Genomic DNA, 288,358 nt, shown 5'->3' with positions numbered 1-288,358 from the left:
CACAGAGTCTGTCACTTGACAGATTATTTGTAGGAGATCGAAAATTTTTACAACAGAAACAAAGAACGTTTTTGGTACATTTCGAATACACAGTCCATTTTCGATCCCTTTTTTCTCCATTGGGTAAAGCTGTTACGTAAAAATGATTGAAAATTTTCTTCCCTTCTCGTATTAAAGATAATAAAAATTTACAATTTTTCTGTACAATTTCATTTATCATGGAGGATGTTAACGTATTAGGTCAAGTGCCTGGATCTGGATTTGTCACTATTTCACGGTCGCTATCAGTAGACCTAGCTGAATGTGGGATACCAGTTGGTTCACATAACAATACATTTTCAGTTTTATCTAAAGCGCCACATGATGAGAGGGTAGTGTTAATGACATCACCATTTGAGCATAAATTAGTTTTAATTTGTGAAGATAAGATGTTTGTCGAAGAACCTTTTCGAAAGCTCCTCTTTTTGCAGTTCAAAAATAATGCTTAATTGTTTGCCACAGCAGTGAGTTGCAAGAGTGCATAGAAGGGCTAAGAGACAACGAATAACGTTTCTCTTAATTTACGGATGAGCAGATGTTAACAGAAGATACTAGTATCGCGCAGTCATCGTTGAAACAACTGGTTTTCCGTTATGTCGGCTTGTTACAACGTCAATGCCACGGCCACCTGACCACTCAAATTTTGAGGTAACCGAGTTAAGTAGTAATAAATGTAGAAAAAAGTTGATTTCCTCAGTTTCTATATAAATAGAATCCAAATAATGAATAGGCAATAAAAGAAAACTTAGTCCGACCATTGTTCACTGATTTTCTCGACAAGTGTTAAGTGGTTGAATAATACGAAAAATTGCTAGTATTATCCTATTGATTCTAATTTTATGAAACTCAGCTCAAAAATCATGTTGTTATCGAGGATCATACCACTATTTGGGCATTATAAATAGCCAGCGCTAAAGGATGAAAACTGAAGTTGAAGAGCTCGTACTTCGCGTGTTGGTTTGTCCTTTTTCAAGGGCTACAAGCGGATAATGGTATATTATGTAGACACAGGTAGCAGATCAGCTACTTTCTATTCTTATTGTATACTATGAACAAATTATTGTTAAGTTTTTGATTTATTGCCGTTGCCATAATATCGTTCCTCTATTATATATTTCGTAGAAATCGCAGGCAGACCTTCAATTATTCTAAAGAAAATGAAGTATTGCTTTTCGTTCTTGTGTCACTTCACAACAGTATTTCCAGACTATAGATGTAGTCACGATCGGTGGCTTTCGACTTTAGGCTCGTTCTGTGCACCTACGTCGCACGTTCTCCGGCAGCCAATGAGTCTTCAGCAGTGTTCTCAGCGCTGTGCTGTAAATGTTGTATGCAATGCGAGATCATATGCGATCGTAGCGAGTTATATAACGAAATTTTATTCCATTTGTTTCGAGTTGTCATGGTTGATGGTGGTAGTAGGCGACTAACTCTGCACTAGCAAGCGAGAGATATAATTTGCAGGATACACGCTTTCATCTGATGCAAAGCACGTGTATGCGAGTACGGCAACAGCCACGTGTAACCGGCAACAATGCAATCCCCGTCCTTGACCTGCGCGAACCGCCATCGCTCGTGGATGGGACTCTAGGATCGGTGCTATTCTCCAATAGGATTGATGTCCGGTGACGACAGAGAGAAGCTACCATATAGACCAAGTGGGGGTAAGTCTTCTACACTGTACGCACACACGTTTACATTAAGCCAAGACACATGGCAACAGGGACAGTACTGTCTCGGCAATGCTGTACCATTTCTTATGCCATGTGTTTGTTGGTCGTTTCTGTCGGCAGTATTATTAAAATAGCGCTGATCACTTTTCTCTTTTTCTACAATAATGCAGTATTTCAAACAGTGGAAAATGTCTGAAAAAAAAACTACTCGTTTACCTAAACAAAGATTTATTTAAGAACAAACAATGGGAAATTCCAAGTAAGAATACCAACAATGCAGGAAAAAACGGGTTGCTACTTCCCGTCAAGAAGACATGTTAAGATGCAGACACAGAGTTGTGATATGTACGAGAATTCTCGTACGCATACGAGAACTTCGTCATTTGTATGATGTACGAGGCAAAAGTGAATATCGTACACGAACATACGAGAATTTTGCCAAATTGTTGTTTTTTAGCGTTTAATCCGATCGATATCTGGAGTCGTTACAGACGACTTACTCTACCCTATCCTATCCTAACTTGGTCTACAGACATCACAGAAACATACATGCCCACGAGGGAACGCGAACCTTAGTAGCTGCGGGCTCGTGGCTCGTGCCACCACACCAAGTCGTGTGGCTATGGAGACGGGTCCAAATTTTTTACCAAATATACATTATACACATTTGTTTGGAAAATAATCAAGTCATCTGTTATATTTTAAAAATGATTAGAAACTGTTACGAATCCATGCAGTCTCTGACAATCAACAAACTTCAGGCAGGAGAAAGAGCGCCAAACTACTGATATGACAAAACGATTAAAGTCGAGAATGAGGCTTAGTTCAAAGCCTGGCCCTGGAAAACAAATTAAATAAGCTAACAATAACGAATCACTTTGCTTTGCATGACATATTTCACTTAGTTCGAATTGTTAAGTTTCATAAATAGAGCGGCCAACGAATCTCAAAGCACTAAATGGAACTTAAATCGAATATTACTGGAAAGCAATTAACAGTAGACCTAATTACCCTACAATACTGTGGAATTGTTAAGTACAAACGAGAGACATTTCATCAGAGGGTATTATTTCGTCTTCAACAAACGACACTCTTAACAATGCGTATTTCGCGTATAGTCATTACGAGTACGTTTAGCTGAATTCATGTACTGTGTAGTTTCTTTTGTGTTTCGGGTTACTGTGTGTTACTGTGAGTTGAGAAATGGGAAGTGACAGTGAATATGAAAACACAAGCACGAAACTTTCGTGCACGCTGGAGAAAAATCGTCTAAAATGAGGTGAAATCTCGAAGACAGAACGGCCTGTCCATCGACAACAAAAATTTCGTGATGATATGTCAGGTTTACGTAATTGGCTGGTGCGCGATAGTGATCCGCCCAGGGCACGATGCATATATTGCAATACCAGCATGGTTTCCGAAATCCAGAATATTAAAAACCATTCCAGAAATAAGAAGCACCTAAACATGGTGCAGTCTGCTACCGTGCGACAGCCTTCAGTTGCTCAATTTGTCACAAACGCAAAACCTGTTAAGAGGAAGGTTGCTAAAGCTGAAATCAAATTATCAGCATTCTTAGCAGAACATAATGTGGCATTTTTAGCTGCTGACCATTTATCCGATTCGTTAAGAGATATTTTTCCAGACACGGATTTTGCAAGGGCAATGGCTTTTAACGGCACAAAGCACGTGCCATTGTTTCTAATGTTATTGGGACGTCACACAAAGAAGTGTTGGCGAAAAAACTATTATAACACGCCAAATTTAGCATAATGACGGACGAGTCCACCGATATCGAAACTGTGAAAAATTCGTGCGTGGCGATCCGCTTTTATGACAAAGATTCAGGTGAGTAATAATAAGAGCTAGTTTTGAAATAATAACCAAATTAATTCTAAAATAAATTTTCCTGTTAAGTTACCACTTTGTATCACTTCTCCTTTTACAGGTTGTATTGAAAGTAAGTTTTGGGAGCTATATAAAGTTTATGAAGATGGAGACTTAAATGTTGAGAAAGCTTCTACTGCAGAAAATCTCTACAACAGTGCAGTAAAAACGTTTCAACAGCATAACATTCCATTTGTCAATATTATTGGCTTTGGAGCAGATGTTTGCAATACTATGATGGGAGTTGGTAATTCTGTAGCAAACAGATTCCGAGATAGCTGCCCGGGAATTTTTGTAATGAAGTGTGTTTGTCATTCGATGCATATATGCGCAAGCGAGGCGTGCAAGAACCTTCCAAGAGCTTGTGAGGAAATCGCGAGGAATATTTATGGTTTTTCAAACTCAGTGAGAAGAGGCAGGCAGAGTTCAAGGAATTTCAGGTATTGTAGCATTTTATATCTCATAGACTTTATTTTACGTCCGATCGTGTGGAAATAGGCTAAACATTATGTTTTATTCCAGGTATTTTTAAACATGGAACCACACAAATTACTACATCTTTCACAGACACGTTGGCTGTCAATGATAGCGGTTGATGGGACAGTGCTGGAAAACTGGGATGCTCTAATGCTGTTTTTTAACCAAAAATGGCTTTCTGAGCGAGTTCTAAGTGCTGAAAAAGTTTTTAACTGTTTACATGACTCCTTTGCAAAAATGTATTATATGTTCTTAGAGTGGATTCTACCAAAATTTACTACTTTCAGCGAGTATTTCCAGTCTAGAGCAGTAGTAATTGTTGACCTTCATGACAAGATTAGAGCTCTCTATACAGAAATACTTCTGTATTTCATGAAACGCACTTATGTCGTGGGAAAAAATCTCAGTGATGTTGACCCAAAAAATGCAGATCATCATCTGGAAGATTCACAACTGTATTTGGGTGTGAAAATTGTGAAGAACGTTGGCTCACCAGAGATAAAGAATCACCCACATCTTATCAAGAACTTTTATCATCGATGCAGGAACTTTCTTGTGGTGAGTACACCTCGTTTGCCTGAAATCATACGTAATTTGTGTTTTATTGTTTTCTATACATTTGTGTGTTTATGTGTGGCATACCTAATGAGAGCTATTAATTCTCAAATATTACAGACAGCTTCGTGCTAGATCAAATTACGGTATGATATGGAAGATAAAGTGCTGTCCAAACTAGCGGCACTCAAACCTACAAATGCCCTGTCACAAAGTTTCCGAGATACAACACCTTCACTCATGCCTTTAATGGAACTGTTGCCACGTATAATTCCTCCCTCAGATCTCGATTTAGCACAAACTACAGATGACTAGTGGAGGCGTCTCCCTCTGGTTTTGGCTTGTCTCCCAGACCCACTACAAAAGGAACAATCACCGGATAAAATGTGGAATATATTAAATAACGAATCTGAAGAATTTAAGGAAATGAGCGTTTTCGCTCTCTCAATTTTAAGTTTACCTCATTCAAATGCAGACTGCGAAAGAGTTTTTTCTAAGGTATGTAAAGCAATGAAGCTAATAACTAGTTAAAAATATGATTTCATACTTGTCAAGTTATTGAAGTTTCATGTTCAGGTTCAGGTAAATCTCATGAAAACCAAAATTAGGAACAGACTCCAAACCAGTACACTGAATGGAGCACTTTTTGCCTCTGAATGCATTAAAGAACGACCAGGAAACAACGGAAAATGTATAACTTTTGAGCCAACACACGAAATGTACCAGAAAATGACGTCGGACACTCTTTATAAAACGAAACAGGAAGAAGAAGATGTAGACATCGAATTTGTTTCATAATTACAAATTCTTGTTCATAGTTTTATTCATTTGTAAATAAGGTTATATATATATATATATATATATATATATATATATATATATATATATATATATATATATATATAAAACCTTCGTGAAATTGTCGTACGGGAAAATCTCCACTTCATCGCTACCTCGGAGATGCTGAGTCCCATCGCTCGTGCACCGACTATAACACCACCTTCAAACTCACTTAAATCTTGATAATCTGCCATTGTAGCAGCAGTAACCGGTCTAACAACTGCGCCAGACACTTGCCTTACATAGGTGTTGCCGACCGCAGCGCAGTATTCTCCCTGTTACATATCTCTGTATCTGAATACGCATGCCTATGCCAGTTTCTTTCGCGCTTCAGTGTATGTCAAGTGTTGCTGCAGACTTAACTGACGGAAATAATCGTCATGGAAATATTTCATAATTTTTCAATATACATGATAAGGACAGAGAAGTAGAAAGAGTTCTGCTTACACGATGGTGTCAATCATCAGATTAATGAAACGCTCCGAAGTTGGTATTGATACTGTTTCCACAAAAAGGGATTAATTTGTCTAATGTAATTTGCATTTGTCTTTAAAGGTCAGAATAAAACTTTGCATTTGTCTCCGATGTTTCATATTCAGCGAATCAAACCACTAGTTTCAGTAAAGTATTGAACAACTAAAGGAAAAGGAAAAAAACATCTTTTCAGCGATGCGTTTCAACGCGTCAGTGCCTGTGTCGTAGAATGAAACTTATTTCAGTTGTTTCATGCATTCGAACACAGAGTGCGGTGCGAGGATTTCAACAAACGCTGTAGCTTTGGTCCTGTCTGTAGACTGCTGCCGGCCGGGGTGGCCGAGCGGTTCTAGGCGCTACAGTCTGGACCCGCGTGAGCGCTACGGTCGCAGGTTCGAATCCTGCCTCGGATATGGGTGTGTGTGATGTCCTTAGGTTAGTTAGGTTTAAGTAGTTCTAAGTTCTAGGGGACTGATGACCTCAGAAGTTAAGTCCCATAGTGCTCAGAGCCATTTGAACCTTTCTTTTGTTTTGTTTTTGCGTCGATTTTGGAGTCAAGATACACTGCGGAAATCAGTTTTGCGGTACAGTCGAGAGAGCTGAAGGATTGATGCTTGACAACGTCATAAGCTGTTGTTAGTTCTGCAGCAGCAACGAGAAATTCTTCTGGGGTATCTTCTTTAATCAAAAAAAAAAAAAAAATGGTTCAAATGGCTCTGAGCACTATGGGACTCAACAGCTTAGGTCATAAGTCCCCTAGAACTTAGAACTACTTAAACCTAACTAACCTAAGGACATCACACACACCCATGCCCGAGGCAGGATTCGAACCTGCGACTGTAGCACTTTAATCATGACTGTAGAAATATACCTTGATGTCGAAACTATTTGTATGATTCTTGGTAGAAATGTGATGCCTCACATCTGCCTTAGCTCCACGAGTTACTGAAACGAAACAGCTACATATCACACACAACGCTTCCTGATCCGTACGTCCTTTGTTGACAAAAGACCACTCTTTTGTGTAATCATGCGAAAAGTGGCACTTTCTATTTACATCCTAAGGCATTTTCGTAAGCTATGATAAATTCATTAGACAGTAACCAGTCGGCGATAACACTTTAGTCATAGAAGTACACATTATTGTTCACTTCACGCAGTAATTACTTCAAACATTACTAACTCTCACTCGTTGTTCGTATTACGTTTAGAAAGAACCGTCTTATCAGATTGCTATTCATACGAGAACTGCCCTATTCTTTCGCGTGGCTCTGCTTAAATAGTTCCAGCCACGTACCACTGGAAAAATACGGTATTTTCTCTAACAGTGGCGCTGCATATAGAAGGTGCTTGCACTGTCGATACAGGACACGTAACATGCAGCAACATGTGTGAGACGATCATGCCAAAATAAACGTGTTGACTTTTACTAATTGAGGCTGCGTTTACATGTTGCGCCAACAGATGGCGTTACTCCAGAACTTAAGGCAAGCTGGTAACAGCATTTTGCAAAACTGGGACAGAATTAGGTCCTGTCTGGATGTCGGGACAAGAAAGTCCATGACGGTGACGGTCCCGATATATCGAGTGGCGTGGCAACCCTATTTGTACTGCTGTAATTCGTTACCGCTGTACAAGAAAACGATAGGGATAATATCGGGTGTTTAATTTTGGCAATGTTCCGTAGAGTTTCACGTGCCCCAAGATTGCAAAATAAATCTACGGCACGAAAAACAGAATAATTTCCATTTAACACAGTGACAACCAAACGCTCCGGTGATTTGCTACAGCCAGAGTACTTCCTCTTGGATTCAGCAACGCTAGAATCAGTGACAGTCATTTCTAGAAATACATGAGAATACTGATAATGATAAAAAGTCTACATTCCATTCTAGGAGGGGATAAGAACTCCCCATGCTGAACCTATGACAGTGATTAAAGGTACATGATTTGTGAAGAAGTTACGTTTCAACTCATAGGAGAAAGCCAGTTTGGTTATTACACCACATGGGAAGCGGATTAATAAGAAAAGACTGGGCTGTGTTACCGTGTATTTATAACTGGAAATCGCAGAGGTGTGTTACTTATTTACAGGAAAGTTCAGAACTGTTTGAATGGGTAATCATTGCACGCTTCGTAAGTTGATAGTTTTAAGTTAAAGTAATTATTTCATGAATATGATTTGTATGCTTAGGGAAGCTGTGAACTTCGAATTGATAATCGAGCTTTTGTTATGTAACAATGCATCACTATAATCTGGGTAATATGCACTCCATTTTATGGAATTCTAGTTTTCCTCGCATCTAATATTTTATGACGACATATCTGCTAAACTACCTTGTACTATGATTCCAGTTTGCAGGCACGTTCAGTCGCATACTTGTATTGTGTCTGAAAAACAGATTGTGAATACAGTTATTAGTAAAGAAATAATAAATTTGAACGTCATGCATATTACTCCCCCAATAAGGAAAACGTAATAAATGATACACCTTTTATCCCTTTCTTTACTTAGAGGGAATTTTCGGCGAGAAAAAAGTATCGGAGTAGTTCGAAATTATGAGAAAACTGTGTTGGAATTCGCAAAGCGCTCTGATTCTGAAACACTGAATGAGGGTAGCCTGGTGATTCGCAAGCTTTGAGTTACGCTGACCTAGTTTAATTCTTCAGTTGTGCCAAACCTGTTACGTAAGATCACACCTCTTACTGAGATCATTACGACAGCAATTTAAACACAGTCTATAACTATGTGAAATGCTGAAAATCAATCTTTTGTTGTAAGACGTTAAATCGGGGTCCTGCTACTGGAATTTATTGTCAGTTTTATGCGATTTTTCAGACCAGACTTACAATGGCGGGACGTGGCGTAGAATGCCATCGCTCCTCTCGCCTTTTGAAACCCATGAAGTATGCTATCCCACAGCACTGTATGGCCACCAAGCATTCAATGGAATGTTATGAAAGCAGAATTTCGAATTTGGGACTACGTTATTAAAGTATCCTCGGACATTCGCCTGACAAAATCTTATTAGCCTGGACAGTGGCCATCAATTCGATGGCATAGTGGATGGAATGATAATATTACGGCTTTACACAGCACTTCACTAGACTATAGGAGAGTCTGTGTTAAGACCGTGGCCTTCTTTTCCGTATGCTGCTCCTTCCGCCTTGGTACTGTGGATATGCTTTGATGCTCCAACACGACATAAAAGTTCGACACGGAAGGAATGAACGGCTGCTATTACACCAATTGAGGTAAGATGGTTCTGGTTATGTCAACTCTGTACTAAGTTGCTCTGTTCCCCTCGTGTTTCTATGCGTGTACTTAAATCAGTGTCACAATCAGACAGTAAAGGGCTATTGACCGCTTATCAAAAATTTCCTGATTAAGTCATCAGTAAAAGCCGAAAATAGTCCCCAGGACACCCCCTATCAATTACAGGTTATTTTACAGACATGTCATTTTCGGTATTTTACGTAATTATTAACCGACTTCTAAAATTCAGAATGCTGTCGACATGTACTGTGGATATAATCTTAAAGGTTCAGCATAATTTCTCAAGAACGAGAGTTGGAAAATGTGTATACGTCTTTAGCCGCTGAAATTATCTAAACTATATTCATCTTGTGTTTGACAATGAGAGCACTTTGAGACTTCCAACAAACTCATAATTTCAAACGTACGTGAAACTTATTCTCCCAATGGCCCTTCATAAAGTAGAAAAAAAAGTTTCTCATGTATTAAAGCTTTAGGATCCGGTTTTTTATTGTTGCAGTCTTCTGTCCGAAGACTGGTTTGATGCAGCTCTCCATGCTACTCTCCCCTATGCGAGATTCTTCATGTCCGAATAACTACTGCAACCTACATCTTTCTGAATCTGCTTAGTGTATTCATCTGTTGGTCTCCCTCTACGATTTTTACCCTCCACAGTTACCTTCCAATACTAAATTGGTGATCACTTGATGTCCCAGAAAGTGTCCTATCAATCGATTCCTTCTTTTAGTCAAATTATGCCACAAATTTCTTTTCTCCCCAATTCTGTTCGGTACCTCCTCTTTAGCTACGTGATCGACCCATCTAATCGTCAGCATCCTTCCGTAGCACCACATTTCAAAAGCTTTTGTTCTCTTCTTGTTTAAACTGTTTATAATCCATGTTTCACTTACATACTTTGCTACACTCCACACAAATAACTTCAGGAAACACTTCCTAACATTTAAGTCTATATTCGATGTTAGCAAATTTCTCTGCTTCACTAACGTTTTTTTGCCATTGCCGGTATACGTTTTATATCTTCTCTACTTCGACCATAATCAGGTATTTTCCTGTCTAGATAACAAAACTGATCCACTACTTTCAGTCTCGTTTTCCTAATCTAATTCCATCAGTATCACATCATTTAATTCAGCTAAATGTCCGCCCGTGGTAGCTGAGTGCTTAGCGCGACGGAATGTCATACCTAACGGCCCGGGTTCGATTCCCAGCTGGGTCGGAGATTTGCTCCGCTCAAGGACTGGGTGTTGTGTTGCCTTTATCATCATCATTTCATCCCCATCGACAGGTAAGTTGACAAAGTGGCGTCATCTCGAAAGACTTCCACCAGGCGAACGGTCAACCCGACGGGAGACCCTAGCCACACGGCATTTCCATTTTCCACTTATATAAATTCCATTATCCTTTTTTTTATTTTCGTTAATGTTCATCTTATATCTTCCTTTCAAGACACTATTCATTCCGTTCAACTGATCTTCCAACCATTTGCTGTCTCTGACAGAATTACAATGTCATCGGGAAGCCTTGAAGTTTTTATCTCTTCTCCCTGGACTTTTTAACTCCTTCTCCAAATTTTTCTTTGGTTTCATTTACTGCTTGCTCAATGTACAGATTGAGTAACTTAGGGGACAGACTACTATCTTCGTGACAAAATATAAAAACATCTACAGTCGTTCTTATGATTTTAATTTATTTTGTCGCTACCAGTTTCAACGCTTCATTGCGTCATCTTCAGGTTGTCTTTGATGCGGTACAAAAGAAATTAAAATCATAAGGACGGCTGTAGGTGTTTTTGTTTTTTGTCACGATAGTAAACGGCCGTCCTCTCAGATATCCTGCTAAAAGTATGAACATACAAAAGGCTACAATCTTGTCTCAGTCCCTTCTCAACCCCTCTTCCCTTTCATGCCCCTCAACTATTAAAACTGCAGTCTGGTTTCTATACAAGTTATCAATAGCCCTCCACTGACTGTATTTTATCCCTGCTACTTTCAGAATTTCCGCCGGCCGCTGTGGCAGAGCGGTTCTAGGCGCTTCAGTCCGGAACCGCGCTGCTGCAGCCGTCGCAGTTTCGAATCCTCCCTTCGGCATGGATGTGTGTGATGTCCTTAGGCTAGTTAGGTTTAATTATTTCTAGGTCTAGGGGATTGATGACCTCAGATGTTAAGTCCCATAGTGCTTAGAGCCATTTGAACCAACCATTTCAGAATTTCGAAGAGAATATTCCAGTCGACATTGTCAAAAGCTCTCCCTAAGTATGTAGTTGCTATAAACGTAGGTTTGTCTTTCCTTGGACTATATTCTAAAATACGTCATAGGGTCAGTATTGCCTCATGTGTACCTACATATATCCGAAATCGAAACTGATCTTTTCTGAGGTGGTCTTCTACCAGGTTTTTTCATTCTTCTGTAAAAATTCGTGTTAGTATTTTGAGCCATGATCAGTTACGACATGTTAATTAATTATTTATTTACTACTGACTCTATTCGCAACTTATTTTGCAGGCAGTATCCACATATATACCACTACACGGACCTGCAACAGTATATCGTTGTACGACGTATGACGTCATATACATTGAGATGGGTGAACAACTAGCTTAACATATTAACTGATTTGTAAAGCAATCAGACGTTTCCAGCTCTTATACATAAGGGAGTTCGATCCTGTGGCGAATGTGGAATTGGATTGGAGGAGGGCGGGGGGGGGGGGGGGGATGGGAGGGGTCACTGACAATTTTAAAACAACCACGTATTGGGTAAAACGGCGCACTAAAGGCATCGTTTGCACTTTTACGCTGCGCTTAAGTATGAACACAACCAAGTAACTGCCTTTTACCACTAATGTAGACTCTTCCACTTCACCACTCGTTCTGCAAGGGCGGCAGATTGGGTGAAACAGGCGGTGAAGTGTTTTATGCAAATATTTCATTGTGAAAGCATTTTTGAAGGTAAATCTATGAAAACTGGTACGTGGCGTCTTGTTTGGAAATGAAAGAAAAAACGTGTTTCACTGTTTTTGGAAAACCAACCCCTAAGGGGGGTAAATAGGGCCAAACTGAGATTTTCACTCTGCAGCGGTGTGCTGCTATGAAACTTCCTGGGAAATTGAAACTGTGCGCCGGACCGAGACTCGAATTCGGTACCTTTGCCTTTCGCGGGCAAGTGCTCCACAAGTTCTGCAAGGTTCGCAGGAGAGCTTCTGTGAAGTTTGGAATGTAGGAGACGAGGTACTTGCGGGATTAAGGCTGTGGGGAGGGGTCGTGTGTCGTGCTTGGGTAGCTCAGTTGACAGAGCACTTGCCCGCGAAAGCAAAGGTCCTGAGATCTAATCTTGGTCCGACACAGTTTTAATCTGCCAGGAAGGTTGAGGGCCAGACTGAATCACTGACTCATCATCGCCCAGCCGAAACCGCTATGGATAAAAACTTGAAATTTGGAGAGGGAGTGAATCTTATTCTGTAGATATCGTTTAAGTAGGGATTCTTCGAAATTGAAGACAATAAAGGTGTTAAATAGGGGACGGAAGGCTTTCTCAAAACATGCCGCAATGAAGGCAGTTCTGAAGCTAGAACTACTAAAATTGGTATTTGGTTTCTCAGTTAGAAGTAAAAAATTACACGTTTCAGCAATTTTGGAAATTCAACCACTAAGTGGGGAAAATAGTGAGTAAACGTTTTCTGGAAATAATTCATTATCACTATTTAAAAACAGTCGTAGGTTGCACAATATTCATTATTAAAGAACAACTAACGCATTTTAAAGCTAAATTTATGAAAATGGATGCCTTAAGGGAGTGAAATAGGGGATGAAAAGTTTTATAAAATTGTTTCATTATGGAAACGTTTTCAATGCTAAATCTTTGGAAATTAGTACTTGGCTTCTCTGTTAGAAATAAAAAAATATGTGTTTACTCTTTACAGAAATTCAATCCTTTATGGCGTAAAATTGTTGGGAAAATATTTCGTTACATCAAAAAAATTTTGAAACTTTGCCTACTAAATTGGTACGACTATTTCACTTCTAGGTTAGCTATAAAGAAGTATGTGTTTCAATGGAAATATCATCACAAGAACGCTAACGGCATGATTAACAGAATCCTTGAACTACAGCTACCGGAATTGCTTTTTGGTCAGAATTACATTCGGAAAAGACCATGCATCTATGGCCTCAGTTAGCGTGAAAAGTTTAGAAGGTGTTGCAATTTGTGAACAAAATAAAAATTTGATTAAAGGAAAACAAAAAAAAAAAAAATCTTTGCAGACGATACAGACTACGCGTGAAAAGTATCAGGCGCTATGCGATGTGATACAGATGGAACTGCGGTTCGTGATACAAACACGTGGTGTCACAGAGATTAAAATCTGCTAAACCTGAATGTTGAGGAGACTTCCTCAGTTTTACAACAGAATAAATACCGTTCGCACATTTGCGTTGAACGAAACGTTGAACTAACTTTACCGAATTGTCTCTGCAGTCGAGGATATGGCTCTTGGGGTAATATTGTATAAGATTCTTGTAAATTCCTGTAGTGGACTATATTAGAGGTCATATCAGCTCAAGTGGGAGATAGTGAGGAGGTACATTAGCAGTCACAACCATGAACGGACTGACAAATAAATCGAAACCAGTCTTCGACGTGCAAAGTCTTGATATTTCTTTGAGAGCTGGTGACGAAAGTTTTCAATTACTGAAACGAAGTTAATCATGTCTGGTCCAGAAATGACTGCCTTGAGCTTTGATAAATGTTCCATCTCATGAACTAGAAGCTGATTTTTCCACAGGATTAACTTTTGTTTTATAGCATCAATTTAGTCGGCCATATATGTAAATCATTCTCCCCTTGCATTAAAAGACTTGATGAAATCAAATAACTGGTGACGTCGACCATAAAAGATTTTGTCACTGCCCTATTTTTCTTTTAACACTTCTTTGCCTAATCAAGTCGTCTTTGTGCCTGGTGGTGTAACGACGTTCCAATGAACGTTTTTCGCAGCACATAATAGTGCGGTGGTGCATAAGCAGTTTGCATGGCGTTCAAAGAGCAATTCCCATTTAGCACTGAATGATGTGACTTGTCCACCTTTCTTTCAAGTGCGTAAACGCAGTGGTGTTCCTAATTCAGAACGTAAATCTAATTTAGCAGAGTCGGTGACAAGGCGACTGGCTCTCTCTAGCGGCGTCCGGCTGCTGACTCGCTTTGCATTTCCTGTTCCCCACCGCTCGCCCCTCAGCGTCATCTGCCGTGGCGCTCGGAGCGCTCTTTGGCCGGACCGGCTCTAAACATAACCAACTCACTTTTCTTAAAATATTTAGAATTCAGTCAGTATCTTTCTTCAGTTTAGTGCGAAAGTTGCTTCATAAAATAAGGTTAACGTTTCCTTTGTCTTACAAGAAATTATGAAAAAGATGTAAGAAATGTTTTCAAATGCAGTTTTAGACACGAGCTGTTAACATATATACTAGGTGTCGAAGCCTTTCCCACACCAAACGCTGACTGGAAATATCTTGTATGATGAGGGGCCCCATAATCTGCAGGTTGACAGAAACTGTTCCGTCAGTGGAGGCGCGTCTATTTGGTAAAACATCCACACCTTCACCTCCGTGCGACTCATCGCCTGCCCCGGGTGGGTCCTGAACCCGTCCTAGAGAGAGGAGGCGTGTTTCAGCCCGAATCAATGGAGCACTCTGCTAGTTCAGAGGCAGGTCTCCGTGCCGGCGCTGACGCACGGCGTGGTAGGAGGTCCACAAAACCTCAGGTGTTGGTGGGGATGTTTTGCACTTTTCCAGAGAATACTCCTACTCGCACGACATCCCGACAAAGAAAATTCATCCCTCGGTCCGTCTAAACGCCAAACGCATCAAATTTGTCGCTCGGCCGGTTGATACGCATGTAGGGCGCTTTGAAAAGTTGGCGAGCTGCGGCCGTATTGGCTAGACAGCTCTTGTGACGTCACATCCCCGAATCACCGGTTCGCGGCGCCTCAGTTAGCACTTAGCAGGTTGTATTCAGCGAGTGCGGTTCGAAACTTCTAATCTGCACAATTCCGGGTTCCTCACTTCTAATTTATCCAGCCGGGTTGCTGTTTAGACTTCCATAGAAAGGTAAACCTCCCTACGACGTAGCAGTTACGTGTTGTATACTTTTCTTGCGATATCTCTTACAGAAATCGAATTATTCATGTTTCCATGGCGGTTCAGTAACTCGTTACTTGTTCGACGGCTCTGGAATTGGTAGGTCGACTAGAAAGATTGCCAGCTGTGTATCGGTTAGCTTTCGTTAACGAAGTGGGTCCACGGAAGCGTCCGATTCCACCCTTCGGCTTTGACCCGTGACGTAAGGCTGTTGTGGTGTGTGACGTCACGACGGCGCGGAATTTAGTTTGTGAGAGTGGCGTGTTTGTAGGTGTCGTTTTCATGGGATCGATGGTGCTCTCTGGTGGTGTGTTTATGTGTTGTGTGTTAGGTGATGTTTTTGGTTTAGTTTGCATGTTTGTCGTGTTTATAGGGGGCGTATTGTTGCGGTCGGTGGTTCTCTCTGTTGGTGTGTTTATGGGTAGCGTGTTATGTGGCGTATGGGGTTCAGTTGCGTGGTAGTATTGCATGTATGTGGTGTCGGTAGTGACTGTGCTTTCAGCGGAAAATTTTTCAGTGAGTTAACGATTTTGGTTTTGTTATGTCGACGTTATTGTAGTTTCTTTCTGTTCGTCGTGTGTGAATTTTGGTAAGTTGCTTTGTTTATGGCTTTGGTAGGTATGCATATGACTGTCAACGTCAACAGTTTTCGGTTGTCGGCGATGATGGGGGACAGTGCGTTGTCTCTAACAAAATTTCTTCAACTATTCGGATTTTTGGATGAAGTCGTGAAGAAATGAGGCTTACTACTGTTCCATCATCTCGGACCAGTGACGGCTATATGTGGAGATGCCGTAAGAATAACAGGTCAAGGGAAGTGTTCGATCCTATTTTGATTTTCTAGGTGTCTTTATGATAGTGTTAAGTGTGGTGGTGGCTAAAGTTTTGAGATTTATAGTCTGATATCGGTAGTTGTTGTTGACCTATATAGGTCAAGAGAAGTGTTCGATTCTATTTTCATTGTTTGTTGTGTTTTTTGAGGTAGTAACGATTGTGGACGTGGTTTTAGTTTTGGGTTATATGATTTGGTCTCGGTAGTTTCTGTTGACCTATATAACTCAAGAGAAGTGTTCGATTCCAGTGGATATTGTTTTTAGTTGATTTTGGGAAGGTTGTTGTCATTTTGCTGTATCGTTTTTGTCGTTTGGTTTAGTGGCGTGTGTTTATTTTTAGTTTGTCCTCACCCAAAAACCCCCTATTTCCCCCGCTTGTCCAGTTAGTTTCACTATATTTTAAGGAATATGTGTTTGATGGTTTTTCGATCTATTTTTGTGTTTGTTGACATGTTAACGTAATGACGTCATAGTCGCGATATGGGAGTTGTTGTGAATGGTCGTTTCCGCCATGTTGGTGACGTCATTGGCCAAAGCAGACGGGTGGAATCGGAAGTTTCCGATAACCCATGTTTCCTTTCTGGGCTCTATGGAACACGGTGAATGACCGACAATATATGGTACACTTGCGAGAATTTGCTACGTACACGCATTCAATACAAGGGGGTGTCACAACATAGGACCTTGTGTATTTAGTTATTTCGACAACATACAATATTTTCAGGATACATAGACAAGTGCTTTGGCTCGTAATAATCATGCTGCCTCGTAATAGCGGCATGCTCTTCTTAACTGAATGTCATATTTGCATCATATCGTACACTGCAGAATGGTACTGTATGACACTAATGTTCCTTGTACGTAATACAACCAATTCTATTCAATACCGCCTCATTAGTTATGTGAACTACCCATCTAATCTTCAGCATTCTTCTGTAGCACCACATTTCGAAAGCTTCTATTCTCTTCTTGTCCAAACTATTTATCGTCCATGTTTCACTACCATACATCATAAAAGAAAGTTGCATACCTGGAAGAATCCTGGATATACTAAAAGGTATCAGATAGATTATATAATGGTAAGACAGAGATTTAGGAACCAGGTTTTAAATTGTAAGACATCCAGGGGGCAGATGTGGACTCTGACCACAATTTATTGGTTATGAACTGTGTATTAAAACTGAAGAAGCTTCAAAAAGGTGGGAATTTAAGGTGATGGGACCTGGATAAACTGAAAGAACCAGAGATTGTATAGAATTTCAGGGAGAGCATAAGGGAATAATTGACAGGAATGGGGGAAAGAAGTACAGTGGAAGAAGAATGGGTAGCTCTGAGGGATGAAGTAGTGAAGGCAGCAGAGGATCAAGTAGGTACAAAGACAAGGGCTAATAGAAATCCTTGGGTAACAGAATAAATATTGAAATTAATTGATGAAAGGAGAAAATATAAAAATACAGTAAATGAAGCAGGCAAAAAGGAATACAAACGTCTCAAAAATGAGATCGAGAGGAAGTGCAAAATGGATAAGCAGGGATGGCTAGAGGACAAATGTAAAGATGTAGAGGCTTGTCTCACTAGGGGTAAGATAGATACTGCCTACAGGAAAATTAAAGAGACCTTTGGAGAGAAGAGAACCACTTGTACGAATATCAATAGCTCAGATGGCAACCCAGTTCTAAGCAAAGAAGGGAAGGCAGAAAGGTGGAAGGAGTATATAGGGGGTTTATACAAGGGCGATGTACTTGAGGACAATATTATGGAAATGGAAGAGGATGTAGATGAAGATGAAATGGGAGGTATGATACTGCGTGAAGAGTTTGACAGAGCACTGAAAGACCTGAGTCAAAACAAGGCCCCGGGAGTAGACAACATTATATTAGAACTACTGCTGGCCTTGGGAGAGCCAGTCATGACAAAACTCTACCATCTGGTGAGCAAGATGTCCGAGACAGGCGAAATACCCTCAGACTTCAAGGAGAATATAATAATTCCAATCCGAAGGAAAGCAGGTGTTGACTGATGTGAAAATTACCGAACTATCAGTTTAATAAGTCACAGCTGCAAAATACTAACGCAAATTCTTCACAGACGAATGGAAAAACTGGTAGAAGTGGACCTTGGGGAAGATCAGTTTGGATTCCGTAGAAATGTTGGAACACGTGAGGCAATACTAACCTTACGACTTATCTTAGAAGAAAGATTAAGAAAAGGCAAACCTACCTTTCTAGCATTTGTAGACTTAGAGAAAGCTTTTGACAATGTTAACTGGGATACTCTGTTTCAAATTGTGAAGGTGGCAGGGGTAAAATACAGGGAGGGAAAGGCTATTTACAATTTGTACAGAAACCAGATGGCAGTTATAAGAGTCGAGGGGCATGAAAGGGAAGCAGTGGTTGGGAAAGGAGTGAGACAGGGTTGTAGCCTGTCCCCGATGTTATGCAATCTGTATATTGAGCAAGCAATAAAGGAAACAAAAGAAAAATTCGGAGTAGGTATTAAAATTCATGGAGAAGAAGTAAAAACTTTGAGGTTCGCCGATGACATTGTAATTCTGTCAGAGACAGCGAAGGACTTGGAAGAGCAGTTGAACGGAATGGACAGTGTCTTGAAAGGAAGATATAAGATGAACATCAACAAGAGGAAAACGAGGATAAGGGAATGTAGTCAAATTAAATCGGGTGATGCTGAGGGAGTTAGATTAGGAAATGAGACACTTAAAGTAGTAAAGGAGTTTTGCTATTTAGGGAGTAAAATAACTGATGATGGTCGAAGTAGAGAGGATATAAAATGTAGACTGGCAATGGCAAGGAAATCGTTTCTGAAGAAGAGAAATTTGTTAACATCGAGTACAGATTTAAGTGTCAGGAAGTCGTTTCTGAAAGTATTTGTATGGAGTGTAGCCATGTATGGAAGTGAAACATGGACGATAACCAGTTTGGACAAGAAGAGAATAGAAGCTTTCGAAATGTGGTGCTACAGAAGAATGCTGAAGATAAGGTGGGTAGATCACGTAACTAATGAGGAGGTATTGAATAGGATTGGAGAGAAGAGAAGTTTGTTGCACAACTTGACTAGAAGAAGGGATCGGTTGGTAGGACATGTTTTGAGGCATCAAGGGATCACAAATTTAGCATTGAAGGGCAGCTTGGAGGGTAAAAATCGTAGAGGGAGACCAAGAGATGAATACACTAAACAGATACTGAAGGATGTAGGTTGCAGTAGGTACTGGGAGATGAAGAAGCTTGCACAGGATAGAGTAGCATGGAGAGCTGCATCAAACCAGTCTCAGGACTGAAGACCACAACAACAACAACCACAACAACAACATGGCTACACTCCATACAAATACTTTCAGGAAACACTTCCTGTCACTTAAATCTATACTCGATGTTAACAAATTTCTCTTCTTCAGAAACGCTTTCCTTGCCATTGCCAGTCTACATTTTATATCCTCTCTACTTCGCCCATCGTTAGTTATTTTGCTCCCCAAATAGCAAAACTCCTTTACTACTTTAAGTGGCTCATTTCCTAATCTAATTTCCTCAGCAACACCTGATTTAATTCGACTATATTTCATAACCCTTTTTTGCTTTTGTTGATGTTCATCTTATATCCTCCTTTCAAGACATTGTCCATTCTGTTAAGGCGGTCGTCCAGGTCCTTTGCTGTCTCTGACAGAATTACAATGTCATTGGCGAACCTCGAAGTTTTTATTTCTTCTCCATGGATTTTAATACCTACACCGAATTTTTCTATTGTTTCCTTTACTGCTTGCTCAATGTAGATTGAATAACATCGGGGACAGGCTACGACCCTGTCTCACTCACTTCCCAACCTCTGCTTCCCTTTCATGCCCCTTGACTCTCATAACTGCCATCTGGTTTTTGTACAATTTGTAAATAGCCTTTCGCTCCCTGTATTTTACCCCTTCCACATTCAGAATTTGAAAGAGAGTATTCCAGTCAACATTGTCAAAATCTTTCTCTACAAATGCTAATAACGGTGGTTTGCCTTTCCTTAATCTTTCTTCTAAGATAAGTCGTAGGGTCACTATTGCCTCACATGTTCCAATATTTCTACTGAATCGAAACTGATCTTTTCCGAGGTTGGCTTCTACTATTTTTGCCATTTGCCTGTAAAGAATTCGCGTTAGTATTTTGCAACCATGACTTATTAAACTGATAGTTCGGTAATTTTCACATCTGTCAACACCTTCTTTCTTTGGGATTGGTATTATTATATTGTTCTTGAAGTCTGAAGGTATTTCGCCTGTCCTATACATTTTGCTCACCAGATGGTAGAGTTTCGTCAGGACTGGCTCTCCCAAGGCTGTCAGTAGTTCTAATGGAATGTTGCCTACTCCAAGGGCTTCGTTTCGACTTAGGTCTTTCAGTGCTGTTGTGCAGGCAGGGAGTGTATCATACAGTTGTGGTGTGTTCTAGTAACTATTCTACCCTGAGGTAATCACATTGAGCACCTACTGCTGAAACGTTTGGCCAATGGCCGACGATGCTACATTATGTGCAGAGGGTGCTGTGGTGGAGGCAGAGATACATTTGTGTCTAGCTGCTGTGAACCACCTGTCTTCTTGGAACATTGGAACCTTGTTTATCTCTTACCAATTGTGTTCCCAGACAGTAGCATTGCCTCCAAAATGCAGCTTTAAGTAAAAAGTAAATTACAATATTGTGTTCAAACTGAGCCATTTTTAACCAAACAACTGTAGGATACTGTTGCTGCCTGTGAGATGGTAGCGACTGAGTTTGATCTATTTGTACATTTTTGGATTAGTGTTGGGCCAGATTCAGAGCAGCTGCCTCATTTCAGTGTTTTGGGAAAAAAAGTGCAGTAAAAGAATGTCGGATTTGAGGCAGGTGAATGCTAGTCTAAGGTAAAAGTGAAAAGACGAGTTGTTAGGTGTCTGTGGATGGCCCTAATGGCATTCCCAAGAGAGTTAAAGAGCAAGCTCAAAATCTAGGGTAATCCAGAGGATCCTGCGTTAATGGACTGCAGGATATGGGGCTTACATTTAGTGCATGCTGACTTAGATGGGTTGTACTAATGTGTAAGAGCTTTACATGGTTTATTTAAAAATATTCCATCCCGCCTTGTTGATTTCAACAATATTACAATCACATTTGTTTTCCCACAGATGTTTTGCACTGTTTGGTGAATGGAAAATAAAATGGTGAGAGTCTGGGCTCAGAAAATATTAAGGGCTGCTTAATAATGTGTGAAGGAAGTAGGAACACAAGTAAGTAAAATCAGAACCTAAGGTAACTATTGAAATTGCTAAGAGTCTTAGCTGCCTCTTGCTGACAGCTCATTTAAAATGTTATTAAGACTGGATGCACAGACTGAGTCATTTCTGACTAAATTTGAGTCATATACTCCCTTATCTCAATTTACCTATACTGCCCTCCAGTCTATGGTCAGAATTTATTAGAAAATTTGTCAAACAAGGAGACTGGCTTCAAAATACATCTGAATGACGAGATTAATTAGTTGCAACTTCCATGAAAGTGGACATCAGGCACAGAACCATCAGGCTTATTGTGCTTGGTTGGAAGTAGCTTGCCATCAGAGACCCTGGCAGTCATTGACAATTTTTTCACAGTGGACCACGTACCTTCATCTCAGTCTCATTCAATGTAACATAAATGGTATGAGGCTGAAGAATCAGGCACTCAGAGTTGCAATTTGGTGTCTCGTGATATCATGTACCGAATATGGTCATTCTTTTGCTACAGTTAATCCATTCATTATTCAGAAAGGTGTCGATGTAATTGCTGACCCAGTAAAATCTTGATTTTGTCTACGTAATGAGATTTTGTTTTTTGAAACCAATAATTATTTTAAAGCCCAACAACTACATAAAGCTTCTCCCCACCATAGTTATACTGTTCATGTTGAGGACCATCAAACACAAAATTCTTCTTGTTTTGTTATTTACACTTGGATGCGTTATGGTCTGACCGAGGGAGAAATCCATACAGACCTCTCTGATCAGGTCATCACTGCAGTGCATTGGGTAATGTAAATGGTTAATGCCATCTTACTCCTATACACTTTTTATCAAGTTGTGCTTCCATCAAAGATCAAAGTAGGTTATGAAGTTATTACAGTCTGACCATACATTTCAAATGTAATGCTTTGCTACTAGTGTCAATATTAAAATAACACTCTAAAGTCCTGTAAAAACACTGTAAAATGTGTTACTTGTAGTAGGGATGCTCATGGGGATGATTGCCCACCTCTTCCTCCCCACTGTATAAATTGTAATGGAGACCATGACACCTCATCACAAGAATGTCCTGTGCCTCTTGATGAGCAGAATGTCCAGGAAATCCACGTGAAGGAAAAAGTACCTTACCATGTTGCTCAGAGGCTGTTGGCTAGTCAAAAGCCCTGTGATTTACCATCTGGCACTTACAGTACCATTCTTGCAATGCCTCGCACCACAGATGAAATGTCCATGCAGACTTGTTACCTTACACCATCGAAATACAATCCACCATCACGGAATCCGTTTAGTCGCTGGCACATTTTAAACTAGCCTGGTTGAAAGTACCTATGCAGAAGCTGCTAAACTACTGCGGTCATACTGGCATGATCTTCCAGTCAGCAGCTACACATGCTATTTGTTTGCTGTGCTCGGCCACTCTTCCTATGCCTCTTCCTATGACTCCTTTGACTGCCAGTTTGGGGAGTCTCTCTCTTCTGTTACCTCCCGCAGTTCACTTTTGGCTATTGCTCTGACAGCTTAAGTTCATGCTATCCTCCACTTTCCTGATTGGTGTGAACCATTCACCACCTTCACTTTGTATGGCAGCCCATGTTCACCTTGGACTTCATTGGCTTCCTAAAGAACCTGACCCAAATTCTATCTATTGATGTAAGTTTCTTGAACATCACTGGGAACTTAGTGAAAGTAAATTTGTGTACACAATGGCTCTCAGACTGACTGTGGTTCAGGTGTGGCTTCATCATTGTCACTGAAGACTTTTGGTATTGGCTTCCAAAGCACTGCTTAGTATTTACAGCACAGCTCTTTGCAATGTATCAGGTCAAGCTGTACATCCGGCGACACAGGCTTTTCAATTGTGTCATCTGTTCAGGTTCTCTCTGTGCCCTTCCGAGCTTGTGTGTGTTGTATACAGTTCAGCCTTTAGCACACCAGGTCCAAGAAAGGTTCCAGTTCCTCAGTCTCGAGGGAGCCACTATGACAATTAGTGGGTCCTCGGTCACGTCGTCTGACTGGAAACGAGGCTGCTGATGCTGCTGCTGAGGCTGCAGTCCTCCTACTTTGGCCCACTAGTTCTTCCAAACTGATGATCTCCATGTTGCCATCTGTCAGAAGGTGGTATCGCTTTGGCACCACCTCTCATCTTCCCTTTGGGGCAAAAAGGTCCAGGGGAAAAAACCTCTCCCAGTGGCTTGGCAGACCTCCTCTTGGCCCTTTCTGAGAGATGATTTTAGCTACGTTCCATGTAGGGCACTGTTGTTTTAGCCATCGCCTTTTGTTAATTGGAGAACCCTCACCACATTCTGTCATTGTCATCAACCACTGACAGTTCGCCATTTTAGGACCGAATCCCCTTTCTTTTAACCACTTCAATTCCAATGTATGCTTTCCATCTGAGTTATCAGCCATTTTAGCAATTGACGCATTAGCTGTTGACTGCATTTTACATTTATCCATCCCAGGTGGCTGGCCACTCTTTGGTTGGTTTGTGCTTGGCTGCAACAGGGCCCCAGCTTTTGCAGCATCTTTTACCTTCCATGCATCATATCTATCCTCTAGCAGTTCTTATTTCTGTCTCTTGGGTGACATGTCTGTCCTGTTTTAGAAATGTATTCTGCATTTTCAGCAGTCATAATAAGAATACTCTGCACTGTTTTTTGTTCTTTTGTTTTTCTTTGTTGACCACCTCCTATCCGTCCCCCACTTTGGCATTTGAGGATCTTCTTCTTCTTCCTCTTTTTCTTCTTCTTCATCTTCTTTTTCTTGCCTGTGTGCTCCTGAAGGCTGGCCCATGCATCTGATGCATAACAGGTGATGGGGTAACGCGTAATTCACAGCCCCAGGTCGACAGGTAGGGTCCGCACGTAACCCTGGAACAGGCCAGGCCGGGGGAGGGGTGACTGCCTGAGCTGCTACCTTCCCAAATTGCTGATTCGTCCCTCTGTGCGGTGTTTGGGAGGTGTGACCTGAGGTATGAACCCCTTCCCAAGGGGCTCCCATTAGGAAGAGTGCACCATCAGAGATGCTGGCAATCACAGGGGATTTTCTGACAGTGAGCCTATCATCTTCACAGTCAAGGGATATGAAACATAAATGGAAGGAGGCTAATTATTCAAAGACCCTCCCAGATGCACTATGGTTCCTCGTGGATTCGTGTACTGAAGATGGTCAGTCCTTCGCTACATTAAATATGTTTGTTATTCAGAAAGGTATTAATGCAGTTGCCGGTCCTGTGAAATCCTGCTCTCATTTATGCAGTGGCATTTTGCTTTTGGAAACTACTTCTGATACTCGAGCACATGAACTGCTTGCAGCTTCGCTCGATGGCTATCCTATTCGTGTCGAGGCCCATTGAACACTGAATTCCTCCCATGTTGTTATTTACACTTGGTTGCTCGATGGTCTGACTGAGGCAGAAATCCAAATGCACCTCTCTGATAAGGGTGTCATTGCAGTCCATTGGGTGACGAGAAATGTAGTAGTCTCTTTAGTGCCCACATGCACTCATTTTCTCAACTTGGGTAGAGTGGTGCTTCCATCACAGATCAAAGCAGGTTACAAAGTTTTTACAGTCAAACTGTATATTCTGATAACTTGTTATTCAATCAATGTGTTGATGTGCAGGATGAAAACAACTAAAAGTTCAGAAAAGGTACTTAGGGATTACAATTACTAACAAAATTAAATTGTAACTGTTAGACATGAAATTTTGTGGGAAGGTGAAGCAGGCTGTGTTTCACTGGCCGAACACTGAGAAGATGCAACAGGTTGACTAAAAACACTGCCTACACAACACTTGTCCATTCTCTACTGGAATATTGCTTTGTAATAAGGGACCCTTACTGGACAGAAATGACAGAGGCTTAATGAAAAACTGAAAAGGGCAGCTTGTTGAGAATTATCACAAAAAGCAGTGTGTGTGTCATGGATAAGATACACGAATTGGGATACCAACCAAAAAAGGAGACTATTGATTGCAGTGACATCTTTCATGAAATTACCATTGTTGACTGACTCCTACAAATGGAAAAATGTTTTGTCAACCCCCATATACATAGGGACAAAAGATCATCATAATAAAATAAGATAGGTGATATGAAGCCGTACATTCCCCACCCTTGAAGTCCTTTGCATGCTTGCGTTCTGGGCACACATGTTCTTGATGTACAGCACATCCTCCAAGTGGTGACTGAGGACACCCACCTAATGAGGGGAGCCTGTGTTCCACCAGCTGTGCATGTTGTCATTACCACCAGTATGCACACCCACCCAATTCCCCAGCTTACAAGAAAGAAAAAGAGATAAGAGTATAAGTTGTTGGATTGTTTCCTATACTGAGGCTTGGCAGAAATTTGACCACCTTCCTTCCTTCCTTCCTTCCTTCCTTCCTTCCTTCCTTCCTTCCTTACATGTAACAGGTGACTGGGTAACATGTGATTCCCAGCCCCGGGACAACACTGAAGACTGTTAGTCCTTCACCATGATAAATCTCTTTATTATTCAGAAAGGTGTAGATGCAATTGCTGGCCCTCTGAAATCCTGCTCTCTTTTATGGAATGGCACTTTGATTTTGGAGATCACTGCTGATTCCCAAGCACAACAGCTGCTTGCTGCCTCACTTCTCCACAGTTACCCTGTTTGTGTCGAGGCCCATAGAACTTTGAATTCTTCCCGTGGTGTAATTTACACTGGGCTGCTCGACAGTCTAACTGAAGCCAAAATCCAATCTTATCTCTCTGATCAGGGTGCCAATGCTGTCCATCGTATAATCAAAATGATACATGGTCCTTAGTGCCCACCCACACTCTCTTTCTCACCTTTGATAGAGTGGTGCTTCCATCCAAGCTCAAAGCAGGCTATGAAATTATCACCGTCCAGCCATGTGTTCTGAACCCAATGTGCTGCTACCAGTGTCATTGTTTCAACCACTCTAGAATGTCTTGTTGACACTCAGCCAAATGTGTCACCTGTGGTAGAGATGCACACGAGGGCAATTGTCCATCTCCTCCTCCCTGCTGTATCAACTACAATGACGGCCACACCGCCGCCTCTTGGGAGTGTCCAGTGTATCTTGATGAGTATGCTGTTCAAGAGATCTGGGTAGAGGAAAAGGTGCCTTATCCAGTTACTGGCTAAACGCAAACCCTGCATTCTCCTGTGTGGCACATATAGTTCTGTTCTTGTTACACCTCGCTCCATGAAAGACGTGGTCACGCAGACATGTGACCTCCAATTCAACTCTGAGGTTGTGAAATCGCCCAGTGTCCAGGTAATATCACCATCTCCCTGTCCAGCTGTGCAACAAGCCGTCAAACTCTAGCCTCAAGGGGCAAAACCACCAGCTACACAACTGGTAGGCCAGAAAGGACAGAAGGTGTACTCTCCTGAAGACTTCCTCTGTCTCTCCAGCCAAACACAATGCGAGTCTTCATCTAACTGGAAAGGCTTGAAGAAGTCCACCAAAGGCAAATGGTATTCTCCTTTGCCACCTTGGATATCGTCTTTGATGGTGTCAGCATGTGATACCTTAGCTCAGCGAGCCTCCATGTCACCGGGAAGCACCAATAACCACTTTTTTAGCATTGGACTCCACAGACCAACCACACAAGTAAGCCAATGCTTCTGTGGACCCCATGCAGCAGGACCCTCCTGCTTCTGTGCCCTGTAGTAGCGCCTCTTTCCCAGCTGTTACTCGGCTGCTGCCGAGGTGACGCCCCTACATCTCTTCCTCATCATGACTGTCCTCCAATGGAATGTTTGCAACCTTCAGTCCCACAAAGAGGATTTATGGCTGCTATTAATATTACAGCATCCTCTTGTAATCAGCCTTTAGGAAACGAAATTGCTCCCTCACGACCTCTATGAGCTTTCACATTTCTTTCTGATTCCCTCTGAGGTTGTCTTTCCGTCTGATGGAGGTATTATGCAGCTCATACAGGATGAAATTCATAGTCAACCCATCTCCCTGACTACCAATCTGCAAGCTGTTGCATTTCACCTTTTCCTTCCCCACCTGACTTTTTCCCTCTGTACCATACTTGTCCCTCCATCATCCGTTGTCACCAGGGCAGACATCCTTCAGCTTACTGGACAGCTACCTCCCCCATTTTTGCTACTCGGTGACTTTAATGTGCATCATCCCCTTTGGGGTTCTCCCAGGACCTGTCAGAGAGGAGCCCTCTTGGCTGACCTTCTTGACCAATTTAACCTCTTCTGCCTTAACGCCGGAGCACCCACTTTCCTCTCAGACTCCTCACACACCTATTCCTATTTGGACCTATCTTTCCGCACTGCCCATCTTGCCCATCACCTCTAGTGCTCCGGTCTTTCCGACACCTACTCGAGTGACCATTTCCCATGTGCTATCCATTTGCTGACTCCTACACCATCAGTGTGCACCCCTAAATGGCAGCTTCCTAAGGCTGACAGGCAGCTTTACTCCTCCCTGACGACCTATGAAGAACAAGATTTCCCCAGCTGTAGAACGTTCCATACCTCACACTTACTCTATACCACTTCATGTCCCAGTCCCTTGGTGGACTGAGGCATGCTGCGATGCAATTCATGCATGTAGACATGCTCTCCACTTTTTTAACCACCACCCTAAGCTGGCAAACTGCGTTCATTATGAACAGATGCACGCAAAGTGTTACCACGGTCTTCGGGGTAGCAAAAGAGCTGGCTGGATTTCATTCACTAGTTCTTTTAACACTTCTACACCTTCCTCTCACCCCCAGGGGGTCCAGAACTCTTTTGTGGATACGTGTGTAGCGAGCACGGGACCCCGAGCTAGCCGGCCGCGGTGATCTAGCGGTTCTAGGCGCACAGTCCGGAACCGCGCGACTGCTACGGTCGCAGGTTCGAATCCTGCCTCGGGCATGGATGTGTGTGATGTCCTTAGGTTAGTTAGGTTTAAGTAGTTCTACGTTCTAGGGGACTGATGACCACAGTAGTTGAGTCCCATAGTGCTCAGAGCCATTTGAACCATTTGACCCCGATCTAATGTGGCCTTCCTTCCTTTCTGGGCTGCATACCTCCCCTTTCCGCATCCTTCCCTATCCCCCATCTTCGCTCCCCCCCCCCCCTCACCTCTGCCTCTTTCCTTCCCTTTCTCCCCCTCTGGGAGTATGGTTTGTGCCTACGTCCGGAGACGGACGCTCGAAACAGTAACAAATTCTTTGCTTTCTCCGCTTGCAAGTCTTCGTCCTTCTCTTCTCTTTGCCCTTTTCTCCGCTGCGGCGTTTGAGACCCCTCTTCTTTCCCTTCCCTTTCTCTTTTTCCCTCCCTGTGCATGTCTGAAGGCCGACCCACGCATTTCCATGCGTAGCCGGTGACAAGGTAACGTGTAACTCCCCACCCTGGATAGACAGGTAGGACACGTACGTACACCCTGGTAACGGCCAAGCCCAGGGAGGTGTGATTACCCGAGCTGATACCTTCCGAAAGTGCCGATTGGTCCCTGCGTCTGTTTGTCGGGAGGAGTGACCTGAGGTGTGAACAATCACCTAGGGTGGGAGTGCCCGCAGAGAGGGCCCCCACAGCGGAGGAGCGCGCCATCGGAGACGCCGGTAATCATGGGGGATTCTTCCGCAATGGTTTCCTCACCTTCCACTATGTCCGCTCACAACCGTAAGTTCACTGAGTCTCAGCCACAGACAGTTCTTCCATCGTTGCCACAGTTCCTTGTTGTTTCTCGGTCTGACGAAGGTCACGACTTCTCCACGGTCAACCCTTTCATTATTCAGAAAGGTGTCGACGCAATTGCAGGTCCTGTAAAGTCTTGTTCCAGATTACGGAATGGCACCTTGTTGTTAGAAACAGTCAGTGCCCTCCAGGCACAAAAATTGCTGCGTACCTCACTGCTCCACACCTTCCCTGTCTGCGTTGAAGCGCACCGCACTTTATCCCTTGATGGATTGTCTGACGAAGATATTCAGCACTACCTTTCTGACCAGGGCGTAACGGCTGTACATAGAGTTATGAAAAGGGTTGACACGAACATCATTCCAACCCGCACTGTCTTCTTGACATTTGACAAAGTTCAACTCCCATCGAAATTCAAAGCGGGCTATGAGATAATTTCTGTTCGCCCTTACGTTCCAAACCCTACGTGTTGCTATCGGTGTCAGCGGTTCAATCACACCAGCCAGTCCTGTTCCAATACGGCCAAATGTGTTACTTGTGGCAAGGATGCCCATGAGGGTGCTTGTCCACCTCCATCCCCTCGCTGCATCAACTGTATGGGTGACCACGCTGCTTCCTCTCGAGATTGCCCCATTTTTAAAGACGAAAAGCTCATCCAGGAAATCAGAGTGAAGGAAAAGATGTCGACCTTTGCTGCTCGAAAATTATTCGCCAGTCGACAGCCCGCCATGCCTCAGACAGGAAAATACAGCACTGTCCTTGCTTCTCCTCGGCCAACAAAGGAGGCGGCCACGCCGACTTGCGACCTCACCTTTAGTACCACCGTCGTCAGAACGGCCAGCGCAAAGATCGCCCGTTCAACCTCACCACTTTCGCCTGCCCACTCTATGGCTCAGCCTTCATCGGGTTCTGCTAAATCTCGAGCCCACAACTCAGGCCCCAAGACTTCGAAAAAAGAGCATACTCGTGAAGATTTTTTATGTACCCCAACTCCACAAACATCGGTTCCTCCTTCATCTAAACACCATATTTCCAAGAAAGGTAATAAGAAACCCAGTTCATCTCCTTCTCAGCCAAGGCGGGTCCCATCTACAGCACCACCAGGCAGTAATCGCCCTCGGCCGTCTTCTGTGTTGCCGAGGCGCAGTGATGGCACCCGATCAACCGGCCGATCGCTGGTGGCAGGAGCTGCTCCTGAACAACCTATGGATCAGGATCTTCTGCCTTCGGCTGAATGCCATTCCATGCTGTCGGTCGCAAGCTCTGAGCAGTCGTTGAGTTGACGGCAACCTTCGTCACATTCCTCCATTTTCTGTTTACCCTATGTCCATTATCCACTGGAATATCCGCGGCATTCGAGCCAATCGGGATGAATTGTCGACCCTCTTACGATCCTACACGCTGGTCATCTTCTGTCTTCAGGAAACAAAGCTGCGTCCCCATGACCGCTTTGTTCTCCCACATTTTCAGTCTGTCCCATTTGATCTCCCCTCTGTTGAAGGCACTCCAGCCCATGGTGGACTCATGATTCTTCTCCATGATACTCTCCATTATCACCCAATCCCCTTAACCACCTCCTTCCAAGCTGTCGCTGTTCGTCTTTCCCTTTCTGAATATACCTTTTCTCTTTGTACTGTATACATTCCATCGTCCACACCAATGGCACGAGCTGATCTCCTTCAACTTCTTGTTCAGCTTCCACCTCCCTATTTACTGGTTGGGGACTTCAATGCCCACCACCCGCTTTGGGAATCTCCACATCCTTGTCCACGTGGCTCACTATTGCTAGACGTCTTCCACCAAGTGGATCTAGTTTGTCTCAACATTGGGGTCCCTACATTTTTGTCTGCCTCCAAGACAAATTTCTCTCATTTGGACCTTTCGGTCGGTACTGTTCCGCTAGCTCGGCGCTTCGAATGGTTCGCCCTTGATGATACACACTCGAGTGATCACTTTCCATGTGACCTTAAACTGCAGCCTCCATTGCCATATATGCGCCTGCGACGCTGGGAGTTTGCCCAAGCCGATTGGACACTTTTTTTCGTCTCCAGCGACATTCGATGACCGTCACTTTCCTAGCGTCGACGATGAGGTCACACATCTTACCGACGTTATTCTTACAGCTGCGGAACGTTCAATACTACGCAACTCCGAACTGCCCCGGCGGCCCCCAGTTCCTTGGTGGAACGAGGCATGCCGTGATGCAATACGTGAGCGGCGACGTGCTCTTCGCATTTTCCGCCACCGTCCTACTTTGGCCAACTGTATCCGCTATAAGCAGTTCCGTGCGCGATGCCGTCGCATCATCCGCGATAGCAAGAAGGCAAGCTGGAAATTCTTTACTAGCTCATTTAACAACTTCACTCCCTCCTCGGAAGTTTGGAGTCGAATTCGACGGTTATCTGGCGCGCCTAGTTTCTCCTCGGTCTCTGGGCTCACTGTCGTCCGTGATACGTTAGTTGACCCCGTCGCAATTTCTAACTTATTGGGTCAACACTTTGCTGAGATTTCGAGCTTTTCAAATTACCCGCCAGCGTTTCTCCCGAAGAAACGTGCAGCGGAAGTGGAACTTCTTGCTTTCTCCTCTCAAAATCGCGAAAGCTATAATACTGTTTTCTCCATGCGGGAACTCCAACATGCACTCTCTTCTTCTCGCTCCTCCGCCCCAGGACCGGATGGTATCCACATCCAAATGTTGCTGCATTTATCAACCCATAGTCTGCGTTACCTCCTTCGCCTTTATAATCGAATTTGGGCCGACAGTACTTTTCCTAGACGATGGCGGGAAGCTATCGTCGTTCCTGTTCCGAAACCTGGAAAGGACAAACATCTCCCCTCCAGCTATCGCCCCATTTCTCTCACGAGTAGTGTATGTAAGGTTTTGGAGCGTATGGTGAATTGCCGCTTACCTTGGTGGCTGGAGTCCCACAGTCTTTTTAACACCTGCCCAATGCGGTTTCCGAAAGCATCGTTCTGCAGTTGACCATCTTGTTTCTCTCTCCACTTATTTCATGAACAATTTTCTCCAGAAACGCCAAACAGTAGCAATATTTTTTGATCTGGAGAGAGCATACGATACCTGTTGGAGGACAGGCATCCTCCGCACACTGTTCTCTTGGGGCTTTCGAGGTTGGCTGCCACTATTTCTTCGCGAATTTATAGAAGAGCGCACATTTAGAGTGCGGGTGAACACTACTCTCTCCCGTACTTTCTCCCAAGGAAACGGGGTACCCAGGGCTCCGTGCTAAGTGTTGAACTGTTTGCCATTGCCATAAATCCAATTATGGATTGTCTCCTTCCCGATGTCTCAGGCTCCCTCTTTGTGTACGATTTTGCGATCTACTACAGCTCTCAACGGACCAGCCTTCTTGAACGACGTCTTCAAGGATGTCTCGATCGCCTCCACTCATGGAGCATCGAAACAGGCTTCCATTTTTCTCCCAATAAGACCGTTTGTGTTAATTTTTGGCGACGTACGGAGTTTCTTCCACCCTCCTTACATCTAGGACCTGTCAACCTTCCGTTTTCGGACGTCGCTAAATTCTTGGGTCTTATGTTTGACAGAAAACTGTGCTGGTCCTCCCACGTTTCCTATCTTTCGGCTCGCTGCCTGTGATCGCTCAACACCCTCCGTGTCCTGAATGGTACCTCCTGGGGAGCGGTCCGAGTGGTCCTTCTCCGCCTCTATCGCGCCTTAGTGCGCTCGAAATTGGACTATGGAAGCATAGTTTACTCCTCTGCTCGGCCGTCTATTCTTCGTCGTCTCGACTCTATCCAACACCGTGGATTATGTTTAGTGTCTGGAGCTTTTAACACCAGCCCTGTGGAAAGCCTTTATGCTGAGACTGCTGAACCTCCGCTGTTCAATCGGCGAGCAGTCCTTCTGAGTCAGTATGCTAACCATCTGTCTTCCATGCCTGCTAATCCAGCCCATGACATGTTTTTCGACGCCTCCTTGGATGTAGGGTATGCAGGCTGCCCCTCCTCCCTACTACCACTGGGAGTTCGCTTCTGTCAACTGCTCCATTCTCTTTCCTTTCGCTTTCATAAAACTTTCTTGACAACTTGGCGTACAGCACCGCCTTGGCTCCATACCCGGATCTGCCTGTTCCGTGACCTTTGTCAATTTCCAAAGGATGGTACCCCTCACTTGTTTATCGTCGGGCATTTGCTGCTCTGTGTGCACAAATGAAGGAAGCCACATTTATTTACACTGATGGCTCGAAAACATCGTTAGGTGTAGGGAGTGCCTATATTGTTGGCGACACCCCAAATCAATTTCGGCTTCCCGACCAGTGTTCGGTTTATACTGCGGAGCTTTACGCTGTTCTCCAGGCTGTCCACTACATCCGCCGCCATCAGCGGATACAGTATGTTATCTGCTCAGATTCTCTCAGTTCTCTCCTCAGTCTCCATGCTCTTTATCCTGTCCACCCTCTGGTCCACCGGATTCAGGACTGTCTGCGCTTGCTCCACCTGGGGGGCGTCTCTGTGGCGTTCCTCTGCCTCATGGGACACGTTGGTATCTGTGGAAATGAGGCGGCCGATATAGCGGCCAAGGCTGCAGTCTCTCTTCTTCAGCCAGCTATTCAGTCGATTCCCTTCACCGATCTACGGAGTGTTTTATGTCGTCGACTTCTTCTTTTATGGCATGCACATTGGTCGACACTTCCCCATAATAAATTGCGGGACGTGAAAGTTCTTCCTTATGCTTGGACCTCTTCTTCCAGAACGCGTCGTCGGGAGGAGGTAATTTTAACTAGACTCCGGATAGGGCACTGTCTTTTTAGCCATCGACATCTTTTAAGCGGCGATCCACCCCCACTCTGTCCCCACTGCTCTCAGCTGTGGACGGTAAGACAGACACCTTTTAATTGAGTGCCCCTATTTTACTCCGTTACGCGCCCGTCTACAGCTGTCGCCTGATATATCGTCTATTTTAGCAGATGACACGCGCTCGGCCGATCGCGTTCTCGAGTTTATTAGTGACAGTGAAATGACGTCAGTCATTTGAAGCTTTTTTTTGGGGACCACCAACCCCTTTCTGTAGTGGATTTTTAAGCCTTCCTTCTGCTTTTAGTTTCTCCAATTTTTTGAGTTTCGTTCCCATTTCTGCTGGTTTCCATTTTCGGTTTTTATTGTTTCCTAAGTCACGGACCGGGCGCTAATGACCATAGCAGTTTTGCGCCCTAAAACCAAAACAAACATACACCTTCCTCTGTCGTGTGTGGGCCAACCTATAATGACTCTCTGGAACCAAGATCTATTCCCCAATTTCCCGCCTGACTGTCGCAGACGATGGTATTGTGGACCCTATTGCTATCTCCAACACCTTGGGCCGCTATTTTGCGGAAGTTTCGAGCTCTTCCCACTATCATCCAGCCTTCCTCCATCGAAAACATGCGGAGGCGCCTCAGGCGATACCTCTCTCTCCTCCAAATCGTGAGTGCTACAATGCCACCATTCATATTAGGGAGCTGGATCATGCTCTCAGCTCATCCTGATCCTCTGCCCAGGGTCACATGCCATCCATGTTCAGATGTTGCAGCACCTTTCTCTTGTGGACAAGCACTTTCTGCTTAACATGTACAACCACATCTGGGTAGAGGGCACATTTCATGGATGCTGGCATGAAGCCACCATCATACCTGTACCTATGCCCAAGCCTGGTGTGTGATGATGATGAAGTTTGGTTTGTGGGGCGCTCAACTGCGTGGTTATCAGCGCCCGTACAATTACCCAACCTTTGCTCAGTCCAATTTCGCCACTTTCCAGGATGATGATGAAATGATGAGGACAACACAAACACCCAGTCATCTCGAGGCAGGTGAAAATCCCTGACCCCGCCGGGAATCGAACCCGGGATCCCGTGCTCGGGAAGCGAGAACGCTACCGCGAGACCACGAGCGGCGGACCCCAAGCCTGGTAAGCACAAAAACCCTCCACTATCTACCACCCCATCTCTTACCAGCTGCGTTTGCAATGTGATGGAACATACAATTCATGCACAGCTGGTGTGGTGGCTCGAGTCTCGCCATTTACTAACTAATGCACAGTGTGGGTTTCGGGCACAGCGTTCTGCAGTTGACCATCTCGTTATTTTGTCCACCCATGTCATTAATGGTTTTCTGCAGCAATCCCAGACTGTGGCCGTGTTTTTCGATTTGGGGAAGGCCTAAGACACACCTGCTGGAGAACTGGTATCCTCCGTACTCTTTACACGTGGTGCTTCTGTTTGTGCCTGCCCTGTTTTCTTTGGGCATTTTTCCAAGACTGAGTTTTCAAGGTGCATTTGAGTTCTACCTTTTTGGACACCCTTATCGAGGAAAATGGTGTGCCTCAGGGACCCGTCCTGAGAGTTGTCCTGTTTGCTATTGCTATTAACCTTATCTCCCACCAGGCTATTTCAGCTCTCTTTTTTGTTGACGATTTTGCCATCTATAGCTTTTTTCCATGGACCTGTCTCACTGAGTGGGGTCTTCAGCGCTGTCTTGATCATCTTTACTCCTGGAGCATTGACAAAACCATTTGTATGAATTTCTGGCAGTGCAAATAGTTTTTCCCGCCATCTCTACCTCTTGGGCCTGTTGCCCTTCCGTTCATTGAAACTACAAAATTTCTGGAGCTCGTGCTCGATAGGAAACACTCTTGGTCCTCCATGTGTCTTACCTGGCAGACCACTGTACACGGTCCCTCAGTCTCCTACATGTCCTCAATTTTCTTCCTAGGGTGCCGATCAAACCACCACCTCAGTTTGTACCGGTCCCTTGTCCATTCGAAACTTGACTATGGGTGCTTTGTTTATGTGTCTGCACACCCATCCCTCTTATGCCATCTCAAAACTATCCACCATAATGGCATCCATTTGGCCATGGGTGCTTTTTACACCAGCTCGGTTGAGTGTCTGTACGCTGAAGCTGCTGAACTACCACTGTCTGACTGCTGTGACGTTCTGCTCAGCAGGTATGCATGCCATTTGTCTGCCATGCGTGGCCACCCCTTTATGCCTCCTTCTTCAGTGATTCCTTTGATTGTCAGTATGGGGCTTGTCCCACTTCTCTGATACCTCCTGGAGTCCACTCTCGCCATTTGATACGATGGCTTAGCTTCACACTACCTGAAACTTTCCCAGTGGGTGTGATCCCTTCACCACCTTCTCTTCGCAAAGCGGCCAATGTTAACCTTGGCCTTCATTTGCTTTCTAAGGACACTACTCCAGCCTTGGTCTATTGCCTCCAAGTCATGACCTGCACGTGGAACTTCGCAACAGTACCTTTGTATACACTACGGCTCTCAGACTGACCACGGGGTCAAGTGTGCCTTCCTCATTGGCACCTGTGTTTTTTGATATCCTCAGTATTTACAGCTGAGCATTTGTCTTGTATCAGGCCAGAAAGTACATCCGGTAACACAGCGTTTCCAATTGTGTCCTGTTCTCAGACTCACTCAGTGCCTTCCAAAGTCTATGTCCGCTGTACACTGCTCATCCCTTAGTGCAGCAGGTCAAGGAAAATTGTCAACTGCTCACTGTTGGTGGAGCCAGTGTGATGTTTCTGTGTGTCTCTGGTGATGACAGTCTGCCAGGATATGAGGCTGCTGACGCTGCTGCCAAGGCTGCAGTCCTCGTACCTCAGCTCGCCTGTACCTATATTTCTTCCGATGATCTCTACATTGTCGTCTGTCAGGAGGTGGTGTCCCTTTGGCACCGCCAATGCTCCTTCCTTCATGAGAATAAGCTTTGGCTTATTAAGCCTCTCCCAGTGCCTTGGACAAACTCCTCTTGGCCCTCCCGCTGAGTGGAAATTATTTTAACTCGGCTGCATACTGGGCACTGCCTTCTTAGCCATTGTCATTTGCTAAGTGGCACTACCACTGTCATCCGTCATTAAACTCGTCTCTGTATTTGTGTTCTATAGTTTTGATTTTGGCGTGTTTGACCCCAGTTGTTTTTTGCGTCAAAAAAAAAAAACAAAAAAAAAAAACAAAAAAACAAAAACAAAAATCACCCACTGACTTTTTCCTTTGTATATTTTATAAGTTCACAGGACTGTGAGTAGGACAGGTTCCCTCCATTCACAAATTTGCATTGGGTGGGAGTTTAACCTGGCAAGTGAGCATCCTACCGCATGACCTGTCAAAAGAAACTGACCTCGCTTTAGCATATTAAAGGCAGTCAGAAAATTTAACTGGAGCACTTCAATCTTAGTGTTCCATTTTTACTGTTTCTTCTGGGTTCTTGTACATAGTTTATCCATATGGTAGCTGTATGGGATGTTGTGATCAATGAGGAGCTTTGCCTGGAGAAACTTGAGTGTGTGTGTGTGTATCCATGTTGGTGAAGTGTGATGTGTTGTTCTGGGAATGAAGTGGCCCACTTCTCTCCTCTCTGTTGGTTGATGAAATATGTTTGCAAGTTAAGGCAGTTAGCAAGGGGGAAACACCACACTTACGGGAGGTGTTTCATGGTCTGTGCAGATCAGAGTGGTACCAATCCCATGCTGTCGGTGAGGCAGGTCACTAAAGGGCGCTTCTACCCACTCTGTGGAGTCATCTTCTCTGTGATGCTCTGGGTGAAGGGCACAGAGAAAATGTGACATCCGTGACATTGAAGAAATGCTCACCAGAAAACGAATGGTGTCGAAATACATTTTTGTACAAATACGGACTCAGATAGACATTCATTCCCCTCCAACTGGATTACATGTATATGTAGTCGATTGTTCATCACCTAGAATTTGTGTTACAGGCAATACATAGTTTTAACATTATCTCAGTGTGTTATTCCAGTGGATACAATGAACATCAGAAATATCTTTCAGCACCTTTTGATCAAAAGGAAGAGTAGTCAACTAAGAAGAACTGAGCCACAGTTAAAGGGGCAGAAATTAGCACAACCCTTTCAGCACAAGAAATATGGTGACTGATAAATATATTGCAAGTTGTTCGAAGAATTAACCTACAAAAATGCTGCAAATAGAGTAATGAATCGAATGTCACCAAGAAACATTTCACATACATGCATTAGTGTGTGCATGTGAAGGAGACTATTTAACTTGATTAATAACTATTTTCTTATTACCAACATAAAGGCTCCCCTGTGTGACAAAGAAGTTATTGCAGTACCTCAAGATGTGTAAAATTCTCTGTATAATAGTCTACTTTTCCAACTAATTCCCTAATGATTCACTATTAAAATATTAAAAGATCCAGTAAATCAAAATAATAGCTGCATAGAAAGAAAATTTTAGTAGGTAGGAAGAAAGTAAGACAGAAGTAATAAAATAAAAACAAGAGAAACATCTATTGCATCACTTCTTATATAAATTTTCCAAGGGGAATGCTGTTTGTGGCTACCTGGGTACATCGTTGACTTTTGCCTGCACTGAGTGGAAAAAATGCCTACACTTGGGTAATTTGTAATTAATAGTCCAGTTGTTAAGTGACTCTGCAGAAACATAGTTGTCACTTTTATTATCAACAATAACTGAAGCATTTATATTAAAACTGATTTAAAGTTGTGTTTACAGACACAACACTTCACTGGTCACATAGCCTCCCTTCGTGACCTTCAGCACCCCTGCCATCCTTTCATACCACCTCATCACTTGTCTATTGTCTTCCACTTGACTCCTCCTTCTGTTGTCCTTTCTTACAGTTGTATTTCTATATGCAGTAGCTTTTCTGAACTCATTTATTTCATTTAATTGTCCATGAAAGAGAATGTGAGGATGCAGTGTGGGCCCCTGCAGGACTAAAGCAGCATGTGGGCACAGCTGGAAGCTGCAGCCACAGATGACGACAGCAGTGAGGACACAAATGGCAACATCATTGCCAAAATGCAGTACCTGGATATCAAGGAATGGCAGCATTCCTGCCAGACACTCTCCACAAGTTTCACATATCATTTCACTCTTACAATTTAGACAGTTCTTGACCTCCTCAATACACTGGTAATCTGCCTGGTCTGCTGTCAATTCTGGCTGTTGGTAGCCTCTCCATCAGATAGTGAGCCATATCTCCATGGTTTGTATTGATAATAAGAAAATGATACATTAATCAATCGTAAAAAAATAGAATATCATAAAGATAACCAGACCAGGTTTTAGGACAAATGTTCCAATGATTTGTATCTGTGTTCTACAAATATTTGAGCCTTACTTATTTGATACCTTAATTTCACTTTTGTCAAAACTTCACTGGATTCCCATAGTCACCATTCACATTTTAAAAAATAGTTCAAAAACATTGAATAAATCCCTTCAAATCCTAAATATTCAAAAGGAGTATCATCATCGTGTTCAGAAAATTTCAGGGTACAACTTTATCAACATAGATTATAAAAAAACATGATGGTACTAAAGTGGGTTATCTTGAAATCATATCCTAATTAGTAACTTTTGAACTACAGAAATTTATGGTATATAATTTTTCTGAAAAAGGAACAGCAGGTCCATAAAACAGGCAAGGTTGTTGGTTCTTAGGCTTCAACTTCAACCAGTGCATTTTTGGTCAGCAATGAATTTGATATGTATTCAAAAGACGATATCTCCTGAAGTAATTAAGTTAAAGCAAAAACAGTTGCCCCAAAATGTTCAGAGTTGGGGAAATTCTGTAGGGTGAACCAGAGCTCCAACAAACTTTGAGGTTGTTCAGGTGTACTGTCTGAGTGTTTTGGTATAACACACACACTGTCTCTAGCAGCCTGTTACATGGTATTAATGTAATTATAATTTATCCAGTTTCTTACCCATATAACCTTTGTTTCAGTAAAGAGATCTTCACTACAAGGAAAAAGTCCATAATACATAAGCATCCAAATGTGCAACATACAAATAAAACAAAGATTAATGCTGCAACTTGAAGACAAAACAGTGGTATAACAGCCATTGCTGCAGAAACGTCTTGCCATATTTTCTTCATGCCCCTCTCCTGCATTTGTTGGAAGCTTATACAAGTTGTAAGTTGGTCAACTCTTCATTAGCAGATGTATTGGTACTTCTGTGTGTGTGTCACTGTTCGCGTATGTCTAATATTGCTACAAAAATAAATCTGAGACAGAACAGTGCAGCACTGAATGTGAGCCTGAGGCTGAAGAGTGAGGTGGGCATTACATTGCCACCCAAAAGTACTGTTAATGGATGAAACAAATGCATTGCCAAACAAAGCACTCAGTGCACATCTTCGATGTTGGCAACATTGTGGTGATACTTTTAGCGCAATACAAATACTGTGCTAATTTGCTGAGGAAGCAAACAGAATGCAATAACTCTGAAATGACCTGCTGGAGAGGGCAGACCCCTTATGCCAAAATACTGAAGAGCTAACCCTGAACCACCACTGAAAGCTTGTTTGCGGAGGACTGGTTCACCTGTTCGTGTAATAATACTGTATCTGTCTGATGACAGATTTCAACTGTCTGGCCTATTTGAGCATCTCTCTTCATCTGTTTGTATGCTCATCTTCTTCAAATGTTGTCCATCATTCCAATTCTCTTCCTGCCTCTGTCTCTCATTCCCTCATTTCTCTCTCCAATTGTTTGGTGTAGACAATTCCTACACTGCATATGTGCAAGGCAATATCATTAACTGTAAAAGTGAAATCTCTGTATGGATGAATAATCCAATGGAAGCCCTGTTTAGTACAGGTGCAGTATCTCTCATTCTCTCTCTCTCTCTCTCTCTCTCTCTCTCTCTCTCTCTCTCTCTCTCTCTCTCTCTCTCTCTCTCTCTCTCCTGTGTGTGTACAGGTGCAGTATGGTGAGTGCAAGTGCGAGTGTCTGAAAAATGAATATATGTGTCAGGATCACTTTAATTGCATAAACAGTGTCATTTTTCATGCTGTCAATGGGTGCCCGAAGGACTCTGAATAGTGTATTGAGTATAACCGGACATCTGAATTTTGAAATTTGCAGTAATTCCTTGATAAATAAACCAGTGTGTCACACAGTGTAAATTCAATACCAAAAAATTTTCCATTGTTTGTAAAATATCACCATCATCTGTATTGCATCATATGGTATACTGAAGATATGAGAGACATTAAAGTGTGATGTAAATACTACTTTCCACATCAACCATTTCCTAAATGCAATTATGTGGCTTGTGAAAATGTGTAAAGCTTGAAACTAGTCAGGCAGTAAATAAACAGCAGCTTTAATATTAAACATTTAAAAATCTTTGTTTTTCAATTTTTGAAAAGTTTGACATTAGACAATCAAATTGTCTGCAGAAGTTAATGAGACTTCCCGTGTTCTTGTCTGTGCATCTGTGTGTGGCAAAATGTCCTCCTATTGCCTTTTTCTCTTCTATAATGATTTGTGCATTGAAGTCACCTATGAGTACTTTCATGTGGTGCTTTGGGTCTTTTGGGGCTTCATTGTTAGACTTTCCTATACGTTTGGTTGTCATTGTTGGTAGACGGGTGTGCATTTATGATTGCATAGCCATTATTTGCTGATTTAAATGAGAGTAATGACATTTGCTTCCATGGGATGTGTAAAATTTGTTACCAGTTCTGTTACACTGCTTCTGCCACCAAAGCTGTCCAGAGCCTTGTGACAGTTTGTTCTTTATGGTGAGTTTCCTGTTATAAACACTATAGGTCTCAGACAGGTAACTTGGATCTAAATTATTTATGTGAAGAACTGAATTTTGAAGCTTTTGGTATAGTCATAAGTGGTATGAAGCTAATAGTAGTAACATTTTACAGGACTCCCAATGGCATTAGTAGTGTCTCCTTAGAAAAAGTGGACATCATTTTATGTGCACTCACTGAGAAGCAATTTACCAACTATGACATTATAATAGGTGGTGATCTTAATTCTGGTTTTGACATATCAACTGACAAGTGCAGTGTTAGTGAATTGAGAAACCAACTATGACAGTTTAATCTACAGTGTGTTAACTATAAACCTACTAGGGAACAAACATGTTTAGACAATATATTTGTTAATTTTAAATGCGCCCAAGGCCAGTGTGGTGTAACAATGTCTCTGTTTCCTGACCACAAATCAGTGTCCCTAATATATGCCAACAGGACCAGCCTGGTCAATCCTAGTGGTGACCTGGCAAATTCAAAAATGATCACTATGCCAATGACAATGGAAAAATTGACAAGTTCAGGAAAACCCTTGCAGATACACATCAGTTCTGCCAGGGAAACGATGGTAACCTTTGTCTATCAAATAATGAGGCAGATAAGATAAATTTTGAATGTTTCTTTAACTTATTTCTGCAAATATTTAATGATGGTGTTTCTATTAGGAAATGTGAAGTAACAGACAGAGGTTGTAAAAAGGTACCAAAAATGAAAAATCTTGGTGCACTAAAATGCTGTGTGGTATGAAAAATCATGTAATGATGCTATTAGATATATACAATAATAATAAATCTCTGTATGTAAGATGGAGAAATGATTATAAAAAAGCAGTTATTGAAGCAAAAAAGTACCTTGAGACTTCTAATAATAAATGCTGAGCTGCTTGGAATCTCATGAATAGTGGTGCCAAAGAATCACATAAGATCAAAATCAGTATCTCTCCACAAGAGTTTAATGATTATTTTATTAAATCTATTGAAGTAAGCAGTGACATCAGTTAACTTGATAACAGTCCATCAAAACCCTCAAAAACAAATTATCATGGGATGCCCTACAATAATATTCTCACTTTCTCAATTTTAAGTCATCAGTTGGTGCTGATGTTTATGACATATCTTGCAATTTGCTGAAAATTCAGTGACTCTGTTGTTTATCCATTGACTCACTGCATAAATAAATGTTTATCAGAGGGATACTTTCCAGAGGAGCTGAAATAATTTAGGGTGGTTCCTGTGTACAAAAAGCATGACAGACACAATCCTGCAAATTTCGGACCAATATCAGAATTTCCAATTGTGGCCAAAATAATAGAATAAAACATTTATTGCTCATTTTGAAAAACTTGGAATATTTAATGTAGCAAAATATGGATTTATAAAAAAATCATCAACAGTAGATGCAACAGACACCATAATTAAATATGTTCTTCAAGGGTTTGACTAGAAGGGATTTGCTCAGGCCACTTTCTGTGACCTGAGTAAAGCATTTCACTGTGTAGGACATGACACACTTCTACAGAAACTCCATTTTTATGGCATCAGGGAGAACAGTCTAAAACTGCTACAGTCTTATCTCGAAAATCATAGACAAGTAGTATGTATTGGCACAGAAAAGTCTATCGAGAAACAAACTAAGGTGGGAGTTCCGCAGGGATCTATATTGTGACCATCATTGTCTTTGGTAATGATCAATGACCTCCCCCCTGCGGGTCCGGGGATTAGAATAGGCCCGCGGTATTCCTGCCTGTCGTAAGAGGCGACTAAAAGGAGTCCATCCCCCTCACGGGGGTAGTTAGCGCCTGCGTCCGGAGACGGACGGTTCCACGACCTATCATCGAGGTCTTTTTGGTTTTTCGCTTCTCGTTTCTTCCTTCCTTTTGTTGGTTCCTTTCCTTGCTCTACTCCACCTCACTGTCTTCCTTACTCTTTCCCTTGACTTCTCCTTGCCTTCTCATTGCCTTTTTCTCCTTGCCTTCTCATTGCCTTTTTCTCCTTGCCTTCTCATTGCCTTTTTCTCCTTGCCTTCTCATTGCCTTTTTCTCCTTGCCTTCTCATTGCCTTTTTCTCCTTGCCTTCTCATTGCCTTTTTCTCCTTGCCTTCTCATTGCCTTTTTCTCCTTGCCTTCTCATTGCCTTCTTCTCCTTGCCTTCTCATTGCCTTCTTCTCCTTGCCTTCTCTGGTCTCCGCCTCGGCGTTTGAGACAGTCTGTCCTCTTTCTCCCTCTCTCTCTTCTTTTTCCTCTTCTTCCTTCCTCCCTGTGCGTGCCTGAAGGCCGACCCACGCGTTCGCATGCGTAGCCGGTGACGGGGTAACGCGTAAGTCCCCGCCCTGGGTAGACATGTAAGGCACGCGCGTACCCCCTGGTAAAGGCCAGGCCCGGGGAGGGGTGATTGCCTGAGCTGATACCTTCTGACCATGCCGATTGGTTCCTCCGTCTGTTTCTCGGGAGGTGTGACCTGAGGTGTAAACATTCACCTAAGGCGGGAGTGCCCTCTGAGAGGGTCCCCACAAGGAAGGAGCGCGCCATCGGAGACGCTGGCAATCATGGGGGATTCCTCCGCAATGGATTCTACTCCATCTCTTTCGACTTCGACCCAAAAACGGAAACGTGACCAGCCAACAGTGACAAAAGTACTACCGCCTGCCCCACAGTTCCTCGTAGTTTCTCGATCTGAGGACGGAAAGGATTTTTCCTCTGTCAACCCTTTCGTTATTCAGAAGGGCGTAGATGCCATAGCCAGATCTGTCAAATCTTGTACCAGGCTGCGTAACGGCACCTTATTACTAGAAACTGAGAGTGCCTTTCAGGCACAAAAACTGCTTCGGGCCACCCTCCTGTACACGTTCCCTGTCCGGGTGGAGGCCCACCGAACTTTGAATTCGTCTCGTGGTGTAGTCTATACTAGCTCCCTCGACGGATTGACTGACAAGGAGCTTCAATCATTCCTCGCTGAGCAGGGCGTGACGGCTGTCCATAGGGTCATGAAAAAGGTCAACAATGACCTTGTACCGACCCGGACAATTTTCTTGACCTTCGATAGTGTTAAGCTGCCATCGCGCATCAAGGCGGGCTACGAGGTTATTTCTGTTCGCCCCTACGTCCCGACACCTACGCGCTGCTACCGGTGTCAGCGTTTCAATCACACTCGACAGTCTTGTTCCAATGCGGCTAAATGTGTCACTTGTGGCAGGGATGCCCATGAGGGTGACTGTCCACCTCCGTCTCCTCGTTGTGTGAACTGTCAGGGTGACCATGCCGCATCCTCCCGCGACTGTCCTGTCTATAAGGAAGAACGCTGTATCCAAGAAATTCGGGTCAAAGAGAAAGTGTTCACCTCGGCTGCTCGCAAGCTATTGGCTAGTAGGAAGCCCACGCTGCTCCCAGCGGGGAAATACAGTACTGTCCTCGCCTCTCCTCGGACTACCCGGGAGGTAGCAACCCAGACATGCGATCTGACCTTCAGCACCACGGTCGTCCATTCGGCCAGTGCTAAGATCGCGCGGTCGACGTCTCCTCTTCCTCCCATCACCCCACAGACACGAGCACCTTCCTCAGCTTCTGCTAAGACGAAGACATCGAAGTCAGATGCACGGGCCTTCAAGAAGGAACCATCCCGTGCAGACTTCCTCCGTACCTCGACCTCCCAGCCTTTGACCGGTACTTCCACTACACGTCCTTCCAAAAAGGCGCATAGGAAGCAAAGTTCTCCTTCTCCGCCACGGCGCATTTCTTCTCCTGCGCCACCCAGCGGTTGCCGCCCCAGGCTGTCATCCGTTTCGCCTGGCCGCACCGCTGGTAGCCGTACATCTGGCCGTTCACTGGCGGAGGAAGCTCCCCCTCCCGGCCATCCTCCCGAGATGGCCGATGACCCTATAGACCCAATGGACGATGACTGTCCGCCTACTGATAGCGGCGGCAGTGCTTGCTCGAAGCCAGGCCCTAAGCGGCCTTCGAGGTGACCACTTCTCTCATCTTCCTTTTCTTACGATGGCACTTATTCACTGGAATATTCGCAGCATTCGCTCCAACCGAGAGGACTTGAAGTTGCTGCTCCGCTTGCACCGTCCGCTCGTCGTAGCCCTCCAGGAAACGAAGCTACGCCCATGCGATCAAATTGCCTTGGCACACTACACCTCTGTGCGTTTTGACCTACCCCCTGTGGTAGGTATCCCAGCTCATGGAGGGGTTATGTTGCTGGTCCGGGATGACATTTACTACGATCCCATCACGTTGCACACCGGCCTGCAGGCAGTTGCCATCCGCATTACTCTCCCCACTTTTACGTTTTCCTTTTGTACTGTTTACACTCCATCGTCATCTGCCGTTACCAGGGCAGACATGATGCAACTTATTGCTTAGCTACCTGCACCATTTTTGTTAACTGGAGACTTCAATGCCCACCATCCCCTTTGGGGCTCTCCAGCATCCTGCCCGAGGGGCTCCTTGTTAGCAGACCTTTTCAACCAGCTCGATCTTGTCTGCCTCAATACTGGCGCCCCTACTTTTCTTTCGGACACATCTCACACCTATTCCCATTTAGACCTCTCTATATGTACTCCCCAACTTGCACGCCGGTTTGAGTGGTATGCACTTTCTGGTACATATTCGAGCGACCACTTCCCGTGTGTTATCCATCTCCTGCAGCATACCCCCTCTCCGTGCTTCTCTAATTGGACCATCTCCAAGGCAGACTGGGGGCTCTTCTCTTCCAGGGCGACCTTTCAGGATCAAACCTTTACAAGCTGCGATCGTCAGGTTGCACACCTCACGGAAGTCATTCTCGCTGCTGCTGAATATTCCATCCCTCACCCTCCTTCTTCTCCACGTCGCGTACCGGTCCCCTGGTGGACCGCAGCATGTAGAGACGCTTTACGTGCTCGTCGCCGTGCTTTACGCACATTTAAACGCCACCCTACAGTGGCGAATTGTATCAATTATAAACGATTACGTGCTCAGTGTCGTCGTATTATCAAAGAAAGCAAGAAAGCCAGCTGGGCTGCTTTCACAAGCACCTTCAACAGTTTTACTCCTTCTTCTGTTGTCTGGGGTAGCCTGCGCCGGCTATCTGGCACTAAGGTCCACTCACCAGTTTCTGGCTTGAAGGTCGCGAATGACGTCCTTGTGGCCCCCGAGGCTGTCTCCAATGCCTTCGGCCGCTTTTTCGCAGAGGTTTCGAGCTCCGCTCATTACCACCCTGCCTTCCTCCCCCGCAAACAGGCAGAGGAGGCTAGGCCACCTAACTTCCGCTCCTCGAATTGTGAAAGTTATAATGCCCCATTCACCATGCGGGAACTCGAAAACGCACTTGGCCGATCACGGTCCTCTGCTCCAGGGCCAGATTCTATTCATATTCAGATGCTGAAGAACCTTTCTCCTGCGGGTAAAGGTTTTCTTCTTCGTACATACAATCGCATCTGGATTGAGGGACATGTTCCCGCATGCTGGCGCGAGTCTATTGTTGTCCCGATTCCTAAGCCGGGGAAGGACAAGCACTTGCCTTCCAGTTATCGACCTATCTCGCTTACCAGCTGTGTCTGTAAAGTGATGGAGCGAATGGTTAACTCTCGATTGGTTTGGCTGCTCGAGTCTCGACGCCTACTTACCAATGTACAATGTGGATTTCGTAGGCGCCGCTCTGCTGTTGACCATCTGGTTACCTTGTCGACCTTCATTATGAATAACTTCTTGCGGAAGCGCCCGACCGCGGCTGTGTTCTTTGATTTGGAGAAGGCTTACGACACCTGTTGGAAGGCGGGCATTCTCCGCACCATGCATACATGGGGCCTTCGCGGTCGCCTCCCTCTTTTTATTCGTTCCTTTTTAATGGATCGACAGTTCTGGGTACGTGTGGGTTCTGTCCTGTCCGACACCTTTCGCCAGGAGAATGGGGTGCCACAGGGCTCAGTTTTGAGCGTCGCTCTCTTCGCCATCGCGATCAATCCAATAATGGATTGCCTCCCAGCTGATGTATCAGGCTCCCTTTTCGTGGACGATTTTACCATCTATTGCAGCGCGCAGTGTACACGTGTCCTGGAGCGCTGTCTTCAGCGTTCTCTTGACCGTCTTTACTCCTGGAGTGTCGCCAATGGCTTCCGTTTTTCTGCCGAGAAGACGGTCTGTATTAACTTCTGGCGTTACAAAGAGTTTCTCCCACCGTCCTTACGACTCGGTCCCGTTGCTCTCCCAATCGTGGAGACAACCAAATTTTTAGGCCTTACATTTGACAGGAAACTTAGCTGGTCTCCAAATGTGTCATATTTGGCCGCCCGTTGTACCCGTTCTTTAAATGTCCTCCGTGTTCTCAGTGGTCTGTCGTGGGGAGCGGATCGAACCGTCCTACTTCGTCTATATCGGTCGATCGTCCGCTCCAAGCTGGATTATGGGAGCTTCGTATACTCCTCTGCACGGCCATCCATCTTACGCCGCCTCAACTCCATACAACATCGGGGTTTACGACTTGCGATCGGAGCATTTTATACCAGTCCCGTAGAGAGTCTTCATGCTGACGCTGGCGAATTGCCACTCACCTACCGGCGCGATATACTGCTTTATCGGTATGCCTGTTGGCTACTGTCAATGCCCGACCATCCGTCTTATCGTTCCTTTTTTGACGACTCTCTTGACCGTCAATACGGGTTGTATGTCTCTGCCTTGCTACCCCCTGGAGTTCGCTTTCGTCGCCTCCTTCAACACCTTAATTTTTCACTCCCTTTAACCTTTCGAGTGGGCGAGAGCCGCACGCCACCTTGGCTCCAGGCTCAGGTCCGCGTTCACCTTGACCTCAGCTCGCTCCCAAAAGAGGTCACCCCCGGTTCGGTCTACCACTCCCGTTTTTTGGAACTTCGTTTGAAGTTCATCGACATGACTTTCATTTATACAGATGGCTCTAAGACCAATGACGGGGTCGGGTGTTCCTTTATTGTTGAGGCACAAAGTTTCAAATACTGGCTCCATGGCCATTGTTCGGTCTTCACAGCTGAGCTCTTTGCCCTCTACCAGGCTGTTCTTTACATCTGCCGCCACCGACATTCTGCTTATGTCATCTGCTCAGATTCCCTGAGCGCCATCCAGAGCCTCAGTGATCCGTACCCGGTTCACCCTTTCGTACACCGGATCCAACGCTCTCTTCAGCAGCTGGTGGACGTCGGTTCTCCAGTTAGCTTTACGTGGGTTCCTGGCCATGTCGGTATCCCTGGGAACGAAGCTGCAGATGCCGCGGCCAAGGCTGCAGTCCTCCAGCCTCGGACAGCTTCTTGTTGCGTCCCTTCGTCCGATTTTAGCAGGGTGATTTGTCGGCGCATCTTATCTCTGTGGCATGCCGATTGGGCTGCACTTACCGACAACAAGCTTCGGGCCTTAAAACCTCTTCCTGTGGCTTGGACGTCCTCCTCACGCCCTTCTCGGCGGGAGGAGGTCGTTTTAGCCTGGTTAAGAATTGGACACTGCCGGTTCAGCCATCGCCATCTGCTGACGGCTGCGCCGGCGCCGTTCTGCCCATGTGGGCACTTGCTGACGGTTAGACACATTTTAATGTCCTGTCCAGATCTTAACACACTGCGCCTCGATCTTAACCTGCCAAATACTTTCGATGCCATTTTAGCGGATGACCCACGAGCAGCTGCTCGTGTTCTTCGTTTTATCAATTTGACAAACCTCGCTAAGGACATTTGATGATGCTGTTTTTTAATCCTATGCCTGTCAGTCTGTCTTTTATCGTGTTTTCCCTTTTAGTTGTTGTGGTCAACTTGTGCCTCGCGGTGCATTCTTAGAGTAGTCAGGGCGCTAATGACCATTGAAGTTGTGCGCCCTAAAACCACAAAAAAAAAAAAAATCAATGACCTACCCTCCTTTGTAAGTCCCAGAACAGTGCTATTTGCAGATGACACTACTTTCCTAAACTACAACAATGATCTAAATTAGTTAAAAGATTCTGCTGACAATACACTGCCCAAACATCTTAATGGTTCAGCTCAAATGGGTTTGTCCTGAATGAGAACAAAACCAAAAACTGGTATTTAGTCTAAATTCCTTTTAATGATCCTTGTTACATAAAGTTCTTGGGGGTATACCTAGGTGACATATTGTCCTGGAAGCAACACACAAAATACATTAGTGTTAAATTAACCATAGTAATTTACTTATTAAGATGTCTTATGAAATGTGTACCAGAAGCTTATGGTAAAAAATCTTATTTTACACTTTTTCAAAGTACCATGTCTTATGGACTTATTCCCTGGGGAAACTCGAGCCATGTTCAAAACACATTACTTCTGCTGAAGAAAGCAATCAGAGTCATTACATGTTCTCAGCATAAAGCACATTGTAAGCCTTTGTTCTCTGAAGGTAAAATATTAACTGTAATAAACCTGTATATATATCAAGTGTTAACATACATGAAAAATAATCAACATGAAGTAGAATGTAGAAATAATATTTATGGTCACAACACAATAAATAACAATGCCGTACATTTGTCATACCATAGATTATCAGAGTCAATCAATAGCTATGAGATAGTTGGCCACAAACTACTTAATAAACTTTCGCAGAGGGTACAAGACCTTTCAGAGTGTGAATTGAGGAAAACATTAAATAAATGGCTTGTTGCCAACCCTTTCTATGAGTTAAAGAATTTTGTTGACTGCAACATGGAATTGCAAGCTAACAACTGACATGGCCAAACAGTTCCATTTGCTAATGTGATGATTATGTTATATGTATAAAAAATTGTCTATTGCAGTAAAGGCCTGATGACAGTAAAATTATTCTTATCATCCAAGTGAGTTCTCATGTCTGTGCCTGGTTTCCTGAAGTGCTAGTGTGTGTATGTTGCCTCTGTTTAATATCTGTCTATTGTTTATGTTTCCCAGTCTTTATTTCAGTGTTGTCCAATCTGGCAAGCAGATATTTCTTCTAAGGCCTTACTGGAGAAGTTCTAGGAAGTCTCTATTCTTCTTGACATGATGTTCTAGGCTCTGCACAATCAGGGGGTCAAATTGCATCACTGTTTCCCATGATGGATTGTTTGCCTCCTGGAGTACTTCTCCTTTTGGTGTTCACAATCACTTTTGTCAAAAGTAACTTATCAAAGGGTGTTAATGCCTTTGTGAGATGATACATCTGTGATTGAATCACCAAATGGGTTTTAACAGGTGACACAGTATGAGAACAGACGCCTTCTGTAGACAAACACTTTGACAGCACATGACTGATTTTTGCAATGGCCATGAACCGACAGACACTGACCACATAGCTTCTTTTTGCAAGTCAGACGCGATATGGATTGTGTTTCTCATAGTGAGTTGCCTGCTCAGCTACATCCACTGTACTGTGATGCTCTCTGCCTTTACTGTCAGTGAGGTATCACTGTTTGGAGAAAAACTCTTCCATATCCATTGACGCCAAGATTAATATCTTTCTACAGGTTGGAATCGGTCAATCTTCTTCACATGTTGCTAACCAGTTAGATCTCTCTCATTGCTTGCAGCACCAGTGCATGATGGGAGTCGCGACTGGGTGGGGGTAAGGAGGAGGCTGGGCTGGGGAGGGGGGGGGATAGTATGGTGGGAGTGGTGGACAGTGAAGTGTTGCAGTTTAGACGGAGGGCAGGAGAGAAGGTGTGGAGGGTGGAGGGTTAAGTAGCAGAAAGGAGAGAAAAAAAATAAAAATAAATTAAAAGACTGGGTGTGGCAGTGAAATAATGGTTGTGCAGTGCTGGAATGGGAACAGGGAGTGAGGTGGATGGGTGAGGACAGTACGAAGATTGGATTTTTCCATTGATTGCTCACCTACGTCACACAGATCATAGAGTACCGATCCACTCCATTATGTGCAGGCTTAGGCCCTGGGGTGATTATGTTAAAATCTATTAAACAACAGAAAATCCAGAATAGGATAATGACAGTATTATGAAAAGGGTAGTTGCTATCACGATGTAGTGGAGACTGGCCTCTACAGCCAGATACTGTGGTCGCACGTGTGTGCGTGCATGTGCATGTGTTTTGTCTGATTCCAATGGAGGCCTTTCAACCAAAACTTTACTTGTTTGGGAGTCTTTTTGTTGTGCCTATCTGTGACTCAGCATCTCTGCTGTTTTTCTTTGTACATTACTATAGATAGTATATCATGGTTCTGTTGTTGTGGTTAACATTTTTTTCACCCCACCTGGAAACTTAAAATTAAGCTTAGATGGCTCTCTTGACACTGGTTTCTTGCTGATGGCTCTCCTGACACTGGTTTCTTGCTATCTTCCCGACAGGAGCCAAAACAACTAGCGTATCAGTGGCCTTCATTGAGCACTGGTGTTTGGGCTGCCATGTGGGTGAGCCCTGGCCTGACAACCAAGGTGTGCAGGGAGTTATCGGCTTCATCCGCCAGGTAAGTTAGTGTGACGGGCAGTGAAGTATTCCTTGTATTTATCCTCGTACAACACTAATCACACTGTTGCAATCCTCCTGATGGTAAATGGTAGTTGTTCAGTCTGAATTGGCACTCTCCCCTTGACTGACTGCTTATTTGACTACCTTTATCCTTTCTCATCACAAATATTGGAAACGACAGAGATAAATGACTGCTATGTCTGACAACTCTTTGAGCAGTTGCCTTTCCTGGTATTCCAGTTAGGCATGAGATAGATTTTCTATGTGACAGTTTTTTTGCATTTCTGTCAACACGCCTTACATATTACCTCTATACCAACAAGGCTGATACTACCCTAACAAGTGGTATGTGCCACATCACGAGGTCGACAGTAGCTAGTCTCCCGGTAGCAGTAGGTTGTGCCTGCTTGCTGCTGCAGAGGTCATACACCTATCTCTCATGCCCTTGTGAAATGGTTTCTTGATTTGTCAAATATGTGTTGAAGGCTGTACAATAAATACCTGTAGTTAGCCTTTAGTTACAGACAGAAACCACTGTGTGGGACTCTTGTTTACATATGTTCAGATAGTTTTGTTTTTGGGGAGGGGGGGGGGGCCCAATCTGTATCAGACCCAATATTTTTTTCTATCAGTTACTTTTTCCACAATGTGTTTTGTTTAAAAACAGAAAATCAGCAAAGCATATGTAACTGGAATAAAAGAAAGCACATGCATTTGTTTACGGTCCATCACACTCACTTGAGCTGAAAAGAAAATGTTGTGTAGTGCTTTTCCTGATGCCAGGAGGAGTGTAGGGTGTGGAAATTTGTCACAGGACAGTTCGTGTGTGAACAGAAATCTGCAGGATAGTGGAGGTGTAGCACGAGCAGGGTGGGGAGACTGGGAGCCCTCAGCTTATGATGCAAAGTCTGGAATTCATTACTGCTGCCGTGTCCGGCAGTAGGATACCCTCATTGCTGAAGACTGGCAAGTTCTTGTGGAAGCCGATGTTACAGAGTTCAGATAGAGAGGCAGAACTGTGAAGGATGTGCAGTGCTGTCTGTACACTTCTCCCATTCTTTGACAAATTTACATTCCCCCTCACTCATTCTGCTGTCAGAAAATGGACTATATGTCTATGTTTTTCTTTTGAAGCTTCCATTTTAGTTTCTACAGTGCAGTGGACAGTCATGACACATGTGCTGACACTGGGTTTACACCCATGCAATTCAAATGGAGAGTTAGGAAGTGCAGTGCTGTAACAATGTCTGCCACACCTTCTGTGGGTGGTGGCACTACTATCCTTCCAGCAGTTTTCATTTTACACCCTCTATCTCATTTGTTTTTAAATGCACCTTATATGTGTCCACTGCCCTCATCTTCTTCTTCACTGGCATCACTCTAATTTTCAGAGGCAAAAAGTCAATGTGACCATTCCACAAGTGAAACTTGTGGGCTGATTTAATGGCCACAGTTTTTGAGCCTGCCAAGTATGTTGGCTATGACAGAAAATAATATTTAGTGATTTCCATTATCTAATGACTGGCTAACATCCTACTTCAATGATACCTGAACCTGCATTTAAAATAGTCAGCTTTCTACATTTTAAAAACCAGATCAAACCTTTTTTTTTCATGTGTCAGTGACACACAGTCCACCACTGTCAACTCTTTTGTTAGTGCCACACTTGGGTGCCAAATGGCAACAGGGATAAATATACAATTTATTGTGGCAAAAGGCACAGGGAAATGACTGTTACACAGACCAGAAGTGAAAAGCACAGGGTTTGTGCTCTGAGCGACACACAGGAAACCACTGTTTTGCACTAAATGCAGGAAACTGTGCTTTCTTTGAATGCACTGGATGCTATAGATGCCATCTTTTAAATTGAGTGCGGACTTGCAGGGTGGGAAGCATTTGAAAGCATGAGCTATTGCTGAATGTTGACTACACAGAAACTAAATGTTCAAGCAACACAAGACACACACAGACTGGTTAACATAAATCAACTGAAGATTTGAGATAGAACCTAGACTCTCCTGATGATCACCCATTTGTTTGGCCAAGAGATAGTGAGCTGCCTTTTTCAGCACAAAATGGTAGAATGCATATTACTGGTTAACCACCTGAGGAAAAACTTGGGGAAGGGGACCAGCATTTTTAAGAAATATTTTTACAGGTCAGTGCTCCAGATATCCCTAGCCCAGCCACTCCAAACAGAGGAAGAAAGATGGAACACAGAAATGAGTTTTCCTTTCATTAACCATTCAATCCAAAATTACTCGATCAGGAGCATCCACCACTGTCTGTGATTCAGACTTTGCCACTTGGAAGGATCATCAGTGTGCTGCCAGTGACCAATTCTGCAGTCATTTCAGATTCCACCTATAGTCACTACGTGAGATTGACCTGCAGCCTTGAGGCCATGTTAAGGACAGTAAAATCATTCTTATGGAATTTCAGTAACTTTGAGCTTTTCTTTGAAGATTTGCATTCAGAATCAAATGACCAGTTTACTTTCAACTCTGACCACAGGTTTAATATGTTCCCTCCATTAGGACTATGTCTTTTTTGCTAATATCATGATAATCACGATATCACTTAGTGATAACAACTGTTTCATTTACACAACTATTTAAATTACGGCTTACAATGGACCATTTTCTTTTAGGAAGTATTTAGTGGCTGTGAATCCTCAAGGATAAAAAAATTTACTTGAATATTTTTGAAACAAAATAATTTACTCATCATATTTGACTCAATACTCACTAACGAGTAGGTCTATAGGTTGTATTAATCATTAATAGCAGACTGCCTCATTAAATTTAATAAGTTTAAAGTAATCAAGTATTTGGTTAACCTCTAAACAGTATTTCTTGTGACAGAAAATGAATACAAATTAGGGTTATTGTACTCTTTACACATTGACCCAAAACCACTCATTTGTGTCTGGAAAGAAGCCAATCTAGGGGTAGTGCAAAGAAACAACCCGACATGAAAAATAAGAGACTCCTTAAATACTGTATTTTATTTTAGAAAGAAACATAAAATTTAAAACTTTATGTCAACTTCCTTACAATTAAAAATAGAAAGAGTAAAATTTCTCTTAGAAGCTAATCATTAAATCATGCAGATTTAAGCTAAAAAATCTGTACCAAAGAAAGCAAGCTGCCTTGTGTTAAGAATGTTTTATATATGTCTACATTAGATCTGTACACTGAAAACTACCATGAATCACGTGGAAGAGGATAGATCCCCACTGTACAAATTACTAAGGTTTCTTCACATTCCATTTATGTATGGAGCATGGGAAGAAAGATTGTTTGGATGCATCTGTGTGTGCTGTAATTATTCTAAACCTATCCCTACATAAGCAATATGTTGGGGGTGGGTGTATATTCCTAGAGTCATCATTTAAAGTCCATTCTTCAAAATTTCTCGGTAGACTTCCTTGGGATAGTTTATCTTTATCTTCAAGAGTCTGACAGTTCAGTTTCTTAACATATCAGTGATACTCTCCCATTGCTCAAACAAACCTTTGACCATTTGGGCTGCCCCTCTGTTTATGTTTAATATTGCCTATTAGACCTATGTGATGTGTGTCCCTCACAGTTAAGCAGTATTCTAGGATGGGTCACATGATTTTTGTACACAATTTCCAAAGAATGATTGCATTTACCCAACACCCTACCAGTAAAGTGAAGTCTACCACCTGCTTCACTGATGACTGAACCTATCATATATCTACAAAGTGTTACCTGTAAGTACTTGTAAGAGTTGTGTTGTGGGCAACTCGTATTTTTGAAGTAAAGGTAAGTAAAATGGGCATTGTGATCTGAGAAAGTAAATAAACGCTCTCCAAAATGACAACTTACAAATTCAATTGCTACTGAATAAAACAAAAATCACAATTTAATAATGAAAACAATCAATTATTGACTATTGATGTTTGGGGGGGGGGGGGGGGGGGGGCATCTGAAACCTCCCAGACTTGGAGGGAAGAGCGGATTTTGGACAAAAATGTTAAAAATGTGGATATAGGGGAGAAACGTTGGACCCTCCAGAACTTCTGGGCTGCTGAGGCATGGTAGGGACGCTGACAGTAGCAAAGAGTGACAAATGGAGGCAGTGCTATTTTTACATCACAACCTACAGCTGACCACGTTTTCTTGTATACAAATCGAATCCCTTAAGACATACTCTCATTTTAGTGCAGAAAATTAAGGTGACAGAGCAAGGTGCAGGAACCAGAAATGAGATCATAGTTTCTACAAAGCCACACTTGTAATACCAGTATCATGACCTAATATAAGAAAACAAACACAAAACAGTTCTAAAAGTCAAATATGGTGCTTCGGCCTGTGGAGTGGCACATGATCATGCTTAGATATATGTAGTGGTACAGAAGGTAGACATAGAATGAACTGCAGTATGTTCTTGTAGTTGTAATTGAACTTCATCACAGAACATAAACTTTCTCAATAGACAAGTGGCTTTTCCTCCTCAATCTTGCAGTATAGATATCCTCAGAATACAAAAACGTGCTGCATGAGGTCTTTCTTTGAGAAGCAAGTGTGTAGTTAATTCAAAAACTAATAATACTAGGGTATTGCCTGCAGCATAAATAAGGGTCTCTTAACAAAATATTTTCATTCAAAACACGCATGCCTCTAAATGTCATGAAATTTTGTGCAGTTGTGACAGAAACCAATGATTTAGCTAGATTCATTCAGCGTGAATAGCACAGACAACTTCTTCCAAACCTTTTCCATAGCAAGTTAAGCATCCAAAATATGCATAAAATTATCAGCATTGGAATAGTACTGAATTTTGCTTTCTTTCAAATTTCAAATACATTTGTGTTTAGAACCTGTATTAGAAGTACACTGACACATAATTCACTGAATTGTGGAATTTCATACTTGTCCCAATCTCATGTATTAATGGCTGCCCCTTCTTCCTCAGAAGTTCTCTTTGTCAAATAACTGATAACTGGTCCCTTCTATGAACCTGGGGATCCTTCTCAATTGTTGACTGAGGAAAAACTGTCTCCTTCCATTGTAAATATCTTCAAAGCAATGACACATGGAATGTCATCAAGGTTTTGGAATAAATGTCTTTCTTTTCACTTCGGAGGTTATGATGATCTCTCAGCATATTTATTTAGTTGTGACAATTGCTGATACAAAGCTTTTAATTTAATTTGCAGTTTCTTAGCTCTTGTGTCAGAAGTTGTGATTTTTTCCAAATCTTCACTTAACAGACTTAGTTTACTTCTAGTTATTTCATGTTGTATTGTCCACACAAATGTATACTACATTCTGTTATTGAACTGAAGGCAAATACACTGTATTGGCTTCTGTCACAAGCTTCCCTCAAAAGTGATTGACAACGGGGGAGGTCTGCACAGCATCATAAACAGGTTGTGGCATCCGTACTTCTGATCAAACTCTTCTAGCTGCTTTGTACCTGGCTGGCAGTCACAGGCCCATTGTGTCACTTGACTAACATGATGCTATGTGAGAAGGAATTCAGCTAAGTATACAGACAGTCTACATTAGATGACAAATTAATTTTTCATGTGGAAGTAGTATATTTGCATATTTGATGTTTTATCTGGACATTGGCCAAATACTCATTTAGCATACATAGTAAGGTGGAAAAGGAGCAGTGAAAGAGTATAAAGGATTGGTTCTCAAAAAGAAACAATGACCATTGAGCTAGTTTCCAAAGATGAAAGTGTTTGACTTTCCCTAATCACAATGCCATTGTTTGAGAGTTTTAAATATTTCTAGAGATCTGATCAGTAAAGAAAATAGTCGAAGAATTTGCCAGAAATCATGACCATGTTAATGGGTTCTGGCTGACAGTCATGAAAGAGAAACATAAAATTTGAAGAGATTTGTCAAGCTCGCATGCATTTTCTTGATGTGTGGGCCAATGCTTGGCCTGTCTTGGCTTCACTGTCTCTGTCAGACGTGCTGAGTGTGGCATGACATTTCAAAATTGTAGTTGATGATGAAAGATTACAGTGAGTGACAGATAAAATTTATTGATCTGTACATTGAGAAGCACTTTGTGTTTAATTATGTATTAAATGATATTGGTCAAAAATGATTATATTCAAAATAATTGCTACTTTTGAGATTGACAAATTTAACATTTCTTCTCATACTGATGTTTTACAAATATTGGCATTCTCTATACAAATATATTTGATTGTATTCAGCTCATGAGACAAAATTCACACCCTGTAACATGGGGACAGGTTGCAGACTTTACTTCCTTTGAGTGATCTCCTCTGATACTTCAGAAACTCTTTAGACGAAGTTACACTAAGCTAAACAGAGGTAGCACTCCTCATTGTTGTGAAGTGTTCAAGAGGTAACATTACAGCTAGTCCCAAGTAACACTTCCATAGAAATCAATAATCAGGGTACATATGCATTTTAAAAAGAAAAAAAATTTACATAATTTTAAGCATGTACAAAATTGCACCCCAGACCATAACCCCAGGCATAGCTGCACTGTGTCAAGCATGCAAACAGGTTGGCTGCAGGTCCTCACCTGGCCTCCTCCAAACCAGTGCACAGCCAGCATTGACACTGAGGCAGGACCAGTTATCATCATAGAACATAAGACCTCCACCCTGCCCCCCAATTGTGACAGTTTGCCTTCTTTATTTCTTAGTTTGTTGTCATCAGTGTCGACGTACTGAATTGTGGTACTGGCTGAAAAATGATCTGTGGAAGTACAATAATATCTACTTTAACTAAAGTAGCTGACAGGTACACAGTTGTCTTTCAAAATAGTTTACTTTCACTCTTCACAACCACCAAATAGTACACAGTTATATATCCCCCCAGGGGGTCCACAACTCTTTTGTGGATACGTGCGTAGCGAGCACGGGACCCCGAGCTAATGTGGTCTTCCTTCATTTGTGGGCTGCATACCTTCCCTTTCCGCATCCTTCCTCATCCCCCATCTTCCTCCCCCCCCCCCCCCCCTCACCTCTGGCTCTTTCCTTCCCTTTCTCCCCCTCTGGGAGTATGGTTTGTGCCGACGTCCGGAGACGGACGCTCAAAACTGTAACAAATTCTTTGCTTTCTCTGCTTGCAAGTCTTTGTCCTTCCTCTGTCCTTCTCTTTTCCTTACCTCTTCTCTTTGCCCTTTTCTCTGCTGCGGCATTTGAGACCTCTCATCTTTCCTTTCCCTTTCTCTTTTTCTCTCCCTGTGCGTGTCTGAAGGCCGACCCACACATTTCTATGCGTAGCCGGTGACGGGGTGACGCGTAATTCCCCGCCCCGGGTAGACAGGTAGGACACGTACGTACCCCCTGGTAACGGCGAGGCCCAGGGAAGGGTGATTACCCGAGCTGATACCTTCCGGAAGTGCCGATTGGTCCCTCCACCAGTTTGTCGGGAGGTGTGACTTGAGGTGTGAACAATCACCTAAGGCAGGAGTGTCCTCAGAGAGGGCCCTCACAAGGAAGGAGCGCGCCATCGGAGACGCTGGTAATCATGGGGGATACTTTTGCAATGGTTTCATCATCTTCTACTATGTCAGCTCACAAGCGTAAGTTCAATGAGTCTCAGCCACAGTCCGTCCTTCCATCGTTGCCACAGTTCCTTGTTGTTTCTCGGTCTGAGGAAGGTCGCGACTTCTCCACGGCCAACCCTTTCATTATTCAGAAAGGTGTTGACGCAATTGCAGGTCCTGTAAAGTCTTGTTCCAGATTATGAAATGGCACCTTGTTGTTAGAAACAGTCAGTGCCCTCCAGGCACAAAAATTTCTGCGTACTTCGCTGCTACACACCTTCCGTGTCTGGGTGGAACCGCACCGTACTTTAAATTCATCACGTGGGGTCACTTATACTCGATCCCTCGACGGATTGTCCGACGAGGAAATTCAACACTACCTGTCTGACCAGGGCAGAGTGGCAGTTCATAGAGTCATGAAAAGGGTTGACACGAACATCATTCCAACCCGTACTGTCTTCTTGACATTTGGCAAAGTTAAACTCCCATCGAAAATCAAAGCAGGCTATGAGATAATTTCCATTCACCCTTACATCCCAAACACTACGCGTTGCTATCGGTGTCAGTGGTTCAATCACACCAGCCAGTCCTGTTCCAATCCGGCCAAATGTGTTATGTGTGGCGAGGATGCCCATGAGGGTGCTTGTCCACGTCCATACCAACGTCGCATCAGCTGTATGGGTGACCACGCTGCTTCCTCTCGAGATTGCCCATTTTTAAAGACGAAAAGCTCTTTCAGGAAATCAGAGTGAAGGAAAAGGTGTCGACCTTTGCTGCTCGAAAATTATTCGCCAGTCGACAGCCCATCGTGCCTCAGACAGGAAAATACAGCACTGCCCTTGCCTCTCCTTGGCCAACAAAGGAGGCGGCCACGCAGACTTGTGATCTTACCTTTAGTGCCACGGTCGTCAGATCGGCCAGTGCAAAGATCGCCCGTTCGACCTCCCCACTTTCGCCTGCCCACTCTATGGCTCACCCTTCATCGGGTTCTGCTTAATCTCGAACCCAAAAGTCAGACACCAAGACTTCGAAAAAAGAGCATACTCGTGAAGATGTTTTACATACCCCAACTTCACAACTATCGGTTCCTCCTTCACCTAAACATCGTGTTTCAAAGAAGGCTAGTAAGAAACCCAGTTCATCTCCTTCTCCGCCAAGGTGTGACTCATCTACAGCACCACCTGACGGTAATTTGCCTCTCCTTGGCCAACAAAGGAGGCGGCCACGCAGACTTGTGATCTTACCTTTAGTGCCACGGTCGTCAGATCGGCCAGTGCAAAGATCGCCCGTTCGACCTCCCCACTTTCGCCTGCCCACTCTATGGCTCACCCTTCATCGGGTTCTGCTTAATCTCGAACCCAAAAGTCAGACACCAAGACTTCGAAAAAAGAGCATACTCGTGAAGATGTTTTACATACCCCAAATTCACAACTATCGGTTCCTCCTTCACCTAAACATCGTGTTTCAAAGAAGGCTAGTAAGAAACCCAGTTCATCTCCTTCTCCGCCAAGGTGTGACTCATCTACAGCACCACCTGACGGTAATCGCCCTCGGCCGTCTTCTGTGTCGCCAAGGCGCACTGCTGGTGGCTGATCAACTGGCCAATCACTGGTGGTAGGAGCTGCTCCTGAACAACCTATGGATCAGGATCTTCTGCCTTCGGCTGACTGCCATTCCATGCTGTCGGTCAGAAGCTCTGAGCAGTCGCTGAGTTGACGGCAACCTCGGACACATTCCTCCATTTTCTGTTCACCCTATGTCCATTATCCACTGGAATATCCGCGGCCTTCGAGAAAATCGGGATGAATTGTCGACCCTCTTACGATCCTACTCTTCGGTCATCTTCTGTCTTCAGGAAACAAAGCTGCATCCCCATGACCGCTTTGTTCTCCCCCATTTACAGTCTGTCCGATTTGATATACCCTCTGTTGAAGGCACTCCAGCACATGGAGGACTCATGATTCTTCTCCATGATACTCTCCATTATCACACAGTCCCCTTAAACACTTCCTTCCAAGCTGTCGCTGTCCGTCTTTTCCTTTCTGGATATATCTTTCCTCTTTGTACTGTATACATTCCATCGTCCACACCAATGGCACGAGCCGATCTCCTTCATCTTCTTGGTCAGCTTCCACCCCCCTACTTGCTGGTTGGGGACTTCAATGCCCACCACCCGCTTTAGGGATCTCCACATCCTTGTCCACGTAGCTCACTATTGCTAGATGTCTTCCACCAAGCGGATCTAGTTTGCCTCAACACTGGGGTCCCTACATTTTTGTCTGCCTCCAAGACAAATTTATCTCATTTGGACCTTTCGGTCGGTACTGTTCCGCTAGCTCAGCGCTTCGAATGGTTCGCCATTGATGATACACACTCATGTGACCACTTTCCATGTGTCCTTAGACTGCAGCCTCAACTGCCATATATGCGCCTGCGACGCTGGAAGTTTGCCCAAGCCGACAGGATACTTTTTTTGTTTCTAGCGACATTCGATGACCGTCACTTTCATAGCGTCGACGATGAGGTCACACATATTACAGACGTTATTCTTACAGCTTCGGAACGTTCAATACCACGCACCTCCGCATTACCCCAGCGCCCCCCAGTTCCTTGGTGGAACGAGACATGCCGTGACGCAATACGTGAGCGGCGACGTGCTCTTCGCGTTTTCCGCTGCCATCCTACTTTGGCCAACTGTATCCGCTATAAGCAGTTCCCTGCGCGATGCCGTCGCGTCATCTGCGATAGCAAGAAGGCAAGCTGGAAATTCTTTACTAGCTCATTTAAGAACTTCACTCCCTCCTCGGAAGTTTGGAGTCGGATTCGACGGTTATCTGGCACGCCTAGTTTCTCCCCGGTCTCTGGGCTCACTGTCGCGCATGATACATTAGTGGACCCCGTCGCAATTTCTAACTTATTGGGTCAACACTTTGCTGAGATTTCGAGCTCTTCAAATTACCCGCCAGCGTTCCTCCCGAAGAAACGTGCAGCGGAAGTGGAACTTCTTGCTTTCTCCTCTCAAAATCGCGAAAGCTATAATACTGTTTTCTCCATGCGGGAACTCCAACATGCACTCTCTTCTTCTCGCTCCTCCGCCCCAGGACCGGATGGTATCCACATCCAAATGTTGCTGCATTTATCAACCCATAGTCTGCGTTACCTCCTTCGCCATTATAATCGAATTTGGGCCGACAGTACTTTTCCTAGTGGATGGCGGGAAGCTATCGTCGTTCCTGTTCCGAAACCTGGAAAGGACAAACATCTCCCCTCCAGCTATCGCCCCATTTCTCTCACGAGTAGTGTATGTAAGGTTTTGGAGCGTATGGTGAATTGCTGTTTAGCTTGGTGGCTGGAGTCCCGCAGTCTTATAACACCTGCCCAATGCGGTTTCCGAAAGCATCGTTCTGCAGTTGACCATCTTGTTGCTCTCTCCACTTATATCATGAACAATTTTCTCCGGAAACGCCAAACTGTAGCAATATTTTTTGATCTGGAGAGAGCATACGATACCTATTGGAGAACAAGCATCCTCCGCACACTGTTCTCTTGGGGCTTTCGAGGTCGGCTGCCCCTTTTTCTTCGCGAATTTATGGCAGAGCGCACATTTAGAGTGCGGGTGAACACTACTCTCTCCCGTACTTTCTCCCAAGAAAATGGGGTACCCCAGGGCTCCGTGCTGAGTGTTGTACTGTTTGCCATTGCCATAAATCCAGTTATGGATTGTCTCCTTCCTGATGTCTCAGGCTCCCTCTTTGTGTACGATTTTGCAATCTACTACAGCTCTCAACGGACCAGCCTTCTTGAACGACGTCTTCAAGGATGTCTCGATCGCCTCCGCTCTTGGAGCATCGAAACCGGCTTCCATTTTTCTCCCAGTAAGACCGTTTGTGTTAATTTTGGGCGACATAAGGAGTTTCTTCCACCCTCCTTACATCTAGGAGCTGTCAACCTTCCGTTTTCGGACGTCGCTAAATTCTTAGGTCTTATGTTTGACAGAAAACTGTGCTGGTCCTCCCACGTTTCCTATCTTTCGGCTCGCAGTCTGTGATCCCTCAACACCCTCCGTGTCCTGAATGGTACTTCCTGGGGAGCGGACCGAGTGGTCCTTCTCCGCCTCTATCGCGCCTTAGTGCGCTCGAAATTGGACTATGGAAGCATAGTCTACTCCTCTGCTCGGCCGTCTATTCTTCGTCGTCTCGACTCTATCCACCACCGTGGATTACGTTTAGTGTCTGGCGCTTTTTACACCAGCTCTGTGGAAAGCCTTCATGCTGAGACTGCTAAGCCTCCGTTGTCCAATCCCCCCCAGGGGGTCCACACCTCTTTCGTGGATACATGCGTGGCGAGCACGGGGCCCCGAGCCATTGCAGCCTTCTTTCTCTCCCGGGCTGCATTTCCTTTCCCTTCCCCTCCTTTCCCCTCCATACCCCTTTCCCCTCGCCCTCTCCTCTCCCTCTATTGGTGTCCTTGCTTATGTTGGCCCCCGCTATCCTCCTGGTTCTGTTGGTTTTACACTCCGGCTTTGTTGCGTAATCATCTCCTCCTTTTGGCATTCCTTGGTCCCCCTCTGGGGTTTGACCTCCATTCCAAAATTTCTCTTCCGTAGTGTGAGCCATTTGGGGAAGAGCACCTTACCTAGTGTCTCCGACGTGTGCCCTACTAGTACATTCCACCTTTTCTTTTACGTCGTTGTCTGATGCTGGGGTGCATAGCCAGCACGGTAGCCAGCCCGTGTGGTGGGGTCGCTATGTACCCTTTTGGTTGAGCCCCCTGAACACACAGGGATCACACTTCTGATACCTGAGCTGTGACCTCCTCATGCATGCCTTGGAGTGGTTGCTCGTCATCCTGGAGCATCGGAACTCCCGGCAATGGCCGCCGTGCCAGACGGCCCTTGCTGTGGCTGGGTGGCGCCCGTGAGGAGAGCCCCTGATCGGAGTGGGTGGTATCAGGGCGGACGCTATGCAGATGAAACGCATACGGGTCCAAAACTCTGGCCGCTCTTCTGCGGCCGTCTCTCTGCGTGGTACTGATTCCTCAAGTGCTGCTTCTCTTGCCCCTTCGGCCTTCCCTTCCGTGGCTACCCCCTGGGAGGAGGTTCAGGCCCGTCGTCTAGGGGCAAAACCTTTCCCCCGTTATCTAGTTTGCACCAGGACTGATGGAGATACTTTCACCAGTGTCAAACCTTTATTCTTTGTGGAACACATTGAAGACAAGTTCGGCGAAGTGGACTCCCTGAGCAAGATGCGGTCGGGTTCGTTACTGATAAAAACTGCTTCGGCTGCCCAATCTGCGGCCCTTCGTGCCTGTACCCATCTTGGCACAATTCCCGTGTCCATTACCCCTCACGAGTCTCTAAATATGGTACAAGGTGTGATTTTTCACAGAGACCTCATCCTTCAAACTGATGAGGAACTTCAGGACAATCTCGGACGGCGGGGTGTTCACTTTGTTCGGCGTGTTCAGAAGGGTCCTAAAGATAATCGTATTGATACTGGTGCCTTTATCCTGGCCTTTGAAGGGGATACCCTTCCTGAGAAAGTTAAGATTATGGTCTATCGCTGTGATGTGAAGCCGTACATCCCACCTCCTATGCGGTGTTTTAAGTGCTTGCGTTTTGGCCACATGTCTTCTCGCTGTACCCAGGACCCTCTCTGTGGTGACTGTGGACGTCCACTCCATGAGGGGAGTCCCTGTGTTCCCCCTCCTGTATGTGTAAATTGTCATGGTAGTCATTCTCCACGTTCAGCAGATTGCCCAGTCTATAAGAAAGAAAAAAAGATACAGGAGTATAAGTCTCTTGATCGTTTAAGCTACACAGAGGCCCATAAGAAATATGCACGATTGCACCCTGTGTCCATGACATCTAGTTACGCCTTGGTTACCTCTTCATCCCTTCCTCCCCCTTCCTTACCCCCATCCCGGACCCCTCTCCTTCCCCCCTTCCCTGCGGCTCCCACACCTTCTCCTCTGGGCGCCGCTCCCCCTCCCCAGCCGGAGAAGTGTCCCACTCCTTCGGCGTCTGCCGGTCAAGGGCGCCTCTCCCGGGATGCCCCTTCCCGGCACCTTCCAGGTCAAAGGTCTGCTGCAGCGCGGCGACCGCGAGAGCCGCGGTCTATCGGCCCCCAGGTCGCCCGGTCTCTTTCTGTTCCTGATCTTGCTGCAGCTGGCTCCATTATGCCACACAGCCCTCCTCGATCTCAGCCTGAAAAGAAGAAGAAACATAAGTCCCGGGACAAAGAGCCTCTGGTGTCACCAGAGGTCCCTTCCCCGGCTTCACAACCGGATTCTGACCTGTCGTTTATGGATGTCGCCCCCTCCTTGTCGGTGACGGGTGGGGACCCGGCGGTATGACTGGATTTAGCGTGTTCAGCCCTCATTTAAACCATCGTTCTGTGGTTCTCCAATGGAATTGTAATGGCTACTATCGTCACCTTCTGGAATTGAAATCCCTTCTTTCGTCCTACTCAGCAGCTTGTGTGGTTCTCCAGGAATCTCATTTTACTGATGCTCACTCACCGACCCTCTGTGGGTTCCGTGTTTTCTGTCGAAATCGGGTCGGACCCTTGCGGGCTTCTGGTGGCGTTTGTACGTTGGTCCGTACAGACATTGCTAGCACGTGGATTCCTCTCCAAACTACATTGGAAGCGGTTGCTGTTAGGGTCCACTTAGACTCTGCAGTCACAGTATGCAATCTTTATCTCCCTCCTGACAGGACTCTTACACCTGCTGCCTTAACCACCCTTCTTCAGCAACTTCCTCCTCCCTTCCTCCTCCTTGGGGATTTTAATGCTCATCATCCTTTGTGGGGCAGTGCCTTTCCATCTAGACGAGGTCTTCTTATAGACCAATTTATTGCAGACCACGACCTGTGCCTTCTTAATGATGGCTCCCCTACTCATTTCAGTGCTGGTCATGGTACCTTTTCTGCCATTGATCTTTCTCTTTCTTCTCCCTCTCTCCTCCCTTCATTACACTGGTCGCCACACGACGACCTTTGTGATAGTGACCATTTCCCGCTGATTATCACGCTCCCTTCCCGCTCCCCGATGGACAGGTTACCTCGTTGGTCTTTCCACCGCGCCGATTGGCCTCTATATACTGCACAGGTCGAGTTTTCTCCCTCTTTGTCGGGTTGTATTGATGACGTCCTACGTGACGTGTCTGACGCGATTGTTCGCGCTGCTAACCTTGCTGTCCCGCGCTCAACTGGACAATTTCGTCGTCGGCAAGTCCCGTGGTGGAGTACGGCCATTGCCATTGCCATCCGTGATCGCCGTCGAGCTTTGCAACACTTTAAGAGGCACCCATCTGTAGCCAGCCTTTCTACCTTTAAGCGCCTTCGCGCTAAAGCCCGTTATTTAATCAAACAGAGCAAGCGGATATGTTGGGAACGATTCGTTTCTTCCCTTGGTTCCACTGTCCCACTGTCACGGGTATGGGCTACACTTCGCTCTCTCCAAGGTTGCCATCGGCAGTCCACCCTCCCAGGCCTTCACCTCCCAGATGGCATTTGTACGGACCCATTAGTTCTCGCAGAACATCTTGCGACCCATTTTGCAGTGGCATCAGCGTCGGCCTCCTATCCAGCTGCTTTCCTTCATCAAAAACAGCAGGCTGAAGCTGTCACCTTATGTTTCACCACTTGTGAGTCAGAATCTTACAACGAACCTTTCACTGAATGGGAATTTCTTTCTGCTCTATCTTCTTCTCATGATACGGCCCCTGGCCCAGATTCCATTCATAACCAGCTGCTTCAACATCTCAGTGCTCCACAACGGCACCATCTTCTTCGGGTGTTTAACCGTATCTGGCTCCAGGGTGACTTCCCTTCTCAGTGGAGGGATAGCATTGTGGTTCCTGTCCTTAAGCCTGGTCAGAACCCCCTATCTGTTGACAGCTATCGGCCAATTAGTTTGACCAATGTTGGTTGTAAGTTACTTGAACGGCTGGTAGCCCGTCGGCTCACTTGGGTCCTCGAATCTCGGGATCTATTGTCCCCTTACCAGTGTGGCTTTCGAGAGGGACGATCTCCAATCGATCATTTGCTTCGCTTGGAATCCGCAGTTCGGCAGGCTTTTTCCCAGTGCCGCCATTTGGTTGCAGTGTTTTTTGACCTTCGCAAGGCCTATGACACGGCCTGGCGCCATCACATGTTACTAACCCTTCATCAGTGGGGTCTTCGGGGCCCACTCCCGATTTTTATCCGCCAGTTCCTGATCCATCGGTCATTCAGAGTTCGAGTTGGTACTGCTTTTAGTTCTCCACGGACCCAGGAGACGGGCATCCCACAGGGTTCTGTCTTGAGTGTCCTTCTTTTCCTCATTGCTATCGATGGACTTGTGGCCTCTGTCAGTCCCTTGGTTGCCCCTGCCCTGTATGTGGATGATTTCTGCATTTGGGTTAGTTCCTCCTCGATGCCATCTGCAGAACGGCAGCTCCAGGTGGCTATACGGCGTGCCTCTGCATGGACCCTCTCACACGGGTTTCAATTCTCTCCTTTAAAATCGCGGGTGGTCCACTTCTGTCGCCGTACTACGGTCCACCCTGATCCAGAGCTCTATCTCGCTGCACAAAGATTGCCTGTGGTTCCACAGTTTCGTTTCCTAGGTCTTCTTTTCGACAACAAGCTCACTTGGTTGCCCCATATCAGACTCCTGAAGGTAGGTTGTTTCCGTAAACTCAATGTCCTTCGCTTCCTTGCCCACTCCTCCTGGGGTGCGGACCGTTCCCTCCTCCTCCGTCTTTATCGTGCTCTAGTTCTGTCACGTTTGGACTATGGTTGTCAAGTTTATGGTTCAGCTGCTCCTTCCACGCTGCACGTGCTGGATCCAGTCCACCATCGTGGTATCCATTTGGCCACCAGTGCCTTCCCTACTAGCCCTGTTGATAGTCTCCTGGTTGAAGCTGGGATCCGCCCCCCCTTTCTGTTCGGCGGTCCCAGCTTCTGGTGTCTTATGCCCTTACTATCCGTTCTTCTCCCGCTCATCCTTCCTATTCTATCCTATTCCCAGACCATGGACGTCGCCCGCCTGACTCCCGCCCTCGGGCGGGTTTACCGGTTGGGCTGCGCCTTGCCTCTCTTAACCGTGATTTTCGGCTTCCTTCTTTGTCCTGTCTTCCTCGCTCCCTCCCCTCCACCCCTCCTTGGTTAGTTCCTCGGCCTCGAATTCGGATGGATCTCCGCCGCGGTCCGAAAGATTCCATCCCCCCGGTGGTGTTCCGTTCCTTTTTCCGCCAAATTTTATGGGAGTTTCGGGATGCTGTTGTTTTTTACACTGATGGCTCTAAATCTGCTGATCATGTTGGGTATGCCTTCACGTCCTTTGTTGGAACGGAAAATCATCGACTGCCACCCTCATGTGGGGTGTTTACTGCGGAATTGATGGCAATTTCCCGGGCCCTTACCTTTATTAAACAATCCCAACACAACCGCGTTTTGTTATGCACGGACTCGATGAGTGGCCTTCTTGCTATTGACCGGTGTTTTTCGCGCCATCCCTTGGTCTCTGCCATCCATGACCATCTCGCTGATCTTCACCGTGCTGCTTGTTCCATTGACTTCCTATGGGTCCCGGGCCATGTGGGTATCCCGGGTAATGAGCTCGCTGATCGTTTGGCTGGGGGAGCAGTTACTTACCCCCCGTTTTCTGTAACCCCTCCTGCAGCGGATTTATGGCTTCACATCAAATCTCACTTTGCACAGTCATGGGCCAATTCTTGGGAGGCTACTCCACTGTCTAATAAACTTCGTGCCATTAAGGTGAATCCAGGCCCATGGCGTTCTTCCTTTAGCCTCTCTCGCAAGGACTTGACCACACTGTGTCGTCTCCGCATTGGCCATACCAGGCTGACCCATGGTTTCCTTTTGCGTGATGAGCCACCCCCGCTATGTGGTTGTGGAGCCTTCCAGTCAGTGGCCCACATTTTGGTTGAATGCCCCCTTCTTTTGGCTCTGCGTGCTACGTACAGACTCCCTCACACTTTACCTTTGATGTTGGCTGACGATTCCCGGATGGTCTCTCTGGTTCTAGGTTTCCTCCGGGAGAGTGGTTTTTATTCTCAGTTTTAAAGTTTTTAATCTCCCTCTGGTGTTGGGGCAGGGCGGTGAGTGTTTGGGTGTCTCCCACTGTAGGCAGTGTTCAGAGATTCCCGATTCACCTCCCTGACCGGAATCCTCTTTTCTTTCCCTTTTACTCTGTTTTTACCCCTTCTTTTTAAGGCTTGGTTAGTTTTTCTATTCCCATACGTACTTTCTGCATTATAGCAGTTGTACCTTTTAAGTCACAGGTGGTCTTGCCTATGCTGCTTCAGCATAGTGTTGGGTTCGTTCTCTTGCCAACTTCCCTCATTTGTTTTTACTAATGACAACGTGACTGCCCTTTTACGTTTCCCCTTTATCCGTTTTATTTTTCTGACTATACTGAGATGTCCCGTTAGCAGAATGGAGTCTATTTGAAACAAGGGACTGATGACCTTGCTGTTTGGTCCCTTTAACCTCAAACAACCAACCAACCGTTGTCCAATCGGCGAGCAGTCCTTCTGAGTCGGTATGCTAGCCATCTGTCTTCCATGCCTGCTAATCCAGCACAAGACATTTTTTTCGACGCCTCCTTGGATGTAGGGTATACAGGCCGCCCTTCCTCCCTACTACCACTGGGAGTCCGCTTCCGTCAACTGCTCCATTCTTTTTCCTTCCGCTTTCCTAAAACCTTCTTGACAACTTGAGGTACAGCACCGCCTTGGCTCTGTCCCTGGATCTGCCTGCTCCGTGACCTTTGTCAATTTCCCAAGGATGGTACCCCTTCACTTGTTTATCGTCGGGCATTTGCTGCTCTATGTGCACAAATGAAGGGAGCCACATTTATTTACACTGTTGGCTCGAAAACATCGTTAGGTGTAGGGAGTGCCTATATTGTTGGGGACACACCAAATCAATTTCGGCTTCCCGACCAGTGTTCGGTGTATACTGCGGAGCTTTACTCTGTTCTCCTTGCTGTCCAATACATTCGCCGCCATCAGCGGATACAGTATGTTATCTGTTCAGATTCTCTCAGTTCTCTACTCAGTTTCCAAGCTCTTTACCCTGTCCACCCTCTGGTCCACCGGATTCAGGACTATCTGCGCTTGCTCCACCTGGGGGGTGTCTCGGTGGCGTTCCTCTGCCTCCCAGGACACGTTGGTATCTGTGGAAATGAGGCGGCCGATATAGCGGCCAAGGCTGCAGTCTCTCTTCTTTAGCCAGCTATTTGATCACTTCCCTTCGCTGATCTACGGAGCGTTTTATGTCGTTGTGTTGTTCTTTTATGGTATGCACATAGGTCGACACTTCCCCATAATAAATTGCGGGACGTGAAAGCTCTTCCCTGTGCTTGGACCTCTTCCTTCCGAACCCATCGTCGGGAGGAGGTAATTTTAACTAGACTTCGGATAGGGCACTGTCTTTTTAGCCATCGACATCGTTTAAGCGGCGATCCTCTCCCACTCTGTCCCCACTGCTCTCAGCTGTGGACGGTAAGACGCCTTTTAATTGAGTGCCCCTATTTTACTCCGTTACGCGCCCGTCTACAGCTGTCGCCTGATATATCGTCCATTTTAGCAGATGACATGCACACGGCCGATTGCGTTCTCTAGTTTATTAGTGCCAGTGATATGATTTCAGTCATTTGAAGCTTTTTTTTGGGGGACAACCAACCCCTTTCTGTAGTGGACTTTTAAGCTTTCCTTCTTCTTTCAATTTCTCCAAGTTTTTGAGTTTCGTTCCCATTGCTGCTGGTTTCCATTTTCGTTTTTTACTGTTTCCTAAGTCACGGACCGGGCGCTAATGACCATAGCAGTTTTGCGCCCTAAAACCAAAAACAAAAAAACAGTTATATATGGCCAGAGCACTATTGTTTTAACTTCATAAGCCTCATTAATAATTTGCAGGAAAACCTCCAATACTGCTACAATAGTTTACTCTTGAACTTCTATGAGCAGTAAAAACTTACCCACAAAGCTCACAGTTCTTGAAGAGTAGAGAGGTATGTATGGAGCAGACACTGTCATTGTTTTAACACACAACATAATTGTCTTACACTTATTTCACGGATGCGTTGTTGTTGTTCTAACTGACACAGGTTTCTCGTCTGAAACTCGGCTGTGGACTGACTGTCTCAGGCCGAAAAATTGGCCCCTTCTATATCGTCACAATAATAGGTACTGAAAATACACATTGTTTGACGTTAAATTTACAGAAATTACAACTGAAACATAACTCATTAAATTAAATGAATATATCGAAAAATTGGTTCTTTTTAACAGTTTTGTCTACTACAAGAGCTATGCCAAATTAATTGTTTAAATCATGAAATTATCAAATATAGTTATGCAAACAACGATTTTGACAAAGCTTTTAATTAATTTGCAATTAATTGAGGGCTGGCTTTGCTAACATGTTTTAAAATCCATCCAATAGAGTCTTTAAGAGTACTATTATTTGTTCCTCCAAATGTTCATAATTAGTACTGAATTGATATTTCTTTATAATTAAATGTTTCCCTCTTTTTATTATCTACAATAATGATAGAAGCAGATGAAATGAATTAAAATTTGTGCTGTGGGCACGACTCGAACCTGGACCTTATTGCTTACTAGGCAGAAATGCTAACCATTACACTACCACAGCACAATGGTCAACATTGCTACACAAACTACCTAAGCTGAGTGCCCTCCCCAATGATGTGATGTGCTTATCACTGAAAACTTAATTCTAAACAGCCCGTGCTTGTGTAACCTCAGACACTTCAGCTTCTGGGTCATGTACAAAAGTCCTTTTGTACTACCATATGCTCATTCTGGAAACTTAATTCTAAACAGTGCATGTTTACATAGTCTGAGACACCTCAACTTCTGGGATGTGTACAAAAATCCTTCTGTATGTTTTCTGTGTAGACACAAATATTACAGTCAGTTTTGCTTTGGAAGGAGAACAGCTCTGGAAATATTTAATTTATATTTTGTTCTGGTCTGTCTAGCCTTTGTATAGCTGTGATCGTTCCTTCATAATTACACTTCAATGCCACACCACAGACAGCTGACACTGACAGCTTTAGAAAAGTCGAAATGTGCCCAACGTATTTGCTGCTTGTGTCACATCGAGTGAATAGTCCATGCTCAATGTCACAGAGCTCACCGATCAATGCATTCTACTGTTGCTGCTTCTCTCCTTATAACACTTATGACCCACCTCCTTTTATGCTGCTGGGCCCACCTCTCTTGAGGTCTAGTGGTCAATTCCATCTGCCTTAAGAGTCTCGAGATCTGTTTCCTCAGGAACTTACACAATTACTGTGATCCCATAGTCATTCTCCCAGATTAAAATGAATTATACTTCACAAATTGAGATGTATTTTATCATACAAGGGTGGTGTTAAAAGTTCTCAGAATGGAATAGAAAACAGTACTTACATCACTGAAACTTTTTTTTAGTTTTCAATGTACTCTCCTTGTAGCTTATTGCTCTTGGTCCAACGATGTTCCAGTGCTTTGATCCCATTTCAAAAATGAGTTTCCTCCAGGCCTCTTTATCGTTAGTGTGGTTACTTCGATTTTTTAAAGCAATGGCAATATGCAGATTATTAACAGGAAATATTGAAAATGCATGGAGGTAGATTTCTGTAATAGCTCCTGTCCTCCTCACCGAAATAGGTATTGTGTCCATAATCCAGCATATTTGGACTTCCATGAAAGGCATTAAAATGTATTTATGAATCTATTTTTCCTCCCTCAATAAGTCTTCTTTCACTTCAGTGACAGGTTTGCACTTGGTAGTGTTCATTGTGACTTCTGACCCATTTATGACAACTTCAGTTTCGGAGCAGCCCGTTTCCAAAACTTCATTTAGTTTACTGAGTCACAACTACTCATGTTATGACTTGGGCTTGTGGAAATTCTGGTCATTGTTTTTGCACTCTGTCTCTGGAATTTTTGATTTTTAATCCCATTGTTTTGCACAAAACCTAAATTTGTTTAAGAATGTGGTTTAAAATTCTTCACCTTTGGAGTAATTTTAGGTTACACAAATGACCCAGATATGTGCTTATCATTTCTTGTGTCTAATGCATGTGTCTATGTTGCCCTGTTTGGTTTAATGTCTTTAAAATAAATGTTTGAAATGTTTGAAAACAACCAAGGCACACATCCTGTGCCCTATTTTGATTGTCGTGAAAGTTCCATTATCTACAATTATTTGAGGTGCATTATCAATGTTAGTCTCTATTTCAGTTAATGCTGCGTTAATCTAATGCAGTAAAACTCTCTATTTATTCCATTTGACACTTTATCACAGTGAGTGAATTGCCGGTGGATTTCACCCTCTCCAGTACACAATAACGCTCACCCACAACATTTACTGACCTTTATCGTCATGTGCTCTTGCTCTTTGATGCTGTAAAGGATATTAGATTTGAAGATGTATGGGTACATTTCCCTTCATTAGGTACGATGGTACTTCGTAACGACAATACCACTTCCTAACCACTTTCCTCTTGCACGTAGCTGATCTCCATTATTTGTATGACTTCATTTTTGGGCAACCATGTTGATAACATGCTTAAACAGTATCTTTCCTAGAATTTGGCCTTTGCTGTGACTAATGCTTCAATATTCAGTTGATATGTTTTATTACTTGGTCCCACTTCTGTAGATGTTTAGCTCTGTTAAAGACCTCTTGATGTGATGATGAGTCATTCCTTCCCTGACTGTTATGTACTTCTCATGGAGTTGGGCGATTAGCCAGTTGTGTTTCTTTTGTAGTACCACTCAGGGATCACATGTAGAGTCCTTTGAGGTTGACATGTGCGCTTGTGAAGCTGCATAGACCCCTGAAATACCTAACAAGTTTTATAACTGACAAAAGGTTAATAAAAATATATCTTATGTTGGACAACCCAGTTTATAAATATATGGTACAACATATTGATTTAATCGAAAGTTATGACATTTAGTTTTAAAAAGATATTTAGTATTCCATAAGATTTTGAGCTCAGTGGGAAAAAGGTCGAAAATTTTTACAGCAGCATACATAGCATCTCTCTGTAGCAGAGACAGTGTACGTAATTCTTTTATTTAGTGCCACACCTGTGAATTTCTGAGTTCTGTCACTAAGGACCCAGTCTCCAGGAACATGATACATTAGAGAAGAAAAGTGTTGAGAAACAGTAGTCAGTTATCTCAGATGGTTAAATTATTTGCAATGGGAGGTTCATGGACTCATTCTGTATATGAATATTTTCACTGCTTAGTAGGGAGATGATAGTTTGATTAAGGAAGAGCTCCTCCAGGACATATTTTTGTGTGACACTATGGAGTGCACAGAAGCGGAATAAGTTACCTGTCTGACCCCTCCATCATCCAGAATGAGAGAGCAAAAGCTGCTGAGCTCACTCTCTCCTCAGTCTCATAAATGTGACATTCCATGCATGATTTGCAGCTGATGTCAATGCCTAAGATTTTGATGGTATCACCTGATTATGTGCTGGTTATTCTTTGTCACTGAGTGTTTGTCTGGCTTTTCATGGCTTCATGTAAAATGCATAAAATTTATCGTGTTTAGTCTTGTGTTAGCAGAAGAGCCAACACCGTGTTACAAGTGGAGGCTGAAATGCATGGATTTTAGCTCATGCAGGCTGGCATGAAGAGGGAAGAACTATACTGACATGAGCTCTGGAACATTACAAGGAATGAGAATTCAGAAAGCGGACAAAATTAGTTTAATACTTAACTTTAACCCATTAATGCTGAATGTCGCATGATTCACAATATTATCTGCTCAGAATACATTCTTGAAGATAATACTTATAGTAACTGAATAGGGTGCCTTGCTAGGTCGTAGCAAATGACGTAGCTGAAGGTTATGCTAAACTGTCGTCTGTGAAAATTAGAGTATATGTAGACAGTGAACCAATGCTAGCAAAGTCGGCTGTACAACTGGGGCGAGTGCTAGGGAGTCTTTCTAGACTAGACATGCCATGTGGCGACGCTCGGTCTGCAATCACTGATAGTGGCGACATGCGGGTCTGACGTATACTAACGGACCGCGGCCAATTTCAAGGCTGACACCTAGCAAGTGTGGTGTCTGGCGGTGACACCACATTCCTCCCCCACAAATCAGCGGATGGTTGTGGTATAAGGCCTTCGCCCATTGAGAGGAGGGCCCCATGTTGACGTATGCGACGAGGTGGGGGGCCTGACAACAGGCGAGGCTGTTCCAACCGCTCCCTGCCACTCGGACCGCGGGGAGCTAAAGAACGCCTGAAAACCTACTCCAGGGTGCATGCCAACATGCGGTGTATGCGCCCATAGAGAGAGAGGAGGGGCCGATGCGGCAGATGTAGCAAAGACATCAAGGTTCGATGATGGCGACTGTGGAGCAACTTAGCTGGCCAGCGACCATCTCGGGGCTGAGAGCGATACAAGGACAAAAAGAGCAATAATGCGTCCTCCCGAGAATGTGATTCTTTCAACTTCAACATCTGTGACTTGAAAGTCCTGACCAATCGTTCAGCGGCACCGTTTGACTAGGGCGAAAACGGCGCGGACGTCAGATGTTGAATACCAATGGCCTTGCAGAATGACTGAAATTCTGCGGACATGAATTGTGGGCCATTGTAGGAAACAATTCTGTGGAAGACCTGCAATGCTAAAGATAGCAGATAATGCTTGGATGGTGGCAGATGATATTGTAGAAGACATCCGGACAACAAAAGGAAAATTACTGAATGAATCTATCACAACGAACCATTGAGCATTCCAGAATGTACCAGCAAAATAAATGTGTAAGCGTTAGCAAGGGAAAGTGGCCTTTGGCCATGCAAAGAGCTTCCGCAGTGGTGCTGATTGTTGTTCAGCACACACCATGCAAGAAGAGCATATAGTCGTAATCACGGCATCGATTCCAAAACAGGTACAGTGCTGACGAGCAAGTTGTTTTGTTCTCACTATACCCCAATGTCCTTGGTGGAGAAGCTTTAAGAAAGAGGACTGTAACGAACATGGTACTACGACCCTGGACTGATCATTATCAGAATGCAACAGCAAAACACCACGTGGAACAAAAAGTCTCTCCTTGTGAGCAAACAATCGGCGAACCACGGGTCTCCGATCCGTGACTTTGACAAGGGCCATTGCATAGCAACAAAACGCAGAACGGCAGCAAGGACAGGGTCGGCAGTTGTGGCTGTAGCTACATGGCGAAAATCAATCAGAAACGATTCAACCACGCCATCGGTTTCTGAATCAATGAACATGCAAGCAAGTTCAGAGGAATCGAATGCCCTGTCCTCAGCAACAGGCAAACGGGACAACGCACAGGCGCTTCTCTCCTTAGCAGTGGACCGATACAAGATATCGTAGCGGTACTGCAAGAGGAAACTAGACCAGTGAATGAATTTCTGCGCTGTATATGGAGGTACAGGCTTGTTCGGATGAAAAAGCGATGTCAAAGGTTTGTGGTCTGTGATTGTGGTAAAGTGATGACCATACAAGAAATCATGAATCTTTGTAACACCAAATACGAGAATCAAAGCTTCTTTCTCGATCTGTGAATAATTTCTTTGCACAGACGAGAGCAATCTGGATGCAAAGACAATAGGGCGATCGTGCGAGCCATCTCTGTGCGCAAGCACAGCACCGATCCCGAAATCCGATGCATCTACCATCAACAAAAGGGGTTTCTGGGGATCGAGTGGCGTAAGGCAAGTATTGGAAAGCAACGCCGATTTCAACCGGTGAAAGGCGCGTTCGCATTCCATCCTCCAGACGAACCAAACACCTTTACGACGTAAGCGATGAAGCTGAGCGTAAATGGAAGAGGCATGCGGCACATACCTGTGGTAATAATTGATTTTTCCCAGCACACTCTTTAGCTGCTTCAAATTCTGTGGCAAAGGCAAGTCTTCTATGGAACGGAGGTGCATGGGACTGGGATGTATGGATTGGGCACTGAGTACATGGGCTAGGTATGGCAAGTCACAAGCAAAAAACACACATTTGTCCTTCCGTAAGCGAAGACCATTATGTCGCAAGACCTGAAATAATGTTCTGAGAGTGGCTAAATGTTGTTCTTCCGTCTTTCTGGAGATAACAACATCGTCCAGATAGTTTGCTCCAGTAGGGATCGATGCACAAACAGTTAGTAGATATTGCTGAAACAATGCAGGGGTGGATGCACACCCAAATGGCAGTCGTTTGAATTGATACAAGCCAAGAATCGTGTTAACCACCAAAACACGCTGGGATTCTTCATCTACCGGTATTTTCAAGTACATATCTGCTAGGTCCAACTTCGAAAAATATTTACCCTGGCTCAGTTTGTCAAAAAGATCTTCCAGGTGGGGTAAAAGAAAAGTTGCAATCACTAGTTGTGGATTCACTGTTGCCTTGAAGTCCACACAAAGTCTCAATTTTCCCGAAGGTTTTGGCAAAATGACTAAGGGTGATGCCCAGAGAGAAGCCTGCACACGTTCAATTACACCTTGTGATTCCAAATCGTGTAATGTTTTTGCGACCTCATCACGCAATGCGTGGGGAACATTGCGCGCTCCGAAAAATTTCGGTTGCGCGTCTACTTTCAGTTCCAAATGTGCTTTATAGTTCTTAGCGCAAGCAAGGCCCGGTGCAAAAATGTCTGCAAATTCTTCACATAGATGAGAAACACTGTCTGAAGGCACAGTCTGGTTCACTGATTGGACCTGATTTATTATAGACAAGTTAAACAACTGAAATAAATCGAAGCCAAACTAGTTCACTGCTGAAGAAGAACAAAGGACGTAAAATGACACAAGTTTTGTTTGTCCTTTGTATGTTGCAAGAAGGCTGCAGTGTCCTAACACAAGGATCTCTTGACCTGAATAGTTAGTTAACTTAACATTTGCGGCATGCAACGGAGGTGTGCCCAGCAGTTTGTAAATGTCTTGATTGATCAGTGAAACTGCAGCTCCAGTATTGAGCTGGAATGGGATCACTTTGCCGTTAATGTCCAAGTCTACAAAAAGTTTATTGTTCTGCTGACGACAAGAGCGACTGTCTCATGCAACGTGAACTGACACTGATACAGAATCACTTGCGACTTGACGGAAGTTCCGTCGATGTCTATGCACACTATTTGTGAGATGAACAAAGTCACTGTTAGAGAGGGAGTGGCACTGGGTGGAGTGGAATGAACGACATGAATTTCCATGGGCGAAGTTTCGTGAGCCTGAGTATCCCTGGTTCGATTCCGATTCTGGTGTGAAGCAAAGGGCCTGGAATGGTTTTGAGTTTCCGATCCGAGCTTTTTCTGGCAAACACTTTGAACATGTCCTTTTTTATTACAGTAAAAGCAAACAGCTTGGCGTGACAGGCAGTTCTCATGCAAATGTTTAGTAGTGCACCGTGGGCATGATTTGAGCACTGCATTTGCTTGCCAGCGAGGCACATGTGGCTGCGAGCTTGGTGGCTGGGCGCGAGGGCTGTTTACTGCTCCGTGCAGCTCGCCCGGTGGGCCGGTTAACCTGACACATGGCTGGCGAAGTTTCAAATGATTCTTGAGCAAAGACAAATGTGTCCTGCCGATACAATATGTCCGTCACTTGTTGAAGAGAGGGATTGACTAGTTTCAAAACCTGATCCCTTATATGAACATCAGAAACTTTCTGTGCAATTGCGTCACGTACCGTAGTATCTGAATATGGGAGTCCACATTGACACTCAAAAGCACAATCCCTAGTAAGGCCTTGCAAGTTTGCAACCCACTCCCGATTAGTCTGACCTGCCATACATCTTGTACAAAAGAAGGTATACCTCTTTGCAACTACATTGACTGATTGTTTGAAATATGCATCTAATGCAGACAAAATTTCTTCGTAGGACAGAGTTGCTACATCGCGTCGAGGAAATAATTTGACTATCACACGGTATGTTTGCACACCGCCGGACGACAAAAGAAAAGGCTTCTGCTTGTTAACTTGAATTCTGCAGGTGGTGAGATGGAATCCAAATTGACGTGACCGCTCTGTCCAGCTTTCAAGTGCAGCATCAAAAGGTCTGAAGGTTGGTGCAACTGCATGTTGTGGCTGCGTTAGCGGTGAAGCGGCGGCTGCCGCATCATTTTGCATTGCACGTTGACCCTGGACGAGCTGTCCAAGGGCATCCAGTAATGCCTGCATCTGCTGTGTCTGTAAGCGATAAAATTTGTACAGTACATCTGGAGATTGTGGCGAAGCCATTACACAATCAAATCAGGGCAGTCGCAATGACATATGTTAAGAACACTGTTTTTACTCCTAGTCACCAATTTTGTGTTAGCAGAAGAGCCAACACCGTGTTACGAGTGGAGGCTGAAATGCACGCATTTTAGCTCACCCAGGCTGGTGTGAAGAGGGAAGAACTATACTGACATGAGGTCTGGAACATGACAAGGAATGAGAATTCAGAAAGCGGATGTAATTAGTTTGATACTTAACTTTAATCCATTAATGATGAACGTCACTCTTGATGGTACATCATTCACAATATTATCGCTCAGAATACATTCTTGAAGATAATACTTATAGTAACTGAATAGGGTGCCTTGCTAGGTCGTAGCAAATGATGTAGCTGAAGGCTATGCTAAACTGTCACCTGTGCAAATGAGAGCGTATTTGTCAGTGAACCATCGTTAGCAACGTCGGCTGTCTAACTAGGCCGAGTGCTAGGAAGTCTCTCTAGACCTGCCGTGTGGCGGCGCTCAGTCTGCAATCACTGATAGTGGCGACACGCGGGTCCGACGTATACTAACGGACCGCGTTAGATTTAAAGGCTACCACCTAGCAAGTGTGGTGTCTGGCGGTGACACCACATTTAGGTTGGCAGGAGGGGAGTTAATAAACCTGCTACAGAATTTTGGTGAAATGTCATTGGTGATTATGTTTGACAGATATTCTGTTACAATGATGTTGTCATCTGTAAACATGGTACCACCATTCACTATTGCAAGCAGATCTTAGCATAAATCAGAGACACTGAAGGACTCAGAAGGACAGAAGGTGTTTCTCTACCCAAACACTGTTCTGGCTGTAATACTAAATGACTAATCAGTTTCATGATGCACAGTACCAGTTGCATGTAGCCTATATAAGTGCCTTCTTTGATTTTCAGCATTTCATACAAATGTGGGGTTAATTTAAATTCCTGTCGTAATTTAGTACTTACATCTCGCAACAAAAGTTTAACCCTGTAGGACGAATATTACAGTCATAAATGGTACGTATATGTCTTGCAGCAGTGTAGCTCAAGTTGCACAAATTATACACACTATATATATCCAATGTTTCATAATGAGAGCACTATGTGATTTCCAAAAAACTTCAAACATAATTTCAAACCTCTCCTAAATGCTTAATGTCAGAACATAGTTGTGCATTTCCAAAGCAGTCAGAGGTATGAAGTTGTTTTATACGTTGTAGTTTGAGTCTTTAAACATACTGAGTATGGTTTATGTGGAAGATATTTGTTATGCATCATAATTTGGGCATATTTTTATAATAATGCGGCTCATCACTCAGGCCTGAAATTCTCTTATGCAGATGTAACAATAATAAATATCCTAAATGATTAAAAAGTATTATTAGAAATTTCAGTTATATGTTACTCTTCTAACTGTACTTCACAGATAAGAAACGGATACATGTGTTTGCTGAAATGTATTGTGCCATTGTCCTAACAATCTGAATGTTAGTAGTCTGTTACACTGTTACATGCATTACAACTTGAAGAAGCAGTTCATGGACAGTATTTTCTTTTACAAAATGATTATCATATTTGGAGGCTGTGGACTTGCATATAATCAGACATGGTAAATGTAGCTACAATAACTGCTGGTCAAGAAGGAATAGCTACAGATGTGGATTTGTTAATGACATTGTAAATATGTGGTTGTCATTACTTTTTAAATTTTATGCTAAAGTAAAGTTTTCTATAATAAATAATTTAGAAACAGAAAGAGGAATTTATGGCAAGTTATATTTACTTTGTGTTAGGTAACCTGTGTGTACAGGCTATTACCACATTTTGCCTTGGTTAAATTGTTACCTGTGCACATTTATACCATTACCACAATAGCACCATATTTTCCTAAAATTATAGTATCTCTTAACTTTGATATTTCTATACGATGCTTTTCTACATAATGACAGTCTGCATTTGTAACACAAAGTAGGAGGGGCATTCAATAAGTAATGCAACATATTTCCATTCTCGGCCAATGTCAGTTCAAAAAATTGTGCATGAAACATCTTCGGATATGATGAAGCTACAGGGGCTGAAGTAGGAATAGTCCACAAAGTTCCAATAAGTGGCAGCACTATTTGTGCCTTAAAAAAGTGCAAAACAAGACCATTGCAGATATTCATAGGCATTTGCAGAATATCTACAGAGCTCTGTTAGTGGAAAAAAGAGGCATGCAATTTGCACACAGTTGTGACTCTGTAATGTTGGAACATGCGAACACTCTGATTGTGATCCGGGAATCACAAAAGATGGACCACCTTGCTGCTCAGCTGGACGTCTCTGTTGTTAGTGCAGACACACTCATCCACCAGTTAGGGTACTCAAAGGTGTGCCCTGCTCTGTTCCACCGTACTGGAGACTGTAAAGACCAATGAATGACCACCTGTGCCAAACTGTCTGCATGTTACAAGGGTCATAGTGATAACTTTTGTTGAACATTGTCAGATGGTGAAACACTTCGAACTGAGAAACAAAAAGGCAATCCACAGAGTGGCACCACATCACCTCCTCTGAAGAAAAAGATCAAAGCTGCTTCCTCAACCAGTAAACTCATGGTGGTGGTCTTCTGGAATTTTGAACTTATTATTCTGATTACCTCCGTCATAGTGTAGTGTTTTGGGCTACCATCAGGAAGTTGAAGAAATGACTTCAGCATGTACATCACCACAAAAATGAAAATGAACTCTTCCTTCTCCATGACCTTGCAAGACCTCACCAAGTGAGCACACCTGAGAGGAGCACACATACAAAGAGACGAAATCTGGAAGGTGCGATGTCCACACTGTTGGGTGGACAAGGAAGAACTGTCCATAGAAGGACGCTCTCTGCAGAAAGCAGTGTGTGGATGATGGGGGCGGTAAAATGGTGTCACAGGCATACAAGCCCTCCCAGTAAGGTGGCGTAAGGCCATCAAATTGAACAGACATTGTGCTGAAAACTCAGGTTTTGTATCAGAGGTCATAGGAAATATTATGGTGTAAAGGAATCCTGAATAAAACCAATCTGCATCAGAAAAATTGTTGCATTATTTACTGAACGCCCCTCATATAATTAGGTCAGCAGTTTAGACAATCGAATGTTCCAATTTAGTAATATAGAATGTACTATTTTGTGTATTACGATTAGCTCAAACAATCTGCATAGTTATTTCAAGTGTAATAGATGTCAAGAAATTTCTTTTAACACTTAGTATTTAATGTTAGCTCTCTGTAGTGACTACAGAGGTTTGTTAGACATTATATTTCATTAATGTTTCTATGTTGTAAAAATTACAGTTTAAAAAAATGTAATATCAGAAAGGTACCAGTTACGTGGAAGGAATATCTGACAGCATATATCAGTGCATAAAGTGCTGTTACATTTTTGAATCATTTAATGTTGCACTTTTGTATATTTACCCATTGTTAATTGTGTTATGACCAAAGAATGTACTTGTGATGTTAGAGCATGTGGTATTGTGTCAACAACTTAGCTCAGCAGAATCATGTAAATCTCACATATTAAAGTTGACATGAGTTTGGTTTTAAATATGGCCAAGTACCACTTGCCATAAACAGAACAATCATGTGTCTCACTATCTTCTTTCTAGAAAAGTGCGACATTGCTTCCACTTACTTGTGTCAGACGTATTCTGTTTTCTTTTCTGTCGGTCTCTCTTGACCAACTCTTGATCTTTTTGACCCCGATGGTATTAGGTTGCGAGGCCAGAGGGTGTCTTTCATTTTCCTTATTTAATCTTCTCTCTGATGGGGGAGGACCTGCTCAGGTATTGAAGAACAACAACAAGAACAAGAACAAGAAGAAGTAGTTGTGATACTATTTTGTATCTCCACAATGTGTTTGGAGAAACCTTTAACAATGCTTGTATCAGAACAGAGTGATGACCATGCTGTGGGGAGCATTATTAAATTTCTGTGAAGTTGTGCAAAAGGCTGGACATTCCTGAAGGACACAAAAGTAATTTGGAGGTGCCAGATGTTTGGAGAAGACTGAAATGAAAATGAGGACAGGACTTTGAGGTTGAGCATTGTTGAAAGTATGAGGTACTGCTGTACCTCATCACAAAAGAGTACCCTCTCAGTAAACAGTTTCCCAGATACTACCATGACTTCAGAATTACATGGATAAAAGAAATGATGAAGTCACTATTTTGGTCAATTAGTTATGTAGTCATGTGCTCTTGGGATATTTTCATTGGTGTTACATACATTTAATGTAAACTACGCAATCAGTTGTAAAATTGCCACAGGTTTTTTCGTTTGCTGTACCCAGGGCATGTCAGAATTCCTATTACAGGTGTGTAAGGGTTGTAAAAGGGACTTTGTACATTTCCAGACATCGGTTCATTAATGAAACCTGGTGGATAAAGTTTGCTCTAGAACCTCTCTGTAATAGGAATTGTGAAACACTCTGGATGTTTAGTGGCCAGATGGATGGCATATGTTGAGTGTAGACTTACTGATGCTCAATAGTCAATTTCCTTTATATCTATTATGAACATCATTCCACTTTATACAAGTGTTATAAATATTACTACACAGATAGAAATTTTACATAAATTTTGTGTGTGAGTTCATTGCTTGTCATGATGCCAATTGTTCAATTTTTTTATGCTTGTTGTTTGCATTAAACCTTATTTTGATGCAAATGTAGTAAAGATAGTTTTTGTAAGGGTTTTGTAAATTCTTGAAACTTTGTTTTGCAAGTAGTTCATTATCTGGCAGTGAAAAAAAAATTGCTTGCGCTTAGGAAGGTTTGCTTTAGTCTTACCTAATGGATATAAATATGCAATAACACAAATACATCATTAATCTGTGATGTCCATACAATTCTCAGTTTAGATATTTTGTAGGAATGTTACCCCAGTATGGAGTTGTCAGTTATCGACTTCCAAGTTTCCATTATAAATTCAGTATTACAGTGATGAACAATGTGAGTGAAACACAATAGGTAATAGCACAATAACTTGTTCATAAATATGTTCAGAATGCATGTGCTGTTAGCAAGAAAGTATATATGTCACTGTTATTCTATTACAACAAACTTTTTTGTTGTTAACAAGTTGCTGCAATAATTTCTTTGTATTCACAATATCAACACCATGGTGACAGTGGTATGCACAACAATTATAGTGATATTTCCGTTTTCCTGTCATACATATGTGAAAATTTAGTACCTAACCATCCAAATATTGTAAAGGTACCAGTAAATTGTTAATGGTTTAGACTCTGATGCCCTGTTGTACACAAGAGTTAAACTTCTGACTGGTTTGCAAATAAGTTAATGAGCTAAATGTTCCACTTAAAGCATAATTGCAAACATTTGCTGAACTTTTTCTTCCTTACATGCTTGAAGTTCATCAGAAGTCTATAAGTGCACTCATCTTGAAATACTCAACAAATAAAGTTTGGGTATTTGCACACATGATCAGTTACACTGCCTTGGCAAGCACACTGTTTCCCATTGTACTACTTGCCAATATCTACTCACTAAAATGTATAGTCTTATGTTAAAAATTTCTTGTTGTGTTCAAGTCCATCAATAATTATGCAAAATATTTTTTTAGTTCCTGGAAGGCATTAATTAGGCAACTTGCAACTGGTATCGGGTTCCTGAATATACAACTGAATCTCCAGTACCCCAGCATAAAAGTTAACTTGAAGGTCAGTTACTGGAAAAGCATTAGTTTAATAAGTTATGATGTCATTCGTTGTTATGTAAGTAACTTCTGTGCCTACAAAGTTAGTTTCGCAATACTGTCTGATTGTAAAGTGACTTTTTTAATGTAATAAGCCTTGAGTTATTAATATCGGTGCATCTTCATTGCGGCTCTTTTCTGTTTTTATTACACTAGCAATTGGCTACAGATTTTTCTCCATCAGATGCATGTATCCATGCATGTCCACTCTATGCTCATTTCTTACTTAATGTATTAGAATTTTGGGTACATGAACATTGATTAGTGTAGATCTTGTTTGTGTACATGGTTGTTGGGTGATCATAAATAATTAACTCAATCAATTAATTTATGGCTAATGATAGAAGCAGTTCCCAGTTGTGGATGGCTCTTCATTCTCCTATATCTTTCCGTACAAGCTCTGATTTCCCTTATTTTATCTTGGTGATCATTCCTCCGTATGTAAGTCATTCGGAGGAGAAAGTTGGTGATTGGAATTTTGTGAGAAGATTCTGTTGCAATGAAAAATGCCTTTCTTTTACTGATGTCCATCCCAAATCTCGTATCATTTCTGTGACTCTCTCTCCCATATTTCACGATAATACTAAATGTGCTGCCTTTCTTTGAACTTTTTCGATCTAATCAGTCAGTGCTATCTGATAATCATCCCACACCGTGCGACAGTATTCTAAAAGTGGATGGACAAGTGTAGTGTAGGCAGTCTCGTTAGTAGGTCTGTTACATTTTCTAAGTGTCCTGCCAATAAAACGCAGTCTTTGGTTAGCCTTCCCCCACATCATTTTCTGTGTGTTCCTTCCAATTTAAATTGTTTGTAATTGTAATACCTAGGTATTTAGTTGAATTTATGGCTTTTAGATTAGACTGATTTATCGTGTAACTGAAGTTTAATGAGTTCCTTTTAGCACTCGTATGGATGACCCCACACTTTTCGTTATTCAGGGTCAACTGCCACTTTCCACACCATTCAGATACATTTTTCTAAATAATTTTGCAGTTTGTTTTGATCTTCTGATGACTTTATTAGTCGATAAACAACAGTGTCATCTGCAAACAACTGAAGACGGCTGCTCAGATTGTCTCCCAAATTGTTTATATAGATAAGGAACAGCAAAGGGCCTATAACACTACCTTGGGGAACACCAGAAATCACTTCTGTTTTACTAGCTGACTTTCCGTCAATTACAATGAACAGTGACCTCTCTGCCAGGAAATCACAGATCCAGTCACATAACTGAGATGATATTCCATAAGCACGCTATTTAACTATGAGCTGCTTGTGTGGTACAGTGTCAAAAGCCTTCTGGAAATCCAGAAATATGGAATCGATTTGAAATCCCTTGTCAATAGCACTCAGCACTTCATGTGAATAAAGAACTAGTTGTGTTTCACAGGAACGGTGATTTGGGGATTACAATATTCAGTCTTGTTATGACAGCCCTGTGTTCACTAATCCCTGAATTGGCTTTGATGCTTGTTATTCACTCAGGATTATTTGCTGCTAAGAGGTCAAGTGTGTTTTCACAACCATTTCCTATTCACGTGGGCTCATGAAGTAATTGCTCGAGATCATTTTCAGAGAATGCATTTAGCACAATTTCAGATGATATTTTATGCATACCTCCAGAATTAAACATGTATTTTTGCCAACATATCGAGGGTAAATTAAAGTCACCACCAACTATTATAGTATGATTCGGGTACGTGTTTGAAATCAAACTCAAGTTATCTTTGAACCTTTCAGAAACTGTACCACCTGAATTGGGAGGTCGGTAAAAGGATACAATTATTATTTTATTCCAGTTGCCAACAATGACCTCTGCCCATACTAACTCACAGGAAGTATCTACTTCAATTTCGTGACAAGTTAAACTACTTCTGACAGCAACAAACACGCCTCCACCAACCGTGTTTAGCCTATCCTTTCAGAACACCATTAGGTTCTCCACAACAATTTCGGCTGAGCTTATATCCGGCTCTAGCCAGCTTTCAGTGCCAATAACGATTTAAGCATCAGTGCTTTCTATTAGCGCTTGGAGCTCTGGTACTTTTCCAACACAGCTATGACAATTTACAACTGTTATACCAATGGTTCCTGTATCTACGTTTTTCCTGTGTTCAGCCTGCACCCTTTGTGACTGAAGCCCTTCTTGTGTTTACCTGAGACCCTCTAATCTAAAAAACTGCCCAGTCCATGCCACACAGCCCCTGCTACCCGTGTATCCACCTCCTGCATATAGTGGGTAGGTGACCTATTTAGCGGAACCTGAAACCCAACTACCCTTTTGCGCAAGTCGAGGAATCTGCAGCCTACACGGTCGCAGAACCATCTGAGCCTCTGATTCAGATACTTCACTCGGCTCTGTACCAGAGGTCTGCAATTGGTCCTGTCGACTATGCTGCAAATGGTCAGCTGTGCTTTCATATTGCAAGCAAGAATGGCAGCCTTTATCACTTCTGTTAGCCGCTCAAAACCAGAGAGAATCTCTTTTGATCCAAAGCAACACACATCATTGGTACCAACTTGAGGAACCACCTACAGTTGGCTGCACCCTCTGCTCTTCATGGCATCTGGGAGGACCCTGTCCACATCTGCAGTGATTCCACCCAGTATGCGCATGGAGTACACATTGGATTTCTTACCCTTCTTGTCAGACAATTCCCTAAGGGGCCCCATAACGCGCCTAACGTTGGAGCTCCCAACTACCAATAATCCCATTGAGGCGTAGCGCTATATAACGATCCTGCCTTGGAGGCGGTTAAGTGGGAGATGTGTCTCAGAGCTGGAGAGTGGCAGATGGTGACGCGAGACTGGACGAGCACATAGTTTATGTATCAGCCAATAGAGGACAATATTGGATAGGGGGACTATGATTTTAGTTTGGATTTTGCCCACTACAGTGCACTAAAGTAATAGAATATTTCTCATTAACTGTTCTAGTATTTTCATAAAGTGTTATTATGTCTTTTTGTGTATGCAAAATGTTATAAATGTGTTTTAGCAGTATGAATGATGTGTGAGTGTGGTTTAAGGTTAATATGAAGATAATTGTTTGAGTTATGTAGTAGGATTTAGTGTGGGAACATTTTGAAGAATTATGGATATGGACAAAGGGGATTTTTGTAGAATTGATTTGTAAAGTAAATTTATGGTAAAGAGAAAGTTAATTCAGGAATAAATAACAACAGTAAATATCTTTATGCGTAAACAAAACTTCAGCCTATTAGACAATTACATCGGTAAAAAGTGCAGTCGTGAGGTTTACTATTTTGTGATTGGTTATGGATAAAAAGTGCGGACTGGCGTGGGAGAATGTTGTTCTGCTATTGCCTGTTGAGTAAACTGACCAATGGCAAAGCAATATTCTTCACGCGCTTTTCTCTGCTGGTAGAGCAGACTTTGAGTATTCTAGAGAAGTGTCGAAGCCTAGCCATGAAATAGATCGGACATGGGTAGAAGTAGTTCCGATGGAAACGATAAGTTGCCAGATCTAGCAGTGTTTCATACATCAAAAGTGTTGGAAAGTGACGGCATAATTATTCCGATGTGTGTGTAGAAATTTCGGAATTTTTAAGTGAATTTTGTGACGAGAAAAGACATATATTCCGCGTGGCGTATTGGGCAGGTCGGTGGCTAAAAACTGTGACTGCATTTGGTACTGACAGACTTAATATTTGGCGAGCATTCTCAATCAAAAACAATCAGTATTTTTGTAGCTATTACGTTATCAGGAAATGCAACACCATAAACTTGCTAATGTGAGTGAAAGGGATTATGAGTGACTGTGTTAAGACTAGGATGGGCTTGGCAGTGACACTTGTTCACCTAAGTTTCAGAATGTATTAATTGAGGACAAAATTTCCAACCTTTCATTTCATGTTTCTCCTGAAATGTAGATTAGTGACTTTAATTGCAGCCTGGTTCACGTCGAAGTACAATAGGTTTCACTCGGCTTTCATACTGATGATCTGCTGAGACAATGTTCACAGGTAGGTGCAGGTCCGTCATAAAGGGACGGAAAGAACTGCGCCGCTGCACCACCCTCCGCAATTGCCCAGATCTTGCAGGCTGAGTGGTTTCCTCTGAAACAGGACAGGTGACAGCATCTGGCTCAGTGACAGTGTCAGCCACAGACAGCACCTGGAACCTGTTTGTCAGACAAACCAGGGAGGCCTAATGTGCAGCTGCCTGGGAAGTCTTTCACCACGTGCTTCGCCCCGGGGTGACCTCCCACTCGACCACAGGTGAGGGGTCAGCCTCAATGCGAGCAGTAACAGAGTTGGCCACCGGTGAGGATGGATCGGAGGACTCTGACGTGCTGGATGTCCATTGGATCCCCACAGCCGGCCCACAACAGTGGTGCCCATCCACTGCAGCCTCAAGCTGTGTAACGGAAGCCATCATAGCCTGAAGCTGAGAGCGAAGTGTCACCAACTTGGCTCGCATCCGCACACAACAATCGCAGTCCCTGTCCATACTAAAGACCATGTAAAACTAAACCATGCAGATAAAAGAACTGTCAGCATATGCTCTGCAATTCTACTGTAGAACTTGCCAAAAATGCACGAACTGTGTCAAGTAACATGCAGATATTCAAAAACCTAATTACCGAAGCACTCAGGTGAAACTAAATAATTTGACCATGATTTGGAACTTGTAATATGTCACAAAATTGGTTTACTATCTGAAGCAAACAAAAATGCGAAAACTGCAGCTATTAGATGTTAAATTTACATGCAGAAACTCAAGAAACTAAACTACTAAAGCACACAGATGTTATAATAAAATTCGCTCCTGGTTAGGAACTCATAAATGGCAAATGCAGTTACTTATCTGTTCCTGCGTCAGTCATGGTCGGCTACTGCTGCCTGAGTACTGCTACGACTAGTTGCACACTTCCATTCTTTCATTGTCCCCCTCTATTACTGCGATTCAGTACCATTACAATTGAAAAGAAGGCAAAGTGCTTGAGTGTTTCTCTAGAATGTTTCTAAATACTTTTAATGTGGCTATTTAGAGAGAGTGCTATACTCATATTCATTTTCCGTGGTGGATTAAACTTACTAAGCTACCAGTAGGAATAAATGGAATCAGTACCAATGTAGAAATTTTTGCTTCAATCATGATGATGAAGTACCAGTGCCTCATTCAGGTGGTTTTTAATTAACTCAAATGCTCCTTGATATTCCTTATGCCATTTCCAGTGTAGATATACTTGTGAAGATGAAAAAATCGAGGATGAATACTGTGATAGAAATTGCACAAACCGAGAGATTTTCAGTTGTCTACATAATCATTTTTATGCAGGAAAATTTCTCACTGGTTCAATTTTCATAAGATCAGGTTTGATTCTGTGCAAAAAAATTACATGCCCAAGGAAATTGTTTCGTGATTTGGTAAATTCTTATTTATCCATCCTTAATGTGACTCCAGCTCCACTAAATGCTTAAATAACATGGAATAAAATGTCTAAATGTTCTCCCTAAAGGTAGTACTAATTAGAATAACATTATGTAGGTGATAAGCGTGTCAATAATTCTTCTCTTAGAACTCCTGTGAGTGCTGTCATAAAGACCACTGATGATACTGACAGACTGAAGGCCATTCTTTTAAACTGGTAACACCTTCCATTCCACAGAAAGCCTGTGTTCTTCCTGCTATACCTTCATCTTCCAGTTGATCACATTGTACAGTAAACTGCATCATTTCTCCATGAGTATCAGTTAGTAAAAGCACACTGCCGCCCCTTTTTGTTGCAGTGTGGATTGCATTAGAACATTCACTATCTGAGTGTTAAAAACTCTGATTCTTCTACATACCCTTAATTGCTTTATTAACTATGGCTTTCTAGGGGAAGGGTACTGGGTACAATTTACTATGGAATGGCTCATGATTCTTAACTTGAGTTTTACAAGCACATCATCTGATCAGACCAGGTGTTCTTAAAAGAGATTGACATAGCACCCTTATATTTTTACCTGTTCCTTCTGTTTAGGTTCAAGCATGTCCACTAATGTTTGACTCATACTTTGAGTGCTAGTCAGAGCATTTTAATCATCATTATTGTCCTGGAGCCCAGCATCCTCCTCAGACTTAGTTAAAGATGCAGTACCCAAGCTCATATTTATGAATGGAGCACCCTAATTGTCTCCCTCGACGAATCCTGAAACTCTCTCCTCTTCATTTCTGTCTCACTAGTGGAAGGAACATAAGTGTGAGAGAATGCATTTACAAACCTATTCAGAATAAGTGAATTCTGAGAACCAAACTGATATTAAGTGATCCAAAAATGAATACACTCTGCTCATACATACTCTCCTGAACTCTGAACTTTAACAGTGCCTGGCCTTTAGTGGGTTTACTTTGATTGTTTACAGCAATGGAAATATGCAAATGATTAACAGGAAATATTGAAAATGCAAGGATGCAGATTTTCTGTAATAGCTCCCATCTTCCTCACACGAAAGACACTAAAATGTATATATGATTCTATTTTTCCTCCCTCTATAAATCCTCTTTCACTTCAGTGACAGGTTTGGATTAGGTAGTGTTCATAGTGACTTCTGACCCATTTCTGACAATTTCAGTTTCAGAGCAGCCTGCTTCAATAACTTCATTTAGTTTACTGAATAATAACTTCACATATTGTGACTTCGGCTTATGTAATTTCTGGCCATTGGTTTTGCACTCTGTCTCTGGCATATGTTGGAAATTTTTATTTTTAATCTTGCTTTTTTCACACAACCAAAATTTGTTTAAGAATGTGGTTAAAATTCTTCACATTTGGAATAAATTTTGGTTACACAAATGACCCAGGTATTTGTTCAACATTACATGCGGCTAACCCACATGTCTACTTTCCCCTCTTTGGTTTAATGTTTGTGAAATAAATTTTTGAAATGTTTGAACTGTTGGAACCCAATCAAGGCAAACATCCTGTGCCCATTTTTGATTGTCCTGAAAGTTCCATTATCTAAAGTTATTTGAGGTTTATTGTCAATGTTAGTCTCTATTTTGTTTAATGCTGCATTAATCTTGTGCTGTAGAAGCACTTTATTTATTCCTTTTGACCCTTTGTCACAGTCTGTGGATTGCAGGTGGATTTCGTCTTCTCCAATACGCACTGCCACTTGCCCACAACCTCTACTGACCTTTCTTGCCACACGCGCTACTGCACCTTGATGCTCGCTAACCACTTTCCTCTTACACATAGCTGATGTCCATTATTTGTATGACTTTGTTGTTGGACAACCATGTTGATAACATGCTTAAACAGTATCTTTCCTAGAATTTGGCATTAGGTTTGACTAATTCCTTCAGTGTTCAGTTGACATGTTTTAGTATTTGGTCTCACTTCTGTAGATGTTTGGCCCTGGTAAAGAGTTTTTGATGTGATGATGAGTCATTCCTTCCCTGACTGGCATGTACTTCTCATGTAGTTAGGAGATAAGCCAGTTGTGTTGGTTTTGTAGTACCACCCAGGGATCATGTGTAGGGTCCTTTAAGGTTGACATGTGCGCACGTGAATCTGCATTGACAACTGAAATATTTTTATTAACCTTTTTTCAGTTATGCAAGTTGTTAGGTATATCTTAAGTTGGATAAGTAGTTTATAAAGATATTGTACAACATAGTTATTAAAGGGACAATTATGGAATAGCAAATAACTATTCAAAACTGAATTAAGTAAGAAAACTACATAAGGTTTTTAGCTCAGTGGGAAGGAGGTTGAAAATTTTTACAGCAGCATACAGAGCATCTCTCTGCAGCAGAGACACTGCACGTAATTGTTTTGTTTACTGCCACACATGTGAATTGCTGAGATCTGTGACCAAGGATCCAGTCTCTAGGAACAAGATTTTCAGTGGTGGATTAAATGTAATAAGTAGACCAGTGGGAAGCTGTTTCATAGCCTCTCACAGCCAAACACCACTGACTTTTGTAACAGGACTACTCACCACTTTATCACCCTTAAGGAAAACTCAGTTGCAGTGAATGTTTGTATACAACAATAGAACAACCCACATAAGCCACAGTCTTATTGGTGGATCTGGTCTTCCAGACTGCTGATTTGATTTGTGGAGCAGTTAACAGCCCGTCGCAGCTTCTCACCGTTTTCAACTTTTAGTAGAACTGTAGAACCGTGACCAAATAAGATACCTTTATATTCTTTTATACTTACATGCATTATGTTCAGCTGCTTTGCCTTTTGGTCACTTTACCTAGAGTACCATGTGTTGATAACACTGTAATACACAGAAAAGTATCATTGTTTAGGGACTCTAGGAGGATACATGTTGACTTTGACTGACTTTCTATTTAGTGTGATGAATAGCAGCTTGTTCTACATGTAAAAAAATGTAGGTGAATGTGGATGAGTAGGAGAAACAAGCCATTAATGTTCATACACAGTACTGTGATTCTTGACACAGTCTACATCCACATGACTGATCTGCAGTTCAGAATAAAGTGCATGGCAGAGGATTCGTCGACCCACCTTCAAGCTATGTTTTCTGTTTCACTCACAGACAGCACCTGGGAACAACGAACACTTCAGTCACACCGTGTGAGCTCTAATTTATTTGGTGGTGGTGATGGTGATGATCATTTCTCCCTATGTAGGTGGGTGGCAACAAAATATTTTCTCACTCTAGGAGAAAGCTGGTGATTGAAGTTTCATCAGAAGATCTCACTGCAATGAAAAAGAGCTTGGTTTTAATGATTGACACCCCAATTCGTGTATTATATCCATGACACTTCTCCACCGTCCACTGTCAGTAATATCTTACGCAGATCTCACGAAGCACAGCAATACTTCAGAAGATGGTGGACGAGCTTGATTATATGCAGTCTCTCTTTTAGACCTTTGGCACTCTCAAAGTGTTCTGCCAATAAATTGCAATAGTTGTTTTTGGTTTCCTCACAGCATAGTCTATATGGTCATTCCTATGCAATTCATCTGTAATTGTAATTGCTAGGTATTAAGCTTAATTAACAGCCTTTATATTGATGTATTGTGAAACCAAAATTTAGCGGGTATCCCCTCATACTCGTGTGAATGATCTCATTTCCCCTTATTGAGAGACTAACACCACTCTTTGCACCAAACAAATATCTTGTCTAAATCAGTTCACAATTCATATTGATCTTCTGACAACTTTACACATCGGTAAATGACAGCATCATATGCTAACAAGCTTAGAGGACTGCTCAGATTGTTTCCTAAATCGTTTGTGTATATCAGGAACAGCAGAGGGCCTATAACACTCCGGTGGAGATCACCAGATATTAGTTCCATTTTACTCGATGGCTCTCAATAGATTATTATGGTCTATGACCTTTCTGACAGGAAATCATGAATCCAGTGCACAACTAAGACGTGATGCAATTTTATTAGAAGTCACGTCTGAGGAATAGTGTTGAAAGCCTTCTGAAAATCTAAAAATATGGCATCTGTTTGAGATCCCCCTGTCGATAGCACTCATTACTATGTGGAACTAAAGTGGTAGTTGTATTGCGGTGCTCCGCGAGAAAAATATTTTCCAAATCCATGCTGACTGTGTGTCAACTGATTGTTTTCCTGGAGGTAATTCATGATTAACACACACAGTTTGTGTTAAAAAATCCTGCTTCAAAACTGCATTATTGACATAGGTCTGTAATTAAGCAAATTACTCCTGTTTCTTTTCTTTGTATTGGTGCAAATTTTGCAGCTTTAGTCTTCAGTTGTGGATCTTTCGAAGAGCAAATGGTTGTGTATGATTGCTAATTATGGAGTTATTGTATCAGCATACTCTGAAATGAACCTGAGAGGTATACAATCTCGACTGGAGGCCTTGCTTTTATTAAGTGGTGTAAGCTGCTTCTCAACACGGAGGATACCTACAACTAAGTTGGTAATGGTGGCAGTCGTTCTTGTTTTGAATACTGGAATATTTACTTGGTTTGCGAAATTCTTTCAGCAAAGAAAACTATGCATTATAACTCAGCTTTAGTGGCACTTCATCGTTAACATCACCATTGTTATCGCGCAGTGAAGGTATTGATTGCCTGTTGGCACTGTTGTACTTTTCATACAACCAGAATCACTTTCAATTCTGCCAGATTTAAGGACAGTTTCATTGTTGTAGCTGTTAAAAGCCTCTCTCACAGAAGTTCACACTAAATTTCCAGTTTTTGTAAGACATTTTTTGCCAGTTTTGGGATTTTATGTTATTTTACACTTGGCATGCATTTCTTCATAGCTTCTGTAATAGTGTTCTGACCTGTTTTGTGTACTACACAGGTTCTCTTATTATTTTATTTGGTATACAGCTCTCAACTGCCATTGATTCTATTTATTCAAATCCACGACATCTTGTCTAGGACTACATAGTCAGATTAGAAGAATTTGGGGCTGTCTCTTACAAAGGTGTCAACTACAATTTTTATCTGCTTTTATATATGTATATAGTGTTTATATAGTGTATATAGTATTTATTTTTGTGTGCTTGGATCTTATGATGTCTAGATTCACTACAATAAGTGCCTGGACACTAACCCGTGTATCAGTCAGAATACTCCCTATTTGCTCAGGATTATTTGTTGGTAATTGGTCTATTACACTTTCGCAACAATTTATGCTTAAAGTGGGACTCTGAACTAATAATTATTGTTGAAACACTTATCTGAGAGAGCTTTTGGTACGATCTGAGATGACATCTTATGCTTACAATCAACTTGTGATGTTTATTTTGGCCAACATATGGAGGGTTGATTGAAGTCATCACCATCTGTAATTCAATGACTGGGGTACCTATTTGAAATGACAGCATGTGTTTGAGCTGTTCAGCAACTCATCCAGGTGGTTGGTAAAATGAGCTAATCATTAATTTGTTCAAGTTGTCAAATATAACCTATCCATACTAACTCACAGGAACTATCTACATAAATAAATATAAGGGAATGGTGATGAGTTCAGCTGACTTAAACAGACGGGAAACAGGATTAATTAAGGCTGTAGTTGTATTGTCTCATAAGAAGGTAATGACAGAAGGGGGAGGGCATTTGAGAGGAGGAGCCATAATTCAGTTGGGTCGAGGTATTTTGTGGTTGACTGATGCTCAGAGCGCACCAGATGTCCCACCTTCACTGTGTTGAGTGTCCATCTTGTCTTTCTGTCCTCAGTTGACTTACTCTTCTGATAATTCATAATGTAATTGGATACATAGAGAATCTACTGTATAGAAGGTCTTAAAGTTTAAAAGCTCATGGAGCTAGTGGACCTTCCTTGTGGGAGAAATGTTGAAGGGGAAGGAAGAGTGGTCAAGGAAAAGAACTGGTGAGGCTTAGAAAAAAGGAGTAGAGATGGAAAAATTTGGAAGACTTCATGCTGCCATGGCCCCTTGTTTTAGTTGACTTTTCCAAATTTACTACTTTTACTAAAATTCATCAGGCCATCTCTGTCACCCCTCTTCCTTCCCCTTCAACTCTTCTGACAGGAGAGGAGCCACTGGCTCCCAAAACTTACAAACTATAATACCCTCTATATGATTGTACTCCTGCCAAAGGTCGCCGAGTAGACTTTTTATGTATTCAGTTGCATTATATTTTCAAAAACAGATTATTTTCTTCTGATAACTGCTGTGTTTTACTTCTTGTCATCATTTACTAGGTGATTTTTAAATTAAAACTATATTGATTAGGCCATAATTTGAGGATTACTTTCTTTGAACAGGCTAAACTGTTCGCGCATAATTCTTTCACTGCATTCTGAGGAATTTTGCCAGCTTCAGCCAGTATTGGCTTTTTGTCCTGAAAGTGGATGCTTTGCTCATGTAAGGATTCCTAACACAAGCCTCTAATTATATTAGCATCGTACACTCATCAGTGTCACACAAGTGCTGCCATTACATTGAGTTAATGCAGGGTTCCCAATCTGTGGGGACAGATCCTTCATGGTAGATTCCGTAGAGAATTTGTCACTAGAATATAGAGTACAGGTGCGAGAGACTTGAGTAAAATAATAGACAACTGACTGCACCTCAGGTTTGTTAATCATATGCGGGATGGCCTCCACGTATTTCCCTACCAGGTTTTTACAATTCTCAGAGTTTGCAATGTAAGCTAATTTAACCATCTTCCCAGCATCATCTTCAACACTGGCAAGATGTGGAAGTTGTTCAGTTGCTATTGTCTCATTGATGATTGGAGATATGGCTTCAAGCATCTAAGGGCGCTAAATGACCATTCTGCTGTTGCTGCCATGACTGGAACTACTTGGAGAAGTTTAATGCTTCACAAAAATTTAATACTTCACATAAAATTTCTCCAACTGCAGGCTTTTGTGTAATGTACTTTCTCACATCATGCATGTTTTTTAAGACCAGTTGTTTTTTATTAGCAATATTAGATAACATATTCAAGTGTAAGTGTGGTCTCTCCATCTCTAGGTCATTTTTGAAAGTCTCAGTTGATTTTTCCAAATTTGTTTCACCTCTGTTTACTCAAAGCAAGCACTCTTGTTCAACTGTAATGAGCTGTGTGAGTCCATTTGAAACAAACCACTCAATAATGCAAGATTGCACTGTTTCACAAACTTCAATGTAAATAGCTTTTTAGTATTCATTTTGGGTTTTGAAAGTGTGTGGTGAACTGGCTTCATTGTTTTCATACTTCTTTGGTATACTTACATTCCAAGGAAGTGAAGGATCATCAACTTGTGAAGTTTTTCTTTTAAACACAATTTCCAAAAGTGTTCAAAAATATCACACCTTCATTCAATATACTAATCAAGCCCTCATATATATTTTCAGATCAGCAACACTTATATGAGGGCATTGAATTTTTTCATTGACAACCTCTATAGGTTTCATTGCATGGCAATAAAGACTTAAAAAGAAACGTCTTGAATTGTAACATTGACTCAAGGTAGCCTGCACATTCATAACCTGCCTCTATTTTGTCCTCGGCAGAAAATGTTTCAAAAAACTCTAGAAGTTCTTCAAAGTTTTTAAATATTCTCAAGGTACTACAAACTCACATAGTCTGTGAAGTCGAGCAAAGGGGTCATAGACCAGTTTGGTCTTTGGCAGTCTCACAGTGTACGCTTTTGTGGGATTCCCTTATGGTGTTTATTAAGTCCTTGGCTAAGGCCGTAATGTCCCTTATAGACTTTCGATGTCAGACACTGTCTACAACTGTCAAGTCTAAACTATGAGCAGTGCAGTGCACATAATGTACTTCTGGTTGTATATCCAAAACTAACCTTTTTAGTCTCTTGAACTTACCTCTCATATTCGAGGCACCATCATAGCAAGACAAGCAAAAACATCTTTTAAAATACTAGAGTTTGTGATTCAGTACTGGGGGTCTGGTATTAGCCAATAAAATCTTCATTGATGATTAAGGAATCATCAACAGTACAAATACAAAATGACACTTGTTCATGAATCGAGTAATCACTTGTTTCGTCAACCATGATAGGAAAATTTTCAGTCTTCTTGATTGAAGCCAATACCTTTCTCAACACAGACTTTCCTAGTAGAGCAATGATCTCATTTTGAATATCATGGGGCGTCCACTTATACCCCAAATGCCCTAACCAATCTTTAAACTCATGTATGTCATTCTTCTGGAGTTCCAGCAATTGGAAAAAAAATTGAGTTTACATCTTTGTGCCCTCTAATTGCTAGTCCTTGTTGCCATAGAAATTGAACAGTAGTAAAAATTGTCTCAAGAGCTAAACAGCCTTTCTTCATATCACTGTCTAACTGTTCATTCAATTGGGACTCCACACTTCTGAAACTAAATTCTATCACTAACTGAACACCTTCTTTATGTGTAGACATATTTTCATGAAAACAGAATTTTTCAAAAGCCTTTTTCCAGTTAGAAACCCTACAGAAGTAAATGCATCTTATTTATTTGAAGAATTGTAATAGATTTTTAGCATCTGTCTCTTTCCAGGTTTCGCAAAAAAAAATTTTGGTTGATTCTTCATATTCTAGCCATGTGTATTTGATGAACAAAGACTTCTGAAATGATCTTCCCTTACCAGATTGACCAGGGTTTGGCTGTGAATGGTTCTCACCTGAAGACAATGAAGCAATTGATGACACAATAATTCCAGAATGAGATTTTCACTCTGCAGCAGAGTGTGTGCTGTTGTGAAACTTCCTGGCAGATTAAAACTGTGTGCCAGACCAATACTCGAACTTGGGACCTTTGCCTTTTGTGGGAAAGTGCTCTACCAACAGTGCAGGTGAGCTTCTGTAAAGTTTGGAAGGTAGGATACGAGGTACTGGTGGAAGTAAAGCTGTGAGGATGGGGCGTGAGTCGTGCTTGGGTAGCTCTGTTGGCAGAGCGCTTGCCCACAAAAGGCAAAGGTCCCAAGTTCGAGTCTCAGTCTGGCACACAGTTTTAATCTGCCAGGAAGTGACACAATAATTGTTGGAGTTGACTTGCAGTATCATCAACTTCCAAGTGCAAACTTAATTCACAATACACTAAGACACTAAAGTAAATGAATAAAATTTAGTTGTACAAAATAGTCCACTAGACACTAAAGTCAGAATACTAAACATGTCTGCAGCATGCACTGAATGAAACTACCCACACTGAATGACTGTGACAGCAGGATGGGCTTTATATAGCCATGGTGTCACAATGTCTCAACGCGTTAAGGCGACGCAAGGCGGAGGGTTCCAGGCACTTCTGCTCCAGTCCTTTTGATGTCAACACAGCCTCAGTGCTGGCCTACCGGCACCAGTCATTACCCAAAGTTTCACACAGTGTCAAATACTAAGTGTGCCTGCAGCACCGTAACACTATCATGAGTCACACCCTTCGTTTTCAGTTAACCTGCTTACTACCATAATAATTACTTGTTTTAACTCATTACTGAAAGTATTTTAAAAGGTAACTATTGCAAACAAGGAAAATAAAAACTTCCAACATAATTTTGTGGTTTTACAAAGCATAATATAACTAATAAATTTCTTAAAACGATATTTTGAGGGAATTAGTCCACCTCAGGCCTCTTGGAGTCGGTGCCTGTGTAAATGCTTTGTTCTGTTGAACTTTGTTTGTAGTCTGGCTGCCAATCAGTATTGTAGCAACATAGCAAATTTATCAAAACAAATGACCCCAAAAAGCTAATTATCGCTGTGTTGAAACTGTATATTTACTGGCTTTAATTTTTTCGTATTAGTTTCCTGTTCAGTGATTTTCCATCCAGCTTTGATTTTGTTGTTAGTTTTTTCTATAAATTTGTCATTTTGGTACCTTTTAGTCACTAACAATACTTTTCTATATATCTTTCTGTATGTATGACAATAGTTATGAAATGCTGAATCGTTACGTTAGTTTTTCATTGAGCTAAGGTGCATTAAGGTTTCAGAGGATTTCCTTATCCCATTGGTTACCCAGCTGTTACTGTTGCATGATTTACTGATTCTTAGAACTTTAGGAAACACTTCTTCAAATCTGCATTTAAATATTGACAGAAACTTTCGAAACTTCCCATTTATCATAGTTTCTCCGTACATTTCCTCCCATGTTTCACTGTTAATTAGTGAGGCAAGTAGAGCTCTTTTTGACTTAGAGAAAACCCTACTGTACTTGTGTATTTTAGTGTTATTACCTAATTCTATACCTAAGTTTAATAACTGACTGTAATAGATGACCTTGGCATCTCAGACCATTCCAATGTCACACCAATCCTTTTCTCCATCCGTTAGCATATGGTCAATACTTGATGCAGAATGTCTGGTTATCCTAGTGACAGTGTTAATTAATGGTGATATGCCATAGTTGTAGATAATGTTATGAAAACTATTGCATGACATATCTGAGTTCATCATGTTAATGTTTAGACCTCCTCAAATGATGATTTTGCCTTTAGGCTGGACACCATATCTAATGCTTGGGTTAACTTTGTAGTGAATGTTTTCAAATAACTTCCGGGAATTCAGCCAGGTAACACTTTCAGCGACCGCCAATATTTCGGCGGGAGAACACCCCGCCATTTTCAAGGCAAACTGCAATGGACAGGCGGCGTACATGCAAATTTAATACCTCGGTTCTCAGACCCAAGCAGGAAAGATAACACACACACACACTGAACACTAGTGCCACCAAAGATGGCCAAAGTCAGAGCTATTGATAGTGAGACTATGAATTCGCAGGTGAGGTAGCATTGAGTCTGTCCCTCTGTTTCTTGACAAGGGAGAGAGCCGGATTCCAAGCAGAGTTTAAACAGAAACCTCCATCCCTGTTAACAAGGTTGCTCGCTAATTTAATCTCAACTGCCTCCCGAATCACACTGTCCCAATAGCTGGACGTGCATGCCAATATCTCGGTGTTATTATATAACATGGAGTGACCAGTATCCAAGCAATGTTCGGCAATAGCAGATCTATTTGGCTGCTGTAATCGTGTGTGCTGTTTATGCTCAGTACATCTGTCCTCCACGGTCCTGATAGTTTGACCAATATATGCCATGCCGCAGCTACAAGGGACACGATATACACCCGCCTTACGCAGCCCAAGATCATCCTTAACGGAACTCAAAAGTGCTCTAATTTTAGATGGAGGTCGGAAAACACATTTCACATCGTATTTCCGTCAAACTATCAGGACCGTGGAGGACAGATGTACTGAGCATAAACGGCACACACGATTACAGCAGCCAAATAGATCTGCTATTGCCGAACATTGCTTGGATACTGGTCACTCCATGTTATATAATAACACCGAGATATTGGCATGCACGTCCAGCTATTGGGACAGTGTGATTCGGGAGGCAGTTGAGATTAAATTAGCGAGCAACCTTGTTAACAGGGATGGAGGTTTCTGTTTAAACTCTGTTTGGAATCCGGCTCTCTCCCTTGTCAAGAAACAGAGGGACAGACTCAATGCTACCTCACCTGCGAATTCATAGTCTCACTATCGATAGCTCTGACTTTGGCCATCTTTGGTGGCACTAGTGTTCAGTGTGTGTGTGTGTGTGTTATCTTTCCTGCTTGGGTCTGAGAACCGAGGTATTAAATTTGCATGTACGCCGCCTGTCCGTTGCAGTTTGCCTTGAAAATGGCGGGGTGTTCTCCCGCCGAAATATCAGCGGTCGCTGAAAGTGTTACCTGGCTGAATTCCCGGAAGTTATTTGAAAGTTGTATACGCCAGGAGAAACTCAGGTCTCACATTGTAGTGAATGTGCCCACGTCACCACTGGGAGCATGATAACTACATAGTACAGTTAGTCTTTGGAATACATGTAAGTTTGTTATCTCTAAAGCTGATATTTCTACGTGCTTATCCTTGCATAATGCCATAATGCCATTTCTAAATCTATACATAACCCCCTCCTCCACATATTTCCATGATCCACCACATTTAATAGTGTTTCTACTGTAATTACAGGCTAGACTGTATGAATATAGTGTTACATATGTTAATTCTGAATCATTACACCAATGTTCTGTTATGCAAACAAGTGAGCTGTCAATAGCCTGCAGTTCCAGCTCTAATTGTAGCACTTTTTTCTTATGCATTGCATGTTTTGGTGGAAGACTGAGAAGCACTGAGCACTGCTTACCATGTTGTCTTTGTGTTTCTCTTGCCTTGGTCTAAAAAATCCTTTTCGTGATGAGGTGTTACAGTTATCCTACCAATTGATGCAATGGCCACTATTTCTTCTGTTGGATCCTCACATTTTCTTGCTGTTTTTGCTGAAGATGATTCTGGCGCTGCCTCTTCTTGTTCAAGTGATGATCCTGGCTGTGCTGATGCTGTAAGCTCAAAATTTATGACTGAGTTGTCCTGCAGATCATGTCTATGACGCATGCTTCTCACTACAATATTCGGCACTTTGAGGTTCATTAGTGTTGTTTTTAGACACTGTGTGGCAAATTTACCCTTGTTTAAGTATACTTCATTGCTTCCATCCATGATTATGTACATGCCATTGTTAGATAAGAATTCTAGAAAGAGGAGAGAGACGTCTACTATAATTACCCCACTTGAGGGTACATTTTATCAGGAAATAAATGTCGTTAGGCTGAAAAACTGAAGCAAATGAAACGCCCATTATATCCATACAGTCCTTGAGAATGGAGTTGTAGCTCTGAAACACATTAAGTAAGACATCAGAATAAAATCCTTAGTCATACACAAATTTTATTTTCTGCTCTCTGCCCAATGTGTTTATATTACTGCATGTTGATTTATTTATTTATTTATTTATTTATAATAGAGGGAAACATTCCACGTGGGAAAAATATTCTAAAAACAAAGATGATGTAACTTACCAAACGAAAGTGCTGGCAGGTCGATAGACACACAAACAAACACAAACATACACATAAAATTCTAACTTTCGCAACCAACAGTTGCATCGTCAGGAAAGAGGGAAGGAGAGGGAAAGACGAAAGGATGTGGGTTTTAAGGCAGAGGGTAAGGAGTCATTCCAATCCTGGGAGCGGAAAGTCTTTCCGCTCCCGGAACTGGAACGACCCCCCCTCCTCCCCCACAAAACCCACATCCCCCGTCCATCCACCTCCCCCCCCGACGAAGCAAACATTGGCCGCAAAAGCCAGAATCCTGCGCATCCATCGACGTGCCAGTGCCCCCGCCGGCAAGTCACATCATCTTTGTTTTCGGATATATTTTTCCCACGTGGAATGTTTACAAAGATGATGTGACTTACCAAACGAAAGTGCTGGCAGGTCGATAGACACACAAACAAACACAAACATACACACAAAATTCAAGCTTTCACAACAAACTGTTCCCTCATCAGGAAAGAGGGAAGGAGAGGGAAAGACGAAAGGATGTGGGCCCTAAGGGAGAGGGCAAGGAGTCACTCCAATCCTGGGAGCGGAAAGACTTACCTTAGGGGGAAAAAGGACAGGTATACACTCGCACACACACACATATCCATCCACACATATACAGACACAAGCAGACGTATTTAAAGACAAAGAGTTTGGGCAGAGATGTCAGTCGAGGCAGAAGTGCAGAGACAAAGATGTTGTTGAATGACAGGTGAGGTATGAGTGGAAGCAACTTGAATTTAGCGGAGTTTGGGGCCTGGTGGGTAATGGGAAGAGAGGATATATTAAAAGAGCAAGTTCCCATCTCCAGAGTTCGGATAGGTCGGTGTTGGTGGGAAGTATCCAGATAACGCGGACGGTGTAACACTGTGCCAAGATGTGCTGGCCGTGCACCAAGGCATGTTTAGCCACAGGGTGATCCTCATTACCAACAAACACTGTCTGCCTGTGTCCATTCATGCGAATGGACAGTTTGTTGCTGGTCATGATCGTGTACACATTCCGGGTTACAGGATTGGAATAGGTGGTGGTGTGAGGATGCATGGGACAGGTTTTACAATGGGGCGGTTACAAGGATAGGTGCCAGAGGGTAGGAAAGGTGGTTTGGGGATTTCATAGGGATGAACTAACATGTTACGAAGGTTAGGTGGACAGCGGAAAGACACTCTTGGTAGAGTGGGGAGGATCTCGTTTCAGGGCAGGATTTGAGGAAGTCGTATCCCTGCTGGAGAGCCACATTCAGAGTCTGGTCCATTCCTGGAAAGTATCCTGTCACAAGTGGGGCACTTTTGTGTTTCTTCTGTGGGAGGTTCTGGGTTTGAGGGGATGAGGAAGTGGCTCTGGTTATTTGCTTCTGTACCAGGTTGGGAGGGTAGTTGCGGGATGCGAAAGCTGTTGTCAGGTTGTTGGTGTAATGGTTCAGGGATTCCGGACTGGAGCAGATTCGTTTGCCACGAAGGCCTAGGCTGTAGGGAAGGGACCGTTTGATGTGGATTGGGTGGCAGCTGTCATAATGGAGGTACTGTTGCTTGTTGGTGGGTTTCATGTGGACGAACATGTGAAGCTGGCCATTGGACAGATGGAGGTCAACGTCAAGGAAAGTGGCGTGGGATTTGGAGTAGGACCAGATGAATCTGATGGAACCAAAGGAGTTGAGGTTGGAGAGGAAATTCTGGAGTTCTTCTTCACTGTGAGTCCAGATAATGAAGATGTCATCAATAAATCTGTACCAAACTTTGGGTTGGCAGGCCTGGGTAACCAAGAAGGCTTCCTCTATGCGACCCATGAATAGGTTGGCGTACGAGGGGGCCATCCTGGTACCCATGGCTGTTCCCTTTAATTGTTGGTATGTCTGGCCTTCAAAAGTAAAGAAGTTGTGGGTCAGGATGAAGCTGGCTAAGGTAATGAGGAAAGAGGTTTTAGGTAGGGTGGCAGGTGATCGGCGTGAAAGGAAATGCTCCATAGCAGCGAGGCCCTGGACATGCGGAATATTTGTGTAAAAGGAAGTGGCATCAATGGTTACAAGGATGGTTTCTGGGGGTAACAGATTCGGTAAGAATTCCAGGTGTTCGAGAAAGTGGTTGGTGTCTTTGATGAAGGATGGGAGACTGCATGTAATGGGTTGAAGGTGTTGATCTACGTAGGCAGAGATACGTTCTCTGGGGGCTTGGTAACCAGCTACAATGGGGCGGCCGGGATGATTGCGTTTGTGAATTTTGGGAAGAAGGTAGAAGGTAGGGTTGCGGGGTGTCATTGGGGTCAGGAGGTTGATGGAGTCAGGTGAAAGGTTTTGCAGGGGGCCTAAGGTTCTGAGGATTCCTTGAAGCTCTGCCTGGACATCGGGAATGGGATTACCTTGGCGAACTTTGTATGTGGTGTTGTCTGAAAGCTGACGCAGTCCCTCAGCCACATACTCCCGACGATAAAGTACCACGGTCGTGGAACCCTTGTCTGCCGGAAGAATGATGATGGATCGGTCAGCCTTCAGATCACAGATAGCCTGGGCTTCAGCAGTGGTGATGTTGGGAGTAGGATTAAGGTTTTTTAAGAAGGATTGAGATGCAAGGCTGGAAGTCAGAAATTCCTGGAAGGTTTGGAGAGGGTGATTTTGAGGAAAAAGAGGTGGGTCCCGCTGCGATGGAGGACGGAACTGTTTCAGGCAGGGTTCAATTTGGTTAGTGTCTTGGGGAGTTGGATCATTATGAGTAGGATTAGGATCATTTTTCTTAGTGGCAAAGTGATATATCCAGCAGAGAGTACGAGTGTAGGACAGTAAATCTTTGACGAGGGCTGTTTGGTTGAATCTTGGAGTAGGGCTGAAGGTGAGGCCTTTGGATAGGACAGAGGTTTCGGATTGGGAGAGAGGTTTGGAGGAAAGGTTAACTACTGAATTAGGGTGTTGTGGTTCCAGATTGTATTGATTGGAATTTTGAGGTTGTGGAAGGAGTGGAGCAGGAAGTGGGAGATTGAGTAGATGGGAGAGACTGGGTTTGTGTGCAATGAGAGGAGGTTGAGGTTTGCTGGAAAGGTTGTGAAGGGTGAGTGAGTTGCCTTTCCGGAGGTGGGAAACCAGGAGATTGGATAGTTTTTTGAGGTGGAGGGTGGCATGCTGATCTAATTTGCGGTTGGCCTGTAGGAGGATGCTCTGAACAGCTGGTCTGGATGTGGGAGAGGAAAGATTAAGGACTTTTATTAAGAATAGGAGTGGACGGGTGTGTTCATTGGCTGAGTTGACGTGTAGGTGAAGGATTAGGTGGGTGAGGGCAATGGATTGTTCAGTTTGGAACTGGTATAGGGACTGATGGAAAGAAGGGTTGCAGCCAGAGATGGGAACTTTCAGTGTAAGGCCTTTGGGGGTAATGCCAAATGTCAGACAAGCCTGAGAAAATAGAATATGGGAGCATAATCCGGCTAGGGCGATGGCATGTTTGCGGAGGGAATGTAAATAAAACTTAATGGGGTCATTGTGGGGGTGTTGTGAGGGTGACATAGTATTAGAAGGTGGAAAGTGTAACATGAGGCTGAAATGAAAATGAAAATAAAAATATATGGGGAGAGATAAAGGTGAACTGGAAAGTTACTGGAGATCTGGTGTGAAAAAAAGGCGAAAAGGTGTTGGTTACAGCTGGGCTATGTTGGACTTGGGTTGGTAGACAACGATGTGCACAAAGGATAGGTGGTTGTGTTACCGCCAAAACACGTTAAAGGACGGAAAATTCGGGAAAAGTTCGAAAAAACTGCGTGTAAATGTATTAAAAGGAGTGGTTTTGTGGTGGCAGATTTTGAAAAAGAGGCTAACAATTGTCTGACGAAGAAATAATGACGTTAAAAGCTGTGGGAAGCGGCTAAAAATTATCAGTGATGTGGGAAAAACGGAAATGGAAATAAAGCGAAAGTTATTAGAACTAGCCGAAATGGTTTTTTAATAGGTGAAAGGAACTGTTTGTGAACTAGAAACGGAGGATTTTATAGCAGCGGTAGTGTTGAAAGTGGCAAAAAGTTTTTTTGGTTATGATTTGGAAGTGGGTTACGTATTATTGAGTATATATGGGCGGGATAAAATTGTATAGCAGATTACGGTAAAAAGGAGAAGGTGAATACAAAGTGAAACTACTGGCAAAAACAGATATCCCTAAACCACCTTCCCTACCCTCTGGCTCCTATGCTTGTAACTGCCCCGTTGTAAAACCTGTCCCATACACCCTCCCACCACCACCTATTCCAGTCCTGTAACTCGGAAGGTGTACACGATGAAAGGCAGAGCCACGAGTGAAAGCACCCACGTGATTTACCAACTGACCTGCCTACACTGTGATGCATTCTATGTGGGAATGACCAGCAACAAACTGTCTATTCACATGAATGGACACAGGCAGACAATGTTTGTTGGTAATGAGGATCACCCTGTGGCTAAACATGCCTTGGTGCACGGCCAGCACATCTTGGCACAGTGTTACACCATCCGCGTTATCTGGATACTTCCCACCAACACCAACCTATCCGAACTCCAGAGATGGGAACTTGCTCTTCAATATATCCTCTCTTCCCGTTACCCACCAGGCCTCAATCTCAGCTAATTTCAAGTTGCTGCCACTCATACCTCACCTGTCATTCAACAACATCTTTGCCTCTGCACTTCCGCCTCGACTGACATCTCTGCCCAAACTCTTTGTCTTTAAATATGTCTGCTTGTGTCTGTATATGTGTGGATGGATATGTGTGTGTGTGCGAGTGTATACCCGTCCTTTTTCCCTCTAAGGTAAGTCTTTCCGCTCCCGGGATTGGAGTGACTCCTTGCCCTCTCCCTTAGGGCCCACATCCTTTCGTCTTTCCCTCTCCTTCCCTCTTTCCTGGTGGGGCAGCCATTGATTGTGAGGGCTGGAGTTTTGTGTGTATGATTGTGTTTGTATATATAAAAAATAGATGGAAACATTCCACATGGGAATAATATATCTGAAAGCAAAGATGATGTGACTTGCCGGGCGGGGGCGCTGGTACATTGATGGACACGCAAACACGGGCATACACGCAGGATTCTGGCTTTCGCGGCCAACGGTTGCTTCGTCGGCGGGGAGGGGGGGGAGGGGGAGGGATGGGGGGATGTGGGTTTTGTGGGGGAGGGTGGGGGGTTGTTCCAGTCCTGGGAGCAGAAAGTCTTTCCGCTCCCAGGATTGGAATGACTCCTTACCCTCTCCCTTAAAACCCACATCCTTTCGTCTTTCCCTCTCCTTCCCTCTTTCCTGACGAAGCAACCATTGGTTGCGAAAGCTAGAATTTTGTGTGTATGTCTGTGTGTTTATCGACCTGCCAGTGCTTTCGTTTGGTAAGTCACATCATCTTTGTTTTTAGAATATTTATTTATTTATTTATTTAGCATCCAGTAGATCATACATGTGATATAGGATTTGTCATTTGATTACACGTAACACATAACAACACATATACATAATAAATTGACAAACATATACAAACAGCAAACAAATTATATACACATAGTACATAAGTATTGTACAAGAACTTATTACCCAAAAAACAAAAGTACATGCTCACGATAAACAATTTTAGATAATGAACTATGCCTTATACAAAAAACATGTTACGGATATACACAAAACGTATTACAGATATTTAACAGATTTTTCCTAAGTATCATAATTACAAAGTTGAAAACATTATTTAATTAGTCTGAATTTTTAAAAAATAAGTAAGCTACGGGTTTCAATCCACAGTCTGAGACAGGTATTCATTTCCACTGTAGTAACATTTTTCCATCAAATATTTTTTTACTTCATGCTTGAAATTATTTTTGCCTTTGAATTCTTTAATTTAAAATGGAAGTGCATTTAAAAGCTTTATTCCTAAGTGGCTAACGTGTTTCTGACTTCTAGTTTTTGCTACATAGGGAATGTGGAAGTCTACAATGCCTTGTGTTGTGATCATGGTAGCTTGAGTTGGTTTGGAGATCGCAGTTATTTTTACATATCATTTCCAGGCATTTAAAAATATATATTGATGGTATTGTAAGTATCTTTAGTTGTCTGAATAAGGGTCTACAGTGGGTTTGTGGTGGGCTGTGTGTCATGATACGAAGAGCTCTTTTTTGCATAATAAAAATGTCATTTAGTCTTGACCTGGTTTTTCCCCAACAACTTATGCCATAGCTTGCAACTGATTGGAAATAACTGAAATACACTGCTCTAACGCATTCTTTGCTGCGTACCTTGGATATTATTCTTAAGGCAAAACATGCTGAGCTAAGTTTCTGAGTAAGATATACACTGTGTTCATTCCAGTTTAAATCTTGGTCAATTCGCATTCCCAGAAACTTTGTGGTGCACACTTTTTCTATTTGTTTGCTATCCAGCATAAGGCACATATTTTCCCCTTGACACTTGCTTCCGTGCTGTATAAAGTTTGTTTTCTTTGTATTTCATGTCAGCTTATTTGAATGAAAGCATGACTGTATGTATGAGAGCGTTTTCTCTGCTGTAGTACACAATGATTCTTTTATATAACTAATTATGCTACTCGTGTCATCTGCAAATAGTAGAATTTTGGCTGAGCTGTCTGGAGCCTGTATATCATTGATATAAATTAGAAATAACAAAGGGCCCAGAATGCTGCCCTGTGGAACACCTATTTCAGTTTGTTTTGGTTCAGATATGAGTTTAAAATTGTGACGATTGTTGGATGACCTCAACTCAATAACTTGTGACCTGTTTTGCAGATAAGATTCAAACCATTTTTTAACAGTACCCCTGATGCCTATTGCTTCAAGTTTCTCTAGTAATATTACATGGTTCACAGTATCAAAGGCTTTACATAAATCTAGATTAATTCCAACAACCTGTTTATTTGACTCCAAATTTCTTACTATTTCAGTTGTGTAGTCCAATATGGCTGTTTCTGTACTGTGCCCTGCTCGAAATCCATGTTGACTGTTATTTATTAGTTTATTTTTTTCTAGATATTTTGAAACCCTGATTTTCATTAGTTCCTCAAGTATTTTGGAGAAGGCAGGGAGGAGAGATATAGGTCGGTAATTTTCTATTTTATGTCTGTCACCATTTTTGTATAGAGGTATCACTTTGCAGATTTTAAGTTTGTCTGGAAATATCCCTTCACTGAGGGACAAGTTTGCTATGTGCACTATAGGTTTGACAACACGTGGAGCAATTTTCTTAATTATTGATACAGGTACATCATCCAACCCAGAGGACATTTTGGATTTCAAGCATTTAATGACTTTTAGAACTTCATGTTCATCCTTTGGTATTGCCGTCATGCTGATATTTACCATTGGAGTCATCACTGTTGGTTGTTGCTTAAATTTACTACTTAAAGTAAGGGGAATATTTACAAAATAATTGTTTACATAGTTTGCCATGGCATCTTTTTCTATGGGAATATTTTCATTATTTTTAAGATTGATTTCCTGTTCTTTAGTTTGACCCCCAATTCCTTTTTTTACCATTTTCCACATCATTCTGTACTTGTTACTAGCATGCCTTATTAATGTATCATTACTTAATAATTTTGCTTTTGCTATTACTTTGCGGTAAGTCTTTTTGTATGTCCTCACATACTCAACAAACTGCTGATCATGACATGGTTTTAACTTTAAACTTAGTAATTTCATGGTTTCACTTGACTTTTTAATTCCGGGTGTAATCCAGGTCACTTTGGATCCAGATGATCTATAACTCAAAAGCTTTTTTGGGAAACACATTTCAAAGTATGTCATAAAAGTGGAAGCAAATGTATTGTAAGCATCATTTGTGTTTGTTTGTGCCAGGACCTCTGACCAAACTGCATTTTTTAAATTAATTTTGAACTGATTACAATTTTCAGTAGAGAAAAATCGTTTGTTCTCCTTTTTATTTTCTTCCTCCTTGGGAGTTGCAGTGAGATTAAAGGTTAGTGCATTATGATCTGATAATCCTATAGTCACATTTGTAACTGCAACTTCATGTGTGTCCACATTTGAGAAGATGTTATCTATTAGGCTTTCACTGGAATCTGTTGTTCTAGTGGGAGCTGATATGTGGGGGAACATGTTGAAGCTTTTTAGTATGTCTAAAAACTTGTTTTTTATTGGACTCTGGACCAATAAATTAATATTAAAGTCACCACAAAGAATTATGGTAGAGTTCTCATTTGAGAAAATGTTGAGCATTTCTTCCAAATTCTTAAGGAAGATGGTGACCTGTATATTGCTGCAACAATTATTTTCTTCTTTAAACTATATAACTGAATGGCTACTGCCTCAAAATCCTTTTCTATGATTAATGGTTTAGCCTCGTATCTTAACTTAAATTTAAGCTTCGGATTTAGATAAATGAATACACCACCACCTTTGGCATTTTGCCTACAGTACTGACTGGCAAGTTTATATTGGCTTAAGTTTATGCTGTTTAGTTCACTGTCCCTGCACCAATGTTCCATAACACACAAACAATCAATATGGTCACTATTTGCTGCTACCTCAATTTCAAGGTACTTGTTTTTAAGACACTGAATGTTCAGACTCATAATTCTTAGCTGATTTGAACAATCCAACTGACCTGTGACTTTTCACTCTGTTGATGCATTTTCTCTTACACTGTTACAAGATTTCATACCTTGTTGTAGATTCCTCTGCTTGCAAACATTCCCCTGTTTCCCTGTTATGTGCTGATGTTCACTGTTTTGCCCCAGCAAAAATCCTGGCTTCTCAAGGGTGGCTGCCTTCTTCTGGTGTGATGACTGCTCCTATTTCCACTGCTGCTGCTGTGTGCTGTTGCAGTGAATGTCAGTGATTCTGGTTCCTTGGTTATTGATGTTGGAACTACTGCTTCTGATGTTGCTGTGACTGCTAATGATTCTGATTGGTTGGTTTTTGATGCTTTAACTATTGCTTCTATTGCTAGTTCTGCTGCTGCTAATGTTGGTCCAGTAGTAGGTTCCTCTGTTGCTACTGTTTTTTGGATGGTCCATTTGCGTGCTGCTGCTGTTTGTGCTGGTGTTTCTGCTGTTGGAGATTTATACCATCCCAGTTCAGTGACTGTCACTTTGTAATTACATTTAATTGTTTCCCTTATTAAGGTTCCTAACCTGGCCTACCCATTTCTGTTTAGGTGAAGCCCATGTTTCGTAAAACAGTCTTGAGTCAATTAATTTCACATTGCTGATGTTGCTGTGACTGCTAATGATTCTGATTGGTTGGTTTTTGATGCTTTAACTATTGCTTCTATTGCTAGTTCTGCTGCTGCTAATGTTGGTCCAGTAGTAGGTTCCTCTGTTGCTACTGTTTTTTGGATGGTCCATTTGCGTGCTGCTGCTGTTTGTGCTGGTGTTTCTGCTGTTGGAGATTTATACCATCCCAGTTCAGTGACTGTCACTTTGTAATTACATTTAATTGTTTCCCTTATTAAGGTTCCTAACCTGGCCTACCCATTTCTGTTTAGGTGAAGCCCATGTTTCGTAAAACAGTCTTGAGTCAATTAATTTCACATTGCTGATGTTGCTGTGACTGCTAATGATTCTGATTGGTTGGTTTTTGATGCTTTAACTATTGCTTCTATTGCTAGTTCTGCTGCTGCTAATGTTGGTCCAGTAGTAGGTTCCTCTGTTGCTACTGTTTTTTGGATGGTCCATTTGCGTGCTGCTGCTGTTTGTGCTGGTGTTTCTGCTGTTGGAGATTTATACCATCCCAGTTCAGTGACTGTCACTTTGTAATTACATTTAATTGTTTCCCTTATTAAGGTTCCTAACCTGGCCTACCCATTTCTGTTTAGGTGAAGCCCATGTTTCGTAAAACAGTCTTGAGTCAATTAATTTCACATTGCTGAATAGCCTACAACTACTTTTAAGTTTCGCATTAATTCTGTGAATTTCCTTATTCACACATGACCATTCAGGTAAATCCTGCCTGTGGGGAAAGTTCACCAGTAAAATGTTTGTATTTGACAGTACCAGCAAAACACTCAGGAGCTGCTTATACATTTTCATAGCATTGTTTTCGTAAATGTCTTTAGCTCCAGCGCAAATTACAACACTGTCCTGCTTGTCATAGTTATATTTTACGATGTTTTTTGTCACTTCTTTGAAACCAGTACCTGGTTTAACCATGCCTGTGACCGTCGTTGATTTACTATTTACTTGCAGTTCTTGAGAAATTCCTTTGGTGTGACTATCCCCAAAGACGTCGACTTTTGATTCTTTCTTCTTTGTCACACACGTCGGTTTTTGTTTATTTGTATTTTCACTTTGTTGCAAAATATTATATTTGTTTGTATCGCAAAATGTGACAGATTTTACGGAGTTTGTTATTCTTCTAGTGGATAACGGATTACCTTTGAGCGACACTTTTATCCACTCAGACGTTGTTTCACTGTCTTGCATCACTTCACTAGCGTTTTGCTTATCCTTATTGCAGGCATCACTACTATTCGACAGAACACTATGCCTGGTTCTATCTGCAATTATAATATCATTTGCTGCCTTTTATGCCTGTCTATCGCTTCCTTTCCACTTCTCATAACTCACCAGGTTCCCGTTTTGTGGCTTAATTGTTTTATCATTTAGAAGATGGCGCAACTTCTTCAGCTCACAGTTTTCATTAGTTATATGCAAAATCTCACGTCTTAGAACATCTACAATTTTTTGTAAACTTGAAATGCATTCGTTTAGTTTTTCGATTTCACTTTTACAGTTTTCACAGGATTCCTTTTTTACGACAGAACAGTAACTTTTATTCACTCGTTCACTATGCATCACTACACTTGTCGCCATGTTGCTTAGATGGTTGGTAACAAGTAGGTTTTTTAAATTAAAATACAGAATGTAGATATGTTTGCACATTTTATTTTGGTTGTTCCAATGTGGTACATGTACCTTTGTGAACTTATCACTTCTGAGAACGCATGCTGTAACAGCGTGATTACCTGTAAATACCACATTAATGTAATAAATGCCCAAAATGATGTCTGTCAACCTCAATGCATTTGGCATTGATGTTAAGTGATGTCTAAAAAGGTTCATTGCAAATTAATATTATGCATGCACTGTTATCACATCAATATTTTGAATACAGTCATGTTACTGAATTGGAGGTTCCACATATCTCTAATTTATGTGAGGAAATGCTGTGCCTGAACATTCTCATTATTTTAAATGTACCAGTAAACCCCTGATGCTTAAAGACTCGAACTCTCATATGTAAAACAGCTTCAGTCATCTGATTACTTTATAAATTAGTTACTGTTTTAAATATTGCATTTCAAACTTAATTTCAAATATTTCATAAACTTTCCAAACAAACTTCATGTACAAAAGTGAGAGAGTCACTAGGCGTTCTCAGTCTGAAATACTGGATGAATATATGAGTAGTAAAGATACTTGCATGTTGTCAGTTATGCTGCCTAAGGACACTAAGTTGTTAACTGTAATACTTACTTGATTTTGTTTTGTTAAACTTCAGACATAAGATAATGCCTCATAATGTGCAGATCATGACAGCATTATATCTATTTATATTAAGTCAATAATTACATGAAGTAATGGAACTCAGATGTATTGCTCCTGGAAGCAGTTACATACTTCTGAAAATGACTGACCAGGTCATTGGACAGTAATAATATTTATGCTGAATTGAAACAATTTTTGTAGTTGGATTAAAATAATCCTTTCATTTACCATCCTCCTCTAGGAAACAACTCCACAACTCCAGCTCTGTAGTTGGGCACTAATGGTGTTTATAAAGGTAAACAACAACCTCGTGCAGCGAGAGTGCATCCCAGTACTGGCCTTCGCATTACAGCTCACTCCCAACAAAGATGACAATGGTTGTAAAACCACTTTCTACAACGGGCTGTATCTGATATTATTTGACATGTGTTGGCAGTGAGATCCAAATGTTTTTCAACTTCATCTGAGATGGGGTGCTCAGATGACAAACGCACAGCATGAAGTTTTGCGATTTCCAGTTTTTCTTTATTTTCAATATTTCTCCATGTTTAGCTTTCAATCCTTCATGTACAGACCTTCAAATTCTTCTTTCCCTGATGCATAATAGTCACTAAAATATGAGGAAGTCTACCTGCCATTAAGGATACATCAGCTTTTATGCAAAGTTTGTAGTGTTGCTGAAAGTAACATTTCCATAGTGCAAGAAATTCCTCATTACCATTATCAGTAGATAATAAATGTACATTTCTCCTGCATCATCCTTAGTAGCTCATGGGGTTGTGGCAATGTAGTGAACAGTCCATCAGATTTATCAGTAATTGGTTTGAGAACTCATTCTGGGTTTGTCGTTAACTTCAGTTGTTCTGCCAGCACGTCTTGTAGCTTCTGATTAACCAAATTCCAATTTTCTGTGTTGGAGTGTCCCATTTTAGCTGCTGTATCAAGCTTGGAGGGATGAAATTACTGTTCAAAGCTATTGGGTGTTGTGATATGAATCTTTCATACTCGTGGTCTGATACGGGGTCTTTATAAGGATGGTGATGTAGCTGGAAATTGATCAACCTGCACATTTAGGGTTCACGATTTGTAAACCCAGGCATTCATGAGATCACTTTCATTCTATAGCTCATGGACACAGAGTTTTGTAGATGCCCATTTTGAAAATGTGTAAGTTCAATTTCTCCCCATTCCGATTCAACCTAGGGGCAATTAGGCCTACTTATTATATGATGTGAAACAGACACCCAAAATCATGCACAATAATGGTCATTTACTTGGCACAATTATTTGAAATACAGTGTGCCAGTTACTCTCAGGGGAAAAATTGATCTCAAGTTGTGTAGTAGTCAGTTTGTAAGCTTATGACCCTATTTTAGTTTGAGCAAATTTTCCTATTCTCACCTAGAACAAAAAAAAGCAATAAGAAATTGAATAGAATGATTTTTAAAATTGTGTTTAGAATCTCTAATGTGACCACATCCCACACCTGGCTCTCTAGTTCCAAAGGGCTTAAAATGTGAGACAATGTATCAGAAATATGTCACACATGATAACTGTCATTTAATGATAGAACCGGCCATTAGCAACATCTGAGGTAACAAAGTATCATCCAGCAGAATGCACTAGCTGCTTCCCAGGGAAGACTCAGGCACTCCCCACTGCACATCCACAGCTTAGATGCAGTGATATGGCCCCGCAAGAACACAATTGTGGTTCTCGTTGTAACACGATGCCAACTTGTGCTGGAGCCAGGCCAGATGTCGTAGTAGGGAGGAGACATCTGCTATTAACTGGTGTCCATTCATAGCGGCCCACAGCTCGGAGCCATACCTCCCATCTATATGAAAATGGCCAGCAGGCACAGCTACCATCAGCCCTAAGGCATTATAGAAGATACCACAAATGTGTGAATTGATGTATCACCGGTGCACCACACAGCCTTTCCTCCTCCACAGAAAAGCAGGTACCTTCTCCATTTTCTCTCACAACAAGAAAGAAACTACTCCCCTTCCTAACCTGAGATATGTGGACTTAAGATTTTTCCAGTCTGTATATTCTGGACCAAGAGACTGACTGCATTAAGAACCATAAAAACTTGACAGGGGCCCTCATAATGTGGGGATAGCTTATTTGGAGATTACCTTTTTGCCCTGCCCCTCCCCCTGCCCCCAAAAAACTCCAAAATTATGGATGAACCCCTTTTCACCTGGCTTAACCTCAGTGGAGCGACCCCCTTCATTATAATGGTGCACCTCTCTGGAGTGAGAGTTCTATGTTTCCACATGCCGGTAATTCATGGGATAGCTCGACATGGAAGAGGCTGTAGTGGCCTTACTTGCCTCGCAGTGAACAGAGTTAAAAGCCAGGTTTAACAATTTAAGCAAGGTGTCCTGTCTTCAGTGAGAATGCTGATGAAATGCAATAAGAATCAACTTCAAACTCAGATTAAGACTCTGCAAAGGAGGGTTGCAGACACTAGGGTATTGTGGTGGAATGATTAGTGTCATTCACAAAGCAAAACCTCCTAAACTGATGCAAAACAAACACTGGGCATTATCACTAACAAATTATCTCAGAAGGCCAGTAATGGAAAATATTTGAGGTAAATGCCAAATCTTTAGACTGGCTGTGATGCCAGTACTTAGTACAAGCCACACACAACTGGAAAGAGCATCCATGACAACCGGGATATAGAGGTCACCATCTTGTGTCCTAGATAACGGACAAATGTAATCAATGGACAGATTGCCCACCGCGTTATTTTCCTTTCCAGACTGCAACCTCCCATTCTGAAAATTAAGATTAGACTTGGCTACCTTGCTGCTGTGACATTCTATCACTAACCTCTGAATTACCTGATACAAGGTGGGCCAGGCGAGGTGGTCCCTAATCTTTGAAAGTGTTCTGGCAACTGCTAAATGACTACCTGCTGCAGAATTATGGAAGTAATTTGAAATAGCAAGAGTTGGTTCACCAGTCACCATTGAAACATTTCGCACTCCTGGCTTGGTAGCACATAATGCCCTTCCTTACACTGTAACCTGTCACACCACACACCAAGCAAGGTGGCGCAAAGATTACCACATTGGACTCGTGTGGTAACCACGACAGGAACTGTCATGGGGTTGCTGCCAATGAAAACGCAGTGGGACCAAATGAGAGAGGCCTGCAAACAAACAAGGTGGATGAACTGGAATGGAAGGAAAAGCACGACGACAGGCAACCGAACAAGACCCCAAGTACAGCAACAAATTATTAAGCAATGGGGTCACAAGAGAGAACCTCATGAAATCAATACAACACCCACTCGTAAATGGGAAGAAGCACATGCAACGTAAACACGATGACTGTAAGTGAGATATAAATTGATTCAATGCGAATACCAGACTGCCTCACTGAGTGAGAGGCTGCCACCTAAATACAGGACAGGGTATGCCACTATTGGTCACTGGGACAACATGCTCTATAGTGGAGCCCTCACGCTGGACTCAGGGCCAGGAGAGTGTGCTGCCATGGCTTATGGCATGAGTGCTCCAGAGACCTCTAATGGTCATTGAGTTCCATGTGGTCTGGCATGGATTCGAAACCCGCGGTGCTCCGGACCCAAACCCTCCTCCCTAAAACTTGTGCATTGACGTGAAAATGCTCTGGACTTGCCACAGTGGTCGGCAGATGGGAGAAGACCCAGGCTTGTCAAATGCCATTGTCGGGGAGGAAGGGACGTCCAAGGTGTCCATGATGGCCAACACAGAGGCCATGGCATCGTATGGAGCCTCCAATCCACCAGGGGGTGGGGAGGCCTGGCGGCAGGCTCGGAGGGAGACAGCAACCGGTTGCAACTTGAGGACCGTGTCTGTACCCGAAGGAGGTAGTGTAGGAGGATACAGTAGCAGGAGTCCTGCAGGGGTACAAGGGCAGAGCTGGTTATGATAGCGGCACTCCAACTCTTTCGATAACTTCACTAATGTCACATGCAGCCCATGGGCCACAATGGCCGTGGTGGGCGTCCAGCCCACCTTGTTCCCGTACACGCGAGCCCACATGGCCGCGCAAGACGCATAATGCTGGGAGGGCTGGTAGCAGGGGTGGGAGGGTGAAGGTATCAGCAAATAGAGCAGGGTCAATGGCTGTCGCCCAATGGAGAAGCTCCGCCGGACTATGTCAACTGGGTGGTGTGATATGTGCTCAAGAACAGGGTGAGGGCTGATATGGTTTGCATTGTTTCAACTGCCTTTTTCATGTGTTGTTTAAATGTATGGACGGACAAGCCTCTCCGCTGTGCCATTGGAGGAAGGGTGGAAAGGTGGGCTATGGATATGTTTAATACTGTTGGCCTGACAGAATTCTTGGTAGGAAAATGCCGTGAATTGGCAGCCATTATTGGAGACCAATGTGTGAGGCAGGCCCTCAATGGCAAGAAACTGAGCCAGGGCTGTGAGTGTGTCCTCTGTGTTGGTGGATGCCATTCGGATGACATATGAGTATTTGAAGTAAGCACCAACGATAAGTAACCACATGGACACCAAAACCGGGCCTGGAAAATCAAGTTGGATGTGATCCCAGGGCCAGCGAGGCACAGGCCAGGGTGTCAATGACTGGGGGGGGGGGGATTCCTTGCCTGTTGATGCGTGCACACACAGTGCACCTGCAGACCAGGTGGTCAATATCGCCATCGATGGTTGGCCAATACATGTGCTGGCGAGCCAAAACTTTCATGTGGGAGATACCCCAGTACCCGTGATGGAACAAAGTGGGCACGTGATGTTGAAAATTCAGAGGGATGAACACCCGATGGGCATCAGTCTCCATGGCCAACAGAAGGACATCATCAACCATGGAGGGCTGTTGGACAGGTGGCGCCAGGGGCTGAAGCCAGTCCCCATCCAATGAGTAGTACAGCAAGGCCAACCATGGATCATGTAGTGGGGAACCTGCCGCAAGATAGGGTCTTGGTGTGTAGCCGTGGCAATGTAAGCAGCCGTAGGAGGCAGCGAATCCAGCGCATCCCAGCGGTCAGAATCAATGTGAAAGTGGAGGACCTCCTGTTGGTCAAAGGCAGGATTGGGGCCTGCTGGGAGATGTGACATAGCATCTGCGTTAGAATGGTGGGCGGTGGACTTATACCGGATGCTGTATGTGTAATTCCGTAAAAATAACGCCCAGTTCTGGACTCATTGAGCCACCCACTCTGGAAGGTGAGAGTATGGCACGAAAAGCATAACTAAAGTTTATGGTCTGTATGGAGGGTGAACTTTCTCCCAAAAGGTAGATATGAAATTTTTGGGTGGCAAACATGATCGCCAGGGCCTCTTTTTCAATCTGGGAGTAATTCCGTTGTTTAACATCTTAGATGCATAAGCGATGGGCTGTTCTGAGCCATTGGTATTCTGATGTACGTGGACTGCCCCAATGCCGTATGCTGATGCATCAGCTGCCACAACCAAGGGGCAGTCTGGAGAGAAGGAAGTAAGGCAAAGGGTGGACTTCAGCTTCATCTTTAAAAAGAGAAATGTGTGGTCACAGGCAGGAGTCCAATCAAAAGTTGTCCCTTTGCAGTGCAAGTGATTGAGTGGATGAGCAACAGAGGCAGCTTGGGGTAAGAAATTTAAGTTATAAGTAACCTTGCCCAAAAACACCTGGAGTGCAGATAAGTCCTTGGGACGAGGAAGAGCCTCTATGGCTGTGACACTGCGATCCAAAGGGAGAATGCCATCTTTACTAAGCCAGTGGCCTAAGTATTCCACTTCCAGGTGAAAAAAAGACACTTGTCCAACCGACAGCATAAAGCTGCAGACTGCAGAGCATGAAATAAGGTGCTGAGGTTGTGCAGATGTTCCTGGAGGGAATGCCCAGTGACCAAGATGTCATCCAGGTAATTCACGCAGGCTGGGATAGGCTGTGTAAGTTGCTCCAGGAACCTGGGAAAATTGGTGGCGCTGAAGCGACACCAAATGGAAGGCACTTGTACTTGTAGAATCCGAAAGGTGTGTTGATAACCATGATGTTCTGGGAATCAGAATCCAAGGGTAACTAATGGTATGCCTCAGCCAGGTCAATCTTAGAAAAGTACTCGTCCCCACAAGCTTGTCGGGGCATGGGGCAAGTATCTACTAGTGACTGAGCATTGATAGTAGTGCCAAAGTCCCCACACAGCCAAAGGGACCCATTGGGTTTCCGTACAACCAGCTGCTGGCGTTCTGGAGACAATAAAGTTCTTGCTTGACTGCCAGCCATAAGGCCACTGGAAGAGGTCAGGCCCAGAAAAAGTGAGGCTGTGCATCCAGCCAAAGTGTGATGTGTGCCTGAAAATCTGAAGCACATCCGAAATTCGTTGCAAACACAAAAGCTGAGCACAGAGCGTCCAAGTCCTGAAAAGGAACAGTCCTTAGCTTCATCAGAAACTGAAAAGCCAAACAGTTGAAATGTATCCAGACCAAAAATATTCTAAACCAACGGATGATCGACAAAAAATTGGGTAAGGAGCCAGTGAACATGAGTGTATGTCACATGGATGACGAACTGCCCATGAAAGGGACTGGAACCATCGCCATAGGTGACGAAATGCTTAGAGGGAGGTGAGAATGCAGGGGAGCCAAGGTGGGTATATGTCGCAGTATTAATCAGGGAGACGGTGGCCACAGTGTTGACCTGCAAACTGACAGTAAAAGGCGGAGTGTGAGGAATAGCTTCTGTGCTGATGGGTCCTCCAGCTCGATGACCGATTGCAGAGCATGTGCTGTATCCTGAGGCCCAGTAGAGGCAGGACGGGAGCAAGTCGAACAACTACAACAAACAGATTGGATGTGGCTCTCTTTATCAAACAGCATGCACGTTTTCCAGCAGTGGGGGCAACCAGATTGAGAGTGTGTGGTAAAGCACTGTGGGCAAGATGGAAGTGGACTGCGTGACCAGTGACGAGGGGCAACTGGAGGCTCTGATGCAGTAGAGATGTCAAGCAAAGAGGAATCCCGATGGTGCTAGCCTCTGTTGGCTGGGCCATGTATATGTCACAAGGGCAGAACCCGCAGAGACACATCAATCGCTGCCACTTGTGGCCATCCCATGAGATGGTCGTTGGCTGCCTGAGCAATTTAATATGCGTGGGCAATGCAGAGAATCTCTTCCAATGAGGGATTATCGAGTTTCAACAGCACAGTGCAGACTTTAGTATCAGGAGCCAACTGAACACTCACATCCTGGATGAGGAAATCTGCATATGAAGCCTTACACTGCTGATTGGTGCACGTAAAGTTGCAGTGACAGCTGACATCCTGCAAGTCCGTGACCCAGGAACAATATGATTGAGCAGGCTGTTTATGGCACTGGTGGAAATCCAGCTGAGAGGTGACCACTTGGTAGTGCTGAGAATAATAGTTTGTCAGCAAAAGGCATATCTCCTGGAAAGAGAGAGCCACAGGATCAGACAATGGTGCCAAGCGGAGAAGAAAAAATGTGTCTGGGGAGGCCCACGACAAAAGCAACGACCACTGCAAGGGTCACCCATGACCTGAAAAGCTGTGAAATGTTGTTTCAGCTGATATAAGTATGTTTCCCAGTCTTCTTTAGCATCATTAAATGGTGGGAACGATGGCAGACATGGGAAAGCATCGGACACCCGAGGACTCAGAAGCTGTTGTTGTTATCCATCCCACTGACATTGTCCAATAGACATCTTACAAAAGTTGATGTGGTTGCTAACTGGAGCTGCTGCTGCTATGTGAGCTGCTGCTGCAGGAGTTGCTGCTGTTGTTCCAGAAGGCAGACCAACATAGCGTCCATGCTAACAACTACTACCATTTACTTTATTACCACAATGTTGTAACCGCCACAGGAACGGTTGCAGGGTTGCCACTAATGAATATGTGGTGGGACCGAACAGGAGTGGCCCATGAATCATTCTCCACATTCACCGGATTGTCCTGCTTATACTCCTGTATCTTCTTTCCCTTCTTAAAAGTTCCTTGATCGTCTGACCTATACTGAGGCCCGAAAGAAGTATACACTTCTTCATCCTGTGTCAATGACATCTAGCTATGCTTCAGTTACATCTTCACCTATTCCTCCCCCTTCCTTACCCCAGTCCCAAATCCCTCTTCTCCCCCCCCCCCCCCATGGCTCCCCCACCCTCCCCTCTGGGCGCTGCTCCCTTTCCCTAGCCGGAGAAGCGTCCCACTTCTTCAGCATCTGCCAGTCAAGGGCACCCATCCCCGGAGCCCCCTTCCTGCTACCTTCAAGGCCAGAGGTCTGCTGCCACAAAACGCCAATGAGAGCCACGGTCTGTAGGGGCCCAGGTCTCTCACTCTCTTTCTGTTCCAGATCTTGCTGCAGCTCACTTCCTTTCGTAGCATAGCCCTCCTCAATCTCAAACAGAAAAGAAGAAGAAAATAAGTCCTCGGACAAGGAGCCTATGGTGTCGCCAGAGGGTCCATCCCCACCTTCGCAACCTGACTCTGACCTAATGTTCATGGATTTCGCACCCTCCTTGTTGGTGATGGATGGTGACCCTGTGCCATGAGTGGCTTTAGCCTGTTCCCCCCCACGCCACCACCATTTGAACCATTATTCTGTGGTTATCCAATGTAATTGTGATGGATATTACCCTGTCATCACCTTGCAGAGTTGAAATCCCTTATTTCATTTTACTCTGCAGCTTCTGTGGTTCTAGAGGAATCTCATTTTACTGATGGTCACTCGTCAGGCCTCCATGGGTTCCATGCTTTCTGTCGAAATCGGGTTGGCCCCCTGCTGGTCGCTTATGGCATTTGTACATTGGTTCGTATGGACGTTGCTAGCACATGGATTCCTCTTCAAACTTCAGGTGGACCCTAACAGCAACTGCTTCCAATGGTCTCTGGGATCACAATTTGCAATCTTTATCTCTCTTCTTATAGGACTCTTACACCTGCTGCCTTAACTGCCCTTCTTCAACAACTTCCTCCTTCCATCCCCATTCTCAGGGATTTTAATGCTCATCATCCCTTGTGGAGCAGTACATTTCCATCTAGTCGGGGTCTTCTCATAGACCAGTTCCATGCAGACCTCTATTTGTGCCTTCTTAATGATGGCTCCCCTACCCATTTCAGTGCCAGTCATGGTACCTTTCCTGCCACTGATCTTTCTCTTTCTTCTCGCTCCCTCCTCCCTTCATTACACTGGTTGCCATACAACAACCTTTGCAATAGTGACAATTTCCAATTGATTCTCTTGCTACCTTCCCACTCCCCAATGGACATGTTACCTCGTTGGTCTTACCAATACGCCAGGTGGCATCTATATACTGCACAGGTAGTACTTTCTCCCTCTTTGTCGGGTTGTATTGATGACGTCCTACGTGTCTGATGCAAATGTTCATGCTGCTAGCCTTGCTATCCCACGCTAATATGAACCATTTCACCGCCGACATGTCCCGTGGTGTTGTACGGCCATTGCCATTGCCATCCGTGATTGCTGTCAAGCTTTGCAAGCCCGTTACTTAATCAAATGGAGCAAACTGGTGTGTTGGGAATGCTTTGTTTCTTTGCTCGGTTATACTGTCCCACTGTCATGGTTATGGGTTTCACTTTACTCTCTCCAAGGGTGGCATTGGAAGTCTTCCCTTCCGGTCCTTGCCCTCCCAGATGGCTTTGCACGGACCTCTTGATTCTCGTGGGATGTCTTGTGACCCATTTTGTAACAGCATCAGCATCAACCTCCTATCTGGCCACTTTCCTTCACCAGAAAAGGTGGGCTGAAGGATCCACCTTACATTTCACCCCTTGTCAGTCAGAACCTTACAACAGACTTTTTTTTAATAGCTTGTGAGACCCCGATTTCCACTATTTGTATTGTGAAGTGGACCATCTCGTCTCCACTACTGTGGCCAATGTAATAAGCAGAGATCCAAAGTTGTGGCGATCTGCTGGAGCAATGCTGTTGTCTCACCTAACTCAAAATCTACATCTACATCTACATCCATACTCCGCAAGCCACCTGATGGTGTGTGGCGGAGGGTACCTTGAGTACCTCTATCGGTTCTCCCTTCTATTCCAGTCTCGTATTGTTCGTGGAAAGAAGGATTGTCAGTATGCCTCTGTGTGGGCTCTAATCTCTCTGATTTTATCCTCATGGTCTCTTCGCGAGATATAGGTAGGAGGGAGCAATATACTGCTTGACTCCTCAGTGAAGGTATATTCTCGAAACTTCAACAAAAACTCCAGTGGAAGACTTTGCAGGAGAGACGCTCAGTAGCTTGGTACGGGCTTATCTAACATCTCCATAATGCCTTCGCAATTACTAAATGATCCTCTAATGAAGCACGCTGCTCTCCATTGGATCTTCTCTATCAACCCTATCTGGTATGGATCCCACACTGGTGAGCAATATTCAAGCAGTGGGCGAACAAGTGTACTGTAACCTACTTCCTTTGTTTTCGGATTGCATTTCCTTAGGATTCTTTCAATGGATCACAGTCTGGCATCTGCTTTACCAATGATCAACTTTATATGATCATTCCATTTTAAATCACTCCTAATGTGTATTCCCAGATAATTTATGGAATTAACTGCTTCCAGTTGCTGACCTGCTATATTGTAGCTAAATGATATGGGATCTTTCTTTCAATGTATTCACAGCACATTACACTCGTCTACATTGAAATTCAATTGCCATTCCCTGCACCATGCGTCAATTCATTGCAAATCCTCCTGCATTTCAGTACAATTTTACATTGTTACAACCTCTCGATATACCACAGCATCATCCGCAAAAAGCCTCAGTGAACTTCTGATGTAATCCACAAGATCATTTATGTATATTGCGAATAGCAATGGTCGTACGACACTCTCCTGCAGCACACCTGAAATCACTCTTACTTTGGAAGACTTCTCTCCATTGACAATGACATGCTGCATTCTGTTATCTTGGAACTCTTCAATCCAATCACACAATTGGTCTGATGGTCCATATCCTCTTACTTTGTTCATTAAACGACTGTGGGGAACTGTATCGAATCTTTGGGGAACTTGTAATTTTTTCACCAAAATAGAGATCAGTCAGTCCACCAATGAAGTCAGTGACACAGCAGTCTTTACAGGTCTATGTATGCAGATAATGAGCTCAGGTAACTTCACATAAACTCACATTGTACGGAAGTTTCTGGACTCAACTATGTTATTTAGATTTGCCCTTAGTTGTTTCATTGCCATATTTCCATGCTGATGTATTCCTGGCAGCTTTAATTGAATGATTCTCATAAGCAACGTTGACCAAATGATCTGAATAGGCTGGAATGTCAAGCTTAAAATTGTAATGAAATCTGTTGTCCATAGCATTTGTGTGTGTCAGCTGATCAAATGATGGAGCAGAATAATAAATGTACAGAAGATACGTTGGCAATATTGAGGTATCAAATAAGTTCATAGGGTGACCTCACCAGTCTGCAGAACTAGTGTAAAGACATAACCTTTTTTCCTTACACCAAATGGTGTAATTGTTATAAAAATTACACAGTTCCCACCTGCAAGAACAAAAAACAAGCTATCTTGATTTAGTTTACAATTTAATATGTAACTGATGTATATACACTACTGGCCCTTAAAATTGCTACACCACAAAGATGATGTGCTACGGACGTGAAATTTAACGGACAGGAAGAAGATACTGTGATATGCAAATGTTAAGCTTTTCAGAGTATTCACACAAGGTTGGCGCCAGTGGCAACACCTACATCGTGCTGACATGAGGAAACTTTCCAACCAATTTCTCATATACAAACAGCAGTTGAGCGGCGTTGCCCGGTGAAATGGTGTTGTGATGCCGCGTGTAAGGAGGAGAAATGCATACCATCATGTTTCTGATTGGATAAAGGTCAGATTGTATCCTATCTCGACATTGCTGCTTCCGTTGGTCGAGATCCAATGACTGTTAGCACAATATGGAATTGATGGGTTCAGGAGGGTAATATGGAACACTGTGACAGATCCCAACTGCCTTGTATCACTAGCAGTCGAGATGACAGGCATCTTATCCTCATGGCTGTAGTGGATCATGCAGGCACATCTCGATCCCTGAGCCAATAGATGGGGATGTTTGCAAGACAACAACCATCTTCACGAACAGTTCACAGCGAATGTCTCTGAGGTGATAGTCCATGCTGCTGCAAACATCGTCGGTTACCCTTGATGCTGCATCACAGACAGGAGCACCTGCTATGGTGTAGTCAATGATGAACCTGGATGCACGAATGGCAAAACATCATTTTTTTCAGATGAATCCAGGTTCTGTTTACAGCATCATGATGGCCGCTTCCGAGTTTGGCGAAATCGTGGTGAACGCATGTTTGAAGCATGTATTTGTCATCGCCATACTGGCGTATCACCCAACGTGATGGTATGGGGTGCCACTGGTCAAATGTCTCGATCACCTCTTGTTCGCATTGATGGCACTTTGGGCAGTGGACGTTACATTTCAGATCTGTTATGACCCGTGTCTCTACCCTTCATTAGATCCCTGCAAAACCCTACATTTCAGCAGGATAATGCACGACCGCCTGTTGCGGGTCCTGTACGGGCCTTATTGGATACAGAAAATGTTCAACTGCTGCCCTGGGCAGCACATTCTCCAGATCTCTCACCAATTGAAAACGTCTGGTCAATGGTGGCCGAGCAACTGGCTCGTTACAATACGCCAGTCGCTACTCATGATGAACTGTGATATCGTGTTGAAGATGCATGGGCAGCTGTACCTGCACATGCTATCCAAGCTCTGTCTGACTCAGTGCCCAGGCATATCAAGGCTGTTATTACGGCCAGAGGTGGTTGTTCTGGGTACTGATTTCTCAGGATCTATGCACCCAAATTTCATGAAAATGTAATCTCATTTCATTTCTAGTATAATATATTTGTCCAATGAAGACCCATTTATCATCTGCATTTCTTCTTTGTGTAGTAATTTTAATGTCCAGTAGTGTACTTTTAAGGGTTTTGAACACCAAAGAAAAGTTTTATTGACATAATGAAACATTTTTGAAAATACAACACTTTGTCATCACCAACCACCGTAGTGTGTTGTTGTTACTTTGGATAGAGGGAAGACATGTGATATGGGACAGTCTGCACTTCCCAAGTGATTGGAAGCAAATGCAGAATAACAAATGTTGATTGACAGCAGGTTTATTGCTTTGATCAGTACCAACAGTCACAGGGCATATATGAGGGTCACAGGTTTTGGGATTGTGAAGGCTACTAGCTCCAGGAAATTCTAGGAACTCTTGGTTCTGAATAACACAATTTGCATTCAGACTTATTACTACACTGGAGGGTAATTGTATACATTATAAAAATCAAAGGCTGCAACTGGCTGCACAACAGAAGTAGGTGTTCCTGCCCACAGGGTTAGAGTGAATGGCTGAATCACACTTGCAGCACTGTAAAGTGTGAACTTTGAGGGCACTACTCCAAGTGAGAAATTAGGTTTGATGGAGCATATCTAAAGATTTTGGTAGGGAACATACAGCATGGTATCTCAGATGGAGAGTCATCATCAGATGCAGAAATAATGTTGGGTGTGCCCCCAGGAAAGTGAGTTGTGACTCCTGCTTTTCATGTTGTATATTAATGACATTTTGCAGATGATGCTGTTACCTATAATGTAGTACTATGTGGGAGAAGCTCCATAAATATTGAGTCAGATGTTTCTAAGATTCCAAAATGGTGCAGAGACTTAGTACTTGCTCTTAATATTCAGAAAAATAAAATCTATCAATTCACAAAATGAAAAAAACTGAATGTCCTATGACTATTATATCAATGAGTCACTGGCAACTGAAGGAATACGTAGGTTCAGTTGTGGGTAAAGCAAGTGGTAGACTTCACTTTATTGGTAGAATACTAGAGAAGTGCAATCAATTTACAAAGAAGATGGCTTACAAATCACTCTTGCAACCCATCCTAGAATACTGCTCAAGTGTGTGGACCCAGACGATATAGGACTAACAGGGACTATTCAACATATACAGAGAAGGGCAGGGCAAATGGTTACCAATTTATTTAATCTGTGGTAGAGTTTCACAGAGATACTGAACGAAACGAGCTGGAAGATTCTTGAAGATATATGTAAACTGTCCTGAGAATGTCTGTTAACAATGTTTCAAGGACCGGCTTTGAATGATTACTCCAAGGATATACAACACCACCTTACATATCACACACATAGGGATTGTGAGAATAAGGTTAGAAAAATTGATTGAATGCCTCTGTGCATGCAATAATTATTTTTTCCACACTCCATACATGAATGGCTCAGGAAGAAACGCTAATAAATAAAGGAATGGGACATACCCTCTGTCATGCACCTCACAGTGATTTGCAGAGTACACATTTAGATGTAGATGTAGATGTAACAGTAGAAACTGGCTATGAGCAACAAGGAGTTGGCTGCCCAATGGTCTGATTGAGCACTTTTCCTGAATAAAAAGAACCGGGTGTTTAAGGGATTGTGGCAGCACACTATTTCTCCATATCTGTAGTCAATCCACCAATCCACCAACATCACATGCAATATCTGTTGTTAGCCACTACTCTGTATGTTGTGATGTTTCTGGGCATTACATTGACTCCAGCTTCCAGCTGAACACTGTTGCTATGGAGCTTGAACGTCACTACACTTCCTATTACAACTAGCAACAACCATGTTGTATGTCACTTGGCATTGTAAATGTACTGAATTGCGGTTAGCATAGGCAGCAAGCTTCATGCACATAACTTTTTTTGTATGTTTGTGTTTGTGGGCAGGTAAGAGAGAGAGAGAGAGAGAGAGAGAGAGAGAGAGAGAGATAGAGAGAGTGTGTGTGTGTGTGTGTGTGTGTGTGTGTGTGTGTGTGTGTGTGTGTGTGTGTGAGAGAGAGAGATGCAGTTGCTGAGAGTTTCTGCAATAGAGTAATTTTTTACAATATTCTCTTGAATTGTAACAATGATTCCAAATCTGTTGCATAGAGGTGAACCTTCATCTTTTGGGATTATGTAGTTCAGGACATCAAATATGTCATTAATGACTTCAGTAGAGTGACCCTTAGTGTCTTTGTGTAGAATGTACTTAAAGGACTGAACTATTCATCATGGAAATAGGCATGATGTCATCTATACATCCTGCCTTTCTATAGTTCTACCTCAGTAAGGCAGTTTGTTATTGTTAGGCCACTTATTTGATCAGTTATGAAGAATGTGGTAGAGAAACATCTTAACTTCAGTCTGTTACATAGCATAATACCTCCATCTATGAAATGGCTCTGCGACAACTTTACAACATTTTCATAACCAAGAGCAGAGGCTTTTTCTAGAACATCAAATCTGTTATTTGTACCAACACAAACCTGGGCATTTTTTACACCCATATTTTATGTTACAGCTACAAGAATTGTTGCATCCTCTTTGACAGCCTTGATGAATGTCAGAAGAAAACTACTAGCCATAATTGTATAGTAATTGTAATAACCTGTGTTTCCTTATACATTGTGTGAATTGTGGTAATGTGAACACTGGGGTGGGGTAATTCAGTGCTTTTGATGTTCAGAAGTACAGTGCAATGTTCCTTCAGACAGGCTTGCATGTCCAAAGCAACAGTGCATTGTACTTCTGAACAACATAGAGCATGTCTATCTGCTGACACCAGGTAAGAGACTTTAAAATAAATTGTGAATTTTGATTAAAATATTTTGCATGTACAAGACTATACATAATGAATTTAAGAGTGTGGAGTTGAAGACACATGGTTGACAATAAGTGGAAGTTTGGGTTTGCCCATGAATCGCAGTTGGATAGGCTAATGGTAAGGCTACTCTGTTCAATAAGGAAAAATCTGGGTTAGAGTCCTGGTCCAGCAGAAATTTTCATTGTTGTCATTCCATTATACAACTGATGGTTGTTCATATTAGAAACAATGAGTACATTTCATCAACATTGGTGTGTCGACCTACTGGTATGCCCTCCAATGGTGAATGTGGGAAATCTATGAGTATGCCAGGTCGGCATTTAAATATGGATGGATTTGTAAGGTGTTGCACTGCATGACAAGGGAATTTGTTACCTCTGCCAATAATATGTTGCATCCTTTCAGTGTCAGTTCTTTCTCTGCCTCCCTTTCTCATGAGGTTGGTATTGCAAAAATCAACCATTTACAGTCTGTCTGAATCTGAAGAACTTTCAACGTGGTGAAATTTATACACATTTCAAAATGAATTTTCACTCTGCTGCAAGGTTTGTGATGATTAGAAACCAGAAATTTCTTGACACATGGAAACCCTATGCCGTACTCGGTCTTGAATATGGCATCTTTTGTTTTTGAGGGCAAATGCACTACTGACTGAGCTATCCAAGCATGACTTGTGAACAGCCCTCACCATTGTACTTCTACGAGAGCCTCATCTCGTATTTTCCCTGCATTACTGAAGTTCTTCTGCATACATTCTGGGAATACCACAGCTGGAAGAAAGCATATTTTGGAGGTACGGCTTAACTACAACCTGAGGGATCGTTTCCAGGAGTGTTAGTCCCAAAACATATGCTGGAAAATTCAGTGAAATTTGGAAGGTAAGAGATGAGATACTCACCGATATCCATCTGTGAAGGCAGGTCGTGAGATGTACTTGGGTAGCTCATTTGGTTGAGGCCCTGACTATGAAAGGGAAAGTTTCTGGATTTGAGCCCCAGTCCAGCTCACAATTTTAATCTGTGTGAAAGTTGTCTTGAGGACAATTTAGAACGTGAATCATGGTCACTACATGACATTCCAATCTAGCCTTTACCCCCATCAAAGGATCCTAGCTCAGTTTATGATCTAGAATGAGTGAGAAACCTCAGTCAATCTGTTCCAATATGTTATATCAGAACACAGTTTTCAAACAATGTTCTTGTTGTGGTCTTCAGTCGAAGTACTGGTTTGATGCAGCTGCCCTTAACAACACAAAAGTGCCATTTACATTCAGCTCTACTTTTGCACCACTGAAATTCAATAGTGCTTGATGTTAATTTTAAAAATCTACTCCTAAAACTGTGTATGTGACAGTTTATGTCCTCAGTATGTCTGGGCCAACCTAATTAGCATAGAATTTCCTCCTTCCTACAATTAAAAATTCTCTTTCTCCACAATTGCTGCGATAACAGCAATTCTTTGTGATGACAGAATTAGTGACGTTTGTCATCTTCACTCTTATCATATGTGACATTGCTGATAACCATAGTAACACTTCATGCAAAACAGCAAGACTTCACCTACAAAAATAATCGCAGGGTGAATGACTTTCTGTGATCAGTACCAGGCTGGATTAAAGAAAGATTCAGAGGCAGGCTGCAAGCTCTTTTACCCAACGGTTTGAACAACATGCAAGCATTACAGAAATTGGGAAGTTAAATGGGAATCCCTGGAGGGAAAGTGGCCTTCTTTTTGAGGAACACTGTTGAAGCTGAATGCACAACGATTGTACTGCTGCCAACATACATTTTACATAAGGACCATGAGGATAAGATGAGAAAAAAAGATTAGGGCATAATGGAAGCATTCAGGTAATTGTTTTCCCCTCACTCTGTTTGTGAGTGGAACAGAAATGGAAATGACTAATTGAGTTACACGATACAGTCAACCACACACTGTACTGTGGCTTGTAGAGTATGTATGTAGGTACAGATGCACATAAAATGGAACAACTTATATCAGATACCATCCCCTTATATCTTCATGATGTAAAAAGTGAGTGCTACTACTACAGCTCCCTTTAACCCTTGTAGTAGCTAGTGGTGCTGCCGCCTCTTGTTCACGGGGTCCTGGGTTCAATTCCCAGCTGGGTTGGGTATTTTCTCCACCCAGGGACTGTAAGCTTGCATTGTCCTCACCATTTCATCATCATTCATGAAAGTGGTGAGATTGGACTGAGTAAAGTTAAGGTTTTGTACAAGCACTGACAGGTGCCGAATTGAGCGCCCCACAAACCAGGCATCATCATCATCATCATCATCATCATCATCATCATCATCATCATCATCATCATCTTTTATCTATTCTACCCTGACTGTTGACTCAACTATCACCTGTATTGTTGTCATCATCATTGCTTTTGTTTTTGTGAGGGACTGTGTCCTATAGGATTATTTCCTCCGTCTGTGGATCCAACCTCCACAACCTTTTCAACTCATAGCTATTTCTACTGAACCTACTGCCATAATTGTTGTCATTACACATTTGTGGGTTCTGAGGCTGCTGATCTTTGAATGGTACTCATTTGGGAATCTCCATCTTCAGTTTTCAGTTACTTGGTTTGTATGGCTGTGGAAAGTCCTCTAGCTTGTATCAGCAACCAAAGAATCTTGATACAAATTCAAGCTGTAATAGTCTAGTTTTTGTAGAAACCTTTGAAATTCTTAAATATTATCCTCGCAATAGCTTGCTTATATAATGTGGTAGAAGCCTTTTATCACAAGCTTGTATGTGTTTACTGTTGCCTGCTCATGTAAAATGGCCTTTTCACTGTGTAACAGTTACCTCAATTCAAAATTGAAATGTGAGCATAAAAATCTCGTATTACTCAAACACGTATGCATCCTGCTTGTGCTTTAACTCTGATTCAACCTACAATATAATAGTTCCACAAAATACTTCACTATTACCTGCCCTGTATGGAGCTCAAACTGTATGGAGCACCATCTTCCATGCATGTGGCCTCTGACCTGACCTTGCAATGCATGTGACATATCTGTTTCTCCATCTAGGGCTGCAAGTACTTCTGGTGTGTGGTAGCACTCGTTGTCTTGTGCTCCTGTTTTTCTGTGGGATATATGTGGTTAGTCAATCATGTTTAACTTTAGTCCTCGCCCTTTGAAGGATGCTCATACCACATTCATCACAAACTCTCTCATTACATATACTGTGATCAGACATATCCTTTGTCTGCGGTAGCCCAAGGATTGTGAGCAATTGCGCCACCTGACCCATCGCACACGTCATTTCTGGTTACAGGCCAGTAAAGAATAAGTGCATATTGTCATCGTTCATAAAAGAATAGACAAAAATTATGTACCACATGTGATGTGCTTCATAGTTCACGTTTGTGTGCTGAATCCAAAATGACATATTTAAGAATTTCCTCCATGATGAGTATTAGCACCATAAAGTGTGTCTCGATCTACAGTATACTATCATTATCATACTTCTAATCTTCTTTAGACAGGCAATTTTCAAAGTACAAAGTTAGATATGGTCAGCAGCCTACCACTGTGTTGCAAGCAGACCCCTACATTACATGTCTGGAGGTTGTGGAAAATGTGGCATTTCACAATCACACACAAATTGCTTTCTTTACACGCCTGTTCCTCTCAAAGTCTCTTAAAAGTTATCATTGGGAGATCCTGTATCTTCTCTGGTTTGTGATAAATTTTCTTCCATCATACAACTAACCACTTCTTTCATTCACTTTTTGTATCTTTTTCCTCTATTATCCCTTCTCTCTTTAAATTTTGGCATTTACCAAACCATCCTGCAACAATAGAAAGGTGGTTTAAAATGCTTTTCATAAACACACAAATTGTTCTAAAAAACTACAACTGTTTTGTAAATCATGTGTAATTAGAGATGAAAAGAATTGTTCAGTCAGATGTGACTGCCATAATGCAACATTTTTAGACAGAGCTCTGGAATTGTTCAAGAAACCTTCAGAATACTACTTTAGACTTAAAATTTTTGTATATTTTGTATATTTAGTCAACAGACAAGAAAACACCTACATTATATGTGATTGTAGCCAATGAAGTTTGCTGGGAGCGATGAAAATTTTTTGTCATGAATGAAATTCTCATTTGCAAGTAATTCACTCAGAGCCAACACCTAGTTTGAAGTATGCTCTGTGGTTGGTACTTTCAGGAATTCAAATGTATACTCTCACCGAATGTATGGACCTGCATGATCTTCTCTACTTCAGTAAAGGTATACTTGCAATTGCAAAAAATCATTATCCAATTTAAGTACCACAAGGCGAATTTACAGTGACATTGAAGTCTGGTACAAAACTGATACATAAAGACAAATGCAAACAGTTGTGTAAATTTTAATCACTGATTGCTCTTAACAGTTATTTATTAATTTTCTTAATATTTGAAAATCTCTTTTTCAAACTTATCTCAAATCCAAAATCAACGAGGAAGCTGTTGTAGTGCAGAGTTACGATAGTATTGTATTAAACTTCTTTCTGTAAAGGAGTTGCCTATCAGAGGCAATTACTTTGTAGGTCCATGTATTACTTCCATTTACAAATTGCAGGAAGTGTCATCTACAGAAGTAGCAAGTGGTCTCAAAAATAATTTGAAAGCTTGGAATGGATTTAGTATATCCCTAAATCACCCAGGTTCATCCTTCATTGTACTAATTAGGAGAATATACTCCTTGTAATTCTTATCCTGGAGAATAACTGTCATCAGAAAAATGCAGCACATTTCTCTGCTTTGTCTGTCTTTCCACATTTGAAGTTTTCTCATGAAAGTGATTTATATTTTTCAGTCATTTCATAGATTAATTGATTTTCACCTTGCAGGCTAGTGTGCAAATGGATCAAATGTCCTGTAATATCCAACACAAACTGAGTTCGGCAGCCCACTCTGGATATTCTGTTTTGTGGTGATGCCTTCTTTTGATCTTTAAAAACTGATTTATTGGGATTCTGTAGTCAAAAAAACTTTTCAGGACATTTCTGCAGCTAAGCCAGCAGAGTTCACTGTGATTTGGTTTTTCGCCATACTCATCCCCAATTTGAACTATAATTTTCTGAAACTGTCATTGTGTCAAAAGTGGTATCTCAGATGACTGACTGTCAAGAATATTTATCGCCAATGGTCATTCAGCTAGAAATAGGCTTTGTTTTTTGCAAAAATCACAATGAAATTTTCTAGAGCTATTTACAGTAAAAAGAGAGGGTTGATATACAAGGAATTTGTAAATACTGTACATGGTAAGGCAGTGAATGTAGTGTTCATTCCACATTACAATTACTAACCTGGTGACCACAATTAACGTACCAAGCTAACAAATACAAAATATACTGATGCAGTGATTAAAGAATTATTACCATGTAAGATAATAGCTAATTGCACTGTCAGCATACAATTAATAACCATTGTACATTATTCTGTTTATGAGGGCCCATCAGTTAACAAAATAAACAGTGGATATTGTTGATTTTACAGACTGATCTCAGCACTACTCGGATCATGAAATCTTGCAAACAGAGAAATGGGTCCTCCAATAACCAATTGTGCAGTCTTTCCTTAAAAAATTGTAATGGCATGCCCCGAACACTTTGTGTTATTAATTGAAGAGTTTTAAAATATTCACCCCATGAACCATGGACCTTGCCGTTGGTGGGGAGGCTTGCGTGCCTCAGCGATACAGATAGCCGTACCGTAGGTGCAACCACAACGGAGGGGTATCTGTTGAGAGGCCAGACAAACGTGTGGTTCCTGAAGAGGGGCAGCAGCCTTTTCAGTAGTTGCAAGGGCAACAGTATGGATGATTGACTGATCTGGCCTTGTAACAATAACCGAAACGGCCTTGCCGTGCCGGTACTGCGAACGGCTGAAAGCAAGGGGAAACTACAGCCGTAATTTTTCCCGAGGGCATGCAGCTTTACTGTATGATTACATGATGATGGCGTCCTCTTGGGTAAAATATTCCGGAGGTAAAATAGTCCCCCATTCGGATCTCCGGGAGGGGACTACTCAAGAGGATGTCGTTATCAGGAGAAAGAAAACTGGCGTTCTACGGATCGGAGCGTGGAATGTCAGATCCCTTAATCGGGCAGGTAGGTTAGAAAATTTAAAAAGGGAAATGGATAGGTTGAAGTTAGATATTGTGGGAATTAGTGAAGTTCGGTGGCAGGAGGAACAAGACTTCTGGTCAGGTGACTACAGGGTTATAAACACAAAATCAAATAGGGGTAATGCAGGAGTAGGTTTAATAATGAATAGGAAAATAGGAATGCGGGTAAGCTGCTACAAACAGCATAGTGAACGCATTATTGTGGCCAAGATAGATACGAAGCCCACACCTACTACAGTAGTACAAGTTTATATGCCAACTAGCTCTGCAGATGACGAAGAAATTGAAGAAATGTATGATGAAATAAAAGAAATTATTCAGATTGTGAAGGGAGACGAAAATTTAATAGTCATGGGTGACTGGAATTCGAGTGTAGGAAAAGGGAGAGAGGGAAACATAGTAGGTGAATATGGATTGGGGGACAGAAATGAAAGAGGAAGCCGCCTGGTAGAATTTTGCACAGAGCACAACATAATCATAACTAACACTTGGTTTAAGAATCATGAAAGAAGGTTGTATACATGGAAGAACCCTGGAGATACTAAAAGGTATCAGATAGATTATATAATGGTAAGACAGAGATTTAGGAACCAGGTTTTAAATTGTAAGACATTTCCAGGGGCAGATGTGGACTCTGACCACAATCTATTGGCTATGACCTGTAGATTAAAACTGAAGAAACTGCAAAAAGGTGGGAATTTAAGGAGATGGGACCTGGATAAACTGAAAGAACCAGAGGTTGTACAGAGATTCAGGGAGAGCATAAGGGAGCAATTGACAGGAATGGGGGAAACAAATACAGTAGAAGAAGAATGGGTAGCTTTGAGGGATGAAGTAGTGAAGGCAGCAGAGGATCAAGTAGGTAAAAAGACGAGGGCTAGTAGAAATCCTTGGGTAACAGAAGAAATATTGAATTTAATTGATGAAAGGAGAAAATATAAAAATGCAGTAAGTAAAACAGGCAAAAAGGAATACAAACGTCTCAAAAATGAGATCGACAGGAAGTGCAAAATGGCTAAGCAGGGATGGCTAGAGGACAAATGTAAGGATGTAGAGGCCTATCTCACTAGGGGTAAGATAGATACCGCCTACAGGAAAATTAAAGAGACCTTTGGAGATAAGAGAACGACTTGTATGAATATCAAGAGCTCAGATGGAAACCCAGTTCTAAGCAAAGAAGGGAAAGCAGAAAGGTGGAAGGAGTATATAGAGGGTCTATACAAGGGCGATGTACTTGAGGACAATATTATGGAAATGGAAGAGGATGTAGATGAAGATGAAATGGGGGATATGATACTGCGTGAAGAGTTTGACAGAGCACTGAAAGACCTGAGTCGAAACAAAGCCCCCGGAGTAGACAATATTCCATTGGAACTACTGACGGCCGTGGGAGAGCCAGTCCTGACAAAACTCTACCATCTGGTGAGGAAGATGTATGAGACAGGCGAAATACCCTCAGACTTCAAGAAGAATATAATAATTCCAATCCCAAAGAAAGCAGGTGTTGACAGATGTGAAAATTACCGAACTATCAGTTTAATAAGTCACAGCTGCAAAATACTAACGCGAATTCTTTACAGACGAATGGAAAAACTAGTAGAAGCCAACCTCGGGGAAGATCAGTTTGGATTCCGTAGAAACACTGGAACACGTGAGGCAATACTGACCTTACGACTTATCTTAGAAGAAAGATTAAGGAAAGGCAAACCTACGTTTCTAGCATTTGTAGACTTAGAGAAAGCTTTTGACAATGTTGACTGGAATACTCTCTTTCAAATTCTAAAGGTGGCAGGGGTAAAATACAGGGAGCGAAAGGCTATTTACAATTTGTACAGAAACCAGATGGCAGTTATAAGAGTCGAGGGACATGAAAGGGAAGCAGTTGTTGGGAAGGGAGTAAGACAGGGTTGTAGCCTCTCCCCGATGTTGTTCAATCTGTATATTGAGCAAGCAGTAAAGGAAACAAAAGAAAAATTCGGAGTAGGTATTAAAATTCATGGAGAAGAAATAAAAACTTTGAGGTTCGCCGATGACATTGTAATTCTGTCAGAGACAGCAAAGGACTTGGAAGAGCAGTTGAATGGAATGGACAGTGTCTTGAAAGGAGGATATAAGATGAACATCAACAAAAGCAAAACAAGGATAATGGAATGTAGCCTAATTAAGTCGGGTGATGCTGAGGGAATCACATTAGGAAATGAGGCACTTAAAGTAGTAAAGGAGTTTTGCTATTTGGGGAGCAAAATAACTGATGATGGTCGAAGTAGAGAGGATATAAAATGTAGGCTGGCAATGGCAAGGAAAGCGTTTCTGAAGAAGAGAAATTTGTTAACATCCAGTATTGATTTAAGTGTCAGGAAGTCATTTCTGAAAGTATTCGTTTGGAGTGTAGCCATGTATGGAAGTGAAACATGGACGATAAATAGTTTGGACAAGAAGAGAATAGAAGCTTTCGAAATGTGGTGCTACAGAAGAATGCTGAAGATTAGATGGGTAGATCACATAACTAATGAGGAAGTGTTGAATAGGATTGGGGAGAAGAGAAGTTTGTGGCACAACTTGACCAGAAGAAGGGATCGGTTGGTAGGACATGTTCTGAGGCATGAAGGGATCACAAATTTAGTATTGGAGGGCAGCGTGGAGGGTAAAAATCGTAGAGGGAGACCAAGAGATGAATACACTAAGCAGATTCAGAAGGATGTAGGTTGCAGTAGGTACTGGGAGATGAAAAAGCTTGCACAGGATAGAGTAGCATGGAGAGCTGCATCAAACCAGTCTCAGGACTGAAGACCACAACAACAACAACCTTGTGTTAGACACAAGGTGGTGTTAACCTGTATCTTGGTATGTCATCATCTGCCTTCATTCTATTGTTGTAGTATGAATTTCTACCCTAGCAGAATTTTATATTTACGTGTAGTAAACAGATATATGTGTACATGATTATGTTTACAACAGTCAATAGTCTGAGCCTGGTAAAGAGAGGATGACAGTGCTCTCTGGGACTTGTTTCATACATTGTGCATTACAATCTTTCCTGTCTTCTGAGAATTTTGGCAGTGTAGGAGGGTGTCTTATCAATTGAGAAGGCTATGAGTAATATGTGATGGCAACAATCCAAAGTATATTAGTCTCAAGAAGTCAATACTAATCATGTCTGTAAGTTTCCAAAGCAGGTAGGAGATCGTAGAAATCTATTGCATACCTGACTAACATATTCTTCACAGTTAAGTTTGTGATCCAGAGAAAACAAAACAGCTTCTTTTGTGATTGCCCAAGGACATAGAAAACAGATCTGTAAAACTGTTAGGAAAAGATATTGATCACAGAGTAATTTATTTGCTGAGAACCAGTGAAGGGCAGATTTGAGTGTTTCCTGTTTACTGTTATGCAAGGCTGAGTTCTTGTGACGTGACACTACCAGTGTTGTGTTGTCTGCATAGCATATGAGAGTATGATTTGTACAGAGAGGAAAATCACTGAAAATGAATTTGAAGAAGAATGGTCCAAGTAATGTGCCCTGTTGAACACCACGTAAAGGGGTGTGTTTATTTTCAACTGTGACAAACTGTGTTGTATTATGAAGATATGAAGCTATTAATGCTAATTCTGGATTGCATACTCCATAAGATTCTAGTTCTGTTGTCAGGATGTCGAAGGGAATGTAGACAAATGCCTTGCTTATTTCATGTAGGATACATGGCTTAGCGCAATTGCATCGACATTTATCATACGGAAATATATCATACAATCAAATTCTTTTAATAGGACAAAGAAATTCCTCTGCTCTCCTTCGTTCCTCTAAAAGAATTTAATGGTACAATATTTTTACTTACAATAAAAATCGATGCGTGTGGGCTTGGCCTAATTCATAATGCTTGTAAACACATTGGATATATGTAAGTAAGTGAGATATCTCAGACAATTATAAGACAAGGGATTTTACCCATTTCATCTTTTGGAAAATAGAGAGTCGCCTTATATTCACTGATAAAGCTATAGCTATTTTGTGGAACGTGGGAGGAAACTGTGCCATATTGTATCATTTACAAACTGTTGTTGTATGTGAACAGGTTCAGAGTAAAAGTTCTCATATACGTATGGATACCATGTTGAAATAAAGGAGAAATGTTATCCTTCAAAAAAGTTACTGGGTTCTGAAACCAGATCAATATTTTGATTGAGAGACTGCAATGATTTAATAAGTGCATTGCAAATGATAAATTCGGTCGCTGTTCATGTAATAGAATACTGTATAAAAATGTTGCCAGTTTTTAATCAGCTGTTGAACATGATGCTGACATTCTGACAAAAAAAGATGGAACAAATGAAATAAATCATATTAAATGCATTTGCAAGAATAAATTGCAGTGGCAAGACGTGTCATAGAACTGGTACCAATAGATGTCAGAAGATAGAAGCCGAGAGGAAGTTTGAGAATTGAACTGAATCATGATATTTAATTATGTGTTAGCTGTTGCTACTGCTGCTGTTACATATGACTTGTGCCCCAAAAGATATTGCAATCAGTGTTTAACAGTCGATCAAGCGCAACACTGTAGAAGGATTGGAAGAGGAACAGTGATATCAGCTTAGGTGAAAACTCGATTAGTACAGGCAGGGGAGTAGCGCGTGGCCAGAAAATTACATTGTTTTATTGGCCAACCATGGGAATCTATCTGACGTGCTTCAGCTTTTTAGGAACATATAACATGTTTAAATTGCAGTTTGCCTGAATCAGTTTGTAGTCGGAATTGAGTTGACTGAAAAATTTTACAAGAACTCAACAAGAGTATTCATTTCTGGGGGAGAAATTAAAAGTCTAGATGAGGAACAGAGTCATATGTAAGTGTTTTGTGATGTCATGTAGTTGACAGTCACTGTGACATATGACGGGAATGAAACCGTGTCTCTGATGCTGGATCAATGCTGCCAATGAGAGAGTGGTGAGAAGACAATATCTTTGGAAGCAAGACATATTGTAATGTATGTCAGAGTAGAAGCATAATCCTATATGTATATGCATAAAAATAGCTGTATTCTGAGATCACAAGGTAACCACAACATCGGAAATGGCAACATTTTTGGAAGAAACAGCCAAATGTGACAACAATGATGTAAATTTCACAGATGTGTGATGATGATGATGATGATGATGAGTAAAAACTAGTGGTCTCCCAGATGACAGGGTTGCTATGTGAAAAATGTAGAAAGGAAAACCATCTGAATATTAATGTAAGCCTTTTTTTCTTCGTTTGTTCATTGTTAACAATTTGATAATGTAAGGACAAATAAAACAAATGGCATGCATTTAGAATAGGTATTATGTTAACTTCTGAGACAGATACTATAACAGTTTGTAATTTTGATTAGTCAGAATATCCACCTCCTTATATATAAAATTCTTGTGTCACAGTGCCATACTCCTCTGAAACGGCTCGATCAATCCTGATGAAATTTTACATGTATATTCAGTACATCTGAGAATTGGTCATAATTTATTTTTCATACCCCTAAGTGATAAGGATGATCCACCCCAAAAATTTTTTTTTTATTTTTTGGACAGAATTTTTTCATTATTTTTTCGGTATGGCATTACAAAATACACGCAACCCTAAATTTTCACCCTTCTACCACCAACCCCAATTTTTTAATAGCAATTTTAGTAATTAAATAATTATGAACCCCCTGTCGATAACTGATCAATGATCACTTGATCAGTTATCACCGCCAAATGTCTACCGATGATATTCGATAGATAGTCAATTGAAGAAAATGTACCAAAAGGAGTGACTCGAATATTCCTCTTTGATTCGATGCAACTAGACTGAGAAGTTTACCTAGGTAGCATGTGTCATTTGCCAAATCGACATTTAGGCTTAGCGCAATTGCATTGACTTTTATCATACGGAAATATATCATACAATCAAATTCTTTTAATAGGACAAAGAAATTCCTCTGCTCTCCTTCGTTCCTCTAAAAGAATTTAATGGTACAATAATTTTACTTACAATAAAAATCTATGCGTGTGGGCTTGGCCTAATTCATAATGCTAGCGAACACATTTCTACACAAAGTTGCTGTTATGTTTGTATGCTCATGGACAAACTGTGTATTGGCTGCAATTGTTGAATCCACATGATCTACCATAGAAACGCGCTTCCCCCTTAGCCTTTTCTCACTCCCTACACAGTTTTTGGTCATTATTATTGTTCAGGTCACAAGCTACCACTAACAATGGCTATTGTGTTACATGTATACATTGTGTTACACATATACATTATTCTTATAGACTAGAGATAATTTATATGGCAAAACAAAATAACATATTATTCTTAAGACCTGATATACCTGGCGCACTTTGGCCCGCCTCTGAAAAATCTTTTTTTTTTTTTTTTCTTCAACAATGCCCTTGAAAAGGTGGGGTTGTCTTCTGATCAGAGCCGTCTTCTGATCAGGGCCGTCTGCTGATCAGGGCCGTCTGCTGATCAGGGCCGTCTGCTGATCAGGGCCATCTGCTGATCAGGGCCGTCTGCTGATCAGGGCCATCTTATGATCAGGACCGTCTTCTAATTTAAATACTGGAAATACTTTGCAAACTTTGAGGGAATTGGGAGACACTAAAGACTGTAAACAGTTCTTAAGTATGGAAGCGAATAGTGTACACATCAAATCTGTTGTTTTCTTTACCATGTAATTTGAGAGCCAGTAACAGCCCATACTTAAGAGTTGGATAATTCTGATACTTCTTTTAAATATAAGAAGGAACAGTCTCAACTTCTAATGATTACTAGCAAGTGTGGTGTCCCATTTTTCTGGCAAGTAATTCTCCTGCTTCAGGCAGCTGATACTGTAGCGATTCTACTACTCTTCACTTACTGAAGTATAGAACTAATAGAACTATGATCCGCATCCTAGATACTCTGGAATAAACCATCTGGCAGAAAGAAATGTGTGTCAATTTTTCCCCCTTTCCAAAAGTGTGCATATATCCATTACTAAGTAAGTCATACTACTGGCCAATACGTAGTGTCCTATAACATGGCTCAATGCATAACAGCAGAGGTTTTTCTTCATAGAAAACAGATCCGTAGAGATGACAGAACAAATCATCATCTACAGAACCCATTGTCCAACTGAATACTGAGGCAGGTTACTGACACACTGTCCTGTGTGGTCCTGATGCTTGAGCATCACTTTTCTTCACCCTCTGTTATAGATAGCACAATATTTTTAGAAACTTCTTCACTGAGTCCCCATTTCTCCCAAATAGAGGCTTTACTACCTCAAATGGTGAAGGCATCTTCCTGCCGTATACTACACTATATGACAGGGTGAAAGCACAATATTGATGTGTTCTTTTACAGTTATAAGCTGATACAGCATATGGGAGTTGCACCTCTGTCATTTGGTTGGTGTTCACCAAAAAATGTAAAATTTGGCAATTGTAAGATGAAAATCCTGCCTTCTTCCATTTGAAGGGTAGGTCTAGTAATAAGGTTGTGAATGCTTAGCAAATTTGATAACTTTTTCATCAGATCGGACATAAAATTGATAGCCTCATCTGTGATTATTGTCAGCAACATGAAATTTCAGTAGCACCTGGCATTCCATAAATGGTCAGGCAGCAGCCATCCACACCATTTCAAATTGTTTGGATGCTTCTGACAACCTTTGCAGTTGATGTCTGAATAATTGGTTAGAAAGGGTATACTGTGTACACAACATGCCAATTTCAAAGTCTGGCTCCTGCTCCTGGTCCTTGGCCAAACGTTTTTGGTTACTCGTTGCTCAATTGGTATTCAACCTCCATGACCTGCCGGAAAATTGTCATATGCTAGGATTAGTGCTTTCCTAGAAAGCTGCAGGTACTTCCATGCACAGTCCACAGTCATTCTGCACAATAAACTTCTGTGTGTCACAGACTGTGGTTACTCCCTATATTTGGCAGTCAGTGTTAGCAGAAGTTCCTGCTTACACTCTGTAGTGCTGTTATTCATTGCTAACAGTACTCCAGCCTTTCTGCTTACTGGTGGTTATCTAGTTGAAGAGTGTTTTAGTCCTAGAACTCACTTCAATGCAGCATGGTCTGTCACATCATAATAATTTCTTCCAAGCCTGTAACAATGTAAGTACATAAAACCATAGATGATGGCCAGGGTCTCCCATATAATCAAAAGCTATACTTCCTTGTTCCATCTGATGACTTTTTGGGAAACAATTAAAACAGCTGTACCATGCAGATTATCACTTCATTCAATAATCCATTAAGCAACCTATTGCTCGAGCAATTCTTACATTACTGGCTGTAGATCATTCAGGATTCTGTATGGTTTCCCATGAATTTGTCCATCACTACCATCTGGTATCACACATTGCATAGCTGTTGTTGCTGGTAATGGTCCACCACATTTTTAAAAAATCTGAATCATCACAGTGAAGCTTTGACCACTGTTCTGTCTGTCTGCACAAAGTGATGTAGATGGATTGACAGTCTGCGTGGGACTATCTCCACTTGACATACCTAAATCATCATCCTGAAGGATGTCCAAGTTTAATTCCCTGGCAGACAGACCTCATCTAACTGAAGTTATCCACACACCTCGGGACTATACAAGCTCGACCTATTCTCTTACACTTGCTATATTACCATGCAGAAAATATACAACGTATTCATCTATTTAGTGGATTCCAACAGCTCCACAGCACTCATCATCTCACTTGATAGGTCACTACCCACATTCACCAAGACTATCAATTCTGTATCTGATGTAACTCTTCAGGCTTTCCCGGCAATCTAATGACATCCTGGGTTGTTGGGTGTTCTGCCGGATATCAGTGTCGTACTTGCACGATATTTCGGTCATGTAGCTCGTAACCTTCATCAGGTGCAACCTGAGACTGCTCCTCAAGTGGACCTGGTCCAGTATTTATGTCTATGGCCTTCCCCCTCCACCAACGGCTGCAGGCACTTCCTCTGTGGTCCGCACCCATTCCCTGCGACCTGCTGGAGCGTTGCTGCTCCCTATTCCATCTGCTGCGGTTCTAGGTGTTCCCAATGTGGTCCGCGCCCACCAAACCCGCTCCTGGGGGTTTCATCTACGGTCTGGGGTACCAAGCGTTCCCTCTGCGGTCTGAGCAGCAACACTCCAGCAGGTCGCAGGGAATGGGCGCGGACCACAGAGGAAGTGCCTGCAGCCGTTGGTGGAGGGGGAATACCATAGGCATATATACTGGACCAGGTCCACTCGAGGAGCAGTCTCAGGTCGCACCTGATGAAGGTTATGAGCTACGTGACCAAAATATTGTGCAAGTACGACGCTGATATCCGGCAGAACACCCGACAACCCAAGATGTCAATTCTGTAGCTGTTGGTAAAATACTGTGCAAATTGAACTTCAGTGGACACATCTGAGGTGTATTTGGTACCATCTGCATTATACTTGAAACTTGTGACAGTGTCACACCGGCAGTGGTCGTTCGCAGCTGGACTGTTTGTTGCCCCATATCCAGAAAATACAGATGAAGGACAACGAATGATAGTACTTCCATCTGGTCCTGAAAATTTCATACACCAACAATGAAACTGAGCCATGTTGATCCCAATGACACGACATCATTGTCTCCTACTCCACGCAACCTATATCATGTAGTCGCAACATATTGCCTGGAAATGCTCATAAAAAATACATCCAGGGTCCAGCCTCCACCAGAATAAATCTTATCAGTTTCGGCGTTTTACCTTAATGCTTAGGAATGTGTATTGACCTTCATAAGTATGTCTGAAAATGCATCTACTGATTGATTCCATTTCTGCATCAAACCATTGAGCTGTTCTCTAGAAAGTGTCGCACTCAACTGTTTGAGACATTGATTAAGGAACAGGCATCTGTACAGATTACTAAAAGGCTTTACCAACTGTATTGTAAGGTACATTATGTGTATCTTTGAGTTACCATTCAACTGTAACTTTGCGAACTGGCCTGATGAGACATGATTGCATATGGTTAGTTAGGGGCAGCTTTCAAATTGCAAATAAATACTGATACATTGTCAGTGAATTTATCCAAAAAATAAGAGGCACCAAATTAGCTGCAACAGGATTTATAGGCATGATAATGATACTCAGTGAGGCTTTTCCCTGTACCGGCTCAGCTTGCCAACACTCATTAATGGCTAGCAAAATGTCAACGGGCTCCTATGATATTACTGCTCCTTTGCACATGCGATATTACTGCTCCATTGCAGAGTTGCTGAATGATATAGCCATGCTACTCACACATTCAAAAAATTGACCTCTTGGTGCTTCGGTGATATTCAAGTTTCCATTATTTGTGCAACCACCATTTGATAATATGGAAAATATGCTCTATCACCACAGTAAACAAACAAGCAGGGACTTACTAACATTAAACCTTACGTGTAGTACTAGTAGAAGTGTCAGCTATAGAGTGCAGCAGTGATCTGAATCTTGTCAGGCCACGGTACAGTCTAACTGACACTGTCATTGTGCAACACAACCAGTACACAAACTAACTGCAGCATTGACACCTAACTAAATGCTGATAGCATTAAGACATTTTTAAGCTGATGAGAACGTCCTACGGGCTAATTGTACTTGTAACACAGAAAACATAGCCAAAACCAAGAATCACTCACAAAAGCATAGTGCTGGGCTGGGAGGTTGGGCAGAAGTTACCTCTGATGCCAGAGGACTTCTTTTAGCGGATGTACTGTCCATGGGGCCGAACATTACATTGGGGGGGGGGGGGGGGGGGTGCAGAGGGCTGGCTGGGTTCAGGAGGCTGTCCAACCATCACACCAGGTGTGGTGAGTGGATTTCCATCTGACACTCATTGGCATTAGTGAAACAGTATTAAGACATAAAACTGTTTATTTTTGATAAAGTGCAATGGTTGACGTTTCTACACTCCAGGGAACTGGCTTTGGCTGGGACAGTGGCAGGAAGCACCCACCCAGTACACGCTGTCTGAGGCGAGTGGCAGCAGCATCAGCTCTGGCTGTGTAGTGGCACCAGACCTGTCAGTCCTATGCAGCCGACACTTTGAAAGTGTGCCTCAGTTACTGGGTATATTCCGTGCAGGCTTGGTCTGTGAAATATTACCTACATTCATGTCTCATCTTTCATTTATACTGCACGGGTTTGAACACTTTGGTGCCTACCGCTCCCATTTGGTATGACGGATCATGGCTTTCATCCTTGAATCTAATTTTGATTAACTTGTGCATTTTTGGCATTCAGTAACAATCGAGTCTGCAACACCAAGATACATCCGGTTGTCGCGTGCACACTTGAGATGCTTGAATGCTGTTCTGTCACTCGTGCCCCGAGACTTAATAAACAATGAATTATTGTCACACGACAGATACTTGCATCAATATCACATTATCCAACATGAATGCCATGCGAGTGGATCTCAAAGTTAATGTCATGCGCAATGGGAAACTGCTAATTTAATAATTTTGAAAAGGGCTAGTCTATTCCCTTAACTAAGTGACCTTCCCATAGTAAAACAAACTTAACATTTTCATGACTATAACAGCTTCTTACATCATATATGTGACAAGAATTGGGAATAGCAGGAGTATAAGTTACTGAAAAACTTTTCACCTTTATTCTGGCTTGTAATAATTATTGAAGAATCTTCCAAACTTTCTAAACACAAAATGAATTCCTTACTGATTGAGTTCTGATTAACTTTGCATTCTGCTCTTTCAAGAAAGAACTGAATGATGATCTACAAAGCAGTCCATAATCACAATAAAAAGGTTTCAAAATGTACACTGGTCACGCTGCTGGTACTGACGTATGGACACAAAGAAATTTGTTCTGCTTTTGTCCATAATCACTCAACAGATGATAAAATCTAAAATATTAGACCTACATAGTCCTGAATGGTATCATTGGAACCTTTGCAGAAATATCTCCGTACTTGCCTTTCTTAAAATGAATCTACATAAAATTCACAAACACGAGGTAGTAAGATGCTGCTCACTGGACATGTTTCAAATGAGCGATGATTTCTTAGAGAAGTAACTGATCACTTATATTCTATGTATCAGTGAGGTTAGTGAACATGGAAACACTGTTAGAGCATTTTAGCTGAGGTACGTATTGAATTAAACAACCAATGTAATGGTTGGACTCGACGGTCATAGCTCATACAAAGAAATGTGGTAAACATCTGAATTAGATACGTGCATCTCCTAGTCTGACCAATTCTGCCTAGTTACAGGAAGAAATTGAAACTTATTCCATATTATTGAAGCTTGGTTCTTAGAAGACTGCAGAGCTCTGCAAAATGTGGTAGACACTCACTGGTCCCAAGCAGCTTTGCCAGTCAGCCTGCCTAAGACTTTATGGGGCAATGGGAAGGAAGAGCTTTGCCACCAGCTGCACATATCCTACGGGTAATTGACCATTGTCTCACTCGAGGCAAGCTATATAAATGGCTTAGGAGCAGTCCTCTTAAAATTGTTTGCAGATGATACTGATATTTGTCATCTAAGGAAGGCATCATAGTATTAAAATCAATTGCAAAAGTATTGAATCTAAATATCTGTCTGGTGTGAAAAGTGGCAATGTGACACCCCCCTCCACAAAATAAATAAATAAATAAATAAAAAGTGTGAGGTCATTCACATGAATACTAAAAGAAATCTGTTAAATTTCAACTACACAGGTAACCACATATATCTAAATGTAGTCTGTTCTATTGGACATGTAGGCTTTTGAGTTATGAACAACTTAAATTGAAACAATAATGTTGTTCGGAAGCCAAGCCAAAGGCTGCCTTTTATTGCTAGAACATTTAGTAGACACCAGAGTATTCTTGTGGTTTATGGGATCCTTAGCAGATAAGACTAATTGAGTACACCGAAAAAGTTTAAGGAAGAGCACTTCATTTTGTAATATCGTGAAATGGGTGGAGGGGGAGGTGAGGCAGAGAGAAAATCACTGATATGTTAATTGTCATGGCAATCATTAAAACAAACACTTTTTTCATTGAAGTGAGATTTACATAGGAATGTGGAAATATTCGGTTAACACCCATGTAAGTATGGAGAAATTACAATTCTAATAACTCAAATATATCCTTGTGGAATCTGAACTCGCTTAAGCGTTCATCTTTCCTACGTGCCGCTGGAGAGTGTGACGGTAGAGAAACAATTTGAACATGGTTCAAATGACCCTCTGACAAGCACTTACTGCAGCACGTCATCAATCTACATCTACATGACTACTATGCAACTTGCACTAAACACCATCAGTCTCCACAACAGGTTCTGCTGTTCCACAATATCACATAGACAGCTTGACAAGTAGACAGCAGACTGACGTACGTTGCTCCTCCAGCCCTCTCTACTGCAGACTGAGTAACTGTACTGGAAATGAGTAGTTCTTATGGGAGGCTGCTATGTGTTCATTATGCATCGTGTCTGCTTTGTCCGTCTGCTCAGCTTTCCTGAACGCTCAGTGATGACCCAACTTTACTTTCCAGTCGCTCTTGCTACTGTATTTCGTAGCATCAGCATACTGCTGTTTCATCTGAGTTACACTTTCTTGCTTAATTGTGTATGGTCAACAGAATGACAGCACCTCCCTCCTAAGATATTTTGCTTCATAGGCTTCTCAGACAGCCCAGCTCATTTGGTATGCAGCAATCTGTTCCATAATCCACACATAATTACAATGTCGATGGTCTCCCCAATATGAAACTCCACTCTATTACTGCAGCTTGGCCTGCTTTCCTCTGCTTCCTGAGTTGCCAGGGAAGATGTCTGAATTTTTACTGGGCTGTGCCAATATATTCTATCTTGGTACAGCACTTCATAGCAGAGCGCTGTCAAGATTCTAGTAGAAGACTTACATGTATCAGTTGGCTATCCATTGGTCAATATCATTTCAGTGTTAAATATTTTTCAGATAGAAAAGAATTTTGTATCAGATTAACTCATTAAACACCAACAGTAAAGCTCTTCAAATTTTACAATGGGTGTTTATCTCACATGCAGAAAATGTCTGGCTTCTGCCACACTCCCCTTGTGCCAGATTTTGAACATACAAAATTAGTATTTGAGACAGGAGTTAATCCTGGCATTGATTCAGTTCATAATTGAGATGATTCATGAACTTGTAAAGCAAGAGTATGCATCCTGAACAATGTTAGTATTGACGGTGTCTCCACAGAAGTAGTGAGAGACAGCCAGATTCCCTTTCTTTGTATTGTGATGTGGATCACCTCCTCTCTGCTAATGGGGCCAATGTGATATTCAGATGTAGTGTGCATGGAATTCTGCTGAAGTGAGGTTGTTGTCAGAATGGAGGTGAGTCAGTCAACTTGTAAAATCAAAATGTGATGGCAAAGCGTCCAGATTTGTGTATGTAACCACCAGCTCAGGTAACTTACCATGACATACATCTACATCTACATTTACATCTACATTTATACTCCGCAAGCCACCCAACGGTGTGTGGCGGAGGGCACTTTATGTGCCACTGACATTACCCCCCTTTCCCGTTCCAGTCGTGTATGTTTCATGAGAAGAATTACTGCCGGAAAGCCTCCATGTGCACTCGAATCTCTCTAATTTTACATTTGTGATCTTCTCAGGATGTATAAGTAGGGGGAAGCAATAAATTTGATATCTCGTTCAGAAATGCACCCTCACGAAACCTGGACAGCAAGCTACACTGTGATGCAGAGTGCCTCTCTTGCAGAGTCTGCCACTTGAGTTTGCTAAATATCTATGTAACACTATCACACTTACCACATAACCCTGTGACGAAACACTGCTCTTTGTTGGATCTTCTCTATGTCCTCTGTCAGCCCAGCCTGGAACGGATCCCACACTGATGAGCAATACTCAAGTATAGGTCGAATGAGTGTTTGTAAGCCACCGCCTTTGTTGATAGACTACATTTCCTAAGGGCTCTCCCGATGAATCTCAACCTGGCACCCACCTTACCAACAATTAATTTTATATGATCATTCCACTTCACATCGTTCCGTATGCATACTCCCAGATATTTTACAGAAATAACTGCTACCAGTGTTTGTTCCACTATAATATAATCATACAATAAAGGATCTTTCTTTCTATGTATTCACAATACATTACATTTGTCTATCTTAAAGGGCAGTTGCCAGTCCTTGCACCAAATGCCTATTTGCTCCAGATCTCCCTGCATTTCACTGCAATTTTCTAATGCTACAACTTCTCTGTATACTACAGCATCTTCCGCAAAAACCCACATGGAACTTCCAACACTATCTACTAGGTCATTTATATATATTGTGAAAAGCAATGGTCCCATAACTCTCACCTGTGGCATGGCAGAGGTTACTTTAGCGTCTGTAGACGTCTCTCCATTGAGAACAACATGCTGTGTTCTGTTTGCTAAAAACTCTTCAATCCAGCCACACAGCTGGTCTGATATTTCATAGGCTCTTACTTTGTTTATCAGGTGACAGTACCTTCCGGATGTCAAGGAAAATGGCATCTACCTGTGAGCCTGTATCTAATATTTTCTGGGTGTCATGAACATATAAAGCAAGTTGGGTCTCACACGATTGCTGTTTCCGGAATCCATGTTGATTCCTACAGAGTAGATTCTGGGTTTCCAGAAATGACATGATAATCGAGCAAAAAACATGTTCTAAAATTCTACAACAGGTCGATGTCAGAGATATAGGCCTATAGTTGTGCGAATCTGCTCGACGACCCTCCTTGAAAACTGGAACTACCTGTGCTCTTTTCCAATCATTTTTACTTCATGTTGTGGCAGTTCCTCGATTGAACTGTGACTGAAGTATATAGAAGTGATACGCCACATGGTGTTGGGCAGATGTGCATGCTCTGGATAGAAATTAAACGTCAGTATTTCTGTATCCTACTTCCGTACTGAGATCTTTGTGGCAAATTATTTGAATAGCCCAAAAGGTCAGGCATAACAGTGTCATGGTACATGACACTGTAGCATTTGTGTGTGGTAGCTGAGCAATTGATGTAGCAGAATGATACAAGAATAGGGTATATGTTGCTAATGTTGAGGTGTCAAGTAGGAACAAAGTGCATCTCCCTATGCTGGGTGATACTTAAACCAAACAGCATAGAATTATTATAAAAATTATTTCCTGATTTTGATGACATGTAATGTTGATTTAGCCTGTAACTTCATCTATAATTGGCATTCATGGTACTTTTGGCTTTCAAAAAGACCAAAGAAAGATTTTATTGCCGTAATGAAACGTTTTTTGAAAGCAACAGTCTGTCATCACTAACTAGATTAGTTGAACGTTTCCAAGGACCTCTTTTATAGTATTCTCCTCTATTGTAATATTGATTCCAAATCCACTACATGGAGGTGAACATTTATCATTTGGAGGTCTGCAGTCAATGACATCTTTGATATTTTGAACAACTTCAATAGTGTCCTTGTATGAAGATACTTAAAGGGCTGAACTACTAGTCATGAAGATATGCATGATGCCATCCTTTCTGCATTGTCATCTACTTACACTAAAGAGCATTTTGGTAATCTGGTTTGTTAATGTTAAGTCAGTCTTTTAGTATTAACAAATGGCATGATTGAAAATTAGAAAGCTTCTCTAACTATTACATAATAATATGCCTCTGTCAGAGTCGTCGCTCCAGTAAGATTTCAACAGATGTGTGTTCAAGGAAACCCATATGCTCTTGCTGTTACCTGCTGAATTTGGAAAATGTTTTATTTAATATTTTTACACTATATTATATGTTACAGCTACAACAAACATTGCATATTGTTTGACAGCTTTGATGACACTCTGAAGCAATTACTAGTCTTAACTGTGTAGTAATTTTGATAAACTGGTTGCTTATACAACCCATGATCGTAACAACCTGAATGTTGGAATGTGGATCTAATGCCATGGAGGACAAGACTTCAGATGCATGAAGGAATTTAATTGCAGACCTGACGATGTCATACATTCACTTCTTCTTCTTCTTCTTCTTCTTCTTCTTCTTCTTCTTTATCGTTGCCTTGTCCCACAACTCATTGGGTCGGCGTTTCTCTTCTGGATCCATCTCCTCCATAGTACTCTATTCATTGCCTCTTCCTTCTTCCATTCTCTCTCCCTTAGGTCCCCGGATATCTTATCCTTCCACCTCATCTTCGGTCTTTATATCTTCAGCTCTGTTTCCGATATACTCTTCTCCTTTTCTCTGTAGGTGTCCGTACCTCCTTAGTCTGCTCTCTTGTATCTTTTTACCCATGGGTCCCACCTTCACAGCTCCTCTAACAAATTCATTTCTAATCCTGTCCTTCCTTGTTACCCCACACATCCACCTCAGCATCTTCATTTCCACCACTTCCATCTTCCTTTCCTGGGCTACTGTGATTGGCCACGTATCTGCCCGGTATATCATAGCAAGCCTTACCAATGAACATGTACACTTTCTCTTTCAAACCCATGCTCACCTCCTGGTCACAGAACACTCCACTCATTTTCCTACAGTTGTTCCAACCACAATTTATTTGGTGTTGTATCTCGCTTTCCAGTCCTCCATCCCTTTGTATGTACGACCTCATGTTTAAATTTGCAGACCAATTTCAGCTCAATATCCTGGATCTTGCAAGACCTCATCTGAACATCCTTCAGAGCTAAATATTCTGACTTTGTCCTGCTAATTTTCATCCCTATTTCTTCTAGTGCCTTCTCCAATTCTCCAGCTTTTCTTCAAGTCTGTTAATGCTCTGCTCACAATGAACCACATCATCTGCAAACATCCTATTCCATGACACTTCCTTCTTAATATCTTTCACCAGCACATCCATAATCAGGTCAAAGTGTTAGGGACTAGGCGCAGACCCTTGATGTAACCCTACTTTTACTGGAAACTCCTTTGTCATGCCCACACTACTTCTCACCTGTGTCATTGCTCCTCTGTACATTTCCTTCACTAACCTCACATACTTCTCTGGCACGTACTGCTCTCTCATGCTTCTCCATATTTTGTCCCTTTGGACTGTGTCATATGCTTTCTCCAAATCAATGAAAGCCATATGTAGATCGGCCTGTAGCTCCCCGTGTCTCTCCACTATCAGCCTTAAGGCATGTATTGCATCAGTGGTTCCTTCCAGGCATGAACCCAAACTGTTCTTCACACACCACAGTCTCCTTGCATAATCTTATTTTGTACATTCACTGTTCAGGGTCATAGTTGTGAAAGTAAGAAAATCCTTTTCTAAGTGTGTGATTTTGGTTTTGGGGAGAGGGCTTGTAAAGTGAATACGTGGGCACTGTCAGCTGACTTTGATGTTATTCTGTTTCTGCTTAACAGGCCAGACACAAGTATACAAGGTGTTCTGTCATAATGTTTCACACCTGTACAAATATGACATATGGTTTTATCTTCCACACTAATTAACCTGTTTGCCCACTTTAACGAAAGAAAATTGTAGGGAGCATTTTTTTCTGCTTCTGTAGCACATCAAATCTTTTTAGTTCCACTTCTTTGGCCATCTCCTTCTCCATTGGTTGGTATTTTGCAGCATCAACCTCAATTATAGAATGTCTCAATCTTAAGAACCATAAGCATTACCAGTGTCATCCTGTGTTGTTTTCAAGACCTCAGCAGATTGTTTATGATCAAAACATGACATTCCGGCCTCACCTGTACCTCCATCAAAGGATCCTGACTCATTTGTGATCTAGATGCAGTGAGAAATCCGTGATAACTATACTCAGATAGAAATTACTTGATAATTGACACTTCACATGTTGGCGCAGGTTTCCTTCAATCTGAGTGCTCATCGTCATGCCCAAACAATTTGCTGTTGCCAAACTACAACAACAACTGGTCAGTTCACTTCCAATTCCTTATCCAGCATTTTTTCTTGAGATGTTTGTATCCTGAATCCTAGATTTGGCCCATTTATTTCGTATTTCATCACTTCTGATAACCACACTAGCCCCAAACCCTCACACCACACACACACGATACTGATTAAATACACACATTTCATACATAGCAGTAATCACACCAGTGGATCATTTTGTACAAGATGCAATTCGGTGCAGCATACACTGTTATTATAATTACAGAGATTGGCTTACATTAGATAAGCCTCAAATAACATTGTGCAAAGCTGAATTTTTAAATCGTTATGTTCAGTCATCGTTGCGAGACTGTCGTCATAGTCATAGAGATAACCAGACGCTGTGCAGTAGTGTAGCACGGTGGTTAGCATAAAAATTTGACATGAAGAAGTCTGTTGGTTCAAACCCTGCCAAATACAGCAAAATTTTGTTTTTTTTTGTTTTTAAATCAGATCAGAAGACTATAATTGTTAGTTGTATTAAGTTAATTGGTTTACGTGTAATTTTTTATTTCTGATACTAGCTGTGTCATTTTCATTGTCATACCCACTTTTCTGTATAGTCTCATTTCTCTTCCTATCATTCTTTTTTCATTTGGAGTCTACATGTGTCACCTATAATCTGAAACCAATTGCCAACCAGAAATGCTCATTGATTGGTAACATGCAGCTTTTGTGGGCAGTGTGAGGATAGTTTCAGGCAACCAGTGATAGTGAGAAATTACAGTTTGCTTTTAGCTATGATACTGAAATTTTTCTGCTTATAGATTTTAGCCTGAAACACCATCAACAAATGATTTTAGATTGCAATTGTTGACCACCATTTTCTTGGAAACATGATCACGAGGCTGTGGTTAAGATAAGTTAAGAATTCGAACTGTAGCAGATGACATGTTTTGTTGCCCTTAATTTAGTCATTGGTCACTTCACATTAGCTGTCGACAGAGCATCTTGCATTTCTCTCATACCTGGCTCTTGTTACAAGTTAACAGCCTTTGCCACCCATAAATGAGCGGCAGCAGGCTACTGATGTGACGGCAGTGCAGCATGTAACATTCACTGGCAGCATGCATCCAAAGTGAAAGTTAAAAGAACATTTTGATGTATAATGCTCACTGTAACAAATAATTTATATGAATTTCTGTTTATTGAATTTCAAAAGGACACTTAATTTTCTGAGGAAAAAGATAATTATGAATTTTGCTATTATAAATGATTATTCAAAGAGTGTGAAATACTATCTGTGGCAAAGAATGTGAAAACCACCTCAGAAGAAACCATGTGTAATTAAAAATGACAAAGGCTGTACAAGAATTAGTTCAGATATAAATAGGCATTATATTGTAATAGAATCGCATGTCTTCTGCACAGACTGAATGGGAGAGGAACCCGTGACTTTGCATTAGGCTCTTAGCTAGTCTTCATTTGTCATAACTCAATGATTGATGCCATTTGTAGCTCATTATAAAAGGTGTGTAAAGATTTCCATTGTTTCTGTTAAAATATATTTATCTAGTAAAATATGTTTGTCGCAACTACTGCAAAGTTCACACTGGACATTACCCATTTTATTTAAGAAATTTCAGCATTTTATTGGATATCGCTGGCAGTGCGGAGCTGCACCATGAGCGAGCAGTCTGCAGCTACGGCAGATTTAAATATATGATCGCAATAACAACCACATCCTAAAAAGGGTACAGGCAGAGGTGAATGAAAATAATAAAATCTACTATCCCTTTTTATTCTGCATCTGGAATGCTGTGAAAAGAAATACTTTATCTTGTGCATTCACAGGTGAAGACAAGATGCAGCTTTTGTAAATTTTCATTCAAAAAGCGATAAATTCTGAACATATTGTAAAGTGTATTTAAAGGTGGATAATTTTCATGAGAGCTTAGCAACATAAAAAAAGCAAATGTTTTCATGTTGCATTGGATTTTAGTTTAACTGGCTGTACCCTGACTCACTTTGAAGCATGACTATCTTTACTATATTTCGATAGACAATAACATTTTCATTCTTCCACAAACAGCTTTAGTACTAATGAATAAAAGTAAAACTCAAATCATTATTTTGGAATATACTAAGAAATTCATTTTTATTAATCTGCAACAGAATATTTCATACGTAAAGTAGTAATCACAGATGAAAAATTTATTGCAACCTTTCATTTCTCATGTCCATTCATGTATATGTCAAGTTCAATCTCAACGGTTTCCCAATCAATTTAAATGCAAAAAGCAAAGAAAGTTTAAAACCAGATGGTCAACTCCCGAATAATTAAAACAGTCAGAATCGCATTAAAGATTAGATTAGATTAGATTAGATTAGATTAGATTAGATTTACTTTCATTCCAATTGATCCGTAGTGAGGAGGCCCTCCAGGATGTGGAACATGTCAGAAAAACAACAATACATGACAAATATTTACAACTAAACAAATAAGGTAATGTACCATTCCACAGGTCCCAAGTGGAATGATCGTCATTTTTTAATGAACACTAAGAGTCATTATACAAATACTAATGCACTGAATTTAAAATAAAAAAGTTTTTTATTTATTTATAATGTAATACAACTACTGTAATACTTATTTACAATGAACACATTCCTGCACTGAAATGGTGCAGAAGTTAAATTATTCTAACACACACACACACACACACACACACACACACACACACACACACACACACACACACACACACACACACACACACACAGAGAGAGAGAGAGAGAGAGAGAGAGAGAGAGAGAGAGAGAGACAAATTTTCAATGAACACATTACTGCACTGAAATTGTGCAGAAGTTATGTTGTACTTATATACAAATCAGTTGGTTTTACTAAGAAATTCATCAATGGAGTAGGAGGAGTTGGCCACCAATAAATCCTTTAGGCTTCTCTTAAACTGAATTTCATTGGTTGTTAAGCTTTTTATGGCTGCTGGCAAGTTATTGAAAATGTGTGTTCCTGAATAATGCACACCTTTTTGTACAAGACTAAGTGACTTTAAATCCTTGTGAAGATTATTCTTATTTCTAGTATTGATTCCATGAATTGAGCTGTTGGTCTGAAAAAGTGATATATTTTTAATGACAAATTTCATTAAGGAATAAATATATTGGGAAGCAGTAGTTAGTATCTCTAGTTCCCTAAACAGGCTTCTGCAGGATGTTCTTGAGTTCACACCAAATATAACTCTCACTGCACGTTTTTGTGCCCGGAAAACTTTAGCTTGGCTTGATGAATTACCCCAAAAAATAATCCCATATGACATTATGGAATGAAAGTAAGCATAGTATGCCACCTTTTTCACTTTTATATCCCCTATGTCTGACAAAATTCGCATTGCAAACAGAGATTTGTTAAGACGCTTCAGCAGTTCTGTGGTGTGCTCCTCCCAGTTGAATTTATTATCAAGCTGTAATCCCAAGAATTTAACACTGTCCACTTCTTCTATCTTCTTGTCATCGTATGTTAGACATATACTCTTGGGACACCCCTTACAAGTTCTGAACCGCATGTAGTGTGTTTTTTCAAAGTTTAGTGACAAAGAATTGGCTAGGAACCAGTGATTAATGTCCACAAATATTTTATTGGCTGATCTTTCTAAGACTACACTTGATTTGCTATTTATTGCAACGTTTGTATCATCGGCAAACAAAACAAACTTGGCATCTGGTAATGTTACTGATGAAAGGTCATTGATATCCACAAGAAAAAGTAAGGGCCCCAAAATGTAACCTTGTGGGACCCCACATGTAATTAGTTCCCAGTTGGATGATGCCTGATAGCTTGATACATGTCTCTTTCCTAATAACACCCTTTGTTTCCTCCCAGAGATATAAGATTTGGACCATTTTGCAGCATTTCCTGTTATACTAAAATATTCTAGTTTACTTAAAAGGATATTGTGATTTACACAGTCAAATGCCTTTGACAGATATATACCAGTTGCCTGCAATTTTTTGTCTAATGAATTAAGCACATTTTCACTGTAAGTGCAGATAGCCCTCAATATCAGAACCTTTTAGAAATCCAAACTGTGACTTTGACAGTATGTTATTTGAGATAAGATGGTTATAAAGACGACTGTACATTACTTTTTCGAAAATTTTTGAGAATGCAGAAATGCATAGAAGCAGAAAGGATCAGACATAAACTGTCCTAATTTTAATCTGACTATAATTGCAATGTCTTGTCTCAAAACACAGTTTTCAGATTTTGTTCTTGTTGTCTTCAGTCCAAATACTGGTTTGATGCAGCTTTCTTTAACAACGCACAGATACCATTTACTGTCAGCTCTATTTTTGCACTGCTGAAATTGAATATTGCTTGTTGTTCACTTAAATAATCTACCCTTAAAATTGTGTGTTGGCTAAGTAGTGCAATAATGGGAAAAGTTACTGCTAACTTAGGTCATTTTCATGAGTAGTTCAAAGTTATCCACATTCAAACTTTTCTCCTCCCTCACAATTGTCCTCTTAACTTTCGTTACTGGTTGTGATCATTTTGGCAGCTACTAAATGCGGTATCATTAAAAGAGCATAACTGGTTATTCATTATCTCTCTCCTCTATCCTCACTGTTGTGTCAATAAATGTTGTCATTGTTGTGGGAGACTTTCTCTCGTATGATTATTTTCTGGTTTCACAGATGTAACCTTAACAACCTTTACACCATTGTATGCCAATGATCTCTGCTAGTCATGGCTCTTTTTACTGAACTTAATTATCTGAATTATTATTACTCCTTTGCGAGGGTACAGAGCACTCATGTGGGGCAGCTGGATGATATATAAATTTTATAACTGAGTGAGATTCAGTTATTTGGTCTGTATGGCTGAAGCAAGACATTTGAGTGTCCTCAGTAGCTAGTCAATGTTATCAGTCAGGAACCATATTTAACAAATTCTGGTTCTTGTAGAAGGCTTTGGAATGCCTGAATATCATCCGTGAAATAGTTTTCTTGTATCATGTGCCTTACAATTACAAGTTGTTGTTGTTGTGGTCTTCAGTCCTGAGACTGGTTTGATGCAGCCCTCCATGCTACTCTATCCTGTGCAAGCTTCTTCATCTCCCAGTTCCTACTGCAACCTACATCCTTCTGAATCTGCTTAGTGTATACATCTCTTGGTCTCCCTCTACGATTTTTACCCTCCACACTGCCATCCAATACTAAATTGGTGATCCCTTGATGCCTCAGAACTTGTCCTACCAACCGATCCCTTCTTCTAGTCAAGTTGTGCCACAAACTTCTCTTCTCCCCATTCCTATTCAGTACTTCCTCATTAGTTATGTGATCTACTCACCTAACCTTCAGCATTCTTCTGTAGCACCACATTTCGAAAGCTTCTATTCTCTTCTTGTCCAAACTATTTATCGTCCATGTTTCACATCCATACATGGCTAAACTCCATACAAATACTTTCAGAAACGACTTCCTAACACTTATATCTATACTCGATGTTAACAAATTTCTCTTCTTCAGAAACACTTTCCTATCCAATACCTGTCTACATTTTATATCCTCTCTACTTCGACCATCACCAGTTATTTTGCTCCCCAAATAGCAAAACTCCTTTACTACTTTAAGTGTTTCATTTCCTAATCTAATTCCCTCAGCATCACCCGATTTAATTCGACTACATTCCATTATCCTCGTTGTGCTTATGTTGATGTTCATCTTATATCTTCCTTCAAGACACTACCCATTCCGTTCAACTGCTCTTCCAAGTCCTTTGTTGTCTCTGATAGAATTACAATGTCATCGGCAAACCTCAAAGTTTTTATTTCTTCTCCATGGATTTTAATAACTACTCCTAATTTTTCATTTGTTTCCTTCACTGCTTGCTCAATATTCAGATTGAATAACATCAGGGATAGGCTACAGCCCTGTCTCACTCCATTCCCAACCATTGCTTCCCTTCCATATCCCTCGACTCTTATAACTGCCATCTGCTTTCTGTACGAATTGTAAATAGCCTTTCGCTCCCTGTATTTTACCCCTGTCACCTTCAGAATTTGAAAGAGAGTATTCCAGTCAACACTGTCAAAAGCTTTCTCTAAGTCTACAAATGCTAGAAATGTAGGTTGGCTTTCCTTAATCTATTTTCCAAGATAAGTCGTAAGGTCAGTATTGCCTCACGTGTTCCAATATTTCTACGGAATCCAAACTGATCTTCCCTGAAGTCGGCTTCTACTAGTTTTTCCATTTGTCTGTACAGAATTCGCCTTAGTATTTTGCAGCTGTGGCTTATTAAACTGATTGTTCAGTAATTTTCACATCTGTCAACACCTGCTTTCTTTGGGATTGGAATTATTATATTCTTCTTGAAGTCTGAGGGTATTTCGCCTGTCTCATACATCTTGCTCACCAGATGGTAGAGTTCTGTCAGGACTGGCTCTCCCAAGGCTGTCAGTTGTTCTAAGGGAATGTTGTCTACTCCCGGGGCCTTGTTTCGACTCAGGTCTTTCAGTGCTCTGTCAAACTCTTCACACAGTATCATATCTCCCATTTCATCTTCATCTACATCCTCTCCTATTTCCATGATATTGTCCTCAAGTACATCACCCTTGTATAGACCCTCTATACACTCCTTCCACCTTTCTGCTTTCCCTTCTTTGCTTAGAACTGGGTTTCCATTTGAGCTCTTGATATTCATATAAGTGGTTCTCTTTTCTCCAAAGGTCTCTTTAACTTTCCTGTAGGCTGTATCTATCTTACACCTAGTGAGATAAGCCTCTACATCCTTACATTTGTCCTCTAGCCATCCCTGCTTAGCCATTTTGCACTTCATGTCGATCTCATTTTTGAGACGTTTGTATTCCTTTTTGTCTGCTTCATTTACTGCATTTTTATATTTTCTCCTTTCATCAATTAAATTCAATATTTCTTCTGTTACCCAAGGATTTCTAATAGCCCTCATCTTTTTACCTACTTGATCCTTTGCTGCCTTCACTACTTCATCCCTCAAAGCTACCCACTCTTCTTCTACTGTATTTCTTTTTCCCATTTGTGTCAATAGTTCCCCTATGCTCTCCCTGAAACTCTCTACAACCTCTGGTTTAGTCAATTTATCCAGGTCCCATCTCCTTAAATTCCTACCATTTTGCAGTTTCTTCAGTTTTAGTCCTCAGTTCATAACCAATAGATTGTGGTCAGAGTCCACATCTGCCCCTGGAAATGTCCTACAATTTAAAACCTGGTTCCTAAATCTCTGTCTTACCATCATATAATCTATCTGCAACCTGTCAGTACCTTCAGGCTTCTTCCATGTATACAGCCTTCTTTTATGATTCTTGAACCAAGTGTTAGGTATAATTAAGTTATGCTCTGTGCAAAATTCTACTAGGCGGCTTCCTCTTTCATTTCTTAGCTGCAGTCCATATTCACCAACTTCTCTCCCTTTTCTTACTACTTAATTCCAGTCACTCATGACTATTAAATTTTCGTCTCCCTTCACTATCTGAATAATTTCTTTCATTTCATCATAGATTTCTTCAATTTCTTCATCATCTGCAGAGCTAGTTCACATATAAACTTGTACTATTGTAGTAGGCGTGGGCTTTGTGTCTATCTTGGCCACAAAAATGAGTTCACTATGCTGTTCATAGTAGCTTACCTGTACTCCTATTTTTTTCATTCATTATTAAACCTACTCCTGCATTACCCCTATTTGATTTTGTTTTTATAATCCTGTATTCCCCTGACCAAAAGTCTTGTTCCTCCTGCCACCAAATTTCACTAATTTCCACTATATTTAACTTTAACCTATCCATTTCCTTTTTTAAATTTTCAAACCTTCCTGCCCGATTAAGGGATCTGACATTCCACGCTCCGATCTGTAGAATGCCAGTTTTCTTTCTCCTGATAATGATATCCTCTTGAGTAGTCCCTGCCCGGAGATCCAAATGGGGGACTATTTTACCTCTGGAATATTTTACCCAAGAGGATGCCATCATCATTTAACCATACAGTAAAGCTGCATGCTCTCGGGAAATATTACAGCTGTAGTTTCCACCTGCTTTCATCTGTTCGCAGTACCAGCACAGAAATGCCGTTTTGGTTAGTGTTACATGGCCAGATCACTCAATCATCCAGACTGTTACCCCTGCAACTACTGAAAAGGCTGCTGCAAATTTTCAGGAACCACGCGTCTGTCTGGTCTCTCAGCAGATACCCCTCCGTTGTGGTTGTACCTACGGTACGGCTATCTGTATCGCTGAGGCACGCAAGCCTCCCCACCAACAGCCAGGTCCATGGTTCACAGGTGGACAATTACAAGTAACTTTGTGAAATATTTAATAACCAGCTTCACAGGGCTACGTGGATTGTCGGGAACTATGATTTCTTTCGAACCATGTATCTGAGCAAATGGGCAGTACTTCTATAATTTAAGATTGTTTGAAATTTCTGAGCATGATGATGTTTGTTAGCAGCTTATATTGATTGTAATCAGTAGATTGAAAGGAACACATGAGAGGACACGTGACACTTGTAAGGAAGAGGCTAGATGCTGATACCCAATTCCACTTCTAAGGACCTGCACATTAACCATGAGCTTGTGACAGAAAGGGCACAAGGGAGCCAGGGAGAAATTGAACTGTTCTACCCAAGTGCTAGTGGGGATATTACTACCAGAAATCCAAAACACTTGAAACTGCTAGGCGAGAAAAGAAGAGTTGAATTGAAAACTGTTGAAATCTTGTACCTGCAGGTTTTTTGTGATGTCTCGAATTGTATGACTAAGACAAGCATCCCGTGAGTACCATCTTTTTCAGAGGCAAAATATTAATCTTGGGAGTCACATTGTTTGTTATGGCACCCATCATTACTTGCTACCATTTTAGTATTCTCAGTTGATGACCAATATTTTGTTCCACCTCTTTTGTTTGAAATGGAAGAACATTGATGAAATTGGGCTCTGAGTTTGATGGCATGGGGTATCTGGCACCCCTGGCATCATCATGGGGTAGCATTCTCCTGAGATGACTCGGTTTTATTTTTTTATGTTTATTTTTATTTAAATTACTGGAACACTAGAGGGCTTACCTACTGTGGTGGTAGGATCTGATGAGGAGCCAGCAGCTGTGGGACGTATAGTCCATGTCTCATTCAGCCATTGGCATTTGTCAGGTCACTGTGAAACCTACTGGTTTTGTTTGTAGTAACAAAATTATAAAGTGAAATTAGCCAAATTCAACTACAGTTGTGTATGTGTTCTCTAGTGGTTTTTATACTAACAAACTAGATTCCATTTGATACTATTTCACTACAGCTGGGAAATCTATGCAATGCTGTTAGTTTTCGGGGAATACCAACTGGGCTGTGGCATGAATGGGAATTTGGATTGAGGAGGGAAGTGTACAATATAATCAGTGCAATAATGCAAAACCACTTTGCCAGGTTATTAAATGTAGTGGTTAGTGCATCTGTATAATGAGCAGGAGGCCTGGGTTCAAATCCTTCCATTTGTAATCCATTTTCATTCATCATTTCAGTCTTTGTGTTTGAGGCATCTAAAACTATATGGTTTCATTTGAGTAAATTATGTTGCTTTAGTGGTTCTACTACTAACATAGGTGTCTGGTTGAGTAACCTTGCATTTTGCCCCAAAGAAATATGAGAATTGTAAGGGCAAGTAAATGACTAAATTGCAAAACACAAATAAATGTCCAATATTAAACCAGATGATGTGGTAACAGGCTATTAGGACAGAGATGTACTGACAACTACAGAGGCTAATACTATACACAGTATAATAAATGTAATTTGACATAGCACTGCAGTCAGAGGAAGAGGAGCATGCACAGGCAGCATTGAACATGTCAGTGTCCTTGTGCGGTGTGTCAGAATGTTGACGGGAACAAATTCCTCACTTTTAATAGTTATTGATCAATTGCTATTCAGACTTACTTCAGTGTTCAGCACAAAAAGCCAGTATTAATTCAGAATGAATACACTTTACCAAGTTGCAACTTGATGCACTGAACACTTCAATAGACAGATGACACATCATATGCTGAAACTCTCACTACCTTACCCAGCCAAGAACAGTGACCAAAAGATGATGATACATGCTCTACATGCTTCCTCCTCAACTATCTCGTCAGTGACATCCTTCATCCACAGTTAGCACATGCCTGACCACCATTACAAATTTAATGCAGGTTTTCAAATATTGCAAATGTGAAGAAGAGAGTTGTTTAGATAGTAGTAATTGAACACCATTTCTTTGAGGTACATATTGTTAAGATGCTAACATAAATATGTTTTATATTCTGCATGAACTGAAAATGTTATTGGTGCTCTACGGACCATTTCTATTCTTCGTTTGTTTTATTCATCTATCTTTCTTGTAAATGTTAATCCACAAATTTCTGGTTGAATGAACATAAAAGCAAAAACATGTTAAATGCGGTAAATAATGGAGGTACTGTCAGTGACCTGGACACAGTAGTGACTCAAGTAGACACCATAGAGAGGGGATATAAATGCTACTACTTTTTCCAGGTTTCAAAATAAAAGAGGGAGGTGAGAGCTACAATTTTTGGGTTTTACATTTGTTACTTAGGATCCCACACTTTATTGATTTTCTGGGTGGAGGGGGGGGGGGGGGGGGTTATTTGAACACACATTAAAATGTTCAGCTGCGTTTTGAAAGTTCCCAATCTTGTATCATAATTGTCCACATATTGTACTTATTTATTTATTTATTTTGTACAATGTGAAAATAGTTCTGGCATTTTAAGCACCATCTGCATCAGGATCACCATATTTTCTTATTCTTCTTAAGAATTTAAACCAACACCTGCTCCCATCTGATATTACATGGAAATTTTTCTGCAAGATGCTCACCTCCTACATCTCTCACAACAAGAATTATCACTTGCTTCTGGTAAGATATTATTTTTATTCTACTGTTATATACTGAATTTAAAAAATCACACTCTTCAAATGCTAACTCTCAATGAGTTGGTCTGCTGTTGATTAGTTACCGATTCATAAGAATGACAGTGTTTTATTATCTGTAGCAATATGGTATCTCAGTTATGGCAAAACTTTGCTGTGGAAAGTGCACCTCTTTCCAGTAACTACATACTTCCTCTACCAGCAAGCAAGTGAGTACACAAGTTGCGAATGCAAAAGTAAAATTTCTGATGACTCTTCTACCCTCACTCTGTTCTGCTCCAAGGGAAGAATAAATGGAATCAGTACCAATGTAGAAATTTTGCTTAAATCAGAATGATGAAATACCAGTGCCTCACACAGCTGGTTTTTAATTAACTTAAATGCTTCTTGACATTCTTTATTCAATTTCCAGATGGAGATAGACTTGTGATGATAAACAAAATTGAGGATGAAAGCTGTGATAGTAACTGCACGAACTGGGAGATTTTCAGTTGTCTACATCATTTTGGTGCAGGAAAATTTCTCACTGGTTCCATTTTCATCAGATCAGGTTCAATTCTGCACAAAGAAACTACATGCCCAAATAAATTCCAGGATCAATTCTGCACAAAGAAAGTACATGCCCAAGTAAATTCCTTTGCGACTTGGCGAATTCTTATTAATCCATCTTTAATGTGACTCATGCTCCACTAAACACTTAAATTACATGACATATATTGTCTAAATGTTCTCCATCAAGGTAGTAGTAATTAGAATATCACCTACATAATGTTAAATGTGTCAATAATACTTCTCGTAGAACTTCATTAAGTGCTGTCATAAAGGCCGATAATGATACTTACAGATCAAAGGGCATTCTTTTAAACTGGTAACATCTTCCATTCCACATAAAGCCTGTGTTATTCAAGCTATACCTTCATCTTGCAGTTGGTCACATTGTACAGTAAACCGCATCATTTCTCCATGACCATCAGTTAGTAAATGCACACTGACATCCCTTTTTGGATTAGAACATTTACTATCTGAGAGTTAAATTATCTGATTCTCCAACACACCCTAAATTGCTTTATTAACTACTGCTTTCTAGGGCAAGGGTACTGGGTACAATTTGCTGTGGAATGGCTGATGATTCTTAACTTCAGTTTTACAAGTGCATCATTTGATCAGACCAGGTGATCTTAAAACATGTGATCAACATAACAACCTGTTCCTTCCATTTAGCTTCAGTCATGTACATTAATGTTTGAATCATACTTTGAGTGCTAGTCATAGCATCTTAATCATCATTATTCTCCTGGAGCCCAGCATCTTCCTCAGACTTCCTTAAAGATGCAGTTCCCAAGCTCATATTTGTGAATGGAGCACCTTAATCATCTCCCTCGACAAATCCTGAAACTCTCTCATCTTCATTTCTGTCTGACTAGTGGAAGGAACAGAAGTGTGAGGGACTGCATTTAAAAATCTATTCAGAATCAGTCAATTCTGAGAACTAAACTGATATTAAGTGATCCAAAAACGAATACACTCTGCTCACACATACTCTTCTGAATTCTGAATGTTATCTGTGCCTGCCTTCAAGGATACAAGGTACTTTTATGGCTCAGAGATACAGAAGGACTCGGAAGGACAGAAGGTGTTTCTCCAACCAAACACTGTTCTGGCTGTACTGCTAAATGACTAATCAGGTTCATGACACACAGCACCAGTTGGATGTAGCCTATGTAAGTGATTTCTTTGATTTTCAGTATTTCATACAAGTATGGAGTGAATTTAAATTCCTGCCATAATTTAGTACTTATATCTTATGACAAAAGTTTAACACCATAGGACAACTATTACAATTGGAAACTGTGCATATATGTCTTGCAACTGTGTAGCTCAAGTTGCTCCAATTGTACACTCTGTACATATCCAGTATTTCTTAGTGATAGCACTTAGTGATCCAAGAAACTTTAAACATAAATTCAAACCGCTCCTAAATGCGTGACATCAGTACATAGTTGTGCATTTGTGAAGCAGTCAGAAGTGTGAAGTTGTTTTCTTCATTCTAATTTGAGTCTTTAAACATACTGAATATGATTTATGTGCAAGTTGTTTGTTATGCATCATAATTTGACCACATTTTTACAATAATGTGGCTCATCACTCATGCCTGAAATTCTCTTATGCAGATGTAACAATAATATACATCCTAAGTTATTACAAAGTATTATTCTAAATTTTTGTTATAGGTTACTCTTCTAAGTGTACTTCATGGATAAGTAAAGGATACAAGAGTTTGCTGAAATGTATTTTGCCATTGTCCTAATAATCTTAATATTAGTTGTCTGTTACACTGTTGCATGCATTAAAACTTGAAAAAGCAGTTCATGATCTATGTACATTTCTACTAAGCAGCAAGCTTTTAAGAATGACACAGCACTTCAGGATTATAAAATATGCATAATATTAGTATAACAGAGCATGAGTTGCAAATTGTGAGGGACTAGATATTATCAGTCTTCTCACTGCATGCAAGTATTTCTCACATTCCAGTAACTTGGTTTTTATGATTTTGGTGTATTTTAGAATGTAGGATTCAACTGACGCTTATTGACACACCAGGAAACTATGTAATTTGCCTAGACATACAGTATCGGAAGACTTGTATATTGTCATTTAGTGTGTCTACAACAGAAATTGGAACAGCTGATTAATCCTTCGCTCTGTGTGTTGATGGTACTAGTAGATTTGATTATTTGTGGTTCACACATGAGACAGTATGGTTCTGCAGTGAAAGGATGGAAACATCATCCTTGACTTACGCTAGGTATGGATCTTTTCACATACTGTACAGCTCTTTCCGTTGTATCTGAATCAGAACATGCTGTTGTTCTTGGTGTGGTTTTGTGTATGGACTGTTAATTATCTGTATATCACATCTCATTGAACATGGTGCATATTTTTCAGTACAACCTACAATGGATGATGTTTTCTTTTACAAAAGGATTGTCATATTTGGAGGCTGTGGATTTGCATATAATCAAACTTGGTAAATGTAGCTACAATAACTGTTGAAGGTATAACTGCAGATGGGAATTTATTAATGACCTTGTGAATATGTGATTGTTGTTACTTTTTAAATTTTATTTATTCATAGAATACTTACTTTAGCACAATTTAGAAACACACTGAGGAATTTATGGAAAGTCATATTTACTTTCTGTTATGTAGCCTGTGTAAATAGGCAATTACTGTATTTTGCCACAGTTAAACTGTTATCTGCGCACATTTATACCATTACCACATTGGCAGTATGTTTTCCTACAATTCTAGTATCTCACAACTTTGTTATTTCTGTATGACACTTTTCTACTTAATGACAGTCTGCATTTGTAACACAATGTATGAGGGACATTCAGTAAGTAATGCAACACATTTCTATTCTTGGCCATTGTCAGTTTTAAAAAATGTGCATGAAACATCTTTGTGGAATATTCCTGCTTCAGCCCCTATAGTTTCATCATATCCAATGTTCCAATAAGCGACAGCACTGTTTGGGCCTTCAAAATGGTGTCTGTAACAGAGGTGTGTTCCAGGCAGGGACCTGTTGAGTTTTCAGTGCAAAACCAGACCATCACAGATATTTATAGGCACTTGCAGAATATCTACAGAAACCTGGTAGTAGAAAAAAAGAAACATGTCAGCCACACACAGTTGTGACCCTGCAATGTTGGAACACGCGGACACATTGACTGTGATCCGGCAATCACGATGGATGCAACACCTTGCTGCTCTGCTGAACGCCTCTGTTGTTAGTGCAGACACACTCGTCCACCAGTTAGGGTACTCAAAGATGTGCGCCATTGTGTTCCACCTAACTGGAGACTTCATTGATCTTCACAAACTGTCTGACAATGTTCGACAAAAAATTATCACAATCACCCTCATAATGCACAGACAATGAAACACTGATTCATCACTTTGAACTGACAATTAAAACGGCAAACAATGGAGTGGCGCCATACCACCTACTCTGAAGAAAAAGTTTGAATCCGCATCCTCAACCAGTAGAGTCATGGTGGCAGTCTTCTGGAACTGTGAAGTTGTTATTCTGTGTGATTACCTCCATCGTGGTGTAGTGTTTTGCACTACCATCAGGAAGTTGAAGAAACCACTTCAGCGTGTACATCACCACAAAAATGAAAATGAGCTCTTCATTCTCCACAACACCAGAAGACCTCGCACAAGTCTGCTCACCTGAGAGGAGCACACATACTTTATTGGGCCAAAGAGATGAAAGCCAGAAGGTGCGATGTCCAGACTGTTGGAAGGAAGAACTGTCCATTGAAGGATGCACTCTGCAGGAAGCAGTGTGTGGATGATGCGGCAGTTATTGATGCAGCAAGATGGCACCGATGTCGACTAGTAGAATGCTGTCATGCAGGCATACTGGAAGTAAGGTGGCATAAGGCCATAACATTGAACAAAAATTGTATTGAAAACTACTGTTTTGTAGCAAAGATCATAGGAAATAATATGGTGTATAGAATCCAGAATAAAACCAACCTGCTTTCAGAAAAATTGTTGTAATAATTACTGAATGCCCCTCATATAATGAAGTCAGCATTTTAGACAGTCAAACATTCCAATTCCGTAATGTAGAATGTATTATTTTGTGTATTACAATCAGATCAAACAATCTGCATAGTTATTTCAAGAGTAATAGATGTCAAGAAATTTCTTTTAACACTTAGTATTTAATGTTAGATGAGGTGTAATCTGTAGCGACTACAGGGGCTTTTTAGATGTTTAATTTTTACAACACAGACACATCAATGAAATATCAGTTTAAAAAGTTTAATGTCTGCAAGGTACCAGTTACTTGGAAGGATTATCTAACAGCATATATCAGTACATAATGTGCTGTTGCATTTTTGAATCTATATTTAATGTTGCACATTTGTCTATTTACCCACTGTTAATTGTGATATGGTATTGTGTGAAATTGTTGGCTCAGCATAAACATGTGAATTTCACAGTATCATATTTCACATGATCTTTGGTTTTAAATACAGTCAGTTACCACTTGCCATAAACAGAACAGTCATATGTGTCTCACTATCACCTTTCTAGAAATGTCTGACATTACTTCCACTTCGTCTGACATCACTTCCACATTGTCCGACATTACTTCCACCTACTTGTGTCAGATGTATTCTGTTTTCTTTTCTATCGGTCTCTGATGACCAACTCTTGATTTTTTCAACCCCAATGGCATTAGGTTGCGAGGCTGGAGGGTGTCCTTCATTTCCTTTATTTAATCTTCTGTCTGTTGGGGAGGAGGACCTGCTCAGGCATTGAAGAACAAGAGGAAGAAGTGGAAGTGGAAGTGAAAGAAGTGGAAGAAGGGGAAGTGGAAGAGGTTTTTTATCCTCTCTTAATGTGTCTGGAGAAACTTTTAGCAATGCTTGTATCAGAACATAGTGATGACTATGCTGTGGAGAAACATTATTTAATTTCCATGAAGTTGTGCACAAGGCTGGACATTCCTGATGGACACCAAAGTAATTTGGAGATGCTTGATGTCTGGAGAAGGCTGAAGTGAAAATGAGGACAGGACATTGTGGTGGAGCATTTTTGAAAGTATATGAGGTACTACCGTGCCACCTCACAAAACAATATCTTCTTAGTAAACAGTTTCCCAGATGCTACTGTGTTCAGAGTTGTCTTTCATCCCAGACCTGATGGATGTCTGCCCTGATCCTATCATTTGTATTTCGATGTCCTGCAAGTCCGCTAACAGGAAGATGACATGAGATCTAGCCAGCTTTGCCAGATGTCTGAAGTACATTTACCTGCAGCCTATCACTTGGGGAAGGCACAAAATTGTCTCCATCAGAAGCCCTACTTGCTGAGCGTCACACTTATCACACTTATTCCAGCCATGTATGTCCCTCACCTTCCCAAAAATGTGCATCAGCATTATAAAAGCCAGAGCACAAATGTATGAAGGGTAGTTCATGAGTGTTGTCAACTACTCTCGATCATGCATTGACATTGTACTTACTCACAGCAGATCAAAGTATCCAGACAAGTATTGTTCTGAATGCAATGTTAAGTGGTAGTGGATATACACTGTTGTCTGGTGTGGAAGGAGGCAGCTTAAAAGAAATTTGGTACAAGTTGTCAGCGTTATCCCAGCACTTCAAATTTGAAATTACCTTCCAGATGTCTTAAGACAGAGCCAGTGAGACCTGGTTGAGTTGGTACTGTGTGGATGTCACATGAAATAACTTTAAAATGAAACTAAACCCAAAGGGATTTGTTGTACTGCAGCTGCCAATTAACTATATATATTTTACCGATAGCAGATAATCAGCATCCCATGACTTCAGAATTAAATGGATTAAAGAAATGATAAAGTCGCTTTTTATGCCATTTATTTATGTAGTCATAAATACCATAACATTCATGCTCTTGTGACATTTTCATTGGGGTTACATACATTTAATGTAAACAATGCAATCTGTTGTATAATTGCCACAGGTTTCTCTTGCTGTACCCATGGTGTGTCAGAATTCCTAGAAGGGACTTCGTGCCTTTCCAGACATGGGTTCATTAATGAAACCTAGTGAATAAAGTTTGCTATAGAACCTCTCTTTAATAGGAATTGTGAGACACCTTGGCTTCTTTAGTGACCAGATGAACGGCATGTGTTGAGCGTAGGCTGTTGAGCCTCTGTAAATCAGTGTCCTTTGTATCCAGTTTGCACATTATTCTACTTGCTGCAAAGAGGCAGGTGTTGTCAATATTATTACATACAAAGACATTGTATGTTAATTTTCTGTGTGAGTTTGTTTCTTTTTATATTGCCAGTTGGTCAGTTTGATACTTTTGAAGCCTGTTGTATGCTGTGAAGCTGTTTTGATGCCAATGCAGTGAACTAAGTTTGGGCTTTGTAAATGCTTGAAACTTTGTTTTGTGAGTAGTTTGTTACCTGGCTGTGAAAAAAGTGCTTGTACTTAAGCTTTGCCTTAGTGTTATTCACTGGATACAAATATTCAATAGAAAAACATTATTATTCTGTCATGTCCATACTATTGTTTGTTTAATCAAACAATGGAAAATCCATGGTGGAATGTAACAACATTAGAGAAAGAAAGTTGCTACTCACCATATAGCGGAGAGGCTGAGTCACCTATTGCATCTCTGCTCTATTGTCTGTTTATATTTTTTTGTTGGTATATTACCCTGGTCTAGAATTGCCAGTTATCGACAGTTGTGTTTCCCTTATAAATTCAATGTTACAGTGATGGAGACTGTGAGTGCAACACATTAGGTAATAATACATTAGTTTGTTCATAAATTTTTTCAGATTGTTTATGCTTTTAGCAAGAAAGCATATATGTATATTACCTGTTTACTGTTACAACAGACTTAAACTTCAAGCATGTAAGCAAGAAAATCAAAAGTCTGTAAGTGTGTTTATTCTGAAATACGCAATGAATAGTGTCTTGGTATTTGTGCACGATCAGTTACAGTGCCTCGACAAGCACTGTTTCCAAATGTGCTTGCCAATATCTACTCATGAAGAGGTATAATCTTATGTTAAAAATTTAGTATGCCTTATTGTGTTAAAGTTGGTCAATAATTACCACAAATATTGACAATCAAATTATTGTAGTTCCTTAAAGGTAATAATTAGGCAATCTGCAACTGGTACCAGGTTTGTTGATAGTCCCTGGATATTCAACTGAATCTCCAGTACCCCAGTGTATGAGCTACCTTGATTGTCGGTTCCTGGAACAGTGTTAGTTTAATAAGTGACGATGTCATTCGTTGTAATGTAAGCGACTTCTGTGACTACAAACTTAGTTTTGTAATATTATCTGATTGATCGTTATTTTTAAATGTAGTAAGCCTTGCGTTATTAATATCTACATCCACATCTACATCCATACCCCGCATGCCACCTGACGGTGTGTGGCTTCTATTTCAGTCTTGTATTGTTCATGGAAAGGAGGATTTTAGGTATGCCTCTGTGTGGGCTCTAATCTCTCTGATTTTATACTCATGGTCTCTTCGCGAGATGTACGTAGGAGGGAGCAATATACTGCTTGACTCCTCGGTGAAGGTATATTCTTGAAACTTCAACAAAAGCCCGTACCGAGCTACTGAGCGTCTCTCCTGCAGAGTATTCCACTGGAGTTTATCTACCATCTCCATAACACTTCCGTGATTACTAAATGATCCTGTTTGATCTTCTCCATCTCCTCCATCAGCCCCATCTGGTATGGATATCACACTGGTGAGCAGTATTCAAGCAGTGGGCGAACAAGTGTACTGTAACCTACTTCCTTTGTTTTCAGATTGCATTTACTTAGGATTCTTCCAATGAATCTCTGTCTGGCATCCGTTTTACCGACGATCAACTTTATATGATCATTCCATTTTAAATCACTCCTAATGCATACTCCCAGATAATTTATGGAATTAACTGCTTCCAATTGCTGACCTGCTATATTGTAGCTAAATGATATCAATGTGTATTCATCTGTGTTTCTTTACTGTTTTTATTACTCTAGATATTGGCTACAGATTTTCTCCTGCAGATGCATGTATTCATGCATGTCCTCTCTATGCATGTTTCTTAAAAAAATTGTTCAAATGGCTCTGAGCACTATGGAACTTAACTTCTGAGGTCATCAGTCCCCTAGAACTTAGAACTACTTAAGCCTAACTAACCTAAGGACATCACACACATCCATGCCCGAGGCAGGATTCGAAGCTGCCACCGTAGCGGTCGCGCAGTTCCAGACTGTAGCACCTAGAACTGCTCGGCCACCTCAGCAGGCGCATGTTTCTTACTTGGGTACCTTGTCAGAATTGTGGGTACATGAATGTTGGTTATTGTAGATGTTGTTTGTGCACATGGTTATTGGGTGAACAGAAATGAACAACTCATTCCATTATTTTATGGCTAGTGATAAATACAGTTCACGGGTGTGGAAGGTTCTTAATTCTCCTACATCATATCTTTACCTCAACATGGCTTTCATTCTTCTTCAGATACTGCCCACTGCAGTGGCTGCTGAGTTGGCTGCTGGCACAGCCATCCTGACGAAATTGGACCTCTACAGCTGGCAAACAAGGCCAACACGACACATCGTTGCGTTGCACAGGTCGCTGGGGCAGTGGCCTCAGATATGCGGGGCCTGTTGTGATGCGGGCCGAGGTGAACGAAGCTGTGTAGTGGAAATGAATAAATTATTTGGAAAGTTCTTGATGAGTTTTAATACGGCACCTCCTGGCACCCATCCACTACATTTGGCATCAATACGCCACATCTGGCATCTGATACCATAAAATTTGGTGTCAGAATAGCGGATGTCATCTGTCCAGTACGACGTTTGAGTCCATTGCCTGCAGTACAGTCACAAGATGTGGTGAGTGCTCTCCAAATTGTTCTATTGAGTGTTGGATGTTTTCTTTCTTGATGGTGTTTTGAGTATGACTTGCCAGAAGCCACATTTTAGATGTTTGCGTGGGCATAGTATTTTTTGTTGTCAGAGTAAGTGTTAGTATGTTCAGGGAGTATCATTGTTTTGTGGCGATTAATTAATTTTGTATAGGTTTATGATGTTACTGAGTGTGATGATACGAGCTGTAGGAAGTCTGGTTATTCTTGTACTTAATCCCGAAACAAAATGAGTAACTGAGAACCAAAGCAACACAATGGCAGAGTCAGGGACGCAAGGTGTATCGGAGCCAGAAGCAGTACGAACTTTGATGAAAAAGGTAGCAAAATTGATAGCGGACAATACTCAGTCGAGAAATGAATTAACATTTAGAAGTGAGCGATAAACCGCATCTCATCAGTAGTTGTTGCCTAGGGTTCAGGAGATTGATCCAACTGTTGCAAGTTTGATTATTCCATTTTCAGGCAAAGGCACCTGACAATGTGTGTTCATTTGTGGAGGACTTGGAAATTTCAGCGGCGATGCATGGTTGGTCTGATGAGCAGTTGTTACATGTAGCCAAGATTAGACTAATTGGTGAAGCAAAAACATATGTAAGGTGTTCTGAGGCCTTAAGGAAGACAGGGCAGTTTAAACAGTTAAAGGAAGGGCTTCTACAAAGGTACAAGAAACGGAACAGTGCTCGGTACTTTAGGGAGAGGTTAAGTACAATGACAAACAGACAGGGGGAGATGGTGGAGAAATTTGTGGACAGGATAAGGGAAATTAATGAGTACACTTATGAGTTGGGTCATAGCGATGAAGCGAATAGTGTTCTGTTGCAGGAGGCTGAGCAAATGGCACTTGATGCATATTTGAGAAGGTTACCGGAGCATATGTCATGGAAAGTGCGTGAAAGGACTCTGAAAGATTTGTCTTCGGCCATTCCCCTGGCAATTCAATATGCGGAAATAGACATGGCAACAGGCGTACAGTGGGTATAAAATGTTATAAGTGTGGTCGTATGGGGACATGTGCAGAGGCAATGTACCCAGTCTCCAAGGAATAGAGAAAGGTGTGGAAATCAGCAGCGTGGAGGATGAAGAAGTGGAGATAGGAGAGGTGGACAAGCGTTAAACAACAGAAGGTGCCAAAGACCCACCTAAAGGAGCTCCTGTTTAATTTCAATGCTACGAATACGTATGCAGAGGTGGAATGTTCAGTGGTAGAATCTGTATTAACTAAAAAGTTTAAGATTTTGTGGGACACAGGGGCCAAGTGTCAGTGGCTACTAATAATGTAATGAGACAAAGGAAGTTAGACCCACCACGTTATAGGTTGCGTGGGGTGGGGGATAAGGAGGTCACACCTTTGGGGTCAGTGACAAATCGGACTTTCTCTATGTGAAAGTCAACTAATACATGCATGGAGGTGGTACCATTGGTGAGCGAGGGCTACGACATGATCCTAGGAGTAGATTTCTTGCATCAACATCATGCCAAAATTGACCTTGGACAACGAACTGTGATACTTGGTGGAATGTTATTTCCGCTAGGGGAAAGTGCTGTCAATGCAGGGCTGTCACGAGGGGTGTTCAATGTAATGAACAAACCAATTGAACCGAGTACATTAGCATTAAGGCTTAATTTGCATGTGTGTGGGGTCCAGTGGCACCAGGAAGTCGGTTTGGGTAAGTGTGGAGTCGAATCTACCTGTGGGTACAGTATGTGTTATTGAACCAATGGACGATAATGAAGATTTGGCTTCATTGGGTTGTTTTGTACGCATACAGGAGGGGAACAAGGGCCGAGTAGTTCCCATGAATGTGGATAATTTTAGCGTTGTAGTTGTGAAGTTGAGGAAAGGACTTTTAGTAGCAAATTTGGATGTGCCAGATGATGAAGACTGGTGTTCGAGATGTAGGCGAAGTGACCAACCACTAACTGCCAATAGAACTGCATTGTGTGACACAAATTAAGCATACGAAAGGAGAAGAAAGGGAGCAGATGGAAGAATTATTGTGGGAGTTTAAGGATTTGTTTTTCCACAGGGGCCATTGCCAGCAACTCCATTAGTTCAGCATAGGATACTAACAGGGAATGGAGCACCTGTTTACTGTAAACCATACAGAATACCAAGGTATTTGCTGCCGATTGTGGAGGATTTCATTGATCAGCAGCTTGCAGATGGTATAATAAAGCATAGTAATAGTTGCTGGGGGATTGGGAATTGTTGTTGTGCCTAAAAGATCTGCGGATGGAACTAAGAAATACAGGTTCTGTTGTGACTACCAATACCTCAATAATAAGACAGTAAAGGATGCATACACCATTCCAAACATATCGGAGACTTTAGATCACTTAGGACAGTGCCAGTACTTTTCTATGATGGATTTGACAACTGGTTATCATCAGTTAGAGGATCGTCCAAAAACTACTTTCTCTACACCTGGAGGCCATTGCCAGTACATTAGAATCCCATTCGGTTTGAAAAAAGCTTCGGCAACATTTCAGAAGTTTGCTAGACAGTGTATTGAGGGGTTTCAAACCACGGCAGTGTCTTGTCTATTTGGATCACATTATAGTGTTTTAATAGTATGGAGCAACATAGACAGTAGTTAAGCGAAGTCTTTATGAGACTGAGAGCAGCTCTTTGATGTTGAGCCTGGAAAAGTGTCATTTCGCATTAGAAGAAGTACAATATTTGGGTCATATTATCAGCAAGGACAGAGTGAGAACAGATCCGAGGTTGGTACAGGCTGTAAAGGATTTCCGGGCACCGAAAACAGTTAAAGAAGTGCAGTCATTCATCGGACTTTGCAATTTCTATCGAAAGTTCGTGAAGGGTTTTTCAGATTTAACACAGCCATAGACACGATTGTTTCGGAAGGGTGTGAAATTTGAGTGGACAGAAGAGTGTCAGAAAGCGTTTGAAAAACTGAGAGAAGTGTTAACATCAAGTCCGGTTCTTGTGTTTCCAGATTTTGAAAAGGAGTTTATACTAGCATGCAATGCATCGAATCAAGCATTAGGGTGCGTTCTTAGTCAGGAAACTGATGGAAAAGAACATCCTGTAGCCTATGTGTCTAGGCAGTTGAATACAGCAGAGAAGAATTACTCAACAACAGAGAGGGAGATGCTCAGCGTAATCTACAGAATCACATATTTTAAATGTTTTTTATATGGGAGAAGATTTATGGTAGTGACAGATCATGCTGCATTCAAGTGGTTGTTGTGGTTGAAGGATCTGTCCACTAGACTCACTAGATGGGCTGTGAGGCTTAGTGAATTCGACTACAAGGTGGTGCATAAGCCTGGGAAGAAGCACGGTAATACAGATGCACTAAGTAGGAAGGTGGCAAAAGTAGAAGTAATTTTTGCCATGCTGCTACGTCATAATCTATGACAAGACACGGACAATGATTGATTGTAAATCGTATCGGATGCAGCCACAGTTTAATGTGTATGATGGTCTTCTGTGCAGGGAAATGAAGACAGGGCCAAGGGTAGTAGTGCCAGCGAAATTGAGGGATGAGGTTTTAAAGGAGGCACATGATCATGTGTTATCCGGTCATGGAGGGTGTAGAGCGGCAGACAGGAGAGTGGCAGAGAGGTATTGGTGGAGAGGTAGGAAAGTAGATGTGGATCAGTATGTCAAGAATTGTGTACCATGTGCGCAGAGAGCAGATTTGAGTCGGAAACAGATACAGCTAGAACGTTTACCGGAAGCAACATGTCCATTGTCTTTCCTGGAGATTAATGTCTTAGGACCTTTTAGGCAAACAGCATCTGGGAACAGATTCGTTCTGACAATAATAGACCATTTTTCAATGTATGTGGAGATGGTGGCTGTGCCAAATCAACAGACAGCAATGGTCGCACAAGTGTTGGTAAATAACCGGATTTTGAAGTTTGGTGTACCAGAGACAATAATTACTGACCAAGGGACCAACTTCATGTCAGATTTAATGAAGGAACTATGTAAATTGTTGAAAGTAAAGAAGGACAGAACGGGTCCACAGAACAATCGGGAAGATGCTGAGTTTTTATGTGGATTCTCATCACCATCAGTGGGATGAGTATTTTAGGCATATTGTATGCACATACAATGCAAAAGTCCATACAAATACTGGTTTGTCTCCATATGAGGTAGAGTACAGGCATAAAATACCGTCACTGTTTGATTTAGTGAAGCTACAGAAAGGAAGGACCATTGAATCAGTATGTCAATTTGTGAGAACAATTGAGATGTTTGAAAAAAAAGGTACTAAAGGGAAATACAAAGGCTTTGGAAAGGCAGGAAGACACAGTAAAGCGGAAAGGACGTTTTCCGCAGTATAGGGTGGGGCAATGGGTAATGCTGTCCAGCCCCTATATGCAAAAAGGGAAAACGAAGGAGTTCCTCATGATGTATCAAGGGCCATACGAAGTTGTAGAAATCTCCCGTTAATGTTAAATTTCAGCTGCTAACGAGAACAATGATAGTAAACATTGGACGGTTATGGTCATTTAAGGGTTGCCTGCATGTGATTCCAGGCGTGTCACAGGAAGGAAAGAGGAAGAAAGAGAGAGTGAAGAGAGGTGCTAAGGACAGAGGAAACCAGGAAGATAGAGTACAGCATGAAGTATCGTATGCTTTGCAATCTAGTAGATTATTTGTAGTTCCCCACCCCCACCTGGAACTTTGGAAAATGCCCCTGCTGCTAGAAGCAGTGGTTCAGCCTGCTCTCCTTTAGAAATTGATCTTCATTTTCATGTGATGAAACAGTGTCTGCAACTACCAGACATCTCCTACATTCAAGGCTGTAACTGGAAGATGTTGTTAGCCTGTCAGCAGCAATGCAATGAGTTAATATTTGTTTTTTCACAGCCACTGTTGCCCAAGACTTGCTCTCTCTAACCACAATTATGGTGCTCGTTTTCTTTCTGGTGAGGACTCGTACTGGTTTCTAGACACTACCCTGGCTGTATGTACACAGGTGCGTTCCAGAGAGGCAAGGCTAACTCAGGCAGGGCCATTATGCAGGAAAAGTTCACTTTGAACCAGAGCACCTCATCCACAACGACAACTGTTGTGTTGTGATGCTATGATTACAAGACAAATGCACACATCGCAGATGCTGTGGTGTAGGACACACTGATTTTCACATATGACCTGTTGATTTCACTCCTCGTTGTGTTCATTATGTGACTCAACAAATCAAATTGGAGTGGCATGACATGTGTTACAGCTCGGAGATAAGTAAATTGTATTTCATACCAATCTTAACTTTAAGTCACTCATCTGAAGTAGAAACTGCTGTCACTGTAGCCTGATCCAGCTGCTATCGACATTTACAGTATGAAGATAATATCAGTGTTCAGAGCTATTTCCTTACTCTGGCACATTTTACCATGACTTTCAACTCTGTCTCTTGACTGATATAGGTAATCCTTACAAATGTTCTTGTTTTTGCGTGAAGATCAATTACTGCATCACCAACAATGAGAAACTTCAATTTCAAAACTTTTCGTGTACTTCATCTCCATGAAAAGTATCAAATTCTTCTTCAAACATAATTTTATTTGTCCTTTCTGTTACTGGAGAGGAAGGGACTCCACATACCCATGTGATGTACTAGTATGCAGCCTGCATGAAACACACTATCTGTTTTTCCAGTCGGCAAACCCAGATATTTCTCAATGGATGCAATACAGCCAGGGGTTTGATTCATCACATCTGGAGCACCAGAGATCAAACATTACACATTATTATCACATCTGTTAACCTTCGATTGAGTGGTCCAATACTGAGGGCTCTGAGTCAAGGGAGGAGGACAGAGGAAAGGAAGGGGTAAGGAGGGTCAAGTAAGCAAACACCCAGTGCTGCCATGTTGCAGGGCTCTGCGTTCCACTACAATTCTACAAAATTCCTCTGTGAGGTACTCAGTACCCCAGCACACCTGCTCAAAGACTAACAAACTTCCTTAACCATCAGCATGAGAAATTTCTGAATTAGTGAATTAATTGATGGCATGTACCGGATGATAACAAAGTCAGTATAAAATTGAAAACTTAATAAACCACAGAATAATGTAGAGAGAGAGAGGCAAAAATTGACACACATGCTTGGAATGACATGGGGTTTTATTAGAAAAAAAAAAAAAAAGTTCACAAAATGTCCGACAGATGCGCTTCGTTTGGTGATGATTGTGTGCTCAGCCACCACTTTCGTCATGCTTGGCCTCCCAGGTCCCCAGACCTCAGTACGTGCGATTACTGGCTTTGGAGTTAGCTGAAGTCGCAAGTGTATCAAGATCGACCAACATCTCTAGGGATGCTGAAAGACAACATCCGATGCAAATGCCTCACCATAACTCTGGACATGCTTTACAGTGCTGTTCACAACATTATTCCTTGACCACAGCTATTGTTGAGGAATGATGGTGGACATATTGAGCATTTCCTGTAAAGAACCTCGTCTTTGCTTTGTCTTACTTTGTTATGCTGATTATTGCTATTCCAGTCAGATGAAGCGTCATCTGTTGGAGATTTTTGGAATTTTTGTATTTTTTTTTGGTCTAATAAAACCCCATGTCATTACAAGCATGTGTGTCAATTTGTAGCTCTCTCTCTATCTACATTATTCTGTGATTTTTCAGTTTTCAAATTTATGCTGACTTTTTGATCACCCGGTATGTAGAGCTCACTGGTAATGAAGGCTGAGGATGCAAAATCTAGATTTCTCTCACCAGATCAGGTGCTTCTCCATATTTTGTTCTTAATAACTAACACCTGAAACAGTCATTCACCTTAAACAATATATAAAATTTCTGCTACCTAGTACCCACACTGTTTGGCTGATTCACTTGTTGGAGATAGGGTGAAATAATCTTATCATTCTCCATATGGTCTCCATCATTGATGGCATCATTTGAGTGCTTGTCTCTTCATTTTGATTGCTTATATGAATCTAAAACTAGAGATTACTTCACTGAAGGACACACTTCTATTTGCAACTGAACAATGATCATTTTGTCATATTCTGGATTATTGCCTTTTGGTGGCTTGTGGAAATAAATCTCAGAAAGTCGCCATAGGTATGTGACACCTCTATAAGGTAGACCCTTAGGATTTCAACTCTGTAAAGTATGCATATGGTTAGATCTCATTGGTCGCAAGTTTGCAGATGTGTTCTTGTGCTCAATAAACTGATCATGCATGTGACGAAAAAATAAAACTTCGTAGCAGCGCATTATCAACTATGCTTGTAGAAGCATTAGGTTGGGTCAGCTGGCAGCATCTGATGTTTTTCCAAGGGAAGAGAATTCGTTATGATATCTTCACATTAAATATGAGGAAAAAAGTCTTTGTAATTTACATTGGATGTTAGTGTGTATACAAAATGTTTCTGATGTCTGGTAAGTGGGGTGCATGACAGACCAGATATTTTCTCCCCTTGAGATGTTCAATGTTTGAGAAGCCATAAGTCCTGGCATTCGTGCAGGGGTCATAAGTAAGACAATTCACCTGCTTGACAAACGAGAGACAAGGTACCTCAGGAAAGGTTAGCATTGATTGGCTATCTATTAGTACTGTTGCAGAGACCCTGATTCTCACTACATTTATTGTGAAGCTGACCATCTCCTCTCCAGTAATGTGGCCAATATAATAATCAGACATCCAATGTTGTGGCAATCTGCGGGAGCAATGTCTTGCCTCATCTAACTCAAATCTTGTAATTTTTACTTCAAAATAGAGATCATCTAGTCCACTAATGAAATCAAAATGTCAAAGCTGAGTGTAGGGGTCTAAGTACGTAAATAATGAGCTAAGGTAACTTCTCATATGTTCACAGTGTGTGTAAGTTTCTGGAATGAACCATGTCATGTAGATGTGCAGGCACTGGACAGACATTTGCCCTCAGTTTTTTCCTTATCATGTTTCCATACTGATGTGCCTTTGGCAGCATTAACTGAATAATAATTCCATAAACAGCCATGACCATATTATCTGAAAAGGCTGGAAGGTCAAGTTAAGATTATAATGAAAGCCGTCGTCTTTAGTATTTGCCTGTGTCATCTGATCAAATGATGGAGCAAAATAGTAAATGAACAGGAGATATGTTGGCAATATTGTAGTATCAAATAGGATCATTGGGTGACCTTACCAGTTTGTGGAATTAGTGTAGTGACACCACTCTATTCCTTGCATAAAATAGAATATTTAATATAAAAATAAAACAATTCCCATATGCAAGAACGAAAAACTAGCTATATTGATGTAGTTTGGAAGTCAACATCTAACTGATCTACATACTTTTAAGGATTTTGAAACCACCAAATAAAAGTTTTATTGACATAATGAAGCCTTTGTGGAACTGCAACACTGTTTCTTCCCTCTGTCTGATGTTATGACAAGAAACTACTGCAGTTGGTGATGACAGACATTACAAGTCAGTCTGCACTCCCTGAGTGGTTAGGAGCAAATGCAGAAAGATAAAATTCCAAGGATGGCAAGTTGATAGCTTTCATCAGTGCCCAACAGTCACAGACCAACTGTGAGTGGAGTGCCAAAATCTGCACCTAAGGCTACTTGCGGCAGGAAATTCTAGAAACTCTGTATGTAAATTTTGTTATTCATGCCCGTGACTTACTGTTACACTGAAGGATAATTGTAAACATTATAAAAAGCAAAGAAAGCGACTCACTGCTCAATGGTAATCAGTGTTTGTGTCCGCAGGGTTGGAGCGAATGGCTGTATCCCACTTACAGCACTGTAAAGTACAAACTTTGAGGGTAGCACTCCAAGTGATAAAATAGATTTGCTGGAGCTTACTAGAAGGTGTCAACAAGTGACATAGAGTTTGCACCCCAACATTTTCAACAGAAACTCACGCTGAATAAAAAGATCATGGGTTTTTAAGGGATTGTGGCAGTGCACAATTTCTCCATATCTGTAGTTAGCCTGACAATCCACCGACACTTTACACACATTGGCCAGTCTTGCATGGAGCTGTGCAACTCGCTTGCATCTCTGGCCAACCAACTTTAGATCCCATCCCTCTGTAGGTGGGGATGTTTCTGGCCATTACATTAACACTCCGAGTTTGGTAGCAACTGCATTCAGCTGAAAGCTAAACATCACTGTCCTTCCTATTATGGCTAGCAACAGTCGTGTTCTACATTACTTGGCACTGCTCTGAGGCCTCTTGTAGGTGGGGAGTGCTGTTGTAGCAGAGTTACCCATTTCTCACCTCATTCAAGCCTTTGTAAACACATTGACACTGCGGTTCACAGGGGCAAGTACCAAGGTTGTGTGTGTGTGTGTGTGTGTGTGTGTGTGTGTGTGTGTGTGTGTGTGTGTGTGTGTGTGTGTGTGTGCAGGGGAGGGTGAGGGAGGAAGAGTTGGCTGGCCATCTTCTAAAGTGATACTGTACAACAGCATCTAGGAGGTGGATGGGGTTGTCACTTACTTTTCTGAAGTGATACTTTTCCCTTGGTACAGCTGCAAATTGAAGGCCTCTAGGAATACTATTTACCTCTGGTATCATAAATACTATCACTCTGGCTGCTCCCTGCTTTGGGTGCCTAGATTTCCTATCTTCAAGTTCCATTGCCTTCAGCCTAACCATGTACCAGTCAATATATTGCCAATATCACATAGAACAATTCTTATAGTATTTTGATGAATTGTTAATCAAACAATGGAAAGTCCAGGATGGAATGTAACTGTGTGCATCTTTTTGTAGTGCCTATTGTGACTCAGGATCTCCGATATATGTTGATTTGCTGAATTGTTAGATGGTTAATCTCTCTGCAACAGATTTGGAACCCTTTATCTTTGGGAATTCTGTAGTGATGATAATTAAGTCCCCATAATCCTCGACAGAGGATAGGGGACAATGCGGGAGTCCCATACCGCCGTATTAGATAGGGTCCTAGTGGTGGTGGTTCGCCATTGCCCTCCTCCTACCATAATGGGGATGAATGATGATGATGAAGACGACACAACAAAAACACACAGTCATCTCAAGGCAGGTGAAAATCCCTGACCCCACCGGGAATCGAACCCGGGACCCTGTGCTTGGGAAGGAAGAATGCTACATCGAGACCACGAGCTGCGGACAATTCTGCAGTTCAGTACATCAAATATGTCATTAATGACTTCAATAGAATAACTCATAGTGTCTTTCCATAGAACTTATTTCAAGGAATGGGCTGTTGGTCTTGAAAATAGGCGTGATGTCATCCTTACATTGTGCCATGCTCATCCAGTTTCACTAAAGCTCACTTAGGTAATACAGTTTGTTATTGTGATTCTTGAGTTTGTTTCGGCATATTTGATAGTCAAAATATCCACGCGTGTACTGCTGGACTACAGTGTCCAATGGGCACAATATTTCGGCGATCATACGTGTCACTATCGTCAGGTGAACTGACGGACTGAGCTCCTGTGAACGTGCTGGCACGGAGATCCGTATGCTATGGCTGCTCAGAGGGAACTGGGTTTGGTCATGGTGGCGGCTGATTTAAATACCCTCCGCCCACGGCGCGCTCCCTCTACTGTCCGTGCCCCGTGCCACGGTCGCGCGGTGGAACAGATTGTGACGGTGTCTGAGATGACGTTGGAGTGATGGCTCTGTCCGCCGTGGTCATCACAACTATGCGTTTGCTCGATTTACTCTTGATTAACCCAATCGCTGGTTCCCAAGCCTTGCTAACATTATAGCCACAGTCACAGTTGATGAGGTTGTCATTGGTGCGAATTTCGATGGCCTCTCTAATAACACTGTCCCAGTATCTCGACGTCTGTACCAGAATCCTCGTGCGTTCATACTCCATAGCATGATTTTCTGAAAAACAATGTTCAGTGACTGCCAACTTGCTCGGATACATTAGTCGAGTGTGCCTCTGGTGTTCATGGCATCGATCCTCGATGGTATGCATCGTCTGACCAATATACGACTTGCCACATTGACATGGAATCTGGTACACGTGGGCCTTCCTCAAACCGAGGCCATCTTTGGCGCTCCCCACCAGTGCACAAGTTTTATTCAGAGGACAAAACACAGTTCTGTCCCAGTATTTCTTCAAAATGCGGGCGAATTTCCCCGAGAGTGCGCCTGTATATGGAATAAACGCAGTGCCTGCCTCCTCCCTCGTGATTTCAACCATCTCCACAGATTGTGCTGTAGTGGTTGGGTGGAGAGCATGTTGAATCTGCCACTCTGAGTACCCATTTTTTCTAAATACAGTTCTCAGATGTTCCAATTCCTGGGGTAGACTCTCTGCGTCAGAGATAGTGCGCGTCCTATGTACTAGAGGTTTAAGTACCCCATTCCTCTGTGAAGGGTGGTGGCAGTTGTCTGTGTGCAAATACAGATCAGTGTGCATTGTCTTCCAATACACCCCATGCCTAGGGTGCCGTCAGCCCTTCTCTTGACCAAGATGTCAAGGAAAGGTAATTTACCCTCTGTTTCAGTCTCCATAGTGAATTTGATGTTGTGGTGTATGGAGTTTAGATGTGTAAGGAAGTCAAGGAGTTTATCCATACCATGTTCCCAGTGTGCCCAGATGATGAATGTGTCATCCACAGTGGACAGAGCCATCGCTCCTATGTCATCTCAGACACCGTAGCAATCTGTTTCACTGTGCAACCGTGCGGCGGGGCATGGACAGCGGAGGGAGCACACCATGGGCGGAGGGTAATTAAATTGGCCGCCGCCACGACCAAAACCAGTTCCCTCTGAGCAGCCATAGTGTATGGATCTCCGTGCCGGCACGTTCACAGGAGCTCAGTCCATCAGTTCACCTGATGATGGCGACATATATGATCACCAAAATATTGTGCCCATTGGACACAGTAGACCAGCAGTACACCCGTGGATATTTTGATCAGTTTTTTATTGTTAGGCCACTCTTTTCTTCAGTTATGGACAACAAAGAAGAGGAACTCTTTGTTTGCAGTCCATTACATAGAGGTATTATGCTGTTTATGGAATGGCTTTGAGGCAACTTTAACAGATGTGGTGTTGAAGAAAAAACATCTACTGTTGAGTCAGAATATGGTGTGTTTAGGTGAACACAAACTTGTAATTTTTTACATCCATATTATGTGTCACAGCTACAATAACTGTTGCAGATTTTTAGACAGCCGTGATGAAAGTCTGAAGGAAGCTACTAGCCATAACTGCACAGTAATTGTAATAACCTGGTTTCTTTTACAATCTGTGAGTGGTGGCAATCTGATCATTCGAGTGTGATAATGCAGTGCTCGCATTGCTCAGACTTATGGATCAATTCTCTTTCGCACAGCCATGAATGTCCAAAGGAACACTGCAGTGTGCTTCTGAACAGCATAGGCATTGTGTTAGCCTATGTATCTGCTGACGGTGGGTAACTGACTTTCAACTAAAATGTGAATTAAACTAAAATGTTTGGCCCTTACAGCAGTATACATAATTAAGGTAAGAATGTGAGCTGAAGTTGGGTCTGCCCACAAGTCATACTCGGGTAGACTAATAATCAGGCTACCATGTGCAATAAGTCTAAATCTTGGTTAGAATCTCAGTCCATCATAAATCTTGATTGTTGTCATTGCATTATACAACTGATGGTTGCCCGTATTCACAATATTCACAACTGGGAACACATTTCATGAACACTGGAGTGTCGAACTAGTGGTATCCCCTCCAATGGTAAATATGGGACATCTATGATGATACCTGGGTGGGATTTAAGTTTGGATGGATTTGTGAAGTGTGCGCTGTGTGACAGAGGAATTAGTTACTTCCACCAATAAGAGTGCAATTATCTGGAAACAGTTCTTGAGTTAGTGTGTGGTTGATGCCACATTAAATTCACTTCACTTTTTGTTTCTGTTTTTGTGTTGTAAGATATTTGGACAGAATGCTGCCTATATTTGTGTGTCATGTGGTTTTATCTACCACAACGGTTAACCTGCATGTCAACTTTAATGAAATAAAACTACAAAGAGCATTTGCTTTGCTTCTCAAGGCTATGTTCCATCCTTTTAGTGCTGCTTCTTTCCCTGCCTCCCTCTCATCTGGGGCTGGAATTGCACAATATCAAACAGTTGTAGTCTGCCTGAATCTGAAGAACTTTCAATGTTACCACATTTACCCAGAATTGGAAAATGAATGTCCACTCTGCTGTGGGGTGTTTGCTGATTAGAAACTAGAGCTTTCCTGACAGATGAAATCTGTATGCTGTACTCAGATGTGGCACCTTTGCTTTTTGTGGGGACGTGCTATACCAACTGATCTATCTGAGCAGGATTCATGACCCATCCTCACAGTTTCACTTCCACCAGAGCCTCATCTCGTACCTTCCTGACATCACTGAAGTTCTCCTCCATACATTCTAGGGCAAGCAATCCTGGAGGAAAAGATACTTTGGAGGCATGGATAGCCATAGCCTGAGGGATTGTTTCCAGGTGTGGTAGTCCCACAACATATGTAGGAGAATTTCTGTGAAATTTGGGACATAAGAGAGGAGATACTTGCAGACATCCAGCTGTGAGGGCAGGTCATGAGTTGTATTTAGGTAGCTCAGTAGGTACAAACCTTGACAGTGAAAGACAAAGTTACTGGATTTGAGTCCCAATCTGACACACAATTTTAATCTGTCTGAAAGTTGTCTTGAAAACAATTCAGGACACACTTTATGATCACATGACATTGCGACTTCACCTGTACTCTCATCAAATGACCCTAGCTCAGTTTGTGATCTAGATGGACCAAGAAATCTCAGTCAACCAATTCCAATATCATGTCCCAAGACACAGCTTTCAAACCATGTTCTTGTTGTGGTCTTCAGTCCAAATACTGCTTTCATGCAGCTGTCATTAACAACACAAAAACAACATGTACTCTAAGCTTTATGTCTGCACCACTGAAACTCAGTATGTTTAGTGTTAATTTTAAAAATCTACTGTTAAAATTTCTGATAGTTTTCCTGTCACCTACACAGTTTTATCACCAGGTTATGCCCCAGTATGTCTGGTCCGACTTAATTTCTGTTGAATCTTTCTCCTTCCCACAATTCAAACTTCTCTTTCTCCATGATTTTTACTGTAACTTTTATTATTTCTTGCCTAATCCTCACATTTACCAAATGTGATATCACTGATAACTATAACACCACTTCATGCAGAAGAGCAACACTTCAACAACGAAAATAATCGCAGTGTGAATGACTGCTCCGGATCTGCATCAAGTCAGATTAAAGAAAAATATTGAATCAATTCAGAGGCAGGCTGCAAGATCTGTCACTGATAGGTTTGAACAACATGCACATATTACAGAGATAGTTTTCCTTTCAGGGCTCCCCATTTAAGTTTCCCATCTCCTTTTGTGAAGAAAATTTAGAGAACCAGCATTTTAACCTGAATGCAGAATGATCCTACTGCTGACAACGTACATTTTGGGTAAGGACCATGAGGATAAGATTAGATAGATTAGAGTGAGGGACAACAGATTTCCTATATGCCTCCATAGATGCCCTGTTTGCGAGTGGAACAGGAAAGTGAATCACTAGTTGTGGAACAGGATACACTCAGCCATGCACCATACGTTGGTTTGCAGAGTATGTATGTAGATGTACAGAAAATGAAACAACACATATGAAACACCATCCCCTTCTATCTTCATGATGAATGAAATGAGTGCTGCTAAGTCCCGTCTCTGTTACCTTAACTGTTGACTCAACTTCCCTTGGTGTTGTTGTTGTCCTTGGTGTTGTTACTTTTGTTGTTATGAAGTCTGATGTTAAACATCACACACAGCTTCCAGTGAACAGTATACAATGATAATAACTTGCACCAAAAAACACTACAAAGATCTTTGTAACTGTTTATGTGAGCTATTCACAATGTATACTGTGCACTGGAAGTTGTGTGTGGTATCCAACATTTGTGACACTCTGCACAGATGGACCATCAGAAAATTTAGTCAACAAATTAAAACAGAATATTATGTATCAAAAACACTACATAAGAATGGCAAAGTAGAAAGAGAAAACATGGTAGTGAAAAAGGGAATCATTTCCCAAAATATGTCATGTAAAATGCAAATAAAACAATATGGACTGATAGCAAAGAACTTACATATAAACAAACACATTGATCTTTGAATATTTTGACAGCAATTTTTTTGTGTGTCTCTGGAGTAATCATTGCTATGGCATCCTCCATACAGATTACAGCTGTCATTGGTGATGCTTACCATAGTTTTAGTTTCCTCTGCTGATGGAATGTAGACTTTGTGCTTCACACCAGAGACATCACATAGCAATGCTTCATTCCATATGTTCAGTGCTTGATGGAGTGACATCGATGAATGCAGGTTCTGAGTCTGATGGCTTGAGAGGATCTGACCTGTGGGGTTACTTGGAGTAGCACTGCCCCAAGTTTTCTTCTTTCCCTCTTCAGTGGCTCTGGAGAATTGATACTCTCAAAGGACTTACCCTGTTGGGGTAGGAACTGAAGAGGTACTGGCAGCCCTTGGACACGAAGTGCTGTTATCTTCAACCACTCCATGTTAGTGTTCATTGTTCTGAAGACAACAAGTTCATTAATCTTCCTTCCTTCCTTCCTTCCTGTCACTGATAGGTTGCTGGTCTGGAGAGGATCCTGTAATACAAGCCCAGTCACTAGTAGATTCTGGACGATAACACTACTTCTCCAGCTGGATGTGGGGAGGTGATGCCCCCAAATGCAATAAACGGTAAAGATAAGTCCAGTTATATAGTATGTAACAATCATGGCAGAATGTGATGTCTTTAAGGTGCTATATAATTTATAGTACTTTTTCCAGGATTCTTAATATTATATACCAGGGAAGGCATGAAGTTGTATGACCTTACATTCATTTATTAGGGAAGCACATTTTGAGGATTGGAAAGTGGTTTGGGGTTGTTTGCAGTTTCTGCAGTATGCTTGATGTTTTCCTCTCACAGTTTGTTCAAGGCAGGAGAGTTACTGGTCATAAAGAAACATCTTAATTTGTGTGAAGAGATTTCTGGAACCACATGGCTATTATGTGATAAGTTTGTTGCCAGATATCCATCCTGTGCCAGCTACTCCAAACAAGATCTCTGTTGAAGATGGCACACAGTCAGACTGAAGCCTGCCTGTCTTGACAGGCATTTCCCAGAATTCCTGTGCCCACAAACAATGTGACAGCTACTCGTCATTGTGCACCTGGTGGCAAGAGTTTGGGCATCAGTTGTGTGCTCCTGCATTATCAATGGCTGCCACTGCATCTGATTATTAGTGTGATGTGACTGTAACAGAAATTTTAACAAATTGCTGCAATTCCAGTAGAGCCAGTCTTAGCATTGGCAGTTCTCTTCATCACTTCAGTTCAACACCACTGCCACAGTAGACGCTTGCAACAAATAAGAAAAGCAATTAAACTGTATAACAAGAAATGTACTGGGTCAGCATGCAGACTGTGTAGTGAGGTGTTGGGCTTGCCATGTGTTGTTCTGCAGCTGGGCGAGTGGTGGATTTCCTGACTGTTGTTCTAATTTTGTGCCCTTTGTATCTGTTGTTGTCTCCTAGTGCACTCTCTCTCTGTCATTGAAACTGCCTGTGACTATGTGCTCACCTACTAGTTTGATACAGTTAATTATATCTGGAGAGAGAATTATATGGAATGGGGTGTAAATGACTGCAGAAGTGGAACCGTATCATAGTCAGTGGTTCAGCTGCAGGGCGTCATCCTTTTTTTTTTTTGGTCATCAGTCTACTGACTGGTTTGATGCAGCCTGCCACGAGTTCCTTTCCTGTGCTAACCTCTTCATCTCAGAGTAGCACTTGCAACCCACATCCTCAATTATTTGCTTGATGTATTCCAATCTCTGTCTTTCTCTACAGTTTTTGCCCTCTACAGCTCCCTCTAGTACCATGGAAGTCATTCCCATATGTCTTAGCAGATCTCTTATCATCCTGTCCCTTCTCCTTATCAGTGTTTTCCACATATTCCTTTCCTCTCTGATTCTGCGTATAACCTCCTGATTCCTTACCTTATCAGTCCACCTAATTTTCAACATTCATCTATAGTACCACATTTCAAATGCTTCGATTCTCTTCTGTTCCGGTTTTCCCACAGCCCATGTTTCTCTACCATACAATGCTGTACTCCAGACATACATCCTCAGAAATTTCTTCCTCAAATTAAGGCCGGTATTTGATATTAGTAGACTTCTCTTGGCCAGAAATGCCTTTTTTGCCATAGCGAGTCTGCTTTTGATGTCCTCCTTGCTCCATCCATCATTGGTTATTTTACTGCCTACGTAGCAGAATTCCTTGACTTCATTGACTTCGTGACCATCAATCCTGATGTTAAGTTTCTCGCTGTTCTCATTTCTACTACTTCTCATTACCTTTGTCTTTCTCCAATTTACTCTCAAACCATACTGTATACTCATTAGACTGTTCAGCAGATCATTTAATTCTTCTTCACTTTCACTCAGGATAGTATTGTCATCAGCGAATCGTATCATTGATATCCTTTCACTTTGTATTTTAATTCCACTCCTGAACCTTTCTTTTATTTCCATCATTGCTTCCTCGATGTACAGATTGAATAGTAGGGGCAAAAGGCTACAGCCTTGTCTTACACCCTTCTTAATACGAGCATTTCATTCTTGATCATCCACTCTTATTATTCCCTCTTGGTTGTTGTACATATTGTATATGACCTGTCCCTCCCTATAGCTTACTCCTACTTTTTTCAGAATCTTGAACAGCTTGCACCATTTTATGTTGTCGAACGCTTTTTCCAGGTCGACAAATCCTATGGAAGTGTCTTGATTTTTCTTTAGCCTTGCTTCCATTATTAGCCATAATGTCAGAGTTGCCTCTCTCGTCCCTTTACTTTTCCTAAAGCCAAACTGATCGCCACCTAGTGCATTCTCAATTTTCTTTTCCATTTTTCTGTATATTATTCTTGTAAGCAGCTTCGATGCATGAGCTGTTATGCTGATTGTGTGATAATTCTCGCACTTGTCAGTTCTTGCCGTCTTCGGAATTGTGTGGATGATGCTTTTCTGAAAGTCAGATGGTATATCGCCAGACTCATATATTCTACACACCAACATGAATAGTCGTTTTGTTGCCACTTCCCCCAATGATTTTAGAAATTCTGATGGAATGTTATCTATCCCTTCTGCCTTATTTGACCATAAGTCCTCCAAAGCTCTTTTAAATTCTGATTCTAATACTGGATCCTCTATCTCTTCTAAATTGACTCCTGTTTCATCTTCTATCACATCAGACAAATCTTCACCCTCATAGAGGCTTTCAAAGTATTCTTTCCACCTATCTGCTCTCTCCTCTGCATTTAACAGTGGTATTCCCGTTGCACTCTTAATGTTACCACCGTTGCTTTTAATGTCACCAAAGGTTGTTTTGACTTTCCTGTATACTGAGTCTGTCCTTCCGACAAACATATCTTTTTTGATGTCTTCACATTTTTCCTGCAGCCATTTCATCTTAGCTTCCCTGCACTTCCCATTAATTTCATTCCTCAACGACTTGTATTTTTGTATTCCTGATTTTCCCGGAACATGTTTGTACTTCCTCCTTTCATCAATCAACTGAAGTATTTCTTCTGTTACCCATGGTTTCTTCGCAGCTACCTTCTTTGTACCTATGTTTTCCTTCACAACTTCTCTGATGGCCCTTTTTAGAGATGCCCATTCCTCTTCAACCGTACTGCCTACTACGCTATTCCTTATTACTGTATCTATAGCATTAGAGAACTTCAAACGTATCTCGTCATTCCTTAGTACTTCCGTATCCCACTTCTTTGCATATTGATTCTTCCTGACTAATGTCTTGAACTTCAGCCTACTCTTCATCACTACTATATTGTGATCTGAGTCTATATCTGCTCCTGGGTATGCCTTAAAATCCAGTATCTGATTTCGGAATCTCTGTCTGACCATGATGTAATATAATTGAAATCTGCCCGTATCTCCCAGCCTTTACCAAGTATGCCTCCTCCTCTTGTGATTCTTGAACAGGGTATTCGCTATTACTAGCTGAAACTTGTTACAGAACTCAATTAGTCTTTAGACTAATGACCTCAGCAGTTGAGTCGCATAGTGCTCAGAGCCATAGAGCCTCAATTAGTCTTTCTCCTCTTTCATTCCTTGTCATAAGCCCATATTCTCCTGTAACCTTTTCTTCTACTCCTTCCCCTACAACTGCATTCCAGTCACTCATGACTATTAGATTTTCGTCCCCCTTTACATACTGCATTACCCTTTCAACATCCTCATACACTTTCTCTATCTGTTCATCTTCAGCTTGCGACGTCGGCATGTATACCTGAACTATCGTTGTTGGTGTAGGTCTGCTGTCGATTCTGATTAGAACAACCCGGTCACTGAACTGTTCACATTAACACACCCTCTGCCCTACCTTCCTATTCATAACGAATCCTACACCTGTTATACCATTTTCTGCTGCTGTTGATATTACCCGATACTCATCTGACCAGAAATCCTTGCCTTCCTTCCACTTCACTTCACTGACCCCTACTATATCTAGATTGAGCCTTTGCATTTCCCTTTTCAGATTTTCTAGTTTCCCTACCACGTTCAAGCTTCTGACATTCCACGCCCCGACTCGTTGAATGTTATCCTTTCATTGATTATTCATTCTTTTTCTCATGGTAACCTGTCCCTTGGCAGTCCCCTCCCGGAGATCCGAATGGGGGACTATTCCGGAATCTTTTGCCAATGGAGAGATCATCATGACACTTCTTCAATTACAGGCCCCATGTCCTGTGGATACACGTTATGTGTCTTTAATGCAGTGGTTTCCATTGCCTTCTGCATCCTTATGTCGTTGATCATTGCTGATTGCCTTCAGGGGCAATTTCCCACCCCTAGGACAAGAGAGTGCCCTGAACCTCTATCCGCTCCTCCGCCCTCTTTGACAAGGCCGTTGGCACAATGAGGCTGACTTCTTATGCCGGAAGTCTTCGGCCACCACTGCTGATTATTTATCAAAATTTAGGCAGTGGCGGTGATCGAACCCGGGACCAAAGACGTTTTGATTATGAATCAAAGACGCTACTCCTAGACCATGGGTACAGGTATTGTCATCCTGTCTGTGTTGAATTTGCAGTTCAAAGGGCAGTCTCGAAAGGCTTAAAAAACATCCTGTCCGATGGCTGTAACTGAAGAATGTTATGCGGTGGCATATTCAGCATACAAACGTGATTGTTACCTACATATTCTGTAACTGCCAGGTCTTTATGACTAGCATGGCCATCCATAGTTTAGAGGACTGGATTTGTTCCCACTGGCAGAGTGTGCTGTTTAAAATAGTACAACCATTGCAAGAACACGTGCTGATTCATCCAATTGCTCTTAGAAGCTCCACTGAAAAGTACTGCTTTTGAACATACCATCAACTGACCATCCTTATTCAGTTTCATCTGAGGGAAACTGAAAATTGAAAAGTGTAGGTATAAAATGGTGAGTGACATCCATTGTGGACATTTGTGTTATGCACTGCTGCTTTGAAAAAGGGAAACACTGAACCAAGACATGTGATCAATGTGAAATTAATACTACTGATTAGAGACTTGACATTACACAAATGATTAACATTACGGAGCTGTAAACACTGTGACTGTGGCAGTTTAGTACAGAGAAGTGCCACCATCAAGCTGCAGTCAGAATCCCTAGATATCGTGGTATGGAATCAGAGTACGTGAACATGCTGCTGAGGTGTACTGTACCACATGGTTTGTAGGCATGTCTACAGAGTATCATCTTTGACTGCAGAAAGCCTGAAGGAATGAGTTGTTGACAGACTGTATCCCAGTCATGTTCAGTAGGTGACATGTCAGGTGAATGGATGTGCCAGGGAAGTGGTGGTACCATTCATTCTTTGAAGACAACTTGCACATTTCTTGCTGCATGCAGTTGGGTGTTGTCCTGCTGAAATATTCCAAGAGGAACTGCCTGTGTTAACGGCAGTACTCCAAGCTGTAAAACCTCCCTCATATAGTGGTAGCTGTTCAGACTGTCCTCAAAACATAGGCAACAAGATCACACATAGCATGCAATGGCGCCCAAACCCTCACAAATGGCGTTTTTCCACTATGGCGCTCACCTATACAGTCAGTCAGATTGGCTTCACCACAGCAATGTCGAAAGCCTATGCGGTCATCACTTTGGACGAGTTGTGGTTGACTTCTCTGAAAAAAGTACATCTTGCCACTCAGTGTACCAGTGATGGTGTTCACATGCCCACTGCAGTCTGTGGGGTTGGTGGGTCCTAGTCAGTGGAAACCAATGCTATGGTGTGCATGTCACAAGTGTAATCAACAATTACATGTTTCCACCTTGTATGATGGCTCCACACCAACTGAGTGATGTGTAACACTGACCTGTCCTGTCAAATAAAACAGGGTGCTGTTGGGCCTAAGAGCATGCCACCTCACTGGCATTTAAATCACTTATTATGGTTCTGCTGTTCTACAAGTCCTCTCATTGTGGTGTGTTTTAGACCACTGTTTGTGACAAGAGAAGCACTGGGATCTCCCAATAAGAATTTGCGAGAGCCTGTGAGAGGTGAACAGGCATGCAAAGAAAAGAAGATGTGCAAAATATGGTGTTTGACAATGGCTTGCAATACCTGTGCACATACAGGGCATGTTAATTGTGTGACAAAGGATAAGAGATATGGACATCAGGGTCAATATGAATAACATGAGGTGCTGCACGTACATTCCATTAGTGTGTTTCTCGTATGTTAAATGCACAGCAACAGATATTATGATACCATAGATCCAAATGATGTATTCCTTGTAGTTCTTACATGTTTCCATGACACTCAGTGCACAGAAACAAAATATTTCTGCAATGTATTTCTTTCTTCTTGCAGTACAGGCATTGTCATGAGCGTTCCTTGCACATTGTGTCTAAATCCTAACTCTATGATCCTCATTGAGATCATGAGCTGAATTCCAAATTGGACTATAGACAAATGAAACATTGGGCACAAATAAAAATATATCATACAAAGCCCATACAACCTACTGTAGTCCTTTGCCTTGTAATGTGGTGGGAGAAGGCAATGCTGTTGGCAAAGTGGCTGGTTACACCATGAGCAGATCACAGTGGCACTTCATTCACAGTGAGAAGCATTGCATATGTCAGCTGCAGCCAAGTTGATGTCCAACATATCACGGACTGACAGAGGCATGTCGTGTTCCACATATCAAGACGCCTTCCATGCATGGTGGAGCACAAGTCAATATTTTGGTGCTCAGAACTGATAATGTATGAAAGGATGTACTCTGAAAATGAAGAGTTTGACATGCAGATTGATAGAAAGATATTCATCAGCACATATGTACCCCCATTCGTTGTGCCAATAGTTTATATTGGCAAAAGAAGTAAACGTCTAGAGGCTGGCAGTACTTTCAGTGAATCAATCTTTTTCTACAACTGCATATCTCTGTTGCAAAAGGATTTGGTCAGAAAACTTGTCAGTTTGAGCTTTCTACGAATACAACAACAGAATGACAGGTCTCATTATTTCCGTTTCCAGTACCTTTCACATCCAAGACAAAACAAGTGTTGTAGTCACCGTCGCACTAACAATGCAGCATATTCTATGTTCGGTGTTTTGTTCCATTGTAGTGGTTGGGACACTTGTTTGCTAAACTTGCCACACTATTCCTGAATGCAGGTGTACAATTTGTTTGTAATGTGTCCTGACGTGGACAAAAGCACTTGAATTTTATAACAGTGTGAAGTATATGTGGCAATAGCATGAAGACTTCAGTTGCCCTCCCTCCAGTCACTGAACTCACAGTAAACTGGATACTATCATACTCAAATCAACTCTGGTCTATATTGAACAGTGTTGGCTTTAGTGTGATTGTGCCAAAGTTGATGGATTATATTACTGACAAACTCCAGTGCTCTTCCTCACTTTGGTTTAAATTTTTTGCATAATGTTATTTTATAGTGGCATTGAAAGTGACAAAGAAAATAGGTGCTGGCCCTAAAATTAGGTATGCCTAGAGTGATAGCTGCTTGCTTTACCCACGTGTTTAAATGCCAATAATGAATTTAACGTACTATGTCACATGATTCATGGAATTTGGTGTATGTATGCTAACAAATTCTTGCAACTTTGTGTTCTGTAGTACAACCAGACTTAAGAGCTGTAACAGTTTGCCACACCTTCTCCGGTGTTGTCATGTGCTGCATTCAGTCACTGCTACAGATTTTCACCTAACCTCCACACTATCATTAATCCTCTGTGTGGTTCTTGGTGTGAATTGTTTGTATGTCACAATTGGTGGGGAAATAGGGGATGGGAGGTTGTGATAGGTCATAGGATCTGGATCTGTTTGCCACGTTGTTTTTCAGTGGTGTAGCATTGTCGGACGATGTCCCTGCTGTCACATCTCTTGAACTATCATGAATATCACTCCACAGAATCTGTCTTTCCAACATGATAGATATCCTTCAAAATGTTGCTCCAACAGGTTCAACATCTCCCATGCAACACTCCTGTCAATGTACGGTAGTTGTGTAATCTGTTGATAGGTCTGTATCATCTCCGTCATTAGTATTTGTACTACAGCATGGGTATTGCACACCATTTCAGTAATCTCTGTAACAAAGATCATCTTCACAACCCCAGCATTGAATGGTTAAACACGCATGTACCCAGCAGAGCCATCTTTATTCTAGTGTGGCCAGGGCCTCCTATACATTAATGGGGTTCCTATGACCTTGACAGAGCACTATTTTATTAGAATATACAAAGTGGAGAAGCGAGGTTCTAGACATATTTTTATTTCTTGACATTCACATTAAATGAATAAATAATCTAATATACCCCACAAAAGTAACTTGTGATGCTAAAAGGGTTAGAGGTTAAAAATCTAAATTTGAGAGCCAAAATCGTTAGTCCCATCTTCAATATCTGTATTTTTGAGCATATCACTTCCTATGTCCATGAGCAATAAAGTGGTTGATCTCTCTTGAATAATTGTACATCTTAATTCATTTTTTATTGTTTCCAATTTGGAGTAGGAGTGTTCTGCACTGCAAATGGTTACCATCATGCCTAAAAATATTCTCAATGCTGGTCCATCATATTTCAGGCTTGCAGCCGGATCACGTTGACATCTTGGCACGATATTTTGGCTAACAAACATGCAGCCATCTTCAGGTGAGTACGAGACTGAAGATTACTGGTGCGCGTCGTTCTATATATACCGAAAATTGGTGTGGTGGCACCTGCGCAGTGGAGAAGGCTAATACCGTGCCCCCTATCAAATTTGGCACGCTCTGCAGCAAAAGCGGGCCGCGCATGTGTTGGTGTACCTACATTTGCGCTATCTGTCATAAAGCGCCTTCGCGCAGCTGAGGCGCGGTAGTCGAAAGTATAAAATCAATTTTCGTCAGCTGTCGCACTAGATGCAGACCCACGTCTCTGTGAAGCGATTAAAGAAATTACAGGATCCCATGCTTTATCCATCTGAAAGCCGCCGTCTCGACTATTAAGATCTTTTGCCAATTGTATCTCCATGGACTCCTTGATAATGGATTCCCAAAAAGATGTAGTTATCGCTAAAATTTTTGTTCCACAATAATCCATGGAGTGTCCCATCGAAATACAGTGATCTGCTATGGCTGATTTGTTGGGCTGTAGTAGACGTGTGTGGTGCTCATGCTCCACGCATCTTTCTCATACTGTGCGAGTAGTTTGGTCAATGTAGGATTTGCACATTGACAAGGGATCTTATAAATACCCGCCTTCCTCAGACCCAGATCGTCCTTCACAGAGCCAAGCAAAGCCGATATTTTTGTAGGTGGTCGGAAGATCACTTTAACACAATGCTTCTTTAAAATCCTTCCTATTTTGGAGGAGAGGTTACCCACATACAGAACAAACGCCCTGGACCTGACCACCTCTTTGTCTTCTTCTTCTTGTTTCTCTTTACATTTCTTCTTTGTTACAGTTGTGTGGATTTGGCATGTAGAATATCCATTCTCCCTGAAGACGGATTGCAAATGTTCTAATTCTTTAGGAAGGCTGTCCTTATCAGATACCACACGTGCCCAGTGCACCAGAGTACGCAACAAACCCATGGTTTGTGCAGGGTGGTGGCAGCTTGTCGCCTGCAAATACAGATCTGTGTGTGTGGGCTTCCGGTAGATGGAGTGCCCCAAGATACACATTCTCAATGCAATTCCCACATTATTTGGAAATATCAGTTTTTTCTTTCTTTCTTTTTTTTTTTTTTTTTTTTTTTTTTTTTTTTTTTTTTTTTTCAAAAGCTAATAAATTTCCTATATACTATTAATTCCTCCATTTTTATTATGCATAATTTTCAGGTATTCTGTTAAATGCAGGTATTCTGTTAAATGCAGGTATTCAGTTTCCAACTCTTGCTCATTAACATCTTCATAATAAATTTCAGTAAATCCTATGCAACTTTATCTCAGCTCTTCAACATTCAGTTTTCAAGCAAAAAAGTAAACCAAAACATTGACTAATGTTCTCATATGAACTTAACATGAGCATTCATCTAAAAAAGTGATTATCAGTTATGGGAAGAATGATTTCTACATTGAATTTCTCTTTTTCATTCAGTTGGACTGATGGTGCAGAGCCATCAGAAAAACTCCAGCATGAGCTCAAAATTTTGTTCTTTGAGATAAGTTCTTGTAACCAGATTCTGGGTTTTTCTTCGCTGAACAATTCAAAGTCATCAAATTTATCCCTGAGGTTAATGTTAAAATCATCAAGTGAAAGGAACAAACTAGTTGTAAAGTGCAATGTTAATGTTTCTTTCGAAGATACATCTACACCTACATCTACATGGTTACTCTGAAATTCACACTCAAGTGCCTTGAACCTCATTGAACCATTTTCATACTACTTCTCTACAATTCTACTCTCGAATGATGCATGGGAAAAAGGAACACCTAAATCTTTCCGTTCCACCTCTGATTTCACTTATTTTATTATGATGATCACTTCTCCCTACATAGGTGGGTGTCAACAAAATATTTTCGCATTCAGAACAGAAAGTTGGTGATTGAAATTTCGTAAATAGATCTTGCCGCAAAGAAAACCGCCTTCATTTCAGTGACTGCCACCCGAACTTGCATATCATATCAGTGACACTCTCAGCCCTATTGCGCAATAACACGCAATGGACTGCCCTTCTTTGCATGTTACGATGTCCTCCATCAGTTCTACCTGGTAAGGATCCCACACCGTGCAGCAATATTCCAGCAGAGGATGGACAAGTGTAATGTAGGGCGTCCCTTTAGTGGGTTTGTCTCACCTTCTAAGTGTTCTGCCAACAAAGCACAGTCTTTGTTTTGCCCTCCCTACAATATTATCTATGTGGTATTTCCAATTCACATTGCTCGTAATTGTAATTCCTAGATATTTAGTCGAACTGGCAGCCCTTAGATTTGTGCGATTTATCGTATACCCAAAATTTATCGGATTTCATTTAGTATGCATGTGGATGACCTTGCACTTTTCTTTGTTTAGTGCCAATTGCACCTTTCACACCATACAGAAATTGTCTCTAGATCATTTTGTAATTGGAATTAATTGTCTGATGATTTTACTAGACAATAAATTACAGTGTCATCTGCAAACAATCTAAGGACACTGCTCAGATTATCACCTAGATCATTTATGTAAATCAAGAACAGCAGAGGGCCTATGACACTACCTTGTGGAATGCCAAATATCACTTCTGTTGTACTCGATGATTTACCGTGTATCAATGTGAACTGTGACCACTCTAAGAGGAAATCATGAGTCCAGTCACACAACTGATACGTTACTCCATATGTATGCAATTTGATTAATAGTCACTTGTGAGGAACGATATCAAAAGCCTTCTGGAAATGTAGGAATATGGAATTGATCTGAGACCCCTTGTTGACAGCACTCATTACTTCATGGGAATAAAGAGCTAGCTGTGTTGCACAAAGAAATGTTTTCTAAATCCATGTTGGTTATGTATCAATAAGTCATTTTCTTCAAGGTGATTCATAATGTTAGAGTACAGTATATGCTCCAAAATCCTGCTGCAAATTGAGGTCAGTGATATGGGTCTGTAATTCAATGGGTTACTCCTATTTCCTTTCTTGAATATTGGTGTTCCCTGTGCTACTTTTCAGTCCTTAGGATCAGACCTTTTGTCGAGTGAGTGGTTGTATATTATTGCTAAGAAAGGTGCTATTGTGTCTGCATACTCTGAAAGGAACCAGATTGGTATTTATTTTGTCTATTCTTTCCAATACAGAGCTCTAAACTTCCATTAATATAATAAATTCTAGCTTTCCCATTCTTCTGGACAGACTAAGGGCTTTGTCTGTAATTTCTATTGCCTGTTCTGTATCTTCTGCAGTGGACATCAAAGTTTCTATAGTTTGTTTATGACCTTCATCCAAGGCATGAGTTCAGTCTGACCACCTGGTTTGTGAATGACACTTAACAATTTTTTTTAACCTAAAAGTTCTGTCAATATATTCCATCAGTGCGTAGAGCTGAACAAAACGTTTTACACTTTCTGAACCATTTCAAGAAATTTTGTTGGCTCTGATACACACCCAGCAGCTTGGACACCTATCAAGTTTAGTGAATGTCCTGCCAAGGTATGAAGGTGGTGAAATTACATTTCATCTTGATTCTTGCTTGTAGACCAGTATACTTCCACAACATGTTTGAAGCATTGTCATGTCTTTGTCCCCTGTAATCTTTTATAGGAATATAATGATTCTCTTAAAAAAAAAAAAAAAAAAAAACCTTGAGATGGTTTCTGCTAATTACTCAGATTTATGGTCTTTAATGGGTAAACATTTCAGAAACCATTAAACAGAAACATGGTCTTCTATGTATCAAATTATAACAGTTAGCTGTTCAACATAAGAGGGAACAGGTGTAATGTGAGTGCTAAAGGAAAAATATTTGCTAATTGAACTTCATTTAAAATTTTTTGAAGATCTGTTTTCCCATTACGTCCATAACCTCATTACAGATATTCACTGATAAATAAGAAGTGTTAAGTTTTACAAGATTCCCAAATTTTTGTAAGTGATCTGCATAAAATGGAATGAGTTCACTCGGTAATTCCACACATCACAAATAATTTCCATTGTGGGAAATCCTAAGATTTCATTGTCACAGTGAAATGGGAGCCCTATCGATGACAAAAATTTTACAACAGCTACTATCTGCTTAAGTATGTTTCTCCAGTAATCCACTTCCTCTTGATGTTGAGATAGTCTTTATCTATTCTACCAACTGCTGTACTTCATGCCAGATAAATCACCATGGACTGCCTATGTGGTGGGCTATTTTCGTGTGTTAAAATTATGTGCTTAATGTGCTTCCAATCATTGCATCCAGTCAGAGAGCATAAATTTACATCAGGAGGGTTAAATAAGCAGGGTGAACGACAAAATACAGTTTTTGAAAGGCAAATACAACCACTATTTTCTTTCAATGCTTCCATCATTCTTTAATTTAGGTATAGATAACGCTTTGTTGAAATACCTAGTTGCTGATTACCATTTTCATTGCTTCTGGATGTTTCGGAAAAAAAGCCACACGGGGTAGCCGCTTGGTCTAAAGCTCCCGCCCATCCAATGTTCGCGTCGTCCCTCATGCATGGGTGTACGTGTTGTCCTTAGAATAACTTAGTTTCAGTGAGAATAAGTAGTGTGTAAGCCTAGGGACCAATGACGTCAAAAGTTTGGTACTCTAGGAACTTCCCACCACCTTGGAAAAGTCAGGTCCTCTATTTTGAAAATATACAGATCCCTTAGGAATAAAAAATTCATGACTTCTTTCTACAAAATTTTCATGAAAATAATCAGCAGGAATGTGTGATACTTCTTATGGGTTGGAAAACTGTTGTCCAGCTGACAGTTGTCCATGTTAGTAAAGTCAATGAAGTTGTTGCACTTTTGTCATAGGAATGGTATCTTTCTGATTGAATCTCTTTTCCTAAATTGGTAGAAATCTGAAATTAGTGTAGAACATGAACATTCAGAAATTCCCACAATTTGTGATTGACATGATTCATCATGTGGAAGATTCACTGTTTGATTGATGCTTACAGAAGTTGTTCCAGTAGTGGTGGTGGTAGTACTAGCAGTAGTAGTAGTAGTAGTAGTAGTAGTAGTACTACTAAAATATGCTGTTAATTTTGGTAACTTTTCAATTACTTCTTTCTGATGAACAGCTCTTTTGCTTTTTTGCAGAACCACTAGGATATGACCATTTCCACTTCTTTATTAATAATTCAGTATATATTTTACACCAAATATAGTTGCTAACAGAAAACAAAACAGGCAAACGATGATTTAACCAAAGAATACCTCAGAGCCCAGTCAGTGATGACAACAACAAACAAAACAAACATCATAACACCACAGACAAATTCAGGGAAATTCCTGATCATCGAGTTGGTTTATTTAAGTCGATCGTTCATGTTTAATTTTACATCACTATCCGGTCCATGCGGAACTGTGCACTGCACAAAGCTAATAAGCAAGTAGGTATTGTTGCCAGTCAGTAATTTTTCGAAATAAATTTGTTTTTTGGTTGTAAATATCAGTTATTATTTGGTGATATGGCAGGAATTAGGGGAAGAATAGGGGCCTGGTGCCTGTACTCACTGTCCACTACTAACACCTACTGTGCGTAAATGCCACTGCTGTAAGATGCACATCTTCAACACATGCACCCTCTCACTTGACATCACAAAGCATGTCAGATACACTGTCTGTGCGTCTAGGGCTGCAAATAGTTCTGGTGGATGGTAGTGCCCATTGTCTTGTGCTCATGTTTCCTGTGGCTCGGCAAACATGTTTAACTGTAGTCCTCATCCTTTAAAGCTCTCTCTTTTATGACATTTATACCACATTTATTGCAAACTCTGCCATAACACATACTGCAAGTGGACATCCCCTAGTCCAGGGATTGTGAGCTGTTGGGCTATATGATCCGTCGCACATGTTATTCACGGTTACAGGCAGATAAAAAATAAGTGCATATTGTTGTTGTTCACATAGGTGAAGCCAAAAATGTTGCGCCACATGTGACCCCCCTTTGTAGTTCAACAATGTGTATTGAATCTGAGCTGGTATATTTAAGAATTGCCACCATGTTGACTATTACCTTAAAGCAAGGCCATATTTCTATTACCATTATCATATTTCTAATCTTTCTTAGACAAGCCATTTTCAAAATACAAGGTGAGATATTGTTATCAGCCACCCAAAGCGGACCCTCACATTACACATCTTTGACTGAGGGTTTGAGAGACTGTGAAACGCCATGTTTTGCACAAATTACGTTCTTTGCATGCCTGTTCACCTATCCTATCAGTCTCTTGCAGGTTCTCACTGGGAGAGGCCATATCTTTTCTTGTTTGTGACAAATTGCCTTCCATTACACATCTAACCACTTCTTTCAATCTATTTTTGTACCATTTTCCTCTGTGATTCTTTCTCCCCTTAAATTCAGACATTTTTCAAGTCTTCCAGCAACAGAAATGCCATTTAAAAAAAGCTTTCCATAATAAAATAAAATCATAAAAAGATGGGAAGTTTGTTAGAATAATATAACAATATTGTGTAATTCCATATGTAAATGATTGTCTGGTGGTACTTGATTGCCATAATTCAACATTCCTAGATCAACATCTTAAATTGTTAAAGAAATGTTCAACATACTACTGCAGACTTCAAAGTATTGGATATTTGATATATTTAATCAGCAGACGGTCAGACACAAACATTATATGTGATAATCTCCAATGAAGTTTGATGAGAGGGACAAAAGTTTTTTGCTGTAAACAAAACTTACACTTGCAAGTAAATCACTCAGTGCCTACACCACAACTGAGATGCATATGTTTTTACTCTGGAGGGCAAGCATTGAAAAGAGTTTGACTTATGGAATTTGGTTCGTGTTTCAGAAATTTCAATGTCCACTGTCACCCAGCCCTTGTGAGGACAACTGAGGAGCTACTTGATTGGGAACTAATGGCTCCAGCCTTGTAAACTGACATACAGCCAGGAGAATGGTGTGCTGACCACATGGCCTTCCATATCTGCATCTGGTGACACCTGTATGCTGAGGATGACATGGCAGCCATGTTGTACCATTGGGCCTTCCAAGGCCTGTTCAGACAGAGTGTAGTTTTACAGCACCCAAAAAAAATCACGAAAGTAGTATTAAAATTGTCACCAGGAACAAGAAACTCCGTACAGCCTGGTGTAAGTGCGGATGGGACTAGAGCTCATGTGAAGTGAACCACGGGGTGGGCAGGCGACTGCTTTCCTCTCCCCTCCTCTATTCAATCTCCACACTCTGCATGCGTTACTAATGTGTTTGCCTTAAATTTATTTCATCATTAAATAAGGAAGCCAGATTCAGTGAGACAGGTGGAAAAAAATTATAGTTGTGAAGGGCATTACACGAGATCCACTTCATGTATGTATCACACGTCAAATTTACAGTGCGGTTGAAGCCCAGTACAAAATTTATAGAAACAGATAAAAGCAAACAGTTACATAAATTGTCATCACTGATTGCTCTTAACCATGATTTATTAATTTTCTTAGTATTAAAAAGTCTCTCACAAAAGTATGTCGAACCAATCATTGACATTATTTTTGTGGGCTCATGATTAAGACGAGGAAACTCTTTCTGTTCAGAGTTCTGGTAAAATTGTATTCAACTTCCTGCCATAAAAAACATGCCTAGCAGAGGAGAATTACATTGTAAATCCATGTAATAATTCCATTTGCAAATTGCGGGAGTGTCATATACAGAAGTAACGAGTGGTCTCAACAAATTTTGAAAACTTGGAATGGATTTAGTATATCCATAAATCGTATAAGTTCATGTTTTTTTGTACTAATCAGAAGAATGTAGTTCTTGTAATTCTTTTCATGGACAAAATACAGAGCAGAGAAGTGTGCTGCATTTTTTGATCCCAGTTGTCTTTGCACATCGCAAGTTTTGTCAAGACAGTGGTTTATATTTTTGTCAGTTCACAGATTAAATGATCCTCACCTTGCAGGCTAGTGTTAAAAATGTTCATGTAGTGTAATATCCAACGAAAAGCCAAGGTTGACAACCTACTCTGGATATTCTAATTGCAGTGATGCCTTCTTTTGACCTTTAGGAGCTGGTTTATTGGCATTCTCTAATGAAAAAATCTTTTCAGGAAATTTCTGCAGCTAAGCTACCAGATTTCACTGTGGTTTGGTATTTCATGGTACTCTTTTCCAGTTTCAATTGAAATTTTCTGAAACTGTCAAACCCTCTGGTAAGTGTTGTTCTTAGCGTAAGTTAAATAGTGTGTAAGTCTGGGGGACTGATGACCTCAGTAGTTTGGTCCCTTAGTAGTTGACACACATTTGAACATTTGAAACTGTTGGCGTGTGAAAAATGGGATCTGAAATAATTGACTGTCAAGAATCAAGAATGTTTAATGGCCATTGATCATACAGAATGAAATAGGCTTCTTTTTGTACAAATCATAATAAAATTTTTGGAGACTATTTATAGTAAACAGATAGTTGATATACGAGGAATTTGTAAATACCATGCATAGTAAGTCACTGCATATAATGTTCATACCACATTACATTCACTAACTTGGTTAATACACTTAACATACAAAGCTGACATACACAAAATATACTGATATGGTGAATACAGTGACTAAAGAATGTTGTGCATCATTTATGTTAAATTATTGTCTATAGACAGTGAATTTAGCTATTATATTACATGCTGATAATGATTATACATTATTTTGTTAATTGATAGGCCCTCATAATCAGAATAAACAGTTCATTTTACTATTTGAAAGTCTTGGGATCTGAGTAGTGCTGAGATCTGTTTGGTTACTGGAGAATGCGTATAGTGCCATTTACAGTTATGCAGTCTCTCCTTAAGTAATTTTAATGGCAGGGTCTGATCAGTTTGTGATATTAACTGAAGATTTTTAAAGTATTCACCTTGTGTGAGTTGTAAGGTGTTGTTAATCTCTATCTTGGTATGTCATAATCTTCCTTCTTTCTAGTGTTGTAGCATGAATTTCTTCCCTGGAAGGACCTTTCATGCCTCTGGTTTTTACATGTACATGTATATGTACAAGTTGACTACAGTCAATAGTCTGAGCCTGGCAAAGAGAGGAGACAGTACTCCCTGGAACCTGCTTTGCACATTATGCGTAACGTTCTCTTCTGTAGTCTCAGAATATTGTTAGTGTAGGTGGTGTCTCCCCAAATGACAAGGCCATAAGTAATATGTGATTGCAAGAGTGCAAAGTGCATTAAGTCCTCATTAATCATGTCTGTAAGTTTCCAAAGCACATAGGAGACCCTTGATATCTTTCTTGCATACCTGACATACATGTTCTTCCTAGTTACGTGTAGAATCAATATGCATTCCTAACAATTTTACAGATTTGTTTTCTGTGGTTTTGGGCAATCCTAAAAGAAGGTGTTCGGTTTTATCTGTATTAGAGATTAATTTATTTGATGAGAACCAGTGGATGGCAGATTTGAGTCACACTTGTTTACTGTTATCCAAGGCTGAGATGTTCTGACATGGCGAGCAGTGTCACATCATCAGCCTTGCATATGGGAGTACTATTTATGTAGAAAGGAGGGTCATTGACAGCAATGATGAGGAAGAATGGTCCAGGCCATGAATCCTGTGGAACACTTACAGGGGAGTGTTTATTTTTAACTGTGACAGACTGCCTTCTGTTGTGAAGATATGAACCTGTCAGTGCTAATGCTTCATTACCCCATAAAATCCTAGTTTTGCTGTCTGAATGTCTAAAGGAATGCAGTCAAATGCTTTGCTTAGATTGCATAAAACAACTAACTGGGTATACATATGTGATTCAGATACCTTAGACAATATTGGTATGATTGAGATTGGGTGATAACTTAGATATACTGTATTTACCCAATTATGAGAAGAGCGTTTTCCCAATTTGTCATTCAAAGAATACGGGGGTGTCTTATATTCACTGATTAAGCTATTGCTGCTGAGGCTAACATTTTTACATTGTTTAGCAGAGTATATAGCAGATGTCTTACATTTGCAGGTGAAGTTTTGGCTACTGAGGTCACATGAGAATTTATTCCGAAGGATCCAGAAGGCAGAGGTGGACAAACAACGCTCAACTTCAAACTGGCCCAAGATTTTCCGATATGCTGAAGCACTTGATACAGTATTGATGAGGCATGATTAGTCACGTGATATTTGTCTCACGTGGTGCCGGTGTAAATGAAATGGCAGAAACTATGAAACAGCTACTACAGAAATCTATTATTCTGTGTAAAATTTGACAATTTTGTGACACACAGGAGGAAGCATCACTATATTCTATCATTTCACAAACTCTTATTGCAAACCTGTTAAAATACAACAAGAGTACTCATACACATATGAATACTGTGTGTTCGAAGTGAAAATATTGTCCTTCAGAAAACATTACTTGATGAAGAACCCAGATCAGTACTTTGATTACAAGAGATTGTAATGATTTCCAAAGTGCATTTCAAATGAGTATTTTGGTCACTGTTCACGTATTTGAATACTGGATAAAAATGTCAGTAGTTTTCAATCAGCTTTAGAGCATGATGCTGACATATTGATAAAACAAGAAGGAAAATTTATCAAGAATGAAATCTCTAACAAACAAAATAAGTATGAATTACAGTGGCAAGACCTGTTGTGGAGATGGTAATGGTAAACGTCAGAAGGTGGTGGCCGAGCTCAAGTTCAAGAACTGGACTGAAATACTTTATATATTACCTGTTGCCGTAACATATGACTTGCACCTTAGAAGATATTGCAGTAAGTGTTTCACTGTTGCTGAGGCAGAGCACTACAGGAGGGTTGGAGGGGAACAGTGCTACCAGCTTAGCTGTGAACTTGATTACAGGCAGGTGAATAGTGAGCAGGCAGCAAATTACATCATGTTGTTGGCCAACCGTAAGGACCTATCCTGTGTGCTTTGGCTTTTTAGAAACATATACCATGTTTAAATTGCAGTTGGCATGAATCCATTTGTAATCAGAATTGAACTGGCTGTAAAATTGGACAAATACCAAAGAAAAGTCTTCATTTCCACAGGAGATAGTAAAAGTCTAGATGGGGACCAGTGGCATATGGAAGTGTCTCATGCTGCTGTGTAATTGACGGTCACCGTGATTTATGACAGGAACAAAACGGGGTGTATCAGATGCTGGATCTACGCAGCCCCTGAGAGAGCAGTGGGCAGACACTATGTATGGAGCCAATAGTCTCATGGTGGTGTAGGAGCGATATCCTTTATGTATATACATCAAAACAGTTGTATTCTGATATCCCACAGTAATCACAATCCCAGAAATTGCAATGTGTTTGGATGAAACAGCAAAATATCTAAGACAATGAAGGTATAAAGTTCACAGCTGTGCAGTGAAGAAGAAGAAGAAGAAGAAGAAGAAGAAGAAGTAGTAGTAGAAGAAGAAAAAGATGATGATGATTAAAAAATGATGATACCACAGATGACAGGGTTGGTAACTGAAAAATGTGGAAAAGAAAATGGTCTGCAAATTAATGTAAACCGTTTTTATTTTTTTTATTTTATTTCTCCTTACACCATCAAAATGTAAACAATCAATAAATGGCATAAATTTAGAATGGATATTATGTTAACTTTGTAGGCAGATACTATAACAGTTTATGATTGCGATTAGTCACAATATATTAAAAATAATGTTCACTAAAGAAATCCCTTGGAAAATGGGGCCTTCTTCTAATCAGGGTTGTCTTATACTCGGGTAAATACAGTAGATATTTATCGCCGTTTTTGAATACTGGAAGAACTTTAAAGTTTGCAGTGTGTCCTAATTCCCTTAAAATTTCTAAACATTTGTTAAATATGGAAGACAATGGTCTGCCTATCAAATCTATTCTTTTCTTTACAAGCTAATTGGAGAGCCGGTAATGACCCCTAGTTCTAGAGTTTGATAAATTTGAAATTGTTCATTTAATTTCAACAGGTGCAATACTATGGGCATTGAGTAAATTTTGTACCTATCTGTGTGTGGGAAGTAATAAATAGAATACGAAAGTTAGAAGAAGCCACACTCTCAACCTCCACTTGTTACTAGTAAATTTGATGTCAATTTGTCTGTCAAATAGTACTCCTGCTTGAACCAGCTGAACCAGTAGTACATCCACTACTCTTCACCTATTGAAGTGTGGAACCAACAGAACTATGATCCCCATCCTAGATACTATGGAGATAAGCTGTCTGGCAAAAAGGAATTAGTGTCAGTTTTTTCCCCTTTGCAAAAATGTGCATATATGAGTCACTATGACAGTCACAGTATTGGCCAGTATGTGATGCCCTATAACACACACAGTACACCACATTAGGGCTTTTCTTCATAATTTACATTGACAGGTGATACCATTTTTAGGGATTTGTCAACCGAACCCAATGTCCAACTTTATGCTGAGGGAACATACTGACCTACTATCCTCTGTTCCTCATGCTTGAGCAGCTTTGTAATCACTTTCTTTCATGATTTCTAGAAAAGTCGTTTCCAAAAATATTGCGCTGAGCCCACATTTTTCCCAAATAAAGGTTTTACTATCTCAAAAGGTGAAAGCATCTTCATGCCATATACTATCTCATAGTGTGTGAGCACAATACTGCTGAATTTTTTACAGTTATATGCTGATACAGGACATGGGAGTCATGCCTCTATTATTTGGTTGGTGTTCATATATAAATTTAAATTTGGCAGTTTTGTGATGAATGGGCTGTCTTCTTCCATTGGTAGGGAAGGTCTAGTCCTAAACTTGTGAATGCATAGCAACTATGATAACTTTCCTATTAGATCAGCTATAGAATTGGTACTCTGATCTGTGGTTGTTGTCAGCAACATGAAATTTTAGTAGCGTCCTGGTATTGCATTGAATGGTCTGGCAACAGCCATCCCCACTGTTTCAAATGGTTTGGATGCTTCCAACCACCTTAGTGGTTGAGGTCTGAGATTGGCATGTTGTGCACACAGTATTCAGTTTCTAATCTATTACTCAAAGTCCTGCTCATGGTCCACTGCCAAAATTTTTGGGCTACTGATCAATCAGTTGCTCTCCGAGCTCCATGATATGCTGAAACATTGTCATATGGTTGTCTTAGTACTTTCTTTGAAAGCTGCTGAAACCACCATGTGTAGTCGACAGTCAGCAAGCCTTTAGGGCACAACCACAGTCTGCGACACACAAAGTCGGCAGTCAGTGTCAGCAGACCATGCTTCTTGCCACTCAGCAGTGCTCTTATCCATTGCTCACTGTACCTGAACCTTTCTACTTGATCATGTTGAAGAGTGTTTTACTCCTAGCAACCTCTTTAGCACAGCAAGGTCTGCCACAGCATTAAATTTTCTTCCCTGCAGGTAACAATGTAGGTATGTAATACCAAATACCGGGTGATCAAATATTCAGTATAAATTTGAAAATTGAATAAGAATAATGTAGATAGAGAGGTACAAATTGACCCACATGCTTGGAATGACATGGGGTTTTATTAGAACAAAAATAAATAAATAAATAAAAATACAAAAGTTAAAAAAATGTCCGACAGATGGCGCTTCATCTGATCAGAATAGCAATAAGTAGCATAACAAAGTATGACAAAGCAAAGATGATGTTCTTTACAGGAAATGCTCAATATGTCCACCATCTTTCCTCAACAATAGCTGTAGTTGATGAATGATGTTGTGAACAGCGCTGTAAAGCATGTCCGGAGTTATGGTGAGGCATTTGCATCGGATGTTGTCTTTCAGCATCCCTAGAGATGTTGGTCGATCTTGATACACTTGCGACTTCAGCTAACTCCAAAGCCAATAATCACACGGACTGAGGTCTGGGGACCTAGGAGGCCAAGTATGACGAAAGCGGCGGCTGAGCACACTATCATCACCAAACGACGCCTGCAAGAGATCTTTCACTCGTCTAGCAATATGGGGTGGTTCTAATAAAACCCCATATCATTCCAAGAATGTGTGTCAATTTTTACCTCCCTATCTACATTATTCCATGGTTTATTAACTTTACAAATTTATACTGACTTTTTGATCACCCAATAATGGACAGCCTCTCCAATTCTTGAATAATTCCATTGTGCTTTATTGAACTGCCTCAATGCTTATGCCACTGAGTGTTCCTTGCCTTCCATGCCCTGGTTAAGAATCCACCTGACAGCCAAATAACTTGTGTCACATGATCCAATTACTTTTTAAAGTTGGAAACACCAATGATTGGGTTGTTGTTAATGCTTGTTTTAAATTCTCAAACATGGCCTGGCAGTCAGTAGAACACTGAATTTTTGCCCCATTCCTTAAAGAATCATATAATATCTCAGTAACTATGGCAAAATGCTTCCTATAAATGATGGAACAGCTTTGTTTTCTCAGTGGACAAGGTGATATGTACAGTAGAAATTAAATCTGGCTCAGTTTTCACCCTCTCATGACTAATTTATGTAACCCAGAAACTGAACCTCTGCTGCTGCAAAGTGACGTTCATCAACACTCAGTGTTAAAATTGCTATACAGTCTTTTGAATACCTACTCTAAGAGCTATACATGCTCTTCCATATCCTTAGGAAATAGAGTGCTGTAAAACCAGAGAAATGGATGGCTTGTCTTGACAATGTAATTCTGATAGCCTTCGGAAAGTAGCTCACATATTCTTGAAGCTGAATGGCATCCTGCGATATTGAGAGCAATTCCATGGGACAGTGAGTGCAGTATTTGGCCAGTCTTCAGGAACTACTAGCTACTGGTGATAACAACTTTTCAACCCCATCGTCAAATAGTATGTACAAAGACCCAAATTGTCCAGAGTCTCCATTATATCCATTATATTTGTTACAGGATATACATCAGTGGTAGTTCTTACATTCAGCTATCTGTAGTTTCATGAAAACCTATTATTTATTGTTCCATCTGATGAATTTTTGGGCAACAATTAAAACAGCTGTATCCCACGGATCATCATTACATTCAATAATGCCATTAGCAACCATTTGATTTAGTAGTTCTTCCTTTATTGTTTGTAGATCTTTTGTGATTCTGTATGGTTTCCTGTGAAGTAGACCAATACTATCCGCTGGTATCGTATGTTGCATTGTTATTGTTATTACAGGAAAAAAAAAGTCTAAATTATACCAGTGCATCTTATCACTATTCTGTTCTTTTCCACAAAGTGACTCAACTTCTCTTGTGATGTAGATGGATTGACAGTTGGTGTGGAATGATGGTCTCCACTCGACATACCTAAATTGTCATAGTGCAGGATGTATCAGAACTATATAATCTACATCTATCTCTCTTACACTTACCACACTACCATGCACAAAATACTACATACAATGTATTCATCTCTTTAGAGGATTCCAACGGCTCCACTGCAAACACCATCAGTCTTAGTGAGTGTGGGCCTTGACCTACCAAGTCAATCATTTCTGTACCTCTTGGTATCATACCATGCAAACTGAACCAAAGTCAACATGTCTGCAGTTTATACGGTACCAGTTTCATTACATGTGAAACTTGCAACAGTGTCACACTAGCAGTGGTTGTTTGCAGCTAGAATGTTGCCACATAACCAGAAAATCTAGGACCATGACTATGCAATACTCATCACCAACAAGTAGCAATACTTCCATATGCTCCCAAAAATTTCTTAATCCAACAGTGAAACTGAGTCAAGTTGATGCCAACAACACTACATCATTGTCTCCTGCTCGACATGACCTATATCATGTAGTCTCGAAATATTCCATAGGTGCTCTTAAAAAACATAAACAGCATCTAGCATTAAGCAGAATAAGTCTATAAATTTCCGTGTTTTGCCTTGACACATAGGGTTGTGGGCTGACCTCCGTAATTGTGTCTGAAAATGCTTCTACAGATTGACTAAATTTCTGCAACAAGCCATTTAGCTTTTCTCTAAAAAGTGTCAAGCTGTTTTGTTTCAAAACAATTGGTAAAGCCCCTTTGTAAACTGTTCAGATGACCGAAAGCTGCCCTTAAGTTAGCCGTACACAAGCATGTCTCATCTGGCCAGTTTGCTTAATTATGGTTGAATGGAGACACAATGTTTTACGTCATGTACTGTGAGGCACAAATTGCTAATAAATACTAACGCATCCCAAGTGAATTTGCACAAAAAAGGAGGCACCAAATTAGCTGCAGTAGAGTCTGTAGGAGGGATATAGATATTCAATGTGTCTTTTACCTCTACCACCTCAGCTTGTTCACACTGACTAAAAGCTTCCCAAGTTCCAAAGAGCTCATGTAATGCAGTGTTACATCACCATAATAGAGTTGCTGAAAACTGTTGCATTTGAAAAGTTTGACCACTTTGTGCACCAGTGATGCTCATGTCTCCATTGTTTGTGCAATCTCCATTTGATAATACAAAAAATGCTGGGTCACCACAGTAAATAAACAACCAGAGACTAAGATTAAACTTTATGTGTAGCATTCATGGAAGTTTGTGGTTATGGAGTGCAGCAGTGCTCCGAATCTTGTCTGGCCATGATACAGTGTAGCTGGCATTGTTATTGTGTTTGTTTGGGCACAAGTTGCCAAACTGCAGCATTGACACATAACTGAATACATTCTTTACAGTTGCTCATGAATTGTGAAAGGTCTGCAGGCTCAAGATGCTTCAGGAAAGGGACTTTTAAGCTACAGTGAACGTCCTATGGACTAATTGTGCCTGTAACACAGAAAAAGTATTCAAAACCAAGAATCACTCACTAAAGTTTAGCAGTGGATTGCAAAGTGAGGCAGAAGTTACCTCTGATGCGAGATGACTTCCATTACCAGATGCAATGCCATTGGGGTGGGATGTTATTATGCTGCGTGGCCTCTGAGGACTGACTGCATTCAGCAGGTTGTCCAACAGTCACATCAGGTTTGGTGAGTGGATTCTGGTCTCATGCCTGTGGGCATTAGTAAAACAGTATTAAGACACCAAACTGGTATTGTTGATAAATTACAAACATTGATGTTTCTACACTATAGGCAGCTGACTTTGGTGGGGGCAGTGGCAGGATGCATCTACCTGGAACCGAGGCAAACAGCGGTGTCATCGTCTCTGGCTGTGTAACATCACCAGACCTGTCAGTTGTGCACAGCTGACATGTTGAAACAGTGCCTTAGTTACTGGATATATTCCGTGAAAGGTTAATCTGTGAAACATTGCTCACTTTCATGTCTTATCTTTCATTTATCATGCACTGGTTTGAACACTTTTATGCCTAGCACTTATGTCTGGTTTGACTGATCATGGCTATTAACCTTGGGATCTAGTTTTGATTAACTTTTGTGTTTTTGGCATTCAGTAATACTCAGGTCTGCAGTAATTCAAGATATGACCAGTTCACACAGAACACAATTACTAAGGAATTTGTTCCAATTTTTTCTTGCACTCTTCTCTTTTTCAATGAAGAACTGAATGGTAACCACAATAAAAGAGTGGCTGGAAGAATGTAGTCACTCATTCACCTTCCAGAAATAATAATCTGAAGTAAATAAACGGTTGCATGCTTATCGCAAACTAATCCTCAAGGAGATGCGGACACAGAAGTAGCTTAAGCTATACAGACGCACACATGGCCACAATGTTTCCCCCACTATCACAAGATGAGGTACAAATTATGGCTGCATAATTTAACATGCGATAGGGTATAGTCACGTGTCTGCTATGACCCCAGTTACTAAGTTTGAAAACATACACTATGGTCATACTGCTGGTACTAACATTTGGACACACAGAATTTTGATCCACTTTTGTCCATTATCACTTGATGTTGTTGTTGTGGTCTTCAGTCCTGAGACTGGTTTCATGCAGCTCTCCATGCTACTCTATCCTGTGTAAGCCTCTTCATCTCCCAGTACCTACTGCAGCCTACATCCTTCTGAATCTGATTAGTGTATTCATCTCTTGGTCTCCCTCTACGATTTTCACCCTCCATGCTGTCCTCCAGTACTAAATTGGTGATCCCTTGATGCCTCAGAACATGTCCTACCTACCAATCCCTTCTTCTAGTCAAGTTGTGCCACAAACTCCTCTTCTCCTCAGTTCTATTCAGTACCTCATCATTAGTTATGTGATCCACCCATCTAATCTTCAGCATTCTTCTGTAACACCACATTTCAAAAGCTTCTGTTCTCTTCTTGTCTAAACTATTTATCGTCCATGTTTCACTTCCATACATGGCTACACTCCATACAAATACTTTCAGAAATGACTTCCTGACACTTAAATCAATACTTGATATTAACAAATTTCTCTTCTTCAGAAATGCTTTCCTTGCCATTGCCAGTCTACATTTTATATCCTCTCTACTTCGAACATCATCAGTTATTTTGATACCCAAATAGCAAAATTCCTTTACTACTTTAAGTGTCTCATTTCCTAATCTAATTCCCACAGCATCACCCGACTTAATTCGACTACATTCCATTATCCTCGTTTTGCTTTTGTTGATGTTCATCTTATACCCACCTTTCAAGATAATGTCCATTCTGTTCAACTGCTCTTCCAAGTCCTTTGCTGTCATCAGCGAACCTCAAAGTTTTTATTTCTTCTCAATGGATTTTAATACGTACTCCGAACTTTTCTATTGTTTCCTTTACTGCCTGCTCAATATACAGATTGAATAACATCGGGGAAAGTCTACAACCCTGTCTCACTCCCTTCCAAACCACTGCTTCCCTTTCATGTCCCTCGACTCTTATAACTGCCATCTGGTTTCTGTACAAATTGTAAATAGCCTTTCGCTCCCTGTATTTTACCCCTCCCACCTACAGAATTTGAAAGAGAGTATTCCAGTCAACATTGTCAAAAGCTTTCTCTAAGTCAACAAATGCTAGAAACATAGGTTTACCTTTCCTTACTCTTTCTTCTAAGATAAGTCGTAGGGTCAGTATTGTCTCACGTTTTCCAACATCTCTACGGAATCCAAATTGATCTTCCCAGAGATCAGTTTCTACCAGTTTTTCCATTCGTCTGTAAAGAATTCGCATTAGTATTTTGGAGCTGTGACTTATTAAAATCGAGCGAGGTGGCGCAGTGGTTAGCACACTGGACTCGCATTCGGGAGGACGACGGTTTAATCCCGTCTCCAGCCATCCTGATTTAGGTTTTCCGTGATTTCCCTAAATCATTTCAGGCAAATGCCGGGATGGTTCCTTTGAAAGGGCACAGCCGATTTCCTTCCCAATCCTTCCCTAACCCGAGCTTGCGCTCCGTCTCTAATGACCTCGTTGTCGACGGGACGTTAAACACTAACCACCACCACCACCACTTATTAAACTGATAGTTTGGTAATTTTCACATGTGTCAACACCTGCTTTCTTTGGGATTGGAATTATTATATTCTTCTTGAAATCTGGTGTCTCATACATCTTGCTCTCCAGATGGTAGAGTTTTGTCAAGGCTGGCTCTCCCAAGGCTGTCAGTAGTTCTAATGGAATGTTGTCTACACCCAGGGCCTTGTTTCAACTTAGGTCGTTCAGTGCTCTGTCAAACCACGCAGTATCATATCTCCCATTTCATCTCTATCTACATCCTCTTCCATTTACATAATATTATCCTCAAGAACATCGCCCCTGTATAGACCGTCTATATACTCCTTCCACCTTTCTACTTTCCCTTCTTTGCATAGAACTGGGTTTCCATCTAAGCTCTTGATATTCATGCAAGTGTTTCTCCTTTCTCCAAAGGTCTCTCTAATTTTCCTGTAGGTTGTATCTATCTTACCCTTCATGAGATAAGCCTCTACATCCCTACATTTGTCCTGTGGCCATACTTGCTTAGCCATTTTGCACTTCCTGTCGATCTCATTTTTGAGACGTTTGTATTCCTCTTTGCCTGCTTCAAATGCTGCATTTTTGTATTTTCTCCTTTCATCAATTAAATTCAATATCTCTTCTGTTACCCAAGGATTTCTACTAGCTCTCATCTTTTTACCTACTTGATCCTCTGCTGCCTTCACTATTTCATTCCTCAAAGCTACCCATCCTTCTTCTACTGTATTTCCTTCCCCCATTTGTGTCAATTGTACCCTTATGCTCTCCCTGAAACTCTCTACAACCTCTGGTTTAGTCAGTTTATCCAGGTCCCATCTCCTTAAATTCCTACCATTTTGCAGTTTCTTCAGCTTTAGTCTACAGTTCATAACCAATAGATTGTGGTCAGAGTCCACATCTGCCCCTGGAAATGTCCTACAATTTAAAACCTGGTTCCTAAATCTCTGCCTTACCATTATATAATCTATCTGAAACCTGTCAGTATCTCCAGGCTTCTTCCATGTATACAGCCTTCTTTTATGATTCTTGAACCAAGTGTTAGCTCTGATTAAGTTGTGCTCTGTGCCAAATTCTACCAGGCGGCTTCCTCTTTCATTTCTTACCCCCAATCCATATTCACCTACTATGTTTTCTTCTCTCCCTCTTCCTACTTTCGAATTCCAGTCCCCCATGACTATTAAATTTTCATCTCCCTTCACTACCTGAATAATTTCTTTTATCTCATCATACATTTCATCAATTTCTTCATCATCTGCAGAGCTAGTTGGTATATAAACTTGTGCTACTGTAGTGGGTGTGGGCTTCATGTCTATCTTGGCCACAATAATGCGTTCACTATGCTGTTTGTAGTAGCTTACCCACACTCCTATTTTTTTATTCATTACTAAACCTACTCCTGCATTTGATTTTGTATTTACTACCTTGTATTCACCTGATCAAAAGTCTTGTTCCTCCTGCCACCGAACTTCATTAATTTCCACTATATCTAACTTTGACCTATCCATTTCCCTTTTTAAATATTGTAACCTACCTGCCCGATTAAGGGATTTGGCATTCCACACTCCGATCCGTAGAACACCAGTTTTCTTTCTCCTGATAACGATGTCCTCTTGAGTAGCCCCCACTGGAGATCAAAATGGGGGACTATTTTACCTCCGGAATATTTTACCCAAGAGGACGCCATCATCATTTAATCATATGGTAAAGCTGCAAGCCCTCGGGAAAAATTACGGCTGTAGTTTCCCCTTGCTTTCAGCCGTTCGCAGTACCAAAACAGCAAGGCCGTTTTGGTTAGTGTTACAGGGTGAGATTAGTCAATCATCCAGATCTGTCACTTGATAGATGAGAAAATCTAAAATACTGCACCTATATAGTCCTGCATGGTATCATTGAATGTATGCAAAAAGATCTGCATACATGACATGCTTAAAATGAATCTACATAAAATTCACAAATATGTGGCAGTAAGATGATGCACATTGCAAATGTTTCGAATGAGCGATGACTTCTTAGAATTTACATGATCAGTCCATTCTCTGTGTACCAGTGAGGGTGATGGACATGGAAATGCTGACAGATCGCTTTAGATGAGGTGGGTATCAAATTAAAAAACCACTTACTGGATGGACTCTACGGTCATAGCTCAAACAAGGAAATATCATTAACATCTGAATTAAATACATGTATAATTTAATTTCTGCCATTTTCTAATAAACAGTGATGTTAACAGCTTGAACGTTAAGTTAGGACAAAGTCCGAAATTGTAACTACTTCACACAAACAAAGCAGAGTTCACAACTAGTGTTTACTCTGAAACAGATCAAATGAATTACACAGTCCTACACTTCATCCTGAATCATTTCTATCTAGTAACTTGAGTAAATTAAACCGGATTCTGAATTAATAAAGCTTGGTTCTTAGAAGACTGCAGAGCTGTGCAAAAGTGTTATTCACCAGGTTCCGCCCAACTTTGCCCCCGAAGCCTACCTCAAACTTTATGCGGTAATGGAAAGGAAGAGCATCATTTCCACTAACTGCACTCCCCCCCCCCCCCCCCCCCCCCCCCCCCACCTTCCACCTCTCACTAACGGCAACCACACCACTCTACTATCCCCAGGCCCTGATAGAGCATAATGGAAATGAGCTTGCAAACATACTGGGTGGAAGGCAGCAGCAGTCACAGTGGAGCCCTCCAAATGGTCTGCCAAGACTCAGTGTGTACTCTGAAAGTCTTTCAGTAATGAAAACTAATTAAATACAGCAGAATTTCAATCAAGAACTGCTTCCAATATGCGTAACTTAGAAGTAGGTACCGTCAGTTTAGCGAAGCAGCTGAAATCGCTTAATAATGACAAGTCCTCCTGTCCAATTAATGGAATCACTTTGAGTATGCTGACATAATAGCTCCATACTTCACACTCATATACAGCCAGTTGGTGGATGAAAGTTGCTCAATAACACCACTAATCAAGAAGTGAAATAATGGTAACCAAATGAATTACTAACCCATATCACCGACTTCTGTTTGTAGTAGGGTTTTGGAACATATACTGTGTTCCAACATTGTGAATTACTTTGTGATTATGAAGAGCTAGTTGGCTTTCATAAGAAAAATAATTTCTGAACCAGTGCTGAATATCTGCCATTAGACAGTTTTCTTCCAAGTAGCGAGTGCTATCGACAGGGAATTTCAAATTGATTCCTTATTTATAGAATTCCAAAAGGCTTTCGATAATGTTCCTTACAAGCAGCTTCAAATCAAACTGCATGCATTGGAGTGTGTTGCAGTTGTACAGGTCGATTCGTAATTTCCTGTCAGGATGTCACATGTGGTATTCGGCATTCCCCAACGAAGTGTAATGGGCACTCTATTGTTCCTAATCTATATAAATGGTTTAGGAGGAGACAGTCTGAGTAGCCCCCTTAAAACTGTTTGCAGATGATGCTGTCATTTACTGAGTAAGAAATACATCATAGTACAAAAATCAATTTCAAAATGATATAAGCAAAATATCAGTATGATGCAAAGAGTGGCAATATGACCCAAGAAATGAAAAGCTTGAGGTCATCCTTATGAGTATTAAAAGAAATCCATTAAATTTCGATACATGATAAATCACGTAACTCTACAGATTGTCAGTTCTACTAGATATCTAGACATTACAGTCATGAACAACTTAAATTGAAATGATCACAAACAATAAGGTTGTGGGAAGCCAATGTAATAAATTAAGAGAGATCGGAGCCCGCACAGAAAGATTTAAGTGTTCATCTTCCCTGTGTGTTGTTAAAGAGTGGAACAGTACAGAAATAATGTGAATGCTGTTAAGTGAACCCCTGGCAGGCCCTTCTGTGTAAACTGCAAGATGGTCATTAAGATGTTGATCGATGACATGCTGCACCAACAGCATCAGAGGCTACACAAAGGGTGTTGCTGTCCCACAGAATGTCATAGCCAGCTAGATGAGAAGAGAGCAGACTGACTTAGGTCCCCCACCCAGGCTGTTCTGCTACAGACACATGTAGCTGCAATGGAAATCAGCAGTTTTTTATGCAAGGCTGCTCCGTGTTTGTCATGCTACTGTGAACCTATAAAGACACACCTGGCCTGCTTTGCCCATGTGATCAGCTTTCCTGAATGCTCTGTGATGTCACAATGTTCCATTTCACTCACTCTGGGTACTACATTTTGTAGCGTCAGTATACTGCTGTTGCATGTAAGTTACAGTTTCTTACTTAATCATGCACAGTCAACAGAAAGATGGCATCTCTCTCTTAAGATACTTTGCTGCGTAGGTGTCTGACTGTCGAGCTCATATGGTATGTAGCCATGTGTTCTGTAAATCAGACATAATAACTGAAATATTGGCAGTATCAGCAAACTGAAACTCCACTTGATTACTACAGCTTGACCTGGTTTCCTCTGCTTGCTGACTTGTCAGGGAAGATGCCTAAATTTTTACTTGGCTGCACCAATATATTCTTTTGCAGCACAACACTACATAACAGAGTGCTATCAAGATTCTAGTAAAAGACTTAGATATATCAGATGGCTATCCACTGGTCAGTATCATTTGAGTATCATTTTTCCAATAGAACAGAATTTGCTTCCAGATTTCATTCACTAAACACCAGGAATAAAGATCTTTAAAATTTACAATGTGTGTTTATCACACATGCAGAAAACATCTGTCCTCCACCATACTTTCATAATGGAGATGATTCACATATTAGGAAAAACAAGAGTACACATTCTGAACAAGGCTAGAACTGACTGGTCTCCAATTTAGTACTCAGAGATAGCCAGATTCCCATTCTGTGTATTGTGAAGTGAACCATCTCCTCTCTGCTAATGGGGCCAATGTGATATTCGGATGTTGAGTGCATGGGAGACTGCTGGAACAAGGTTGTCAGCTGGCCTAAACCAAGACTTGTAATTTTTACATCATATTCGAGGAGACTCAGTTCACTCTTAAAATCAAAATGTGAAGGCGGACTATCCAGGTTTATGTATTAACCAACCAGCTCAGGTACTTGGAATGACTTCATGTTGTGTGGAAATTTGTGGATTGAGCTGTGACTGAAGTATATGGAACTGATAGGCCATATTGTGTTCAGTACATGTGAATGCTCTGAGTAGAAATAGAGGTCAATATTTCCATGCTGAGATGTTTGCAGGAGCATTAAATGCAGGTCTATCATAAAAAGCATTGATCAAATTATTGGAACAGCCAGGAAGGTCAGGCATAACAGAGTTACTCCTAGCTGTCAATAGGATTTGGGTGTGCCATCTGATCAGTTGATGTAGGACAATAATAATAGAACAGAATTCTCTAAGAAATCTCTACACCGTAAATATGATGTACAAAAGATAAGTGATAATGAACAATTTACAAAAGAAAGACAAAATTTAAAACCACAAAATTGGCAACAACTGCAAGCAGGACTTTTAAAAGCAGCTGAAACTGTAGCACCGCAAGCAAGAACACATAAACATCCATGGTGGACAGATGATTGTGACCCACTGATAAATCTCAGACAATAGGCATGGCAAAATTAGTTGTGCAACAAAAATCAAAAGACCCTAGAAGATCTCAAAGATACCAGGAAAACAGTCACAAAAGTAATACGAACAGTCCGTAAACAACACAAAGACAAAAAATTGCAAGACATAGAAAATGATTTCAAGAAAAACAGTTCCCGAAATTTCTACAGAGTATTCAAACAAAAATTAACAAAGTACTCTCCTCCATCACTCCAATTCAAAAATGAACATGGGGAAATTGCCCATACCAACTCCGAAAACTGAAATTCTTGCAAAATACTTTTCTAAATTACTGAATTGTGAAAAGCCTGCAGAAAAATTTGAGTTCCATCACACACAACAAAACCCAGACTCAAAGCCACCAAGTTTACAGGAGATTAAAGAGATAATTCAGTCACTGAAAAATAACAAAGCATCAGGAGAAGACCAAATCATCCTGAGAAGTATGGAAAAATGCAGGAGAAAATCTTATTGCAAAACTCAAAGAAATTATACAAGACATCTGGAAAACTGAAAAAATCCCCACAAATTGGAAGACAGCATTCTTTGTACAAAAAAGGAAGTAAAACAGACCCCAACAACTATCGTGGAATCTCTTTATTGTCAATAACATACAAAATTCTGTCTAAAGCCCTACTAAACCGAGCAGAAACTCAGCTGGATTCAAAACTAGGTGAATACCAAGGTGGGTTCAGAAAAGGTCATTCATGTGTTGAACAAATTCTTAACTTGAAAAACTCAATGAAATATTTTCATAGTACTTCAAACAAAACTTATGTCATAATGTTTGTCGAATTTAAAAAAGTATATGACAGTATAGACTGAGAATCTCTTTTTGAAGTATTAGCAGAATTTGGACTAGATCATAAGACAACAAACATCATAAAAGAAACACTCACAGAGACCAAATCCAAAGTAAAATTTATGGGAGAATTGAGCACAGAATTTGAAATAGACACAGGAGTACAACAAGGGGGTGTACTGTCCCCAGTGCTCTTCAATTGTGCTCTTGAAAAAGTTGTTAGAGAATGGAGAAAAGCAGGTGCACCAGCACACAGACTGGGACCAAGACGTAAGACCATAGAATTAGACTGTTTAGCATTTGCTGATGACGTGGTACTGATCACACAAGATATAACCAACGCACAGAAACAGCTAGCATTATTACAAGAGCAGGCAGCAAAAATAGGATTACAAATTTCATTTGAAAAAACACAATTTATGACTGACATCAAAGATGCACCTTCTGATCTCAAAATTGGTAATAACCATCTCTCAAGTAAAAGAATTTAAATACTTAGGTGAATGGATTGCAGAAAATTGTAATGAAAAGAAATCTGTCAGATCAAGAGTCCTGAAAATGGAGCCAGCATTTCAATTAACAAAAACCATTTACAACAAAAAGAGTCTTTCGTGGAACTGCAAAATACAACACTACACAACAGTAATTAAACCCAAAGCTCTCTACGCATCTGAGACACTAAACTTTCAACACAGAACACTAAAAGAGGAATTAGAAGTGAAAGAACATAAAATAATTAGGAAAATCCTTGGACCAAGAACTAAAGATGGTGAACATTATCCAAAATCCAATGCAGAAATATATAAAAATATCTCCAAAATAACAGACACAATGCGCATGAGAAGAATCCAATTCGTGGGGGACTTAGAAAGAATTGACTCAAACAGGTTAACGCACAAAATCCATACATTTTTAAAGAACAAAACTACAAAGACTGAACTGGTACAAACAGACAGAAAAAGACCAGAGAGAATTAGGGTCTCCAAATCTACACGATAGAAATGAAATAAGAAAAATCACAAACACATGGGGTTTTGAGGAAGAAGAGAGAAAAACTAACCAACATAGGTGGTCTACACAACGAAAGCTAGCCCATTCGTTGTCTATGAAGGAACACTGGGCGAAAAGGTAGGCCAACAAATGTTGATTATGTGAGGTCCTAAGTGATCCATCCATGAAGAAGAAGAAGAAGAAGAAGAAGAAGAAGAAGAACAGGATATGAGTTACTGATGTGTAGTTGTCAAGTAGGAACAGGGTACATCTCCTTATGCCAGGGGGTAGGATGCTTACTCTAAATGATGTAGAATTATTATAAGAAATTTTATTTCTCAGATTGATTACACATAATCATGATTTAAGCTGGAAGTTAAACCATAATTGATATTCATACATTTTTGGTTTATGGAAAGATCAAAAAAACATTTTATTGCCGTAACGAAACCTTTTTGGAAAGGCAACAATCCATCATCACGAACTAGCTTAGTTGAACACATCCAAGGATCTCTTTTTTTAGTATTCTCTGGACTTATCATATTGATTTCAAACCCACTACATGGAGGTGAACATTTATCATTTGGAGGTTTGGAGTTCAAGACATCTTTGATGTACTGAAGAACATCAGTAGTGTCATTAGATAGAACATACTCAAACGTCTGAACTGCTAGTATTGAAAATATACATTTTGCTGTCCATTCTACATTGCTCATCCACTTACACTAAAGATCATTTTGGTAATCTGGTGCATTATTGTGAAGTCACTTTTTTGGTGTTATTAAAAACTACGATAGAGAAACTTTCCAGTTTCCAATTTATTACATAGCAGAATGCCTCTTGTCAGTGCCCTCAATTCAGTACAATTTCAACAGATGTGGTTTGTTGAAGGAAACACATATGCTATTGCTGTTACCTGCTGGATTCAGAAAAGGTTTCATTTAATACCTGATATTTTCTGTATGTATATCATATGTCACAGGTACAGCATATGTTGCAGATTCTTTGACAGTCTTGATGGTAGTCTGGAGCACACTACTAGTCAGCAATTGTAATAAACTAGTTGCCTATACAACCCATGAATCTTGATAACCTGAGCATCGGACTTTGGATCAACTCCCATGAACAGCAACGCTTAACAGATGCATGAAGGAATTTAAGTGCAGACCTGGTAACCTGGAAGATGTACATTCATTGTTGAGGGCGTAATTGTGAAAGTAAAAAAATCCTCTTCTAAGTGTGTGACTTTGTGGAGAGGTCTCATAAAGTTAATGCATGGGCACTCTCTTATGAATTACATGTTATCCTCTGTTTCTGTTTAACAGATGACTTATAAGTATAGGAAGTGTCCTGCCATAATGTTTTACACTAGCCAAATCGACATGTGGTTACATCTTTCACACTGGCTAACCTATTTGTCCACTTTAAAGAAAGAAAACTGTAGAGAGCATTTGTTCTGCTGTCATATCCTCCTAGTCCTGCTTCTTTCTATGCCTCCCTTTTGTATGAGCTTGATATTGCAAAATATCGACCAATTATAGACTGTCTGAATCTGAAGAACCATCTACATTACCAGTGTCATCCTGAGTTGTTTTCGCAACCCCAGAAGATTGATGGAGGTATAGGTGTGGTCAGAATGTCATGTTTTGATTACTGACAAAGGATTCTAGTTCATTTTGTGATGTAGATGGAATAAGAAATCTCTGTCACCTATAGTCAGATTAAAATTACTTAATAGTTGGTGCTTCACACTTTGGAGCTGGTTTCCTTCAGAGTGCTCAACATCAGGCCCAAACTGTTTGCTGTTGCAAAACTATCACAACATTTGGTTAGTTCACTTTCAATTCCTTATCCAACTTTTTTTTATTGATGTGTTTGGATGCTGACTCCTGGGTTTGGTCCATTTATTTCATGTTTCATCACATGTGATAACCACATCATAAACTAATCCACCACCCCACACGTGCTCACAAACACACGTGCGATAGTAATGAAAAAACACGTTTCATACACAGCACTAGCCACACTAGCCATTTTACTGGATCCCTCTGCATGACATGTGATTCAGTGCTATTCATTCAGTTGTTAAAATTACAGAGATCGGCTTACATTACATTAGATAAGCTTGGGAAGATATTGTGTATAGTTAAATTTTTAAAGGCTAAAATTCATCATTGCAGCTGTGTCACTATAGTCAAGGGTATAACCTGCCGCTCTGTAGTAGAATAGCATAACGCTGTGCTTACTGTAAAAATTTGACATGTAGATGAATGTAGGTTCTAACCTCATCAAATACAGTGATATTTTTTATTTCTAAATCTAATAAAAATAGTTTGATTATTAGTTGTATTTAATTAATTGGTTTAAATGGAATTTTTTTTCTTGTAAATATTTGATGTGTAGATGCCCGTAGGTTGTAACCTCATCAAATACACCAATATTTTTTATTTCTAAATCTAATGGAAAGAGTTTGATTATTAGATGTATTGAATTAATTTGTTTAAGTGCAGTTTTTTTCTAATACTTTGCTGTAATTTTTTCATCATTGTATTAACTTTTCTATTTTGTCTCATTTCCTCCTATCACTGTATTCACTTGGGCTTACTTTACTTTTTCGTGTCCAGAAATTACAATTTGTTTGCCCAGTATTGGGCGATGTCCAATGCTTCTTCTTTAGCCAGCCATAGATCATCGAGGGTGCATCTGTGCGGGCAGGCTGGGCATTGTAGGAGATGTTCCATGTGCTGTTGAGTGCCGCAGTCTCTTTTGTTATCATTTTTGTCCAACAAACCCCATTTGATCAGATTAGATTTCACAGGAGCCACCCCAGTTCTGATGCAGTTAAGCATTCTCCAGGTTTTCCAGTCACCAGAAACGCCCCTTGGTGGGTCCTCTCTTAGTGGATAGTGGATGGGGGGCTCATCTAAGGTGCAACTTAGGAAACGGCGTCTGGATTGGAGTCTGCTGGGGCCACACTCTAGGCCAAATATTGAGTGACGAGCGTCAAAGGTTTGTTTTAGCTTCTCCGTATGTTCATGGGCTTTCCTATGTGAGCCAGGGTTTGTGAAACCTGCGGCCCTGTAAAGATTTTCTACGGGAGTTGGTTTCATGCAGTCTGTCACTATCCTGCATGTTTCATTCAAGCTAATATCTACCTTTTTTGCGTGGGTGCATCTGCACCGACCGGGCAGGCATATTCTGCAGCTGAGAAGCACAAAGCTTGGGCTGAAGTTCTGACCATGGTAGGTTTGGCACCCCATTTGCTGTTGGACAGATTTCTTATTAGGGAATTTCGTGCTTCTACTTTTTTGCGTGATTTTTCGCAATGATATTTGTATGTCAATGTTCTGTCCAGCACGACGCCAAGGTAGGTGGGAGTATCTGTGTGTTCTAGTGATGTCCCATCCCAGGTAACATTGAGCCTGTACTTTGCCTGCCTCGAGTTCAGATGGAATGCACTCACTTGAGTTTTGGAGGGATTGGGTTTTAGAGAATTCTTTTTGAGGTAGGTTGACATTATAGAAAGGGCGGTTTCTAGTTTCTCCTCAATGGCTTCAAACCTGTTGACTTGAACTGTTATTGCCAGGTCGTCTGCATATACAAAAGTTTTGGTTTTGTCTGGAGTTGGTTGGTCATTTGTATATATGTTGAATAGGATTGGCGCCAACACGCTCCCTTGGGCGGGCCCATTTTTCTGATTCCACCATCGACTCTTTTTCCCCTCAAGCATTACGAAGAACTGTCTATTTTGGAGCAGGGATTCGATTATCTTGCATAGGTGGTAGTCTTTCAGGGTCTCGTAGATTTTATGCAGTAGTGTCCGGTGATGTACTGTATCATAGGCGGAACTTAGATCGACTAGTGCCAGCCCGGTGATTAGTTTATTCTCAAACCCATCCTCGATATGTTCCGTCAATGCTAGAATTTGACTGGTGCAGGACTTTCCAGGTCTAAAACCTGCTTAATGTGGAATTAGCTTCGAGTCAACTATCTTCTCTATTCTGTTGAGGATCAATCTTTCATAGAGCTTAAACAGATGGCAGAGAAGGTTTATGGGTTGATAACTCTTCGGACACTCTGGGTCCTTCCTGGGTTTAAAGAGAGCCAACACTTTTGACTTTCTGAACAGTTTCGGGATTTGAAAGGTTTCACGGCACACGTTAAAAAGTCCAAGTATCCAGTCCCTGGTGCCAAGGCCGAAGTTTTTAATCTTTTCCATGCAAATATCATCAAACCCAGCGGCTTTCCCATTCTTCATGGTATTTATGCCATTGTTCAACTCTCTCATGCTAAATGGTTTCTGGAAGTTGGTGTTTTCCATTGGCAGTAGGCTGATTTTGGTTTTCTGACGTTTGGAGTTGAACTTGCCATTTAGAAGGAGTTGGTTGGCCACCTGGTTTGAAGTTACATTGGCCGGGGCCTTGCTTAGCCTTGGGTCACCATCAGGCTATTTTGCTACTGTGGGACATATCCATTCTTTCTAGGGTTGCTATCCACTTCTTCTCGCATGCCTCGCTAAGGGGTGACATTAAAGCTGTGCCACAGGTGATGGTTTCATCACTAAATGGGTCTTCCGTGAACAATACTTGATACTTCTCCAGGATGTCCTTTGAGGCATTTGAGAGCCCTGGGATATAGTGTTGTCTGCAATGCCTAGGAATATATTGTCTAGATACCTTTCGTAATGTCTCAACAAAGGTAAGGTAATTATTTGGTGTTGGGGTCAGACTGGCTAATTCCTCATCCAGCACTTGGGAATATTCTGACCACCTAGCCTTTTTAAAGTTGAATCTCCTACGGAGAGGTATTTTGGTTGTTTTGATTGTTGAGTAGACTTGGATTCCAATAGGTCGATATTGTGTCTTTGGGATTGCATCATATACTCTTTTGTAGCAGGTGTCGTAGATGTTCCGGCTGACAAAGCAAATATCGGGATTGTAACCTCGCTTCCAAATTTTGCTGTTGAAGGGGCAGGGGAGCTTGGGGTCGTGGAGAAGTGAGAGGTTATTTGCCTCAGCCCATTGTTCTGGCAGCTGACCATTGGCGTCTGTCTCGTCGTAGCCGCAGGTGGTGCTATGGCTGTTAAAGTCACCCACAACGAAGTGTGTCCTTTGGTTGTTGAAGCTTTCTGGCGTTGAAGTGTGTAAGTTCTGGCCAGGGGGGTTTATATACGGAGCATATTGTAAGTGATCCACTCTCTATCGCTAACACTTCAATGGTGTTGGTGGTTGTCTTACTCGTGGAAGAGAGCAGCATCTCGGGTCTGGTAAATATTGCACTCCCATACTTTCTGGGAGGTGCTTTTACTGCCAAGCCCATTCTTTGATATTGGGTCTGTTTGCTGTTTCATCTCTATGCATTTCCTGCAGGCACAGTACGTCTCACTTTTCTGATCGGCATAGTTGCAATATTACATCCTCCTCATTCTTGGTGATTCACTCGACGTTCAGGCTGACAATCGTCAGGGTTGGCCCTGAAGAGGACCTGTTTTTATTTTTGGCTTTTGATTGCATTGGTTTCCGGTGGTGGAAGGTTTGGCCGTTGTCCCATTGGGCAATGTTTCCAGGGAGTGCCTGCATTTTACTTTCTTCTATGTAGCATGTAAGTAAAATGCACACGTGGAGGCACCTTCCTTGCTCACTTGGAATCTGCACGTGTTGCCTATAATCTGCAACAAAGTGTCAATCAGGACTGCTCATTGATTGGTTATAATATCTTGTCTCAAAATACAATTTTCAAATCTTGTTCTTGTTGTCTTCAGTCCAAATACGGGTTTGGTGCAGGTTCTTTAACAACACAGGGTACCATTTGCTGTCAGCTGTACTTTACCACCACTGAAATTGTATACTGCTTGTTGTTCACTCAAATAATTTACCCTTAAGATTGTGTGTGTGATAAGAAGTACAACAGTGACAAAACTGGCTGCATACTTATGTCATTGCCACATGTAGTTCAAAGTATTGCATTCAAACTTTTCTCATCCCCCACAATACTTCTCTTAACTTCCATTATTGGTTGTGACTGGTTTGGCAAGACACCCTCTTTCCTGTAGACACTAAACAGTCTCACAGGATACTCATTATCAAGAATGTGAAAGGGAAAGACTTCATCAACAAAAATAATGACAGGGTGAACCACCAAGGCCTGATTTACTTCCAACAACAATCCCCATATAACTGCAAGATGTACAAAACCAGCACTGCTAAATCTGCTCTCCTCTACTCTCTCTCTTGAATCAGTTACCACTTGACTCATCATTCTGGTGAGGGACTTTCTTCCATAGAATTATTTCATAGGTTTGCCGATAACATTAACCCTTAGCTACTATGGATGTTGAGAGGAACATGACTGCTGTGCAGGGGTCTGTCAGATGGCCTTTTCATTTTTTTATGTATAAAACCACTTTTTTGGTGAATTTATGATTTCATGGCTTCCTGTTGTTTGTTACACTTCTTGGGAAAAGACTTTATGGGAATTTTAAATACAACATTGTTAAAGAAATTGAAACATTTTGAAAACCAAAACACAACAATATTTGCAATTTATTTTTATTTTGTGTATTACTAAAATAACAGCACATATTTACCTCTCCACTCACTCACAGATTATTATCAGGCAGAGAGTATTAGATATTTGCAACATAAGTGTATGGTGAAACATGTTTTAGTTAAGACAAATTAGTAAACTCAAAGTTGATTCCAAATTCAATCATCATTTCAGCCTTAGACTGGTTATTCCACTCTATAATTCTGTCAAGGGAGAAATTTTGCCAAATTTTTAATTTGAAAATCAAGGAGAAAGTAATTACTTTATGTATTCTTCTGTGGTCCTGAAGCAAATTTTATTCACTTTCAGCTTGCATGCATTCCACGCAGACCCTCTTACAATTCTGCAACCAAATCAGATCACTGCACTGTTGACATAGATATCTTGTTTTCCACTTTGGAAAACATCAGCTTTTGTTGTCCTTGTTCGTTTTTCAAAAGAGTATTTTTGTATCTGAGGCTCATGTTTCCAAAACAGCAAGTTTACTCTGAGACCTTGCAGAATCAGTTGCAGTCGAGGCAGCTAAAAGACAGTGTTGAGTTGCCCTGTTCTTATGTTAGTTTTCTCCATCAAAAGCATTTTTCTGTTCTTACTGAAGAAGATGCTTCTCCATTGTTGTCATCTATCACATCTTCTTCACTTTCAGTTTCCTTCTCCGAATCAGTGTAGTGATCACTAAATAATTGCAGTCAAGGTCATTATCATTGTTATCAACGTTTTCATCTGAGAATTCACAGATGCATTCTTGAACACTCACATCTATCTTGCATAGAAAACATTGTATAGGAGGTCTAGCCTTCCTCTTCAGGAGAAATGGTAATGTTCGACATAAACATGACACACAAACACTGTGGTATGTCTTTGAGACATCCCAACACCCAAAAATACGACATTAATTGTAACAACAATGCCTGATTTATGGTACATGTAGCTTGCTGTCGAATAGGAAGGTACACAGAAGAGTTTGCTTCATGTCACAGGGGTGTGTCAAAAAACTGTAATGGTTAGAGATGCTATCCATAGCAGTCAAGGGTTAACAATGTTTAAACCTTTGTATGCCACTGATCTCCCCTAGTCATGGCTATTTATACTAAACTGATCTTCCATAATTATTATTATGCCTTGTGGGGTACAAAAACACTAGTCCCTGGCAATCTGATGGAAAATTTCATAACTGAGTGAGATTCTGTTATATTTGGTCAGTATGGCTGAGGCCAGACATTTGAGTATCCTCAATACCTAGTCAATGTTCAGCCAGGAACCAAAGTTAACAAAATCCGGTTCTTGTAGAAGGCTTTGAAATGCTTGAATAATGTCCTTGCAATAGTTTGCTAGCTGGCCACTGTGGCCGAGCGATTCTGGGTGCTTCAGTCCGGACCCAGGTGACTGCTACAGTCACAGGTTCGAATCCTGCCTCAGGCATGGATGTGTGTTAGGTTAGTTAAGTTTAAGTAGTTCTAAGTCCAGGGGACCTTGTGCTCAGAGCCACTTGAACCAATAGTTTGGTAGTACCATGTGCATTAGCCTTACAAGTAACTTTGTCAAATATATGATAATCAGTTCTTGTGACTACTTGAATTGTCAGAAATTATCATATCTTTTGAACCATGTGTCCAAGGAAATGGGAAAGACTTCTAAAAAATCTGATTGTTTGTAATTTCTGAGCATGATATTGTTTGATATGAGCTTACATTGGTTGTGACCAGTAGGCTGAAAGGAAGACATGACAGGAGATGGGACACTTGCAAGCAAGAGGCTGGATAATGGTAGCGAATTCCCCATCCAAGGTCCTGTGCATCAACCTAAAGGTTGCGACCACAGGGGCACAAGAGAGCCAGTGAGTAAGCACACTGTTCTACCCAAGTGCTAGTGTGCATATTAAAACTGTAATTCCAAAACACTTGAAACTTCCTAGTGAGGTAGGAAGAGTTTGAACAGAAAACAGTTGCAGTATTGTTCCTGCAAGTTTTTCCTGATCTCTCAAATTGTATGACAAATATGTTGTCTCCAAAAAAGATCATACTCATGGGAGGCACATTTTAATGTCTTGAGTCATGTTGTTCATTATGGCGTCCATCATTGCTAACTGCTGTTTTAGCTTCCTCTATTGATGACCAATTTTTTGTTCCTCTTCCTTTGTTTGGAATGGAAGAACATTGACAAAATTGGTTCTGAGTCTGATGAGATGAAAGATGTGGCTCCCCTGATATAATGAGGTGGATTCTCCCAAGATTCTCTCTCTCTCTCTCTCTCTCTCTCTCTCTCTCTTTCTCTTTCTCTCTTCAACTACTTTAGAGTACTGGAACACAAGAGGGCTTACCTGCTGTAGCGGTAGGATCTGATGAGGAGACGGCAGCTAACTGCTGTTTTAGCTTCCTCTATTGATGACCAATTTTTTGTTCCTCTTCCTTTATTTGGAATGGAAGAACATTGACAAAATTGGTTCTGAGTCTGATGAGATGAAGGATGAGGCTCCCCTGATATAATGAGGTGGATTCTCCCAAGATTCTCTCTCTCTCTCTCTCTCTCTCTCTCTCTCTCTCTTTCTCTTTCTCTTTCTCTTTCTCTTTCTCTCTTCAACTACTTTAGAGTACTGGAACACAAGAGGGCTTACCTGCTGTAGCGGTAGGATCTAATGAGGAGACGGCAGCCTTGGAGCTTGCAGTCCGTGTGCCCTCCAGCCACTGGCTGGTGTCAGGTTGTTGTGCAAACTATTGGTTTTGTTTGGACACAAGTATAGTTATACTTGCCTAATTTCACATTATAATTTTGGTAGTACAAATTCCTCAAATTTATTGGTTTTGGATGGTAACAAATTAGATTCTGTTCCACCCTGAGGTGCTATTCCAGTGTAGTTGGAGAGCCTCTGCAATGCTGTTAGTTTTTGGAGAATAACAAGTGGGCTGCAGCATGAATGGGAATTTGGATTGAAGAGGGAACTGTGCTAGGATAGTCAGTGCAGTGGTGAAATACAACTGTTTTAGTGTAATATAGTGGTTTGCACATCTGCCTAATGAGCAGGAGACCTATGTTTAATTCATGCCATTCATAAAATTTTTCATTCAAGAACTTCAGTCTGCATATATACATCATATGTGTTTGAGGTCTCTGGAACTATATAGTTTCACTGGAGTAAAACATTTTGCTTTAGTGGCTCTACTTCAAATGTAGGAGTCTGGTTGTGCACCCTTGCATTGTGCCCTTAAGAAATATGTGAATTGTAAAGGCCCAGCTTAAGGAAAAGACAATGACTAAATTTCAAAAGACAAATAAACATCAAATATTAAACTAGATGATTAGGAAAGGGATGTACACTACAACTACAGAGGCTAATATTATACACAGTATAACAAATGTTATTTGAAATAGTAGAGCAGTCAGAAGAAGCAGAGCATGCATGGGCAGCATTGAACATGTGCCAGTGTCCATGTGCAGTGCTCCAGGACATTGAGAGGAGCAAATTACTGACATTTAATAAATTTTGACGAATTTATATTCAGACTAACTCCAGTGTTCAGTATCCAAAGTCAGTATTAATTTGAAACAAATACACATTAGCAAGCTGCAAACTGATGCACTAAAATGACCGTTAGCATGTGGTGCTGCTACATTGGACACATTCACACACAGATGGAATATAATATGCTGAAGCTCTTAATACCTTACCCAGCTGAGAACAGTGACCAAAATACAACACTGCATGTTCTGCCTGCTCCCATCTCAACTATCTCACGTCACTGACCTCCTTTATCAAGATTTACTACATGCATCACAACCATTCCAAATATAATACAGATTTCCAATTACTGCAGACGTGTACAGTATACTTGTTCCAATATTAATAACTGAACATCATTTCCTCTTGGGTACATATTGATAAGATCCTAACACAAATACATTTTATATTTTGCACAAACTGAAAATGTGATAGCTCCTCAGCAGATCATCTTTATTTTTCTTATGCTGGTTTTATACTATGTTGTTCATTTTTCTACCCTATAAATGTTAGTCCATGAATTTCTGTTTGAATGAACATAAAAATAAAACCTTGCTAATTACATTAAATAATGGAGGTACTGGCGGTGACCTGGTTGCAGTAATGGCACAAGTCAACACCATTGAGATGGCTACAAATGTTAATACTTTTTCCAGGTTTCAAAATACGAGAGGGAGGGGGGTTAGAATTTATGCGTTTTACATTCCTTAATTGGGAATTAGTGAAGTTCGGTGGTAGGAGGAACAAGATTTTTGGTCAGGTGAATACAGGGCTATAAATACAAAATCAAATAGGGGTAATGCAGGAGTAGGTTTAATAATGAATAAAAAAATAGGAGTGCGGTTAAGCTACTACAAACAGCATAGTGAATGCATTATTGTGGTCAAGATAGACACGAAGCCATCGGCTACTACAGTAGTACAAGTTTGTATGCCAACTAGCTCTGCAGATGATGAAGAAATTGATGAAACGTATGATGAGATAAAAGAAATTATTCAGGTAGTGAAGGGAGATGAAAATTTAATAGTCATGGGTGACTGGAATTCGACAGTAGGAAAAGGCAGAGAAGGAAACTGTTGTGGGTTGATATTTGTAATTATAGACACTCTGGAAATATTGATTATCCTTGAATTAATGTTTTATATTCCATGATGTACGTTCCTTGGAGAGAAATAAACTAATGTTGTATTGGAATCATGGTGGTGTGTGTCCGTAATATATTGGTGCTGAAACCCGGGAAGAAATTGCGATTTCCTGCGTGATTTCAACAATTAACGGCTTAATTCACACTGTAGGAAACAAGAGACGACGTCGGACCACATCACAAGCTAAGTCCATTCCCGCATGAAATGGTTGCTTCAAAACAATTTCTGTGGCTTTGTATTGCAAGCCTGAAACTGGCACTCAGAGTAGCTTGTTTTATTAAAAGGTTTTCGTTCACTTACGTTTGCGCATATGCTGCTTGTTAAACATTTAAGCTATTCACAAGTGCACTCACAAACAATCTTACAACAGCCGTCTTTAGTAAGACATAATGCAGGATGAATCAGAGATGCAGTTAGCAAACTTCAAAAGAAAGCGAACTAGGGAGAGGACTAATGCTACGTGGTTTTGTGCGGCTGTTGATGCTCTAACCACAGAAAGTCCGTTTGATGATTGTGAACATTACAGGGAATGTCTTCAAGAAACTCTAAGAGAAGCTCATTTCGTTAGATGACGCTATTCATAATTTTCTCTCTGATGATGAATACAATGCAGATGTGCTGAGCTGTGAGGAATGTATAGACAAAGTCAAACGTGCTATACAGAAGGCTACAAAAGCAATTGATTACAAGCTTTCAGCCACAATGTTGCAGATGAATATCATGTCACCACCAGTGCTCACACAACCAACTGTATTCCACTCTGTCAAGCTACCAGCAATTAAGCTTCAGTCATTTTGTGGAGATGTCGAAATGTGGTCCCGCTTCTGGGAACAATTTGAATCAACCATTGATAAAGACCCATCCCTTTCTACAGTAAACAAACATGTTTTCCTACGAGGGTATCTGTCAGGTGAACTGAAGTTACTAGTAGATAGAATACCTATAACGGCTAACATGTATGAAGAAACAAAGAAAATTTTGTTTGATAGATACGGAGATAGCAATCGCATTACACAGGTGCACCTTGATTATTTGCATGCACTAAAGCCTGTACAGTCAGCGACACCTGAAACACTGAACAGTACATTTCTGGAATGTAACTGTCGTATTCAAGCACTGTGTGCCTTAGTAAAAGACGTCGTGGCATATGGTAAAATTCTCACTCCGAAAATTCTGTGTGCATTTCCCACTGAAATGTGCCAGAAATGGGTCATTCGTCCTAGAAGAACCAAAGTAGCGGAAGGAGATGTACTGAAACTACTTAACTGCACAAAAGATTCATAAAGAATATCACTCATCTCCTAGTTTCACGCCCACTGCAGCAGTGCTTCACATAAATTCAAAGCAAGCGAAAAATCCGTGTGAGCCTAAACGAGAAGTACCGGTACAACCATATTGCGTATTTTGCAAAGCTCGCTCTCATTGGGCCCAAGACTGCAGCATAGTAACTGACAGCCAACAACGTATTGATAAACTAAAGCAAGATAATCGCTGTTTTATATGTCTAAACCGAGGTCATACTGCTAGAAACTGCAGGGAGAAGGGCAAGGTCTCATGTTCTAATTGCAAAAAAAGTCATCACAAAGCTATCTGTACTGACATTGCTGCCTATTCTTCATCTTCTCAGCAAATTAGCTCTACATCTGTAGGGAGAATTGACACAAGTTCAGTAGGTTTTACTTATCTTCAGACAGCTCGAGTTTGGCTCAGTGAACCCGCAGCATTAAGCAAACTTACTCGCTGCGTTCTGGATAGCGGTAGTCAGTCAAGCTTCATTTCAAAGTTCCTGATTGATGAGCTATGTTTAAGAACTATAGAACATTGTGATCTATCTGTCAACATCTTTGAAATGCCCTCCCAAACTTCAACACATCGTAGAGTCATAGAATTCACACTACAGGGTACATGGACTAATTCCAAGACGTCTATGACTGAGTTTGAAAGCACATACTCATTTTCCGCGCACCCAACTGTGCCTTCCGATTTAAGAAAACTTGTATGCACATGAGGGGTTCAGTTTGCGGACCTAAGGGAAGCTACAGAAGATCTTCCCATCGAGATTCTTATCGGAGCAGATTACTATTGGAAAATCATTAAAGATTCCCCTCCGATTCGACTAACGTCATCAGTTGTTCTGGTACCTTCCATTCTAGGTTGGATTCTTAGTGGAAGCAAATGAAGCACCACGGCTAACTTTGTGTCAGCAAACTACATCAGTTTAGAGACAGTGACAACAACAGACAATATTTTACAACGTTTCTGGAATTTAGAAACAATGGGAATCACAGAAGATGAAACAACAACTCTAAATCAGACGGAATTGGTGTTATTGCAAGACTATTCAAACTCCTACTGCATCAAAGACAAAAGAAGAGTTGTGTCTTTCCCCAGAAAACCCAACATTATGTTATCTAATAATCTTCAGCAAGCAGAGAAGAGATCTGCTTCACTGGAGAAAAAATTTATGAAGGACAAAAACTGAAACAAATTTAAAAGGCACAAATGATAGAACACATCAAGAAGAAACATGTGGAAGTCACCCCTTCTGGACAGAAATTGCATGACACATTTTATCAGCTACATCAAGCAGTAAAGAAAGAAAAGTTAGGTGTCATCAAATGGAGGATTGTATTTGATGGTTCGTCGCACGACCAGAATGCACGTTCATTGAATGACTCTTTAGAAATAGGTCCTAATTTACTTCCTGACATTCTTTCAATATTACTGAGATATCGTTTACATCGAGTAGCCTTAATTGCCGATATCAAACAAGCATTTCTACAGTTAGTTCTTCACAGGAAATATGGAGATCTCACGAGGTTTTTTTGGTACACAGTAATCGTAGATCAACAAGGAAACTATATTACAACTGACGAAAGGATTACATACCGCTTCACCCGGCTACCTTTTGGACTTACCTGCAGTCTGTTTCTTCTTGCAGCCACGCTGAAAGAACTTGCTGTAATGCACAAAGCGAATTTTCCGCAAGCTGCTTTACTTGTTGAAGATAATATGTACACGGATGATTTTGCAGTGGGTGCTAAAGAGGACAATGCCATAATTAATTTATATTATGAGTTTACATAACTCATGGGACAGATCAGTCTACCAATGGCAAAGTGGGCCACAAATTCAAGCCAACTGATTGGAATATGGCAATCAGAAGGTGTCATAAACACTACAGATACAGAGGTACTGGGAGTCCACTGGATCACACAGACTGATACGCTCAGTGTTGTTCACAACAATGTTACCGACAATGTTATAAATCGTCCTGCCGCTAAGTGAGAAGTACTTCGAAACACTGCTAGATTCTATAACCCACTGGGTTTGTTGTCACCTGTGTCCCTCACTGCAAAAATAATTTTTCAAGAAATTTGGTCAAGTGGAATTGAGTGGGATGAGCTTTTACCCCTTGATCTTAGCAAACGTTGGCAAATGTGGGTATCAACATTGCCATCATGTTCACACATAAAAATTCCCCGATGGGTTGGTGTATCTGAAAACACTGAGCCTCAAATCCATGTCTTTTGCGACGCATCAGAAAAGGCCTAGGGACCAGTCCTTTATGTACGGTGCACCACAACAAATTTGGTATCAGTCCGTTTAGTTTGATGTAAAAACCGACTAGCTCCGATAAAAAAAAAATAACTCTTCTATGGCTGGAACTTCTAGTGACACTTCTTGGATCAAGACTACTTCATTATTTCTGTAAGGCCACGAGCTATAATGCAAGTCATGCAACATTGTGGACTGACCCAACTGTAGTCTTAGGATGGATACAACATGACCCTAATCGATGGAAAACCTTTGTGTCAAACCGTGTTATGGAAATATGACGACTAACGAATCCGTCACAGTGGAGGCACTGCCCTGGTGATGAAAATCCAGCTGATCTAACCTCCAGAGGTACCACAGCAGATAAACTTCATCATGCTTCTGTATGGTTTCATGGACCTGCTTGGTTAACAAAGAACAGAACACAGTGGCCTTGAATTTTACAGACAGAACAGCACTCCTTGCCAGAAAAGAAGAAATTAACAGACCAAGTCTCCATGATAGAAACAACGATTCCTATTTTAACAGCTACATGGTACAGTATCAATTTCAAGCTGTTAAGAGTTACAGGATGCGTACTTTGCTTTAAACAGCACTTATTGAAAGAAAACAGAACATCTGGAGAACTAACAGCACCAGATTTGGGCGAAGCACGCACTTACTGGATTCAAGTTGTTCAACAGCAATATTTTGCGCTTGAACTGCATGCACTATACAACAACATGCCTCTACCACATAATTCTCAGATAGCTCGCCACAACCCATTCTTGGATAATGGTCTTAATCGTCTCGGTGGACGGCTTCTGTTTGCACAATTAACCAGAGATCAACACCACCTGATTCTTCTTGATGGACATCATCATTTCACATGTTTACTGATCCAGCAGACTCACATTCATTTGCATCACCTTGGAGTAAACATAGTGTTATCTGAACTGAGAACACAATTATGGATCCTTAGAGCTTGACAGGCAATTAAACATGTTCTACACCATTGCCTACGTTTTAAGATGGTGAAAGCTCACATTGTTCAACAAACTGAGGCTCCATTACCAGCTGAACGACTTTCACCACGGAAACCATTTACTGTAACAGGTATTGACTTTGCTGGTCCATTAAATGTCAGACAAGGACATGTTACGAAGAAAACGTATATTGTTCTATTCACATGCACAACAACACGAGCCATACACCTGGAACTATGCTCAGATATGTCAACTGACAGATTTCTTCAAGCCCTACAAAGGTTTGTCGGAAGACGAGAAGTGCCCGGCAGAATTTACACTGATAATGTTACTACCTAACATGCCACGCACTTAGAGCTGAAGGAGCTCTGGCAGGCTCCCATGGCAAGAAAGACACACAAGTACCTCGCCCAGCAAGCCATCACTTGGAAATTCATCGCCCCACACGTGCCTTGGTGGGCAGGATTCTGGGAACGGATGGTGGGATCCGTCAAACACTGCCTGAGAAAAGTTTTAGGACAGTCACAGTTGGACGAAGTTGTGTAGCCTGGTCAGCTTAGAAGCAGCACTAAACTCTAGACCAATTATGAAAGGGGGAGAGAAATCTGAGCCACTGATGCCTGCACATTTCCTTGTAGGTGATCGACTCACATCATTACCTACTGGTCCAGAATCACCAGTTAGAAAGGACTTGTCCAAGGAATTTCAATGGCTGCAGAAGATGATAAAACACTTCTGGAACAGGTGGAAGAAAGAATATATGATCCTGCTCAAAAACTTCCATGAAACTCATCAACCAAAGCCAGGTTCAGGAAGACTCCAGCTGGGTGATGTCGTTCTTCTACATGAGGATGTTCATCCACGACACATGTGGAGGAAGGCACGGATAGAAGATCTTCATGAAGGAAGAGATGGGAAAATACGAACTATAACCTTATGAACTTCAGAAGGATCCATAATTTCACACCCCATTCAACTGGTCATTCCTCTAGAAGTTGACCAGGGTGGGGAGGTGTGTCGCGGGTTGATATTTGTAATTATAGACACTTTGCAAATATTTATTATCCTTGAATTAATGTACATTCCTTGGAGAGAAATATATTAATGTTGTATTGGAATCACAGTGTTGTGTGTCCATAATAGAAGCATAGTAGGTGAATATGGATTGGGGCTAAGAAATGAAAGAGGAAGCTGCCTGGTGGAATTTTGCACAGAGCATAACTTAATCATAGCTAACACTTGGTTCAAGAATCATGAAAGAAGGTTGTATACATGGAAGGACCCTGGATATACTAAAAGGTATCAGATTAATTACATAATGGTAAAACAGAGATTTAGGAACCAGGTTTTAAATTGTAAGACATTTCCAGGTGCAGATTTGGACTCTGACCACAATCTATTGGTTATGAACTATAGATTAAAACTGAAGAAACTGCAAAAAGGTGGGAATTTAAGGAGATGGGACCGGGATAAAGTGAAAGAACTAGAGGTTGTACAGAGTTTCAGGGAGAGCATAAGGGAACAATTGACAGGAATGGGGGAAAGAAGTACAGTAGAAGAAGAATGGGTACCTCTGAGGAATGAAGTAGTGAAGGCAGCAGAGGATCAAGTAGGTAAAAAGACGAGGGCTAGTAGAAATCCTTGGGTAACAGAAGCAATATCGAATATACTTGATGAAAGGAGAAAATATAAAAATGCAGTAAATGAAGCAGGCAAAAAGGAATACAAACGTCTCAAAAATGAGATCAACAAGAAGTGCAAAATGTTTAAGCAGGGATGGCTAGGGGTAAGATAGATACTGCCAACAGGAAAATTAAAGAGACCTTTGGAGAAAAGAGAAACACTTGTATGAATATCAAGAGCTCAGATGGAAACCCAGTTCTAAGCAAAGAAGGGAAAGCAGAAAGGTGGAAGGAGTATATAGAGGGTCTGTACAAGGGCGATGTACTTGAGGACAATATTATGGAAATGGAAGAGGATGTAGATGAAGATGAAATGGGAGATACGATACTACATGTAGAGTTTGATAGAGCACTCAAAGACCTGAGTCAAAACTAGGCCCCGGGAGTAGACAACATTCCATTACAAGTACTGGTAGCCTTGGGAGAGCCAGTCCTGACAAAACTCTACCATCTGGTGAGCAAGATGTATGAGACAGGCGAAATACCCTCAGACTTCAAGGAGAATATAATAATTCCGATCCGAAAGAAAGCAGGTGTTGACAGATGTGAAAATTACCGAACTGTCAGTTTAATAAGTCACAGCTTAAAAATACTAACACAAATTCCTTACAGTCGAATGGAAAAAACTGGTAGAAGCCGACCTCAGGGAAGATCAGTTTGGATTCCGTAGAAAAGTTCGAACACGTGAGGCAATACTGAACTTACGACTTATCTTAGAAGCTAGATTAAGGAAAGGCAAACCTACATTTCTAGTGTTTGTAGACTTAGAGAAAGCTTTTGACAATGTTGACTGGAGTACTCTCTTTCAAATTCTAAAGGTGGAAGGGGTAAACTACAGGGAGCAAAAGGCTATTTAAAATTTGTACAGAAACCAGATGGCAGTTATTAGAGTGGAGGGGCATAAAAGGGAAGCAGTGGTTGGGAAGGGAGTGAGACAGGATTGTAGCCTCTCCCTGATGTTATTCAATCTGTATATTGAGCAAGCAGTAAAGGAAACAAAAGAAAAATTTGGAGTAGGTATTGAAATCTGTGGAGAAGAAATAAAAACTTTGAGGTTCGCCGATGACATTGGAATTCTATCAGAGACAGCAAAGGACTTGGAAGAGCAGTTGAATGGAATGGACAGTGTCTTGAAAGGAGGATATCAACAAAATCAAAACGAGGATAATGGAATGTAGTCGAATTAAGTTGGGTGATGCTGAGGGAATTAGATTAGGAAATGAGACACTTAAAGTAGTAAGGGATTTTTGCTATTTGGGGAGCAAAATAACTGATGATGGTCGAAGTAGAGAAGATATAAAATGTAGACTGGCAATGGCAAGGAAAGCGTTTTTGAAAAAGAGAAATTTGCTAACATCAAGTATAGATTTAAGTGTCAGGAAGTCGTTTCTGAAAGTATTTGTATGGAGTGTAGCCATGTATGGAAGTGATACATGGATGATAAATATTTTAGACAAGAAGAGAATAGAAGCTTTTGATATGTGGTGCTTCAGAAGAATGCTGAAGATTAGATGGACAGATCACATTACTAATGACGAAGTATTGAATAGAATTGGGGAGAAGAGATGTTTGTGGCAAAACTTGACAAAAAGAAGGGGCTGGTTAATAGGACATGTTCTGAGGCATCAAGGGATCACAAATTTAGCATTGGAGGGCAGCGTGGAGTGTAAAAATCATAGAGGGAGACCAAGAGATGAATACACTAAGCAGATTCAGAAGGATGTAGGTTGCAGTAAGTACTGGGAGATGAAGCAGCTTGCACAGGATAGGGTAGCATGGACAGCTACAACAAATCAGTCTCAGGACTGAAGACCACAACAACAACAACATTTGGGAACTTTGAAGATTTGGTGGTGGTTGTGGAGGTGTGTGTGTGTGTGTGTGTGTGTGTGTGTGTGGTGTGTGATTGTCATAGGCTCTTTTTTTTTTTTTTTTTTTTTTTTTTTTTTTTTTTTTTTTTTTTTTTTTTTTTTAGACTGGCATCTAAATTACCACCTGCTTCAAGATCACCATGTATTTTTAATCGTCTCCAGGATTTCAAACATCATCTGATATTATATAGAAATTTGCCTGAAAAATGTTCACCTTCTACACTTGCTGAGATGCACAATTTTAATGCATTTGTTGCCTTCTGATAATCTGGTACATTATGTTTGTTGTACTGGTATGTACTGAATTTCAAAATCATGCTCTTGACATGCTGACATCCAGTGGGTTGGTCTGCTGTTTGTTGTTACAGATGGTGGGACACTTTCATTCTTACTAAATTGGTAACCAATGATAATGTCTTCCCAATAAGTAACAGTGAAACTTTCACGTGGAAATTGTGTCTCTTCCTGTAACCGTGTACTTCCTCTCATAGTGAGCACATGCACGACTTGCGAATGTGACAGTAGAATTTTCTGTGACTCAGTTAACCTCAGTTAACTGACACCTTTTGGAGCCAAGGGAAAAATGAATGGAATCAGTAGCAAAGGAAAATTTTTAGCTTAAGTCAGGATGAAGAAGTAGTGGTGCCTCACACAGCAGGTTGTCAATTAACTCAGATGGTTCTTGATGTTCCTTATTCCATTTCCAGACAGAGATAGACAGGTGAAAATAAACAAAATCAAGGATGGAAACATGTTAGAAATTGCAGAAACTGTGGTCGCTTTAGTTCTCTACAGCACTTTGGTGGAGGAAAATTTCTCACTTCTTCCATTTTTGTCAGATCAGGTTCTATTCCATACAAAGAAATTATATATCTGAGGAATTTAATTTACGAATTTGCAAATTCTTATTTATGCACCTTGAATATGACTTGAGCTCTCCTAAATGCTTAAAGAACATGGCATACTATTACTGAATGTTCCCCTCCATTGCAGTACTAATTAGAGTGTCATCTACATACTGTTAAAAATGTAAGTAATTCCATTAAAAATTCATTAAATTTACACACAAAAGCCTGCTGATGGTATTAACAGATGGAAAGGCATTCTTTTAATCTGGTAACATCTTCCATTCCGTAGAAGGGCTGTACGCTTCCTACTATCTACATCTTCTACTTGATCACATTGTGCAGTAAACAACATCATTTCACCGTGAGCATCAGTAAATAAATGCACACTGCCATCCCTTTTTGTCAGTGTGGATTGTATTAGAACAGTCACTATCTGACTGTTAAATTACCTGATTGTCCAACATCCCTTTAATTGGACTGGTCAGAGGATCTTAATTATTATTTGCCTGCAGCCCAGCATCTCTCTCAGAATTATTTGAAGCTGCAGTTCCCTCTTTTTGGGTAACGAATAACCTCATATTTACGAATGCAGCATGCTAACCATCTCCCTCGCTGAACCTTTAAACTCTCACATCTCCTCTTCCTTCCACTAGTTAACTCTGGTTTGACAGAAATGAAGTGTAAAGAACGCATTCACAAACCTGTTCAGGATCAGTCAGTTCTGACAACCAAACCAGTGTTATGTGGTCCAATAATTAATACACTCTGCTCATACTCATCCTTTTGAATTCTAGACTTGAATAGTGACTGGTCTCTAATGGCTTTACTGTTATTTGCTTACAGCAATGGCAGTATGCACATGATTAACAAGAAATATTGAGTATCCAAGGAGGTAGATTTTCTGAAATTGCTGCCGTTCACCTCACCGAAATGAATGTTGCGTCCATAATAATTCCGCATATTTGGACTTTTACGAAAGGCATTAAAATGTATTTATGACTCTCTCTTCCCTGTCTATAAATCTTCTTTCACATCAGTGACATGTTTGCACTTGATAATGTTTATTGTGACTCCTGACACATTTCCCACAACTGTCATTTTGGAGTGGGCCATTTCCAAAACTTTATTTAGTTAACTGAATCATAACTTCTCAAAAAACTATTGGGGCTTGTGGCCCATTCTGGCCATTGAGTTTGCACTCTGTCTCCAGCATAGGGTGGAATATTTTTATTATACATCACATTGTTTTTCTCAAGACCAAAATTCACTTAAGAATCTGGTTTCAAATTCTTCACATTTGGAACAATTTTTGGATACACAAATGTCTGAGATATGTGCTTAACATTTCATGTGGCTGATGCACGTCTCTTTTAGCCTTGTTTGGGCTAATTGTCTAAAATTAAAGTTTGAAGCGTTGGATAAAGGACACAGGATGTATACCTTGCTTGGATCCACTTTTCTGCAAATTCTGTGCACTAATTCCATTATCTACAATTATGTGAGGTTCATTATCAATGTTAGGCTCTACTTCATTCAATGTTGCATTAACATCATGCAGTAGGATCTCCTTACTTACTCCGTTTGACCCTTCATTGCAGTCTATGACTTCCCAGTGGATTTCATCTACTTCAGTACTCACTACAACTCACCCTCAATTGCTACTGCACTCTTTTTGCAGTGCATGTTAGTGCACATTGTTGCTGTCAGCGGTATAATATTGAAACATGTATGGGTACTTTTCCCTTACAGTAGGTACAGTGTATCGACAATGTCGCATTCTAGCCAATTTCCTCCTGCACGTTGTTGATCTCCATTATTTGAATGACTTTGCTGTAGGACAACTATGTTAATAACGTGCTTAAGCAGTATCTTTATACTTCCTTAATAATCCCAAACAATCCTAAGCATTGTTTAAAATTATTATTTCCTTAATTAACAATTAAAACTCTCATCCTAAAATAAATTACACATTTCAATGATTACCTAGGTTCCTATATATTAAACACGAGTGAATTCTAGTCTATATACTAATTGTATAGTGTAGAAACACTTAGGTATTAAATGTTAACAATACACTAGTTATATTTACTAATTACAGAAGATTTGTATCATATAAAATGTTCCTACCAGTTAACAGACTTCTACACATTAGTGTAATTAAGATTCTGTAATTATTTTCTTTGTAACTTTTCCACAAGTACATATTTTCATACACCTCTATGTCAGAAATTACTGTTCATGGCTAAAATTTACGCATTTAAATTAATTTCAATTAGACTGTTACATTTCATTCTCCAGTGATTAAGGATGTGAAACACGCATGTGCTTTCTTGATGGTAGAATAAGCACTCTGAAAAGGTTATGAACAAACTAATGTATTAGTACTTTTATTCTCTTACAAACAAAAAAAAGGTTTGTTATAAGTTACAATTATTAATGCAAATATATGATTATGATTATGACGATGATGATGATGATGATGATGATGATGATCATATTTTGAATACAAATCTGGTATTGTAGTGATATTTATATGCTCCTGTTATTTACATGTGGAAATTCTGTACCTTATCCTCCAGCTCTCATAAATGTTCCAATAAGCCCCTGATTCTTTAAAGAATGAAATTCCCCAGTATAAAACAGCTTCAATCTTCCAATTTCTTTGCAAATGAATTTATGTGTTACCAGTAAAAATTTGACTTGAGGCATAATTTCAAACCCGTTTCAACTTTTTCTTGCTTACATGCTGGAAGTTTGTCAGAAGTCTATAAGTGCACTCGTTTTGAAATACTCAGTGACTAATGTCTGCATATTTACACACCATCAGTTGCCTTGCCTTCATGAGCAAACAGTTTCTAATTGTAATACCTGCCATTATCTAATTGTTAATAGCTACAATGGTATGCTAAAAGTTTAAAAACTTGTATTTAACAAAATAAGGCATCATTTAATCACTACGTTAAATATTGGAAATCAAATTTTTGTAGTTCCTAGAAGCCATTAGTTATACAACTTGCATCTGGTATTGGGTTCTAGGATTGTGTCTGGATATTCAGCTGAATCTTCAGTATCTCAGTGTCTGAGTTATCTTGAAGACCTGTTACTGATACAGTGTTATTGTGGTGAATGGTAATGTCATTCATCATTATGTAAGTAAATGATTTGGCAACAAAGTTAGTTTCATAATAATGTCTGGCCAATTGTATAGTGGCTTTCTTCAATGTATTAAGTCCTGAGTTACTAATATCAGTGCAGTTTTATCTGCATTACGTGCTTACACTAGATATTGTGTGCAGATTTTTCTCCCTGAGATGCATATATTAATGCATATCCCCTATCTGCATATATTTCCTCCGTAAATTTTTTTCCATGTAATTACAGATTGCGAGTGAGTTCCTTGTCAGTGATTTCCAGGTTTCATTTATTATCATCACTGATGGGTGCATGAATACTACAGTGTAGATCCCATCTGAGCACTGAAAGGTTAGTAGGGTCACCTGTTTATTGGGTGATTAGAAGTCAATAACTGAATCATTTATTTTATGGATAGTGATAAAAGCAGTCCCCAGTTGTGGAAGGATCTTCCTTCTCCTACACTACATCTTTACTTTAAAAATTTGTTAGCCCTGTGAATGAAAGTCCTGTTCATTATTAATACTGCTCACTGCAGTCCGCCCATCCTGACTAGTGGGTTGATACAAGTAACAGATATTTTCAGTATGAGTAAGAAGGTCTGATTTCATTAATGGATCCAGGATGTCTAGGCATGGCGTTTTAGAATGTGGGTGTGGGCTACCCCCAACATGAATGCCCACAAATACCACCAAAGGTGGTGGTGGGTTGGATAAGACCTGGGGTAGTTATTGCCACAGCCTGTTTGTTCTTGCTAGAGTTGTAATTATTTGGGGGGATCTGAGTTTCAAAACTCAGATCTGGTCACTACCAAGATTATCAGCTGTGGTAGTTTTGATTTAGAGTTTTGCACCCATAGACTGGTTACTTTTCAAGGTAGTAGAAGTTTGTTAACTACTGTAGTGATGCATGGATCATAGGACATAAAACCATGTACATGGATTAAATGTGCGAGTGGTTGTGAGACAATTTGAAACACCTTCCCACTGATACAAACACCATGAACATTTCTTTCACGGACACTTTGACAGCTTTCCATGAGGATGATAAAGTGTACAGTGAATTATGTGCACAAAAGTAGAGTAATTCACATAACCAGGGTCTTACTTTTATCTTGTAAATTAGTGAATGCTGTTCACCAGACCACTGATATGATTTATGGAGTAATTAACAGCACATTGCAACTCCTTGCTGTTTTCGCATTTTTTTAGAACTGTCAAATCATCAGCAAATAAGATAGTTTTATGTGCTTCTACATTTCTGGCAAAGTCTTCAGCTACTTTGCCATTCAATCACTGTAAGTAGTGTACTGTTCGCTGATGATGCTGTAGATACTGAAAAGTAACATCATTCAACGGCTTTAAGGATACAGGTTGACTTAGAGTGAAGTTCTCTTTGGTGTAATGAATGGCAGCTTGGTCAATATGCAAAAATATTGTATGTTAATGTGGGTAAATATCCATGGAAGCTCTGTTTATCTTATTTTATTATAATGATCATTTCTCCTTATGTAGCTGGGTGCCAGAGAAATGTTATCACACACTGAGGAGAAAATAGGTGATATAAATTTCATGAGAGAATCTTGCTGCAGCAAAAACTGTCTTTGTTTTAATGATTGACACTCTAATTTGTGTATCATACCTCTGGAACCCTTTCCCCTGTGGTCCTACAATGAGCTGCCGTTCTTTGAACTATTTCAATATTCTCCATTAATCCTATCCGATGTGGGTCCAACACCACACACTGGTACTACAGGAGAGGGCCGACAAGTGCAGTACAAGCAGAGTCTTTAGTAGACCCATTGTATCCTCTTAAGTGTGCTGCCAATAAACCACCCTCTTTGGCTTGTATTCACCACAGCAGTTATTCGTGATCCTAATCCCTAAGTATTTAGTTGAATTTACAGCCTATGGATTTGTGTGATTTATCATGTAGCCGAAATTCAGTGGGTTTCTTTCTGTACTCATGCAGATAATATCACACTTTTCCTTACTGAAAGACAATTGCCATTTTTTGCACCATACAGGTAAGGTGTCTAAATTATTTAGCAGTTGGGTTTGCTCATCTGACAACTTCCAGAGGGCTGCCCAGATTGTCTCCTAAACCATTTATGTAGTTCAGGAACTGGAGAGGGGCTGTAACACTTCTTTGGTGAATGACAGAATGTCAGATAATACTTGTGTTTTACTCAATGACTTTCTGTCAGTTACTATGAACTGTGACCTCTGCAACAGGATATCACAAATCCCATTGTGCAATTGAGATAATACTCCAAAAGCACACAGTTTTATTAGAAGTTGCGTGTTAGGAATGGTGTCAAAAACTAACTGGACATCTACAAATATGGAATCAGTTGGACATCACTTGTCAATAGCACTCATTACTTTGTGTGAATAAAGAACTAGCCGTGTTTCACAAGAACAGTATTTTCTGAATCTGTGTTGGACATTTGTCAATAAATCATTTTCTTTGAGGTAATTCATAATGGTCAAATGCAGTATATGTTCTAAAATCCTAATGCGAGTCAATGTCAGTGATACGTAGCTGTATTTGAGCAGATCACTCCTATTTCCTTTATTGGCTTCATGTGTGACTTGTGCTACCTTCCAGACCTCAGGTATGGATCTGTCGACAAGTGAGCAGTTGCATATGATTGGTAAGTGTGATGGTAAATAATGGGCTGTTGCATCAGGTGACTTGGAAAGGAGCCTGATATGTGTACATTCTGGACTAGAGGCCTTGCCTTTATTAAGTGATTAGATAAGCTGCTGCACTATAGCAAATATATCTGTTTCCAGTTTACTCATATTAGCAGTTGTTCTCAATTCAAGTTCTGGAATATTTGCTTAATCTTCTTTGGTAAAGGAATTTTCGAAAACCTTGTTTAGTAGCTCTGCTTTAGTAGCACTTCATCAGCAACACCACCATTGTTATCATGGATCGAAGGTATAGATTGCATTGTACTAGTAGCGTACTTTTGATATGAACAGAATCTCTGTGGGCTTTCTGTAGGATTTCATTGTAAAAACTATTAAAGGCAGCTCACATTGAAGTTAATGCAAAATCTCAAACTTCTTTAAAACTTTGCCGATCTTGAGGATTTTATATGCTTTTAAGTTTGATGTGCTTTTCTTTATTCCTTCTGCAACAGTGTTCTGACCTGTTTTGTATACAATGGAAGACCACTAACACTAATTAATTTGGTATATATTTATCAACTGTTGTCAATACTATTTTTTTGAATCCAAGCTACACCTAGTGTGTGCTTATATAGTTAGATTGGAACATGTGGAAAATGTTACTCAGAAAGGTGTCAACATAATTTTTATTTGCATTTTATAAATACATGTATTTTTTGCTACTTTGTGGTGGGTTTGGATGTATTGAGTCTCTCTAAAACAATATTGTGGTCACTAATCCCAATATGAGTCATGACACTCTCTATTATTTGCTCGGGGTTATGTGTTGCTAAGGGGTCATGGTTTGACAACCATTTGCACTTTGAGTGAGCTGCTGAACTAATTGTTCAACATAATTTTCTGAGAAAGTGTTCAGTATGATTTTGTTTTTTATGCCTACCACTTTAAACAGGTATCTTCAGGAGTATTTTAAGGGAAGATGGAACTCATAACCAGCTATAATGGTATGAGTGGGGTACCTATCTGAATTAAGTTTTCTTTGAACATTTCAGTAGCTGTATCATTTGAGCCAGGGTGTCCCTAAAAGGAGCAAATTATTAATTTATTCCAGTTATCAACTATACCTTTCAGCAAAATTGGAGTACATAGTTCCTGTCTGTAAGTATGGGTAGTGGTTAAACTATTTCTGACAGCAGTAAATACTCCACTACCAACTTATTTAATCTATCCTTACTGAACCTAGTTAAATCATTCATAAAAATTGCATCCGAAATTACTTGCTCTAGCCAGCATTGTATACCAATAATGTTTTGAGCTTCAGTGCCTCCTTTTAGCACTTGGAGCACTAGTTCTTTACTGACACAGCTGTGACAGTTTACAGCTCATTATCAAGTGTTGTTAGGTCTACCTTCATCCTGTGTTTCCACTGCACGCTTTCGGACTGATGCCTACTCTGTAGTTTCCCAAGACCCTCTGCCCTTAAAATTCACCCAGTTCCCACCACACAGCCCCTGCTACTTGTGTTGTTGCCTCCCATATATAGTGGACTCCAGAGCTGTTAAGCAACACCCAGAATCACACTACTTGATGCAGCAAGTCGAGGAATCTGCAGCCTACAAAGCCTCAGAACTGTCTCAGCCTGTGGTAGCGACACAATTGGAGGCACTGAATGAAAGGACCACAGTCAGATATGTTGATGATGCTACAGATGGTGAGCTCTGCCTTCATCTCACAACCAAGACTGGGAGTCTTTACTGTTTCAGCTAGCCACTCGAAAACAGAGAGAATCTCTTATGATCCAAAACAACACACATATTTTGTTCTGACATGAGCCACCACCTGCAGTTAGCTGCACCCTGTGCTCTTTGTGGCATCTGGAAGCAACCTTGCCACATCTGGAATGACTCCTCTTGATATGCACAATGGATTGCTTCCAATTCTTAGTAGCCATATCTGTAAAATGTCCCCATTGTGCGGGACCTCACAATTACCAGTAATCCTGCCATCTGTAAATTCACAGACTTTGCAGACCAAGAGGCATTCTCTGGAACAGGGTAACCCTCTAATTTGCTTCTCAGAAAGACTCTTACTGCCTGCATCACCTCGGAACTGTCTCCCACTCGACTACAGGTGAGGGGTCAATCTCAGTGCAGGCAGCACACAGGGTGGCCACAGTAGTGGACTGATTGGGCGACACATGTCTCATGCTGGATATCACACAGATCCCCTCGTTTGACCCCCACCCCACTGTAAATCCCATTTGCAACAACCTCAAGCTGCATGACTGATCACTGTGTTCAGATTCTAGCCAAGTTGGTGACCCTTCGCTCACAGCTCCAGGGCAATGGCTTCACAGTTCTTATCCATACTAAGGAGGGTGGTGATATACATGAAATATAAGAGATTTAACTAGAGTGTGTTTTTTTATGTGTCAGGCTCAGTTCCATGTTTCATTAACTGCTTAAAGAGCATAGGGAAAATCTGGGATAAGTCACATATAAAGAGAAGCTGTCTAAACTCGCAGCACAAAATGGTGTCATTGGTGCACTGTTACAGTAGTGAAAGCTGTCTCTTGCCACATAATACACATCAATTAAATATCTAGGCTTAATGTTGCAAATCAACATGAAATGGAATGAACACATAAGTACACTAGTAAAGAAGGTAAATGTTTGCTGGAAGAATAACAAGTAACTGTAGTTCATCTCTAAAGGAGACCACATATAGAGTACTTCTCTGATCCATTCTTAACTACCTCTAGACTGTTTTGAATCCCAACCAGCTCAGACTAAATGAAGACATCAAAACCATCCAGAAGCATGCTGCTAGATTTGTTACTAGTAGGTTTAATCAACACATGACTGAGGTATAGATGCTTCATGATGCTGACTGTAGACTGATTCTACTACTACCAATGTACATTTCATGTAAGAAGCACAAAGAAAAAATAAGAAAGATTAGGTCTCGTATGGAGGAATATAGATATTCCTTTTTTCCCCACACTCCACTTGTGAGTGAAACAGGAGAGGGAATGGTTAAGAGTGGTGTAAGATACCTACAACATGCCCCATAGAGTGGCTTTTTGAGTATGTATGTATGTAGAGGTAGCTGTACCCCAGTCAAATCACTTGTTCAATGTATTTCAGGAATAAGTGGATCCACATATTTGAACACTGTTCCATATGGGGTCTTTCAGTCTTTCTAACAGGGTTTCATGTTTAACTGTGACAAATGTTTCTGACAAATTTAAAATCCCTGTGTTGTTAGTTGCTTATTATCCATGAGATTTAATGTGGCAGTTCTTTTTGAAAATCTGGAATTCTAAAGGAATTACATTTTACCTGGAAAATCAGAGAAATCTCAAGTAATTTCAGAAATGGCATTAAATTTCAATGCTAGTTTGAAAACACACAATTCCCTGACATTTTAATTTCTTGAGTTTTATAAATCTCAAATTTTAAAATACTTATAATTTGAAAATATCTTAATTACATGAGCATTATTCCAGATGAATTAACAATGTTTATAAACTGCATTGTTCTCAGCCAAGAGGTAAGAGAAAAGTCATTGTGAAATACTTCATCTCTCCCTGCTCATTGATAATTATCAGGAACTTATGATAAAATCTTGCTCCCCAGAACTGAAATTCTCAGGAAATGTTTTTCTTTCTTTTTTCAAATTTGAGCTGTTTAAAAAGTCACAAATTCACAAGGGCAATATCAACATAGACTTTATGTAAGAATGAGAAACAATTTTTTCCAGTGTAAATAAATTGGAAACCAATTCATACAGAAGAATGTTACATGTAAAGGAAAGGAGGGGGTTATCAAATACTATTTGTTTTATGTAAATAACTGTGGAGATAATAATCCAAGATGAAAGGTAGATATATTTATAGGAAAGGTAGATAGACTTATTGGAAATTTGTCTGTTTAAGTCTCTTTACAAATTAATTTGATTCAGAAATAAAATGCACGAGTAATTTTTGAAGAAATGAAACTAACTGAAAACAAATACTGCAAACAACAAAATATTCAACAGAACTCCAAAGCAAATGACAAACACAAACATTCAGTTATGATACCAACAAACTGCAAACAAAAATTAACAGTTCAAGTACCAAAAACAAACAAAAACCGAAGACTGAATCCAATTAAACTGAATCAGTACCATACAATATCCCCAACACAACCACATCCGTCAAAAGTGTCAATCATTACTAATGGGAACATGCTCATTAGAAAACAATCCATTTCAAATATGCCACACCTCCATGACCGCACATTTGAAAAAAGCAGACCAATATTTGTAAGAATCAAAGTTATAAATGAGATCACTACTTGTTTCACTCGCAACTATTTAAGTTGTGCACTAAGTAGCTGGCCTACCTAGCCCTTACATAAACAGTCAAATAATTGTAAGAAACATTATACCTATAATCACTAACTGTTCCACATGCAAAAATTTAAATTGTGATATTAAATTTTGGGCTAACCTTATCCTCGCATGTCATGCCAGATGCAGAAGGAAACAGGCAAATATTTGTGAGAACAGGAATATAAATATCACTTCTACTATATAGTTTTCCTAGCAAGAATTTAAGCTGTGCTCTCAGGTTCCATCCTGGCAACACCCTCATAAGTCACAACATATTTGGAATAAAGAGCATAGTAACTGCTGTAACTATGATGTTTGTAATCTAAGACATCCACAGAAAACGTACAACAGGCCACTTAAATCCTGATCATTATAAACTCATGACCTCACACAATATGCCATGGGTCAAGGGGGACAGGTGGAATCTGATCTTTCTCTCTCCACTCAGTGAACAAACTGATGACATTCAAATGAATAATGTAGTGATGAACTACACCATGATTTCTGTTGCTTTCAATGAGAGGAGGCACTTCTCCCAGCCTATTGAATGCAAATGTCACTGTTGATCACACATCAGTTATTGAGACTTCCTGATTGTGATACATTGTTTGCTCTGAGTTTCACAAACATTAGATCTTTCTCCACTTTTCACAATTCAAACAACTTTCACAAGACTCAGACCCACATGCAAAATCCAACACACAACTTCATAACAATCACTAAGAAGTTCAAAGAAAGAAATGACACATTTTGTAAAAGCTCATAACAACTTAAGCATGTTGTTCACTCACTTGGTTGAAGTTATTTCATGTTCTTTATGTTGCTTATGTATCTGTGGATCATTTCTTACAATGATATTGGATACTTCATGTTTACATAAAGCCCACTTATACACAGTGAAAAAATACAGTGGTATAGATCAATTTGTGTATGACTCTAACCTATATTTGCTAATTACAAAAAGATAGTAAATATACATATATTTTATATAATTTTCACAAAAAATATCATTAAAAGTACATTATAGAAGGCACCATTGATAATATAGTTCATTTTTCTGTAAGTCTTTCTTCACCCAGCACTCCAAGAAAAAAAGACAAAGAGGAGAGATAAGCAGCAGCGGTGTTTTGTCACAAAATATAATTTCGTACATCAGATATACTTAAATAGTGTGTCAGTATACATTGCAAATGGAAACTGCAACAAATCTAAAACAGAATCACTTCAATTTTTTATTTCAAGGTATTCCTTTCCACTTTAACGGCAAATACTGATTAGATGGCTTTTTCATTTTCTTTTAAAAAGAGAGAAACTTTCTGTCATCTTTATACACTGTGGTAAACTGTTGTGCAGTATGCATCCAGAATTTACAGGTTCTTTGTCTGTTAATTTTAGCCTACTTCCTTCTATATGATAGTCATTTTTATTCTTGTATTATGTTCCTGATATTCTCCGTTTAGCAATGTAGTACATTTAGTTTTTAAGTAGATAATTGTTTCATATATAGAGGGTTATTATAGTTAAACTTTCACGCCACTGTAGAAATAACACCACTAGTCAGAATGACAGCAAATTGCAATGGAATATCATTGGAGAAGGGGAAAAACATATGGGAGAGGAAAAATAAATACTTATAAAATGTAGCAATAGATGGCACTGTAAGCATCATAATTTAATAGTGGTCAACTGCAAATGACAAATGCATCATACAACAATGCCTAAAGTGTACATCTGACATTAAACAAACTGTACTGCTCAGTGTGCATGGGTGTACAGATATGATGCTGTTAGTTGTGTAAGCCCATCCACCACTACAATGTCATATAACATCCGATGGAAAAAATAGGTTTTTAACTATCCTGAGGCCAAAAACTGCATAAAAAGCACCAGTGAAAGTCAAATCGATTATTAATATCCATGTGGCTGGCACAAAACATGTTCAATATGCTGTCCACCAGTTTCTGCAACAAGTTGAAATCAAGAAACAGCATGTTCCACAACTGATCGAAGTGTTTCTGGAGTTACATTCAGAATGTGTTGCACAATATGTACCTTCAATGCAGCTAAGTTTGTGACTTTTGGCTGTGGGGCTATCTGAAAGATGTTGTATTCAGTGCTCTGATTGCAAAGATTAAGATCATGTAATAGGGAAATGGCAGCTGTTAATTCTAGTATTTCCGAAATGGTGTTTCAGCAGCTGCTTAACTGAATTTGCAATGTGTGGAGGTGCAAAATCTTGCATAAAAATGATCCCATCCACACATCCACACTGTTGGGAAGCTGGAATGACATGGTTGTGCGAAAGATTCAAATGGTTCAAATGGCTCTGAGCACTATGGGATTCAACATCTTAGGTCATAAGTCCCCTAGAACTTAGAACTACTTAAACCTAACTAACCGAAGAACATCACACACACCCATGCCCGAGGCAGGATTCGAACCTGCGACCGTAGCAGTCCTGTGTGAAAGAGACTCATAACACTTACCAGTGACAGTACAGCTAACAGGACTGAAAGCACCTGTCTCTTCAAAAAAAATATGGCCCTGTGATAAATGATACCATAAACCACCACCACACAGTTACCTTCTCAGGGTGAAGTATTATTGGTTGATATGCCTGTGGATTTTCCATTGCCCATATTTGACTATTCTGTGTATTGACACATCCTGTCAGATTGAAGTGGGCTTTGGCTGTCCACAAAATCTTTCACGGCCAATCTTTGTCCTAGAATTTCTTGCTTGCATGGAAGTGGACAAAGGACTCTTTTACTGGCAGGTCAACAGGAAGCAACTCGTGCACATGGGTAATTTTGAATGGACACCAAAGAAGGATGTTTCATAGAATTTTATGCACCGTGCTCATGGGTATGTCCAACGGCCAGCGAATTCTCCATACACTGAATATTTGTTCACCACCAGTCATCTCTTGCATTGCTGTGGCCACTGCTTCCATTGACGTCAAATCAATTCATTTCCTCCCTCTACCAGGTTGCACACCAAAAGAACCTGTCTTTTCGAATTTCCAAGTAATTTTCTCCACACCCACGGCAGTCATCTGTCCAACGCCTTTTTTCAAACCCTTCAGTGTCCAGAACTACTGCAGAGCAACATGTGCACAGTCATCATTCTTGTAATACAGCTTTACAAGCAGAGCATGATCCTGCATTGAGATAGTCACGGTGAATGTCAAAGATGCGAATGGAGAAAAGGCAATCTACCCAGCATGTTTATACCTTCAGTGGGTCATGCACACAACACGTGATTTCATTTACGTATTCTGGAACATACAGCACCATTTATTGATCAATTTTCACACTTTTTTTTTCTTGTGCCATATGTTTTTTCCTCCTTTGATAATATTCAATTGCAATTTGTTATCATCCTCACCAGTGATGTTATTTCTACACCGTTTTGAGAGTTTAGCTTTAATTATAAACACACAGTATATACTGACGCTACTGTTAAAAATTTTAGCTCCCTGAATTTATTTCTGCAGGATTCTCTAGGTGATACTTTTGCAATGCAACATACTGCTCTCTTTTGTAATCTTAATACCCTTTGTGTGTGCACATTTGCACCAATTCTTGAAACCAGGATGCCATATTTGAGGTGCAAATGGAGTAGTCCATAGTACATTGCTTGAAGAGTTTGTATATTTACCAACTTTGGCATTTTTCTCATCAGAATTATGCTTGAACTTACTTTGCTGCAAATGTTATTTATGTGACTCACCCATGTCATATACCTATCCACTGTTACAACTAGAAATTTATTCTGTCTGTCTCTTTTAGTTGTAGACGAACCTGGCAGTGATGTCCAAAGTATGTTTTTTGTTTGCATGTATCTGCATACATGTTGTTTTGTTTCCATTTATAAAGAGACTGTTTTCCCTGAAATAATTGTTTCCACTTTTCATTATTAGCGAAGCCTTCTCTTGCAGGTCATCTGGTTTAGAACTGTTAATAACAATTGAATGTCACCTGCATACATGACTAAACTATCAGGTTCTGATTTGGTCATATCATTGACATACAGAATGAAAAGTAGCGGACCAAGGATGGGCTCTTGAGGAATTCCATATTTCACAATTTCAAAATTTCAAAAGACACTTGTAATTTTATTTTTTATATTTTGCTTTATTTCTACACATTGCTTTCTATTTTCCAGAAGTGATTTAAGGATGTCTACTGCTTTCCCCCTTATACCATAACAATGTAGCTTTTCTAATAGGTTGTCATTGCGTACACAATCAGATGCTTTATATAGGTCCAGGAACATACTGCAGACTTTTTTCTAGTCACCAAATGCTTTAGTTACAGGTGTTACGAATTCAGGTACTGCTGTTATGATAGATTTGCCCTTTTTGAATCCATGTTGTTCATCATTAAGAATACTGCATGTTTGTATAAAATTTAATATTCTGTCTTCTATTATGGTTTCTAGTATTTTAGATAGTACGGGTGTAATAGTGATAGGTCTGTAATTTCCTCAGTTGTTTGTGCCGCCTCCTTTATGTATAGGGATTACCTTACTCTTTTTCAGTCACATTGGAAATATTCCTTTTTCTATAGGTAAGTTTATTACACAGCCTAATGACTTTACACCCACCATAAACAGCATTTAATTAGTTTAGTGGATATACCATCTAGTCCCTCAATGTTTTTTTGTTTTCAGACGGTGTATTATTTGTACTATTTCTGATTCATTAGTGGGAGTCAGGAATAAGCATTTTGTCTCATATGGAATGTTTATTGTGTTTATTTTGGAAGTATTATTTTGAGTCATTAATTTGTCCCCAATTTAAACATAATGTCTGTTTAAAGTATTGCGGACTTTTGTGCATCCCTGAGTTACCTGCCATTTAACTCAAGCATTATGTTTTCTGCATTTTCCATGACTACACCTTTCATTTCTTCCTTTATTATTTATTGTTGAGGTTGCTATCACATTTTCATAATATTTTGATTTTGTATCTTTTATCAGGTTGGTGTATGTTTTTTTTCTTTTCCCTACATGCATCCCTATTTTCTTGGGTTGGCCTTAACCAACAATTTTCATACATACTTTTCACCTCTTCCCTCTTCCTTTTTACCTCTACTGTCACTCAGTTTTTATTTCCCTACATACAAATTGATATGCATCTATGTTATGACAGTGATGGCCTTAACTAACAATTTTCATACATGCTTTTCACCTCTTCCTTTTAACATCTACTGTGACCCAATTTTTATTTCCCTACTTGCTAATGGACATGCAATATCAATGTAATGGCCGTCTGCCTAAACTTTTTAAATATTTTTTCTGGCTTCCTATGTTGCTGGATAATTCAACTAGAACCCTATACTGGTCTAATATATTTTTGCACAGAATTTGCTTACCATAGTTGTTTCTGTGCAGGCAAATCTCTGTGAAATGTTCCCTCACTGAACTTGTTGCTTCAATAAATGTAACATTATAGAAACTGCTACATGTCTTACTGACTTTTCTGTTTGTGTTGATGATTTCCCAGTTTACACTTGAAGCTTCTGTCAGATCGTACCTGTATGGAATGCTTCCAACATATCGGAATGTACAAGTTTTCCTAAAGATTGTCTTAGAGCCCTGGTTGAATTTACACTTTTGTTCTTGTATCCATCATTTCCTCCTCCTATAACAACACATTTGGGACCTTTTGTTTCTGTTGCTATTGAACTAGAAATAATCACATGGTTACAGTTTGAAAGTGAACATATATGCTTTTATTAACATGCACAGAACGAATGTAACACAATTGAATGAAAAACACAACCATGTTAATAGGAACGCCTATAAAAGCATCCGTAGCAGCTGCAACAAAGATAAATATGTATCAGAGGCATCGATTCTAAATTCCAACACCCCCACTAGAAGCAATGTCTGTCACTACTTCTTTCTTGGAGTCCAAATTCTTATGTTAGTTGATGACGTCTGGTTCTTGGCAGTGGCTTTGTCATCATATCTGCAAGGATTCCATTTGTGGAAATTTGCTCCACTGCGATTTCTCCTGTATCTATCTTTTCCCTGATGAAAATATACCTGATGTCAAAGTGTTTAGTGTGACCTTTGTATCCACTTGTCCTTGCCAGATCAACTGCACCTTTGTTGTCACAAAACAATCCTATTTGCCCTCTTTTGGGAAAGGGGATATCTCTCTTTGCAGATGTTGCAGCCAAAGTGCTTCCTGACATGCAGAAGTTAAAGCCATATATTCTGTTTCTGTCATCGAGAGAACTACTGTTGTTTGTTTTTATACTATTCCATGAAATTGCTGCACCTTGTTACATAAATAAAAAAGCAATGGTTGATTTTCTATCCCCTATGTCCCCAGCCCAGTTGGCATCAGTGTAATCTGTGATGTCATGATCTTCTTTGGAAAATTGTAGCTTGAAGTCTTTAGTTCGCTTTAGATACCTTAGAATTCTATTTACAGCTTGCCAGTGCGATATTCCAGGATTATTATTAAACCAACTCACAACTCTAATTGCGTATGCTAGATCTGGTCTAGTACCTAGTTGTGCATACATTAAGCTATGTATGGCTTCTTTATGTTGGACTTCATGTTATGTCCGTCTCTGTCTGCTTGACAATAACCAAGTATTAAATCATCAAATGAGCCCAAAAACGGAGTGGATACTGGATTACAGTCTTTCATGTTATACTCTCATAAAATCTGATTTATATAATGAGTCTGATCCAACCATAAAAGTCCAAGCTTACGATCTCTTGTCATGGGCTAATGACTTTACTACCCACTGTAAACAGCATTTAATTAGTTTAGTGGATATACCATCTAATCTAGAATGAAATTTTCACTCTACAGCAGAGTGTGCGCTGATATGAAACTTCCTGGCAGATTAAAACTGTGTGCCGGACCAAGACTCGAACTCGGGACCTTTGCCTTTCACGGGCAAGCGCTCTACTGACTGAGCTACCCAAGCACGACTCACGCCCCGTCCTCACAGCTTTAATTCCGCCAGTACCTCGTCTCCTACCTTCCAAACTTCACAGAAGCTCTCCTGCGAACCTTGCAGAACTAGCACTCCTGGAGGAAAGGATATTGCGGAGACATGGCTTAGCCACAGCCTGGGGGATGTTTCTAGAATGAAATTTTCACTCTACAGCAGAGTGTGTGCTGATATGAAACTTGAGTCGTGCTTGGGTAGCTCAGTCGGTAGAGCGATTGCCCACGAAAGCCAAAGGTCCTGAGTTCAAGTCTCGGTCCGGCACACAGTTTTAATCTGCCAGGAAGTTTCATATCAGTGCACACTCCGCTGTAGAGTGAAAATTTCATTCTAGAAACATCCCCCAGGCTGTGGCTAAGCCATGTCTCCGCAGTATCCTTTCTTCCAGGAGTGCTAGTTCTGCAAGGTTCGCAGGAGAGCTTCTGTGAAGTTTGGAAGGTAGGAGACAAGGTACTGGCAGAATTAAAGCTGTGAGGATGGGGCGTGAGTCATGCTTGGATAGCTCAGTCGGTAGAGCGCTTGCCCGCAAAAGGCAAAGGTCCCGAGTTCAAGTCTCGGTCCGGCACACAGTTTTAATCTGCCAGGAAGTTTCATACCATCTAATCCCTCAATTTTTTGTTTTGTTTTCAGATGGTGTACTATTTGTACTATTTCTGATTCAATAGTGGGGGGTCAGGAATAAGCATTTTGTCTCGTATAGAATGTATACTGTGTTTATTTTGTAAGTGTTATTTTGAGTCATCCCTAGACAATTGGATACTTCTCCAAGGTCCTTTCGTTTAAGTTGTTCCTTTAGTTGTTCTTTAAATGCAATTTTCTGTTGCATATTGTTACAAAATATCAGCATGTCATCTACATAAACAGCTGCAATTGAAAGATCACTTCCTTGGTTTCTGTGATAAACACATGGATCAGCTGTGGAATGGCTGAAATTTAAACTTAGTAGAACTTTGTTTAGTTTGATATTCCAACAGCGACTTCCCTGGTTAAGTCCATACACTGCTTTCTTGGGTCTTCATATTACACTGTTTTTGTCACGTAGCCAACAGTGGGAATTTTAACATTAATTTCTTCTTTCAAATCGCCTTGCAGAAAAGCTGTCACCACATCACAATGATTAATATCCAAGTCGTATTTAGCAGCTAGACTAAACAAATATCTGAGTGATTTCTGTCTTATCACTGGTGAGTATGCTTCTTCATAGTCTAACCCTTTAACTTGTGAACATCCCTTAACTACAAGTCGAGCTTTATGTCCTTGTAAGTCACTTTTTATCTTAAAGAACTGCCTAGCATCAATTGCTATTCTGCCTTGAGGCAAGATAGCTGATTCCCAAGATTTATTTCCCACATGTGAATTCAGTTCCTCTTCTATCGCTTGAAACCATTTCTCTGAACTCTTGGAGTGCAAAGCTTCTTCCAAAGTTCGTGGCTCTGATTCTTGTGAATCTTCTTTAGTACGATAGGTCACATAATCATCCATCTTCTTCGGTATGGGTATTCTGGAAGATCTTCTGAGCACTTGTTGTTGAGGCCGTTCAGATTCTCCTTCTATTTCGACTGAGCCTGTTTCTTCTGAAATGCTATTATCTGATCTGTTGTCTGTTGAGTCATCTTGAGTTGTAATGTTCTCCTACTTATTTGTGAATGGAATAAATATCTGATTTGGTTCCAGCAAATGATCACATGTTCCTGGCTTGTTATTATTCTCTTGAATTATTTCTTCTTTAAATATCACATTTCTGTACTTAATAATTCTTTTTTGAACCAGATGGAACAACTGGTATGCCTTGCCATCTTCACAGTATCCAACGAGTATGCTCTGAACACATTTCTTGTCCCATTTGCGACTAATGGTTTTTGATATGTGGACAAATGCCTTACTGCCAAATAATCTTAGATGGTGGAGGTCAGGTTTCTTTGTTGAGAAAGCTTCCTCTGGCGTTATATTGTTCAGAGCTTTTGTCAGTGATAAACTGTGGTGGAGACTGCTTCCCCCCAAAAATGTGTAGGTAATTTCGCTTCAAATAACATACATCGAGCATTTTCCATGTTTGTTCTATTGTACCATTCTGCAACACCATTTTGTTCTGAAGTGTAGGGAACAGTGGTTTCATGTTTAACTCCTTCTTCTGGGCACATAACCTGTTGTTATTGAACTTGAAATAACCATGCAGTCATGGTTTGAAAGTGGACATAAATGCATTTATTAACATGTGCAAAATGAATGTAACACAAGAGTATGCAAAACACAACCATGTTAAGAGGAACATCTATAAAAGTGTCCGTAGCAACTGCAGGAAAAATAAATATGTATCAGAGGCATCAAATCTCAATTCCAAAAGTTACTGTTGCTTCACAGTCTTTTAGAACTTCATTTGGAGATGGATCAGGATGGGTAAAACCAGTTACTTTTAGTGGGAAATCAAAGCAAAGTAAGGAAAAAAAAAATATTTTATCAATGTTCTAGCAGAAATGTGTGCTAGATGCACCACGCTAACCAAGTCAGAAGATCACTTATGGTTTTTGACATAGCCACAAGCTTCATAATTTGAACATTTGGGTATTCATCACAAAATACATTTTACTTTACAAGTATTTACCTTTTCTTCAGCAGACATTTTAACAAATACTTCAATGTGAAAGTCATACTGAAGTAATACTAAAGTCTACAATTCAAAATTTGAATGTAGTGCTGTACACCAAGTTGTCCAAAGAAGGAAATATGGTGTAGGTTTAGTCACTGTTTGTATGTTATTTTAAAAATATTAAGTCCAAAACATTCTCAGTTATATCAGATCAGCATTTTCATCTTGGACATAAATCACTACTTGCAAACTACCTCAAAAACCCTGTGGACCCATCAAGTGTGATGTAAAATGCAGTGATGTCCTGCAATTTACTTATTAATTGCAGGTAATTGATGTACAGTCTGCCAGGAAGGACTGATTATTCCAAACCAATTTGTATTCAGTGGACGCAGAAAATCTGCAGCCTCATTAATGCATTCTTTTATCAACTCGGCAGTAGAAAATGATTTTCGAGCTCCTGCTGTGCCAATTCTTTGCGTGTTTCCCTTGTGTTATCTAGGAATTGACTCCTGTTTCAGTAACTGTTGTTCAACAGCGATTAGAATGGACAGGGACTGTGGTTGCTGTGTTCGGATGAGGGCTGAGTTGGCATCCCTTCACTCACATCTGCGGGCGGCGCTGACTTCGGTTGTGCAGCTTGAGGCTGTTGCCAAAGGGCACCACTGTGGGAAGCCGGACTTGGGTATCACGGGGATGTCAACCTCATCCCGTCTGTCCCCAGATCGGTCTGCCACTGTTGTTGCCCCGGTTGCTGCCCGCAGTGGGGCTAAGCCCTCGCCTGTGGTTGATTGGGAGGTCGTTCCAAGGCATGGCAGGCAGCGAAAGACGTCCATGGAGGCTGATCAGAAAGCCTCCCCGGTGCGTCTGACAAATAGGTTTCAGGTGATGTCTCTGGCTGAGCCAGATGCAGCAGCCTGCCCTGTTTCAGAGGATGATTCTCAGCCTTCAAGTTCTTGGGAATCGCAGAGGGTGGGCTTGTTGGTAGTTGGGAGCTCCAATGTCAGGCCCGTAATGGGGCCCCTTAGGAATATGGCGGCTAAGGAGGGGAAGAAATCCAGTGTGTACTCCATGTGCATTCCAGGTGGAGTCATTCCTGATGTTGAAAGGGTCCTTCCAGATGCCATGAAGAGCACAGGGTGCAGCCAGCAGCAGGTGGTGGCACATGTCGGCACTAATGATGTGTGTTGCTTTGGATCTGAGGAAATTCTCTCTGGATTCCAGTTGCTATCTGATTTGGTGAAGGCTGCCGGTCTTGCTTATGAGATGAAGGCAGAGCTCACCATCTGCAGCATCGTTGACAGAACCGACTGTGGACCTTTGGTGCAGAGCCGGGTGGAGGGTCTGAATCAGAGGCTCAGACAGTTTTGTGACCGTGTTGGCTCCAGATTCCTTGACTTGCACCATAGGGTGGTGGGGTTTTGGGTTCCGCTGAATAGGTTAGGAGTTCACTACACTCAGCTGTTGGCTACATGGGTAGCAGAGGCTGTGTGGCATGGACTGGGCGGTTTTTTAGGTTAGAAGGCCTCGGGAAAGTACGGGGTGGGCTGCAATCTCAAAGGGTGCATGGCAAATACAGGACGTGCTTGGATCAAGGAACAGTTGGAATTGTAGTTGTAAATTGTTGTAGTTGTGCTGGGAAAGTCCCAGAGTTTCAAGTGCTAATAGAAAGCACAGAAGCTGAAATTGTTATAGGCACAGAAAGCTGGCTAAAGCCTGAAATAAGTTCTGCAGAAATTTTTACAAAGTCACAGACAGTGTTCGGGAAAGATAGATTAGGCAGAATTGGTGGTGGAGTGTTTGTGTCTGTCAGTAGTGGTTTATCTTGTAGTGAAGTCGAAGTAGATACTCTTTGCAAATTGGTATGGGTGGAGGTTATACTTAACAGTGGAAGTAAGTTAATAATTGGTTCCTTCTACCGACCCCCAGACTCCGATAATATAGTTGCTGAACAGTTCAGAGAAAATTTGAGTCTCGTATCAAATAAATACCCCACTCATACAGTTATAATTGGTGGGGACTTCAACCTTCCCTCAATATGTTGGCAAAAATACTTGTTCAAAACCGGTGGTAGGCAGAAAACATCTTCCGAGATTGTCCTAAATGCTTTCTCCGAAAATTATTTCGAGCATTTAGTCCACGAACCCACGCAAATTGTAAATGGTTGCGAAAACACACTTGACCTCTTAGCCACAAACAATCCAGAGCTAATAGAGAGAATCATGACTGATACAGGGATTACTGATCGCAAGGTCGTTATAGCTAGGCTCAATACCGTTTCTTCCAAATCCACCAGAAACAAATGCAAAATAATTTTATTTAAAAAAGCGGATAAAGTGTCACTAAAAGCCTTCCTAAGAGACAATCTCCATTCCTTCCGAACTGACTATGCATATGTAGACGAGATGGGGCTCAAATTCAAAGATATAGTAGCAACAGCAATTGAGAAACTCATACCTAATAAATTGGTAAGAGATGGAACTGATCCCCCATGGTACACAAAACAGGTCCAAACGCTGTTGCTGAGGTTACGGAAAAAGCATGCGAAGTTCAGAACAACATGAAATCCCGAAGATTGGCTAAAATTTACAGACGTGCGAAATTTGGCATGGACTTCAATGCGAGATGCCTTTAATAGGTTCCACAACGAAACATTGTCTCGAAATTTGGTAGAAAATCCGAAGAAATTCTGGTTGTATGTAAAGGACACAAGCGGCAAGACGCAGTCAGTACCTTCGCTGCGCAGTGCCGAAGGCTAAAGCAGAGTAACTGAACAAATTTTTCCGAAATTCCTTCAGCAGGCAAGATCAATGGAGTATTCCAGAATTTTAAACACAAACAGCAGCTAGCATGAATTTCTTAGAAGTAAATACCTTAGGCGTTGCGAAGCAACTCAAATCGCTTGATACGGGCAAGTCTTCAGGTCCAGATTGTATACCGATTAGGTTCCTTTCAGATTATTCTGTACAATAGCTCCACACTCAGCAATCTTATACAACTGCTCGCTCACCGATAGATCTGTACCTGCAGACTGGAAAATTGCACAGGTTGCACCAGTGTTTAAGAAGGGTAGTAGGAGTAATCTATCGAACTACAGACCTATATCATTGACTTCGGTTTGCAGTAGGGTTTTGGAGCATATACTAAATTCAGACATTATGAATCACCTCAAAGGGAACAATCTATTGATATGTAATCAGCATGGTTTCAGAAAACATCATTCTTGTGCAACCCAGCTAGCCCTTTATTCGCACGAAGTAATGGCCGCTATCGACAGGGGATTTCAATTTGATTCCGTATTTCTAGATTTCCGGAAAGCCTTTGACACCGTACCTCACAAGCAACTTCTAATCAAGCTGCGGGCCTTTGGGGTATCATCTCAGTTGTGTGACTGGTTTCGTGATTTCCTGTCAGGAAGGTCACAGTTCGTAGTAATAGACGGCAAATCATCGAGTAAAACTGAACTCATAACAGGTGTTCCACAGGGAAGCGTCCTGGGACCTCTACTGTTCCTGATCTATATAAATGACCTGGGTGACAATCTGAGCAGTTCTCTTAGGTTGTTCGCAGATGATGCTGTAATTTACCATCTAGTAAGGTCATCCGAAGAGCAGTATCAGTTGCAAAGTGATTTAGAAAAGATTGCTGTATGATGTGACAGGTGGCAGTTGACACTAAATTACGAAAAGTGTGAGGTGATCCACATGAGTTCCAAAAGAAATCTGTTGGAATTCGATTACTCAATGAATACTACAATTCTCAAGGCTGTCAATTCAACTAAGTACCTGGGTGTAAAAATTACGAATAACTTCAGTTGGAAAGACCACACAGATAATATTGTGGGGAAGGCAAGCCAAAGGTTGAGTTTCATTGGAAGGACACTTAGAAGATGCAACAAGTCCACTAAAGAGACAGCTTACACTACACTCGTTCGTCCTCTGTTAGAATATGGCTGTGCAGTGTAGGATCCTTACCAGGTGGGATTGACGGAGGACATCGAAAGGGTGGAAAAAAGGGCAGCTCATTTTGTATTATCACGTTATTGGGGAGAGAGTGTGGCAGATATGATATGCAAGTTGGGATGGAAGTCATTAAAGCAAAGACGTTTTTCGGCGCGGCGAGATCTATTTAGGAAATTTCAGTCACCAATTTTCTCTTCCGAATGTGAAAATATTTTGTTGAGCCCAACCTGCATAGGTAGGAATGATCATCAAGATAAAATAAGAGAAATCAGAGCTCGAACATAAAGGTTTAGGTGTTTGTTTATCCCGCGCGCAGTTCGGGAGTGGAATGGGAGGGAGATAGTATGATTGTGGTTCAATGTACCCTCTGACAAGCACTTAAATGTGAATTGCAGAGTAATAATGTAGATGTAGATGTAGATGCAACTTTATAACTTGCAAGTACCACTGGCCTGTCACTGCTGTCATTCAGAAAATTTGAAATCTGTGCTCATAAAGTACTACATCACTTAGATGAGAGGCGTACTACTACTACTAGTACTACTACTGAGAACATAAGAAGCCATTTTGTTCAGAATATTGAAAACTGCTCACGGTGCATATTTATGTGTTTGGGCATCAGTCTACTTGGAACATTTCTCAGAAGTTGTCTTCACTGGATAGCCTGAAGATATTGTCTTCTGGATGTATCATAGGCCTTCTAGCATATATTAATTTTTTATTTATTTATTGTTCCATGGGACCAAATTAAGGAGAAATCTCCATGGTCATGGAACAAGTCAGTACATGAAATTATAACATGATCGTAGAAACCGATAAAATGAAGTACAAGAAACATATTCAGGTGACAATTCCTAAGTTTAAATAAAGTAAATCAACAATGTAACAGTGGAATTTGCTTAATTTTTCAGCTCTTCCAGGAGCTCCTCGACAGAATAGGAGGAGTGAGCCATGAGGAAACTCTTCAGTTTGGACTTAAAAACGTTTGGGCTACTGCTAAGATTTTTGAATTCTTGTGGTAGCTTATTGAAAATGGATGCAGCTGAATAGTGCACACCTTTCTGCACAAGGGTCAAGGAAGTGCATTCCACATGCAGATTTGATTTCTGCCTAGTAGTAACTGAGTGAAAGCTGCTAACTCTTGGGAATAAGCTAATATTGCTAACAACAAATGACATTAAAGAAAATATATACTGTGAGGGCAATGTCACAATTCCCAGACTATTGAATAGGGGTCAACAAGAGGTTCTCGCACATACACCACATATAGCTCGAACAGCCCGTTTTTGAGCCAAAAATACCCTTTTCGAATCAGAAGAATTACCCCAAAAAATAATACCATATGACATAAGCGTATGAAAATATGTGAAGTAGATTACTTTTCATGTTGAACTGTCACTTATTTCAGATACTGTTCTAATGGTAAATAAAGTAGCATTTAGTTTCTGAACATGATCCTGAACATGGGCTTTCCACAACAGCTTACTATCTATCTGAACGCCTAGGAACTTGAACAGTTCCGTCTTGCTTATAATATGCCCATTCTGTCTGATCAAAATATCAGTTCTTCTTGAATTGTGCATTAGAAACTGTAAAAATCTGAGTCTTACTGTGATTTAGCATCAAATTATTTCCCACAAGCCACGAACTTATTTCATGAACTACATTGTTTGATAATGTTTCAATATTACACACAAGATCCTTCACTACCAAGCTGGTGTCATCAGCCAACAGAAATATTTTTGAGTCACCTGTAGTACTAGAAGGCATATCATTTATAATTTATATAAATAAGAAACAGCAGCGGCCCCAGCACCAACCCTTGGGGAACACCCCACTTAACAGTGCCCCATTGGGACTGAACATCACTACCACTCTCAATATTGCAGAGAATTACCTTCTGCTTTCTGTTCTTAAAGTAAGCGTTGAACCAATTGTAAGCTACTCGCCTTACTCCATAATGGTCCAACTTCTGCAGTAATATTTTGTGGTCAACACAGTCAAAAGCCTTCGTTAAATCAAAGAAAACACCTAGTGTTTCCAACCTTTTATTTAATCCGGCCAAAACCTCACAGAAAAGAGAGAATATAGCATTTTCAGTTGTTAAACCATTTCTAAAACCAAACTGTACATTTGACAGCAAATTATGTGAATTTAAATGCTCCATTTACCTTGTATATACAACCTTCTCGATAACTTTAGCAAACACCGATAGCATAGAAATAGGTCTATAATTGCCAACATTATCCCTGTCTCCCTTTTTATAAAGTGGCTTCACTACTGAGTACTTTAATTGGTCAGCAAACCGACCACTCCTAAAGGGAAAGTTACAGATGCGGCTAAGTACTGGGCTAACAAACATAGAACAATACTTCAGTATTCTGCTAGATACCCCATCATATCCATGAGTGTTCTTGGTCTTTAGTGATTTAATTATTAACTCAATCTCCCTCTTGTCAGTATCATGGAGGAGCATTTCAGGTAAAAGTCTCGTAACACTTTTTTCTACGAGCGCTATATGATTCCCTGTTGGGACCAGGTTTCTATTTAGTTCACTTGCTATTCTTAGAAAGTGATTATTAAATACTGTACATATATGCGACTTATCAGTAACATGGACATTCCCACTACGCACTGATTCTATATCCTCGATCTGTTTCTGCAGACCAGCCACTTCCTTTACGATTGACCATATGGTTTTAATTTTATACTGAGTCTTAGGTATTCTATCTGCATACCAAATACTTTTTGCCTTCCTAATAACTTTTTTAAGCACCTTACAATACTGTTTGTAATGGGCTGCTGCATTTAGATTTTGATTGTTTCTAACGCTTTGATATAATTGCCACTTTGTTCTACAGGATATTCTTATCCCTCTAGTCAGCCACCCAGGCTGCCTGTTTGTGCTAGTACCCTGTTTTGAACGTTCTAATGGAAAGCAACTTTCAAAGAGCACGAGAAAAGTCTTGAGGAAAGCATTATATTTATTGTCTTCTGTACCAGTACTATAAACATCTTGCCACTCTTGTTCCTTGATAAGGTTTACAAAGGTCTCTACAGCAACTGGATCAGCTTTCCTAAAAAGTTGATAACTGTATTTAACATGTGTTGCAGCACAAAAATCTTTTAGAGTTGAAACTTGTGCCTCATGATCAGAAAGGCCATTCACATTTTTGCTAACAGAATGCCATTCTAGTAATGAGGAATGAACAAAAATGTTGTCTATGGTTGTTCTACTGTTCCCTTTTACTCTCGTTGGAAAGAATATGGTTTGCATAAGATTATATGAATTAAGGAGGTCTACCAGCATCATTTATACAATTAATTTTGAGGTCACCACATATTCCTAACTTTTTGTATTTCCTATAAAGTGAAGCAAGAACCTCGTCTAGCTTTAGCAAAAATCTTGTGAAATCAGAGTCTGGGGATCTTTAAATAACAACAGTTAGAAGTTTAACTCCACTAAATTTAACCACACCTGCACAACATTCAAACCCCTTTTCAGTGCAGTGCTTTGAAACATCAATTGACTCAAATGGGATACCTTTTTTCACATACATGGCTACCCCCCAGACTGCAAAGAGCTCCTAGAAAAGCTGCCAGCCAACCTGTATCCTGGTAAAGGAAGTCTCTGAATTATCTCCTTATTTAAGAAGTGTTCAGATATACCAATAATTTCAGAGTCAACATCTATGAGCAGTTCACTAACTTTATCTCTAATACCTTGTATATTTTGATGAAATATACTAATTCCCTCATTACTCAGATACCTAAGCTTTGTCGAAAGCGGTTTCTTTGTTAGAGAGACTTCCCTTAAGCAGGAATACCTATCAGCTGACTTCAGTCAAAAAAAAGGTGCAGCTCTAACACCCACTAATACAGGTATTTTCCCGTGAGTGATCCCACCACCCCCAGCTATGCTGTCACCTATAAGCTTTGCCAACCTCCCCTTTCCATACCTGTTGAGATGCAGGCCATGTCTAGTGAAACCCATCCTGCTGATAGACTCCACTGACACCACTGAAATGTGACTCATGCCTTCTGTCATCAGCACACCCCCAAGTCTCATGTTATTACGCTCGACGGCTGTATTAAGATGAGGCCGATTGTGACGCTGAAATAGTTCCACGAAATGCACATTCGTGTTGCCAGTCTGAGTGGCTATCTTTTCCAGGTCACCACCTATGTCATACTCCCCATCCCTATCAATACTATTATGAGCCCCACCCACAGTCATAGCTGATCCTCTTTAGTAAAATCCCTACATAACCCCCCTATGTTGACAGTCACCTGAGCCAATCCTGCACTAGGCTTCACAATGCTGGTGACCTGGTACTCACTCCCCAACACTTCCTGCAACTGCTGGCCTACACCTCTACCATGAGAACTACCTAACAGCAGAACCTTCTTCTTTCACTTAGACTTTGCAACTGTCCTAGCCACCGTAACTGTTGAGGCCTGCTGCATACTTCCTACATCTACAGCTACTAGAGATTCCTCTCCACTAGACTCTGACAGTTGTTTATATCTATTATATACACCAATAGTAAAACTATCTGAAGATCTCCTTCTCCTAGCAGATATTTTGCCAACAGCCAGCTCCCATTCCCCAACCCCCTTCTCCCTCCTCATCCTATCTACCTCCTCCTGTACATTTTTCAACTGCACCTGAAGGGCACAGATCTTATGCACCTGCTCCTCTGTCATTCCAGTTCTTTCTTTAGATAGAAAAATTTCAGAGATCAGTGTTGAAAACAATGAACATAATGTGTAATCTTAAACTAAACAAATTTCTTTATTGCTTTAAACAATGTAGTAAGCAGCCACTTTGTATGACATTTTATTTGTACCAACATACATTTTAGAATTTAACCCATCTTCAGCTTGTGTAATACATACTTATCTCATCAGTTGGCACATCATTACAGAAATTGACTTCAATTTGGGTACTGCAGCTGCCCCATTCAAAATAACAAATTTGTTTATCTATTATATTTCGAGAGCAGTATGTCAACAGTTTATTACTCTTTAGATGCACTTACTTTCTGTTCTGTATACTGTTGCCCCTAATTTCTCCATTAAAAGTATGGCGCAACACATTTTATTTGTATGATGCTGAACACAGGAGCATTTGCCATGTTGCCAACTGATACAAGTGACAGTAGATATAATCTTTTGGTGTAAACTAAGTACACCTTCCTAATAAATACTGAAATTACTGCTGCTGTCTTTAGGCTTATATATTAAATATTTTTAATTTTTAAATTAAACTTAAAAATTATAGGTAAAATATATGGCCTGCTGGAGTGATGTTTATAATGAATAAAGACAGGAAAACTGATTTGATGGAATGTATGGTATTTTTTTCATTACCAGTATTTGGGCTGTGGTTGTATAAGTAAATTATGGAAGTGTCATGGAAACATTCTAAATGACCAGATTTATCCAACAAAATGTCATTTGAGGATGCACATTTGTGTGATTAGATTCAAATTTCTTAGAGTAGGTTCATTCTTTCACCTTTATTGGCCACGTGAAGTATTAGTAGGTTGTGTGGTATGTCTGTAACCTGCTGTCACTCTTCAGTTGCACATAAGGGAAGTGTGGATTTTCTTAAACTTTTTTTGAAAATAATTATAGTGACATCCACACAGTTACCTTTAACTGTTCATTGGTAACACCTGCCATGAGCAGGATGGTGGAACAGCTGATTTTTAGGGGAAATAACAACAATTTTTTAGTTTTGATGGTGGGAGAGATAAATGATGTGTTTTAACATAGCATCCTGTACCATAGTAGATATTGTTTGAACCTGTAATGTTCTGCAAAAACACAGTTTCTCCACATTAACCCATACTAAATGATTTAACACAAGTTTTATCATTATTATATTACTGCAGATGTGGTCTGTGTATTATCAAAAATTTTTGAATGCTATGTATCACCATGCAGCAATCTTCTTATTGCCGACCAGATGCCTTTGAAATGGGTGCACATAGAAATAGATGTCAGAGTCTGCGAATATCACTTTGTTCCAGGTCATATAAGTGAACAATGAATGATTTAAAAGTATGACTCTAAATCACAGTGAGAAATCACTGTAATTTGTAGTCCCTGGAAGGATGTTTTCTTTTTATGACTCTTGTTAGCACCATCTTTGTACTCCTCAGAATAGCTCAGTCTATTTCGGAAATAATGCCATCACAGTCAAGTTTTTCAATTTGTTTGAAACAAATTTCAGTATAAACATCTCTTCAGAAATTCTTCTAGTGCACTGCTGTCTCCTCTGTTTGATACAGCTTATCTGTGATAAAGTTCCCACATCTTTTTACCTGCTTATAGGTTACCAAAAATTGTGGACACGACCCAATTTACTTTTCAAAAAGCAAGAACATCTATGAATAAGGCAAATCATTTGCTGGCCATTATTTTTGCAGCTCCACTGCACACAGTCTGTACTTCTCTACTATGAGCAATAAGGGCCGTAACTACATGACACTTACAACCCTTTGTAGTGCTGACTACAAATTAGTTTGCCATGCACCACTTGGCAACTAAGGCCTCATGGTCCATAAGGACAAGGTTACAGGGATGAATTCATTCACACGCTGCAGTTGAGAAAGCTTAGCTCAGAAAACTTTAAGGTATTATAAAAGCTTTTACAAAAATTTTGTTTTGGTTGATGGTACATGACCCCCTTGACACCCCTTTGGATCTGCTCCATTCAGAACCATCTGTACAGGAAGTTTGTTAATGGGGTTTACATAACTACATCCTTGTCACAGCTGATGCCTGTGGTGTCACCGCCAGACACCACACTCGCTCCTTTAAATCTCCTTTACTCCTTTAAATCGGCCGCGGTCCATTAGTATATGTCGGACCCGCGTGTCGCCACTATCAGTGGTTGCAGACCGAGTGCCGCCACACGGCAGGTCTAGAGAGACTTCCTACCACTCGCCCCAGTTGTACAGCCGACTTTGCTAGCGATGGTTCACTGACAAAATACGCCCTCATTTGCCGAGACGATAGTTAGCATAGCCTTCAGCTACGTCATTTGCTACGACCTAGCAAGGCGCCATTATCAGTTACTATTGGTATTGAATCATGTACCGTCAAGACTGACGTTCTTCATTAACGGATTAAAGTTAAGTATTCCACCTGCTACGTCCGTTTTTCTAAATTCTAATTTCCTTGTTCTGTGCCAGACCTCACGCCAGCCTGCGTGAGCTAAAACACGTGCCTTTCGGCCTCCTCTAGTAACACGGTGTTGGATCTCCTGCCAACCAAAACAATGCCTAACCAGTGGGGAGACATCAGTTTCATAGACATCAGGCTGTGATAAGAGTGAAAAATTGAAATGGCAGTACGCTGCAATAGCAGAAACTGAAGAAAGGGTCATCCACTCAACACAGTAATTTGTGAGTGTGTGTCGTCAGGACCATAATTCCACATTTTATACATAAATGTTTCTCCTTTAAACTAATTTTTCATTTGCCATTCCAAAGCAGCCTAGAGTTCACAAGCTTGCTTACTTCTTCTCATATCAGAGGTAGCCTATTATTCTAAATCTAATTTACATAATTCTTACTTTTACTGATAAACCAGTCAGCAAGTATGTTACGTACCAGCAGTTTGAAGGGTGTACAGGCCTTGTATTTTGTGCAGACTGCACCTGCCATAAGCCAAGCAACACTAATATAGCACTCTAAGTCTGTACACTTATAGTCATGATGACGTGGAGTTCTCTTTTGTAATGTTGTTCTATCTACTGAAGGATTTTTTTGTGTTTTGAATTCATTTGAAGAATGTATGTCTGGGTTTAGGGTCTTATTTCGGAAGGCTAGGTAATGGGTTGGTAACATATGTATGTCCTTTTATGGCCAATACAACACAGAATATGTCACATTATGTGAGCTCCTCCATGACGGTAGCCGGGAGACAGTATGCCTTGCCCACTATGTAACTGTTTCTACCATTAATTAGCAATCTGATATCTTGTAAATTCATTCTGGTCATGCTCCTTGGCTTTCATTGCTTGTAAAAATTTACTTAATATTTTCTAAGGAAACAGTGATACTAAACTAAATGAATGCCCATGTTCTGAAAATAAGGGTGTGGCAACAACACTTCTCTCGATTATTCAGCTGCTTCTGCCTTGCCCGGGAACTGTTATACATGACATGATTGTGTCTTAGTCTGAATCATCCACATGAGGCAAACTTCTAACAATGGAAAATCCAGATCGGAATGTAACAATACCAGAGAAGGACAGTAGCTACCCACCATATAGCAGATATGCTGAGTTGTGATAGGGACAACAAAGAGATTCACACAATTATAGCTTTCGGACATTAAGGCCTTTGTCAGCAGTACACACACATACATACACACACACACACACACACACACACACACACACACACACACATACACACACTCACACACTCACGCAAACGCAACTTGCATACACGTCTCCAGCCTCAGAGAACTGAAACCACACTGCAAGCAGCAGAACCAGTGCATGATGGGAGTGGTGACTGGGTGGGTGTAAGGGGAAGGCTGGGGTGGAGAGGGGGAGGGATAGTGTGGTGGGAGTGGCAGACTGATATGTTGCAGTTAAGACGGAGGGCAGGAGAGAAGGTGCAGAGGGGGAGAGGGGCTAAGTAGTGTAAAGGAGAGAAATAAAAAGAAATTAAAAGACTGGGTGTGGCAGTGAAATGACGGGTGTGTAGTGCTGGAATGGGAATAGGGATGGGGCTGGATGGGTGAGGACAGTAACTAATGAAGGTTGAGGCCAGGAGGGTTACTGGAAAATAGGATGTATTTCAGGGAAAGTTCCCACCTGCACAGTTCAGAAAAGCTGGTGTTGGTGGGAAGGATCCACATGGCACAGGCTGTGAAGAAGTCTTTGAGATAAGGGATATCATGTTTGGTAGTGTGTTCAGCAACAGGGTGGTCCACTTGTTTTTTGGCCACAGTTTGTCGGTGGCCATTCATGCGGACAGACAGCTTGTTGGTTGTCATGCCTACATAGAATGCAGCACAGTGGTTGCAGCTTAGCTTGTAGATCACATGACTGGTTTCACAGGTAGCCCTGCTTTGATGTGATAGGTAAAGTTAGTGACCGGACTAGAGTAGGTGGTGGTAGGAGGATGTATGGGACAGATCTTGCATCTAGGTGTATTACAGGGGTATGAGCAGTTGAATTATATTCTCCGCCAGGGTTTCGATTGTCTCTCATTGTTCCCTGAAATGAGAAATGTCCTACCCACTATCCTTCCCACCCCTCCTACCATGATATTACACCATCCACCTACACAATATACTCATCCATCCTTACACAAACCCTGCTACCATTCCCTTACCTCATGGTTCATACCCCTGTAGTAGACCTACATGCGAGACCTGTCCCATACATCCTCCTACCCCCACCTGCTCCAGTCCGGTTGCTAACATCACCTATCCCATCAAAGGCAGGGCTACTTGTGAAGCCAGTCATGTGATTTACAAGCTAAGCTGCAAGCACTGTGCTGCACTCTATATAGGCTTGACAACCAACAAGCAGTCTGTCTGCATGAATGGCCACCGAAAAACTGTGGCCATAAAACAAGTAGACCACCCTGCTGCTGAGAATGCTTCCAAACAAGATGCCCCTCATCTCAATGACTGCTTCACAGCCTGTGCCATATGGATCCTTCCCACCAACACCAGCTTTTCTGAATTGTGCGGTTGGGAAGTTTCCCTGCAATACATCCTATGTCCCCATAACCCTCCTGGCCTCAACCTTTGTTAGTCACTGTCCTCACCCATCCAGCCCCCTCCCTGTTCCCATTCCAGCACTACATAGCCATCATTTCACGACCACACCCATTCTTTTAATTTCTTTTTACTTCTCTCCTTTATGCTACTTTATTTTTATTTCTCTCATTCCACTACTTACCCCCTCCCCCCTCAGCACCTTCTCTCCTGCCCTCTGTCTAAACTGCAACACATCACTGTCCACCACTCCCACCATACTATCCCTCCCCCTTCCCGCCCCAGCCTCCTCCTTACCCCCACCCAGTCACCACTCCCATCATGCACTGGTGCTGCTGGTCGCAGTGTGGTTTCAGTTCTTTGAGACTGCAGATGTGTGTGGAAGTTGCATTTGCGTGTGTGTGTGTGTGTGTGTGTGTGTGTGTGTGTGTGTGTGTGTGTGTGTGTGTGTGTCAGCAGTAGACACACATACACACACACACACAAAGGCCTTAATGGTCAAAAGCTACAATTGTGTGAGTCTTTTTGTTGTGCCTATCATGACCCAGCTGTATGGTGAGTGGCAACTTTGATTCTCTGGATTTGTTACATAAGGCAAACTGTCTGACTCCCTCACAATGTGGTAACTCTTCTGCTGGCATCATCACATAGGTCTCCTTTCCCTCCTATATTAGCAGCACTTCTTGTGTCTTTACCCATACTAGTTTTCACATAGCTTTTTACTTCACTGCAAAGTATGTACTGTAAAGTATTGGAGGTGTACATCTGTACTCACTACTGTGAAATGCACAAGGTATGGAATAAATACAGATGAAGCAAGATTACATCAGTTCACAAGTGGTGTAATAGCGAAAACCTTCGTTCCGTAAGCTCAGCTATATGCTGCAAATCAGCTGTTCAGCCATGCTGTAGTTTTTGTGGCTAGGAACCGTTGTGGTAGTAGCAGCTCAGGACCTAATCATCAGTTATTTGCATGGTGAACTGCTTTTTGTAACATTGCTACTTCAGTTCTTGTATCACTCAAACTGTCTCCCAACAATTGTAGTAACCTAGTTATAACCATTCTTTCATCCAAGAAATTTAGTAAAGTTTGCATCCAATCCAATTTGTTATTCACTATGCCACAATCATCTGCAAGAGTGAAGTGAAGGGGAGGATGGAAGGGGGCTGTGGGGAGCACTACTCCCCTCAAGGGATTTGAGAGTACAGATCCTTGCAATACAGCTGAGATGTGTAACATACGGTAAAAAGAATTCAAAACATCTCAGTAAAGAGAAACAGAGCAAAAACATTGCATTCCTGGTTATAGGAAATTCTTTGCTATGAAACACTGTTGTGCCAAATTCCAAAATAGATGTTTGTCCAGTAATCAAGACCCAGCAGTTGAAGAAACACTTTAGGAACGTATATGGCCCACAAGATTGTTCAGCAGAAGCATCCTGAAAGAATTACAAAGTTTTCATCCACATAGGTATAAATTCCCTTAGAAGCAACACTAAAAAGGAAATTGTAAGCGAAACAAGAAACTGAGTTCAAGCTGCCAGTAACCTCTACAAAATGTCAAGAGTCATGGTGAGTGGTAGTGTCCACAGAAGATCAGTCAGTAATCAATATATACAGAGAATAAACTGTGATACAAACAAAAACTAACAATCGACAAGCTCTGTTTATAAATCTGAATAAGTTGTTAAGAATATATATTAGCGTAGGACAGTCTTCATTTCAATAGGTTATGATATAAAATCTTCGAAAAATGTTCGCAGATACATGAAAAAATCTGAAAAATAGGGGAAACTTATAAGAAATGATCTGGATGAGAAAAAATATTTGGTAACAAAAATTACAAGACCAAAATGGTACCCCAGAAAGAGTATGCTTGAGTTCATCGGTAGGAAAGACTGTCCCTACATAATGCACTTGAATATAAATGGTCTGACTTTTGAGATTTCAAACAAAAGTCGTAAAGTGGAGAAATTATAAATTATTCTGTCAGAATGTAGAAATATCAAAGTTATTTGCCTCAATGAACATCCACCTACATTTGACAATATTAAAATTCTTAAAAACGTTGAATATTTTAAATTAGCCATCAGCTTTGGTAGATGAGAGAAGTCACATTGAGGCTCCAGCATACTTACTCACACTGATATAAAATATGAAATAAGAAATGATTTTAAACGTTTGAATGAAGAGTGTATATTTGAAATCTGCTATATTGAGCTGAGAGAACATAATGTCATATTAGTTTCTTTTTATAGAGCACAAGAGAAAACTACTACTGAAGCTTTTCTGGTGAAATTTCATTACCTGCCTGAAGAGTTCAGTAACAAAAAAAGGAAATAGATAGTAACAGCTGCTGACTTCAATATTAATATAATAGTTGAAATCTATGATGTGTCCAAATTAACTGACTTTCTACAAAACTTTGGCTTCAAAGTAAACTTCATGCAACCCACTAGAGTAAACACACAGCCAGTGGCCTGTACTAATAATATTCTAACAAATTATGTATTTGAAGACATTTGTAAATTATGCATAGATTTAATAATCTATGACCACCCTGCTTTATTCATTGAAATACCAAAAATTTACAGAGAAATTTCATCCAATAAAAGCCATATGAAAAGCAACTTCTATGAAAAAATTCAGTTCCATTTAGAAATAAGTTAAAAGAGGTTGAATGGCCTTACAATGGCTGTGATTTGAGGAACAGTAATTTTAACAAATTCCTAATTAGCTTTCTTGAAATATTTAGTGAAACTTTTCCACTTATAATCACATGTGACAAATGGCTAATCAACTCATATGGAGAACTCAGGGCATAAAAATTTCAAGTGCCAGGAAGAGGAAGCTCCACAATGAACTGATATATAACAAAAATGTTTTATTCCATATGTTGATCAACAATGTTCAATCTAAAATAAACAACAATTATGATCTTAAAATTTGCTATCTGAATGTTCAAGGACTAAAAGGTAAAGAATTTATTGTAAACAGTTTTGGACTAGATAACAAATTTGATATTTTCTGTCTGAGTGAACATTGGGTTACTGAGAGTGTACTACTGGTTGCCAAACTTGATAACGATAATGTAGCAAATAGTTACTGTAGAAAACTGCATATAAGAGGTGGTGTGGCAATACATATTAACCAGTCATTCAGCTGCTCCATTGTTAAGTTGGACCAAGATTTTTTGTGTGAGGAACAGAACTTTGAAGCCACTAGTATAGTTGTGGACAGTTTTAAGTTAGTAATAGTATCCCTTTACAGGTCACCTAAGGGTATCATCAATGTATTTCTAGAAAAATAGGACATGCTGTTAGATGTACTAAGAGGGACCAGATGGTTGCATTATGACATAGTAATTGGTGGAGATCTGAATGCAGATTTTGATATAACAACACATAAACGTACTGTGACTGAGTTGAAAAACCTTCTAAGACATATTATGGTATATTGATAATTTTTATTTATGGACCCTCTGACACTAACTAAATAAAACACAATTTTAGTGCCATATGTATTTCGCCTTTATTTTCTGCAAGGCATCATCAGTGGCAGGTTGTGTGGACAATTTCTTACAGTTGCATTTTTGGTGTTGTTCTTCTTCTTATGAATGCCAATTTGCGGCTTTTTTCCCACATTCCACAGCACTATGAAATGAACGCTTGTATCAATGCCACTGGCAAAAAAAAAAAAAAAAAAAAAAAAATTGTCTTGTACATATATACTGCACAGCAAACAGAGTCTTTTGGAAACTACAAATTCTAACTTTTTTTATTTTCTTTTTATTTTTTGTTTTTTTTTTTTGTATTTTTGTTTTAGGTAGCAAAACTGCTATGGTCATTAGCACACGGCCCGTGACTTAGGAAACCGTAAAATACCGAAAATGGAAACCAGCAACAATGGGAACGAAAGTCATAAAATTGGAGAAACTAAAAGCAGAAGGCAGGCTTAAAAATCCACTACAGAAAGGGGTTGGTTGTCCCCAAAAAAAGCTTCAAATGACTGACATCATTTCACTGGCACTAATAAACTCGAGAACGCGATCGGCTGAGCGCGTGTCATCTGCTAAAATCGACGATAGATCAGGCGATAGCTGTAGACAGGAGCGTAACGGAGTAAAATAGGGGCACTCAATTAAAAGGTGTCTTACCGTCCACAGCTGAGAGCAGTGGTGACAGAGTGGGGGAGGATCGCCACTTAAAAGATGTCGATGGCTAAAAAGACAGTGCCCTATCCGGAGTCTAGTTAAAATTACCTCCTCCTGAGGATGCGTGCGGGAGGAAAACGTCCAAGCACAAGGAAGAGCTTTCACTTCTCACGATTTATTACGGGGAAGTGTCGACCAATGCGCGTGCCATAAATGAACAACACGACAACATAAAATGCTCCGTAGATTGGCGAAGGGAAACGATTGGATATCTGGCCGAAGAAGAGTGACTGCAACCTTGGCTGCAATATCAGCCGCCTCATTTCCACAGATACCAACGTGTCCTGCAAGCCAGAGGAACGCCACCGAGACGCCCCCCAGGTGGAGCAAGAGCAGACAGTCCTGAATCCGGTGGACCAGAGGATGCACAGGGTAAAGAGCTTGGAGACTGAGGAGAGAGCTGAGAGAATCTGAGCAGATTATGTACTGTATCCACTGATGGCGGCGGATGTAGTGGACAGCGTGGAGAACAGTGTAAAGCTCCGCAGTATAAACCGAACACTGGGCGGGAAGCCGAAAGGGATTTTTGGTGTCGCCAACAATATAGGAACTCCCTACACCTAACGATGTTTTCGAGCCGTCGGTGTAATTAAATGTGGCGTCCGTCATTTGTGCACATAGAGCAGCAAATGCCTGAAGATAAACAAGTGAAGGGGTACCATCCTTGGGAAATCGACAAAGGTCACGGAGCAGGCAGTTCCGGGGACGGAGCCAAGGCGGTGCTGTACCCCAAGTTGTCAAGAAGGCTTTAGGAAAGTGGAAGGAAAGAGAATGGAGCAGTTGACGGAAACAGACTCCCGGTGGTAGTAGGGAGGAGGGGCGGCCTGCATACCCTACATCAAAGGAGGCATCGAAAAAAATGTCATGGGCTGGATTAGCAGGCATGGAAGACAGATGGCTAGCGTAATGACTCAGAAGGACTGCTCGCCGATTGGACAGCGGAGGTTCAGCAGTCTCAGCCTAAAGGCTTTCCACAGGGCTGGTGTAAAAAGCTCCAGACACTAAACGTAATCCACGGTGGTGGATAGAGTCGAGATGCCGAAGAATAGACGGCCGAGCAGAGGAGTAGACTATGCTTCCATAGTCCAATTTCGAGCGCACTAAGGCGCGATAGAGGCAGAGAAGGACCACTCAGTCCGCTCCCCAGGAGGTACCATTCAGGACACGGAGGGTCTTGAGAGATCGCAGACAGCGAGCCGAAATATAGGAAACGTGGGAGGACCAGCACAGTTTTCTGTCAAACATAAGACCCAAGAATTTAGCGACGTCTGAAAACGGAAGGTTGACAGGACCTAGATGTAAGGAGGGCGGAAGGAACTCCTTACATTGCCAAAAATTAACACAAACGGTCTTACTGGGAGAAAAACGGAAGCCGGTTTCGATGCTCCAAGAGTGGAGGCGATCGAGACATCCTTAAAGACGTCGTTCAAGAAGGCTGGTCCGGTGAGAGCTGTAGTAGATCGCAAAATCGTCCACAAAGAGGGAGCCAGAGACATCAGGAAGGAGACAATCCATAATTGGGTTTATGGCAATGGCAAACAGATCTACACTTAGCACGGAGCCCTGGGGTACCCCGTTTTCTTGGGAGAAAGTACGGGAGAGAGTAGTGTTCACCCGCACCCTAAATGTGCGCTCTGCCATAAATTCGCGAAGAAAAAGGGGCAGCCAACCTCAAAAGCCCCAAGAGAACAGTGTGTGGAGGATGCCTGTCCTCCAACAGGTATTATATGCTCTCTCCAGATCAAAAAATATTGCTACTGTTTGGCGTTTCCGGAGAAAATTGTTCATGATATACGTGGAGAGAGCAACAAGATGGTCAACTGCAGAACGATGCTTTCGGAATCCGCATTGGGCAGGTGTTAAAAGACTGCGGGATTCCAGCCACCAAGCTAAACGGTAATTCACCATACGCTCCAAAACCTTACAGACACTACTCGTGAGAGAAATGGGGCGATAGCTAGAGGGGAGATGTTTGTCCTTCCCAGGTTTCAGAACAGGAACGACGATAGCTTCCCACCATCGTCTGGGAAAAGTACTGTCAGTCCAAATTCGATTATAAAGGCGAAGGAGGTAACGCAGACTATGGGTTGATAATTGCAGCAACATTTGGACGTGGATACCATCCGGTCCTAGAGCGGAGGAGCGAGAAGAAGAGAGTGCATGTTGGAGTTCCCGCATGGAGAAAACAGTATTGTAGCTTTCGCGATTTTGAGAGGAGAAAGCAAGATGTCGCACTTCTGCTGCACGTTTCTTCGGGAGAACCGCTGGCTGGTACTTTGAAGAGCTCGAAATCTCAGCAAAGTGCTGACCCAATGAGTTAGAAATTGCGACGTGGTCCACGAATGTATCATGCCCGACAGTGAGCCCAGAGACTGGGGAGAAACTAGGCGCACCTGAGAACCGTCGAAGCCAACTCCAAACTTCCGAGGAGGGAGTGAAGGTGTTAAATGAGCTAATAAAGAATTTCCAGCTTGCCTTCTTGCTATCGCGGATGACACGAGGGCATCGCGCACGGAACTGCTTATAGCGGATACAGTTGGCCAAAGTAGGATGCTGTCGGAAAACGCGAAGAGCACGTCGCCGTTCACGTATTGCGTCACATCATGCCTCGTTCCACCAATGAATTGGGGGGTGCCGGGGCAATTCGGAGGTGCATGGTATTGAACTTTCCGCAGCTGTAAGAATAACGTCGCTAATATGTGAGACCTCATCGTCGACGCTGGGAAAGTGACGGTCATCGAACGTCGCTAGAGACAAAAAAAGTGTCCAATCGGCTTGGGCAAACTTCCAGCGTCGCGGGCGCATATATGGCAGTTGAGGCTGCAGTCTAAGGACACATGGAAAGTGGTCACTCGAGTGTGTATCATCATGGACGAACCATTCGAAGCGCCGAGCTAGTGGAACAGTACCGACCGCAAGGTCCAAATGAGATAAATTTGTCATGGAGGCAGACAAAAATGTAGGGATCCCAGTGTTGAGGCAAACTAGATCCGTTTGGTGGAAGACGTCTAGCAATAGTGAGCCACGTGGACAAGGATGTGGAGATCTCCAAAGCGTGTGGTGGGCACTGAAGTCCCCAACCAGCAAATAGGGGGGTGGAAGCTGACCAAGAAGATGAAGGAGATCAGCTCGTGCCCTTGGTGTGGACGATGGAATGTATACAGTACAAAGAGAGAACGTGTATCCGGAAAGGGAAAGACGGACGGCGACAGCTTGGAAGGAAGTGTTTAAGTGGATTGGGTGATAATGTAGAGTATCATGGAGAAGAATCATGAGTCTTCCATGGGCTGGAGTGCCTTCAACAGAGGGGAGATCATATTGGACAGACTGAAAATGAGGGAGAATAAAGTGGTCGTGGGGACGCAGCTTTGTTTCCTGAAGACAGAAGATGACCGGCGAGTAGGATCGTAAGAGGAT

General features: G+C 41.1%; 1 non-coding gene across 1 annotated transcript; it reads left to right on the top strand.

Moving 5' to 3' along the window:
* Window positions 1-264,914: 264,914 nt before the first annotated feature.
* Window positions 264,915-264,989, top strand: Trnal-caa. Its single transcript has one exon. It is a non-coding gene; the product is annotated as a tRNA-Leu (tRNA).
* The last annotated feature ends 23,369 nt before the right edge of the window (window positions 264,990-288,358 follow it).

Source organism: Schistocerca piceifrons, chromosome 1 (assembly GCF_021461385.2).
Source record: "Schistocerca piceifrons isolate TAMUIC-IGC-003096 chromosome 1, iqSchPice1.1, whole genome shotgun sequence".
Lineage (NCBI taxonomy): Eukaryota > Metazoa > Arthropoda > Insecta > Orthoptera > Acrididae > Schistocerca > Schistocerca piceifrons.
Note: the sequence above shows the minus strand (reverse complement) of the source record. Positions and strands in the feature narration are given on the sequence as shown.